The sequence below is a fragment of the Pagrus major genome, chromosome 23, assembly GCF_040436345.1.
Source record: "Pagrus major chromosome 23, Pma_NU_1.0".
In the NCBI taxonomy this organism is placed as follows: domain Eukaryota; kingdom Metazoa; phylum Chordata; class Actinopteri; order Spariformes; family Sparidae; genus Pagrus; species Pagrus major.
In genome coordinates this window covers 24,831,922-25,065,091 of record NC_133237.1, presented here as the reverse complement: position 1 = coordinate 25,065,091, position 233,170 = coordinate 24,831,922, and the positions used below count along the sequence as shown (strand labels likewise).

Sequence of the window (233,170 nt, the reverse complement as noted above, 5' to 3'; positions counted from 1 at the left end):
CCCCCCTGAACCCAAAATATTACAACATCATGATTTGAAAAAGACTTCCTGCACTTTTATTGTCATACATTTGTTTCTTTGCTCACTTGCTGATGAATGTGATTTAATTCAGTTCCCTCTGACTTTACAGAGAGCTGACACTTGACCTCTTCATTTACATGGAGCTATAAATAAGGAGAGGAGGCCTGCAGGTGCATCCTGGGAAGGAAGAGAGAGGTGACGCTTCACTGATGGAGGATGAAAACTCAGTTTCATTTTTGCTCATTTTATCAGATTTTTCTAACGTCTGCAAGCAACTAAAACCAGGCAGAGTAATATTAATCTGTCTGTTGTGCTTTTATTTAAGATTACCACTTAAAACAATGTAGCTTTCTGAATTTAGATATACATATACAAGTAAGACTTAAGCAGAAATCTGTGAGATGGACGTCAGAAGAAAAATAAAATCTTGTCAAAGTTACAATACACAAGGAATATTACTGCTTTAAATGATGTTTTCAGGAAAACAAATGATTACAAACTTGTTCTTGTTGAGTTTTTTTATTGAATGAGTTTTGAAAAATGCAGCAGTTGCAAAGCTGATACAACACCTCCACCTAACTGTCACAACATTTATTACAAGCATGCAGACACATCTTTTCTAACATGTGAACCTTGTAATGAGCAAACAGCACAAACAGTAAAGAAGCAGATTTGAAATGGTCGTTGTGCTCCTCTACTGTTCTTCAGTGGGACAGTCTGACTTGTTGATGTGTTTCTCTGCAGTCTGGGAGCCCAAAGACACTTTACATGTGTAAACCTTCTCCATGTTCCAGTCTGACGTCTGGATGGCCAGATAGCTGCTGATTTGGAAAGTGTGGTCCGGTTGCTGAACAGCGGTGCTGGTAGAGATCCCACTGCTCACTGGACTCCCAGCAGCAAACCAGCTCACATCTGCAAAAGGCACAGACTGACTGGACAGACAGACCAGAGAGGCTTCGTTGGACTGGAGCTCAGCTCTGGATGGAGGGAAGACTGTCAGGACAGGAGGAGGGAGGCTGGAGCCTGAAAATACATCAAGGACATTCATCACATCACTAGAAATCAAGTCAGAGAAAAGAGAAAACTAACAAACACTCTCAGACTTAGTGTCAAAGTAATCATCAACATCATCAGCAGAGTTTATTTTTAACACTGTGAAAGACTACCAGTTTCTCCCTGACCTCAGATATATAAGGATTACTAATGAAAATTATAATTTAACCAGAGAAATTCTGTTCAACCACAGTAATTAAATATCATCTCTGATTATCAGTCATTGTGTTCAATTACAGCAGATATCACTTCAGATTTAAAGATGACTGTCTCACTAAATAATCTATATTTTCAAACAGGCACAATAAACAATGTTTACTCTGCCCTACTGACTGAAGATAAATAGAAAATATTCTCATTTTATTTTAACCTTCACAAGATAAACAATCAACCATTGTAGTAATCTGAATTCCTCAATGAATAAATGAATGATAAAATAAGACGTAATGTAAAAATATATGAACTAAAAGTTAAATATAATAATTGAGAATAATCTTCTGTTTTTAAATCTCACAACAATTAAAACAACTTATGGACAAAATCCTGTAATCAGCTGTTCAGCTGTCCATTGTCTTTTAAAGCACAGCTTGGTGCTGTTTCAAAGCTGATGTTAAAACTACAAACAATTAATCTGCACTAAAAATGTTTCACACTTTAAACAAGAATCAACAAGTACATGAAATACTTAAATATACAAGAGAAACAATCAAATCTCTCCTGTTTTATGATGAGTTTAAAGTACTTACTTGTCACAATCAGCTTGGTGCCTTGTCCGAATACCACAGTGATTCAGTTTGTACACATGGCTGTACAAAAACCTCCTGACTCTCACTAATGAGGGGAGTGGAAGTGAAACATCCTGTTGAGACCAACTTTCACTGTCCACGTCTCATTCACTTCATCAGTCTGCTTATATTCACAAACACTGCTGGACTTTATTCAAACACTCTTGTCTCTTTAAAGGACTTTATTTCATGTCCTTCAATGTTTTGTTCCAGTTTTTCTGATTTGAAGTGTTTGATTTTGTTCACAATTGATTGAAGCTGTCAGGAGTGTCTCAGTGAGGTTTTTGTCACAGTGTAAATCACTGTGATACGCTCTCCTTGGCAAAGTCGTCCCATGTTGCACAGTAATACTGAGCAGAGTCTCCGGTCTCTGTCCTCTTAATGATGAACTGATAATTTATGTTTGATGAGGCTTTAGAGTCGAATCGGTCTGAAGAGAATCCTGTTCCAAATTCGTTAGGTGAACTGTGACTATGGTAAAACCTCAGGACATACTGAGGAGCTTCACCAGGAACCTGTTTATACCAACTGACATAATAGTTTTCAGGTCTCTCAATGTTGCAGTTGAGAACAACCTGTTGTCCTGTAGAAACTGTGTGGACAGCAGGCGTCTGGGTCAGCACTTTGGCTGCATCAACATCTGTCAACATACATAGAAAAGTACATGAGTCAAAGGTTTCTGTGTGAAAATATGGGCTGTAAAAGGAGAGAGAAGAATATCTTACATGTTAGAGCAGTGATGAGAGTGCAGAGGGTCCCCAGCATGTTGTCAGTGTGTGGTGTAAACGTCCCTTACTGTCCAGCTGAGAGGTGAGCAGGGTTGGAGTGTGAGGAGAAGAGAGACTGAAGCTTATAAAGACACTGAGGAGAGGAGAAGAGGAGGAGGAGGAGTTTCATGACTCAGCACTCTTTACATTCATTCATCAACACTTTCATGTCTGTGGTTTCACATTAAATCACTTCAATCAAAAAACACAGTTTTAATGAAGCTTTGAAAAAAGTTCAACAAGGAAGATGTTTTCCCTCTCACCTGTATCTTTGTTGCGATTCTCTCACTCCAATATACTCACTGTCACTTCTGGTTTCCCGTGTTTCCAAAATCAAATAAATAAATATGACATCACCACATCTGGCCAATGATATTTTTCCAATCAGTCCTCAGATGCTGTTCTTTAAATATCGTCATATTTCTGTCTTTGTCTTTCAGCCCCACAGCTGAGCAGTCCATCACCACTTTATCCATCATGATAATCTGAGTGATTCAACTGACAGGTTTCATCTTCATCTGGTGGTTTTACTCCACCACCAGCAGCATCTAGACTACAGCACAGTCCACCTGTCTCCTATCTTCATGAGCCTCTATGTTTAAAACTCCTGTTGGTAGGATACTGACACTTTTGGATGGGTGCTGACCCGACACACAAACTCAAAGCGTCAGTATTTGATAAGCTGGGAATGAGACTCAAAAATCAACTATTTCACTAACAGAAGCATTAAAGGAGCAATTTGCAAGACATTGCCAGAATTTTCACTTAAAACATAAAATGAAATGAACTAACAGCGTGTGAGGAAACAACAGTGCTGATATAATGTCAAAGACACCTATGTACAGTGTTGCAGAGATGTCTACTGTAGTGTCGTGGCAACTGAAAATAAGTTACTTGTCTAGTGCAAATGAGAGTTGGTCAAAACACCAAGTACGACACAATATTTAGTTTGTAGAAGTTATTTTATTGCCTGCAAGCAAGAGTCACACATCATCGGCGTATAGATGATGACTGAAGAGAGGCAGTCTCTCCTCATCCTTTATAATAGTTTTAGGATTTTTTTTTTCTGTGAGTATTATCCACTCCAAGATGAGTGTTTGCCTTCCTATATAAATATTTAAAAGTGGACCAGTGTTTCTCAAACAATTTGACTTTTTCACAATGGGACCCTTAAACTGACAGAAAAAAGATTTTTGCTTTAAGATGTTTTATTACAGACAGTGTAGTAAACTCATGACCAAAATAGTCCCACATTCTGTCATTTTCATATTTATGCATAGATATCTGTTAACTGTTTGTTTCTGTAACAGCTGTGTAGCAGTTGGCTTTGGGGCCTTTCTCAGGAGGTGGAAATAAAATTAACATTGCTTCTACATCTACTGCAAGAAATTGTGAAGATTTGGGAGTTCAGAAAATTATATACGTTTCACTGTTTCTGTAGAGAAGTTACAGAGAACTGTGGTTCATGACTTTACACTTAATCCAGATGTGTCAGAGTCTCAAAAAGCAGAAGTATCAGTGAAGAGGTTTTGGTCACAGTGTAAATCACTGTGATACGAACTCATTAACAGAGCTGTCATACGTTTTACAGTAATAGACTGCTGAGTCTCCCTCCTCCACATTGTTGATGATCAAACGATAATCTGTTTGTGACTGATGAGTAGATGTGAACTTTGGAGAGGAGAAACCAGAGCCATAAGATACAGAGCTCCAGCTGTGACGAAACCTCAGTACATACTGAGTAAGTCCTCCTGGAACCTGTTTGTACCAGTGAGCAGCACTGTTAGTAACAGTCCCCAGATTACAGTCCATGGTGGCTGTCTCTCCTCTCCTCAGCGTCACAACAGGAGGCTTCTGTGTCACCACCGTCACACCACTCACACCTGGAAACAACAAGATGACATGGAGTCAAGAGAAACACACAGACTGATGAATCCAACATGAGGTCAAAGCTGCAGTAAGTCAGACTCCTTACATGTTAGAGCAGTGATGAGAGTGCAGAGGGTCCCCAGCATGTTGTCAGTGTGTGGTGTAAACGTCCCTTACTGTCCAGCTGAGAGGTGAGCAGGGTTGGAGTGTGAGGAGAAGAGAGACTGAAGCTTATAAAGACACTGAGGAGAGGAGAAGAGGAGGAGGAGGAGTTTCAACACTCGGCACTGTTAACATTCATTAACCACCTACATCATGCACAGTTTCACATTAAAGGGGCTTTATATAACAATCTGTAGCAGTTTACATGTATTAATCACGTTTCTATTGACCATATGTGAGCAGATTTTAACGTGACATGAATAATGAGATCTTTCCCGTCTCTTTCGATTGCCTTTATAAGCCTGTGGTGTTTAAGTTGTTTACTGCTGCTGGACTGTGGATTTCTTTGTTAAGGACTCGGGTCAGATTTTCCAGGACAGTCCAAAGGATGTGGCTTCCTGCAGGTTCTGGAGTGTCTCGTCTCAGTGCCTCTCTCAGCTCCACTAACGGAGACTTACTGTCATGGTCCTGTCATTTATGTCTTCTTTCATTTCTGTTTCATGTGTTTTCTGTGTTTCTGTGGTGTCTTTTGCTGTTTCCCTCCTGTTGTTTTTTTGTATTTCTCTCCAGTCTACTTTCCTCCACACCTGTCTTGCATCTGTCTCATCACCTCCTCCCCTCATTAGTGTAGTTTGTATTTAAGTCCAGTCTTCAGGTCAGTCTTTGTTTTGTTGTCTGTTGTGTTTCTCAGATCCTGCTGTTTTTACCTGCTCCTGCTGTTGATCCTAAATAAACTTCATCTATTAATATTCCTGCCTGCCCTCTCTTGGATGTGGATCTAGTGTAACAATCATCACTACGTGTATGTCTCAGAAATATCTATCACATGTTGTTTTTTTCACTCAGAACAGCTTCTGTAAAATTTCTATGACTAAAAATGATAAGTGTTAAGACACAGTAACATTTGAAGTATGTTTTATAGAATAATCTCAGATATTATGCATGAAGGTGGTGCATATTTACCCGTGCATTGTTTGTTTTTTTGTTTCCATTAATAAAGCATGAGGGCAAAGTACAATTAAATACAATTAAAGATTCATGTAGGAATTCAATAAAGTGTATGTTGTTACACAGAGTAATGGTTGATGGCTTTATGATCAGTTGACAAGTGTCAGAGACTCAAAAAGCAGAAGTATCAGTGAGGAGGTTTTTGTCACAGTGTAAATCACTGTGATACGTACTCATTAACAGAGTTGTCCCATGTTTTACAGTAATAGACTGCTGAGTCTCCCTCCTCCACATTGTTGATGATCAAACGATAATCTGTTTGTGACTGATGAGTACATGTGAACTTTGGAGAGGAGAAACCAGAGCCATAATATACAGAGCTATAGGTGTGACGAAACCTCAGTACATACTGAGGAACTCCTCCTGGAACCTGTTTGTACCAGCGAGCATCACTGCCAGTAACAGTCCCCAGGTTACAGTCCATGGTGGCTGTCTCTCCTCTCCTCAGTGTCACAACAGGAGGCTTCTGTGTCACCACCGTCACACCACTCACACCTGGAAACAACAAGATGACATGGAGTCAAGAGAAACACACAGACTGATGAATCCAACATGAGGTCAAAGCTGCAGTAAGCCAGCCTCCTTACATGTTAGAGCAGTGATGAGAGTGCAGAGGGTCCCCAGCATGTTGTCAGTGTGTGCTGAGAATGGCCTTGTAACTTGGAAAGTGAGCTTACTGCTGACAGATTAGAGGCTTTGGAGGATGAGGAGAGGAGGTGCTGGAGGAGCAATTTAATACGACACTGAAACTGAGAGTGACTGACAGGAGGAGGAGCTTTGCTTCAGCCTGCATGCATTGTCACATTTGTTGCTCTCTTATCTTCTGTGAAGGGAAAAATCTCTTCTGTCTCCGTTATTGTCAACATAGGTGACGTCTCCCCCCTGAGCCCAAAATATTACAACATCATGATTTGAAAAAGACTTCCTGCACTTTTATTGTCATACATTTGTTTCTTTGCTCACTTACTGATGAATGTGATTTAATTCACTTCCCTCTGACTTTACAGAGAGCTGACACTTGACCTCGTCATTTACATGGAGCTATAAATAAGGAGAGGAGGCCTGCAGGTGCATCCTGGGAAGGAAGAGAGAGGTGACGCTTCACTGACGGAGGATGAAAACTCAGTTTCATTTGCTCATTTTATCAGATTTTTCTAACGTCTGCAAGCAACTAAAACCAGGCAGAGTAATATTAATCTGTCTGTTGTGCTTTTATTTAAGATTACCACTTAAAAACAATGTAGCTTTCTGAATTTAGATATACATATACGAGTGAGACTTAAGCAGAAATCTGTGAGATGGACATCAGGAGAAAAATAAAATCTTGTCAAAGTTACAATACACAAGGAATATTACTGTTTTAAATGATATTTTCAGGAAAACAATTGATTACAAACTTGTTCTTGTTGAGTTTTTTTATTCAATGAGTTTTGAAAAATGCAGCAGTTGCAAAGCTGATACAACACCTCCACCTAACTGTCACAACATTTATTACAAGCATGCAGACACATCTTTTCTAACATGTGAACCTTGTAATGAGCAAACAGCACAAACAGTAAAGAAGCAGATTTGAAATGGTCATTGTGCTCCTCTACTGTTCTTCAGTGGGACAGTCTGACTTCTTGATGTGTTTCTCTGCAGTCTGGGAGCCCAAAGACACTTTACATGTGTAAACCTTCTCCATGTTCCAGTCTGACGTCTGGATGGCCAGATAGCTGCTGATTTGGAAAGTGTGGTCCGGTTGCTGAACAGCGGTGCTGGTAGAGATCCCACTGCTCACTTGACTCCCAGCAGCAAACCAGCTCACGTCTGCAAAAGGCACAGACTGACTGGACAGACAGACCAGAGAGGCTTCGTTGGACTGGAGCTCAGCTCTGGATGGAGGGAAGACTGTCAGGACAGGAGGAGGGAGGCTGGAGCCTGAAAATACATCAAGGACATTCATCACATCGCTAGAAATTAAGTCAGAGAAAAGAGAAAACTAACAAACACTTTCAGACTTAGTGTCAAAGTAATCATCAACATCATCAGCAGAGTTTATTTTTTAACATTTTCAAAGACTACCAGTTTCTCCCTGACCTCAGATATATAAGGATTACGAATGAAAAATTATAATTGAACCAGAGAAATTCTGTTCAACCACAGTAATTAAATATCATCTCTGATTATCAGTCATTGTGTTAAATTACAGCAGATATCACTTCAGATTCAAAGATGACTGTCTCCCTAAATAATCTATATTTTCAAACAGGCACAATAAACAATGTTTACTCTGCCCTAATGACTAAAGATGAATAGAAAATATTCTCATTTTATTTTCACCTTCACCAGATAAACAAACAACCATTGTAGTAATCTGAATTTCTCAATGAATAAATGAATGTTAAAATAAGACGTAATGTAAAAATATATGAACTAAAAGTTAAATATAATAATTGAGAATAATCTTCTGTTTTTAAATCTCACAACAATTAAAACAACTTATGGACAAAATCCTGTAATCAGCTGTTCAGCTGTCCATTGTCTTTTAAAGCACAGCTTGGTGCTGTTTCAAAGCTGATGTTAAAACTACAAACAATTAATCTGCACTAAAAATGTTTCACACTTTATACAAGAATCAACAAGTATGTGAAATACTTAAATATACAAGAGAAACAATCAAATCTCTCCTGTTTTATGATGAGTTAAAAGTACTTACTTGTCACAGTCAGCTTGGTGCCTTGTCCGAATACCACAGTGATTCAGTTTGTACACATGGCTGTACAAAAACCTCCTGACTCTCACTAATGAGGGGAGTGGAAGTGAAACATCCTGTTGAGAACAACTTTCACTGTCCATGTCTCATTCACTTCATCAGTCTGCTTATATTCACAAACACTGCTGGACTTTATTCAAACACTCTTGTCTCTTTAGAGGACTTTATTTCATGTCCTTCAATGTTTTGTTCCAGTTTTTCTGATTTGAAGTGTTTGATTTTGTTCACAATTGATTGAAGCTGTCAGGAGTGTCTCAGTGAGGTTTTTGTCACAGTGTAAATCACTGTGATACGCTCTCATTGGCAGAGTTGTCCCATGTGTTACAGTAATACTGAGCAGAGTCTCCTGTCTCTGCCCTCTTAATGATGAACTGATAATTTATGTCTGATGAGGCTTTAGAGTCGAATCGGTCTGAAGAGAATCCTGTTCCAAAGCTGTTAGGTGAACTGTGACTATGGTAAAACCTCAGGACATACTGAGGAGCTTCACCAGGAACCTGTTTAAACCAACTGACATAATGTCCATCATCTCTCTCAATGTTGCAGGTGAGAACAACCTGTTGTCCTGTAGAAACTGTGTGGACAGCAGGTGTCTGGGTCACCATTTTGGCTGCATCCACATCTGTCAACATACACAGAAAAGTACATGAGTCAAAGGTTTCTGTGTGAAAATATGGGCTGTAAAAGGAGTGAGAAGAATATCTTACATGTTAGAGCAGTGATGAGAGTGCAGAGGGTCCCCAGCATGTTGTCAGTGTGTGGTGTAAACGTCCCTTACTGTCCAGCTGAGAGGTGAGCAGGGTTGGAGTGTGAGGAGAAGAGAGACTGAAGCTTATAAAGACACCGAGGAGAGGAGAAGAGGAGGAGGAGGAGGAGGAGGAGGAGTTTTAACACTCAGCACTCTTTTTCATTCATTCATCAACACTTTCATGTTTGTGGTTTCACATTAAATCACTTTCATCAAAAAACAGTTTTATTGAAGGTTTGACAAAAGTTCAACAAGGAAGATGTTTTCCCTCTCACCTGTACCTTTGTTGTTATTCTCTCAGTCCATTATCTTCACTGTCACTTCTGGTTTCCCATGCTTCCAAAATCAAATGAATAAATATGACATCACCACATCTGGCCAATGATCTTTTTCCAATCAGTCCTCAGATGCTGTTCTTTAAATATCGTCGTGTTTCTGTCATTGTCTTTCAGCCCCACAGCTGAGCAGTCCATCACCACTTTATCCATCATGATAATCTGAGTGATTGAACTGACAGGTTTCATCTTCATCTGGTGGTTTTACTCCACCACCAGCAGCATCTAGACTACAGCACAGTCCACCTGTCTCCTATCTTCATGAGCCTCTATGTTTAAAACTCCTGTTGGTAGGATACTGACACTACTGGATGGCTGCTGACCCGACACACAAACTCAAAGCGTCAGTATTTGATAAGCTGGGAATGAGACTCAAAAATCAACTATTTCACTAACAGAAGCTTTAAAGGAGCAATTTGCAAGACATTGCCAGAATGTTCACTTAAAACATAAAATGAAATGAACTAACAGCGTGTGAGGAAACAACAGTGCTGATATAATGTCAAAGACACCTATGTACAGTGTTGCAGAGATGTCTACTGTAGTGTCATGGCAACTGAAAATAAGCCACTTGTCTGGTGCAGATGAGAGTTGGTCAAAACACCAAGTTCGACACAATATTTATTTTCTAGCAGTTCTTTTATTGTTTGCAAGCAAGAGTCACACATCATCGGCGTATAGACGATGACTGAAGAGAGGCAGTCTCTCCTCATCCTTTATAATAGTTGCATGATTTTTTTTTCTGTGAGTATTATCCACTCCAAGGTGAGTGTTTGCCTTCCTATATAAATATGTAAAAGTGGACCAGTGTTTCTCAACCACTTTGACTTTTTCACACAAGGACCCTTAAACTGACACAAAAAAGATTTTTGCTTTAAGATGTTTTATTACAGACAGTGTAGTAAACTCATGACCAAAATAGTCCCACATTCTGTCATTTTGTTATTTATGCATAGATATCTGTTAACTGTTGGTTTCTGTAACAGCTGTGTAGCAGTTGGCTTTGGGGCCTTTCTCAGGAGGTGGAAATAAAAGTTATATTGCTTTTACATCTACTGCAAGAAATTGTGAGAACCTGTTGAGAAGATTTGGGAGTTCAAAAAATATTATACTTTTCACTGTTTCTGTAGAGAAGTTACAGAGAGCTGTGGTTCATGACTTTACTCTTAATCCAGACCGGTCAGAGTCTCAAAAAGCAGAAGTATCAGTGAGGAGGTTTTTGTCACAGTGTAAATCACTGTGATACGTACTGATTAACAGAGGTGTCCCATGTGATACAGTAATAGACTGCTGAGTCTCCCTCCTCCACATTGTTGATGATCAAACGATAATGTGATCATGACTGATGAGTAGATGTGAACTTTGGAGAGGAGAAACCAGAGCCATAAGCTGGAGAGCTCATGCTGTGATAAAAATATAAAACAAACTGAGGAACTCCTCCTGGAACCTGTTTGTACCAAATAGCTCGGCGGTCAGTAACAGTCCCCAGGTTACAGTCCATGGTGGCTGTCTCTCCTCTCCTCAGCGTCACAACAGGAGGCTTCTGTGTCAGCACCGTCACACCACTCACACCTGGAAACAACAAGATGACATGGAGTCAAGAGAAACACACAGACTGATGAATCCAACATGAGGTCAAAGCTGCAGTAAGTCAGCCTCCTTACATGTTAGAGCAGTGATGAGAGTGCAGAGGGTCCCCAGCATGTTGTCAGTGTGTGGTGTAAACGTCCCTTACTGTCCAGCTGAGAGGTGAGCAGGGTTGGAGTGTGAGGAGAAGAGAGACTGAAGCTTATAAAGACACTGAGGAGAGGAGAAGAGGAGGAGGAGGAGTTTCAACACTCAGCACTGTTAACATTTATTAACCACCTACATCATGCACAGTTTCACATTAAAGGGGCTTCATATAACAATCTGTAGCAGTTTACATGTATTAATCACGTTTCTATTGACCATATGTGAGCGGATTTTAACGTGACATGAATAATGAGATCTTCCCCGTCTCTTTCGATTGCCTTTATAAGCCTGTGGTGTTTAAGTTGTTTACTGCTGCTGGACTGTGGATTTCTTTGTTAAGGACTCGGGTCAGATTTTCCAGGACAGTTCAAAGGATGTGGCTTCCTGCAGGTTCTGGAGTGTCTCGTCTCAGTGCCTCTCTCTGCTCCGCTAATGGAGACTTCCTGTCATGGTCCTGTCATTTATGTCTTCTTTCATTTCTGTTTCATGTGTTTTCTGTGTTTTTGTTAGGTCTTTTGCTGTTTCCCTCCTGTTTTTTGTGTTTCTCCCCAGTCTGCTTTCCTCCACACCTGCCCTGCATCTGTCTCATCACCTCCTCCCTTCATTAGTGTAGTTTGTATTTAAGTCCAGTCTTCAGTTCAGTCTTTGTCCAGTCATCTGTTGTGTTTCTCAGATCCTGCTGTTTTTACCTGGTCCTGCTGTTGATCCTAAATAAACTTCATCTATTAATATTCCTGCCTGCCCTCTCTTGCATGTGGATCCAGTGTAACAATCATCACTATCTGCATGTCTCAGAAATATCAATCACATGTTGTTTTTTTTCACTCAGAACAGCTTCTGTAAATTTTCTGTGACTAAAAATGTTAAGTGTTAAGACACAGTAACATTTAAAGTCTGTTTTATAAAATAATCTCAGATATTATGCATGAAGGTGGTGCATATTTACCCGTGCATTGTTTGTTTTTTTGTTTCCATTAATAAAGCATGAGGGCAAAGTACAATTAAATACAATTAAAGATTCATGTAGGAATTCAACAGTGTATGTTGTTACACAGAGTAATGGTTGATGGCTCTGTGATCAGTTGACAAGTGTCAGAGTCTCAAAAAGCAGAAGTATCAGTGAGGAGGTTTTTGTCACAGCGTAAATCACTGTGATACGTGCTCATTAACAGAGGTGTCCCACGTTTTACAGTAATAGACTGCTGAGTCTCCCTCCTCCACATTGTTGATGCTCAAACGATAATCTGATTGTGACTGATCAATAGATGTGAACTTTGGAGAGGAGAAACCAGAACCATAGGTTGGAGAGCTAAAGCTGTGATGAAAATATACAACAAACTGAGGAGCTCCTCCTGGAACCTGTTTGTACCAGACAGCAACTCGGTTATTAACAGTCCCCAGGTTACAGTCCATGGTGGCTGTCTCTCCTTTCCTCAGCGTCACAACAGGAGGCTTCTGTGTCACCACCGTCACACCACTCACACCTGGAAACAACAAGATGACATGGAGTCAAGAGAAACACACAGACTGATGAATCCAACATGAGGTCAAAGCTGCAGTAAGCCAGCCTCCTTACATGTTAGAGCAGTGATGAGAGTGCAGAGGGTCCCCAGCATGTTGTCAGTGTGTGCTGAGAATGGCCTTGTAACTTGGAAAGTGAGCTTACTGCTGACAGATTAGAGGCTTTGGAGGATGAGGAGAGGAGGTGCTGGAGGAGCAATTTAATACGACACTGAAACTGAGAGTGACTGACAGGAGGAGGAGCTTTGCTTCAGCCTGCATGCATTGTCACATTTGTTGCTCTCTTATCTTCTGTGAAGGGAAAAATCTCTTCTGTCTCCGTTATTGTCAACATAGGTGACGTCTCCCCCCTGAGCCCAAAATATTACAACATCATGATTTGAAAAAGACTTCCTGCACTTTTATTGTCATACATTTGTTTCTTTGCTCACTTACTGATGAATGTGATTTAATTCACTTCCCTCTGACTTTACAGAGAGCTGACACTTGACCTCGTCATTTACATGGAGCTATAAATAAGGAGAGGAGGCCTGCAGGTGCATCCTGGGAAGGAAGAGAGAGGTGACGCTTCACTGACGGAGGATGAAAACTCAGTTTCATTTGCTCATTTTATCAGATTTTTCTAACGTCTGCAAGCAACTAAAACCAGGCAGAGTAATATTAATCTGTCTGTTGTGCTTTTATTTAAGATTACCACTTAAAAACAATGTAGCTTTCTGAATTTAGATATACATATACGAGTGAGACTTAAGCAGAAATCTGTGAGATGGACATCAGGAGAAAAATAAAATCTTGTCAAAGTTACAATACACAAGGAATATTACTGTTTTAAATGATATTTTCAGGAAAACAATTGATTACAAACTTGTTCTTGTTGAGTTTTTTTATTGAATGAGTTTTGAAAAATGCAGCAGTTGCAAAGCTGATACAACACCTCCACCTAACTGTCACAACATTTATTACAAGCATGCAGACACATCTTTTCTAACATGTGAACCTTGTAATGAGCAAACAGCACAAACAGTAAAGATGCAGATTTGAAATGGTCATTGTGCTCCTCTACTGTTCTTCAGTGGGACAGTCTGACTTCTTGATGTGTTTCTCTGCAGTCTGGGAGCCCAAAGACACTTTACATGTGTAAACCTTCTCCATGTTCCAGTCTGACGTCTGGATGGCCAGATAGCTGCTGATTTGGAAAGTGTGGTCCGGTTGCTGAACAGCGGTGCTGGTAGAGATCCCACTGCTCACTGGACTCCCAGCAGCAAACCAGCTCACGTCTGCAAAAGGCACAGACTGACTGGACAGACAGACCAGAGAGGCTTCGTTGGACTGGAGCTCAGCTCTGGATGGAGGGAAGACTGTCAGGACAGGAGGAGGGAGGCTGGAGCCTGAAAATACATCAAGGACATTCATCACATCGCTAGAAATTAAGTCAGAGAAAAGAGAAAACTAACAAACACTTTCAGACTTAGTGTCAAAGTAATCATCAACATCATGAGCAGAGTTTTTTTTTTTTTACATTTTGAAAGACTACCAGTTTCTCCCTGACCTCAGATATATAAGGATTACTAATGAAAATTATAATTTAACCAGAGAAATTCTGTTCAACCACAGTAATTAAATATCATCTCTGATTATCAGTCATCGTGTTAAATTACAGCAGACGTCACTTCAGATTCAAAGATGACTGTCTCACTAAATAATCTATATTTTCAAACAGGCACAATAAACAATGTTTACTCTGCCCTACTGACTGAAGATAAATAGAAAATATTCTCATTTTATTTTAACCTTCACAAGATAAACAATCAACCGTTGTAGCAATCTGAATTTGTCAATGAATAAATGAATGTTAAAATAAGACGTAATGTAAAAATATATGAACTAAAAGTTAAATATAATAATTGAGAATAATCTTCTGTTTTTAAATCTCACAACAATTAAAATAACTTATGGACAAAATCCTGTAATCAGCTGTTCAGCTGTCCATTGTCTTTTAAAGCACAGCTTGGTGCTGTTTCAAAGCTGATGTTAAAACTACAAACAATTAATCTGCACTAAAAATGTTTCACACTTTAAACAAGAATTAACGAGTACATGAAATACTTAAATATACAAGAGAAACAATCAAATCTCTCCTGTTTTATGATGAGTTAAAAGTACTTACTTGTCACAATCAGCTTGGTGCCTTGTCCGAATACCACAGTGATTCAGTTTGTACACATGGCTGTACAAAAACCTCCTGACTCTCACTAATGAGGGGAGTGGAAGTGAAACATCCTGTTGAGACCAACTTTCACTGTCCACGTCTCATTCACTTCATCAGTCTGCTTATATTCACAAACACTGCTGGACTTTATTCAAACACTCTTGTCTCTTTAGAGGACTTTATTTCATGTCCTTCAATGTTTTGTTCCAGTTTTTCTCATTTGAAGTGTTTGATTTTGTTCACAATTGATAGAAGCTGTCAGGAGTGTCTCAGTGAGGTTTTTGTCACAGTGTAAATCACTGTGATACTCTCTCCTTGGCAGAGTCGTCCCATGTCTCACAGTAATACTGAGCAGAGTCTCCTGTCTCTGTCCTCTTAATGATGAACTGATAATTTATGTCTGATGAGGCTTTAGAGTCGAATCGGTCTGAGGAGAATCCTGTTCCAAATTCGTCAGGTGAACTGTGACTATGGTAAAACCTCAGGACAAACTGAGGAGCTTCACCAGGAATCTGTTTATACCAACTGACAAAATAGCTTTCAGGTCTCTCAATGTTGCAGCTGAGAACAACCTGTTGTCCTGTAGAAACTGTGTGGACAGCAGGCGTCTGGGTCACCATTTTGGCTGCATCAACATCTGTCAACATACACAGAAAAATACATAAGTGAAAGGTTTCTGTGTGGAAATATGGGCTGTAAAAGGAGTGAGAAGAATATCTTACATGTTAGAGCAGTGATGAGAGTGCAGAGGGTCCCCAGCATGTTGTCAGTGTGTGGTGTAAACGTCCCTTACTGTCCAGCTGAGAGGTGAGCAGGGTTGGAGTGTGAGGAGAAGAGAGACTGAAGCTTATAAAGATACTGAGGAGAGGAGAAGAGGAGGAGGAGGAAGAGGAGGAGGAGGAGTTTCAACACTCAGCAATGTTAACATTTTCATTGGTCATATTATGACTACACATGTATTGCATTAATTTTCTGTGTTATGATAATTATATTTTATTTCTATATCTATGTAGTTTGTGTGGAAATGAAGATCAGCGAATGAGAACCTGTTGCTAACTCGCACCTTTGATGATGAGGTGCAACAGACATGAACATTTACTGAAACAAACATTAGTAACAACAGTCTGTAGATCAGGACTTTTTTAAGTAGCTCATATTTGCACACATGTGCATGATGGGTTTCTTTCTTTTTAAAATTATGTTTGCATAGCTTACAAAACTCTCTGTCCTTTGCGAGACACAGGAGGAGCCTTGACTAGAGTCCCCCCACAATGCCTTAAACCTCCACACACTGCAAGTTACTCCGCAAGACAAACCTGAACATCCATCAAGTATCCAACTGCTCACAAGAAGAGAGTGTGACCTCAGTTTGACAAGAACCTGGACAGTATTCATAAATCAGATCAGAAGATACAGTTAATGTCAGTTTTCAGATCAGACAGGAAACGAGACTCTGCCAGTTAATAAAGGGGCTGCAAGAGAGCGAGGGAGGAGGAAAAGTCCACCTGAGCAAATCTCTAAAACAATGTGAGGAAGAAGCTCAAGCAGGTTCACACAGAAGGAGGAGCATAAAGAGAGCAAGGAAACAAGTGACAGTCATCATTCATCACATCCCTCTGAGGTCACTGAGAACACATGGCCACCTGGAACGCTTCAAAGAGGAGATTAACCAGTACCTCTACAACACCCACAGTGATGGAGAGAGGGAACACAACTTTGGACCCTGCAAGGCTTTGATATTACCACCAGAACCCAACATTGAGTTCAACACCAGGAGTGCAGGGCTGCAGCCACAAGCTCGGTATCAGGCCCTGATGGAGTACATTAGAAAGTCTAAAGAGGGGTGTGAGGCTCTTGCAATGACTGTGGTGAATCCTCAGGGTGATCTGGAGGAGTTGGAAGGCAGCCCAGTGCTGATGATTTGCAAAATCGTGTCAGTATTTCAGAGGGGAACACAAGAGTAAGAGTCAGGACTGCATTTGGCCCCTGTTTATACCCCATCAATCAAACCATCCCTATCAATCAGAGAACCAAACCCTAATCCTTTCTATCATATACACTACAGGCATTCAAAATATATATACAGGAAAATGTTGCGGTCACTGTGAATGAAAATACTGTTTTCAGTTTTATAGGTAAGACAAACTACTTCCTGTAATGGTGATTGGGAATAAAGTCTGAGCATCACTGTACAAGCAGTAGAACAAACAGTACTCATTTAGGCTACAGCACATAGTTACAGAGAGCTTTAGATGATCTTCAGTTTCAGGCAATAGTCTGACTCAAAAAGGGGAAGTACTGAGTGAGGAGGTTTTTGTCACAGTGTAAATCACTGTGATATTTCTGCTTTAACAGAATCGTCCCATGTGTGACAGTAATAGACTGCTGAGTCTCCCTCCTCCACATTGTTGATGATCAAACGATAATCTGATGTTGACTGATGAGTAGATGTGAACTTTGGAGAGGAGAAACCAGAGCCATAAAATACAGAGCTCCAGCCATGATAAAACCTCAGTACATACTGAGGAACTCCTCCTGGAACCTGTTTGTACCAGACAGCTTTGTCAGTAACAGTCCCCAGGTTACAGTCCATGGTGGCTGTCTCTCCTTTGGTCACTGTCACAAGAGGCTTCTGTGTCACCACTGTCACACCACTCACACCTGGAAACAACAAGATGACATGGAGTCAAGAGAAACACAGACCGATGAATCCAACATGAGGTCAAAGCTGCAGTAAGTCAGCCTCCTTACATGTTAGAGCAGTGATGAGAGTGCAGAGGGTCCCCAGCATGTTGTCAGTGTGTGGTGTAAACGTCCCTTACTGTCCAGCTGAGAGGTGAGCAGGGTTGGAGTGTGAGGAGAAGAGAGACTGAAGCTTATAAAGACACTGAGGAGAGGAGAAGAGGAGGAGGAGGAGTTTCAACACTCAGCACTGTTAACATTTATTAACCACCTACATCATGCACAGTTTCACATTAAAGGGGCTTCATATAACAATCTGTAGCAGTTTACATGTATTAATCACGTTTCTATTGACCATATGTGAGCGGATTTTAACGTGACATGAATAATGAGATCTTCCCCGTCTCTTTCGATTGCCTTTATAAGCCTGTGGTGTTTAAGTTGTTTACTGCTGCTGGACTGTGGATTTCTTTGTTAAGGACTCGGGTCAGATTTTCCAGGACAGTCCAAAGGATGTGGCTTCCTTCAGGTTCTGGAGTGTCTCGTCTCAGTGCCTCTCTCTGCTCCGCTAACGGAGACTTACTGTCATGGTCCTGTCATTTATGTCTTCTTTCATTTCTGTTTCATGTGTTTTCTGTGTTTTTGTTGGGTCTTTTGCTGTTTCCCTCCTGTTTTTTGTGTTTCTTCCCAGTCTGCTTTCCTCCACACCGGCCCTGCATCTGTCTCATCACCTCCTCCCTTCATTAGTGTAGTTTGTATTTAAGTCCAGTCTTGAGTTCAGTCTTTGTCCAGTCATCTGTTGTGTTTCTCAGATCCTGCTGTTTTTACCTGGTCCTGCTGTTGATCCTAAATAAACTCCATCTATTAATATTCCTGCCTGCCCTCTCTTGGATGTGGATCCAGTGTAACAATCATCACTATCTGTATGTCTCAGAAATATCTATCACATGTTGTTTTTTTCACTCAGAACAGCTTCTGAAAAATTTCTGTGACTAAAAATGTTAAGTGTTAAGACACAGTAACATTTAAAGTCTGTTTTATAGAATAATCTCAGATATGATGCATGAAGGTGGTGCATATTTACTCGTGCATTGCTTTTTTTTGTTTCCTTTTAATAAAGCATGAGGGCAAAGTACAATTAAATACAATTAAAGATTCATGTAGGAATTCAACAAAGTGTATGTTGTTACACAGAGTAATGGTTGATGGCTCTGTGATCAGTTGACAATTGTCAGAGTCTCAAAAAGCAGAAGTATCAGTGAGGAGGTTTTTGTCACAGTGTAAATCACTGTGATACGTACTCATTAACAGAGTTGTCCCACGTTTTACAGTAATAGACTGCTGAGTCTCCCTCCTCCACATTGTTGATGATCAAACGATAATCTGTTTGTGACTGATGAGTACATGTGAACTTTGGAGAAGAGAAACCAGAGCCATAGGTTGGAGAGCTATAGCTGTGATGAAAATATAAAACAAACTGAGGAACTCCTCCTGGAACCTGTTTGTACCAGCGAGCATCACTGCCAGTAACAGTCCCCAGGTTACAGTCCATGGTGGCTGTCTCTCCTCTCCTCAGTGTCACAACAGGAGGCTTCTGTGTCAGCACCGTCACACCACTCACACCTGGAAACAACAAGATGACATGGAGTCAAGAGAAACACAGACTGATGAATCCAACCTGAGGTCAAAGCTGCAGTAAGTCAGCCTCCTTACATGTTAGAGCAGTGATGAGAGTGCAGAGGGTCCCCAGCATGTTGTCACTGTGTGCTGAGAATGGCCTTGTAACTTGGAAAGTGAGCTTACTGCTGACAGATTAGAGGCTTTGGAGGATGAGGAGAGGAGGTGCTGGAGGAGCAATTTAATACGACACTGAAACTGAGAGTGACTGACAGGAGGAGGAGCTCTGCTTCAGTCTGCATGCTTTGTCACATTTGTTGCTCTCTTATCTTCTGTGAAGGGAAAAATCTCTTCTGTCTCCGTTATTGTCAACGTAGGTGACGTCTCCCCCCTGAACCCAAAATATTACAACATCATGATCTGAAAAAGACTTCCTGCACTTTTATTGTTGTACATTTGTTTCTTTGCTCACTTGCTGATGAATGTGATTTAATTCAGTTCCCTCTGACTTTACAGAGAACTGACACTTGACCTCTTCATTTACATGGAGCTATAAATAAGGAGAGGAGGCCTGCAGGTGCATCCTGGGAAGGAGCAGAGAGGTGACGCTTCACTGATGGAGGATGAAAACTCGGTTTCATTTGCTCATTTTATCTGATTTTTCTAACGTCTGCAAGCAACTAAAACCAGAGTAATATTAATCTGTCTGTTGTGCTTTTATTTAAGATTACCACTTAAAAACAATGTAGCTTTCTGAATTTAGATATACATATACAAGTAAGACTTAAGCAGAAATCTGTGAGATGGACGTCAGGAGAAAAATAAAATCTTGTCAAAGTTACAATACACAAGGAATATTACTGTTTTAAATGATATTTTCAGGAAAACAAATGATTACAAACTTGTTCTTGTTGAGTTTTTTTATTGAATGAGTTTTGAAAAATGCAGCAGTTGCAAAGCTGATACAACACCTCCACCTAACTGTCACAACATTTATTACAAGCATGCAGACACATCTTTTCTAACATGTGAACCTTGTAATGAGCAAACAGCACAAACAGTAAAGAAGCAGATTTGAAATGGTCGTTGTGCTCCTCTACTGTTCTTCAGTGGGACAGTCTGACTTCTTGATGTGTTTCTCTGCAGTCTGGGAGCCCAAAGACACTTTACATGTGTAGACCTTCTCCATGTTCCAGTCTGACGTCTGGATGGCCAGATAGCTGCTGATTTGGAAAGTGTGGTCCGGTTGCTGAACAGCGGTGCTGGTAGAGATCCCACTGCTCACTTGACTCCCAGCAGCAAGCCAGCTCACATCTGCAAAAGGCACAGACTGACTGGACAGACAGACCAGAGAGGCTTCGTTGGACTGGAGCTCAGCTCTGGATGGAGGGAAGACTGTCAGGACAGGAGGAGGGAGGCTGGAGCCTGAAAATACATCAAGGACATTCATCACATCACTAGAAATTAAGTCAGAGAAAAGAGAAAACTAACAAACACTTTCAGACTTAGTGTCAAAATAATCATCAACATCATGAGCAGGGTTTATTTTTAACACTGTGAAAGACTACAAGTTTCTCCCTGACCTCAGATATATAAGGATTACTAATGAAAAGTTATAATTTAAATACAGAAGTTCTGTTCAACCACAGTAATTAAATATCATCTCTGATTATCAGTCATTGTGTTAAATTACAGCAGATATCACTTCAGATTCAAAGATTACTGTCTCACTAAAAAATCTATATTTTCAAACAGGCACAATAAACAATGTTTACTCTGCCCTACTGACTGAAAATAAATAGAAAATATTCTCATTTTATTTTCACCTTCACCAGATAAACAATCAACCATTGTAGTAATCTGAATTTCTCAATGAATAAATGAATGTTAAAATAAGACGTAATGTAAAAATATATGAACTAAAAGTTAAATATAATAATTGAGAATAATCTTCTGTTTTTAAATCTCACAACAATTAAAACAACTTATGGACAAAGTCTTGTAACCAGCTGTTCAGCTGTCCATTGTCTTTTAAAGCACAGCTTGGTGCTGTTTCAAAGCTGATGTTGAAACTACAAACAATTAATCTGCACTAAAAATGTTTCACACTTTATACAAGAATCAACAAGTACATGAAATACTTAAATATACAAGAGAAACAATCAAATCTCTCCTGTTTTATGATGAGTTAAAATTACTTACTTGTCACAATCAGCTTGGTGCCTTGTCCGAATACCACAGTGATTCAGTTTGTACACATGGCTGTACAAAAACCTCCTGACTCTCACTAATGAGGGGAGTGGAAGTGAAACATCCTGTTGAGACCAACTTTCACTGTCCACGTCTCATTCACTTCATCAGTCTGCTTATATTCACAAACACTGCTGGACTTTATTCAAACACTCTTGTCTCTTTAGAGGACTCTATTTCATGTCCTTCAATGTTTTGTTCCAGTTTTTCTCATTTGAAGTGTTTGATTTTGTTCACAATTAATAGAAGCTGTCATGAGTGTCTCAGTGAGGTTTTTGTCACAGTGTAAATCACTGTGATACCCACTCATTGGCAGAGCTGTCCCATGTTGCACAGTAATACTGAGCAGAGTCTCCTGTCTCTGTCCTCTTAATGATTAACTGGTAATTTATGTCTGATGAGCGTTTAAAGTCAAATTGGTCTGAGGAGAATCCTGTACCAAATTCTTTAGGTGACCTGTAACCCCTCAGAACATACTGAGGAGCTTCACCAGGAACCTGTTTATACCAACTGACATCTTGATATTCATGTGTCCCAATGTTGCAGCCGAGAACAACCTGTTGTCCTGTAGAAACTGTGTGGACAGCAGGCGTCTGGGTCACCACTTTGGCTGCATCAACATCTGTCAACATACACAGAAAAATGCATGAGTCAAAGGTTTCTGTGTGAAAATATGGGCTGTAAAAGGAGAGAGAAGAATATCTTACATGTTAGAGCAGTGATGAGAGTGCAGAGGGTCCCCAGCATGTTGTCAGTGTGTGGTGTAAACGTCCCTTACTGTCCAGCTGAGGGGTGAGCAGGGTTGGAGTGTGAGGAGAAGAGAGACTGAAGCTTATAAAGACACTGAGGAGAGGAAAGAGGAGGAGGAGGAGTTTCAACACTCAGCACTGTTAACATTTATTAACCACCTACATCATGCACAGTTTCACATTAAAGGGGCTTTATATAACAATCTGTAGCAGTTTACATGTATTAATCACTTTTCTATTGACCATATGTGAGCAGATTTTAACGTGACATGATTAATGAGATATTCCCCGTCTCTTTCGATTTTATAAGCCTGTGGTCTTTAAGTTGTTTGCTGCTGCTGGACTGTGGATTTCTTTGGATAGCTTTCCCATCTCCTTGTGTTTTTCCACTCATTACTCTCACCTGTGTTTTTCCGCCTCTCTCCACCTGCACCTCCTCCCCTCATTAATTTAGTTTGTATTTAAATCCAGTCTTCAGTTCAGTCTTTGTCTAGTCATCTGTTGTGTTTCTCTGATCCTGCTGTTTTTACCTGCTCCTGCTGTTGATCCTAAATAAACTTTATCTATTAATATTCCTGCCTGCCCTCTCTTGCATGTGGATCCAGTGTAACAATCATCACTACCTGTATGTCTCAGAAATATCTATCACATGTTGTTTTTTTCACTCAGAACAGCTTCTGAAAAATTTCTGTGACTAAAAATGTTAAGTGTTAAGACACAGTAACATTTAAAGTCTGTGTTATAGAATAATCTCAGATATTATGCATGAAGGTGGTGCATATTTACTCGTGCATTGCTTTTTTTGTTTCCATTAATAAAGCATGAGGGCAAAGTACAATTAAATACAATTAAAGATTCATGTAGGAATTCAACAAAGTGTATGTTGTTACACAGAGTAATGGTTGATGGCTCTATGATCAGTTCACAAGTGTCAGAGTCTCAAAAAGCAGAAGTATCAGTGAGGAAGTTTTTGTCACAGTGTAAATCACTGTGATATGTACTCCTTAACAGAGGTGTCCCACGTTTTACAGTAATAGACTGCTGAGTCTCCTTCCTCCACATTGTTGATGATCAAACGATAATCTGTTTGTGACTGATGAGTACATGTGAACTTTGGAGAGGAGAAACCAGAGCCATAAGATACAGAGCTCCAGCTATGACGAAACCTCAGTACATGCTGAGGAACTCCTCCTGGAACCTGTTTGTACCAGAAGGCAGCATCACCAGTAACAGTCCCCAGGTTACAGTCCATGGTGGCTGTCTCTCCTCTCCTCAGCGTCACAACAGGAGGTTTCTGTGATAGCACCGTCACACCATTCACACCTGGAAACAACAAGATGACATAGAGTCAAGAGAAACACAAACTGATGAATCCAACATGAGGTCAAAGCTGCAGTAAGTCAGCCTCCTTACATGTTAGAGCAGTGATGAGAGTGCAGAGGGTCCCCAGCATGTTGTCAGTGTGTGGTGTAAACGCCCCTTACTGTCCAGCTGAGAGGTGAGCAGGGTTGGAGTGTGAGGAGAAGAGAGACTGAAGCTTATAAAGACACTGAGGAGAGGAGAAGAGGAGGAGGAGGAGTTTCAGCACTCAGCACTCTTTAAACTCATAAACTACATCATGTATATCAGTTTTCCCATATGTTTTGATCATTTTGGAGAAAAGATTTCCATAACTCCTCTGTTCACAAATACATCTTAATATTGCTTTTGGATGTTTGCTATTTATCTCACACCATCAGTTTTGTTGGCTTTTCTAAAAATTTGCTCCCACTGAAGGAGCTCCACGTTAATGAGACTCCAGTGTTTCAGTTATTTATGTGTTTAAACCGCAGATGACACAACTTTTACTGTTTGTAACTTGCAGCTTCTGGATGATATTTAAACTTTGAGTGAAAAATGTGACGACACTATAATTTAATCCAAGCTTTTCTGTAACAACCATCACTACATGTGCACCAGAAGTGTTCAGCTGCAGGTTGTTCTGACAGCACCAGAGGACCGACTGGTTAAACCTCTCATGTGCATGCAGAATTATTGCCGTCCTGGATGAGGTTGATAAACATTGCGTTGTCTTATTATTCATATATTAGAAACACATCATTATTAAGCACTATTACGCTTGAGGGTGAGCTTTACCGTCATAATTGACACTTCAGTGATGTGATGAAGTGTCATTAACTGGCCATACAACTCATCCTCCAGTGTGATATTGTGATTACACAACAGTTACCAAAAAATAAAAGATGTCATCAAAATGTATTCCTATTGCTTGTGTTATTTTCATTCCCCTTGGACTATATGGGGTCTGACTAATACCTGGAAACAGTCAATCATGACATCAGACTCTTATTTAATGAAACCTAGTCTACCGCTCTGTTAGAGTCAGAAAAATGTTGTTTAGTTAAAAGTGAGAATTAATTAGCCAAACAAAGGAAACAGAATCAGTGACTGCTGTGTTGTGACTTGGATGGTTTAACATGTGAGCAAAGAAGCTGTAAGATTAGGACAGTTTAACATGTGAGCAAAGAAGCTGTAAGGTTAGGACAGTTTAACATGTGAGTAAAGAAGCTGTCAGGTTAGGACAGTTTAACATTTGAGTAAAAAGGCTGTCAGGTTAGGACAGTTTAACATGTGAGTAAAGAAGCTGTCAGGTTAGGACAGTTTAACATGTGAGCAAAGAAGCTGTCAGGTTAGGACAGTTTAACATGTGAGTAAAGAAGCTGTCAGGTTAGGACAGTTTAACGTGAGCAAAGAAGCTGTCAGGTTAGGACAGTTTAACATGTGAGCAAAGAAGCTGTCAGGTTAGGACAGTTTAAAAGAGCGTCAAAGAACACAGGAGCTCATCGTCCATATAAGCCCACTGAGGTTTGTGATTTATTACAAGGCTCACACCACCTGATTTTTATTTTATTTCATTTTTTGTGACAGATTGCATCCTGTGTATAAAAACATATATTATTATATTTTCATGCACATGTATTGTTTATTCCTCCCTCTTAAATTGTAAACGACAGAGTGATATTTTTAGTGATGAGCTTGGTGAGCTGTCGTGCTGATTTAATCAGATTCTTAATGTTCAGTTGAGAAATCTGATTGCTTGGCCAGAACTACTTGTTGTATCATCTGTAAACCTAGATTACATGTCAGCAAGGCAGTGTATTAATTTCCTTGAGTTTTAGTTGCACTTTAACAAACTTTTTCATGTGCCAATTAAACTTTGTGCAGATAAAGAAAGTTTAAATAATGCAGTTGGAATAATACTCACAGCAAGTATAAGTGTAACACACATCCCTACATGTGCAACAGAGGATTTCTCTCTGGAAGGATTTATTACATTCAGTGAATCAAGCAAAGAAGAAGCTGTTGCAAACTTTATAATGAACAGGAACAGGCATTGGTATTTACTTTATAATTCACTTGACTTTAATGGTGTGACTAATGTGTATGTATAAAACATTCATTATGATAGGTCTAAGGGTTTATGTGAGAATAAAATAGAAGGGTTTGGAAGTTTTTAAATATATTTTTGATAATATGTGGGGAAGATACAGGAGGAGTTTGCTGGTTGTTGAGGTCGTTGACTGCAGTGAGGAGGTTTTTGTCAGCACCGTCACACCACTCACACCTGGAAACAACAAGATGACATGGAGTCAAGAGAAACACACAGACTGATGAATCCAATATGAGGTCAAAGCTGCAGTAAGTCAGCCTCCTTACATGTTAGAGCAGTGATGAGAGTGCAGAGGGTCCCCAGCATGTTGTCAGTGTGTGCTGAGAATGGCCTTGTAACTTGGAAAGTGAGCTTACTGCTGACAGATTAGAGGCTTTGGAGGATGAGGAGCGGAGGTGCTGGACGAGCAATTTAATACGACACTGAAACTGAGAGTGACTGACAGGAGGAGGAGCTCTGCTTCAGTCTGCATGCTTTGTCACATTTAAATATTTTCGACCCCCAAAAAATGTTAGAAATGAAATTTAAGATCTGAAAAGTTCCTGGGATTCATGACATCAAAGTTTGTAAACTAGTCAAATCTTTCTTGAGATACAAAAATCATCTTTATCTGATTCACATGTTTTTCACAAGTTACAAGGAGACACTAATTACAGGATGTAAGCTGCAGTAAAAAAACAAAAAACAACACATAAAAACTGCAAATGATGAAAATAATCTCTGGTGTCCACTGATGTGTAACTTTGCTTTCAGCTTTACATGTTCCAGTTAGACTGATGTTTATAAATGAATCAAGTGAAGCAGTGGTTGGTGTGAAGTACATTTTGTAAATGTTGGTGTTGCTGCAGTGGCTGTAAAGCGTCTGTAAAGCTCGAGGGGCTGAATTCTTTAAAAAGGGGATAAGCAGGTTCATGCATGATTTGTTGGGCCTTTTGTTTCACCTGCGTTTTATATGTACATCCCAGCTGTTTCTGCACTTTACAAATTCATTTACTGACCATATTTGATTCTGAACAGTCTATTTTTATGACTTAGCGCCCAGGTGCCCGTACCATGTGCACATATTAAAACACTTTGGACAGAAAGACTTCAGTGAACAGTCTCTAAAATGATCTTATTTAAATTGTATGAATCCAATTTCCTGATTTGTTTTTTAGAAATGTATCATTTGTAAAAAAAAAAAAAAAAAAAAAAGTATTAGCTTTATTATTAAAACAGACCTTGTCTTCACACCAGTAATAATCTCACTAACATGCTGGAAATATGCCGACTGACTAACTTAAACATTTTATTAAAACATCAGTGTGTTTCCTGTCAAGGGACAGTTTTACAGAGAACTGATACTGAACCTCTTAATTTACATGGAGCTAAATAAAGACAGGAGGCCTGCAGGTGCATCCTGTAGATCAGAGAGAGGAGTTGAAAAATGAGTCTGTAATCTGTGTGCATGCCTTTTCTAATAGTGTTCCAGTGCTGCTCTCTAGTGTGCACTGAACAGAATAGCAACACACTGTGGTATAACGTATGTGCTCCCTTCTTTACTGTCATCACATTGTGCTACGCAATGTAATAAATATATAGAAAGAAATGCATGCAAAGAACATATTACAGGACATATTAAAGGCCATTTTTATCATTTAGTGCAATTGATTCTTCAGTCATTAACTAAAATTGCTAAATGTATACAACATGTGATAAAAATGTGAATTTTCACTTTTTAACTTGAGATAATATGGTGGCAATTTGTTCTGGTCCCACAAAGTGACCGTCTGCTTTACTGCAGACAACCAGCAGAGGGCAGATAGCAGCAGACATTTGTGTGTGTGTGTGTGTGTGTGTGTGTGTGTGTGTGGTTGTGTGTATCTGAGAGAAAAAAGAAAGAGGAGCCAAGATGGTGGTCATTGTCAAAGTGACAAGATGGTGGAGAGCCAATATGGCGGTCACGATCTCTTGGACGGAGTGTTCCGTTGAAAGGACAACAAAAATGGCCGAAACGTGACTTGGAGAAGTCAGGCATGAATACGAATTCAAAAATGATAATGATTTTGCTGAATCATGTGTCTAGAATTGGGTTAATCCAATCGTCTGGGTGCTCCCTTGAGTACAGTTGTGCAGACGAAAGCTGATGCTTCCCGCAACATGTAACATCTGGGACTGCGATGAAAATGATCCTGCAGCTGTATTTATCTCCTCCGGTGGCGGCGGAACCATCACGTTCAGGTGCGCTCACAGACAGTGGGAGGTGGGAGTTTCAAACCTGGGGGGCCTGTGACAAGCAGGCGCCACCTACTGGACATTAGGATCGGTGCACTTTCCTTTGTTTACCAGGCTTCGTTAGTGCAAGGAGGCCGCATTTAAGCATTGAGCTACACCCGGGCCGATCTGATGTCAGAATCACGCGGACGGTCCCAACAGTGATGTTGATCAAGAACATTGTTTTTTATTAAGTCAGAAGTATTTGTTTATATTAAGTAGATCTAAATAATGTGTGTGTTGGTGTGATCAGTTCATTAAATGAACACTCTTCCTATTTCTTTCTGTTTCTGAATGTACTTGTGTCTCTGGACACAAGTACAGCACTTAAAGCAGCACTTTGGAAATGATTAAATTCTGGCATTTACTCCATCAATAGATGAATCATTTGGTCTATAAAGCATCAGAAACAACATCAAACAACATCAAAACAGTCAAAATAACAATTTCATAAGAAACAAGATGATCATTGTGTAAATGTCTCTTTTGGATACAGCCAACAGTCCAACAGCCAAAGACATTCAAGGAGAAAACAAATTAGCAAATCCCTACATTTGAGAGGCTGGAAGCATCAAATGTTGGGACGAGTATAAGTAGTAAGATTTCATTTTTTTTTTTTTTGCCAACCCGACCTACAATCCCAAAAAGTCATTGTTGGTGAATGATTGTTTCACATTTGAAGTTGCAGGTGAGTGTAACCCAGTTCCAGTCATCCCTGTCTGCTCAAGTACAGCACTTATTGTTTTCAACATGTCTGTCCGTCTGTGGGCAGACTTTGCCAACACGATAGCATCATTTGTCATGAAATGCCTTGTTTGTTCTTCTTTTGCTGATAAAACTGATAAATCACTTCCTTTCTTAGGAAACATCAAGCATTGTCATTACAAACATGTGAGGCTCAAACACAAAAAGTACATTTTCTGTCCAGAGAGTATTTGTTTTATGTTAAAAGTATAAGTATACATAAAAATTATATGTAAATTAGCTACATTTGAGAAGCTGGAACCATCAAATGATGGAGGAGCTTTAGCAGTATGAATATATGTTTTATCATAATATTTAAAGGTCCTATTTGTAAGAAAAGTTTATTTCGAGTCTCATTCCCAACTCATCAAATACTGACACTTTGGGATGGCGGCCAACTCGACCTACAATCCCAGCGTCAGTATTTGACGAGTAGAGAATGAGACTCAAAAATCTACTTTTCTTACAAAGAAGACCTTTAAATCTGTTTACTGCTGCTGCAGTGCTACCATTACATTAGATGACACAACTGGCCACTTTATAATAGTGTGAGGTTGTGGAATTTATGAAATATATAAATAATCAATATATATAATAATCAAATATATATATATATATATATATATATATATATATATATATATATATATATATATGATTATTTCGATTCAATAAGCTATTTTATGCATGCATACTGGTACAACAGTACTGTTTTTGTTTTTTTTTGTCATTAATACATAAATTGAAGTTTGTTGAAGTTTAGAACAGAACCAGGGGGAGTTCTCAATCAATGCTGTGTCTACTCTTTTAATTAACGTCCAGTGAAAACCACTTAATTGCAAATTTGGTGTTTTTGAATTTTTTGATAAAAATGAAGGGACTGCTCCTTTTATGAGAAGAAATAATTCTCCTATTTCTTAAGCCAAACAAATGATTTGGAAAGCCATCAAATCATCTGACAAATGCTGAAAACATATCTGTTTTTCTTGGCTCATGAAAAGTTGACATTTTTTTATATTAGTGGTTTTCACTGGACAGGGACAATGTGGTCTGTGTCTGTCTGTCTTTCTGTCTGTCTGTGGGCAGACATTGCCAACACGATAGCATCACAACCGTGTGAGTGATGAGTACTCCTGTGACAATGTAGTAATCACTACTGAGTAGTCATGGGTCAGAACGTGAACATGTTTACGGGCCTGCCATTGCAAGATGGTCTCTAGCTTATATTTAATTTCAGAATGTACTGTTATGTTACAAGACTTAACAATAAACTTATATACTGTATATTTCTTTTAACTTAACAAAGAGGAAGTTGACTTTTTTTTACCTGAGTTTTGAAATACCTTGTTCTTCTTTTGCTGATAAAACTGATGAATCACTTCCTTTCTTAGTAAACATCATGCATTGTCACTACAAACGTGTGAGACTCAAACACAAAAAAAAGAGTACATTTTCTGTCCTGGCATCTCAGCTAATGTTGGCACCCACAGATGAAGTCGTTCAGTGTGGATTTCAAAATGGACTCTGAACTGAACTCAGTTTTCCAGAATTCCCCAGTCTTCACAACTAGGTGCAAATTCGGTTTTGAGCTACTATTGGTCAGGTTGTCAGACCCCCCTTTCACCAGAAAGTCAAAACTCCAGCTCCTTCCTTTGTTCTCTCTCTTCCCCACCTCGTTCCCTACAGGGCTGCCTGCCCTCAAGTTCTCTTCTGCTGGATTCTTCTGGGCCTAACAGCTGCTGAGAGTTGCCAGCTGCATTTCCAGCAGGTCCAAAGAACTTCTCCTCACAGCAGCGGCAGAGGTCCTGCTCGTATTCCAGCTTAGTTAGCGCCAGCAGCTGCAGCGCAAAGCTTACCAGCTAACTACACAATCCAAGGAACACGAAGCAAGTTCGCACCGAGCTCCTATCCCTGCAAAGGAAAGGAACGACCAGTTTCCTCCATCCACCGTCTTTCATCAGACCTTGCACAGCAAGAACAGCATTGTTCAACATTGGAATTACAACCTTCACCTGCTTGGCTCATCAGCCAAAGAACCACCAGCACCTTTTCTTCAAAGACTGGTAACGTTGAACTGGGTCTAGATAGCACACAGCATAGCATAGCACGGCTAAGCACAGGACTGTTTAACTCTGGATGATGTAATGCACATGGGTTCAATCTATGTGTTTGTTCACTGTTGGGGTTTTATTGTGATCTCAGGTCAGGTTATTGGTAGTTTGCTTTGCTACATGGCTAATCTGACGTTATGCTTCATACAGACTCAGGGTCTTTCTGTGCAACTTACAATCTTCTCTAACCTGCCACCATGTCACACACACACACTCCTTCAGCCTGGACCGTGTGATATCAGTGAGCACATGATGCAAGAACCACCATTGTTTCTTTGTTGTCTCCTATTGGAGAAAAACAAGTCGTGATCCACCATTGTGGACCCGAGTCCAACCGTTCCATCAGCCATTTTGTGTGAGTTTTGAAATACCTTGTTCTTCTTTTGCTGATAAAACTGATAAATCACTTCCTTTCTTAGGAAACATCAAGCATTGTCATTACAAACATGTGAGGCTCAAACAAAAAAAAGTAAATTTTCTGTCCTGGCATCTCAGCTAATAAACCCAAACTAAGTAAAGAGAGCGTCATTAATGTTCTAAATGCAAATATTTTTGCGAATGTTATAATAGTATACTAATGTTTATTTATCTCATTTTCATCTTTTTGTCCCTTCAGGACCTCAATCTCCACCGTAAGTATTACTGAATATTTTCTGTTGATTTCAAACAGACAAATAAAAAAGAAATAAAAAGACTTTGTGAAATGCCTCAAACCTGTCAAACATAGCAAGCATCAGTATTAACCAGATCCCAAGTTGATGTCTTCAAGTACCTTATTTTGCCCAACCCATTTAATTCTTGATGACATAATAGAAGGTAAAGAAGCAAGTCGACACATTTCAGACGCTAGAATCAGTGAATTTTTGTCAGTTTTTGCTCCAAAAATTATTGCAATTATTAAAATATTTGTCATTTATGATTCTGTTGATCGACCTCTGTTGATAATTTGAAGATTGAAAGATCCGTAGATGAAGTGGCTGACGATAAATTGAGGCGATACTATCAAGACGGAGTCTGTTCTTGATTTTGAAGATATAGTTTGAGCTATATCTTTGTGCTTTGCAAAGCAAGAAATAACTGGATGAGTAAACATGCAGCCTTTGAGATGTAGTGATTTTAGTCACAGCTCCAATTGATGTTGAAAAATGTAAAATCGCTTGATAGTGAAAACTATCCTGCTGAATAAAGCTGCAAAAGGCCGTCTCTGTTTTGTGGTGTAATTTACATGTGCTTGTAAAAAACCCTGTCCCCCCAGACCCTCTCCTTCTCCACTATCCTCTCTGACAGGATCACCGACAGCCCAGCCTTCGACATCGCCAGAACCTCCAGAACAGGGACCCAGGCCATTCCAGCACAGGAACCACAGGGGGGACAATGAAGCCACGCCGACCAAGATGTGCGCCCATCAAGACGTACCCCCATTCTAAGTCTCAACCTCCATGGTTCCTAGACGGTCCAGCCAATCCGCAGCGCTACTCAAACCTCCTTTCCTTCATCCAACAATCTCGAACCCCCCTTCCTTCATCCAACAACCCTGACCCCCCTTTTCCTATCCTCCCAAAATCTTCTACCAATTTAAATGAACTACCTTAATGTTAAAATGTGGCGTGGTCTCATTAGGGAAATTGTAAAAGAAATTGCACTATTCATATCTTTCATCATCATCACAGTCAATGGAAAAACAGAGAATTGCAAAACACATTGAGAAATACAGAATGACTGGATGAGTTTACTCCATCTCCATCCTTATAAAGAGACGGGTAACTCACGACTGCTCACCACATCACCTCTAGATCTCACAGTGCTCACTTTGCTGTCTGTGACACCAGTTTTTTTTGGTTCTGACAAACAAGCTGTGGAAAGGTGAGAAGTCAATTTAATCCTTATGTTACTTTAATAAATGCAAAGTCTTTTAGATGAGTTGTGATGAGCTTTGACACTGGTGAGTGAAGGCAGTGAATGATTCTGGATGTGGCCACTGTGATTTGTTCCTCAGGATGAAGTGTGTTATGATCTTTCTGGTGTTGACGCTGGTCGTCTTCATGGCTGAACCCGGTGAGAGTCAGGGTTCGTCCCAATGCAGTAAGTCACAAGCTTTCATACATACTGAGTTGATGTTAACAGATTGACCTCTGATTTACACAAACAGCAGGCTCCTTTAGTCTGTGATCAACAAATCACACTTGACTGTACTAACTTACTACATACAACTTCACTTAGTTCTGTTTTTAGCTCAAATCTGTTATTTAGTCCTGGCACCTCAGATAATAAACATAAAACTAAGTAAAGAGAGCATCATTAATGTTCTAAATGCAAAGATTTTCAAATGTGATAATAATATACTAATGTTTATTTATCTCATTTTCTGCTTTTTTTCCTTTTAGAGTTCAGTTGCTTGAGGTAAGTAATGCTGAATATTATCTGTTGATTTCAAACAGACAAATAAAAGAAATAAAAAGACTGTGAAATGCCTCAAACCTATCAAACACAGCAACCATCAGTATTAACCAGTTTCCAAGTTGATGTCTTCAATTACCTTAGTTTGTCCAACCCATTTAAATTCACGGTGATATAATAGAGGGTAAAGAAGCAAGTCGACACATTTCAGGAGCTGGAATCAGTGAATTTTTGTCAGTTTTTGCTCCAAAAATTATTACAAAATTATTAAATTATTAGAATATTTGTCATTTAAGATTCTGTTGATCGACCTCTGTTGATAATTTGACTAACTGATTCCTCTCTCTTTCCCCCTTCTCTAACTTGGTATAGAAAGCCCGCAGGCTTTGAGCAGGACCGATGCTGTGAGTCACAAGCTTTCATACATACTGAGTTGATGTTAACAGATTGACCTCTGATTTACACAAACAGCAGGCTCCTTTAGTCTGTGATCAACAAATCACACTTGACTGTAACTTACTACATACAACTTCATTTAGTTCTGTGTTTAGCTAGAATCTGTTATTTAGTCCTGGCACCTCAGATAATAAACATAAAACTAAGTAAAGAGAGCATCATTAATGTTCTAAATGCAAAGATTTTCAAATATGATAATAATATACTAATGTTTATCTTATTTTCTGCTTTTTGTCCCTTTAGTTGATGGCTGCAACAGACGGTAAGTATTACTGAATATTTCTGTTGATTTCAAACAGACAAATAAAAAAGAAATAAAAAGACTTTGTGAAATGCCTCAAACCTATCAAACATAGCAATCATCAGTATTAACCAGATCCCAAGTTGATGTCTTCAAGTACCTTATTTTGTCCAACCCATTTAAATTCACGATGATATAATAGAGGGTAAAGAAGGAGGTCGACACATTTCAGAAGCTGGAATCAGTGAATTTCTGTCAGTTTTTGCTCCAAAAACTATTAAAATATTTGTCATTTAAGATTCTGTTGATCGACCTCTGTTGATATTTTGACTAACTGATTCCTCTCTCTTTCCCCCTTCTCTATCTTGGTATAGAGAGGCCCAAGAAGCTCAGCGGCGGCAATGCAGTAAGTCACAAGCTTTCATACATACTGAGTTGATGTTAACAGATTGACCTCTGATTTACACAAACAGCAGGCTCCTTTAGTCTGTGATCAACAAATCACACTTGACTGTTCTAACTTACTACATACAACTTCACTTAGTTCTGTGTTTAGCTAAAACCTGTTATTTAGTCCTGGCATCTCAGATAATAAACATAAAACTAAGTAAAGAGAGCATCATTAATGTTCTAAATGCAAAAATTTTCAAATGTGATAATAATATACTAATGTTTATTTATCTCATTTTCTGCTTTTTGTCCCTTTAGGGTCCAGATGCTTGTTGTAAGTAATGCTGAATATTTTCTGTTGATTTCAAACAGACAAATAAAAAAGAAATAAAAAGACTTTGTGAAATGCCTCAAACCTATCAAACACAGCAAGCATCAGTATTAACCAGATCCCAAGTTGATGTCTTCAAGTACCTTATTTTGTCCAACCCATTTAAATTCACGGTGATATAATAGAGGGTAAAGAAGCAAGTGGACACATTGCAGAAGCTGGAATCAGTGAATTTTTGTCAGTTTTTGCTCCATAAATTATTACAAAATTATTAAATTATTAGAATATTTGTCACTTAAGATTCTGTTGATCGACCTCTGTTGATAATTTGACTAACTGATTCCTCTCTCTTTCCCCCTTCATCTAACTTGGAATAGAAAGCCCAAAGGCTTTGAGCAGGACCGATGCTGTAAGTCACAAGCTTTCATACATACTGAGTTGATGTTAACAGATTGACCTCTGATTTACACAAACAGCAGGCTCCTTTAGTCTGTGATCAACAAATCACACTTGACTGTACTAACTTACTACATACAACTTCACTTAGTTCTGTGTTTAGCTAAAATCTGTTATTTAGTCCTGGTACCTCAGATAATAAACATAAAACTAAGTAAAGAGAGCATCATTAATGTTCTAAATGCAAAGATTTTCAAATATGATAATAATATACTAATGTTTATTTATCTCATTTTCTGCTTTTTGTCCCTTTAGGGAGAAACTGCAACTGATTGTAAGTATTACTGAATATTTTCTGTTGATTTCAAACAGACAAATAAAAAAGAAATAAAAAGACTTTGTGAAATGCCTCAAGCCTATCAAACACAGCAAGCATCAGTATTAACCAGATCCCAAGTTGATGTCTTCAAGTACTTTATTTTGTCCAACCCATTTAAATTCACGATGATATAATAGAGGGTAAAGAAGCAAGTGGACACATTTCAGGAGCTGGAATCAGTGATTTCTGTCAGATTTTTGTTTTATTTAATTTATTATTATTATTATTATTATTGAAATATTTGTCATTTAAGATTCTGTCGATCAAACTGTGTTGATAATTTAACTAACTGATTCCTCTCTTTTGTTTCACCTTCTCTATCTTGTTATGCAAACAGGGGGGGAACATCCCAAGATGAAGTGGCCGAAGATAAATTGATTCGATACTATCAAGACTGAGTCTGTTCTTGATTTTGAAGATATAGTTTGAGCTATATCTTTGCGCTTTGCAAAGCAAGAAATAATTGGATGAGTAAACATGAAGCCTTTGAGATGTAGTGATTTTAGTCACAGCTCCAATTGATGTTGAAAAATGTAAAATTGCTTGATAGTGAAAACTATCCTGCTGAATAAAGCTGCATTACAAAAGACCATCTCTGTTTTGTGGTGTTATTTAAGTGAACGTGCTTGTTATATTATTGGTGATGATGATCAAGAACATTGTTTTTCATTAAATCAGAGGTAAATGTTTAAATTAAGTAGATCTAAATAATGTGTGTGTTGGTGTGATCAGTTCATTAAATGAACACTCTTCCTATTTCTTTCTGTTTCTGAATGTACTTGTGTGTCTGGTAAAGCAGCACTTTGGAAATGATTCAAGTCTGGCATGTCCTCCATCAATAGATTAATCATTTGGTCTATAAAGCATCAGAAAAACAGTCAAAATAACAATTTCATAAGAACTAAGATGACCATTGTGTAAATGGCATTCGTGGTGTTGGCCGTTTCAAAAGCGACAAAGACATTCAAGCTATTAAAATTTAAAATGAGTAAAAAAAAAAAATCATCTAATTCATACAATCAAGAAGCTGGAACCATCAAATGTTAGGAGGAGCTTTAGAAGTAAGAATTTCTTTTCAACCCGACCTACAATCCCAGCGTCAGTATTTGATGAGTTGGAATGAGACTCAAAAATCTACTTTTCTTACAAATAAGACCTTTAAATCTTTTTACTGCTGCTGCAAGTAAATTATGAAATAGAAAACCGCAAAAGTCATTGTTGGTGATTAACTGTTTCACATTTTAAGTTGCGGGTCAGTGTAACCCAGTTCCAATCATCCCCATCTGCTCAAGTACAGCTGTTGTTGTTTTCAATGTGTCTGTCTGTGGGCAGATTTTGCTAACACGATAGCATCACAACTGTGTTAGATGCAGTCATAAAACTTCGCAGGTGTGTAGATGAGAACAAAATGAGGCCGAGTTCAAAGATGGATGTGGTCCAAGCCACGAGTGCTGTGACAGCCCCTGCCTAACTGTTTGATATTTGGGTGTTGTGGACAAGTTACTGTGTGGTACTGTTTCTCTGTGAAGGTGTTGAGGAGGATGTAGCAGTAGCCAGCCAGGTTTGGAGCACCTGAGCTAAGCGCTCCCACATGATAAAAGCCCAGCTCTGCTCTGCATTCTCTCTCACTTGGTCTGGACCCAGCCACCGTCCACACGCCTTTGCTTTGTTTGGTTTTGGTTTTGTTTTCGCGCTACAACACTGCACACCTCATAATGCTCACACATTCACATTTGCATTACTGATAATACTGACTCACACACTCCACATTTGTAGTTATTTATTTCCAGTTATATGCTTCATCATAATAAACAATTTAATTCTCAGTCATCTATTGTGTCCATCCCGTATTTGTCATGGCCTAAGAGCCGGGTTATGACAGTACCGAGTACTCCTGTGACAATGTAGTAATCACCACTGAGTAGTCATGGGTCGGAACGTGATCATGTTTATGGGCCTGCCATTGCAAGATGGTCTCTAGCTTATATTTAATTTCAGAATGTACTGTTATGTTACAAGACTTAACAATAAACTTATATACTGTATATTTCTTTTAACTTTACAAAGAGGAAGTTGACTTTTGTTCCCCTTGAGTTCTGAAATACCGTGTTTGTTCTTCAGTTGCTGATAAAAGTGATAAATCACTTCCTTTCTTAGGAAACATCAGCATTGTCATTAGAAACATGTGAGGTCAAACACAAAACATGCACATTTTCTGTCCAGAGGGTATTTATTTTATATTAAAAATATAAGTATACATAAAAAATGATATCGAATTAATCTATATGCTGATAATGTCATTGAAAATAACAAAACTATTTTAAAAATGTACCAAAATATAATTACAATGCAGATTTAATGCCTTCAGTATAATTGTTTGTGTTTTCAACAACATATCAACACATTTTTATGATATGGAGTTATTAAAACTAAGGTTCAGGAACTGGACCACGCCACGCCTCCTCGCTGATCTGCCAGCCCGGCCCAGTCAATCCAACCACCTGCGTCTCGTCAACCTAACCACCTGTGCTGCATTAACCCAACCACCTACGTCACCCTGATTCAATCGCTTGCAAAATCTATATATGCAAGCCTGACCATTTCTCTCCCGTTCATCTCAAGTTCTTACAACCCTCCCCCTCAGGCCCTCTCCTTCTCCACTATCCTCCCTCACAGGATCACTGACAGCCCAGCCTTCATCATCGCCATCCCACGGCAAGAAGAACCTCCAGAACCCAGGCCATTCCAGCACAGGAACCACAGGGGGGACAATGAAGCCACGCCAACCAAGACGAGCGCCCATCGAGACGTACCCCCATTCTGAGTCTCAACCTCCATGGTTCCTAGACGGTCCAGCCAATCCGCAGCGCTACTCACACCTCCTTTCCTTCATCCAACAACCTCGAACCCCCCTTCCTTCATCCAACAACCCTGACCCCCCTTTTCCTATCCTCCCAAAATCTTCTACCAATTTAAATGAACTACCTTAATGTTAAAATGTTGCGTGGTCTCGTTAGGGAAATTGTAAAAGAAATTGTACTATTGATATCTTTCATCATCATCACAGTCAATGAAAAAAAGAGGAAATTGCAAAACACATTGAGAAATACAGAATGACTGGATGAGTTTACTCCATCTCCATCCTTATAAAGAGACGGGTAACTCACGACTGCTCACCACATCACCTCTAGATCTCACAGTGCTCACTTTGCTGTCTGTGACACCAGTTTTTTTTGGTTCTGACAAACGATCTGTGGAAAGGTGAGAAGTCAATTTAATCCTGATGTTACTTTAATAAATGCAAAGTCTTTTAGATGAGTTGTGATGAGCTTTGACACTGGTGAGTGAAGGCAGTGAATGATTCTGGATGTGGCCACTGTGATTTGTTCCTCAGGATGAAGTGTGTTATGATCTTTCTGGTGTGGACGCTGGTCGTCCTCATGGCTGAACCCGGGGAGAGCCAGCGTCTGTCCCGATGCAGTAAGTCACAAGCTTTCATACATACTGAGTTGATGTTAACAGATTGACCTCTGTTTTACACAAACAGCAGGCTCCTTTAGTCTGTGATCAACAAATCACACTTGACTGTACTAACTTACTACATACAACTTCACTTAGTTCTGTGTTTAGCTAAAACCTGTTATTTAGTCCTGGCACCTCAGATAATAAACCTAAAACTAAGTAAAGAGAGCATCATTAATGTTCTAAATGCAAAGATTTTCAAATGTAATAATATACTAATGTTTATTTATCTCATTTTCCGCTTTTTGTCCCTTTAGGGGACAAATGCATGGGGTAAGTAATGATGAATATTTTCTGTTGATTTTAAACAGACAAATAAAAAAGAAATAAAAAGACTTTGTGAAAAACCTCAAACCTATCAAACACAGCAAGCATCAGTATTAACCAGATTCCAAGTTGATGTCTTCAAGTACCTTATTTTGTCCAACCCATTTAAATTCATGGTGATATAATAGAGGGTAAAGAAGCAAGTCGACACATTTCAGAAGCTGGAATCAGTGAATTTTTGTCAGTTTTTGCTCCAAAAATTATTACAAAATTATTAAATTATTAGAATAATTGTCATTTAAGATTCTGTTGATCGACCTCTGTTGATAATTTGACTAACTGATTCCTCTCTCTTTCCCCCTTCTCTATCTTGGTATAAAAGGACCAAAGGCATACAGCTGCATCAATGCTGTAAGTCACAAGCTTTCATACTTACTGAGTTGATGTTAACAGATTGACCTCTGATTTACACAAACAGCAGGCTCCTTTAGTCTGTGATCAACAAATCACACTTGACTGTACTAACTTACTACATACAACTTCACTTAGTTCTGTGTTTAGCTAGAATTTGTTATTTAGTCCTGGCACCTCAGATAATAAACATAAAACTAAGTAAAGAGAGCATCATTAATGTCTTAAATCCAAATATTTTCAAATATGATAATAATATACTAATGTTTATCTTATTTTCTGCTTTTTGTCCCTTTAGGGTCCGAATGCTTGAAGTAAGTAATACTGAATATTTCTGTTGATTTCAAACAGACAAATAAAAGAAATAAAAAGACTTTGTGAAATGCCTCAAACCTATCAAACATAGCAAGCATCAGTATTAACCAGATCCCAAGTTCATGTCTTCAAGTACCTTATTTTGTCCAACCCATTTAAATTCACGGTGATATAATAGAGGGTAAAGAAGCAAGTGGACACATTTCAGAAGCTGGAATCAGTGAATTTTTGTCAGTTTTTGCTCCAAAAATTATTGCAAAATTATTAAATTATTAGAATATTTGTCATTTAAGATTCTGTTGATCGACCTCTGTTGATAATTTGACTAACTCATTCCTCTCTCTTTCCCCCTTCTCTATCTTGGTATAGCGAGGGCCCAGAAGCTCAGCTGCAGCAATGCAGTAAGTCACAAGCTTTCATACATACTGAGTTGATGGTAACAGGTTGACCTCTGATTTACACAAACAGCAGGCTCCTTTAGTCTGTGATCAACAAATCACACTTGACTGTACTAACTTACTACATACAACTTCACTTAGTTCTGTGTTTAGCTAAAATCTGTTATTTAGTCCTGGCACCTCAGATAATGAACATAAAACTAAGTAAAGAGAGCATCATTAATGTTCTAAATGCAAATATTTTCAAATGTGATGATAATATACTAATGTTAATTTATCTCATTTTCTGCTTTTTGTCCCTTTAGAGGCCAAATGCAAGGGGTAAGTATGATTGAACATGTATGTTGATTTCAAACAGACAAATAAAAAGAAATAAAAAGACTTTGTGAAATGCCTCAAACCTATCAAACACAGCAAGCATCAGTATTAACCATATCCCAAGTTGATGTCTTCAAGTACCTTATTTTGTCCAACCCATTTAAATTCACGATGATATAATAGAGGGTAAAGAAGCAAGTCGACACATTTCAGGAGCTGGAATCAGTGAATTTCTGTCAGATTTTTGTTTTATTTAATTTATTACTATTATTATTATTGAAATATTTTTCATTTAAGATTCTGTTGATCAACCTGTGTTGATAATTTGACTAATTTGACTGGCTCCTTCTCAGGAAACTTGGTTATGTCACCAGTTCCTCCTCAATCTTCTAGACATCTAGAAAAGTTTCAACTCGTAGACCATGCATCTCTGACAGTAACAGTTAAGAATTTAAAATCCACGACCTGCTGCCTTGATATGCTGCCTACAAATTTGTTGAAAAATGTTTTTAATTGTGTTGCACCAGAAATATTGAGGATAGTAAATACTTCTCTTTTATCAGGACTATTTCCCAAGGCCTTGAAAACTGCAGTAATCAAACCTCTTTTAAAAAAGCCTTATCTGGATGCTTCAGTATTAAGTAACTACAGACCCATATCAAAACTTGGATTTTTGTCAAAGATCATTGAGAGAGTTGTTTATCAACAAATTCACTCTTTCTTGACCCAAAACAATCTCTTCAACGCTTTCCAGTCTGGTTTTTGACCACACCACAGCACTGAAACTGCACTTATTAAGGTGTTAAATGACATACGCCTTAATACTGATGCATCAAAAACTTCAGTGTTGGTATTACTGGATCTTAGTGCTGCATTCGAGACAGTTGATCACAGCATGTTGCTCGACACACTGGAGAAGTGGGTCGGAGTTTCTGGTACAGTGCTAAATTGGCTCAAATCTTATTTAGAAGATCGAGACTTCTTTGTGTCGCTAGGTAATTGTGAATCTGAGCGAACAAAGATGACATGTGGAGTCCCCTAAGGCTCTATTCTCGGGCCACTTTTGTTTAATATTTATATGCTCCCACTGGCCCAGATCATGGAGTATCATAACATCTTTTACCACTCATATGCTGATGACACACAGCTCTACATCACAGTGTCACCATATGAATACAGTCCATTACAGTCGCTGAGTGAATGTATCCAACAAGTCACTCAGTGGATGGGCCAGAACTTTCTTCAACTCAATGCTGAAAAGACAGAAGTAATTGTTTTTGGTCCCAAAAACGCAAGGCTTGAGGTCAGTGGCCAACTTCACTCAATTACACTAAAAAACACTGACCAAGCCAGAAATCTGGGTGTAGTTATGGACTCAGACCTGAATTTTAACAGCCACATAAAGACTATCACTAAATCAACCTATTATCATCTCAAAAACATTGCGCGAATTAAAGGACTTCTGTCTAAACAAGACATGGAAAAACTAGTTCATGCGTTTATTCTTAGTAGGTAAGATTACTGTAATGGTGTCTTTACAGGTCTCAGTAAAAAATCAATCAAGCAGCTGCAGCTCATCCAGAATGCTGCTGCCAGAGTCCTGACCAACAGCAGGAAAATGGACCATATCACACCTGTCCTTAAATCCCTGCACTGTCTCCCTGTGAGCCAAAGGATAGAGTTTAAAATCCTGTTACTGGTCTACAAATCACGAAATGGTCTTGGACCTAGATACATGTCAGAGCTGCTGGTGGGATATGAAGCATCCAGAGCCCTCAGGTCATCAGGGACAGGTCTACTCAGTGTCCCCAGGGTCAGAACCAAGCAGGGTGAAGCTGCATTTAGCTTCCATGGTCCTCACCAGTGGAACAAACTCCCTGAATGCCTGAGGTGTGCACAAACTGTCAGCTCATTTAAATCAGGGCTGAAAACTTTACTGTTTACTGCAGCTTTCATATAGTGTAAGACCTTTCTGTTTGCCACTGAATTTCACTGAAGCAATTTTAAGGCTTTGAACTGCACTGTAACTTTTATTTTCTCTGTGACTTTTGTTTTCTATTATTGTGAATAGTAATTTTTGCTGGGTTTCTGTTGATCATTGTGATAGTTGGGCGACTCGGACCAATTCAGGGCAGAGTAATACCGGGTTCTGGGAACGCCGGAGCTAATAGGAAGAAAGGGTGTTTTTTCCTATTAAGCTGTTTTACCTCTGGATTGGGGGCCAACTCAGGGCCGAGTGGAACCAAGTGGCGACAAGGGGTCTCTTAAGGTTATCACCGCTGGTTGGCTGCTTTTTCAGAATTTGTAGCGTAAACAAACTGAATTCGTCCGGGTCTTAAGGATAAATATAAAGTGCACTGGGACGAGTGACAAGTAGAAAAATGGGAGGTAAATCCAGCAAAAACCAGGAAGCTGGCGTAGGAAACCTATTCTATTTTAGCCTACTTTCCTATTTCATAACTTGTTTTAATGTTTTGTTTTAATGTATTTTAATTGCTTTTAAGGTTTTGAACTGCACTGTAACTTTTATTTTATTTGAGCCTACTTTCCTATTTCTTAACTTGTTTTAATGTTTTGTTTTAATGTATTTTTAATGCTTTTACTGTAAGTATGCGCCTGTAAAGCACTTTGAGTTGCCTTGTGTCTGAATTGTGCTATACAAATAAACTTGCCTTGCCTAACTGATTCCTCTCTCTTTCCCCCTTCTCTAACTTGGTATAGAATACCACTTAGCTATCTGCTGAACCGATGCAGTAAGTCACAAGCTTTCATACATACTGAGTTGATGTTAACAGATTGACCTCTGATTTACACAAACAGCAGGCTCCTTTAGTCTGTGATCAACAAATCACACTTGACTGTACTAACTTACTACATACAACTTCATTTAGTTCTGTTTTTAGCTAGAATCTGTTATTTAGTCCTGGCACCTCAGATAATAAACATAAACTAAGTAAAGAGAGCATCATTAATGTTCAAAATGCAAAGATTTTCAAATGTAATAATATTCTAATGTTTATTTATCTTATTTTCTGCTTTTTGTCCCTTTAGGGAGTAACTGCGACAAATTGTAAGTATTACTGAATATTTTCTGTTGATTTCAAACAGACAAATAAAAAAGAAATAAAAAGACTTTGTGAAATGCCTCAAACCTATCAAACACAGCAAGCATCAGTATTAACCAGATCCCAAGTTGATGTCTTCAAGTACTTTATTTTGTCCAACCCATTTAAATTCACGATGATATAATAGAGGGTAAAGAAGCAAGTGGACACATTTCAGAAGCTGGAATCAGTGAATTTCTGTCAGATTTTTGTTTTATTTAATTTATTATTATTATTATTATTATTATTATTATTAAAATATTCGTCATTTACGATTCTGTTGATCGACCTCTGTTGATTTGACTAACTGATTCCTCTCTCTTTCCCCCGTCTCTATCTTGTTATGCAAACAGTGGGGGAACATCCCAAGATGAAGTGGCCGAAGATAAATTGAGGCGATACTATCAAGACTGAGTCTGTTCTTGATTTTGAAGATATAGTTTGAGCTATATCTTTGCGCTTTGCAAAGCAAGAAATAATTGGATGAGTAAACATGAAGCCTTTGAGATGTAGTGATTTTAGTCACAGCTCCAATTGATGTTGAAAAATGTAAAATTGCTTGATAGTGAAAACTATCCTGCTGAATAAAGCTGCATTACAAAAGACCATCTCTGTTTTGTGGTGTTATTTAAGTGAATATATGCTTGTTATATTATTGGTGATGTTGGGAATTGTGTGGTTAATATAAATTAATAATTATTAATAATAATTATTAAAGTTAAAGAAATAAAAATGGGGCACCACCCTGGAATCAGGGACCAATAACCAGACCAAAAATAGTCTCAAAAGACTGTCCATCACAACCTGTGTGTGTGTGTGTGTGTGTGTGTGTGTGTGTGTGTGTGTGTGTGCGTGTGTGTGTGTTGAAAAGACAAAGAAAGAGGAGCCAAGATGGCGGTCAGTGTCAAAGTGACAAGATGGTGGAGAGCCAAAATGGCGGTCATGATCTCTTGGACGGAGTGTTCCGTTGAAAGGACTACAAAAATGGCTGGACAGGAATTTGGGAACTCACATTCGCTCAACTACAAAAATGTCCGAAACGTGACTTGGAGAAGTCAGGCGTGAATACGAATTCAAAAATGATAATGATTTTGCTGAATCATGTGTCTAGAATTGGGTTAATCCAATCGTCTGGGTGCTCCCTTTGAGCACAGTTGCGCAGACGAAAGCTGATGCTTCCCGCAACATGTAACATCTGGGACTGCGATGAAAATGATCCTGCAGCTGTATTTATCTCCTCCGGTGGCGGCGGAACCGACACGTTCAGGTGCGCTCACAGACAATGGGAGGTGGGAGTTTCAAACCTGGGGGGCCTGTGACAAGCAGGCGCCACCTACTGGACATCAGGGTCGGTGCACTTTCCTTTGTTTACCAGGCTTTGTTAGTGCAAGGAGGCCGCATTTAAGCATTGAGCTACACGCGGGCCGATCTGATGTCAGAACCATGTGGACGGTCCCAACAGTGATGATGATCAAGAACATTGTTTTTTATTAAGTCAGAAGTATTTGTTTATATTGGGTAGATCTAAATAATGTGTGTGTTTGGTGTGATCAGTTCATTAAAAAAACACTCTTCCTATTTCTTTCTGTTTCTGAATGTACTTATGTCTCTGGTAAAGCAGCACTTTGGAAATGATTAAATTCTGGCATTTCCTCCATCAATAGATGAATCATTTGGTCTATAAAGCATCAGAAACAACATCAAACAACATCAAAACAGTCAAAATAACAATTTCATAAGAAACAAGATGATCATTGTGTAAATGTCTCTTTTGGATACGGCCAACAGTCCAACAGCCAAAGACATTCAAGGAGAAAACAAATTAGCAAATCCCTACATTTGAGATGCTGGAAGCATCAAATGTTGGGACGAGTATAAGTAGTAAGATTTCATTTTTTTAATCATTATTATTAAAGGTCCTATTTGTAAGTAAAGTAGATTTTTTAATCTCATTCCCAACTCTTCAAATACTGACACTTTTGGATGGCGGCCAACCCGACCTACAATCCCAAAAAGTCATTGTTGGTGAATGATTGTTTCACATTTGAAGTTGCAGGTCAGTGTAACCCAGTTCCAGTCATCCCTGTCTGCTCAAGTACAGCAGTTATTGTGTAGTGTCTGAGTGTTTCTTATACCTCCTGAGCTCTGAGTGACAGGACAGGATGGGACAGGATCAAATGTTTTCCTTTAAATATATTTGGGAAGGAGACAATGTAGAGATCTCATGTTCAGGATAACAACACATTAGTTCTGTAGTGTGATTCAGAGAATAGCTAAAGGAAGAGGCCCACACCAAGGACTGAGGAATTCAGAGGTTCAATGTATACATTTCCATCTAAGGATAGGAAGAGGACTCAGGGTTGATTTAATGTACACATTTCCATTTAAGTATACAGAGACTAACATCAACATAGTAACGCACACACCTCCATGTACACATATTCCCTTGAGAGAGAGATGTTATGCAGACCCATCCTTTTCTAATAGGATAGAGGGGCCTCAGTTCCCCAAAAAGGTAAACAATTAGAGAAATAGGCGGGCCTGAGCGAAGAGACTCTAAAAAAACACACACACCAGGAAACGGGGGTGATTTTGGTTGATCTCCTAAGACTGAGGGTCTGAGAGGAGTTCTGATAGAGCAGAAGGCAAAGTATTTTGGGCATCACTTTGCCAAGATTTGAGAATACCAGGGAGTGCACACTCTGGTTCGGACGCTGGCTTGAAATCTGTTTCAATAAAGATTGTTCTATCCAATCCACCCCGCCTTGCCTCCGCAGAATTTCTTTATCAACATACTACACGCCGACACCTTTCGAGGACGACAGCCCATACACCTCAATTGTTTTCAACATGTGTGTCTGTCCGTCTGTCTGTCCGTCTGTGGGCAGACTTTGCCAACACGATAGCATCATTTGTTATGAAATGCCTTGTTTGTTCTTCTTTTGCTGATAAAACTGATAAATCACTTCCTTTCTTAGGAAACATCAAGCATTGTCATTACAAACACGTGAAGCTCAAACACAAAAAGTACATTTTCTGTCCAGAGGGTATTTGTTTTATGTTAAAAGTATAAGTATACATAAAAATTATATGTAAATTAGCTACATTTGAGAAGCTGGAACCATCAAATGATGGAGGAGCTTTAGCAGTATGAATATATGTTTTATCATAATATTTAAAGGTCCTATTTGTAAGAAAAGTTTATTTCGAGTCTCATTCCCAACTCATCAAATACTGACACTTTGGGATGGCGGCCAACTCGACCTACAATCCCAGCGTCAGTATTTGACGAGTTGAGAATGAGACTCAAAAATCTACTTTTCTTACAAATAAGACCTTTAAATCTGTTTACTGCTGCTGCAGTGCTACCATTACATTAGATGACACAACTGGCCACTTTATAATAGTGTGAGGTTGTGGAATTTATGAAATAGAAAACCGCAAAAGTCATTGTTGGTGATTAACTTTTTCACATTTTAAGTTGCGGGTCAGTGTAACCCAGTTCCAATCTATATATGTATATATATATATATATATATATATATATATATATACATTTGATTATTTCGATTCAATAAGCTATTTTATGCATGCATACTGGTATAACAGTACTGATTTTGGGTTTTTTTTTTGTCATTAATACATAAATTGACAAGTTTAGAACAGAACCAGGGGGAGTTCTCAATCAATGCTGTGTCTACTCTTTTAATTAACGTCCAGTGAAAACCACTTAATTGCAAATTTGGTGTTTTTGAATTTTTCGATAAAAATGAAGGAACTGCTCCTTTTATGAGAAGAAACAATTCTCCTATTTCTTAAGCCAAACAAATGATTTGGAAAGCCATCGAATCATCTGACAAATGCTGAAAACATATCTGTTTTTCTTGGCTCATGAAAAATTGCCATTTTTTTTATATTAGTGGTTTTCACTGGACAGGGACAATGTGGTCTGTGTCTGTCTGTCTTTCTGTCTGTCTGTGGGCAGACATTGCCAACACGATAGCATCACAACCGTGTGAGTGATGAGTACTCCTGTGACAATGTAGTAATCACTACTGAGTAGTCATGGGTCAGAACGTGAACATGTTTACGGGCCTGCCGTCCACACGCCTTTGCTTTGTTTGGTTTTGGTTTTGTTTTCGCGCTACAACACTGCACACCTCATAATGCTCACACATTCACATTTGCATTACTGATAATACTGACTCACACACTCCACATTTGTAGTTATTTATTTCCAGTTATATGCTTCATCATAATAAACAATTTAATTCTCAGTCATCTATTGTGTCCATCCCGTATTTGTCATGGCCTAAGAGCCGGGTTATGACAGTACCGAGTACTCCTGTGACAATGTAGTAATCACCACTGAGTAGTCATGGGTCGGAACGTGATCATGTTTACGGGCCTGCCATTGCAAGATGGTCTCCAGCTTATATTTAATATCAGAATGTACTGTTATGTTACAAGACTAAAACAATAAACTTATATACTGTATATTTCTTCCAACTTCACAAAGAGGAAGTTGAATTTTTTTTACCTGAGTTTTGAAATACCTTGTTCTTCTTTTGCTGATAAAACTGATGAATCACTTCCTTTCTTAGGAAACATCATGCATTGTCATTACAAACATGTGAGGCTCAAACAAAAAAAAAAGTAAATGTTCTGTCCTGGCATCTCAGCTAATAAACCCAAACTAAGTAAAGAGAGCGTCATTAATGTTCTAAATGCAAATATTTTTGCGAATGTTATAATAGTATACTAATGTTTATTTATCTCATTTTCATCTTTTTGTCCCTTCAGGACCTCAAGCTCAACCGTAAGTATTACTGAATATTTTCTGTTGATTTCAAACAGACAAATAAAAAAGAAATAAAAAGACTTTGTGAAATGCCTCAAACCTATCAAACATAGCAAGCATCAGTATTAACCAGATCCCAAGTTGATGTCTTCAAGTACCTTATTTTGCCCAACCCATTTAATTCTTGATGACATAATAGAAGGTAAAGAAGCAAGTCGACACATTTCAGACGCTAGAATCAGTGAATTTTTGTCAGTTTTTGCTCCAAAAATTATTGCAATTATTAAAATATTTGTCATTTATGATTCTGTTGATCGACCTCTGTTGATAATTTGAAGATTGAAAGAACCGTAGATGAAGTGGCTGACGATAAATTGAGGCGATACTATCAAGACTGAGTCTGTTCTTGATTTTGAAGATATAGTTTGAGCTATATCTTTGTGCTTTGCAAAGCAAGAAATAACTGGATGAGTAAACATGCAGCCTTTGAGATGTAGTGATTTTAGTCACAGCTCCAATTGATGTTGAAAAATGTAAAATCGCTTGATAGTGAAAACTATCCTGCTGAATAAAGCTGCATTACAAAAGACCATCTCTGTTTTGTGGTGTAATTTACATGTGCTTGTAAAAAACCCTGTCCCCCCAGACCCTCTCCTTCTCCACTATCCTCTCTCACAGGATCACCGACAGCCCAGCCTTCGACATCGCCATCCCACGGCAAGAAGAACCTCCAGAACAGGGACCCAGGCCATTCCAGCACAGGAACCACAGGGGGGACAATGAAGCCACGCCGACCAAGACGTGCGCCCATCGAGACGTACCCCCATTCTGAGTCTCAACCTCCCTGGTTCCTAGACGGTCCAGCCAATCTGCAGCGCTACTCACACCTCCTTTCCTTCATCCACCAACCTCGAACCCCCCCTTCCTTCATCCAACAACCCTGACCCCCCTTTTCCTATCCTCCCAAAATCTTCTACCAATTTAAATGAACTACCTTAATGTTAAAATGTGGCGTGGTCTCGTTAGGGAAATTGTAAAAGAAATTGCACTATTCATATCTTTCATCATTATCACAGTCAATGGAAAAACAGAGAATTGCAAAACACATTGAGAAATACAGAATGACTGGATAAGATTACTCCATCTCCAGCCTTATAAAGAGACGGGTAACTCACGACTGCTCACCACATCACCTCTAGATCTCACAGTGCTCACTTTGCTGTCTGTGACACCAGTTTTTTTTTGGTTCTGACAAACGATCTGTGGAAAGGTGAGAAGTCAATTTAATCCTGATGTTACTTTAATAAATGCAAAGTCTTTTAGATGAGTTGTGATGAGCTTTGACACTGGTGAGTGAAGGCAGTGAATGATTCTGGATGTGGCCACTGTGATTTGTTCCTCAGGATGAAGTGTGTTATGATCTTTCTGGTGTTGACGCTGGTCGTCTTCATGGCTGAACCCGGGGAGAGCCAGGGAACAGGTCCGGTCTTTCCGCGACGATGCAGTAAGTCACAAACTTTCATACATACTGAGTTGATGTTAACAGATTGACCTCTGATTTACACAAACAGCAGGCTCCTTTAGTCTGTGATCAACAAATCACGCTTGACTGTACTAACTTACTTCATACAACTTCATTTAGTTCTGTGTTTAGCTAAAATCTGTTATTTAGTCCTGACATCTCAGATAATAAACATAAAACTAAGTAAAGAGAGCATCATTAATGTTCTAAATGCAAAGATTTTCAAATGTGATAATATTATACTAATGTTTATTTATCTTATTTTGCGCTTTTTGTCCCTTTAGTGTCCAGATGCTTGAGGTAAGTAATGCTGAATATTTTCTGTTGATTTCAAACAGACAATTAAAAAAGAAATAAAAAGACTTTGTGAAATGCCTCAAACCTATCAAACATAGCAAGCATCAGTATTAACCAGATCCCAAGTTGATGTCTTCAAGTACCTTATTTTGTCGAACCAATTTAATAATAATAATAATACATTTTCTTTATAACGCACCTTTACAGGTGCTCAAAGACGCTTACATAAAAATATCAACACAATTAAAATATAGAACAATGTGGAGTAACACACAATTAAGATACACACACAAAAAAAAGACATAACATGAGAAGAGGATAAAAGAACAGAAAATTAGACATATTTATTTAATTTACAGATTAAAAGCCAGTTTAAAAAGGTGTGTTTTTAGGAGTGATTTGAAGGTGTGGGGGTCTGTACAGTCTCTGATGGGTTTGGGGAGTGAAGTCCAGAGGGTGGGGGCGGCAACGGAGAAGGCTCTGTCCCCCCAAATTCGGTGCTTGGTCCAAGGGGGTAGGGCAAGGAGATTTCCCTCTGAGGATCGGAGGGCACGGGAGGGGGTGTAGTGGTGGAGCAGGTCTGTGAGGTAGGTTGGGGCCAGGTTGTTAAGTGATTTGTAGGTGAGCAGGAGGATTTTGAATTGTATGCGGTGTGAGATGGGGAGCCAGTGCAGTTTTTGGAGGACAGGGGTGATGTGTTCTCGGGAGCGGGTGTGGGTGAGCAGGCGGGCAGCGGAGTTCTGAATGTATTGGAGTTTATTGAGGACTTTGGATGATGAGCCGTATAGGATGCTGTTGCAGTAATCTAGTCTGGATGTTATAAAAGCATGGATCAGGGTTTCGGCAGCAGAGAAGGTGAGTGAGGGGTGGAGACGGGTGATGTTCTTGAGGTGAAAGAAGGCGGTCCTGGTGATGTGGTTAATGTGGTGGTCGAACTTGAGTTGGCTGATGATAAATTCACGATGATATAATAGAGGGTAAAGAAGCAAGCCGACACATTTCAGAAGCTGGAATCAGTGAATTTTTGTCAGTTTATGCTCCAAAAATTATTGCAAAATTATTAAATTATTAGAATATTTGTCATTTAAGATTCTGTTGATCGACCTCTGCTGATAATTTGACTAACTGATTCCTCTCTCTTTCCCCCTTCTCTATCTTGGTATAGAATGCCTGCTAGCAGGAACAGGCAGCGATGCTGTAAGTCACAAGCTTTCATACATACTGAGTTGATGTTAACAAATTGACCTCTGATTTACACAAACAGCAGGCTCCTTTAGTCTGTGATCAACAAATCACACTTGACTGTACTAACTTACTACATACAACTTCACTTAGTTCTGTGTTTAGCTCAAATCTGTTATTTAGTCCTGGCACCTCAGATAATAAACATAAAACTAAGTAAAGAGAGCATCATTAATGTTTTAAATCCAAAGATTTTCAAATATGATAATGATATACTAATGTTTATTCATCTTATTTTCTGCTTTTTGTCCCTTTAGTGAGTAACTGCAGGAGATTGTAAGTATTACTGAATATTTTCTGTTGATTTCAAACAGACAAATAAAAAAGAAATAAAAAGACTGAAATGTCTCAAACCTATCAAACACAGCAACCATCAGTATTAACCAGATCCCAGGTTGATGTCTTCAAGTACCTTATTTTGTCCAACCCATTTAAATTCACGGTGATATAATAGAGGGTAAAGAAGGAGGTCGACACATTTCAGAAGCTAGAATCAGCGAATTTTTGTCAGTTTTTGCTCCAAAAATTATTGCAAATTATTCAATTATTAAAATATTCGTCATTTACGATTCTGTTGATCGACCTCTGTTGATTTGACTAACTGATTCCTCTCTCTTTCCCCCGTCTCTATCTTGTTATGCAAACAGTGGGGGAACATCCCAAGATGAAGTGGCCGAAGATAAATTGATTCGATACTATCAAGACTGAGTCTGTTCTTGATTTTGAAGATATAGTTTGAACTATATCTTTGCGCTTTGCAAAGCAAGAAATAATTGGATGAGTAAACATGAAGCCTTTGAGATGTAGTGATTTTAGTCACAGCTCCAATTGATGTTGAAAAATGTAAAATTGCTTGATAGTGAAAACTATCCTGCTGAATAAAGCTGCATTACAAAAGACCATCTCTGTTTTGTGGTGTTATTTAAGTGAATATATGCTTGTTATATTATTGATGATGTTGGGAATTGTGTGGTTAATATAAATTAATAATTATTAATAATAATTATTAAAGTTAAAGAAATAAAAATGGGGCACCAACCTGGAATCAGGGACCAATAACCAGACCAAAAATAGTCTCAAAAGACTGTCCATCGCAACCTGTGTGTGTGTGTGTGTGTGTGTGTGTGTGTGTGTGTGTGTGTGTGTGTGTGATAGGGACAGGGATGGGGGAGGAGGATGAGCATGAGCAGTACAGCCGTGGTTTAAGGTGATTTCTGTGTGGAGAGTGCAGACGTGCTCACAAACAGCTCAGAAAAGGTGAAACTTGAATGTTTTATACTCACAAAAATGACCCACATGTTAAAATCAGCAGTGTTTGAACTCAAACCTGCAAATTTATGCATTTGTAAATGCGCACATACAATCAATTTATAGATTAAAATCATCCACACTGACTGTGTAGAGAATGCTCGAACAAAAGGCCAATCAGATTCCAGCAGGTGTAGAGCTGGCCTATCAGGTGGATATACGACTCACAGGAATACTAAGTGCTGTATCGTCAGCAACTGGGCTTATTTCAGTTTCTTGAAGATGTTTCACATCTCATCCAAGAGGCTTCCTCAGTTTTAACTACCTGGAGGGGAGATGCAGGCTTTTAATTTCCGTGTGGGAGTGTCCTTACAGAGTTAAGGACGCGTCTGAGTCGCTGACCCAGCCGGCCTTCGTGTGGGTCACAGGAATATTACCAACTACTGCTGCATGTCAAGTTGCATTTTGTTTTAATTTCTATTAAAGCCACGACAAGGAACTTTCATTGTTTTGTGGATTCGGGCGCATCTTTTCCTCAATCCATCCTCAGCCCTCCGCCATAAAAACACTGGCCCATTTAAAGTATCTGTGTGTCTGTCTGTCTTTATTTCTTTCTTTCTTTGGTAGTAATGACACACTTTCCATCAGCCCCTTCTGTCATGGTGACGTGCCTGTCATTCCTCACCTGTCCACTAGTCGCTCGGTTGAGTTTTCCCGCGTCTGCCAGTCACCTGACCAGAAGCTACCTTCCTCCACAGAGGTCGAGCTGCACGTCTCTCCCATTACGCATCAACAATGAACTTACAAATAAGCGTGTGTGGTTTTGAACAGTGACAGAACAATCTGACCCGATGTCCTCAGCATTGGCCCGGTTCTCTGCAGCCTCTGAAGCCGACCACGCTGTTGCCCTGTAGTTCGGCTGTTTGTGGGCCGGCCTGTCTACGGAGCCCGGTGGTCCCCCCCACCCCGACAGACCTGATGGGATGTCAGGACAGAAGGTATGAGCTACACTCATGTGCCCCCAGTTGAAGCATATGGAAGCACTTCAGTAAAACGTCATCTCCAAAACCACCTCCAAACATCACACACACACACACACACACACACACACACACACACACACACACACACACACACACACACGCAGGAGAGCGCGCGCGCGCGCACGATCACCATTTGGGGGGGATCGTGTTTGCGTCAAGTGCGCCAGAGGAAGCCGAAGCGCGACGCGATGCGCTCTACAAAGTAAAAGCACACCACGAAATCTGCTGCTATATACGTTTTATTTTGAAAAGCCGTAAAAGGAAGTACTTGAATGCTTTACGATGCTTGACTCTGGTGCAAGATGTCGCTCATTCTCTCTGTAACGAAGCTGAAACCCAAATGCGCATCGCTGACCGACGCATCTTTCTAAAAAAAAAAACACAAAAAGCACGAACCGGCTCCTCGTCCCCCTGAACAAACGACCTTTTTACGTGTCACACGGCACAAAGAGCAGCCAGGTGCTTTTATTCTGAAAAAAAAGGAACAGAAATGGGAAATCATCAGCTGTTTGGAGCGGTCAAGATTTTTCAGTGTGCAGATTTGGTGTGAATAGCGGATTCATCCCCCGAGCAGAGCAGAGCAGAGCAGCGCGCGACACGGGATTGTTGTTGTCAAACAGGACAAACAGATGTGGTGAAATGTCAACATCTGTCTCCGGATCTGTTCGAGCTGAAGGTGGAGCAGGATCTTCGGGGGTCTCTCTGTGAGGTGGAATAAAATGCTGCGCATCTCTGCTCCTATCACAGGTTACTTGAATGTGAAACGCACCTGAGTCGGGGATTTTATTCTTGACCTCTTCGTGTTCAGGCTCTTTCCTGTCTTTCTCACACCGCAGCGAGGAGGATGCTCTTTGCCCTACATGTGATTGTCATGTCGTCGGCGTTTTTCAATCCCAGTTTTGCCTTCAGCTCCCACTTTGACACAGGTAAGGAGGGTCACACTGGTGATGAGCGAGGGCGTTTATCCATCTGCTGCAGACCTGCTGGGATTCTTATGTCTCATCATAATCAAAAGCTGATGTGTGATGCAAGGCCATACGCTGTGTGTTGGTGCTGTACATCATTTTGTCTTCGGGTACCAGCTGCAGCATCATTGCCATAACATCATCATCATCATCATCATTGTCATCATCATCACTATTACCACAGTGAGCCTAAACCTCTGAAGATGAACTCATGTGTGGATGTTTTTACATTCAGGCCCTCACAGCTCGGTGACAAGAGGGTTAAATGTGCCTCCACAGATTCTGCTTAGTCCTGCACATCCATCCCTGCAGCTGAGTGTGTGTGTGCGTGTGTGTGTGCTGTGATCAGGGTGTGTGTTTACAGAGGTGACCTGCTGACAGAGTCTTCTGGCTCTTGGCGCCCATTTGGATGCAGTGTTTAATCACCCCCCACCCCCCCTCGGGTGTCGGGGTGGGGGGTGGGAGAAGGGGGAACCCGGGTGCTGCTGCAGTGCTACGGGGACCCCCGAGCAGGAAAGTCATGCCGTCGCTCCCAGCCTGCGTGAAGGGGCTCGAATTAGAGCAGAATAAATAACTGTGTTTGCGAGAGTGTAAACAGGACGGAGAGGGTCCCTGCACCGAGCGCAGTGTGCCGAGCATACAAATGACGGTGAGCTCAGTGGCTCTCAAGTTTCAGGCTCTATCTGTCCTCCACACTCTGTCTCAGTGAGCTCTGATCCCTCTTTGTCAGATTATTCTCCAACCTCATCACTTCTTCTTCTGTGCTTCTCTGAGAGGGGGCCTCCATTTCAGTCAAGGAGCTTATTTTGGATGTTTGAGGAGAGCAGGAGACCTTTTACACTGACGGAGACACCGGCACATAATTTAGGTGGACCAAATATACGGTTTAATTAAATTTCTCATCTGGGTCGACTGATATGGCTTTTTCAGGGCGATAATGACATCGTTTATTAGAAATCAAGGAGACTGGAAACTGATATTCGGGGCTGATTTTCATTTGCTGTAAAAATTAAACTCTTTGTGTCTGAATCTCAGGTGTGGAATGAAGTACAGTTTACTCAAGTACGTCTTAGGAACAATTTTCAGCTACTTTACTTGAGTATTTCCATTTCCTGCTACTTTATAGCTATACCTACCTTACTGGTTACTTTGCAGATTGAGATTATTCAGTGTTTATCGGCTATTAATTGTGACATTGTGGGCGGGACAGCGTGTGAGAGGATATTGCAATCGGAGCCAAAGTAGCACATTTTACTGATAATCCCAAAATGCTGAATGTCGGCCCCTGGTATCGGTCTACCCCTAATTTCTAAAGATAATTGAAAGCGATGTACATAAAATCCTTCTATAAACTCATAAAATAATCTCTAGTATTCGTTCAGAGGCAGCTGTCTACATCCCCAGTTGGTGCTACCGGTGAAAACATTTAGTTGCACTTGACAGATCACACCCTCGAGCCCTGTGAGAGTACATTTTCATATCCAGAATGGACTCTTTCACCATCACATAAAACATTTAGATAAATATAAACCTCAAATCCCTGATAATATATTTGATTTCTACCTAAATAACGCTCGACCTGCTCCAGCTAATATATTCTGTTCTGGTTTATAGTGTTTGTATCTGGAAAGAAAGATGACAAACGCAGTTCTTGGTGTGGAGTGTGTAGCGGATGCTGAGGTGGCTGTCCCTGGTTCTGTGGGGTGAAATATGATGCAAACCTACCAGAGGAGTGTACTCGTTTAATTTGAAGCCAGACGAACGCTTCCCTGCTGAATTATGGGTAAAAAAGCCTGCTAACTGTGGCTCTTCTGGGGCGTCTAATTTAATTTGATCTTTTTCTTCCTGGAGGAGATCACAGCTTTTGAAAAAAGATTCCCCTCAGGAATGTGCAAAAAACATCCATGTTGTCTTTCTTCATGCTGGGTGAACAGCCTCGGTGACAGCACAGGATAGACACTGGGATTGGTTAGCTTCAGGTGGAGGGCGGGGCGTGAGTTGGCATGCACATGTAGCTCGTATGTAGCCGGACCAGAGGCCGGTATCTGGACGGTCGCTCCCCTGTCATAATGATCTACATTTTGCATTATAGCAGCAGCCTTTTCTGTTCCTTTCCTGGTAATTGGACTGGGGATCAATGTTGTCTAGGCAATGAGAGGGGGGCGTGTGAGGAGGAACCAATCATTTTCATGGCCAGCGCTAAGGACACAGAGACGCTAGAGTCCCTTAAAGGGGAGGGACACCGAGCGTTCAATCAGCTGTAGTCGCTGCTGTCTGTGGGGCTGAGGAGAAGATTAATGAAGCACGCTTACTCTGTAAAAACAGCGTTTGAAAAAGGAAAACAGAGGCTGCATCGTCCTGATAAAAGTAAAACGTGTGACAAAACAGCAGTATAGTGAAGTTTTAGGGTGCTGCAGAAAAAAAATCACACAAAAAACCCCAACAAATGTCACATCATCGTGATTTTAATTGATTTTTCTAGAGAAAATAAAAAACGTGATGCAGAAATGATCATTCCCACTAATCGTGAAACACATCGCAATCCAATATCTGATCTGATTTCCTCTTGACCGTATCGAGCAGGACTAGTTTGAAGTGCGGCACCCCTCCATAGCTGCACTTCCTCCCTACGCCCCCCCCGGATATGTAGAGTGTGCTCTACCTCTGCACACACGGACGGACAGACAGAGGAAAGCAACTACAGAGCCAGGTCAGTCGTCACATTGCATGGCGTTATATAAGACGTCAGCAGGGGATGGAGGCTCCGAAGCAGGATTTTTGATCTCCTTCACGTGCCCGGGCCGGGGCTCGGTTTGTGTGCAGCCCCGAGGGGAGAGGGGGAGTGGCCCAGTATGTGTGGCATCCTGCACCAGTGACAACTGCAGCCTGCACCTGGCTGACTACTGCTTCAGCACCATGGAGAGCTCTCCCATCAGGAGAGGGAGCAGATGTGTGTGTGTGTGTGCAGGGTATCTATTTGCAAACCTGGCTGCACCCCACGAGCAGAATTAATATGCGTCGCTTTACAGTCAGGGCAAACAGAATACAGTTTGACCTGATACACCGAACAAGCTGACTATGCAGCACTGTTGGGGGACTCGTCTTTCAGCAGTCTCCTCTGAGGCCTGGAGGTGGCAGCAGCAGCTAGTGTGCATGCTACGGACGCTAATCAACACAGACACACGTTTTCTGTCACTCACACGCGCTACGGCGTACTTCATAATGCAGGGAAGCATCCACGTGCCCCTCGCACACACATGGACGCACCACTGCAGGCTAAAACCTCGGTGGCTCTGATACCGGAGAGGGAAGATGTTAAAAATGGTCGTTTTCTCCGAGCTCCTCCCACTGACTCGGTCAGTGCAAGCCAGCCACGGCTGACTGTTTGATTATTCATCTCTTCATGTGAAACAGCGAGCACTTTAGTTACATAAGTCTGCCCCTGGGGGGAACTAGAATAAGAATGAAGTGGATTTAAGCAGTCAAGGGGAACCGTCTATGTCTCCTCTATGTGCTCTCCGTGTGATGATGTGGGGGATGTGTTTTTTTCTTGGTGTCACACTCGTTGAAGGCCGGTATATGTGTGTGTATGCAATTGCATGCTTAATTTTTTAAAAGAGGGTCCCATGCAGTATTAAAGTCATCGCCGAGGATCATCGCTCAGTGAATTTGAATGTTAAAGAAGCACCATGAGAGGCTTTTAGCAACGCCTCACACGGTGGATAGAAGCTGACGTTGGCTCGTCAGGGAGCGAGGTTGAGCGCGTACAAGTTCGTCAAAATGGTCTGACAGGAAGCAGACATTCGGGTGAGAAGCATGTGTGTCAGAGTGTGTGCTTAACAATAGCAACAGGAAAACCCAGAAACATATGGGAGGAATATTAAGTGCACGGGAGCCAGCGTAACTCACACTAACTTGTTTTGTTCAGGTATGTTTGTATTCACTTCACACACACAGGCATCTACACACACACACACACACACACACACACACACACACACACACACACACACATGCTGCCCTTGTCCTCATCATGAGACTCGGCCTGAATTGTTATCTCAACTGCATATTTCTTCGTCTGCATATGGTTTGCACATGCATCTAATTTGTGTTATCAGCCCGAGGCTTAAACACACAAGGGCCTAAACATCCTGGAGTGTGTGTGCGCGTGTGTGTGTGTGTGTGTGTTCAGAGCTGTCTGGTCTGCGAGCAAATGGTCCAGCTATGGATGATTAGAACTGCAAAGATTAGTCCATCAATTAATTAGTCGATTGAATAAAAATTTGTTTCCATCTATTTTGGCAACCGATTATTTTTTTGTTGTTATTTACATCAAACATTTGTGGTTCCAGCTTCTTAAATGTGAGGATTTGCTGCTTTGTCATTTATGAAAGGTGATGAAGAGTCTTTGGGTTTTGGATTGTGCGTTGGACAAAAGAAGCAGTTTGCAGACGTAACTTTATTTATTGTTTTTGTCAAAATTAGAAAGTATCAGTACATATTGATTCTGTACCCCTGCATTTTGCGCGTCCACGTCGAGGGGTAGGGTGTCCGGATTGTTGCTGGGATACGGGGGAAGGGTGAAGCTACACGTCCGTCCAAATGTAAGTTTTTCAGAGACACCCTTCAAGCTGTTAATGTATTTCAATGTTGCATCACCGCTTTGATGGCATAGGATCCCCGAAATGTAACTCTACTCCAGCAGCAAAGTCGCTGCACTTGGTGCCACTCCTCTAATGAGTACAGACTGGCAGGGTAGGAGCAAGGATTGCTAATGTTAGCCTATAAAGCATTGCTAGTCACCAGGTAATGACGTATTGTTCCTGTTTATTTGATGACTTGAATGATAGCGAGAAGTTGTGAATGAATTGTGAGCGTCCATGTGACAGTAACACAAGAGAAATCACCACAGCTGAAGACGCCGTATTGGAAATGTCCCGCCTCTGTCCGTTTACACTGACAACCAAGAAATATGAGGGTCTTGAAGGGTTGTCCCACTTCATAGGGGGAGATTTCAACCACTACCCCTTGTTACACTATACTGAGGGGCAAAGGGGCCCTCAAAGACGAGGGATAGGGGTAAAGCCTTAGTATATAAACTGTGCTGCTTCCTGTTGCAAAAACAGTCCTCGGCCGAGTTTCCTCCTCTTCTCGACTCGAGGATAAACATATTTTCATTCCGTTCATTCACTCCGACTGCATGTTTGCCAGTGTGATAAACTGTGAACAGCTTTTGTTCCATTCGTGCAGAAGAGACAGTAGCTCTGATTCTTTTTGTGCTGCATAATAAATCGCCCAATTCAGCAGATTTTCCTTCAGAATTTGACCCAACACAGCCCACACAGCAAATTGCAGAACTGAGGCCAGTAGAAGCTGCCAGTCTCCCCTACAATCATCTGTGCTTTCACTGATCATAAAAAAATGTCTCCAATTAATGAGTTTTTGATGTTAAATGCTACATCTAGCACCTTCACAACACACGTGATGCCTCGCTGATGATGGTAGCCAGATTATCTTTAAAGACATCAAAGACAGAGTTGATATTCAGGCTCTTTCTCTCCAGCAGCGTGCCCTTGCCCACGCTGTCAGGGGACGGACATGACAGGCCTGTAATGCTGATCCATGGTGGTCCTCCCGGGCTCTCACTCCCAGTTAATGACAGTTATCATGGCTCTCTGCAGGCCAGCGCATCCCTCTGCCATCTGCAGTCATTCTCAGAGAGCGTGACTAGCGAACAGCAAAGAGGATGTAAAACGGTGGTGGATTCTGCACCCTCGCATTAATCACGTCTCTCGCTGTTCTCTCTGCTGTCAAGCCTTCCCTGAGATTGACATCAGTGCAGGTGTGTGTTTGCAGAGTGCTTCCTCCTCTGCAGATCTCTACGTTCAGCCCTCCTTCATCATAGTTTCATGCTCCTGCGCTCGGCACTTCCCTCCCGTCTTTTTTCAACCATGCAACTTCAGCTCTCCTTTCTCTTTCTGCGGCCCGTAGCAGAGGGTTGCTGCCGGTCATTCTCTCTTGGGAAGCCAGGCTGTGTCAGAGGACGGCTGACTTCTCCTGCAGTGCTGCCCACTGGCTCTCCCAGTGGCCTTCACACTAAAAAGGACAAATAAAGAGGAGGACTACCTCTAGCCGCTTTGCGTCCCAAGACACCGATGCATATAGAGCAAGTCTTTTAAAAACAGGTGCTCAGATTACATCTTGACACCAAAGATGAGCTAACCACTCGAGCCAACAATTGATCCTTAACGATCCGCCTTATGCATTTTATTTACACATGCACAAAAGCAGCGGAGAATCAATATTTGTCTTGGCTTATGTACAGGAAGTGAGCTCTCTACTCTAAGCCGGTTGTTATCATTGTTGTCATGTTGTGGGCCTCGCCGCTCATCTGGCAACTTCCTGTCAAATATCAATGAAGCTCTGTGTGTGGGATCAGTTATATACTAAGTCCAACTGCTCCTCTCCTCCTGCTTCCTGTCTGACCTGTAAAACAAAACCTAAAGGTCAGACTTCTCTCCTGTATGTCCTCATATCACCATTGCATTGTGTGTGTGTGTGTGTGTGATATTGTTGGAAGCCTCTTGGTGCAGCCCAGGCGGGGCAGATGGAGGAGCTTGTTTGCCCCTGCAGCACTGTCCTGAATGTTAACGCATGCTCGGAGAGATCTGGGGCCTCTCTCTGCTCTCCTTCTGTGTTTCTTTCCTCCTCACGTTGACACAAATGCACTTGTTTACCCACTTGGAGCATCAAGGGGAGTTAAGGGAAGGGCACTTAAGTGGCTAAATAATGGCAGCACCAGGCCTCTAGTTGCACACAGACTCTAACTCTCGCAAAACTAAAACTTGGGAGTCTTGTTGCAGTTTATTCCATGCGGTTTGGTCATTAGTGCCGCCTGGATTTGTGCAGCAGCTCATCACAACCCACTTTTTTTTTATTGTTTGGCGGTCGTTGTAGTCGCCGTAGTAATTACGACAGGAGCAAAGGAGGAAGTCAGTATAGAGGAGGTTGGAGTGGATGGATGGGTCTAACACCAAACATTTCCATTGACTTATTTTAACGTGTGCATGCAAGTTAAGTTACGTAACATACTTATGTAGGATTAGCAACATGGCTACTGCTATCGCTCTTGTTTTACCTCAGTTTCTGTCTCTCTCCCTCCTCACATTCTTTGCCGTCCTCCTTCCTCCTGGCGATAGCGACCAGGTATAACAGTGCCTCTTCCTGTTTTGGTTGTACTACGGCAGAAGTGCTTCTTTTGTGCCATAATTCGTAGTTCGTTTTCCCGGTAAAATCCATCCCAGTGGCAGACTGCACAGCAAGGTGAAAGTGAGGTTTATAGGGAAACTATCTTTACATGGATGGTGTCATTTTTCTACAGCCATTACACTGAATCAGCATTTACTTCAGAATGATAAGATGAAGCAAAAAAAAGTTGTCTATTGCCAGTTTTACTTACGCACATAACTTAGGTAAATGTACCTATTTTAACCCAAGCTATGATCTTGTGCTACACCTAACCAAGTTGTTTTGGTGCCTAAATGTAACTGAACTGCAACTGTTTCACAACATTGACCATGTGATGATGAAGGCATGAGGACGTGTTGTTCTGAACACATTAGTTCTCAAACGTGTGTCTGTATTTGTACCCAATCTACTGAATACTAATTACAATCGATGCAGTATCTCTTTCTCCCTCTTCCTGTCTCCCCCTCACTCTTCTTTTCTCAAGACCATTTGATTTCAGTGGTGTGTAGTTTGGCAGAGTGCCCACCCTGCAGCACTGTCATTATGTGGTCTCTTGGTCAAAAACAAGAAGCGGTGTGCATTTGTGCGTGCAAAGGAACTCTTACCAGCAAAGAAAAGACTAAAGTGAAAAGGGACAGACTGCAGACGGTATCTCACAGGGACAGAGACGTATCAAAGCACACAAAATAATCCGTGGTGTGTTTGAGCTGCTCCTCGTGGACTATCAGGAGCACAAACAAAAACAGCCCACTGCTCTCAGTTGCCACGGAAAATCCAAAGTTATCTTAAGCAGCCCAGTGTGACACCCTGACTTGGCTTTCTGTGTGGGTGCATATTCTGTGCACATGGTTCAGTCCCTGGCCTTGATACGAGTGTAGGAGGCATTGTAATCTGCATCACTCTGCGTGGCATAGAAATGTCTATTTTCTCTCTAAAGCCTTCCTTGTCCTGTTTGTCCTCTCTCCCTCTCCCACACGTGTCCATTCGCAACAGATTTGTTGAATGCACGATGAGGTCTGTTGTGTATAGCAGTGTACTTACACATAGTAAATATCCCAGCAGCTGTAGACCTGGTGTTCAGTGGCTTCAGCTGCCTCACTGCTGCATGCTTTATTTATGATCTACCAGGGCTGTTCTTAAAACGTGACATTCACAAAGCATTCCTTCGCTTTCCTGCTCCCCTCGTTTGGCCTTCCTCTCCCTACACCGTCTTTATTTCCCTCCAAACCCGAAGGAGTTGCAGGTTAGTTGAGGGGAAACCAAATCCACAGCTGGAGAAGTGAGTCAGGCTTAAATGCACATTATGTAATTTTCTGGCACTGGAGGTCTCTTGATCAAAACAAAACAAAAGACATCTGCCTGGCGGAGCAGGGTGGCTTAGCCGCTGCTCGGGTGCAGAGCCAGACCTCCGAGAGGAATAAACACCCAGAGTCACGTCAGATTCGGCTCTAAATTGCCGACATAAGTAGACATCAGAAATTACTCTTTAACTCTTGGGATTGAAAAGTGGATCTGGCTTCGCTTACGTTTCTCAACCTGACAGCAGCTGTGATCCGCTGAAATGGAAAAGACGAGAGAGAACCAGAGTCTCTCATATCAGCGCTCACCACACGGACACACTTGGTGCCTGCTGTCTAACGGCTAATGTACAGTAATCTGGACGTTTGAAGCTAATCAACACACCATCTATCACCACCTTTGCTGATGAAAATATATCTGATGTGACTCGGGCACAAATGTTCAAGGACGAGGCGATGCTTTTCTTCCCTTCCTTCACTCCTTCCATCCTCACTCTACCCTAGAAGTCATGGCAACAGGCTGACCTTGGGTAAACTCATTGATTTCTTTGGGTTTGAACATTATTGGAAACACTTCGGATAATCTAACGACACAGCTGAACAAAATATAAAACAAAGGTTGTGTCGTTTCAGACATTTTACCGCAGAAATGTTAAATTAAATCTTTGAATCTTTAAGCCTTTTATTGATAAGTCTCACTTTCAAGCGCCAACATATTATCTCCCCCTCCTTCCCTTTATCCCGCTGCATCCTCCTCATTGTCAGCCTGAATTGTGGAGGTGGCCGGGTGACTCCATCACTCTCTCCTCCCGTCCGTCATGACATTGCTCATCTCCCCGCTGTCCCAAAGACAGCTTTTTAATAAAGCGGGTATGAGCCCGGCTTTAAGTGCTTTATTTTCATTTCGCCGTGCAGCTGCCGAAGTAATGTGTGTGCTTCTCAAATATTTATGGAGGACCTCGGGTCGCCACGCTTTCACTGAGAGAGAGAGAGAGAGAGAGAGGGAGATGGATTCTCCAAATGTCATGCTTATGAAAATATTGCCACTGATTCTTTCTCTTCTCTGGATGAACATATGAGACTTCATGGCTTGGTTGAAGTTTTAATAAAGGTTTACCCAGCTGTTGTAGTTGAAACCAGAACATGCCAATTATATGAGTCAGGCTGCCACAGAGCAGGGAAATCATAGGTTAACCAACAATTACACAAAGCACCAAGAAACAAAAGAACTGGGGCGCTCAATAGGGCCAGGATAAGGATTTTCAGTCTATTTGTCTTGGGTAGAGTTATGTTGGTGAAGGGATGAGCAGAAATGAATCATTTGTCTCTGCAGCTTTCTTCAAACTCTGAGGGGGATTCCCTAAACTCTGCACTGGAGTCTAAATCCAGCTGGTACATACTTATTAGGTACTGATAACCCTCGATTCAAAGTAGCGTTGGCTTGAGTTCAGAATTAGTAGGAAAAACCTGATCTCAACTGTTTTAATCGATATTTACAGCAGCCTGTGTCTGTGGTTGTGGGTGAGGACTAAAAAGAAAGTTGACCAGATAGATCTTAGTTTATATCTCATTTCCCTTTTCACTGCCTTTCACTGGCCCCAAGCTGCTGTCCTTTGTCTCGCAAGTCGAACCGGGGCGGAGGGGCCAACTTTGAATGTGTTTTGCAACAGCAACAGACAAATCCTGCATAGCATGCCTTTTAAAAATGTGTTTAAATATCTGAACTCCTCTTCCGGTGGACGTTTGCTCCTTATCTAGATTGACTAATTTTTCCAGAATAGAATAACATCATCTGCAAACCTGTCGCCCTCCAGCGCTCAGCTTTACCTCGAATATCTCGTCCGTCAGGGTCAGAAATAGAAGAAGCGTCCCTGTGGATCTCAAACACAGCTTTGGCTCCAAATGTTAAGGACTAATTCCCCCTTTTTTTACTACTTTACAGGAAACACAGTCATTTGCCAGACATCAAGAACAGATTTAGAGTGGATTTCCATGATTCCTCCGTTTTTTCTGTGAAAGTGGTCCACTGCATGCATGTGTTCACCATCTGCTTCATCAGTGCCTGTAGAGGCGAGACGGTTGCCAGTTACATCAGCCTCAGGCGAGAAAACATTTCAAGGCAGACAGCTTATCAAGATGGATGATGGTTTTTTTAGCGGTGGGAATACAACCAACTCAGGAGGAAGTGGACACGATCGTACACTTCCTGCTTCGAGGTGAAGAGTTGCATGTTGTTACTCTGAACTTTAAAGAGGTTCTGCACACCTTCACATGTTTCTGGAGATTTGTTTGAAACTTTCATATTAATCTACATTAAAACCAACTATTTTAATAATTAATCACTTCTGATTCCAGCTTCTTAAGTATCAATATTTTGGGGTTTCTTTACTCCTCTATGACGGTGAACTGAATATGGGTTGTGGATAAAACAGACATCATCTGATTGACATTTTTCACTATTTTCTGACATTTTATAGCCCAAACAACTAATCAATCAATCGACAATGACAATAATCGTTAATTGCAGCCCTACTGTGAATGAAACACATTTCTTACTAAATGTATTAAAAAAACAGCGTTTTGTGGGGTGAAAGTGGCTCCACACGACATCTGTTTTAAAGCATCCCGAACCTTGCATGGCCAGCTTTTTTAGGACGTCATCATGAAATGCAAACAAACAAACGAAAGTGAATGCCCTGTAATCAGAGCGAGGCAGCCCTTAATATGAAGAGACGACTGTCATTTTAAACGAGACGATCGCGGCTTAAAATTGGAGGGCGGTGTGTAATAGTGACAAAAAGCAAACAGACACCAGAGCAGCTGATGAGCCCCGGGGTTCGCACATCACCGCAGTTGACTTAATAGTCTCCTCCAGAAATGACAACATGTGTGTGCGTCGTGTGAGTCACCGTGCCCTCTGATTCAGCATGTGTCGTCGCTGTTTTCTGGCACCATCTGCACAGTGCGCTTTCTCTCTCCTTGCTCCATCCACCTTCCTCACATCCATGTGGCATGTGATATGCAGTATAGCAGACCAGGATACCAAAGAGAGATCCATGGAAGCTGCATGAAATCATCATCCCCCTTTTTTTCCCCCCATCAGCCTCAACACAATGTGTCCTGTCACCCTGTCGCCGCCCACTCAGGCTGCGTGTTGTGGTATGTTGGTGGATCCACAAAGGGCACGGCTCGGTTTAGCTTTGTAATCTCCCTCTTTTCCACTTCACACACACACACACACACACACACACACTGTCACAAAAGTGTCTTTCATCCAAAAACTAGGGGAATAAAAGACGGTTTACTGCACCGTAAATGCCAATCAATTAATATGTCTTGGCCGGCAAGGTTGTTGCCATGGTGATGTGTTGGCGGGTCAGTGCCCACACGCACAAACACACACGCACACACACTTCAAGTAGGATCCCCGGATGCATTCGCTCCCCTGTCTGTATTTATTGTGTGTGCATGTGTGTGTGTGCACGTCTTCCCATGTAAGTGTGAGTGTTGGCTTTGTGGGTCGTGACATCAGGGTCGAGCTCCAGTTGCAGCATCGCTACCGGGGCCGCAGGAGCTGTCAGGTCTGGAACAGTGCGTTCCCCACAGCCAAATGGGTCAGGACTGCTGAGTCTCGGTCCAGTCAGTGAGCTGGAAGAGTATCCACACACACACACACACAAGCGTCACACACGACCGAAACTCCTGGTAGACCCGACTGGAGCGCCTCAAAAGGAGAGGGAAATACATGTTGTTTCCCATCTTCTTCATTCGACTGTTATCAGTAGATTTACAGCTCATATAGACAGGGGAGTAATCAGGCCGTCCACAGGGCTACTGCAGGACTGGGACATTTCAAAAGTGGACACGTTGGTATATAATGGGGTGTGTTGATGGACGGGGGAGTTCTGCCAGACTGCTGTGGTTGGCTAGTTAAGTTTAGCTCTGGACTTTAGTGGGTTTTTCTCTCAGGGAGGGTTCGATTTCTACAAGAATAAATGTTGTGAGAAAAGCTGTCTGCTTAAATAAGTTCCCGTTAAACGACATGAGAAAAAGAGAAATAATGGATGTGCTGTCCATAAAAAGGGAAAAAGCTTCTAGCCAGGATTATTTCCAACCACCAAAAACATTGACTCATTTTAAGGAACTCACCACAAAGTATGCAAATGTGACATTATATAAAATTAATTGGGGCTCAGTGATTCTGAAACCAAAAGCAAAGGCGTGACGTCCGCGGTCCTGAGTCGTGTCCTTTTGAAACCACAAACCCTCCAACCGGCTGCCGCTCCTGCGTCACACCTTCATCTCTTTACTTTCACTTTGACTCAGTGACATGTCAAAAAACTCCCATTACCACTGTTCACCCTCAGTCCTGTCCCTAAAAGGACAAAAACTGTGGAAAAAACCCAGATTTCCTCCTAAAACCAGACTTCCTTCTTGTCTGTGGGACCGTGCCCACGGTCGAGGTGAAATGTTTTTTTATGTTTGATAACATTTAATGTGATTTTATAAATGAATACATTTGATTTTAGGTAATTTTATCATCTCTCATCTCCAAATTCTGCAACAACAAAGAGAAAAGGAAACCTGGATTTAAAGGATTGGTAAACTCAAAAACAAAGGTAACTTTAATGACTCAAAGGTGCACTTTGTTTTGGAAAAGAAGTTTAGTTTTATATTTACAATATAAAATAAGATGAAAATACAAACACAGAGATATTTATTTGATATATTTCCACTAAAAACAAGCCGTTCTCAGAGGGGAATTAGTAGAAATTGTGAAGCCCTTTGAGGACAATTTGTTTATTCTGCTTTTTCAGTTATGACTGATGTTTTTCTTCTCTTTTCTGATTGTTCCTTCCCCAAAACCTACGTAGTGCACCTTTTAATAATGACACAATCGATGTAATACATGAAGATCAGTTTACTCTTCTTCCTCTGTGGCTCGTGAGGAAGAAGTTTAAGAAATATCTTCGATAAAGCCTGTGTTTTTTTCAAACTGGCACGGAGTTTGAACGACACGGCAGAATCTCTTGAAAGATGATTTTGAGGTGCATCGTGGGAGTTGTAGGACGTAGCATTTTTGGAGCTTGACCCATAAAAGTCAGGACGTCTCGGCCTCTGCGGCTTGGATTTAAAATAAAATGTTGCTCTTAACCCTGTGTGCAGCCCCCATACTGGAATACCCCTTAAAATGTAATATTCCCTCCTTAATGAACATAACAGTCATGTGCTCATTAAAGAAGAATTTACTGAGTAATAAAAAACAGTGCAAAGGGACGATTAGTAAACAGAATCTGACCCAAAATAAAACACACTGGCAAAATGAGAAAATCGATACTCCATTATCTCTCTTTAAAGCATTAAATATGACTTGAGAGTCAGATACACTGTCTGCAGAGGGCTGCAGTAGAGATCTCCTCATCGCTCCCAGTAGACGCCTTATGCAGGCGGTGGTTAAGGTGTTGGAGTACAAATAACAATTTAGTGTCGAGTACTTAAAAGATCGAGTTTGAGTCCTTCAAACAGTTGTTGTTTGGATGCTACAGATGCTACAGATGTTGGGTTAAAGATGAATGCAGGCGGCCTTGACGTGGAGTCATGTAGATATTTTCCAAGAAACGGATAATAATGAGATTTAAACATATAAAACTGGTGCTATTGGTGCTAGGTGTTCAAATATTAGTTTAGCGAAAGCACCTATAGGATCTGATATTAATTATAGTATAGTATATTAATACTTAAATATACTACTACTTTTCTGGCTTTAAATGTACTTAAATATCAAAAGTACAAGTAAAAGTAAGTTATACAGTATTTTTACATTACATTTATTTTTTATATTGCTGATAAAATAAATTAATCTCAAAATAGATAATTTTATCATTTAATAATATTGTTCCAGCGGGTACATTCGAATACAAATACAATCAAAATACAAGAGCAAATATAGGAACAATAAAAAAATACTATACATACAATATAAAATAAACAATAAAATACTGTATACAATAAATGCTTTAGTAGCTATAAAATAAAATACTGAGGCAAATGCATGATTGAATATAGCACTTAAGTAAATGTACTTAGTTACTTTCCTTCACCTGTATTTTCCGTCTGTGCATGTTTGTTTCCAAACCTCTCCCACAGTTCCCTTCGATCTCTTCCTCTCTCCTGCGTCCTCTCTCTTCTCTCTCATCTGGTTTTAACACTGTACATCAGATTTAAATGGAGGTTCTCCAAACTGCGACATCCGGCCCTCTGACACGTGCGCTGCATGCACACAAGACGACAACGAGAGGTGGCGGGGTAACTCGCACAAAAGCAAAATAATCGCACACGATCGCCAATAAGCATGTGCGTGCTTTCTGTTTATTGGTCACAGACCCACACAGAAATTTTTATACGCAGCCTTTTTTTAAACCTACGTGTCATTGTGTGCGAGGCTTCAAGTGCCTGGTGTGCATTGTTCCAGACAGCAGTTACTTTAATTAAATAAGTTTTGTTTTTGTGTTTTGAACCGCTGTGAGGGCAGTTTTGCAGGGCAGTGAACTACACCTCTTCTTCTTCTTCTTCGTCTGCTGCTGCTGCTGCTTCGTTCAGTGACCATCGAGAGACAGTTACTGTGTTCATGGGTGGTTATCAAACTTTTAACCTCCATGTCTGGTGCATAGTGACCACTGTAATTAAGCAAACGGAGGCCTGTTCCCAGTCAGAGTCACAGATTGTAGCGATGAATAGGAGCAATATGAGAATGATAATGAGTCACATGCTTCTTCTCATCCAGCTGTGTGTGTGTGTGTGTGTGTGTGTGTGTGTGTGTGTGTGTACAAATCACTTTTATCTCTATTTTGTGTTTAATTTCCTGTATGACCCGGCAGTTTGCCCACTGATCTCCGTACTGTCCCGCCCCTTTTAACACGATCATCCTGTGGTGTTTGCAGATGGTGCTCCGCTGAGCGAGCTGTCGTGGCCTTCATCCCTGGCGGTGGTGGCCGTCTCCTTCTCCGGCCTCTTCACCTTCGTCTTCCTCATGCTGGCCTGCCTCTGCTGCAAGAAGGGCGACATCGGCTTCAAGGTGAGCTCGCTGCCGCCGCCTGCTGGAGGTGGTGGGGAGAGAACAAACTGTGTGTGCACAAGGAAGGAAACAGGAGATTCCTGGTCATGGAGTTACTTATAAGAATAACAGAAGATGAACTAATACTTTGAAGGTATCAGTGTGACAGTAACAGTGACAGTTTGCGCATTGCTGAATGAAAGGAGGGATCGCCAGGGCCTGGCAATAATCCTGCTGCGACAGATGATTTTGTTGATGTTGCTAATCAAAAATGATTCCCAGATTTCTTGGGTGCATTGCAAACCCTGAGAAACAAATGGCTGACTGACACGATCACTTTGTGTTCACTTCAGTTTTTTCTTTCCAATGAAAAACAGGGAAAAATCTTCATATTTGAGACGCAGCAAATTTGAATTTTTGCTTCAATAAAAGACTGAAATGATCATCCTCTTAACCAAAATAGTTGCTGCATTTAATTTTCCGTCTGACTTGTTAGAGGAAACATTCCCGTGTAAATATTTCCTCTCTGTAGATGTCAGGATGGTGATTGTATTCATACTTCGGCACTGACTCATCGCCTCATTGTGTGCAAAGTGATGCGACCGATACCCCTCACCCATCCCGGGGCTGGCACACATTGTCTCAGTGTCGCCCTCAGCTGCCGGCATGACTCAGCCGCGCTGTGTCAAACATCGTTGCCGAGCCGAGCGTCTGATGAGGGCTAACGGAGGCTGACACAGGCGGGGGTGGGGGGCATATGGAGAGGGAGTGGGAGGAGAAGCTCCACAGTCGCTGTGTCGGCTGCTCCTCGTCGTTACAAGTTTCCCCATTAACGTTCTGCTCATTTTTTTGGTCATGCATTTTAATGTGCCTAACTCCTTCAGCTGCAGAACGGATAAATTAAAGCCCCGACTGAACGGCAGAGACGTCTGTTAGGATTACTTATGCAAATCACTTTTCAATTTGAATACACAGTGTTTCTTTGCCCCTATAGGTTGCTGGAATATCGTGGTTAAAAGGGAAAGAAAACAACCTTTTGGATTTTTTGTTGTTGATTAGACTCTCAGGTCTTTGCTCCAGCGTTGGGAACAGCCTGTGGTAGGTGGATGCTGCAGGGATAACAGTGTCACTAATGAGCACAGCATAGAGAGGCATCATTAAGAAGTTTTTGTTTGTCCACGTCTGTCTCACACCAGATCGCCTCATTATGGGGGGAAAAAAAAGTATTCTAATAACCTGCAGGAGTCTCGGCCTGTGTCTGCTTTCCTTTGGCTGCTTTTTACTGTGACATGACAGAAGTGAAGCCTCCAACTGCCAAAACAGCATCAGACAACGGCTGATTCGCCCGGTCGACAAACAAATACGACACTATCGATTCCCCGCAGAGATACCGTCCTTCAGCACCCTGTCATCAGAGAGAAAAAGGTGCAAGATCAGTCAGGATACAGCTGCATTTCATGGTCAAGGACGCTTGAGTGCGACAGTTATGAAACCCAGAGTATGTAATGTTACCTCCAATACAGCCTAAAATGCTGGATCAGGTATCTACAAGTACTGAATCTATGAGCTCCTGAACTCAGCTCGCTCCCTGCTGCGTCCCAAATGTTTCCTTGTAGCACCTGAGTTGTAAAAAATAGACTGAGATAACACTATTACTTTATATAAGGTGTTGCTAATTTCTTTATATAACTGAATAGAAGGTCTCTTCTGGCTCTTTCCAAAAAACAGAACATTTTTCGATCTTGTCCTGAGGGAAGTTTCACTCTCAACGATGTAAAATCTGCTCCTCTCTTGTCCTTTTTTACCCTTGTTGCCATAGCAACAAAGCTCTCACCTCAAGCCCCAAAGTTAGACTCAATATTTATGTAACGGGCAGGCTTAATATAGGTTAGTCTAACCTGAGCCTTCTTAAACTGGGTTTATGCAACTGGCCCCAGATATTGGAAGGGAAACAAAAATGCTACTGGACATGTTGTACTCTGTATGACCTGACACTACATACTGTATACTGGTATCTGTACCCAATAGCAGGTATTAGCACGACCGATACCACTGATAGCAGAATCGGTACAGGTATTGGCATCAGTTTTCAAAACCTGGTATCCACACCCGGCAATCGTAGCTCATTGTAGTTCCAGACAAGATGAGCTGGTACAGCGGTTGATATATTTTAATCTTTGAGCATCAAGTCTTCATCTTTCTCTCTTAGCTTGGCAGCAAACATCACATAATGGTTTAAAGGCCCTCTACGCTCTGTTTCCCTCTGTTTGGCAGCGGCTCATCACTCAGCAGCTCACTTGTTAAGGTGAGCGTTCGTGTGGGACTGCAAATTCACACCGCTGCACCGTCCAAAGAAAAAAAAAAAAAAAAGCTTCATTATTCCTCTCCATCGGCGGCGAGCTCTTACTGGAGCGTAGTGTGAGGCTGGGTATTAAGTGCTTTCTAAACCGAAGGCTCTCCGGGGAGCTATGCAACGCTGACTCACAGCCAGGTGCTCGCTTTCACACTTCGCTCTGAGGAGAGTGGCAGATGGTTCTCCTCAATGAGAAACACACGTACACACATTCCTATACACACATGTAAACACACACGCACACACACAACCACACACACACAATAAGCCATTCAAATATTTCATGTTAACCCTCTCTCCTGCTCTCCTGCCTTCTGATCTCCTCCTCTTTTCTCCTCACTTTTAGCTCCTTTCTTTACCTCCGTGGTGGCTGCAGGTGGCAGATAGGCTTGTTAGAGGTAACAGTTCATTAGCCAGTGGATGGATGGATGGATGGATGGATGGATGGATGCATGGATGCTTGTGAGCTGAGCGCTACTGCCAACCGTCTTAGAAAACTGCTAACAAGATTGAATTGAACTGGTATGGGGATGTTGCTTCCTGTGGTGGGACGGCATCAGGAGGGACTCCAACGTGACAGTTAACTATGTTTCTCCACGTACTGCACCTTTAAGGACCTGCTATATGTAAGTTCTTATATAATCTGAATAAATATACAGAAGATCTTTGTAATTGCAGCTACTGGTGGCAGTAAAATTATAGTGTTTTTACTGTAATAGTTTTTTAATGTTATTGCAGAGAGTGAAGTCAGGCGTGTTACCTCACTCGCAGTGTTTGCGTTGAATAAAGACAATTAATTAAAGCGGAAACGAAGTAAAAACACCAGGTCGTATTAATAAGCAGGCAGGTTTTGTTACGTACTGATCCAGTAGAAAGAATGCTGCTTCTGGACCGTCTCAAGTCCTGGTGCTCAGGGAGGACACACATCAGCAGGGGAACAGACTCTGACACAACACCGTCGCTCGACCGTGGGTGATGCAGTGTAGAGTTTCTCCACAGTTACTCCAGTTGTTCCAGCGCCTCCTGGATAGCGACCGGTTCAAACAAAGCCTCTTCCTGTTTTGGTTACACAAGGGAAAATCCAGCCCGGTTGCAGGCCGAATGCAGGCATGGTGAAAACGAATCATTGTGTACACACAGATGGCTTTATTCTTCTACAGCCATGACACTGTGCAATCTGCCTTTACTGTAGGAAAAGAGGTTAAACTTAAAAATGTAGTTGGATCTTTGAATCGGAGCTCCAAATATTCATAAAATAGGATTTGTGTTGTCAGTTTTCTCAATAATATTAGATCTCATTCAACACAACTCAGCCCAGAGTTGGTGAATAAATCTTTATATGAAGGATTTTAGGTTTCACCCTGCGAACTGTGCATCTGCTGAACAAAAGCTGTACGGACAAAGAATTAAAAGCTCATAACAAGAGGATATAAATATGTAAGAATAATGCAATTGTGGGATCTCATATCAGCTGGTGGAGTTGTTTACGCTCTTAAATCTTTGACTCACACTGACGATAACTCCGCTAATCTACTGTGTGATCTGCCTCGTGCTGCAGATGATGCAATTTGTCTAGTTTAATGTTAATGTACCGTTTCCTTTGGCTGCGTAACTTCCACTACTTTGCTCTTATTTCCTGGCATTTATAGCCAGAAGGTTGAGCCACGTCTATGTTTTTGAGCACTAAATAACAGCTACTTGCATGAATGAAGACAGATTCAATTTTTTTGAGGCTGCATGAAGGACAATGCAATATTTTTCTCTTGAATCTGCAAAGCATCTAACAGACGTGCTGTACTGTATGGAGGTTTGTAGAGAGACGGTGCGCTGTAGGGACAAACTTCAACAGTTAGGGAGAGCAAGGACACTGCAGTGGACCGGGGAGCAATAATGGATGGGGGCAGAATGAAGGGTAGAAGGGATGAAGCAGACAAACATAGCAGAGGAGGTGGGATATTGTGTGCAGGGATGGAAATAGAGAAGGTCACTGCTTTTTCCACTCCCTCTCGTTCCTCATCCATCTTAGTAGCAGCGGGGGAAGAAGTATTGAGATCCCTGAGGTAAAACTACTAATACCAACACCACACTGTGAAAATAGTCCTGCAGTAAGTCCTGCATTCAAACATGTACTCGAGTAAGAGTATGTTTTCAGCCATCTGGTGATACTTTTATTTTCCCTGGACAGAAATGGTATGAAAACGTGAAATCTGAAAAGAAACGAGCTACTAAAGTGGAATAAAAAGTACAATATTTTCCTTTGAGATGTAGTTGAGTAGAAGTATGAAGTTCTACAAAATGGAAATACTCAACTGAAGTACAAGTAACTCAAATTTGTACACACAATGTACTCAGTTATATTCCAGCACTCCGCAGCAGAGAGGCAGTGGTGAGTCTGCAGTCAGGGGACAGATTTTGCAGTAACATGGCGTTTGTGAACGTTAAACAGGCAGTTCTGGTCCTGTTGCTATTATTATTTATCACGCTACAGAGCAGGTACATTGTTGTGTAATAAATCATTTTTCAGGATGAAGATGAGAAAAACACTGGCTCACGATGTACTAGTGTAAATGTACCGACAGATGTACCGGCGCAATTTAAAATCATGTAGCTCACCGGTGTTCCTCTCAGATATTTATGACATGATGCAAGTTGTGATGTTGTTTTTCCAAAACTAGCTCATCCTTCAAGAACAAGAAGTCCTCGTGGGTTAAAATAAATGGCAAACTATATTTTTTACTTGATCCAAGTAAAAAGAAAAAGACTTTAACTGTGTGTGTGTGTTCTTGCTTGGAGTATATCAAGTATGTAAAGTGCAGTTTTATGAAGTTTTTTTCATGATTTGTTTGTATATGTGAGTGTATATGAGGAAGACAGAAGTAAAGAATGAAGGCTTTGTGTTCACAGTTTGAACACGGACATTAGTGTTGCTCCCCCTACAGCGTCTTTGCAGTGACTCACACAATGCAACCCCTACAATGTACATGACTTATGTATATGGCTAGGTGGGCGTGCCTCGGTGCATTTGAATGCCTTCACAGTTGAGCCATTGTCTCCCACTATCTCAGTGTTCGGATGGCTGCGAGTGGATGACTAATCCCAGCGTGTGTCTTTGCACCAGGAGTTTGAAAACACAGAGGGAGAGGAGTACCAGGCAGATCTCTCCGCCCTGGCCTCGCCTTCCTCCCAGAACGGCCCCGAGGTCTACATCCTTCCCCTCACGGAGGTCTCCCTGCCTGTCTCCAAGCAGCCGGGCCGATCCAGTAAGAAACTACACCACACCAATAAACGCAAAACACCTCTTGACACTTTTATAGCCACTTGGACTTGATGACCACGCAGCGGCCTCATTACAGAAAAAAAAAAATCACTTTATCTTATTTTAACTTAAGTTTCAAAGATAGAGAAAACATCTCCTTTTTCTGCCTGTATCCATGACAACGGCTGTCTTGTCACTTGCTAGCTAGCTTGCTATAATGGACAAGAAATTACAGGCATTCATTTTTATCTCTGATGCATGTTGGTGGAGGAGAGCTAAGCTATATAACCATTTAAACATGGTCCGTGAAAATTGAAGCTAATAGGCTAACATGTAAGCTATTTCAACAGGCTAACGTCAGTGTTAGCTTCTCAGACAAGTAAACATTGGTGGTTTTGAATTTCAGACAGGGTGTAGGCCCTATGCCAGCCTAACATAAGGATTCCTGACTCAGGATAGGAGTTTTGCTCTTACAGAAACTTCCAAACTGAAGAAAATCCTCATGGAAAATAATCAAAAACACCAAAATCTGAAATGTAATCATAAACTGGGATAAATTAGGATTTTAGACTCAGGAAGTATCTGTAATGAGGCCCCTGTTTCCATCTCCACAGTCAGGATTAGTTTGCAGCTCATTTGAAAGAGTGTATTTCTGCCACACTAACATATCATTAAAAAAAAGGTTGTGACTTCTCTGGAGCACATGGCGGACATTACTCGCTTTGTTGACTTGGATGAGATAAAACTGAGCACATTCTGCCAACCATAGTTGGAACAGACGTGGCCTCTTTCATTTGTTATCTTGCATTATGTGTCTCTTCTTTCTTGCCGTCTCTCTCATCAAGGGACAACCATCTGTCCATTGTGTAATGCATTTAAATACCAACCTACTGCAGAGCTGCCATGCATACTGTACGGGAATCTGACCTAACCCTAGTGTGCATTATTCCTGGTGTGTGTTTGTAAATGCATGCTACATAATATTATCTAAAAGGACTTTTGTTGCTTGTGAATCTTACATAATCCAACATCAGCACACGTCCAAAATATGCCGGTGCGTTTCATTTGTATTCCATATCCGTGATCCTTCCCATCAGCGTCGCAAGCTGTTTGTTTTTCTTCAGGTCACCCTGCCTCACAGCCGGCCTGTTAAAATGTGTATGTACATGTATGTCGCCAGATCCTGGGTGCTCAGAATGCCTCTCCCTGCATGACTCACACCGGCTTGTCTGCGCTGCACTATGCTCAGCCAGAAGGGAGGTGAGTTGGGGCTCAGCATCCTAGGATGTGAGCTCGAGCAACGATTGGACAAGGCAGCCTCAGGCTCGCAGCCAATCACTAGCCTCCGCTCTGTCTTCCATAGCTACGGCTGTATGATTGGTCCAGGTGTTGCAGGGCGAGGAATGGATAAATGGTCTCCTTTCACTGAGTCGGAGAGAGAACGGTCTCCTACTCATTCCCCCGTCCATATGTACACACAGATAAATATGTTGTCTTAGCATATAAAGCTCTTTACATGTATATATTGTGCACACTTTGGCTTTAGAAGTGCTGGGAATGTATAACTGTGGCAGCCTTTTCATTGCTTTGCTAATATCTGACTAATTGTAGGATTGAGAGGATCGGAAATGACAGGAATTAACCGATAATTCGATTAGGTGCAGGTCGAGAACTGAACAGACAGGACAGCTGAGTATTCTTCCATACATATTTGAGCTGGGGTTTTAAGATTGGAGAAACCAGCGCAAGGTATATTTTGAGTCTACCTCCTCTCCTCAGGTCTCGCTCTAGAGCCACTCCTTGACCTGACCCGCTGGCCAGCTGGGAGATGTGTTAGCAGCTAGTTTGCTTAAAGACCACTTGGCTTTTTTAGTCAGTTAAATACATGAAAAACAAATCTATCATTTATCTATCATAACAAAGCAAAGTAGCTGCCAGAGACTGCAGTTACTGTTACTGCTGTGGGTGTGTGCTTTGTGCTAACTAGGTTAGCTGCTGAACAAGGCTGTCCCTGCCGCAGCGGCTCTGTTCTTGGGCTCAGGGGCTGTGAGCTTTGTGCTACTGATTTAGCTGCTGAACGACAGTCCTTCTCTGCTGCTGTAGTGCACTTGTTCTCCGATTTAGGGGCTGTGTGCTTTGTGCTAACTAGGTTAGCTGCTGATCAACAGGATAAGGGCTGTGTACTGTGGGTGCAGCACATCGTTGTCAACGCTAACCATATCCCGCTACTCTCACATGTGAGAAAACACCTTACATTATTATAATTAATGGAAACAACATCGATATTGCTAGTACTCACCGCCCTGAAGCTAGCATGTTAGCATTCGGAAATTTTAGCTGCACTTTCTCCGCCATTCTTCTGCAACTAGCTCACTAATAGCTTTAGCGATACATCTGTTTAGCCTTGTTGAAAACCCAGGTAACACCCCAGCAACACCAACAATTACTGTGTTTTTCATCTTTTTTTGTCAGAGCATTTGATTTATTGATTACTGTTGGAATGTTTTGAGATTTTTTACAAATATAACAAAAAAATCAACCGTAGCTTTGACGTCAGGCACATGTCTTCAATTATCCGCCCCCACACCGACGTACACACAATCAAACTGAGCCTAGTAATTGCATGTTGAGCAGAAACACCAGTTATGTAGCCGATACTCAAACCATGAATGGCGTATTTTATATGAGCCAAGCATCACTTACACATCTGTGTGAACATACAGGACAACGTTTGTCATTGATCCGACAGTCCCGCCTTTCACTTGTTGCTCTAATCTTTTATTCAAGAGGTCATGTAAAGCTTTCAAACCCACCGCAGGGGGCTCGACGCATCAAACTGTGTTATGTGTTGAGTGATTGTGCCATCGTCTCCGGGAATGCCATGAGTGGGACGGGAATGCACACTCACACATTCCACATTTGGGATAATACCACTTCTTAATTTCTCTCTCTCTCTCTCTCTATGAGTCGGAGGGGGATGGGATGGTGAAGTGTGGGTCTGTTATCACCGTGACAACCTCTGCCCAGCGTTCCAGTGGAGAATGGGCCTTGTGTGTGTCTGCATGAGTGTTTGCGTGCTTGTGTGTGTGTGTGTGTTTGGTGCACTGGGTACCAGGAGACGCAGCGTGAGCGTGTGAGTGAGCGAGGTCCAAACAATGGCCCTGATTTAGGCCGGCTGGGCAGTGGGCGAGCATGAGGCCGGGCTGAAACGTCCGTGGAACGCACCAGTGGAGGACTGGCATTATGGTCCGAATACAGTGAGGGGTCTGTGACGGGATGAGGAGAGACAGGGGAAGGGTGGTGGCATGCACCAGGACCTAAGAGTGGGGAGGGGAGGCTGGAGATGAGGGGTGGTGAGTGTGTATGACAGAGGTCTTTTCTGCATCTGACAGAGCAGTGTTTGTGTGGCTGTTTGGCTGAGGAATGCTGCTGTCCAGGGGTGACAGGGGGGCATTATGTGGGCCTTATGTCACTACTGGGTGTCTTGAAGCTGCACGCAGAGCTGGCGCGTCAAACGGCACACTACCGACATGCGTGACGGTCACATCAGGCGTGATACATGACCAAGAAAATCTCAGTGGCCAGGGCAGAAATTCGTCCCGCGCAGGACCCCGACGGCAGATCGGTCGGTCGAGTCACGACCGTGAGAAGTTTCTATCCTGCTCAGTCTACTGTAGATTTAAAAAGTCGTCCGTATAGGAACTAGATGGATTTCGGTGTTTGCGCGACAGCTGGAGAGCTCCAGAAGAGGACAGTATGTGTGTTTGTGTGTCTCCCAGTTGGGAGGATGAGCCCGGTGCAGACGGGGAGAGGCGGCGTGGCGAGCTTGTTCAGCTGCACGAGGGCTCGGAGGGTTAAATCCTGCCGAGGCTCTCTCTCTCACACACACACACACACACTGAGACTGTGGGCTCTCGCTCATATACACACAATGAGGCTAAGACGCCTGGGGTCGGGGCTGGGGCCACGGGTTTTCGGTTCTCACACTCTGAACCAGCACTTCATCCCTGCCTGGGGCTCGGACTCAGTCCCTGTCACGGTGCTCAGAGTGGCTGGCCGCTCCACTGCTCCGTCAGCATCACCTTCTCTCTGCTCACCTTCATCATCTCCATTCCTGAAACATGAGGATCCATGGAGGTATTTGAACTCGTGCACGACTTTAGTTTCTCCGCGGTGACTTTGTGTGTGACGGTGATGAGCTTCCTTGTGGCGAGTTACAAGTTGGGTTTGTTGTTTGCTTTCAGACCATCTCTCCTCTTTAGTTAATGAGGCTTTTGATTTAGGAAAATGTACTTTTTTCGTTTGGCCAAGAGGAGTTTCCACTTTATTCCTCGTCTTAACTCAGACTGTGATGTTTCTTTGCCCTCTCGGGCTCCATTTCTATTCAAATCCTGACCATTTTTACTTCATTTACTCTGCTCGTTATGTTGAAAGCCTGTCGTTTCTTTTCTCTTAATCAATCCTTTCCAACCACAACAGTCTCTTTTCTTCCCGTCTAAAAGTAGTCTCATGTCTTTCTTTCCACTCCTCTCCAGTCCAGCTGCTGAAATCATCAGACCTTGGCCGCCATAGTCTGCTGTATCTAAAGGAGATTGGACATGGCTGGTTCGGCAAGGTAAGACAGGCCCTTTTGTTCTTAAGAAATACACACAATTAGTTTTTCAGTCCAGAGACGCTTCCTTTGTACTCTTTATTACTCACTATAACCAATTCTACTGCATCTGTCCTTACTGTACTTACTGTACTCCGATGTGCTTTCTGCTGCGAGGAATGCGACTGTAATGTGATGATGATCTCATTCTAGCGAGGCTAATCTTTGGCACTTGTGTCAGGGTGGTGAAATTCATGGGCGGAGAGCTGAAATTCACAGTCACAGTAAATTCCACACAATTTACTGTACGTTACATGATGCAGTAACACTTCCTAGATACGCTCACACCCCATTCTCAATGATTTTTCTTATACATTCTTAGTTTGTTGCTGTTTGATGCTGTAGTTGTCTACAAAACCCAATCAGAGACCAGGGATATTTTTGAAACTTGTTGTGTAATGGTCGAGTTAAGTTAAGGCACTGAAACCGCTTGGTTAGTCTGAAGCAAAGGTCACGTTTCGGCTTAAAATACTTCTTTACGTACGTTTCTGCAAACCGCTGATACGCTCACATTTGTGTGTGTCACAGGCTACGTACCGTATCGACATTTCTACAAAACGTGGCATATCCTGTTCACATTACATGTTTTATGACAAGACTGTCGTATCTGGCAGTGGAGGGGATGGTGTCGGAGTTGACCACCATTTCAGACTGCGTTTTAACATTTGTAAGCGTCAAACCACTGGGTATTTTTAGGGAGACCTCGGGACAATTTCCAGCAGTATTCACGCCAACAAAAAAAACCTTTTTTTTTGGCAAGTAGTCGGGATTTTCCAGTTGTGTTTGTCGCAACCAAAACAAGTATATTAAGCTAAAACATGATCTTTCCAAACCCTAACCAAGTGTTTTTTGTGCCTAAAACACAAGATGAAAATGGAAAAGTAAATCCAAGGAAACATAAAGTTGCAACATAAAGAAATGTGAAGTTTCAGGATACGTTACCAACATTTATTCTGGTGACTGTGTTGTGAAACAATGTCTCAAACAGTGATCTCTTGCTTGATCAGCTGTAAAGCCACCACCTTCTGATGTTACAGTCGGCTCATATACATGTAATGTGAATGTGTTATGTGTTTTATATGGTGCGTATATCACATACAAATTCGAACGTATCCATGGTTCGTAGGAAAAATATCAACATTTTATTCTGGCGCCTGGGCTTGTCCACATCCCTCGAGTTTGATGTTCCTCCTCTGTATCCTTCTCAGGTTCTGCTGGGCGAAGTCAATGCGGGCCTCAGCACCACCCAGGTGGTGGTTAAGGAGCTGAAGGCCAGCGCCAGTGTCCAGGATCAGATGCAGTTCCTGGAGGAGGTGCAGCCATACCGGTCAGTTCATGAAGACATCAGGGATCACACAGCACAGCTCTTTAGCCCATCACATCATAACGTAAACGAATGATTGTATTATTTGTTGTATGTTCAGTCTCTGTGCGTTCATTCCCACTGTCTCCTCTGCCAGAACCCTCCAGCACCCGGCCCTCCTGCAGTGCCTGGCACAATGCTCAGAGGTCACTCCTTATCTGCTGGTCATGGAGTTCTGCCCTCTGGTGGGACACGCTTTATATAATCAATCTCTGCACATTGAGATCTTCCCACATACCTCATTTACTTCTTGTCTTTGTGCATTGTTGTTTTAATAATTCATAACCTTATTTGCTTTCTCCTCAGGGTGATCTGAAGAGCTACCTGCGCAGTTGTCGGGTGGCCGACTCCGAGACTCCCGACCCTCTGATCCTCCAGAGAATGGCGTGTGACATTGCCTCGGGGCTTCTGCACCTCCACAAATACAACTTCATACACAGGTACAGCATGTCAGTCAGTTCAGCTCTATTTACCTTCATCAATATTAATGTCCTAGGAAGGACGGATCCACTTGAATGCTCTTCGTGCCCCCTGCTGGTCTCTCCCTGCAACAACATCCTGGTGCTGCCTGAGTAATTGTCACAAACTCCAGCATCAGTGATTTTGTTGCGGGGGGTGAACCCCTCTCGCTGTTTCGCAGTCATGTGGTGGCTGCAAGGAGAAAGAGCTTCCTGTTTATGGAGGAGGTGAGACAGAACAAAGTGACCTAGTTTGACTAAACTAGTGTTTGAGGATTTGCAGCCTTTTCCTTGTCATTCAGTAAATGACAAGTCTTTGGGTTTTAATTCTGCTGGTTGGACAAAAGAAGCAATTTGGAGGCTCTGGGAAACTTTGATGTGAATTTTTTTCATAACTTTTTTAGTTTACAATTTCATTCATGTCATTTTGAACGATAAAGTTTGGTTTTAAACTGTAAAATATCGTGCCTTCATGATGTACGTATCTTTGTCACCAGTGTTTAATGACCATATTTGAGGAATCATTGCAAAAAAATGTGTATTTATATAAATAATCTGGGTTTATGAGAATATTGACCTGTTTATACTCCTTAACGACACACACATGAGCCCCAAAAATCCAGCATCGGTCAGGCTCTAGTGCAGTTGTGGTTTGATCAAGTTTGACTAAGAGTGGCCTGACAAAATAACCCAACAATCCGACATGTTACAATGTTTCTAAAACTTTTTCCCAACTGAGCCGAACTAACTTCAAACCTGTGTGAAGAGCAGAGACAAAACAAAAACTATAGAAAAATAAGAAACGAAAATAACCTTAAACTATGCAAACTGTGGCAGAGAGTTGTCTGGTCACATATGGTTTTTTAACACTTTCCTTTGTTTGACAGTGACCTTGCTTTGCGAAACTGCCTGCTAACTTCAGAAATGTCAGTCAAGATCGGAGACTACGGCCTCTCTCACAGCCGATACAAGGTCAGACTGTCACATGATCATTCTACTATTTTTAATGACCACCTTTTACTGTACCGCTTAGTCACTGCTCAAATGTGTGTTTTTTTGTTGTTGTTGTCTTTCTATAGGATGACTACTACATAACACAAGACCAGATTTGGGTTCCCCTGCGCTGGATTGCACCTGAGCTCATAGACGAGGTCCACGGTAACCTGCTGGTCGTGGACCAAACCAAGTCCAGCAACATATGGTGAGATGATTAAAGAGAGAGACACTGCAACTTTAATAAAAAAGGAAAATATCGTAATGGGAACAAAATACTCTACTGTTTTATGTTTGAGGGTTGATGACTCATATCCAGGAAAATGTTCTGTTTTCGTGGGATCTCCTCTGCTTTTATTAGGAAATGTTTGTACAGCACAGAGATACTTGTGACATAACACGTCTCGGATATGAGCGGTGAACACACTTAATGATTTCTCTTCCTGTTCCAGGTCGTTGGGGGTGACTGTGTGGGAGCTGTTCGAGCTGGGAAACCAGCCGTACAGACACTACTCTGACCGACAGGTGCTGACATATGCTGTGAAAGAGCAGCAGCTCAAACTACCCAAACCCCAGCTCCAGTTCCCGCTGGCTGAGCGCTGGTGAGACATGCATACCACACACTCAGGCGGACATGCTGTACATACACATGGGCAGGTTGATACTCAAAATGTCATACATCTTGATACCACATACGATACATTTTAAAGTCTCCCTGACCAATTAATTTCTGCGTGCCGTGTGTTTAAAATCGGGTTTCTGCCCGTGATGGTGCACCAGTCCACTGTAGCAATATTTCTCTTTGCTAGCAAGGGCAGATGATCAATACTTTCCCCTATTCTTTATGATCCCCTTGGCATCGACCAGAGTTGAATCGCCTCATTCATCTTTACCTGGGAAGCCAGCCAAATATGGGTTTTTATTTTTTTATTTTTCAAAATTGTTCTTCACTAAATTAAATGCACTTGGTACCAGCAGCAGCACAAACACACACATGCACACACACACACACACACACACACACACACACACACACACACACACACACACACACAAACACACACAAAGAGGAATGTAAACATCTTCTAACTATGTCAGCATCTGCACCGCACCTCTTTCATATACTCTATACATCTTTGGCTGGTGCACGGCGCAAGACTGTTGCTAGAAAGTGCTGACTTCAAGGGTTTTTTTTATATTGCCTTGTTGTTAGTCTAGAATTGATTCTTTAACTTATGCCTTTTTCTATCCTCATTTTAAAAAAAAACCAATGTTCTTAAAGGGACAGTTCCTCCCCGAATCAAAACATTTTCCTCTTTCCTTTAATGTTTTGGTGTGAGTTGCAGAGTTTAGGAGATATCAGTCGTCGAGATGTCTGCCTGGCACTATGTGGCACGTGTCTTGTATTGAGTGCCTAAAAAATACAGTCGAAAGACTCAACAGCAACTGTCTCCGGAAATCATAGCCAGGTTACTCAAAAATAATCTACAGACCTTGTTGTGAGCAGTTTCATGTCAGAACTATTTTCTTTCAGTATCACTGCGCAGAAGGAAAATTTTATCTACTCATAAACGAGAGGCTTGCTAACTAAGCTAGCTAACATTACAGCTCAGCCAAGGAGGACACCATTAATGTTTATATCATGTGCTGTCTCATCCATGAGAAAATTTTAAAATTTTAAGTTCTCATTAAGTTCTTCTTAGCCAGCTGATGCAAACACTGGGAGAGTAACTCAATTATAACTTCGATCCTTTCTTTTCTCTCTGCCACTTCTGTCCAGGTATGAAGTGATGCAGTTCTGTTGGCTGCAGCCAGAGCTGAGACCCAGCAGTGAGGAAGTCCACCTTCTGGTCACATACTTGTGTGCCAAAGGCTCCAGCGAGGCCGAGGAAGACTTTGAACAACGCTGGAATGCCTTGAGACCCAACCTGCTGGGTAGCACTTCCCACACAGTGACATCCACCACCCTGCTCCTGACCCCTACACCTGCCTCAGCTGATGACCCCGGTGCAGAGCAAACTCAGGCGGTGGAGCTGGCCTCCTCTGCCTCGTCCTCCTTCCCTCTCCTGGAGCACTTCTCCGACAGCTTCCACTCCGACACAGGGGACGACCTCCTCACTGTCACAGAGACCAGCCATGGGCTCAACTTTGAGTACAAGTGGGAGCAGGCCCGAGCTGAGCAGCCCTACTGCTCCTCCTCCACCAGTGGGCCGCTGGGCCAAGGGAACCCACATTACCAGGATATCTACTATTCCAGTAAAGGAAGCAGCTCAGGGGGCTGCAAGACTGACAGCCTGACCTCAGGCATATCCCCGTCCTACTATGAACCGGAGCACCCGGGTGTGGTCCCAGTGTTGAGTGCCCACAGCCCCTCAGTCAGCAGTGAGTACTACATTCGTATAGAGGAACCAGTAGAGTGTAACATAAACCTGGATGACAGCGTGCTGGACTACAGCCCAGGAGTGGAGGCCGGCAGCAGCAGGTTGTCCTCTGAGAGTCGGACTGGTTCGTCCATGGCACAGCCCAGTACTTACTGGGCAACTGCTGACAACATCAAATCTCCCGCCTATGACTCTGACTCAAGCCCCACTGTCCAACTAACTATGGAGCCACTGCTGAGACACGGATCCAGCACCAGTCCTGTAAACTTAGGCCATTCCCACAACTGCTTCTCATCCAGTCAGGATGACACGGTCTACTGTGAACAGTCATCAGCATACAAGACACGACGCCACTCCTGTCTGTCTGAACTGGATACAACGCCAGAGTCCAGATCAAACCTCGTCCATCCGGTAGGACTTCTAGAAAACCCACGCAGTTTGTCACAAGCAGTGAGCAGCCCCAGCTTAGGGTTCTGTGATCCCTACCTTGAAGCGAGCACGGGTCGCAGCACAGTTAACGAGAGCTGCAATAATATAATGGATCCCCTCAGAAAGACAATACCCATTGTTAACCACATTAGCATCGATGTAGGGACAGACGACGGCCTGCTGGTGGGCCAGCGGAGAGGAGAAGACATCGAGGATGACCTTTTCTCTGAAGCAGAGGCCACTAACTGGACCTCAAACCGTTCAGCAAACAACAATAGCCTTAGCTTTGACAGCAGGCAAGCAGGCAGTGGGCATGACTGCTATCTGGACCTTCAATATGCTGATCACTCTAACACAACAGAATTATGGTCTTTAACCAAGGCCACCACCAGAACCTTCCAAAGCTCCAGGTCTTGTGGCACCTTGGAGGCAGAAGGAGGAGACTCTGGTCATAACGCTGCTAGCAAGTCCACTGAATTGGGTTCATACATTCACTTGCATCACAAAGAAAGAGAGGAATCTGCCAGTCAAGTGGAAAGAAACTTAACTGCAGAAAATCTAAGAAGTTTTGATTCACTCACCAGCTCAAGTATCAATGCCAGAGGGACAGAGGGTGGAAAACTAGAGGGAAAATATGAAAATCAATTGTTGCTTCATGGGGATAGACTGTACTCTGAGCCTAAGATGATACCCGAGGCGAACTATATAAAGTCCCCGTCCTCTTTCAAAGAGCCTCAGACAGTCAAGCAGAGGAGTAACATCTGGGAGGGGGTTTCAACAGGAATCTCTGTTGGTCTGGGAGACAAAAGGCGAAGCTACCCAGAGACATCAGAAAGCACCAGGTCGTTGGACAGTGGAGTGGGGGTCAGGAACTCCAGCGTTAGCCTGGTAGAGCTTGGTGACTACAGCGAGGACGATGACGATGACATCACAGATATCACATCAGGGATCTTTGCTGATTTCAACCTGGACTACGCTGAGGTAGATGAGGAGGAACTGAGTCCGGTGAAGAATCAAGAGAGAACTCCTGACTCTGTAGACACCCTGAACCTGTCCTCGTCAATGGCAAGCACCTGTGATCAGGACTTCAGTCCTGATCCCTTCAATACCCCCGTCCTACCCAAATCCCTGGATAGTGGCTACGACACAGAGAACAACGAATCTCCAGAGTTTCTCTTCAAAGAGCTCGGAGATCCCCTGGGTGGTGAGAGGAGCCCGAGGTTGGGTGGAGAACCTGAACTAGTTGTGCAGGTGGGTTTAGGCCAAGGGATCTGCACTTCCACAAACAGCTCAGAGCTTCAGTTAAAGGGTCTGACTGATAAGAACCCATACAGGGACTCAGCCTACTTCTCAGACTATGATCCTGAAAATGAGAGGAGCCCTCAAGAGGAAGGCAGTAAATTCTATCCAAGTGATTTCACTGCTGAGAATCTGAGCTCCATCAGAGGTGATGACTCCGTCAAGAATCCGTCCAGACAGTTCAACAGCGACGATCATCTAACAAATCTGAGACACATCAAAAGTTGTGTTTTGGTGAATCTCTCAGAGGCTGACCCTAGTTCGCCCCATCCCCTTCCCACCCCTGGGTTGTCCATGCTCTCACCCTTTCCTCCACAGATGGGTGGCTGCCTGACCAAAGAGTCCGCCCCAGCAGATGATGACTTCGGGTTGGAGAGCGAGCACTCAGGAGAGGAACCTCCCTCAGAGCTCAGCTCCTCCATCGGGTCTGAACCCTCTTCCACTGTCCAGGAGGCCTCAGGAAACCATGAGGAGGGGAACAGAAGAGCAGAAGATTGCTCCCCTGTCCAGTCTTTGAATTCTGACTCCACCATAATTGACTACAGAGATGAGGCCCCCAAAGAAAATGAAAATGGCGATGGATCAACAGAGGAGGAAGAGCTGCCAGAGTTCAATCATGTCAAGGAAGAGACGGAGGACAGAAGGGAGGCGGTGAGAATAAATGAGGAAGATTTCGAGGACATAGACGCAGAGGAATGTGACTCACAGGACAGCCTGTGTGAAGAATCCAACGGCCCCGTTGACCTGTCGACTTCCTCGTCATTGCTGGAGCTGTGCGGAGAGGAAGTGAGAGCTCCGCTGGAGGAGGCGGAGGATGAAGATGACTCAGACGACAGCGAGTCAGATGAAGAGCTGAGGACCTACAACATCCAAGATGAGGACAGCGAGGAGAGTGAGGAGGATTTCACCACAGTGCCGGTGGTGGTGAGCGACTGCAGCAGGGCTAGACACCTCCGCAGCCTCCTGAAGATGCCAACCCTGATCACCGAGTCCTTCTGTGACGAGTTGGAGAGGAAGAAAAAAGCTGTGTCCTTTTTTGACGATGTTACGGTGTTCCTTTTTGACCAGGTATGACACGTTTTTTTTTTGATAATGAGATTATTTGATTACTTCAGAGTATGTGAGGAATATGTTTTTGTTTATGACTTCCAGGAGAGCCCCACAGGAGAGCTGGTTGACTACACCTTCTCCGTAGAAACGGAGGCCAATGAGCAGGAATCCTCCGAGGAAAAAATCTCCGACCAGCAGCTGCAACCTGACCCTGAACTTGAAGCTGAGCTTGAAGCTCAATCCTGTGAAACATTCTGTGTTTCTGATGAAACAGATGGGAACAACTCAGTTGAGGGTGAGTTTTGCCAAGGAAATAAAATGCCACGCAGAATAATCAAAGTTGGTTTAACCTCACGATAAACGTAATTGCGTGTGTGAATTCAGGTGGGGGTTGTGAATGGAACGATGACCTCTCATTTGAGCCCCGCCCGTCCTCACCTGACACCAACCCTGAGCCCCCGTCCTCACCTTCATCCACCTCGAACAGTCCGGAGGCTCCCAAACCTGCAGCTGTAGCACTTAACCGTTTTATGGTCTCACGATTCTCTATCACACATGTCTCCGACCCCCACACGGGCTCAGCAACAGGTCTGTATTAACCATCTGTCATACAGTATCATGATCTTTGCAATAGTCAAAATACTCCAGTTAGCTGTATACGTAGAAGGAGAACTTATTTCCGATTAATTCTTTCCAACAGAGAACAGTGAAGATAGTCCAAAAGATTGAGCGCCCCTCGGCCCTGACCGGAGGAGGATGAGTCCGGGTCCTTCTCAACACAGAAAAGCAGCATTATTATATCTAGATGTTTTACAGAGTTTTATTTTTATCGACATTCGGGGCATCTGACGCCCGGTGACCCTTTATGAGACAGTGCCTCATACTGTAGTGGAAGACCCTCAATGATTTGCACACTTTCTTTTTTTTTTTTTTATTTTATGAAAGATGTTTTTAAGATGTTGGAATGGGCAACCTGATCGAGACGAACCAGGAGAGTGGAGGCAAAATCAAATGATATTGTTTGCAGGAATAGAAACCATCAGTATTTTAGTTTTATTAACAGTATACAACAATAACTTATTTGCTCAATGCATCAATTTCTGTTGGTTACAGAAGCCCTGAGGGGAAAGGGAGATTTTTTTTTCATTCTGGTGCTTCTATTCTAAGTTGTCAAAAAATGTTTTACATGTGAAACAAAGTGAAATTTTTTTCATGTGTCAAGACCAGTAAAAAAATGTTTTTCCTCAATATTTTTTTTTTTTTTACTCGTCTCGACATGTGAAAAAAACAGTCTTATCTTATTTAGTGTACGAGTAGTGATGCACTTCTGCCTCTTGTGGTCAAAATGAGTATTACAGAAAGAAACACTTGAGCCTTATTTTTTTCACTGGGTTTCATACAAACAGAGAAAAAAAAAATGTTTTACTCGTGAATTTTTCTCGTCTCGACAGATGAAGAAAAAAAATTCACAAGTGAAAACATTTTTTTTCACACACTTTTTTTGAGAACTTAGAAAATGGAGCACCAGAAAAACAAAAATCTTCTTGCCCCTCAGGGCTTCCGTAGTTGGTGACCTTAGTTTGTGAATTTAAAAAGCAAACAACTCTTTAGATAAGGAAACACATATCAACCATTAACTATTTGCTTATGAGCATGCACATTAGCAGCATATTGTCTCTTTATTACTCGTTATAAAGAACTTTTTAGGGTCTTATTCTGCACGACCATATTGAAAAGCTACCAGGCAATAAGGAATTTGTTGTACATGAATTGTAAACTTAATATGAATTGCTCAGTTTGGGCCTTATAAGTTGGTGGTACCACAAGAAATTCTCCCTTTATAACACTTCAAGCGTTGTTCCGCATTCTTAAGTGAGGTCTTGCTCATAATTAATTCACCAGTTGAACCTTTGTGGGTTCAAACTGTGTGTCAAGCTACCAGTGAATTAGTCATGAGCAAGACCTCGCTTCAGAATGCAGAACAAATTCTGACTTAGAACGAGTCCGTTTAGAGAGCTTCAGACTCTAAAACCATACGTAGATGTGTGTTTTGTTACGTAAGGATGGACGATATGTGTTGAGAGTTGAAACTGAAACTGACACATTAAAAAATTAAGAATAAGAAAGAACTAAATGGTTCAGTAAATATATTGTATGTCATTAAATACCCAAGAAATGATATTAAAACTAAATGTAGGCATTGATTAAAATATAAAATATGTGACATATATTGATATTTCTGTTTTAATTCGCTTCTGGATTTATTTACCTTTGTATTGATCCCAGTATTTATTTACTTTCGATTTTATTTATTCATTTTTAACTTTATTTATTTACATATTTATTTCTGTGTTCTTTACCCTTTTGTATTTTGCAAAAAAGTAGCCCTACATAAATAAATACATATATACATAAATACAATAATAAATACATACATTTAAAAATGAATACATGAATAAATAAAATGGCAGAATAAAAATGGGAAAGTAAATAAATAGTTGAATTATTATAAAGCTAAATAAATAAAGAAGCGAATCAAAAAATAATTAATGCCTACATTTATTTTTTGTGCATACTTCTTGATTGAGCAATTTATTTATTTTTCATTTCAGTAGTTTCAGTCCATACATGTTTAGGGCCAGTATGCTACCAATATGCATGCTAATAAGCAAATAGTTAAAGTTTAATTTATGATCCTTATTCCACAGTGTTACTGAAAATAAATGATAAAAAGGAGAAAAACATAGTGTAACGACCGGCTTCATAGCTGCTCCTCTCCTCTCATTGGCTGCCTTGGTCCATCTGCTTACCATTGATCCGGCATATTTTTATTAAAAAGACTGTTAGAGCTCTGATTGGTGGAGCCCGAGAACGATGTCCGGTGATTGTCGCATAAGAAGCTGAAGTGGATTCCCAAACAATCTGACTTTTTTTTTAACAGCTGTGGGTGGTGGTGGAAGATGGAGGTGCTGAAACTTAATCCAGTCATATCGAAAAAAACATTAAAAATGAAGGTGTTGTCACTCCCTTAATGATCACCACCACTCACTCTGGCTAACGATGACCTCCCGTATCTGTCTGAAGCACTTTGTATAGCCAAACTGGGTCTTTTATTTTGTAGAAGCTCTACATCTCCCCCATCCTGGAATGAAACAATTAAACATGTGAGGTTCCTCATTCGTGTCCACAGTGCCGGCTACAGGTTCACTTTCGTTGTGGCATCTTAGCTTTTCTTTTTATTACATTTCATCAGCAATAGAATGACACCAAAGGGGATAGAGAGGTGTTTCCACACTATTCAGTCATAAATGTTGAATGTCCGTGTCATCTTCAGTGCATCTTTTTCTACGTCTAGGTATTGTCCATATTCTCATACATAATGTATTACATTTGTGCTGAATGCCCGGGTCTGAGGTGTACAAAAAAAGAAAAAAAGACATTCAAAAGATGACCTATCTCACATATTGTATGAATGTTTTATCAACATGTAGCAGGTAGCTTGACTTGAATTACTACTGCTGTATCGACAGCTCCCTCCCCCTCTCTGTCCTTCTGTAGCTCAAAGTGCCAATTCTGTTTCCTCTCACCTTGCCGCCTTTTTAAGTTCTGCAAGAAGAGAAAACTAGTCGCTAGTATTTTTGTACGATTTGAAAAAAAAAGATGCAATCCTGGATGACAGTCTCTCTCTCTCGCTCTCTCTCAAATTTGCCAAAGAGATATTTCAAAGCCTATTGGCTAAAAAAAAAAAATGGCAGACACCTTAAGGAGAAGGTGAGGCGGGCTGTTCCGTGCACCGGTAGTAACAACATTGCTGTTTCCACCCTCCTCCTTCCCTCTTTCCTCCCCTCACTCATTGCTATTGTACTATCCCAAACAAATAAATCCAAATACTTTTTTCCCTTCTTGTGTCTGTGATATATTTATGATGTCAAAGAAAAGAAAAAAAAAACATACAGACATGAAACAAAACACATAAAAAGTATGACGTTTGTGCCCATTTTCGATTTATTTCGGACATGATAATTTATATGCACTTTCTGTACAGTACAGATATAATACAAACGGGACAAACATGAGATGGAAAGCTATATAAAAGTAAAAAATGCGCTGTGTAGTAAAAGCCTGATCATATCGCTCAGTGTAAAGGACTCATCCGTGGACTCTTGATTTACTGCAGTCTAAGAGGCATTTTAAACTCATTCACACAGCCACACACATTATTGCTTTTCCATCACACACAGTTTCAACTACTATCCCCACACATCAGACTTTAGATAAATGCCTCTGCTGCAAGCTTTCCTCCCAGATGAGTGTGTAATACTGAGAAATGATCATAAGCCATGATAATACTGTACCTTATCTGATAAGCTACCGCTCCCTCAAAGCTAAATATATATATATGTATATATATATATATATTTATAAAAAAGCCCCAATATGTATGCACTTGTTGGCTATCTGGCAGCTTAGATATTACTGACATTTAGAGAGCAGGAAAGAGTAGCAGTTCAAAATATTCTCCTGTTATTTCAGTTGCACTGTACTGGAGCTTGCTAAGCAAAAAAAAAACAAACATATTTTCAGGAATATCAAAAATACAAGTTGAATTGTGATACATATGCCCTCAAACCAGTTTACAACATGATTAGGTCGATGCTGCGTGAAGCACATGTTTAAGGTTGATCCGATCTCGTCTCGTTGCTGTTTTTTCAGAACATCACTGTTGTTGCACCAGGATCATCTGTTCAACTTATGAAACCGTGACGAAGTCTGCGCTGCAACGAGCCGCTGTGGCTGAACAGGAGACCAGAGGTTCCTTCCCTGTTTGTTATTAATAGGTTTAATAGGAAAAGATGCTTTGGGTTAAAAAGAGATCCTTTCACAATTATAACACTCAAAGACCCAAACAGTGGCCGCCGGCTACAAAGAGCTGTTGTTCTAAAATGATGAGTAAGGTTTGAACCACTGATCTTATCCATATGCTCTGAAAAGTAATGTAAAGTGGAGTTTCTCAGCTTTCCAGTGGTGTCAACTTTCTTGCGAGGGCATTCAGGAGCCCAATAGTAAACATGTTCAGCAGCACGATTCGTAAAAGAAACTCATGTAGTTTCTTCCTCTGGGCCGTTAGGCAATGTCACAAAAAGTCAAAAAAAGTTTGCTATGCTTGGACTAATCTACCTTCCCACCCTCTACCAGTAAATGAAATATAGGATACCCCCCCCTTTTTTTCTTTTCAAAACTGACAAACTTATAATAATTGGCTGTAGCTTGCTTAGGAAAATAATTTATATGGAAGTCTAAAACATCCAAATACATCTATAAAAAAAAACCTAAACTTCCTGAGGTTCAGTCTGTTCAAAAAGATTCTGGTAAATTCATCCATTCTCAGGCAAATGCAACACTGGGATTTTAAATGAACCACACTGAAACTTAAAGTTCATCCCGAAATCAAATCATGTATGGCACTTGATGCTGACAGCTAGCACAGGGTAGGAAACAAAATAAATAAAGGAGAGTCAGGCGCCCGCCCAGAACAGTTCCCGGTCTTTGAGGGTTAACAATGTGTTAGAAAGGAAAACTTCTTCTACGTGGGTATTTTCCATCCACAAGTTGCAAAGATACGAAATTACAAAACATGATTGGTCGGTTGCAACGATAACCCTGGAGCAACATGATGTTGTAGGAAACAACACCAACACGGCGATATCAGACCATGCTATGTTTAAAAAAAAACAAGAAAAGTAGAAGGCACAGTTCCCACATTGACAACATGGGTATACTGTATCACCACTAGTAAATATATGTACTATATATCACTTAACAAAAGCAGAATTACAGTTCACTCAACATCTGTCCAGTTCTAGCTATCAGTGGCAGTATCCGATCTACACTCTGTCTTCAGCGCATCACTGTTACATACACTGAAGACAGTTACCGACTGTCTTCTATTCACCCTCAGGCCTCACTTAATAATTAAATAATCCTCAAATGAAATTTACAGTGTTTTTTAAGAAAAGAAAGAGTCCCATAGTAGAAGTGCAGATAAATAATAATGTGACGGCATCACTAGTAAAACCTATTAGCCATACCTTATCCACAACTGGCGGGATCTAAATAACTAATAAAATCTATTGTCACACTCGAACGCTCAGGCTGAGACGTTCGACGACTGTGGAAGCGTTTGCGAAAAAAACATCACGAGGATTAACCGGAAATTCTCCACGGCAAAGAAACTAAACTCTTAGTAGTGTAACATGTTCCTTGAGGTGATTTTATTCCCCCGCTAGTCGCACTTCTGGGCCCTCTTGTGACAACACAACACCGGGCAAACGTGACAATGTTAGCCATTTTTCTTTTCTTCCTTTTCAAGAGGGCCCATTAGTGGACAAAAGGGGGGAACAGCAGGCCGCTAGTAGAAGATGGGTGCAGATCGGTCGTCAATGAAGGTGGGCCGGAGGTAGACCTCCAAGGAACGGTCACTGCGGGGAGAAGGAGGGGTGAGACAGGGAACAGTGACAGTTAGGTTGAACACATGACACACATAAAAAGGAGGTGAACTATGTTAACCACACCCAAAAGAAATCATCCTTCCTTTAAAGTTTTGTTTCTTGCATTAAGCTGAGCAAACAGCTGCAGGGTCTACTGCGAGTTTTTAGCAAGCATGTAGTGAGAAAACTTCAGTATGAATAAAAAGAATAAAAAACAGCTCGCAAGAGGCACACATGCAGGGTTAGTGTCTTCTCTGTATGATATTGTAAAAGGGAAAAAAATGAAATTGTTTTACAACCCGAGGCCTGCTGGACTGACAAATGCTGCCACGTCCACGGAGGCCAAAGGACAGAAAAGACCAGCGACTGATTCCCAGCATCCTACTGCAGCCAGACAGCCAATGACAGCAGAGCGAACCAGGCAGTAAATAGAGAGAAGGTAAAAAAAGTGATTGGCTGGCTGAAAGGCAATGGGGTGACTTACGGAGGTCCTGTTCCCTTCAGAACCGGGACAATTCTGGACCCAAACTGGAAGGTAAAGAGAACCTTTGGGTTTGAATCTCTCAGATCATGCATGGCTCACATTTTTTGTTACAAACACTGCTGGTTAGTCTGGTGCAAGATGAAACACACTGTAAGGTTGATAAATAGAAACTGTCACTGAGATGAGGGATGGAAAAAAGTAACACACTTCATGCTCGACATGCTGTAAACACTGTCCCGTTTAATCCTGTGTGTGATGTTAATGCAACACAATCAACAGGCAGGTGTTCGGACGTCGTGTCTGCTAAAAAATGTGTGTGATATCAAAACTATCACCAGAGTACAACTCAAAACACAAGCCAAAACAACTCACTTAAAATACAACGAGCAGGCAGAGTTCAGATCCACACACACACACACACACACACACATACACACAGACTGAGTCTTTTTTTTTAGTACAGTGACACAGAGAGCGACACAGATGCTATTGGGGGAGGGGGGAAAGATGAAAAGTGTGCATGCTGCTGGAAATGATTCAAACAAGGGTGGAAAGTTTAGAGATAGGGAATTAAAGGGTAACTCCACCAATTTTACACATTAAAAAGTGTGTTCAAGGTCTCGGGGAGTACTTGCGTATGTGAAAAAAGTAGCATGAAACCTTTTGTGGCTCCAGAGGAAGATTGCATTGTGGGTAATGTAGGCACCTGGTTTTGATTTTGATCATTTGTTTATAAACTGTGCACAATGAGTCAAATCAGTGCTGTAAGAGAGTCCACTCTCCACCTCTGCTTTTCAAAATCTGGTACCTACATTACCCACAATGCACTTGCATGAAACTTCCTTTTTCACATATGCAGTAGTACTCCCCCCAGACCTGTAAATACACCTTCATGTGTGAAATTGGCAGGGTTACCCTTTATTTTAACATTTAGGAAAAAAAGAAATAATAATAATTAGTTGAGAGCCGTAACTTTGAAACAAGGAAAGTGTTCAACAAAACTGAAAATGTCATTGTCACTGACAGAACAGATTTCTCTCCAGACCAGACTGTTTATTAATATATAGAGATATGTTTTATTTAGAATACCTTTGTAAAAAGTCACCATACATTCAAGGTCAATTTTCAGTATCACATTTTTCTGGTTTCCCTCCACAGCATGCATAAGATAAACACTTCAACTAATCAGTAGTTTCTCACTGTTTCTGGAAATATTTTCTTCTCTTTTTTTTTCTTTTTTTTTTTTACAAGGACAATAATTTTTTTTTCAAAAGAAAAAAGACCAAAAAACTACATAGCCACTCAGGGAATACAATCATAAATAACACTGAGAGCCGCAAAAGCCGTGGTTGTCATTTAACCTAAAAACTAATTCACAGCTGTCATCGAGGAAACTCAACAGAAGATCAAACCTCCAAACTCACCGTAGCTTCAGAAAAAAGAGACCAAAACTGAAGGTCAAACTGGAGTGAGGCGTTTTATTTTGACAGGGAATTTGGACGGGAAGTTCAGCCCGGGAAAAGACTGCGGGGCTGAAGGTTGCAGTCCAGTCGCCAGAGTAAAATGTTGGCAGTTAACACTTCTGCAAACCACTGATGCACATTTGTACGTGTTGTACGCCTCATACTGACATTTCTACAATACGTGTCACGTTTCACAGTACATGTACATGACCTGACTTTAATATCAGGAGTGTGAGGGAGGTGGTGCTGGAGTTAAACTGGGCCACAAGGCTGCCAGTTACGACTGTTCAAGCCGGCGTTTCGACATTGGTAAGGGTGAAACTACTCGATATTTATAGATATAGGTTTATAGACCGTGGGACATTTTTATTGTGTGGCAACAAAAATTTTTGAGGAGAAGTCGGGACTGAGGATCAACAGATATGATTTCAGGGTGGATATCTATACCGATTATTTGTAATCAAGGAGACTGACAGCTGATTTTTTTGAAAACAATATAGATTTGCGGTTAAAATTAAAGGTGAAAATCGTAGCGTCAAAATTATATTAAGAGAATATAAGAACAATTTACTTAAGTACTTTGTTTACATACAATTTTGACCTACTTTTTTTGAGTATTTCCAATTTTTGCTACTTCAAACGGCCACTCCACGAGATTTATTTGATAACTTTTGTTACTTTGCAGATTCCTTTTGTTCAGTGTTGATTACTGACACGTTACCAGTCAGATAGTGTTTTTTGGGTCCTATTAAAATGCATTACTTCCTCGGTCTGTCTGTAGTCACCACTCAATTTTTCTGCCAACAACACTAATATTGATAAACAAGAAATACTGAATACTGGCCCCAATAATCGGTCTATCCCAACCAAACCAGGTATTTTAAGCCACAATATCATCTTTTACAAACCCTCAGAGTCATTTTTGTGCTTAAACCTAACCAGACCATACGCACGACATTGTCACAACATATAATTGAAAATTTAACATATAGAAACAAAAGACATTGTTATTTTTAAGATATCCGTGGTTTGCAGAAACGTCCATGACCAACATTTATTCTTGCGGTTGGGTTGAAGGGTGGAAAATTTTAATTTGAAAGTTGATATGAAAACATGTTTTTTGCAATGATCATAATACAGTGCAATTTGTTGGACTGACGGAAAACATTTGATATATATATATATTTATGTAGATATATATACTGTATATTCTTGAAGCTCAATTTGAAGATTTGCTTCATTGCACATAAAATATGTGTTAAAAATAGAAAATAAAAGAAGCAAAGTAAGGCAGATATGACACACACCCTCTGGACGGAAAAAATCAAGTCTAGCACTGACACAAGGAAGCACAGCGCGACCTATACGGGATCTCTCAGAACAGGAACATAGTAATCTGCTGCACAGCCTTACTTTGAACAAAGCTTGTTTTTTTGTTTTTTTTGAGCGTGTGTGTGTGTTGGGTGGGATAATACTGGGCCCCACGTGTGCTTATAAAAGGCCATTCAGCCAGTGGCTTTTAGTACAATGACATTGAAGTCTTTTGGCACTTGTACAGTACATGAACATGTCCTTTAGTTCGACAAAATGACACAACCATGTACATGCATGAAAAGACAAGCAGTAGCAAAGGCAGTCTCTTGAGAGAGAGAACAGTCCGTGATGGTGGACTGTGATCAGAGATTATTCAGAGTCCATATCGCTGCATGCCGAGCAGGTAGGCCCCGCTCACGCTCTCTCGCTCAACGCAATCCTCCACCCACCAACCGCTACTGTCCACACCGACACCACCAGCAGCAGCACCCAGGATGGACGGAAGGAGGAAAAGGAGGGACCCGGGGAGGAAGAAGAGGACAGAAAGGAGGGATGAAACTGGCCTCTTCCACTTGGAGAAGGGGTGTGTGTGGAGGCAGAGGAGGAGGAGGAGGTAAGTGGACAGGAGGGGAGGCTAAGAGGAGGAAGGGGAGGAGAGGAAAAGATGGGGGAGGGAGGAAGAGGCCCCTGTGCTATCCGGAGCTGTCTGTGTCTGTCTGTATGTCTGTTCTCACACAGTCGAAATCAATTTGCCATCAGGACTGTCACTGTGGAACAAAGAGAGAAGGAAGCTTGCCAGGTCGGACACACTCAGAGAGAAATGGAGAAAGACAAAGACAGGCACAAGGAGGCACGGTGGAGTTTAGGAGAGGCGTAGGTGGGGTCGGGAAAATCTACGTCACCCACCCCCCACCTACAGCTACAACTCCAAACACACCTGCCGTGATCAGGAAGATTGGACTTCCAATTCCCTCATCAACACTTTTTTTAAAAAAAAATCGTTTGACTTTTAGGATTTTTTTCCGCCCGCGTCGAGCAGCTTCTGGTTTAAATGTTTGTTTTGCTGAGAAGTTTCTGTTGATGAGAAAATCAAGTCATCTCCTTAGCTGGAGGGATGTTAGATTAGTCTGTTGGGGGTGAGTACACCCTGCAGAGGACAGTTGTGTTGTCTCAAAATACTGATACAGAAATAAAAAAACACACATTCAGAGCAGACAAGAGTGTAGAAATGTAAAAAACAGCTTGACTCTGAGGCCCGGGGCCCCCGAGGCTGACAAGCAGTGATGACTGAGATGAAGTCAGCATGATGTCTACCGTCACAACACCACCAGACACCGATACGAGCGCACTCGCCATCACTTTCCCTCTCACACACACACTCTGTCTCTCACACACATTTATATACATGTACACGAGGATGTACTCCCTGATTGGACAGAAACAGGCACAGCATCATTCCTAGCCCTAACCTCACAGAACCCCTGGTGAGTCAGACTTGATAGGATTACAGTGCAAATATACTGGGCCAGGAGCTCTCTGACGGATAAAGTGAGGCGCTGACCCTCCTCCGCTACGCTGCACTCATTACTTTAAAGAGCTATTAACAAAAAAATAAAGCAGGAGCAAAGAGGCAAGGACAAAGAAGACACAGTAAAAGAAACAACATCTCATGAGGCGAGGAATTAAATCTACTGTTTGAGTTAACTATTTTATTCACTACTTCATATTTGTCCTTCTAAAGCTGCAACGAGAAGTCGAAAGAAAATGAGCCGCCGACTATTCTGATAATCGATTAATCGTTTTAGTCCTTGTTCAGGTAAAAATGTCAGAGTCTTTGGGTTTTGGACTGTTGGTTGGACAAAAAGAAGCGATCTGAAGACGGCACTTCGGGGCTCTGGGAAAGTGTGACAAGGATTTTTCAAAATTTTTTGACATCATAAAGACTTAACGATCAATCAGGATAAAAAATCCTCAGGTTACTGATGATGAAAATACTTGATAGTTGCAGATGTTTTACTGCTTTTCCCTGTAAACCATGAACTGCATCTGCATCAAGCCTAATTGCAGGGGATTCAGATCACCTGTGTGCAGGGTGGGGAGACTGACTCCTGATGGAGGAGTGGAAGCAGCTTGGGGTGTTTCCCTCACAGCCAATCAGGGTGTGATGAAGGCTTAAAAGAGGTGGGGAATGGCACCCAGGTGGCTCTGACCCTCAGTCTGAATCTGTCCCTGGCCCATTGAGAACCTCATTCCCTGTAGATTGCCAGCCAGAAACTCAGCTCTGTTTCGGCCCTATTGGGTTTTCTTGGCTGCCCACATCTTTCTAGGGAGGAAACTTTGTTTATTTGGGAACCCCTTAAAACCCAAACCCCCCTATACACCTTCAGTTTACCAATTTATTTCCCTGGGGCTTGTAGGAGGCATTTGTTTGTCGATTTATTGTCAGAGTAGCGGACACTGGGCATCCCCCCTCTAGATTTTCATGTTTCTTGTTTATATTTTTATGTAGGTTGGACCGGCCTGTAAGCAATTTACAGCAGGTACCACCTCAAGCTGATTTAAAGATGGCTCTAAGAAATTATGATTGAATAAACTGAAGAGATCAATGCTTTTTGACATTTTATAGACTACATTTTGTGTACTCAGACATGTGACTCAATCATTTGGTCTCAAGCAAGACCAAAGTCATTTTATCATTTATCATTTTTGGGCAAGTCAAGTCAAATCCATAGTTAAGGTAAATCAAGTCCCAAGTCTGCCCCACCCCCAAATATACTGCAGTATTACCTGCAGTATCCGGTCTTTATGAAAAGAAAAGACACTGTACCAGTACTGTCTAATAATGATATTATTGGCCAAATGTAGCTAACCTGTTCAAAAAAGTATGACAACTTACTAAATTTGGATTATAGTTCTTGATATTCAGACCAAACAAAAAATAATTCAAATTCTTCTCAATCAAGTCATTCGAGTCATCACGTCTCAAGTCAAGTCAGGAGTCCACGTCGATTCTCAAATCATTTATTTTCTGTCAAGTCGAGTCGACGTCACAATGACTTGAGTCCACACATCTGAGTGAACTTCACCATCATGTACGAACACAAAATGATGCAACATGTGCAGACGGGCTTCTGTCAAAATGAGAAGCCGATTCAAGTTCACAGAAGGAAAGAAAAGTTTTTTCCTTGAGCGTCTCAACATTTGTTTAAAAGTTTTGCAGCTATGATCGGCTCCCCTCCGCCAGTTCCTCTGTTACCTGCGTTATAGGCCTGTCATGATTTCGACTAGTTAAATATGAATAATATTACTACTACATGGCCTCGGTGTGCTACATCCCAAAAAAATTATAGTTGTTGTAACACACGTAATACCATATAGGCTTTTAAAAGAAGAATTTAAAAATGTAAATGACAGTTTCAAAGCATAAACTACTGATTTATCACTCAGCCTATTAATGGCAGAGCTGTCGGTGCTTGAAACATGTTTTAATTGAATGAAATGATGGATTAGGAGAACTGCTACATTATGAGACAGTGGTGTACAGCACTTCTTCAGATCTATACCGACTTTATGGAGAAAACATTAAACGTACTAACTTTTTTGAGGACTAAATAGTTTGTCATATTTAATTGGGCCACTGTGGATGTTAAGCAGTTGCCTTGCTGTCTCTTGAGTGTCGGCATGTCGTAACTCGGATGAAGTGCCTTCTATCTAAGGGGATTGGGCTCATATCTTTTTTTTCTGACGAGTCACTACTTCCAAAACTATACAAGTCAAACAGTTCAGATGGCAGCAGCAGTCATAACAGTCATTACTCAGAGGCAATGAAGGCACTTACCTTGTGGCAAAGCGGCCGTCATAATCCTCAATGGCAGGCTGAGAAGACAAAAGAAATGTCTGTTACCTCACGCGAACACTAGGTGGCAGCAGACACTGAATTAAAAGTCTCCTCGTCAGTTGCTGCAGGATTACTCACATCCAATTATGCAACACAAGGCTAAACCAGACGGGGGCCGCAAATTAACAGAGCAAGAGTAACAAGTGTTTAGTGTGTGTAGTTCATGGCTACTACACATGTGAAGTTGTACCTACCTGTGTGCCAAAGCCTGCCATGCTGTAGGGGCGTGGGCGGGTCTGTGCTAGGCTCTGCGCCAGCAGCCGGGCGGTCAGGCCGTAGTCAGGTGTGGGCAGCGATCCGTCGTTCTCCAACAAGTTCCCTGTGCTGCTGCTCTTACCGTGGTGCAGGCTGGGAGGGGAGGGAAACAACGGCCTCAGACTTGGGGGTCAGAAAGTTGATACAGTTTATTAAGGCTGCAACTAGCAATTACTTTCATTGTTTAGGAATTAATAGTTTAATTGTATCGCCTAAAATTGTGAAAAATGCTCATTAAAATTTCCCAGAACCCCAAGTTACATCTTCAAATTGTTGCTTCTGTTGTCAAAACCCCCCCAAAAATCTTCATTTACTGTCATAAATGACAAAGAAAGGAGCAAATCCTGACATTTAAGAAGCTGGAACCAGCAAACGTCTGACATTTTTACTTGAAAAATGACTCAAACAAATAATCGATAATCAAAATAGTCAATTTTCATTTAACTGATTGATCCATTAATCAACAATCATTCAGAAAAAAAGTGCTACTTACTTCACTTTGAGTTTCTCATTGTCGCTCTCAGGCAGCACACGTGTGTAGGAGAACGGGAACCAGCCACGCCTGAGAGAGGAAAACAAAAAAACTTTATTAATTTCCCCCCCACAGTCACTGTACCTACATGTGGGACACATTGATCCAGTCTCACAGGGTGGATTCAGGCAAAAACAGAGTAAAATGAGTGCATTACTCACATCTTGTTCTTCTCGTTCTCCCCATAGTGCCAGCCATCGCGGGCCTCGGGCACTAGCAGGGTGATGACATCTCCCTCGGCGAAGCTGAGCAGGGTGCCGTTGTCGCCCGCGGCATGGGAGAAGATGGCCTGGACACGGGAGCGTCCGTTCTTTTCCAGGCCCGCTGCCATGGAGCTGGACCGGGGCAGGGTCCGTGTCTCTCCTGAGGAATGAAAAGACAATGATGTGAAAAATCATTAAAGCTCTCCTATTATGCAAATGTCAATCAATCCTGAGAGAGTGGCCGAGGGCGGTAACTGTACAGTTGTGACATCACAATGTTACATAAATCCTGACGGCTCTTTTAAAGGCGTCGTTTCTGAATACGGCTGAGTGCATTCCTCTGTAGATCGAGCGTTTTGATACTTTCACAGTATTCATACAGCACTTAGACCTGCTTTATATTCCTGGAGTCTGCACTGCTAACTGAAGGTAACATCTACATCTCCTTAAGCTGCAGCCACGCAGAGTCTCTAAATTTAACAGTTTTTTAAATGCAGTTCGGAACAGCACTTGTAAACATCCATAAATCACCGTCAGATTAACTGATACCGAGGCAAAAGCACCATAACGAATAAGATAGAAGATAAAAATGATCGACTATCTCATGCCGGTATTTCTCATGAATACTGTTTGTAAGCGATTGTATACATGCTCCTGTTTTGTGACACTGAAAAGCAACAGTTCTGGTTCCGTTACCTTTAGACTGAGCCTTTTCTATCTATAGAGGGAGCAGGTCCTCTCGCACGGAGTCCGGCCATGTTGCACCATTTTGTTTCTACAGTAGCCCAGAGCAGACAAACCAAACCCTGACTCTAGAGAGAAGGCCCTTCTCGTTTGTCATATTTTTAGCTAAATCCTAAACACTGATCCGTTAAACTATTTACATGATGTCAAAATGTTCCACAAACACAACTAAAATGATAGAAATGGGTCTGAAGATCAATCAAGTATTCAGCTCGTGTGCGTCCTTGCTGCAGTGCTCCTGTGGCTCATTACATTCCAGCAGCGTTGGGATCTCTTACCCACGGGGTTCTTGTTCTTGGCGGGAGCAGGCCTGCGAACAGGGAGGGTGTTGGAGTAGACATCGCTGACCTGTCTCTGGGGCTGAGCCTGGGGCGGGCCCTGTGCCTGGGTCTGAGGGGATGAAGGCCTGACCTGGGACACGGACATGGTCCCTCCATCCGTCCAGTACTCCTCCCCGTGGACTCCTGTTGTCCCGTTGACCATGGACATACCATCAGGGCCCATCAGCCTCTGAAATAAACAAGCAGATGGGTTTTAATGAACTAAAACTTTACCTCATTAAATGTTTAGAGTCAAAGTGATGATATGTTCTGATTAACATCTGCCGTGTTCACATTAATTCATCTTGATTAAAATAAGACCAAATTATGACTTTGAAGTCCAGTGAGAATTCATTTCAGCCTGCAGCATGAAACGTATACTCTTACTGCTCATTAATGTGAGTGCCAGAGACAAGAGATGTTTCTTTGATTTGCATCTTTATAGAGGGCCAAAGGTAAACGAGCTCACATCGTACCTGCCAACATTTTGGTTTTAAATCAGGAGGTTTTACTACAGAAGTCCTGAGGAGCAGGTGAAAGGTTGTTTTTTTTTTTTTCTGGTGATCCATTTTCTAAGTTTGATCGTTTATGACGTGAGACATAAAACATAATAATAAATAAAAAAACATTTCCACTCAGTTTCACACATGAAAATAAAATGTTTCTCCTAATTTCTCACAGCTTAGTTTTTTGAATAGAAACAGATCACTTCTTAAACTCACCGCTGGGTGTCCGAGGCCACTGCCCATGAAGACAGCCAGCTCTGGGGGCACAGGAAGAGGCTGGGCCCCGGGGATTGGGTCCGAGATGACCAGGTTGGATTTGGAGGAGTGCAGGGGGCTCGTGCCCCCGAGGGCGGCAGAGCCCATCTGCTGGGCCAGGAGCATGGCCCGCTCTGGCAGCTTGTTGGGATCTGAGCAGGCCTGTTGCCACACCGGGATCTTCTGGGTCAGAAGGTCTTTACCCTGGTAGGAGGAAGGAGAGATCAGAGAAGAGAGATATCGATTTTGGCTCCAGCGTGAGAAAAGAATAAAGCTCAGTTAAAGATCCCCTCCAGACATGTTTTAAGATGTGTATAAAACACTGTACTTTGAATAATAATCTCTTTCTGATATGTTTTTTTCCACAAAAATGTTCTTTAATCTTGTCAAAATCTGTAAAAAATTATATCTGCTCATTAAAATAATCTATGACGATGCAGTTATGTGTTATTTCTAGGGCTGAATTAAAATTGGTGTCACAAAATTGGTGTCGCAAACACAGAGGTCCTTGTCCCTGTGCACAGACAGGGACAAGGACCTCTGTGTTTGCGACACCAATGCATTCATGATGCATTCAGGTGCACCTCATAAACTCTGACACCTATAGCTGAATTATTGGACCACGACTGGCTTCCAAACTATTTGTGATGTCACAAATCACATCTCGTATGCCCGCCTCTTTAAAAAATGGATTTCCAGTGAGCACTTTCAGCAGATGAATGTGAAAACAGCCTTCTAGTCTGCACATAAATCATTCTACACAGTGTGGCTCAAACCTTTAACTATAGGAAACACGATGACAGATATGTTTGACTTGAGGGGGACTTTAAGCATTCTCTTCAGCTACACATCCAATTTCCTTATTTAGAGAAAAACATTCAGTTCTCAAAGGTTATCCTTCACTCTGTATCCTTGACCGCTGCCCTTTGCTCAGCTATGATAATGTGCTGCGTGGGTTGTGAGGATGTGGGACAGACGAACATACAACACAAGCTGCCCACTCCAGCATCTCTCAGCCTGTGGACACATCTGTTCTTTGTACAACCGCAGACACAAGAGTTTAATGTACAGACACATCCGTATATGAAGGTACAGTCCATGCACATCGATGCAGAACCGTTTTGTCCCTTTGTCTGTGCTGATTCGCAGCTCTCTCCATCGCTTTCTCTCAAACACACACACTACGAACCCTCTGGGAGAGGGTTCTTCAGTTTGCTGAAGGTGAACTCTTCCCACGCACACCCCCATCCTGATTAATGACTAGACTCCATGTTGAAAAAAGAAGTACACACACACAAACACACACTGTCCTCCTGCAGCCACATCTTCAGGCTGGCAGTTCACGCCCACCAGTAAACCCAGGAGACCGATGTACTCCATTACCCAAGAATATCAAATTCTTGGGTAATGGATAGGCATACATATTGTAGCACACAACACACAACAACAAGCACAAAAAAGCGACTACATCCTGGTTAATAACGCTCCATTACCTCTGATGGTATGATATAGGGGGGAGTCTGTTTGGATTTGAACGTTCTTTGCTTCAAATGTCAACAATGTGAAAATAACAAGCAGGCAGCTATTATGAAATTCTCTGGTGACTGTTGTAAACAATACGGGTGAGAAATAGTTTGCAACTTTTGTCTCGCTCGTTGCACCGAGCCTTTGATTTCAATCCATCTTCCTCTTTGTTTCAGCGTTTTGATGCCTTTTCCTATTAAAGCACTCTCTGAAGCGAACAAGGGAGCCACTTCTCTACACAAAAAAAAAAAAAAGGTGGCCAGATGCCCGAAGGTGCAGTGATGGATTGCAGCTTCAGATGTGCCTGTCAGCTGGGCATTGTCTACAGTCTTAATGAATTTTTAAAATGAAGAGGCCCCTATGAGCGGTCAAAGCTAATGCGACTTTGAATTATACATCCCCTCGTATGCTCTATTCGCTGAACAACGTGTACGGCAGGTGTGTTTCAAATAAAACAGGGATGACAGACGGGGACTAGATGCCTTCGGTCAACACCATAGTGCAAAGGGAATACGTCCCTCCCTTATTGGACGTAATGGACATGATGATGAGCTGAAAGATCAAAATAACAGATAAAATGCTAAGCTCCATTACTCACCGAGGTGCCAGTGCAAACAAATATTTGATGATTGAATAAATTAATACTGACAATATAATGTATTATGTAATATGTCTGTGAATAGCCTTTTATTAAAAGCCACTGAAAACCAATTTTATCAATTATTTTGTTGCTGCATGAGAGAAAACGCACTATGTTGTGCCAAAATTTGAACAGGTTTGCCCATTTCAAATGAGAGATGTCTGTTTTACTGTTGTCCTTTCCTTTCCCACTGATTAAGTGGGCAGGACTCAGTTGGAAAAACATGAAGTAGTGCATTTCTGTGCACCAATTAAAATGTCAGTTGTGTTTTTTTTTTTGCTTGTTTCCATTATTGTCAATCAAATCTAATCAAACTACACCCACACAGTCTTAATTAGGCAGTTTAGCTGATTTTTTTGAGAAGAGAACACAAGGATATAAACACCGATCAGCAACGTTAAAACCACTGGCAAGTGAAGCGAAAAGCATTGATCAACTTATCACGTTTCAATGTTCTGCTGGGAAACCTCGGGTCCTGGCAGTCATGTGGATGACACTTACCGTGCACCAAGTAAAAAACTGTTCAGGAATAGTCAGAGGAACGAGAAAAAGTGTTGACCCGACCTCCAAATTCCCCAGGTCCCAATCCGACTGAGCATCTGTGGGATGTGCTGGAACAAGTCTGATCCGTGGAGGTCCCACAGTGGATCACATTTGGTTCTGACCCGTCGAGGCAATCACACAGGGAGTACTTTGGTGTCAAGCATCAGGGCATTGGTGGTGGATCTCTTGAGTCAGGTTTGGTTGCAAAGTGAGGCCCTCATTGATTGGACTTGTTCCGGCACCTCCCACGGATGCTCACTCGGACTGGGATCTGAGGAATTTGGAGGCGCGGTCGATGCCTTGAACTCTTTTTCATGTGTGCGTTCACATGTGTTCTTGGGCCATTCCTTGACTAGTGTTTGCAGTGTGTCAGGGCTGTTGCCATGAGGGGGTGTACTTGGTCTGCAATGGTGTTTAGGTAGGTGGTGTGTTTTAAACTTGGCATCAACATAAATGTCAGGACCCAGCAGAAGGTTGCCTCGCAGAACATTGCATTGTAACGAGACGATCAATGCTTTTCACTTCACTTGTTAGTCCTTTTTAATGTTGTGGCTGATCAGTGTACAGAAATACTTAAGGTCTGAAACCACGTTGTTTGGGGCTTTTAAAGTGGCAGAATTGATTTATGCCGACTTCACACAACAGGATCCACTCGACAACAGTTTTCTGAGATTGCAAACAAGAATTGCCCCCAGAATAGAGTCAAATCAGCCTTCGCTCTGCGCTTGCAAATTGGTGCCCAATTGTTATGTGTGAACTTTATAAAAGGCACGGTCCACAGGCTCACAAAGAGCTCTCCGATGCCTTTCAGATGCCCAAACGATATCAAGAAAGGCGCAATATCTGGCCGTGTCGAAGATAGGAAAGCTGAAAGAGCACCGGAGAAAACTGGAACATGTGGTTTGGAGACCAGGCAGATTTGTTGGGGTTTCCTCCTGGTGAGAGATGTTGTAATGTGTGTCCACCCTGTTGTTGATCAGTCATGTAGTGTGCAAACCACAATGACTTCAATATTCCTAATTACACGGTTTAATTACACAGTGTACAACGATCTGAGTCATGTAGTGTGACCACAGTGTTAAACGTCTGTCGTTTTGAGAACGTAAACTCTCGACACAAAATCTGTCCTTGTCAATACTAATTCTATGGCATTCACGTATTTCTTTACCCTTTCTTGATATTAAAATCATTTTTATCAGCAGGTGACACTCGGACTCACCTTGCCATGGTAGGCGCTGCTGTTCTTGGCCACGGCACATTGGCGGTCCACCAGGAAGCAGTACCTGCGGCGCTCCTCAGACAAGGCTGTCTTGTATCCCTCAGCGATGAAGGTGTCCAACTCGGTCTGCTTACTGCTGATGGTCTCCACAAACTGATGGGAAACACACAAAGACATATGGACATTCACTAAATGGGGCATTTTGGTTAATATCCACAGATTTGTACAAAAGAATAACGACATCCCAGTGATCTTACATTTGTTTCATGTTCCTAATTATTGCCATTACAGGTTTACGAGACAGTGAGAACAAGATTTGGTTACTGGTGCCCTGCAGATCCTTCATAGCTTAGAAAAACATGTCAAAACCTACTTTTCACATTTTAGTTGGTAAAACGGACAGAAAGGTCTGCCGAGGAAAGTGTCCACGCGAACATGGAAGTGCTTCTTTTAAATAACAACCTGCTTCATATTCACACAATTACACACATTCACACTTAGGCGCTGCTCAGTGCAGAGCCAGTCTTGCGCTACCAATCAACGCACAGCTCCACTGGACCAATTAGGGTCTAAGTGCACCTTGGCGGTAATAGTTGTGTGAGGAAATAGCCTTACTCAGGAACTTTCTCTGGTCAGATTTTCCCTGCCGAGTGCTACCGAGGCGAGGCAATTATAACTGAAGATCCCACGGTGTGGAGGAGGAAGTGCTCACAAAGACCCACTAATCCATTTTATATGTCGGACAATAATAAATAAGAGGCATCTGTAATGTGTGAGTAATAGCAACAGAAAGTGTGTGTGTGTGTGTGTGTGTGTGTGTGTGTGTCTTTGCATTAGCGCTCTAAAAATGGGAAATGTCAGAGGGAAATGTCTCACAAAGTTCACTGACAACACACACGTACATGCACACACACACAAAATGGTCAGTGACTGGTGGGAGAGCTACGGGGAGTCTTATTTTGAAGGGGAAGTGGCATTTAGTGTGAGTTTTTGTGAGTGTATCAGGCACTGTATTTTACAAACAGCAGTTTGCATGACGGTAGCTGAGAGTCTACAATTCTGTAACCACAAAGTAGGTCGACTGTGACCAGTTTCATGGCCTGAGCACTGTAACACCTGCTGATAAATACTGACCTAGAACGAGAGTGGTATATTTACTTGCAGTGATTTGACCTAGACTGAACTTTTCTTTGGGGGTAATGGCTGGTTTGAAGTTTGTTACGGGGGATGATTCTCATATACAATGGGGCCCAAACGTCCACACAGCAAAATACGTGATACTTAACTTGCTTTAATGGTAGCATGCACTCGAGCTGGCATGGACTCCACGTTTGTGCAAAACCTGCTGACTCATTTTATCCCAGCATGATTTTGACAGTGTGCCACAAAGCTTCTTGTGACGTCACAAAATGCTTGGCTTTCTCAGTCTTCAAGTGGCCCCGTAAGTGTTCACTGGGGTGGAGGTCAGGTAACAGTCCGGACTCTTTGGTCTTCAGGGCTTTGAGGTGTGTTTGGGCTCATTATCCTGCTGCAGTATGAATCCTTCTCCACAAAGATGCAAACTAGAGGGTGGAACATGGCTCTGAAGAATGGGGTGGTACCTCCTCTTGGTCAGGTTGGAGTCAGTTCTGTGCAGGTGTCCGACTTACGTACACCCTTCTGTTACTGCCATACATTTTGGATTCAGGACTTCTTTCCAGTCATCCACTGTGAAACTCTGGTATCTCTTAGCCCACCTCAAGCGTTTGTTCTTGTTTCCCCTCCTGAGAAGTGGTTTAGAAACCGCTACTCGTCCTCTGAGACACTACAAGACAGCCTTCTTTTGACAGTACTTTTGCTGATTGGAGTCCTTGTGTTCTTTATCTACCAGCTTCTGTATCCGTGAAGAAGTTGTTTTCTATCTCTCGGCAATCTAGGCTTGATGTATTGATTTTCTGCCTGATTGTTCTTTGCACAAAACTGGATCAGTTGTATCCAAAGTGTTTAAGAGTAACATGTACTGTCTCCTTAGAAACCTTTGGTCTGGTCGTTAACTGATGCTGAGAAAGTTCCTTTTTGCTTAGAATAACATTTTGACTTCTCATTTTCATTTATATTTCCAGGTTCATGTGTCATTCCTATAGACTTTACATGTGGTCTCAGACTTTTGGACCCGACTGTATAATCAGAATCAAACACAGATGGCACGTGCATGGATAATGCATTTTATTCTGAGTGCTTACAATGATACAACTATCATCCTTGTCTGCTGACACATGACTCCAATACCTTTCCTTATTAGGAAATTAGAAAAAGACGAGCACTGCATCAAGTCTGACGTTGATTCTGTTACTCGAGTCATTTCGGTCTCATCCGCAGGTGAGCAGGAATGATCATAATCCATGTTGTTGTTGGTGCTGCAGTGTGATTAATATTTCCTCGACTTCTCACATCATTAGAGTTCATTTAGGAAAGTTTCACTTTAAATTCCACGAAGGCTGCTGAAAAGACTAATGGAGTTTGTTAAGTTGGAGTTCCTCCCTGCAGCCAAATGGAAGTTCCTGTGGTGCCACCACACAGTGCAGATGTATTTCATTTAGTAACCACCAGAGCACACTACTTCCCCACTGCCAACAGCCAAGAGCTTAGCTCATTGTAATTTGAAGTGTTGAGGAGACTTTAGGCTAAATGATACTGAAGTAACTGATCACTAAGATTCTGAGGAATGTCTTTTGGAAGAAATCCACCAACACCATTACACAAATCCACAGAGCCAAGTTTCCGTGCACCTTTAACTCAAACTAAGTGCCTCGAAACAGGTTCAGTTAGCTCAGAGTTTTAGGTTCTGACAGGCACAGTGTTCAGTTAAAGGTCTGAGCGTGGCCTCGAGAAGGTGACGATGCCCCCCTCCTCTTGTCAAATCCGAATGGCCCAATTCTCCAAGCATTCAAAAGGTCACCAAAGTAACCCAAGACAATGAGTGCAGTGGGAAAAGCCCCGGCAGACACCGGCTGCTATTATATCTGAGCGACCTCAGGTTACATCATAGCTGGAATGACTTGTTTTGCAAAAAAAAGCTGATGAATATAAATGAAAGATGCTGCACATCGATGCAGTTCTGCTCCTGTATCGGCTCTGTGCTGCCTCTTACACACTGACATATTCAGGACACAATCCTAATACACCAGCGTGCAACATTGTACAGTTTCCAGTGATGGGAAGTGAAGAGTATAGCAGATTCACACCAAAACAAACCTGTTTACGCTCCTTTTCATTCCTGTAGGGATTCAAAAGCATTTTTCCCTGCACAGTTAAGAGCTGCTGAGGTCTGCTCCTCTGTTCTCTCATCATCAGCACTCTTTGAAATCAGAAGAATTGTACCATAACGCTTCGGGGCACAACAGAGAGCACCTACACCTACAGTACCTGCTTGAATCTGCTGTTTGTCAGGGCTTATCTACCGTACCGCACTTGCATATCACCAACCCCCCTTTCTTCTGCTCATATATGAATCCATAATTCCACGTTGGATTCCCTTTTCCATTTCATGACTCCGTGCTGAAGAGAACCCTGAGCTTATCAAACATCTTGAGATATTAATTCTGAGTCCCGAACTCTCTCTATCTCCGTCTGGGCTCTTATTAACAGCCCTGCACAGTGCAAAGGAGTTTATCTAGATGAAACCCCTATTCTACGATACCTTGGTCCACTCCACTGAACTACATAATGAGCTGATTATCATTTTGGCTAGGGCTCTACCCATTGATGGAGGTGGCTCAGTGTCCGAGGGCAGGAAGAGAACAGTGCGAGGAGGAAAGACAGACAAAGAGACAGACAGAGAAGTGGGAAGAGACGGCAGCAGAGAGTGCATGAGAGGGAGAGAGAGCCATGGAGACGACGATCAATGAAACGCGGCCCGCCATCTGCGTCCGCTGCCAGGCTGCGCTCAGACACACTTTACTTTTTAATGAAAAGAGAGGCAGATAAAAAGGAAAACTTCTCATCTGCTAAAATAACACAGATGTGCTGGAGGAGGACGAGGGGGAGGATGAGTTGAGCTCGCCTTCGCAGCTTTACTTGTACTTTTCTCAACTGCTTCACATTGCCTAGAAGAAACCATCAAACCAAACTCTCAGGGTCGCCAGTCGGACACTATCTCAGCCCTGCTCGGTGGACGGTTGTCATTGTGAAGTGTGGGTCTTGAAGGAGCTCGAGGCTCTCTCCCTCTCTGGTTGTCGTCCTCCCTCAGGCACTCTGGCACAAATGACTTGACTTTTCTCTCACCCACCCACAGTGGCGATACGACCAGGGGAAGTGAGCCGAAAATGAGAAAAGGGAGATTGATTTTCCCTTTTCCCTGCGAACCGACTGTACCTTTTTATGAGTCCGGAGCCTGATGAGCTCGCTCCTCTGCACAGATGGGCCCAACTGATCAGTCATACAGACTCAGCGACAGTGTGGAGTAATGCTACCGCTCTCCATGTGCGATGTGCAATAAGTTTTTAATTGTTGGGCCTTTTGTGCTCTGCTGGTTGTTTGGCTGAAGTCCATCTGTTGCCACTTCTGCTTCGATCCACAGCCAAATGCTGTATTATACTGTATCATCTACTTTTAATGAAATTTGATCGAAACCTTCAGGACTCTGATGATTTAACAGGCATTTGTGATTATCAATCACACCCGTTTGTTTTGATTGTTATTTGGTTCGACTCCAACAAAGATTGAACTGGTGAAACTGAACGGATGGGTTGTTTTCTTTTTATCTCTTGCATTTCTGTAGCGATGGTCTGGGACATCACTCTCCAACTTGTTTATATTGGTGTATATATATAAAGCGACAGGTTGAGGATTGGGGTTACTCTCCTGTCTGGAACCCAACTCTATTTTGTATATTAGGGATTAACTTAATATACGCTCCTACACTACACCCTGTCCTATTCTTCTGCCGTCACCATCTGGCCAAACTTTCAATTAGAACTGATGAAATATGGAAGTCTATTGAGCAGATGGCAAAGACATAACGAGAATACGATCATTTCCTTTCTTCTCGAACCACAATTGGGATAAAATGTCAACATTGCATGCAAGGTATTTTGTAAAAGCCGAGTACATTCATATTCCTCAGGGACTTTTATCGCCCTTGTGGCCTTCTGTGACCCCTCAAAGGAAACTTTAAATAAGCGCCACTGCTCATGAAAATCTAAAGCAGTTTTAGGTAAAAACTGGCCCTATTTCTTCAGTAAATTTAAGAAGACTGAATTCTCGTCCCCAAGTTTTTTTTATGTTGTACTGCAAACCCAACAGAAGCCTTATGATCAGGCAGTCGGGTACGAACATGCAACAACTTGCCATCCTCGACTGACATTCACTGGTTTATTGCACTCAGACACGCCTCCTATCCCGAGCCCTGCTCCATGCAAAACTATAAATATAACCATAAATACAACAGCTCTGACACAGTGGAACGAACTCCATATGACACAGCAGTCACATCAATCCAACACCACAGTACCATCCTCGACAGGAGAGAGCAGATGTGTGTGTGTGTGTGTGTGTGTGTGTGTGTAATTGTGCGACTGTTTCCCTGGACAGAGGAGGTGCTTCTTCTACAATCTGTTCAGCAGGAGGAAAGTTTTCAGACCCGATGAACTCCACAAAATGTTTGTATCCATAAGTGTTGGTAGAATCATGCGTCTGGTCCAGCTCTGCACACTTTTCACAGCAGCACCAACAGGAGCTCAGCAATTACCCTGCAAGCCTCGACCTGTTAGTTTGAGTTTTTTCCTTCCAATCCCCTCCAGGCGGTCTGACTTCCAGCTTCCAGTGAAATCCATCGTGTAGAACAGCTGTCACACTGTCGCCATTTTCTGCTGCGTCATTTTTTTCTCTCAGTTCGACAGCAATAATGGCAGCAGGACTCAATAAATAAATAACTTGTGAACAATGCAGCAGTGAAGGGGGTTTAAAACACAGATGGTGCATCTTTGCAGGTGTTTGTGTGTTGATGTGGAGAAAGAACAATGTCACGATCTTCCCCCCGTGAAGTAGGCGGATGAATGACGGGAAAAGTAATGTGAAATATAATAATTAAGTTTATGTGTAACACTGAAGGTTTCTTAGGGACGAATTAAAAACCGCTTCACCTGAGCTGCTCTGTCGGAGGCAGCTCTGTGATGGAAAATAATCACATGAATGATTTCACCCAAAGTGAACTCTGTTTTGTTCCCTCTCAGTGAATCACATGACTGCTTCAGTGTGATGTGATATAAAATTATCTTGACAGTGTCTGCCGTCTGATTCCCTCAGACTGAAACTGAGCAAAAAGACAGAATATTATATACATAAATGTAATGTAGCAGTTACACAGGCAGCCATGTCATCTAACACCTTCACCAAAATAAAGATATTTTTCATTGTATTATAGTATATGGACAAAGAGTCCAACAGCGTAATATATTTCACATTACTGTTTGAATGGGTACGGTGGCCCTGGGGGTCAAAACAGAACAACATTTCAGAAAAGGTGAGAGAACCCGAGTCCTTGGCGACAGTTCAATGTAATTTCCTGTTTTATTGTGTAATACTCAGCCTCGGTCCTAATTATTTCAAGCATGTTTTCAGGGTCCCACAGAAAATGTAAAGGAAGATAGTTAGCAACATTTCAAATTACTCTGAATACTATGTATGTAGTGTAGTGTAATGTGGATATAACGACTCAGTTGTTAAAGGCAGGTATCAGAAAAGTAGAACAGTCTGGTAAGGTCAGAAAATGACATCACGTCACTGAAATGTAGACTTTAAAACATGAGAAGAAAACACTTGTTATCAAGCGAACCATATAATATCGATATATTGCACCAGTGCCGCTGAAAGCTTTCATTTTGAAATGTCCATGTTCGAGTTACAATGTCCAAATTTGCCGTCTCATCTGCTCCTCGGTGGATGATTGAGTCAGCTATTTTGTGGTGTATGTACAAGCTTTACTCACTCTGTTAAAACCACCATCAAAGCCATGTGTCCAAACACATTGGCTGAAGTAAACGCGTACTCTTTTCCAGTACATCGACCGGTGCTGCTGACTTTTTTTTTTTTTCCTTTTTCACATGTGTGTCTATGTGCCTGCTGTGTGTGTATGTGTGTGTGTTTTAGATGTACAAACGATTGGCAAGGGCACACACTTCATAATCAAACCTCCACTATTTGCCTTCCCACTCAGGGCACCTCGTCGCCACTGCCTCCACCCCCATCCTTGCTGTTTTGTGCTTTTACTTTATGAGGAATAAAGTCATTATTTTGCACCGAGACTCAATCCAACAGTCACCCACATGCAACGCAAAGTCTGCTAAAAACTAACAACAGTGCTACGAACTGGCTAAAGCTTATATTTTAAATTTCTCAGTTTTGTTTTTGTCATTTCTGGCTATTTTATCCCTTCCAGTTCCCAGCGGAGGTCCATTTTGATAGTTATATCAGGCGTTTTCTATTCTAATACAACAACTGATATTGTATCAGCAAAAAGGCTCACCTGCATCTCCTTCTCGCCGTACTTGGAGGGGTTCTTGCTGCCCTGGCTCTTCCTGCGCAGCTTCTTCAGTTCGGCCTGGCACTTCTCCAGACTCTCGCCTTTGCTCTTGTGTTCCAACTGGTATTTCTTCAGGGCAGCCTACGTGGGGCGACAGGCAAGAGCACAGACACTAAATTAGGAACCCCAAATTAAAAAAGAAGGTGGAGAGCAGATGAGTCAACACGACTGTCAAACCTTTCTCTGGGTGCAACTCATTTCACTGCAGTATGATAAAACATCTTGCAGAGCCTTGAAACTTGCTTCACGTCATTTAATTTTTTAGTATTATTTTCGTGTCAAGCTTCGTTTTGGATTGTCTCGAAAAACTCGTTGGTGCGACACAAAGGCTCCGACATCTGAAAGCAATCTCTCTAATTGAAGAAACAAGCCAATTTACATGATTCTCATTCCAATCTTTGCTTATTATTTGTTCTTCCTTATTTGATTTGGCAACAACACAGCTTGTGATTGCATCTCTTTTAAAACATTCACTGTAATTGATCATCCATCTCGAGCAGAACCTCAAGTGGGTTTTTCTTTTGCGACAAGAACACAAATCATGCTGCAGTCTGCAAAGTAAAAAACTAATGTGTCATTTTACAGCCAGTTTATTTTTTTAATTCATTTAATTTGCGGATTTAATTATTTATTTATCGACAATAACAACTTTGTGTCCGGGCTGTACCGGCTCTGTTGCTATAGTAACTGTGTCTGGTGTGACAAAGCTCATGTGGTTTCTCTACGAGGCAAAAATTGGCGCAGCCGAGCTCGAGCGCGAGGGTTCAACACCCACATTTGCATACTGTAAGACAATGAGGGTGGAGGTTTCCCTAGGTAGGTATTGTTAGGCTGAAAAGGAGCTGCTGTTGTCATGGCAGGACCAGCAGCATGGCACAAAAAAACACAATGACGTGCCTGAAACGTTGACTTTTTACATGCCATTCACATCTGATTCTATTACATAACTTTGCTGTAACGCGTCACATTAAATCCAAAGTTTTTCACTCATGTCGAGTCAATGTTAAATACCTTAGTCTGATTACATTAAAGGGGCTCTATTTTGCACTTCGTAGCAATTTACATTTTCCAAACCACTTTTAATTGACCATATGTGAGCAGATTGTACGTGACCTGAAATAATAAGAACTTCCCGGTGTCTCTCGGTTGCCTATATAATCCTGTGGGCGATATACTGAAGCTGTTGACTGCTGCTGGACTGTGGATTTGTCTTTGTGTTGGACTAGGGTCAGATTTTCGGCGACAGTCCAAAGAAAGTGACTCAATGCACATTATCAAGTGCAACAGTAAACTAACAACCATTTTCTACAACACACAAGTTCCACAGAGCCCCTTTAAATGAATGCACACTTTCACGTAAACCTTATGTGTTTGTTCATCACTACATATAAAGTTAAAGTTAAATTTTGTGAAATTATATTTACTGTTCGTCGACCCTAACGCAATGTTATTGACTTTGAATCTTGCTAGTTAGCTCCCTGGCTAGTAGCTGAGCCAGAGGGTTCTATGAGCTGAGCGGACTAGTTTATCTCCTGGTTGCGTTCTCCACCCTTGACTCAACTGTTTACTCACACACAAGCTCTGGTTGTGGTTGTTTTTTTTTTTTTATGAGCTGTAGTTTCCCAGGTAAACACACCGACCTATTCGGCGTCTCCTTGTGTGCTGCTGCTGCTGCTTTTCCAGCTATTAGTCAAAACCAAAGGTGTTGCTCGGGTTGCCAAATGCACGAAAATATGAATTAATGGTCTTATTTTTTATTTCTTTGGCAGGTGACCACGGTATAAGCGGGATAATGCCCTCTAAGGTGTCCATAATCAGGAATCAATGGACTCTGCGGAGGTTAATTCTGGCCACGTCGTCTGTTAAGTCCAGATAATGGGCAACTTGTCAGGCATTATCCCTAACTTAAAATACTTAAAGTCAATGTTTTAGGCACAGGGGTGGGGTGGTGTTAGTTCTGCCTGGTCTGACCTGGACTGGAAACCTCCAAACTGCATTTGAATTTTTTTGTTATGTTGATTTGTTCGACAGGTTTCCACACAAAATGGACCAAAACTCGTCTTTAAACAGGCGTCAGCTTCACCCAAAAAACAATGAATGACTCATGTTTTCATTCCCTCCTGAGAGATAAAGCAGAACAGCCAATATGGGTCGCTCTGCTATTCATATCTATGATTTAACTCCCAGATACTGACAAGGCTCCCCAGTGGAAAATCCCCAACACACAGATCATAGATTGGTGATGGTTAGACAAGACACAACTGGGTTTTTGTGAAAAAAGTTTGCTTTCAGGTCGCGGGGTCAAATTGGGTAAATAAGATAACGTCCCTCACATCCGCTCATTGAGCTGGAAATGTTCCTCCTAATTAACAAAGAGAGAGCTTGTTGACCCTTGTTGCCAGCGCTCAAATCTCTGAAGTGCTGAGTTTGATTGAATCTGATTAGAAACCGAGTGGACAGCAGATGAACTTTGAAACGTGGGAGAATCTGACGAGTGTCTTTTTTTAAAGCTTATCTGCCAGAAATGCTCCTCTTCTCTTTCTCTTGATAATCTACAGACTCTTTTATTTTGGATGTTATGTTCATGCCCAAATCCTGACCTCTGTGTAATGACTGAGGAGTGTTGTAAAACCCCCCGGTAAGCCATTATGTGAGACAAGAGAAAGACAGAAAGAACAGAGAGAGAAAGATGCACCGCTGGGAACAGCACACACTCACTTCAGTCTTAGAAAACAGCGACTTCTCCTTTGAGTCTTTTTTGAACTCAGTCAAAAATTTCAGATGATTAATTCACAAAGTCTGAGGCAAAATGACTGCTATTATCACTGCGGCAGATCTGTGGGAAATTCATTAAAAGTAATGGATGTTAAAACCTCAGGGATACGCCAGGATGGAAAACGCCTGAGACGGTGGATGCATCTGAACTAATGCACGAAAAAGTGAAGCATTTCCATATTTTTCCATATCAATGCAGATAACAAACACACATTTTGGCAGATGTGTGCGCAGTCAAAGATTAGTCAGAGACGTTTTTAAAATCAGAGCAGGTTTTTCATTCGAACTCGACATGACAACATCAGATTTTTCCCCTCTGTTAAGTCAGGAGGACGGGAACCTAAATGACTCAAACAAGCCTCTTTATCCTTCAGTTTGAAGAGCAATATTACGTTTTTACGTATCGTGTGTGTGTGTGTGTGTGTGTGTGTGTGTGTGTGTGTGTGTGTGTGTGTGTGTGTGTGTGTGTGTGTGTGTGTGTGTGTGTGTGTGTAACATGGTCCTTCCAACACAATAATGGCAACATTATCCCATCCCCCAAAAACAACGCACAGCAGTGCTGCGCTACACTCAGGCTGCAACCCACTCATTCTAAAGATATCACATGTAGACCAGCTCCACAGCGCTTACACACACACACTTATATATATATATACACACACACACTCCAGGAAGGGTTTATTATAATTAGTCTACCCTTGACGGGTGAGTAGACGTGAAATGTTATTTCAAAAGCTTCTCTTCTCACAGACGCAGTCCTCTAATTGTCTCAGAGACAGGCTTTGATCCAGATGTTTAAAAACAACTTCACCTCCATCTGTGTTATTGCTTCAGTCAAATTAAGGGCCTCCGCAGATCTGATGTAACATAATAAAAAAAAACAAAAAAACACTACACGCAGCTCAAAAAATCAGCGCTTATTGGATCTGGAGAAAAAGAGGGCGAATCGGATACTCACAGTCAGATAACGAGCATCCAGGTCCACCTTCTTCTCCAGCTCGGAGAGCAGCTCGTTGTGGAAGGATTTCAACTGGAGAGGAAGCAAAAAGAGAAAAACAAACAGTTCAATGAAATGCTAATGTTTGTTTTTCAGTGACTAAATCATTAATGGATGCCGCATGTGGATACGGAGGTCAAACAATCACATTCAATTGTATTTATTTAAATGCGTCTTGAGGCTGCAGAGATTGTGCCACAGCTTCACAGTGTTCTTAAAGGGCAACTCCACCAAGTTTTCATATTAAAGTGTGTTTACAGGTCTTGAGGAGCACTACTGCATATGTGAAAACAGCCCTTTGTGGCTCCAGAGGAAGCAGGTGAAGTGCCTTCAGTGCTGTCACTCAGTAGCTCTGCTGTATTGTGGGTAATGTAGGCATCGGTTGTTGAAAAGGAGGAATACATTTGATTAAAATATTACTTTTTTCACTCATGCTGTAGTACTCTGCCAGACCTGTAAGCACACTTTAATGTGTAATATTTGTGGAGGTACCCTTTAACACTGGTTGTATAATATGTGCAATATGTGCGGTGGGAAATATGTATGTGTTTATGTATTACTATTATTATTACTGCTATAGAGGCAGCCACATGTGTGCAGCATTTGAGTCCAAGACAAATTTCCCCTTTGGAGACAATAAAGCATCACAACAGATATACAAGTTATTAAATCGCACGTGTTGTCCTCATTTACTCAGTTACTGAATAATGTTTAATCGGCGCGGTCCAGACCTGTGAAGCCTCTCTCAGCTTGCAAATCACTGTCACAGATTCAGTGTCAGCTGACACAATATTTAATCACAAGATTGTAAACCGACCTGCCTGAAGAAGCAGCTTCCAAATCAGGATGAAATGTCCAGTCTCTGATCTGCTGACATCCATCTCTATGTATAATATTATTTAACCATTGTTTCCTTAATTTAGTTTTAATATATTTTTATTTGTTCCCCTCTTGGGTCTGAGAGTTTTCTTAACTTAATATAATGCATGCACATAGGTTAATACATGTGCAACAGATTATGAATTATTCTACATTTATACAATCCTGTTTGACGATCAGAATCTCAGAAAGCTTCAACAGAATATCTCAAGCCTCAAAGATGGACTCTAGAGGAAACGGATCTTTTGATTTCAGCTCAAAGTGGCTGAGTGTTTATGCAAAGTGATGACTGGGAATTTTGTTCCCTCGTTCTTAAAGTGGACTCAAGTCGCACATATACTCCAAAAAAGAGGTTACCCTATTTTTACAAGCCAAAGCAACGCTCTCGGGTACTATCTGACACCATTTTTGTTAAAGTAATATAGCCTTGTATAGCACCTCTATCGGTTTTATATTGCACCATTTGAAAAAGGTGCTATAGCATCTTTAAAAGATGAAAAATTGTGTTTTAGTGTGTGGGGAGCCGACATGGTAGCATCGGTCTGGAGAAGAAAAAGGACCACATACATAGAGGTAGATAGATGCAGTATAAAATATGTGCCTGTCCCTTTAAGGGGCGGCTGACTCGTGGGCTGCCAAAGTGAATTTGGTTTGCTGTAGCTGCAGGGCATCTACGTGATGAGCACCTGTGCTGGGCCCTCATCTATCCCCGACACACACTAATGAACTTGATACCGAGTGCGGATAACTCGCCATACAAGCACATATTACCCAGAGTGCTATACTGTTCAATTAACTCACTCCACTTCCCCAGCCACCCTCCTGTGTTAGCAGATTTAAATGAGCTCAGCATGTCTGTTCATTCAATATGAGCTCATGTTCATTTAATTATCATGTCCTCCTCGTGCTGCCCACAGGGACAAATCTGTGTCACGGCCGGGCAGATTTGTTGGGAGCATCAACGCCGACAAACTGAAATGTAAAAAAAATTGCAGCAATAACTTGTTTTTCTTGTGAAAAACTATAGTTAAAATATGTCAAAATACGTTTACGAGACCTTCAACAGAGGCTGAGTTTCGACAGAGAGTGCTGTACCGCACAGCTAAGAACCCTTTGAGCTCAGAATACCAACCATCTCCTCGAGCTGCACTTGGATCTGTCTGTGGACCTCAGCCATCTGGAACAGCACATCCCCTGCACAAGAGAGAAAGAGGGAGACAGGGAGAAAACGCATGAAGAACACTCAAGTAATCCAAGAAGCCGAAAAAACAGAGAGGAGAAAAAGTAGAAAACTGGAAAAGACACCCCGGCGTGCAAGCTCATGCAGTAACACAAGACACAGAAGAACATACGGGACAAGTGATTTGTAACTGGGACAAACGAAGAACATGATGAAAGTTGGTACAAGATAACAGAAGACAGAGCGAATGAAACAATAACAAGTGATGACAAGCACGAAAAATGAGGGGACAAAATGCTTAAAAATTAAATCCTGTGTAAGCACCGATGTCTCGTGGAGATCAGACATATTGCCTTTTCTCTTTCTTTGATTACATTTTAACATCAGGCAACGTGACTTCTAGAAACAAAATCAACACCTCAAAGAAAGGTTACAGTCTCCACACAACAAAAAAAAAGGGATTAGAAAAACAAAATAAGCAAAAGAGGGGACGAGATAAGGAGGGTCATGCGTCTAGTGAGAGTGTTTCATTGTCATATATACCTACAGGCTGCCTCTTCTGAATGAGCAGTGCATTGACAAGAAAAAGGAACACAAAGAGCGACATTGAGCGAAGGGACACATACATATAGAGACCTGGTGGAAAGACAGGGTGAAGATCTGCATGTACAGTGAAACGAGACACACACACACATTTCGCTGAAGGTCCAAAGCCCCTTAGCTGGTCTTAATAATGGGTTTGGAGACGGCGTTCAGTCATTCAGGAACTTTCATTAAACTTTAATAACTGTAATAGTGATTTAAGTGCGAAGACTTTAAGAAGTTTAATAAGTGGCCGCTGATGAAAGCATCAGTAATGTTGTGACAGGTCGTATTAGGGTGAGTAAAACTGAAACAGCATTTATGAACCAAGCAACAGCATTTAGATTGCAGCTTAATAACATCTGTTCAGTTTTGTCTACAGGGAAGTAAGTACCTGACGTTTGTGGCTGTGCATGTCAACATGCTTCAGCACAAACTTTAGTCTTTACTAAAGGGCTTTGGAGTTGTTCTCCATCTCAACAGACGGCACGTACACAAAGCAATTTGCTGCAGACAGACGACACAGAAGTGACAGAGTTGACTTGAACTGCTCCAAAAATAAATGAATAAATAATTAACCACAAAATTTAATTAATATTGTGCAAAGATGTGTTAAGAGCTGACGAATGTTTTCACTAAAGGGACATTTTTGCAGGGAAGTTAGTAACGCTACAAGTCCCCCGTGTTTATTTTGCATTTATAATTTTATTCAAGGTGACAACGCGTTTCAGTTGGATGCCTGCCTGTCGATGTCTGGTTACGATGGCCGTTTTTTTTTTTGCATATCCAGATTAAATTTAGGACGTCTAGACAGCAAACAAACACATGAATATTTGCAAATGAGATATAAAAGTTTAAATGCGAAATCGTCACGGAAGTGCAACGGTTGCAACCGAGCAGAGTCCATGCCGCTACTATCAGAGCTGTGTGGAAGACAACACCAGCCAATAGATCAGACACTGTGAAAGGTTGTAGTAAACAACAGCGTGGCTAACCAGCTAGCTAGCCACTGGCAAAGACGTTGAAGGCAACAACTCCCATGATCCCACGCTACGTCTCACTACGTTGTTTGTAAATGTTTTGATTGAGAGACCCCCGAGCAGCAGAAATTACATACTGCACCTTTAAAACTGCTAACAAATACATTACAGTGAATCATAAACATGTATTAATTGTTTCTATGCTGCTTATAAATGCTAAATAGGCGACTTAAGTTAAGAGTAACGATGGAGTCGTATAGTTAAAAGATGAATTCCTGAAAAGCGACGTGAAATCAACATCCTGCACTATCACGGACCTTTAACCTGAAATACTGATTACATAACTCATTCAATTCTATTGTTGAAGAAACACGTTCGTTTCATTAAATGCTATATTTAGGACAATCGCTGCCCCAACAACTCTTGTTGCTGCACCCAAGTCAGCCGGGGTGACTCGGAGCCCTCGGTGCAACCTGCCCCGCCGAGAAGCAGGCCAAAGAGTCCTGTCACTTCCCAGCAGGCCTGCTAAGCAGCTTATAGATACTCATCCCTGATCACAGCCCTTCAAGGCTTAGAAAACCCTGGCATTCTGTTGGCGGCTTCAAACTAGCTGGATCAATTAACAAATGAGCAGCCATCACTGTGCCACACACACACACACACACACACACATCAAGTGAACTGGCAGTAGGACAGGGTGTTTGCGAGGAGCCAGAAAGGTAAAGAATGAATGAAATGTGCGCGAGATCTCATCTTGTCATCTGCAGTTTCATTACTGCACAATGTACGGTGCCAAAGCATAGGGAGGGAGAGAGAAAATATTCACACTTCGGAGATGCAAATAGTTGCCATGGCAACTTCCGATATCATATCGCACAACAACAGAAAACAGAAAATTGGATTGCAACCTTCAGGGGCCGTTATCAGGAGAGAATTCAATCAAGAATCAATAAAGGGGGCATAATGTGGAAAATCTGAATGTGTTGTGTAACATTATTGTTTCTACAGAAAATATTTGGCAGGCATGACACAACCTGTGAGACTTAGTGGAAGAGACGCCAGCCTGACGAGGATATCCGCATACCAGCTAAGAGGGACATGACAGACTGGTCGATATTCACAGTGACAGGCTTCATGAGCAGTGTACACTTTGACAGAAAGATACACAACCGTGCACGCACAGTCAATAAAACCCTCAAAGACTCGTCATTGTTGTATCAAGATTTCCAGGCTCGCCTCAGCCCCGCCTGACAGGAAAAAACAATAGTTCCTTTGTGAGGAGGTGAGCTCAGGTTGATCTGCACCTGCAGCTCTGCAACAAGCAGACACATGCCTGCTAGCTTAAAAAACCACTGAGTCAGAAGAAGGAAGCACGGACACAGGACTTTCGGATTGCATGTGAACAGACTGTCCCCCCCTGAAGGATGACATCAGCTTGTGTAGCTGTATTGACTGCTTGTGTAACAGAAGCGATGATACACCCACACAGGTAGAGAGAAAGAAAAACAGAAAAACAGAATGTGGGCTACGGAAAAAAAAAAAAAAAAAAAATTATATATATATAAAAAGTGGAAGTTGAACAGAGAGAACAAGAGAGACAGCGATGGAGGGAGGGAGGAGAGAGGAATGGAGGTGGATGGAGAGACACTGAATCACTGCTGAAGGTCAAGCTGGATTCACTACGGGTTGTCATGGAAGCAGGATAATGCCGGGGTCGCTGCAGCGGCTGCAAAGTGTTGGTAAAAAAAATGCTGTTCAAAAGATTTCCACCCTTTTTACTATCAGCCATCATTACATCAGCGTGAACACATGCCTGGGGAGGAAAAGTGGAGTGAGTCCCACCTGGGGAGTGTGTGTACAGTGTGTGTACAGTGTGTGTGTGTGTGTGTGTGTGTGTGTGTGTGTGTGGCTGAATAGCACAGTGATGTTAATAACTACCTACCTTTTGCTTGCTAAGTCACAAGGGAAACAAACATGTGGGCAAGTATAATGGGGCAGCGGGATAAATGTGCGAGACGCAGATAATAACTGAGAGCCTGGGTGGCGTGTACGTTTTGTGTACACATGTGTGAGTACACTCCCTGTGCAACCACAACACGGTTAATCTGGAAGTGAGGGCAGCTCACGCTCACAGTTCATCCCTCGCTCACTGAAACCGGATGAAAGCCTCTCACAGGAGCAAAAAAAAAAAACTATTGATACTTGCATGACACGCTGCTAAAATCGGAAGCTCAAGCCATCACAGCTGTTCAACCTACTAGCCTAATATAAGTTTGTCCAGCAATGGTGTCATGCATTTAGGCCATAACGAAGGCTCAACGGGAAGGGAAATGGAAGAGAAGTGGGCCACGGTGCAGTTGCAAAATAATCCTGATGTTTACTCTAACGAGGTCTCAGGTAGGGTTGGCGTGCATTGTCTGCTGGATAAGACTGTACGGCGCAAATCCAAACCATCTGGCATCAACAAGCCAAAATCCTGGCCTCTCGTTTTAAGCCGCTGCTCCACTCGCCTCAATCACACAACACGTTTTATAACAGCAAGAAGCTGGAACGTAACAATGCAGTTTCCAGGCTGTATTCTTGGACACGAGTATTTCTTTCACAGATTTAATATTTAACATCATATCATAATAATTGTAGTTAAAAAATAGTTTGATGTAATCTTAAAAAACAACATATCCCATAGGTCTTAGCCATAGAATGGCTGTGGTTTTTAAGATTTAAGTGTTACAATGACAAAAAAATGAAATAATCGTGTCTAGTAGGAGCTATCTCATTAGCTGAAGGATCTATATGTGAGAAGTTAACAACAGGATGTGAAGAAATAACAGTTTTAACATTATGTAAACGTCAACTAAACCAAACCGACCCAACCAAATAGAATAGGGCAGGTTTTTCTGGTGATATGCTGCCCCAGTTTGTTTGGACCGGTGGCCAATTCTTTATTTTATTCTAGTTTATGAATACTCTTAAAGAAGAAGCCAATTCATAGGCGGAGCAGGACTTTGGCACATTTTCCAAATGAATTCCTGCTCCCTTATTATGCATAAGCTAATGATGTTGTGCTGCATAGCTGATGTGTCTTAACCTGCTGCATGTCATCTACGGAGGTGCTGATGTACAAGTCTAGGGGGGTGATCACCCCGTAAAAATAACTTCATGATGACTAAAACCTCATCTGTATGATATCTGTCATGAAATATAAACGTGTCATACATGACTGAAAGAAGATTTTAAGGTGCAGCAGAGGACAATTTAACAGAAACCTGCACACGGCTGCAAACTCAGCAGCAGGAGACGACTTCAAGTTTTCTCAGGGGACATTTTTTGATTGAGAGTTTGATTACTGCAGCACAAAAACTCCTCTTGTGAACATATCAGCATTAAGTGATGAATTCCAAGCACTTCAATTGATTTGACAAACCTTGGAGAAACACAGAGGGAGGGGAAAAAAAGCCAAATATTGGCAAGATGGCAGGACTAAGAGCAGTTATCTGGCTGCTTCATGCAGATTATGGTGTGCATGTTTGTGACAAGCCGGGTGTGGAAGCCTTTTAGAGATGTGGGGTGTTTTTGTCGCTCCGCTCTTTGCGACAAAAGTCTTTAAATGAAGTGCAAAGTAAAGAAAAAGCTCAACATGAAAGAGAACCCGATGTTTTGTTCTAGGGCAAATTAGGCAGACAGAGAGAGCAACAGCGAGGGAAGCAAGAAGTGGAGTGATGGGGAAAATCCCTTGAGAGTGTGGTTATAAGAAGTGATACCTCAGTGTTTCAGATAAGAAAACTGCTGTTCATAGCGCCGTTTTCTGTTTTCTGTGCAGCTCTGTGCTCTGAGCCTTTTGCACTTGAGTGGAGGCATTAAGTCAAGCAGCTACCTGTTGAGGTATGGAGGTTCAAGGAGGGGCTGAGTGACAAAACAAACTGAGCTCTTTGACTTTCAGTGTGTTATTTGATCCAGCCAGTTCGCCCACAGAAACCAGGGTCAGTACACGTCTCCTCACACAGTATTCAAATCTGAAGTTGGGCTGCAGCGAATGATTCTTTTCATTATTGATTTATCTGCTGATTATTTTTTTGTTGTTGTTGTTTAACCGCTTCTGTTGTGTCCAAAACTCGAAGACTCTTCATTTACAGTCATGAATGACAAAGAAAAGCAGCAGATCCTCACATTTAAGAAGCTGAGACCAGGACATGTCTGACATTTTTGCTTGAAAAATGATTGAAACGATGAGCAAACTGTCAAAATAGTCCATTTTCTTTGGATTGACTGATCAATGAATCCCAATTGCTGCAGTTCCAGTCAGTTGATTAATCAGTCGGTGGAGAAACGACAACTCTTTTGATAATCGATTCATCATTTCAGTCCTTTTGTGCAAAGTGAAATGTCAAAACTATTTTGATAACTTTTTCCAGTCATTTTTCACACAAAAATATCCAACATTTGCTGGTTCTGTCTCCTTAAACGTGAGGATTCGCTGCTTTTCTTTTCATCTATGACAGTAAATGAAGAGTCTTTGGGTTTTTCGAATGCTGGTTGGACAAAAGAATCAATTTGAAGACGTCACTTTGGGCTCCTGGGAAGTGTGATGAGCATTTTTCATGCTTTTATTTTTGGACAATTTATAGACTTTACTAGAGGTGGGAATTACAGAGTAAGTGATTCTTCAACAATCATTGCAAGACGAATACAAAAATACCCCTAAAAGGCAAAGAGCAGGAATTATGTTTTTATTCACTGCATTGTGGCGTCAGTTTCACAGATTTTGACATGAAGTGAGAGGAAACGATGCATAAAAAAGTACATAGTCTTAGCTTGGTGCCTCTTCATCACACACACTGACTGCAACAACCTGCATGTTTTATTAGAAATATCTGTATTTGGCGCCAGGGTATAGATAACCGTACTGCAAGAGGAAGCAATACGATATATAACCATATTGATCTTGTCCATCCTTGACTTAAGGATTCATTGTGGAAAACAAAAAAATCAGCAGATTAATCAATAATGAAAAATCCTTAGTTGCAGCCCTTCCAGTGAGGGAGGACAATGGCATAGGCATATTTAACTCATTTCAAAGTGGGTACGAGGACGCTGAAAGAGCAGGATTGAAACATAAAATATTGCTGCCGTTAGCAACTATGCTAGCACACTTGAGTTCAGTTTGAGTTCAGGTCCACTGAATTTCCAAATGCTTCACAGGCTCTTGTGTAATCCTGACAGACAACATCTAAAACCCACACACACACCTGAAAAATGTTGATTCACAAACATCACACTGACACATCAGCCAAAAGGTGGACGTACTGGTCTGACCACACTGCCCACATTAGCAGGCACCGACTGACTGTGGTGCTTTGCATTGTTGCATGCGAGCCCAAACCTGTGCAGACTGTAAATACATCAATTATCCCCACGAGTGCTTTGCCGGAAGGAAACGCACAGAGAGTCGTTGTGTGCAGTTTTCCTCCAGTGTCCACCTGAGCTGCATCCGAGCTCACCTTCAGCTTCATGTCACCGCCACGAAACAAATGAAGGGCACCGTGAGTGAGTGGAGACGGTGGAGAGTGTGGGGGCCACTGGCTTCCCATCATGCAGCGCGCGCCTCAGAAATAGAGCAGGAGAAGGCAGGGACCCCTGGGATGGTGGCACGGAGCTAAGAAAAGAGCTCCTCTGCTCTCATTTAAACAGGGACAGGTGCTGGAGGAGGAGGAGGAAGAGGAGAGAGGTAGGCCAGACTAAAGGCAGGAGGGGAAACAGAGAGAGAGAGAGAGAGCTGTGTGTATACAGCATGTGTACTCGTGGGTGCTCATTCAAATACAGCATGTCAGAGTTAACACCGCCGCTGCCCTCGACATACGTGTCATTTAGCCTTTGACAGCATTCGTTTACCAGCAGACATGTAACGCTCACGTCCTCGATCCATTAACCTAAAAAAGACAATTATGCAACATCAGTTTGCAGCCTCATTTGTGTGTGTGAACCCTTCTTTCCCTCCTCAGGTAATTACTGGGTGGGCTATGATTTTTTTTCCTCCCCCCTGCAGCCCCTCTCCCCAGCAGCAACATAAGCAAATCAGTGGTTGACTTAACTTTAATACAACCCCCGTTTTTCCTCTAATGCATGTAATTTCCCAAAGGATACGTCCTCGTGCTGAATCATACGTGTGTGTTATTAAAATGTAGCAATTAGCGAGGTTACAGAAGTCGATAAAAGAGGGAGAAAGATATTTGATTTCCTCGGGCTGGGGAGGCTGAACTGTAAGCACTTTACATTCCTGTTCAGGTTGCTTGAAAAAACAGACTAATCAGCCAAAAGGCTCGAGAGGGCGTTCGTTTTTTAATTGTTGAGGATGAAGGTGAGCCACGGCAGAGATTGCATGCAGGCACAGGAATCAGGCTAGTTCTCAGTTTGTAGTCCGACTTTCACACTAATCCTTTAAAAACTTCCAACAGTGAAACACTATCCATGTAGGACAGCAGAGTGGAACACGCCCGGCCGAGCACACAGCAGCAGCTCTCAACTCTACTTCACCTGAGGACATTAGGAGCACAGGCTGACCATACCGGCGAGTTGTAACAGGCCCACTGCCAGAAACCTTCCCTGTGCCTACATGTAACCTCTTTACTGCATTAGATTCAACTGGGACGGAAAGTAAATTATGCATAAAATTGGGTCTTATAAACTAACTTTGGGTCTGTTGGTCTTGTTTCTATGCAAAGTATCCTTTCAGGGAAATTAATGCATTCAAATTCAAAAACACAGTAAGCAAACCAGCCTCGCCCTGGACGCCAGTGGGCAGCGCACCGTCCATCTGATCCTTCACATGCCACACAGTTAAAAAGGTGCAGTATGTAAGAACTGGCCACATGTCGTATTCATAATCAAACTGGGGGAAGCATATCAGGTACAACTGTTAAGCTAACTGTAGCTGCCGTTAGTCAGTTAGCTCAGTTAGCCGTGCAGTTAGCAGTCGGTACTGGGAGCTCGGAGCGTTGGAAGAGCTTTCGACCAGGATAGGCCTGAGCTAGCTGGCTAGCATGCTAACTTCAGTAGATATCTCTGCAACACGATACACAGATGTCACAACATCAAAACTGTTATTTCTTAAAAATTACCAAACATTATCACCAAAATGTTGATTGTTCTCAACTAAAATCTTACATATTGTGCCTTTAAAGCGTAACACCACCTATTTTACACGCTAAAGTGTGTATTCAGATCTTGAGGAGTACTACTGCATATGTAAAAAAAAAGGTAGTATAAAGCCTTTTGTGGCTCCAGAGGAAGCTGCATGTAATCATGACTAACATTACACTCCTATTCACTGTTGGACTTCTTATATGCGTTTTTTATTCCACATATTCTTCTCCCTTTTCAAAACTTAGCGCCTGCATTACCCACAATGCAACTAGGCCACTGGGTGACATCACTGGAGGGAATGTATCAGATTGCATGCAGCTTCCTCTGCAGCCACAAAAGGCTTTATACTACTTTTTTAGTCGTACTCCTCCAAGACCCGTCAACACACTTTATTGTGTAAAAGCAGTGAAGTTACCCTTTAGCTGAGCTACTGTTCTTCTCTCTGCTTACACAAAAATGAGGAAACTAGTGAGTCAAATGATAATCATGAAACCAAACCAGTTGAGATGTCAGGAAGTGACTTGGATTCAAAATGTCATGCTAAAAAAACACACTGGGTCAAAGTTAACCCTGTGCTGGGTCAATATAGCACGAACGCAGTACTGGGGCAATTTTACTCAACACCCACGGGGATTTTTGACCCACTTTTTCAACCCAATATTGTATCAGCGCTTTATTGATCTCATGCTGGGTTAATTTAAACACAGTGTTTCATTCGGCTGGCACTAGAAGTTGCGGGGAAGAGAGAGTCGGGAAGAGAGCGAGGAAGGAAGTCGAGACCTTGATATAAAACTTTAAAGCATTTCCTCGTCTGTAAACATTTCCACCCGAGTCACGTTGCATAAACTTTGATTGGCGATGGTGTTTGCTTATTAATAAAGACAACAACTCCCATCACTCCAGGCTACTTATGTCTTCTGTTTTGTTTTGACTGAAAGATCCAGAGTGGCAGAAATTACATACTGGCCATTTAAATCAACAAAGTAGTTGAGGACAGGCTGTGTTTAAAATCAAATCAAACAAATGATGTGTATTCCCTGCAATATACCACTCTAAAACACAACCTGAGGGGCTGATTGGTTGGGACTTTTTGCCCATTACAACAAAAGTTAAAGGAGCTCTTCCAGTGATGACAAATCAAAATACTAGGAATTACAGGGGGAGTTAAAACCTGTAAATTGCCCATTTGGCTTCGGGGTCTGGGTCGTAAATAACAAGCCTCCCCGTTCAGAGGAATATATAAACACGACGGAGCAGAGCTGGTCAGCTGAAGATCGTCGTAAATACATCCAACCACGGAGACTCTATATTCCCTGAATTTCCCTAGATGGGTTGAAAAAGCCACAGATGTCACCGAGGTAATAAGGGCTCACTCCTTCTTCATGGAGAGGGATAAAAGAAGAGGAGGATGGGAGAAAACATAGGGAGGGAGGGCAGGTGTGTGCGTTAGTGTGCATGTGTGTGTGTGCATGCATGTGTGTGTGTGTGTGTGGGTGGCAAAGTGACAGGCGATGATTAGCCCAACCAGAGGAGGATATGTGGGAGGGAGTGTGTGGGAGTAGTGGGGCTGGCGAGCGAGAGAGAGCGAGAGAGAGAGAGATGCTGTCTCTTTAGGCGGAGATATACACAAGTGGATTAAAAGAGCACTCGTACTGTATAAACACACGGCGATGACGGGAGATTTATGCATGGAAAAAAAAACGCACACAACCGTATAAGTACAAAAGGCATCGCTGTGGGAACATACTGCGATCTGAAGGGCGTAGAGCACGTTGATTCGTTGGTAATAAAAAAAAAAAAAACAGCAACAGACGGCATTATTTCACAAGGTAATTTCAATCCCTGTTTTAAGCATATTGTTTGTGTGTGTGTGTGTGTGTGTGTGTGTGTGTGTGTGTGTGTGTGTGTGTGTAAAAGACAGGAAGAAAAAAAAGAAAAAGAGAGGAGGGAGGAGGAAAGAGATGGAGAGCAGCTGCCGACTCTTAGGTGTGTAGGTGGGACCATTTGCAGCCCGTCTCTCACTGAGCCTCTATGGAATTAACAGGCTTTAAAGAGCAGCAACAAGAGCTCAAACTCATGTACGTATGAGGAAAGAGCAAGCATGCACGAGTACAGAGCACAGGAAAAAGAAGAAGGGGTTTATCTTCTTTAGCGGTCAATCAACTCTTTTTGTGTTCATAAATACTGTATCTGAGATATGATGAAGATAATAAATAAAATAATAGTAATACAAGGCTCCATAGCCTGAAAGAAGATGATAAAGTTTTATTCCTCTCACAACTGTAGCGCATACAGAGACTCTCTGTTTTTTAATTAAAAATAACCACTAACCACATCAGTATGAACCCAAAACGAAGAGATTTCTACAATAAATGGATTAGAAGGACGTTTAAATAACAACATCATAATGCCGTCTTGTAAAAAAGCCTGAACTCAGGCTTCGTCAGGTCTGTCGGCCAGACGACAAGCAAACAACTTTTAAAATGCTTGTTCCCTGAATGTAGTTCAGATCGATCAGAGCTATGCTGTGCTGAGACGTATTTCCAAAACTTACCAGCTGGCCTGACTTCTCACTCACTTCCCTCCACGGCAACACATTTACTCATAAGACAGGACAAATAAGGAGCTATCGTACAGCTCTGTGGGTCCGCAAACAGCCACGATTAGTGATTACTATCCTCTCCTCCATTGTTGTTCATGAATGTCTGGACATCAGCAACGTTAACGTCGTGACGTCAGTGTGAACAGCAATGCCGATAAGCTTTAGTGACACAGCGTCATGCAGAAATTTCCCATGCAACTTGATAAAAAAGATAATAAATCAAGTGAGAAATTGGGTCATTTTCTCATAAGCTTACATACAATAGGACTTATTTTCACAACCAATGGAGCCCCCCCACCTCCTGATCATTAGAAAATAATACATTTCTTCGCTTTTCAGACCTGGAGGCTCCGTCCTTAATCATCACGACTGAGTGTGATAAGAAACCTGAGACACCCTAAATAAAACCTTAATTTCCCCTCGGTTGGCTTTTTATTCTTAAAATCTCCACACACAGATTAGAAGTGGGTGAAAACATCTATTGAGACACAGTAACTGTGGGAAAAAAATACATATTTTCTCTCTTTATTCGCATGGCAAACATCTCTTTAATATCTCCAGGATTAATCACAAAAGGGAGGTTGAGTTCAGATTTATATCTCCCACCCATATTCTCTGTGTCGTCAACCACGCAAGTTGTGATCTGTTCTGCTAACCTCCAGTTTCCCTCTGAATCTGTGGATATTTCTGTGCTCTTCTACCAGATAAACAGGAAACTCGGCGCTAACCCCTGCGCACCGTCTGACAGGAGGTCAGGGCACTGGCACGGACCTCATGGGTGGGGACCCGGAGCAGGTGGCTGGAAAAACAAACACCGATCCTTCCCTTGGGAAGCACAGTGGCACGCAGGGGGAGTGTTGGGTGTAGCTGGTGCATTGTACCGGAGACAGGCAATGATACAGCGAATATCTTTAGCTACATCTCAACCTTACTGCTGCACAGAGTGATTCAGTCTTTGTCTGCTTTTGTCTGTGTTCATCAAGCTACACCAGATATAAAGAGAGAAGATGACCAGGAGGATGAGTCACTGCAAACATCCAGTCCCTTGCAGATCTTCCTGCAGGCAGAGCTTTTCAAAAAGGATTCGGTTTTCAGTTCCGTCATACATACTTGTGACAAAAGAGGTGGGGAAACTGATACACATGCACACACACACATATAGCACAATTTCCAGCTAGTGGAGTGCTGTTTGCTTCGGTATAGTTGCATGTCATCTGTAAGGACAAGCACCCAGGAATATTGATTGGCCTTTACAGTAGCCAACAGCACAAATATACACCCTGCTATGGAGTTAGCGGTTCGCCAACACAGACGGATCGATGCGGACTCCGAGAAGACAGAGGTTGGACAGCAGGGATTAACAAAGAAATTGTTTTCACTGGGTTTGGCTCCAAGCACCCCAAGACTGAGTCTGCAAATAGGACCGCTAGCTGCACGGCTATGAGCTAACAACCTAACAGCAGCTGCATTAGCATTCGAGGAACAAAGCTACAGATATCTGTCCATCAGGGAACTCCATGACTCAACTCTGCACTGTAACTCGCCTCCGTCATTCTCGGAGGCTGCAGACGGCTCCTGGTCCGAAGGTGTTCATTGGCAGGTTAGCAGCAGTTAGCAGTTACCTTAGCAACAAGTAAAGCCATCCATCCAGAGTAAAGGCTTAGCAACCAGAGGATATAATAAGACACTTTCTCCATAGACTACGATCCAGTTTCACCCGAATAAAGTTATTGAGTTGTGGTTTTGTACACTAATATGTGTCCGGGAAATTACGAACACTAAAATACCATTAAGATTACCTAAGAATACCTGACAGAGGTGTGTATGTGAGATGTAGAGCCAGACATATGTGATAAAACAGTTGAACATAGATTTTCACTTCATGGGAACTCCCCCTGCCGTCAGAGCCACAGCGTCGTGAGCTGTAAGCCATCAGTCGGATCACAAACACGCTGCTCTCTTTTCGCGACAGTTCAGCTCAGGTCGCCTTCGCCTCGGAAGATCCTACTACTGTAAGCGAGGCTCGGTTCAACATGGAGACAGCGCTGTAAACTTTGCAATCAATGGGAGGAAACCTCACAGAGGCTTGCGAGATAGAGAGATCGAGGGGGAGAGAGATGGAGTGAGGGCCGCGTACTGAATAAAACATCCTGCGGAGTACTTTCATGTCAGTCCCTGCTGGCTGGGCTGGAGGAAACCCAAACTGGATTCTCAGCTTCGCAGCAACAAAGGCCCCGTCAAATCAACAGCTACTTCCACGCAGATCAAGCAGTCGAAAGCACAATCAGCGCACAGGGAGTCTCTTCAAACAGGAGCTGATTTCCCAGGAGCCGGTGACAGCAAATACACACCGTTTCACCTAGGAAACCACTCATTATGAGAGGACCAGGTGTTGGTTCTCCAATTGACCTCTATGGTTGTAACCTGAGCGCAGAACACAGGCAAGGAGACACATCTAATCAACACTGGAAATGCATCAGATTGGCAAAACTCCTACAAGTCACATGAAAAAAAAGGCTCCTCCAAAAATCAATCTTCCATCTTCTATACTGTTGTAAATAAATGATGATCAGCTCCCACCTCGCTGAGCTGCATTCATAATTGTTACCTATTTCTATCTCTGATGACATCTCGCTCACCCATAAATTGAAAAAACTAAAAGATATTTCCTCCAGGACACAATCTAAAAAAGAAAAAACTGCTTCGGGAACTAAAATGATTCAGTCAGAAAATTCTAATTAAAAAAACACCTCCTGTATCAACCCACACGTGTCTCTCTGAATGCTTCCCCTGCACAGGAAGCTGATGTTGGATGACGTCAGTGTATGAAGAACCGATGCTGCTTGTTATAAAGGTCGGTGTGACCGAGGCCAAACGCCACCACACAGAGACATAAAGAGACAGAGATAGAGAGAGAAAACAGAGGTGAACAGGTGAGATCAGTCACTTACCCAAATCTTTGGATCCTTGACTCTCACTGGCCAGTTCACCCATTCTGACCAGAGCATCAAAGTAGCCTTTGGCTGCAAATGTCACATCTGGAGATAAAAAGAAGCAAGAACAAAGAGGTTATGAAGTGAAAAGTTACAGTCAGTGGTGGAAGAAGTCTTCAGATCCTTTTACTTGAGTAAAAGTATCATCTTTAAGGTTGAACTCATTGTGTAACTACTTTAAACAGTGTCACAGATTGCGTCTAAAAAGGTCACACATGTAACCATTTTTAGAAAGTGTGCAAGTTCAAAAATGTTGTGGATTTTGCGAACGATCCAATCAGAAAGGTACCTCGCCCTGCAGAACCTGAAGCGCCAGCAGTTCCACAACAACAGAATTAGACTTGGTGGGTAACCCTAACGAGGCGTCAGCTTATTTGATACTTGTTAACCCTACACAGTGGTTAACTTAATGTTATTATGCTAGGAGAAGCTCTACTCTATCACACATGACGTCACTCATGTTAGCACAACTTGCGAGGACGTTAGCAGCATTTTAGCCTAAAATTAGCAAGCCAAATTAGTTAAAAGTTGACTGCTCAATAAAACTGGTTGAAACCTGGTGGCGCATGCATACATTTAAAAAATGGTGCAACAAAAATGAAAAAGTTGCTAGGAACTGTGCTACCAGTGGAAAAGCTAATTTTGAACCCTGGTGTATACTGTGAGGTATTTTCATCTGCAGCGATGCATCATCATGTTCACTCATTTCTACATTTCTACAAGAAATAAAAGCCTGTTTTCAGCTTTGAGGATGTATTTTCCAGCTAATCCAAGAGGGTTTTTAAATAGTTTATTTATCTTAAGAAGTGGGAGAATTTTTCTCAAACTATAAAGGAAACGCTTCATCATTCAGTTTATCACAAACACATCTGGAGATTCATGGTTTTCAGCCAGATTTACTGAATTAAAAGTACAATACTTACTGCTGAGATGTAGTTTTGCTTTGTACTAATATTCCAAGTATCTTAAATTTGTACTTAAGTATAGTAGTGGAATAAATATATCTATTTACATTCCACCAAAGGTTCACTTCACATCGTACATCTTCGCTTCATGTAAACAGCAGTCTGGCCGGTGACGCTGAAACACTTGCAGTCTTTCGTTCCACTGCCGTTCTGTTTTTCCCTCAGATGCTTTTCAAGTAGTGAATCACAGCTTCTCGCAACAGAAAATACAGGCTCCACTGATGTCGCTTCATAATTTCTGCACGCTTGATTGCGAGAGAGGAAATTATTTCCTGACAGATAATTTGCGCTTGATGGGAAAGCCACACATGCACAGTAAAGGTGTTTTCCATTATGCTTTGTTCCTGGCTTTGTGTTGTAATGAGAAAGACAGTTGGTTTATTATCACCTTGAGGTGCATGTGAGCAATAAGGTTTAATATTTAGAGGGCATTAAGTTTAAATTTCCTGTCATTCAATGAATCCTGCATCAAACTTAACAGATTTTCTAGGTAATAACTGGAAACCCTTTTTTTTTTTTTTGCTTTGTGATAGAACTGCAACAATTTGACAATTCATTAGTGGATTGAAAAGAGATGAAATCAAAAGCTTTTCAACCATTTTTTAAGCAATTATGTCAACGATTTGCTGGTTCCAGCTTCTTAAATGTGATAGCTATTTAAAAGTATTTCGGTTTTGGACTGCTGGTTGGACAAACGGAGCGGTTTGAAGCAGCACTTGGAGCTCTGGGAACTGAGCATTTTTAACAATTAATCGATTAATCGTGAAAATGATCGGCACACGTTGCAGCGAGCCAACCTGACTTCGTGCTTGTGTGTGTTTAAAGGCAAAATGTTTGGTGTTTGGAGTCAATTTTCATTCCTAAACTCTTTTTTATCTGCGACCGAATGGACCACTGGAATTCAATATTTGTCTGCCAGTAGAAATAACAATGTCACGCTGTTAACCGCATGCTGTTAAACACCACTGGCCTTTTCCTTCTTCCATTCCATTTAATCTCTTTTGTCAATATGTCTGAACACTAGACAGCGGGGGGGACACAGTGACCTGGGGGGGGCTGTTGATTAGTAAATGGATTACAGCTCATACACTTGCACAGACGAGGCTTCAAACCTGCTGGGGGTCGTTCCTCTTGCAACAATGGATGTCCGACAGTTTCAGGTGTGATGTATAGATTGTGGCTGAAAAGACTTTTCAGGGGGGAAATGCTCGACTCCTTCTCTGTAGCATCTATGAATAGTTAAACTCTAATTGGCCTTTATGATCTAATGAGGTCGCCTAACTCCTGTTTAATTCACTGGAGGGTTCAGGGGTCACCAAAACAGGATGTCACACACAATCCTTGACCTCTGCTCTACATCTTGAGCGCAAACAAAAAACAATAAGCGAGGTTAATCCTAATCAGCAGCCATATCTCCTCTCCCAGGTCCCAGATCGATATCCACCTCAGTCCCTATTATTCCAGCTGCAGCTGTGCTGGCCAACAAAGGTCACACGGGGCAGAGTCGTCTCCCGGTGATTTCTGCCCCTCTGCCACACAGCCTGCCAATCAGCCACATCTCCGCTGAATAATGGCCGCTGCCTTTTGGAGGTGAACCCAACAGCGGCCCAGGTGACAGATGGGCCCTGTGCCTGCAGACAGCTGCCAGGTGAGAGACACATTTACAACAATAGCCTGACAGGGGCAGGCTAATTCCAGCAGACAGATGCAGCTCGGTAGATAGAGGGAGTCTCCCAGAGCTGGAAAGCCCTCGCAGCTCTGCTCCGAGGATGAGCGACATATGCTAATGCTAATCCCAATTACAGCTGAGTCAAAGGCAGAGGATGGCATGTGTTTCCTCCTTCCTCTCTTGCTGGGGGAACACCTGAGAACAGAGACCCTCCAGAGCATCACGCCTGATTTCTTCTTCATTATGCCATACAGACCTCCCGCCTGCCTTGATGTGTGTGGGTGAGTGTATGTGTGTGAATGTGTGGTAGGGGGTTGCGTGAATAGGACTGTGTTAGCTACAGCAGATTTTTCAAAGTGATCTCTAAGCAACAGACACTTTCTTCTTGCCGATGCTGCTGCTTCTGTGGCATGTGTGTGTGTTCATGTGTGTGTGCAGCTGAAGGGTGGCTGAGTAGATAAGCTGGATCTGTATGGATACTTTACTTGTGCCTAATGAAATGTGTGGTGAGGGGCTCACAGAGACAGACGGAGAGGATTACCGGATCTCTGATTGCGAGGCGGGCAGACAGTCAGCAGGGGAGGGGCTCATCTCGGAGCTACTGATCCATCACTCATCCGTCACTCCGGAGGAGAGGAGGAAGAACCACACATCTCTTAATCAGGACGACGATCATTTCCTGCACCTACATCGTCCTCATCGTGCTGACAGGGGGCTTGTATAACGACTTCCAGGCTCGTGTTTGGTAGGCAGTCGGAGTCACTCACTTGTATACATCTGTTGCTTTGACACCTACCGAACGCTGTTAGATTTAGCGACTGACTGCTGTGTTGGAACATGCCCATATCCAGATCTAAGCAGGCCTACCCAGGAAGACATTTTTGGCATTTTCATGGTGGCTGGTGTTGAATCATTTCAGTGATTTCACCATATGGGTGGAAGTATTCTCCTCCCAACCCCTGCCCCCTGCACATCAGAGCCTCTTAGTCCCTTGGGTCGAGCCAATCCTGCAAAGTGGGTCTTTAATGGCTCAACGAGGCCCCACCAGTCTGTCTCCTACCTACACCAAGGCCAGGATTAGTTACAGTGTGTGTCAGGGGAAAAGAAGCACAGGCTTGGGGAGGGGGAAGAAGCCTCTCTCATTTCTGGATTAGCTGGATTAAGGGGGTTCCTGCTTTGTGTTAAGGGGTGACGGGCGTTTTGGGGGAAAGTTTTGGCACATTGTTACAGAGTCAGTAACCTGACGGGCTATCGACTGTTACAAGGAACTATCTGGGAAGTTGTCTGCAAAACCAGTTTGGAAACGGGCAGGCACTGGATGAACCATCTGTCGATAGTTGATCGACAGTGGAGCCAGTTGTTAAATCAAACTCTTGCCTGAGCCAGTTGAGAGAAGGGCATACACATCTTTGTCATCGGGAACAACCTTCAGCGCCGTTCTTTACTCTTTCAATGAAACAAACTCTGATATAACTGATGCTACATCAGCTACGCTAACCTCTCTTCAGGAGCCGCCATTTTCAAATCAACAGTTGCTTCTTTTGCTCGTTGTTACATCTAAACCAGGGGTGTCACAATTGCCCAAATCGTTGAAGGTTCTCAGTCACCCAGGTCATGGTCATTCTAAGTGCTGTATCTGGACTTGTTTCTTGAAGACGTTTCACCTCTTCTGACTAACTGTAGGAGAGTTTGCAGAGTTTAAAAGTCCAGCTGCCTTCAATACAGCACTTGCAATTCCCCAAATCCATGATTTGATTTTAAGCACCGACAGCGATGCCATTGTTAGACCATCGCATCTGAATTTGTAAAGGCCAACAGATCATTGATTTTATGCCCTGGCAACTTTCTCCTGGCGGAGAAAGAAGAATATTCACCAAAGCATAGAAATTCAGCTTGCTACAAAGATCAGTTTCTCAGTGAAACTCTGTTCCCAAATAAATCTGTCAAGGATCTCTGGTACTGTTATCAGTTCTGTTCAGTTCTTCCCTAATAAGTAAACCCTCTCCTCAAGACAAAACAATAAACCCAACATCGCCGATGCTGTTGGAATCGGTTGTTCGTTCCGGGGCAAACAGAATAAATGTCTGCTCGAGCTGCAGGCTGTTGGTAAGTAAGCCCTGTCGTCTTTGAATTGTTAAGAGTGGATTTTTTTTTTTATCCTTTGGGCACGTACAAGTAGGCGGAGGTGGAGGGGGAAAAGAAAAAACACTGAGAGAATCACCAATCCTGCTTCTGATTTCAATGACTGAATCTAAAAAGCCCAGTCTGATTGAATTTTGAATTGACTGAATTGAAATCGTGCCATTCCTGTTTCCTCATGTCACTGCGGTTCAGACAGAAGTGCACAGCTTGAAGCCGGGCGTGATGGATGCTCGAGATGACAAGATCTAAGAGTAAGCATCCGTTGAAGGTGCGACAAACGTATATCTGCACGTTTTCCTTTGTGAGTTAGACTGTTGACAGCGAGCTATCCTCACCTCTGCATCCGATTAGAGGCCTTTTGTGTTTTTTTTCTCTGAATACACATCCCCCCCCCCCCCTTACAATTTACAAGCCAAGCCAAAAAAGCTGTGAATAACATGATAAGGCCTGGCCCTTTGGCAAGAAGATAAATATCCTCCTCCTTTTTTTTTGATAGTAAGACATAAAAGACAGATAGGTAGATAGATCTATACATGGCGAGGAGAAAGAAAAGAGAAAGAGACGGAGAGAGAGTGGGGGGCTTGGCCGAGTGCCTAAACCTGCAGCGAGAGAAAATAAATGAGAGAAAAAAGGACTTACTGGCGAGGGCCTTCTCGTAGTTCTTCCCCATGGCAACAAAGTTCCGTAAGCAGGGGTTGAACTGCTCCATGATGGTCTGAAAGAGAAAACAAGAGATGGATGGGAGGTTGTGGGTTTTCGCTTATCAACAGAGCAGGGGGGTCAAGGGCACAGCGGAAAGAAAAAAAAGACTTGGACGTTGCTCTATTCATTCTCCCTGGCACTTTTCTGCTTCTCTGACGCACACATACACTCCTTCAGCTGCACATAATCTGTCTCCTCGCAGAGTAAACAGCCATCGACAGACATCTCTGGACACACTCGGCGGTTGTGCCGAATGTTAATGAGGAGCAGGAATGGTTTCCTTCCACCCACGTTCCTGCCCCCTCTCGCTGTGAGAAATATACTGTAAGTCCAGGTGGGAGGTTGCGGGAGAGGATGGGGGTTGGTTGATGATGGTGGCGGGGGAGTGGGAGAGGTACTCGTGGACTAAAAAACAAGCTCGTGGACGAAGTGGCTGTGAAATTTGCATTGGCAGGGGATGATGGACAGGAAGGACTAATTAAGGCTGCTGGAGGACAGGGCAGTTTATATTCAACATATGGACGTGATATATGATGCTGTTGGCCACAATTCATCAGATTCAAGACTTAAAATTACTGCTGTGACATTTCATTTTAATTATATCAGCAGTACACCGGGTTACTGTGGAGATACAGAGTCGAACTACACCGCAGGAGGAGTCGGTGTAAAATGCACGAGAATGCACGATTGCCTGACATCTCGCCACCATCATCGTTTCCTCTACCTCTCTGCGCCCTCTCCTCCTCCTTCCTCCTCCTGTGCTCCTCCAGGGCTTCCTCCAATTAGCCGGTCCCCAGTCAGCGAGTCAGGAACAGCCAGGGGACAGAGAGACAACCACAACACTGCTGCAGCAGCACTCCCAAACACAAGCCATCAATACTGCAGGAGAGCACTTAATAATCTACTTCTAGCCTGGATCCACACCGTGGCACAATATCATGGCAAGGTGCCACTGGTGTCAAGCCCGGCAGCTCCACCTGAAAATCGTCTTCAGTCTTACTTCAGCATTTTTTTTTCTTTCTTTCGCCTTCATCTCGCTGCCTGACGTTCGGTTTAATGAGAGTCATGATTTGGATAGGGCGGCATTGTGCGTGCTGTGGCGTGTATCCTGTCATGAGTCGTAGTTCAAGTGGCTCGAGTACAGCATAACCCACCTACAGTAGAAACACCAATGAGTCAGACATGAACCACTGATGCTCTCATTAGCAACAGTAACTATTTTACTACGCCTCTCCATGAGTGTGCTTTCAACTAAAGGCCCGGACAGTAAAAATGAAGGTGGAGTCAGTCACCATCAGCTACAACTGCAGCTTGCCTGCTTGTATGTTGTTTCTAACACCATAGATTTGTACATTTGTGCTGGTATGATCTATTTATTTGCACTCACGTTGCAATTTTAACAATATGTCACCCAGGGGAAGAGTCGCATGAAGCAATTCATCCAATCGGCACAGACCTCTCATCAGCTACAACACTTTGGTATGTTCAGGTAGCGCAGGACTCCTCGGTGAGGTTATGTTAAGTTTGGAAACTGAAGTACGAGGACATTAAATATCACGATCCCTATTGTCCGCCTCGTACGATACTGCCACCATCTTGGCCGCCACCGTGGCCAAGAGAGAGTATCTAATAAAAGATGATAACAATAAGTCCGGACATACTGACAGCTGCTGTTATGTAAAAGGATGGTGCTGCCTGGGACCGGCTAAAGGTTTCAGTTATGGTTTTCAGAGTGATGAATGAGATCACGTCACATATGCGGCTGTTGGGTGAGTAATCCTTCCGATTATGTATCTTAAAAGTCAACAGTTTTATCACAATTGATGGATCAAACAATGATTTGTCTCTCTACGTTCACTACCACACATATTTTATCTTAAAGCAGGTCCATGGTCCACCAGAAGATGAGGGACTTTGCCTCTATACAACGGAGAAAAACTGGATCCAGGAAATGTTTTATCTTAATCATCTAATCGTTTACTCTAGGAAGGATATAACTTGTAAAAACACATTTTAACTTCACCTTAAATCGGTCCTTGGTTGTTGTGGCAGAAAAATGTAAATGAGTAACAACAGCGAGCACAAAGAAAAAAGGTGAGCTGTTATTCAGGTCCCCATGGCGATTGGCTGGCTGAACTCTGAGGTCACCATCCTCCCCGTTTAAATCCCCCTGCTGCCGCTAACTCGCTCTGCGCCTCCAGCGAATAAAGGCCTCGCACAACACACTGAGGAAACTTATTCTCTAAAAAACAAGTTGTTCCTGAAGGAAGATAAAGTTCTTGTAAAGAAGAGCACATACGCTCTACAGAGTGATAGTTTTTTTCTGCAGAGGTCATCATGTCAGCTTATTGATGAGCATTGTAAACGACTCCAGCGGCAACTGGTGTTTAAATCAGCTCCTTTCTACTTACCATCCTGCTCTGTTAGTCTGATATACTAGAAAGGATTGGAGCATAATTGGGGGAGACACACACACACACACACACAAGAAGGTATCCCCCCTCTCGCTCTGCCGCGGGGAAGATAAAAGACTAACGCATCCCCCGGGACCTCGCCAGGGAAATGTTTACTCCTTAATGTTTCCCGGCTGCGCGCCTGATCCTGATGTAAACCGCATCTCATTGAGGAGGACGTGAATGTGTTGCAAAATCACACGTGCATTCATGCCTGCATGTGTGTGTGCATGTGTGTGTGTGTGTAGTCGTCGTGCACACGCCTACATTAATACGAGGCTTTATGATAAAAGAGTGGTGGTGTTTCAAAACTGGTGGGAGGATTACATAACAGAGCGAAGCAGCATCATTACGGCACAACTCTCCCACTGACGGGGCCAAAGGTAGCTGACACAGGGCCTGGCCGCCTTTCTGCACACACACACACACACACACACGCACGCACGCACACGCTGACCTACTGCCACTGGATAAACATCACAGCTGCTGAACAAGAGTACGTAAAGAAATCACCGCGGATGTACCTTTTTATTATATAAGAGACATCAATTACATGCAGCTTAAAAGGGAAGTGGAGAGTGAGGTAGTTTCTTCATCTCTTCCCATTGTTGCTAAATTTGTCATCCCAGTTCTCTTGTACTACATTGTTACCCTAATTGTGGCAGCTAATTGGGAAATGGGGCCAGGAGGCACTTCAAGTTGTGTGACAAGAGAGAGCGAGAGAGGAAGACAGAAAGGGAAAGAGAGAGATTAGGTAAGTGATTGAGTAGAAAATTGCGAGGACGGAATATTTTGTGAATTACAGACAAAGAAATATAATCACACACTGTATATTCCCTCTCCCCCATTCAGACACCGCTCCGTATCATCTTTCAATTAAAGAAATAATAAAATGAGAAACATGTCACGGCTGAAGTGTAATCTTTTTTTTCCCCTTTTGGAGACGGAGGGAGCTGTCCGTCTTTGTGGCCGCCTCCACGAGGACTGAATTAATCCATTACCAGCAATCGGGGTTGAAAAAAAAATTAAAGCGAGACAATTAAAAAGGAGGGCAGAGAAACGTCTCCTCCTCAAAATGAATCAAATCTGTCCCGACGCCCATTTGTGCTGTGAGGTGAGACGGGAGGAATATGGAGAAGTCGGGGAGCACAAAGGCTGACGATAAGCAAAAAAAAAAAAAAACATTAAGTGGATTTAAATGATTTCTCCCCACGCGCTCCGACCAAATGAATTTCTCCTCGGCAATTGAAACAAGGTCAGCGAATATGAAACAGACTGTTGGTTCAAACTATGGGATGTTCATCCCTCTCCGCTCATTCTGTTGCATCACACACACACACACACACACACAGTAATGACATGCAAAGAGGGTAATTTCCAAGTAACACCAGCTGATTAGAACCGGGGGGGGGAATCGCGCGCAATCAGAAGCCAGGATGCCGTCATCTGTTCTCCTCGCGCCCTCCCCTTCGCTCCTTCCTCCTCGTTTCCTTTTTCTACACAGCAACCAGCCACCGGGCCTGAGGAGATGAGCCCTGGAGCCTCCACTTACTGTATGTGTTAGGACTGTGTCATGTGATGACAGGCAGCCGGGCCTTAATGATATAATCAAGGAGGAATTAGGGCTCGGCGGAAAAGCTTGAAAATAAAACTGTGATATTTTTAGGGCTATTTCGCAACACAGAGCAACAACTTACTACTAATTACAGCGACTTGTTCAGCGGCCTTCAAACTGTGACACGTGTGATCATGGCTCTGTGATCAGGTTAGCAATAATACCTAATATACAACATCTGGTTACATCTCACAGTCTGGTGAGGTTTAGGCTTCAAAACTACTTGGTCGGGTTCAGGAAAAGATCATACACAAATGACATCATGTAATATAACTTGAAAACAAATTACTCTCAGTCAGAAACGGGATGCCAACCCCATTCTTTGAAGGGAAAGTTCAGTTTGTGACCCAACCAACCCCTAACTCAGACTTTTCTTGCTCTTTCTAGTCCAAGAAGAAGACAACTCAGTTAGTAGCTACCACAGTCTGCGGCTACTACTGCTGAACAAACAAGAGCGAAACACTCGACCTGCAGGGCGGTAGATATTGCGATAATATCGTTCCTCTGGCCCCAATAAACCTGATTTTAAATATTTTGAAATCCCTGAAAGCGGAGACTAATGGTACTTTCGCAACATATGAGGACAATGAGATTTCTGGTCAGGAATGCGGATGAAATAGCTAAGTAGGTAAAGGCAAGTATTAGAAAAGTAGAAGAGTCCGGTAAGTTCAGAAAATGACATCACTTTAGTGTAAAGCAGCCTTTAAAACGAGGGAAAGACAAAACTATACAACAATGTAGATAATGTGCAGATGGATGACGACCACACAGTGAGTCTTTCCTCTCTAAATAAGGAACAGTGCAGTTTATGATGGGTCTCAGCTGGCTGTAGGACAGATCCGACTTTTAGCACAAACCAATTACTGTGAGAAGATACTCAGGTTGCGGCGTAATCTGCTGCCTGGTTGACTCCACTGATTGATGAGGAACAAGGACGGACCAGAAGAGACACATCAGGGTGTCTCACCGCCTCGGCTTAACGGTTTCCTGGGGAGAAACCCCGTGTCACCAGAGTTACAGCACCACGGCGGGCTTGAACAGAACCATCTGAAGAGAAACTGCTGATTGTGTCGTGTTGTGTTTTGCTATCATGTGAAACTAAAGGACGGAGCCAGCGGCAGTAATTGTGTTGCAGAATGTTTACAGGAGAAGAAAACGCAGCGAGCCGGGCCAAAAGTTCAGTCGACACTTATTTTTGTCCAGCTCACAGTTTTAAACTAAACTCTGCAATATGTAAACATATGCACAAGAAAATTAGCTACAATTAAATGAAATTAAGATCAACGTTACTTAGTACAGCCTCGGGGGCAGCTTATGAGTATGCATGTGACTGCAGATCTGTTGCTCTTCATCTGTGTAGATTCCCAAACTCTTTTGCAAAAACAGAACAGTACCACAGGAAGCAGTGCACAGATCTCGTTAGCAATGATTGAACACACAAATCTGAACACAAGCATACTCCCTAATAAAAGGGCCAGATTTGAGGAAATCTAATCATGTAAAGAAGTCTGAACAGTCTATGAAGTTATTAAAGTAATTACTGCATTACCTCTGACGTTTGAAAACAGAGTTTTGGAGTCTTGTGAGTCCTGCAGTGGACTGGGTGGCGCACTCCGTTAGATTGGAGTCATAAATCCAAAAGTCCAAACATTTCCACTCACCAGATTTACTTTGGTTTGCTCCCATTGTATTCACATTCTCAGCTGACAATAGCAGACAAGACCGACCAAACAACAGAACTACATCATGCTGCCTTCAGGAGGCTGTCGTAAATGTCAGAATTAGACTCTAATTACCGCCTCACGGTTATACGCTTCCACACACCAGCAGTTCCTGAGCATTATGATGTCACAGTGAAGTGAAGACATGATACCCCTTCATTGTTTTAAACCATCATATGAACTGTTGAGTTTTGTGAGGTCACAACCAAAATCTAATCAGTTCATCCTTGAGTCCAAGAGGACATCAGTGCCAAGATATTCCCTCGATGCGTTCTTGAGATATGATGTTCGCAAACATGGGACGGACGGATGAAGCCAAAACATGAGGCCAAAAACAGAAAATAAGTGGCAGATGGAGTATGAGTGGGTATTTTGAACTTTACAGATGTTTGTTTTAGGTATTTCTTCTCCCAAGTGAGTGGGTTTAATACAAACTCTGCTCACGGTTCGCCCCTAAATTGTTTATGTTCTGAAGCTATTCCTTCCTGCTGTAACATCGGAGAGAATGTCAGACTGTTGGAGAGACAACAGCCGCTTGTGAGAGGTCGCATTCCCTACTAATCGTATTTCACCAGAAGAATGCCAATTTAATTTAAACATCACGCTCAAAAATAGACTCTTCTGTGTCTCGACTTCTCCCAAATTTCTCGTTAAATTGGACTCAGATTCAGTTCCATGTAAACTAGTGGCATGATTCATCAAGAGGGCCACACAACAGCGAGAGATATCTAAAAAATCTCTGCAGAGCTACTGTACAAGTGAAGGGAACGCAGCCAACTTCTTGTTGCAACACAGCTGAAAGGTTTAGAGAACTTTCTAAAAGTAAACATAACCAAAACACACAGACTGTCACATGCTTATTTCAGAGCAAAGTCCAGGTATCCACTTTGAACAGATGCCACGAAGAAGTTTGTCCTGCTTGCATACTTTAAGTCTCAGTGATACTGCGGTAGGCACATGCAGCATGTTGCTCTGGATGCCAAGAACACCACGTGAATATGTGTGTGCCCTGTCCAAGTTGTGTTGTGGAGGGCGAACCTTTACAAACATCGTGAGCTGAGAGAAGACGCTGTACAGTTTGAGAGCAGCTCTCGTGTTCCCTTTGTTACTGAGTGTATCGCTGAGCATCAGTCATGACGAACACAGACAGCGATCCATACCGAGCATGTCAAAGACATTGTTCTGATACCTTCACAAAGTGACAGGCGCCAGTTTCAGCCTTTGCTCTTATGTTACAGATACGGTCGTTGCTTATATCATGCAAACACAAGCTGAATAAAAATGGGTGATGCTAACATGCCAGCTAGAAAGGATGTGTTGGTATGTGTTCAGAGGCCGTATCCTATTTTGTGTGCTGAGGACTTTTATTCTTTTAACAAACAAAGTATTGGAGTTTCAAATTCTGGTGTCGTGACAACCTTAACGGAGTCTCAAGAGACACTGACGGTAGAAAACTGGCCTCTCGTGATCTCTCTGTCCGGTTTGAGCAAGCAACATTAAACGCTGGTTATTACAGATGACTTATAATGAGCAGCAGGGATCCAATTATGGGCTGGAGCCACAGGTGTCATAATAAAACTCATGACGCTGCAGAATCTCGGAGAGGATCATCAGCACTCCTCTGTCAGTGGAAGTGTAAATCTTTGCATCGAGCTTATTGTGCGCTTCTGCACCTTTTGTGATTATGTAACGTGAACATAAAAGACAAGAGAGTTTTATATCGGCTATATTTCATCATTTTTCATTATGACTCTGCTTGTCCAGTAATGGTTCCAACGTGACTCATTATCAGACAAGAGCTGTGCTCACCGAGGAAATTCAACTCTTGCAAAAGGATCCATCTTTATCTCCATATATCCTGAATCACCTTTTGCTAACATTTGTCCACTTGCAAGCATACACATGTACCATCTTGCACTTTGTTACTGGGACTCTGACAGCTTTGTGTAGAGGAGAATTGGCCTGCAAGCTACTGCTCGACTGGGATTGTACAAGAAAAAACAGCCTTATCCTTTGTAATAATCTTTCAAGCGCGGCATCTGTAAACACCCTCAAAATCTAGCTCATTGTATCCCCACAAACAAGGTTAAATCAGATGTGGGTAATTACTATGGATACCAAACTAAAAACAGATAGGGAGCCAACTATTTATCATTTATTTATGCTGGGGGACCTTATGACTTGGGAGTACCTTACTTAAGACTGTTTTTGACCAAGAAAACATCTGTATCTCGTCTGTGATGCAATAAAAACATTTACTTCTCGACAAAATGTAAGATAAAGTGATTCTAGTTTGTTTTACTGCCATTTTAAAAGGTCCAGTTGTAGGATTAAGTGTCATTTGGTGGTGAGGTTGCAGACTACAACCAACTGAATACCCCTCACCCTCTCTTTTCAAGCCTTTAGGAGAACCTACGGTGGCTGCTGAAAAACGCAGAGTCAGTGTTTGGTCTGTCTGGTCTGAGCTCGGACTCCATGGAAGAGGACCCCGCCCTAAATCCCACACATTGTACCTTTACGAGTTTCTAACGTATATTTCAGAGATTATTGAGACATTTTCAGGTCATTCCCGGCCCAGTAGATGAAAAATGCTCCATCTTTTCCTCTGTCCCACAGTGCAAGGAACAGTATTACACTTGAGTAAATGTTTGTCACCAGCAGATATAATATTACGGGCTTTACCAATAAAAATAACAGCCAAAAGGCACAGTTCTGTCAGTGTTTGCCCCCCAGTTGTCTGCACAGGGTCTCAGGTGTATATAAAGAAAAATAAAAAAAAGCGAGCCACCTCTCAAACAGGATCTCTGTCCGGCCCCCACCTTCGAACTGCAGAGTCTCCTCTGACTGAGCACAACAAATCATCTGCTCTCCAGAGACAGACTATTTACTGCGTTTGTTTGCTTTGCTGTCATCTGCAGCCAGTGTGACGACCACCACCCCCCCACCACACACACACACACACACACACACTCGCTCATACACACTCAGCCCCGGCATCAGCCACTCAACTAACCCAACACAGGCGCTGGTTACCACAGCAACCAAGACCCAGACTTATTTGCTAGCTTTAGTTCTTTGACCAGCAAAAGACCTCTTCATTTTGGTGGAGGGAAGAAATGCATTGCTCTGAAATCTCTCCAAATATTGTTTTAACTCGGATCAATTGTGAAAGCAGGGAGGTAATAAAACGGACGGCAGAAACTCTCCCCCAAAAATGACCGTCGAATGAGAAAACAACACATTGTGCAGTGAACTTCATTTTCAGGCCGGGGGTTAGATGAAGAGGACATCGGCAATTTCACAATTTGCACAGCACCGTTAAAGCCTTCAGGAAGTCTATGAATTATGGATGTATTGTGCGAGGGGTCTCACAGCTGACCTCTCTGCAACATTCAGATCTCAGCACAGTTCAAAACAGTCCGAAAAACCATGTATCTAATGCTTAACTAACTGGTTTCATCACCGCAACCATGTCACGTTCTGCTACGACATGGATATTGCAACACCGTCATTAATGTTTTACAATATTAAAATCAATGTGCTTTACTGTGGCTGTGATGACATGCAGCTAGATGGCTCAACATGCACTTCAAGACATAAAGTTACACCCAACTTCTCCACTGCTGTCTGCAAGAACCAACAGAAACATTCCCATCTACTTCCACCATCCCAGGAAGTGAAGACCCAGTGGATTTACTTTATTTTTGACGGAAATGTTGCCAACTGGATGACTCTTACATGAGTGTGCTTATGATTTTTCTTTGGGCTGCTTTCTAAATGAGGCACAGCAACATAAAAAAAGCATGTGCTTCAAAACTTCAATCTCAAGGATGGAGCGTTACTAAGTTCAATCTGGAACCTGTACGTGTTACCATTGCTTCTAGGTTACAGTGGTTACAGTTTATTTTGCAGGTTAGCCTGCTGAACTTAGTGTTAGCACATTCCACAGCTAATGTGGCTAAAGTCCATTGTAGCACGCTGAAGTGAGGTTGGAGAGTTTGGCATTAAGGGACGTTCAAGAGAGATTGTGTGAATGTCCAATCACATTTGAAGCCAATTAAACTAACTAGAGTAGTAAATAAGATGTTTGATAGACATGCCCCGTGGCACACCGACTATTGTACTTACTTACTTACATAAATACACCACAAATAAATGCGGTTGAGATGCCTAATCCACGGAGGATGCCATATCCACTGCCCTCCACTCAGTCTTCACACACCTTGAGAACGAGAACAGCTACTGTACATCACAATACAATCTCATTTATCTCAATCTCAACTTAATATCCTGGGCTTGAATAGTACACTACAAGACTTCCTTTCAAAAAGACGGTTCAGACTGTGAGTCACAGCTCCTCTACTTTAGTGCTCAACACTGGAGACCCCCAGGGCTGTGTACTCAGCCCCCCTACTGTTACTTACATCAGGCAGGCTACTTTTTATGCATATTTGAAGCTGCGTTTGTGTTTCTTTTTTGTTTTTCCTTCTTGAGATTTGCTCCCTTACACTGCCAATAGAGTAAAAACAGATAAAATCATGTTGGAGTGGAGTATCCCTATTAATTTTGTAAAAACGATATAATACTGTCACCGCAAAAACAAACAAACAAAAACGTGATATGAATTTTAAGTCATTTTGCCCACCCCTACCCAAAATACATCTACATCGCCTTTTATATTCCCACAATGCCACTCTTTGTGAGTGCTCAGTCAATCTGAATGGCGACGTGGAGGAGGCACTATTTTCCACCGTCTGTCTGTCTTTTATTTTATACTGATGCATCTCAGCCGGCCTGTGGCAAAAATGCTCATCCTGCTACACTGTCCATTAATTCAGGAGCATCACTTAAAACGAGAGATGCAAATGCACTTTGAATTTGAGAAGAAATAATAAATTAACTGGAAGTACGTGGAGTGCCACGATAACACTGGAGTGTGTCTGCATTAGTCACTTTACATCACAGTGGCAACAAAAGTTCACCACATAGAAATATCTCCAGCAACAAAAAAAAAAGGAACATCCAAACCTTGTGGGTAAAAATGCAAGACGAATTTCCTATTTTGTGTACAATAACACGGCCGGTCTGGGGCTCAGAGACACTGTGGTTGCCTGCCTCAGCTCGTCTAGTGGGTGTAGTGTGGCCAGTGCTGCTGAAAGTAGCAGCATCTGCCACAAGGACGTACAGTAACACTAGCCACAGGCATGTTAACTGTAGCCCGTGACCCGTAAATGTAAGGGCCATTGTCCACTGCCACAGTACTAACTGAAATGTTCTGTCTCTGCCTCTGTGCCTGTGTAATTACAGCTTCACCCTCTACAGTAATTAGGGACTATTTCAACAAGGATGTGGAATGTCTCCATCTCCTTCTCCCTCTCTTCTTCTTCTTCATCTCCTTCTCTCTCTTCCACCCCCACAATAAAGCAATTTTAAACGCTTTCTATAAAGCAAAGATCATCCTTTGGGGTATGCAGTTTTTATTATGTGACAGATAAGTAATACCTTGGACGATATCCATGTTAGCAAGGTGACTTCAAAAACCTTTATTTCTGTCGGCAAAGGCTACGAATCTTTCTTTGCAGTCAATACAGTGTAGCCTTGGATTTTTGCAGCGAGCATCTCCAGTCTCAGTCCTTGAAAAAAAAAGCAGTGATGAGTAAAAGAAAAGAGAGAATGTCTCTAAACCATCCGCCCCCGGACGTGCAGAGAAGGTGGGTGTGTGGAGCAATAGTCCTTCTCTCTGCATCGCAGTCAAAGGCACAGGGAACAAATCTGCTGTTCCACAGGCAATGAATGTTATGATATCTCCTGCAGTGCATAATGCAATCTTTTTCAAAGCCCTGGGCACCGGCAGGCGTAAACTTGTTGAAACACTATATTCTGGAGGCAGATGTTTCGAGAGCCGGAGTCATTTTAAACTCCATTAAATTGCATATTATAAAAGGCAAGTGGCGCCTGATGCGATATGCTGCTGGAGAACGGGTAAATAAAGTGGGTGGCGTCGCGGTGAAAGTCACCTCTTAATGCGAGACCACAGGGACGAAACACCGCCGCTGTATACACAGCAGACGGAGCTGGTTTACTCTGGACCCCCTTACGGGCCTGTTAGGAAGCGTTTTTCATCAATTACGACGGGCTCAACATCTTCCTTTCATCTCCGTCTGAAACTACCTCCCCTCTCCGCCGCTTTTTTCCTCCCTCTCGCTCGCTCGCCTTTCTCCAGCCCCTCCAACGACTGCGAGTCTTTTTAGCACAATGATATGACAGAAACACATAAGAATAATGGCACGTTGTTGCTAAGAGACCACCTGTTCAGATCTCCCACATGAGATTGTGGTGAAACTGTAGTCCTCTTAGCATTATCAGAATATCACTCATTTGAGTGTAGTGAATGTCACGACAATACTGCAACTGAGAGAGAAAGTGATTATATAACAAGGTTTTCAGAAAAAACTGCATTTTCAGGTTGTTTTTTTAAATCAAACAGCGTACTGCAGCAGTATCCTGACCCAGTGGAGATCCTGTAACCGGAGAGTACCGACGATCACACCTGATCCAGTCAGCGTCAAACAACTATTTTACCTTCCTCATAACAACCATTTGAGAAAATGGCATTTGCTTGTTTTCCAGGTTGTGTTGACAGTCAGGGAGTGGTGCTGCATGGGAAAATGAGTGTTTAGACCTGAGGGCTGGTGGAGACGGGACACACCCTTCTATTCCCTTACCTGCCAGGGTGTGTTCAGAAACCTGCACTGGGCACTGAACACGCACTTCCTGTGACAAAGCCTCTGAATAAGCACAAGTACAAAGTCATACCGTGCTACAGGGTGTGTTTTAAACCCTTCCACCACCTTCACTCTCTCAGCATGAACAGTAAAAGGTTTCATTGTGCATTCTTCTTCTTCTTCCTCAGCCTCCATCTGATTAATCTGTTTGTTCACTTCGGTTGCGAGCCAGGTCGGAGCGCTCAGACTTCATCCATCATCATGGTAAGAGGCTTGACCCCGGGCACAGACACCCAGCGACACGGGGCCAGCTGGTGGAGACGCACAGACACATGCTGAACACGCAAAGCGCCGGGTGTCAGTCTTAAGTATCTGTCTGACCCGCCCCCCCCGTCAGCGCGGGGAATGACTAGATCACCACGTCTGGAGGCTGAGGGAGGAGAATGGAAGTGAGTCACGGCAGATCATGCTGGGATTGCTGGGTTTTACAGGGTTGACTCCCCTGTTGGTTAAGATAAAGTCATGTCAGGAGTGCGTCTGGCCTTTTACCAGAGGAACAAGCCTCAAAGTGAGATGCTGAATCTCCGGTCTCGCTGTGCCTACAGTCCCAGCCCTGTTAAACACACACACTCTAACATGAGTCACAGCGGCGCAGTTACCCCCCCCTTCGTCTCTCCTGCGATTACTCAGTAGCTGCCCAAACGGCTGGCTGCAATGACTCTGCAGCCGCCGTATGTTTTTGTTACATCTCCTCTTCCTCAGGAGGTGTCTGCTCGCATACAAAGCAGCAGACAAACAATTACTGTCTACGGAGGCATTCAGATGAGAGAAATGGGGGGCGGGATAGTGCTGTGGAAGTTCATTCATTTTCCCCCCAAAGTTAATATCAGGCTGGAGCTTTTCCAACGCTCGGAGTCGGGTGAAACGTCTGCATGTTTAATCATCTGTGCAAATAGAAAGTGCTTCATGAAAAGGTAAGAAGCTGCAAAAAGTCAAAAAAAAGGTACGACACTTATTCAACTAGGGCTGCAACTAATCTGCAGATTAGTTTCTCAATTAATCGATTAGTTGTTTGGTCGATTAATCTTCAGCCCGAAGATATTCAGTTTACTGTCACAGAGGAGCAAAGAAAACAGAACATTTAAAAAGCTGGAATCAGAGAATTTCGACCTGTTTTCCTTAAAACAACACCGAGTCTAAAAAAATCTCTCAGCCCTGCAGTCTGTGCTCCTAATGATGGGGTGAACTCCAGTTCAAATTTCTGTTTATTTCACGATTTTCAGATACAGTTTTTGGACCCAGTTACATAAGTCATATAATTTTTATCTAATTTTATGACTTATGCAACGAGCCTCGCAGCGTTAACGGTCCCTCGCTGACGAGCCCGTGAAATCAAAGTCGACAGTCTGCAATTCAAACTCAGACAATGTGTCATTTTGCATCCTAAGTAATAGCGGCAGATTGCACTGACCGAACATGCTCATTACGACCAATCCCTGTAATAAAAGATAATCATTTTGTGCAACCGAGTGTGGTTTTGAGTAGAGATATCTTTGAGTGGAGGCCGATATTCAGCATTTTTTTCCGATTATCCGTATCTGTGTTCTTTGTGTCCGATTTGCCGATAAAATTAGATGATTTTAAAATGCGACGCTCGAGCTCTGATGCAGTTTTCTCTCTCACTCTGGTGTGGTCTGATTGGTCACAACTAACAGCCTATAATAATACTGAATCAGATCAAATGCATGTATCTGAGTGGAGGTATAAACAAATCGAAAATGGAAATACTCAAGTAAAAGGACTACAAAATTGTACGGTACTCGAGTGAAATGTAGTTTGTCACAAGTTATTCTATTTATGACCTCCGCTGAGGAGGTTATGTTGTCGTCCACGTCCATTTGTGTGTTTGTTTGTCGGCAGGATTACACAAAAACTACTGCACGAAGCTCAGATGGAGGATGGGTCTCGGCCCAAAACAGACCCTGTTAACTTATGGTCCTGATTCTGATAAAAAGGGGACGGATCCAGAAACTTTTACTCACTTTTAGGGCGTGTTTTTTTACATTTTTGTGTTAATCTCTCAGAGAATAATGTGTGGATGTTGACGAAAAATCCTGATCGAGCAGATTTAAATGTGTTTTATCTGATGTTGAATTGAATTAAGGGCACTGTTGGGCCTCGGTGGAGGTATGCGGTGCCTTGATTACTCATATCGGCCTTGAAAGAACTACATCAGTCAATCCCTGGTTTTGAGGGTATAAACGTCTCAAAACATGCAGCTTGCTGTGAACGACTGACGCCTTTCATCAGTGAGTCTAATTGAATCCATCTCTTTAAATATTAAAGCACACTGAGAAACTTGCTGTTGCTCTGCAGGGGTGGAAAAATAAGCAGCGACCATAGAAAAACACTCTGTGACCTTCCTCGCTTTTTGCCACGGGGTCAGCTCCCACAGTGTGGACGTGTGACTCTCGCTCTCCACTCCACTGCCCATCACCCTTCCTGGCTGTCAGGACTCTGACGGGGTGCTTTCACCCCCAGAGACAGAACCCCCTCCCCTCCCGCTGCTGGGTTTTTGCACTCGAATGAGCAGGGACCATCTCTGCACCGACCCAGTCCTCCCAGAAGGGTTCAAGATGCAGACGCCTCCTGCGTGTCTATGTTGATTAACCCACATCAGTAGGTGTAAACACTTGGACAAGCCCCCCGACAGAGCGTAGCATACACTTCATGATGAGCAGGATACACTGTAGGCTGTGTGACCAATCCGGCCCAGAAATAGCTCATCTAAAACATTTGCTTCCCCTGTTGGCTCTAAAAGAAGCAGCAGTCAGTCTCTGCTCATCTGACCTCCTTTCTGATGGATGTCTATTCCCTGCAGGAGAAGCAGCAGCTACCCCCCTGCTACGCTTTTAGACTCCTGTTCGGGGGAACTACAGCTGGCTCGGGGCGCGGTTAAGGGTCATTACGTGTAAATAATGACGGGGGGATATACTGGCGAAAGACCTCCTGGAGTATCAGCGAGCTCTAATCAAAACAGACACCTGAGATCATCTGAAGACAGGTGTGGAGCCCTCATAACATGAAGGTTTGATAACATTCCTTCAGGAGGCGCCGGCTGCGTCAACCAGAGTCCAGAGTGAGTTTTAACAATTTACACAGAACGAGTGTCTGAACGATGAGTCGATTAACGGATTGGTTGCGTCGCTGAAAGTTAATCAGAGACTATTTCGTCATCGATTAAACATTTCAGTCGTGTATCAACCATCAAGTGTCGGACGTTAAATGATAAGTTCACCCAAAAAAATGAAAATTTAGTTTGTATTTACTCCTCCCCGTGCCAATGAGTATCGGGTGAAGTTTCGTTTCTGGAGCTTCACAGCAAAACAAGCGTTGCAGTATTGATCCTAAACACCTGCAGTGGATACGGACTTGTTTTAAAATGTTAAAAAAAAAAAACCCATAAAGAAACATAAAATGGCTCCGTACAGCTCATCCGGCATAATCCAAGTCTCTGAAAGCCCCAAAATACCAAAATGATTTGAAAAAAAACACTTTATTTGCACAATTTCTTAAGCTGTAGCTGCTAAGCTAAAAGTGTTAGCACGCACCAATGTCATAAATGGGTACACAAGCTCGAAAATAATGTATTTTCGAACCTAAATGGGATCTCGGGGCTGCATGGAGCCATTTTATTCTTCTTTTTCAGTCGTTTTTTACATTTTAAAACAAGAAGCAGCTACTTCAGTTGTTCAGGAGAACGCTGCGACACTATTTTGCCGTTTTGCAGGACCACGAAACTTCACTTGACTTCCCATCAACGACTGAATTCTCATTTTTTAATGCATCTGAACATCGCCACCTCATGAGCAGCTTCTCTCTTCGTTTTATCATCATCGCAACTTGAACGCATTTTGGTTTTTGGGAGTCCTGGTTGGACGAAAGACATTTTTTAAAAATCTTTTCCTGCCATTTCATTGGCTCAATAATCAGATCATTTGCATAACAAAAATAATAATAATAACCCAGAGATACAGCCTGTAAAACAGTCCTGGGGTGCAGCTCTTTTATGACTGGGAATCCCTCTCTGGTTTTTTTTTTCCCAGAGGCTGAACAGTTGCCTGCAAAGTTTCTCACAGGTTTTTTTTTTACGCAGAACAGGTTTGAATGTTGAAATCCCTGTGGGGCAAATGTTTACCTGTTGCAACAGATAAGGCCAGCCTCCTCTGCCCCGTCACACACACTGACTCCTGGAATGTCCCTAATTCAGCAAATAAACGGGGCGACAGAAACATTTCTACTCTACTATCAGCGCGTGTAGGTGGACTATAATTTAGGCCTACGTGCAGGAATAGAGAGAGTGAGTGACTTTGATTTTTTTGTATCAGCAGTGGAGGGATTTTTTTTATGTGAGAGGTGTTACCTTAATTATCAACAAAGAAAGAAAAAAATGCGTGGAGGTGGAAGAGTGAACATTTTGCTCAATAAACAAACAGAAACTGAGCTGCCTCGCCTCTCCCTCAAGAGATTATCGAAGAAGGAAGAAAAAAAAAAACCCCACAAGTCTTTGAACGCGTCCTGAGCGATGACCACTAAAGTGTGCTCACACACACACACAGCTGGAAACACAATATCGCACAAAACTTTATGCATTACTTCTTCAGCCTCACCTTATAGACGTTTTCCGTCAAGCGGTGAACCTCGTCGGTGCGAGACATCGTTAAATCTTCAGCCAGGACCATAAACGTTTTTTTCCGTGAAACGTGTATCCGCGTGAAAGAAGGGCAACAAAAAAAAAAATTAAAAAAATGTGTAATGCGCGAGTTAGTGAAACAATACAGAGAGAGAGAGAGAGAGAGAGGGAGAGCGAGAGAGAGAGAGAGAGAGAGGGAGACGATGCTGCGCTCCTGAAGCCGCACTTCAACTGAACACACCTTCCCTCTCCACAGCTGACGGCCCGCTGCCGCCTTCACGGGCAACTCCGAAGCTCGGTTTTTCTCGCGATCTCAGACGCGCCCCAGAAGTGTTCAGACACAAAAGTTTAAAAATATAAATAAATAATAAGATGTTTCTGTTTTCATGCACCATAGTTTTTGGAACACACCTCCACCACATTACAAGCAGCTTCTCTTCATGGTTTTACATTATTTTATTTATTAATTTAATTTTTTTTTAATGACTTAACTTTTTGAAACAGTTTTTGTTTGATATGTATTTTAATATTCACATTTATTGCTTTTATCTTAATGTTTTTATCATTACAAACTTGTTTATTACTCATAGCCTACCATATTTCTATTTTTAATCATCTATATTATTAGATTTTTGTATTATCATATGTGATTTATTTATCATATTTAATGTTTTTTACTTTATTTTCTTCTATTTTTTATTATATATTATTATTTAATTATAAACCATTGGTTTTGACTTTACTTTCTTCGATTTTATTATTATTTTATTATATTCCGTGTGTATTTACCTTATTTTCTTCTATTTTATTTTTGTATACATTATTATTTTACTATATTTCATGTGTTCTGACTTTATTTTCTTCTATTTTATTATTATTATTATATATTATTATGTTATTATATTTGTGTTTTGACTTTATTTTCCTCTGTAAAGCACTTTGAGCTACAATTTATATATCAAAGTAGCTATATAAATAAAAAATGTCGTCATCATTATAAGGACAGACAGTGAACCAATGGTAGGCGAGACCACTTACCGTATTTTTTTACCCTTAGTTAGTCTTTATTAACAATTTTAAGGTTAGCTATCCTTGATTAGTGGTTACGGCTAGCCATAAATTAAGATAATGTTCACTGGATGAAAGATTAGCACACGCCCAGAGTGCAGGATGATTCACCTACACTTTTAGTCATCTACCAGGAGATTAAAAACTCTTAAAAAACAATAATTGGTTAAAAATAACTCTTAAAAAAAACCCACTTTTTAACCTATTACTTTTTCATACTAAAGTTTATGTGAGCTCTAGAGCAAGTGAGTTAAAACAAGCTATAATATGATGCTGGTCAGTGGCATAACAGCGTTTGTTCGCCACATGCGCTCAAACCCAACATTTCCTACAGCCTTTTAACGCAGCACCGTCTATTCAGAGCGCAGATTTAGAGCCCGCCCACTTTATTTCTGCACCAATTGAAGTCCAGCATTCCTCTAATATACAGAGGCAGTTTGATTCTGATATTTTAATGCTGTTTCTGCCCTGAGGTGGAAATAAACTGTCGTTATGCGCTGACTGTTGACTGACTGACTGTTTTTATTGACACCTCTGATGTCTCGCGATGAGTTCATAGACACAGCACCCAACTGTAGGCATGTAAAGCGTGTTACGTCATGAAGTTTCTGCTTACAAAAGAAGATTTTTACATATAATCTGAGTGAAATTGAGAGCTCGTCGTCCTCTGACTGTTTTCAGTGATACCAGAGGTGTTACAGCTTCACGCTACATGCTAATTACAGCCTAAGCACCCACTTTAGTGTGGGATTTGTAAAATACTATATTAGCTTTCCTGTCTGAATGTTTCCCACGTATGAGCAACATGAGCTTCCTGTCAGTGACCACACACACTTCAGAGATGTGATGTGATGTGAATGAAGACACCTGTTTTCTGGACTGGTTGAGTCACAAACTGAAGCTGGCAGAGAGCGCCCTCTCCTGGAGGAAGCACGATACACAAACAAAAATATTGTGATGCCATGACAACGGAGCCACAGAAACTGGTTTACGAAAGAAAAGCCGAGAAAACATATCGTTGCCACAGCTCAGTTTACTTTGGAAAACAACTGAAGTTCATGTGTAAAACATCTAAAAAGCCCGACAGACACGGAGAAGTACGAGATTTCACTTCCTTTATGTAGATACAGACACAGTGCTGATCCTGTAGAAACGTGTGGAGGTGCTCTGACGTCTGCAGGTCTCACCTTCACCCACTAACAATTAAAAATGAAATGCTGAAATGAACAGAATCAGAACAAAGACTCCTGTCAGTGTGTCAGGCTGCCAACATCTCTCTGTCTGGCTTGTTCTTTGCTTCTCTCCTCTCTGGAAAAGAAAAGTAAAGATGATCAGTCCGGCATCAATTACAAATCAATCATGTGTGTGATGAAAGAAAAAAATACCTGGTTCGGCTTTAGCTGCCTCTGGGACCTCCGGTATTGGCTCAGTGGGGACCTCTGGCAGTGCTACATCGTCTCCCTGTTTCAGGAGAAGAGACGGGGTGACAGTAAGTGTTGATCATGTGGAGAAGCACGAAAATATTTCGCTGGCAAGCTGCAAATATGTTGACATCTTGTGATGCGAGCTTCAGGATTCAGGGAATTATCACCACCGAGACAGCAAAGTTGGCCCGTGTCACTGTCACGTACACTTGGCCGACATGCAGCAATAAATTACGGCCCAGACGTGGTTCAGATCCGGGAGCCAGAGCACAGGTGCTCATGACGTAGGCCTGGGTTCAGCCAACTGTTTGAGTGTGTCTGGCTCTGATCAGATCCTGGTGCTGGGCCAGAAAAACGTTGCTAAAGATACCACGAAACAAGGCACTTTGGCTGCATTCTGGCTCATCCAAAACATTTATAGATACTTTTTTTTTCAAGTATTTCGAGCTTGAATATTATTTTAATCATGAGTGGCTGGACAGACTCACCTGTTAGTGCACAAGGAAGAAGTTTATAGAACGGAAAGTTACGTAAGGACCGGGAGTGTCCTGTTCAAACCCTGCTGTCTCACACGGTGCTGCCACACCCGACACGATGTATTGTTTTTGGAAACTGTTACTTCCTGTTATGTTGTACTGACTCTGAATGAGGCCTGGTCCACGTGAACACAGGTACTTTCAGAGACAGGGTTTTAAAATCAAAAACAGCTTCTATCCAGATGATTGTTACAGTGGGCATTGAGTTAACAGGACGCAGACTGAAAACTCTGTGGTTGGTTGCTTCGTCAGAAAAACACTGAATTATTTTTACTTTTACTTCTTCATTCTTACTTCCTTGATGATTAGTTTCTATCATACATGTTACAGGTACCAGGGCAACAGATACTTTTGGATAATAATGACATTAACAGACAGACAGATCCTCCACCGTGTTGGAGCCACTTAGTTTATTTACCTGTGAGATAAAGTTGAAACCTGAACCTGAAGAAGGCTGGAAAGATTCCCTCTTAACCTCAGAGGATGCATTAATAATGTAAGCCAAGCTTTTGTTTATTATTCTTAGTTAGGTTACGCATGGAAATATATTGATTTATGTTTGTTTCCACTCATCCAGCCTCTCCCTCACGAACAATACTAATAACAGGCTCTTCGATCCTTGTGTTTGAACGTGCACACCAGTTAGAAGCTCTAAGTTTCAGGCATCTTTACACGACCTCATCAGGCCACAATAATCTAATTTATTTATTTTGAGTTTAGAGCGTACAGTCTTTTCAATAAACTATTAAAAACAATATTGCATTGCTTGCTCCCTTTTTTGTTAAATCGAGAGGAATTACAAATTAGGATCTGCGTCTGTGTTCAAGCGTGAAACATAATAATTTGTGTGGTCTGTGTGTGTCAGGCGGAATAATAATTGGATCACAAAAGAAGAAGAAAAAAATCTGCTTGGATTTTAATTAGCATTATTGTTTCAATTATACAGCCTACTATTAGATAAGAATAATGATATCGTTTTCCTCCTTCACGATGCTTCGAACTTGGCGAGATTTATTCCTCTGCTCTACACACAAACATGCAATTTTCGGTGTGAAATCCCGACTTGACTCAGACGGCTGAAGCCTGCGGTTACACCAGGCCTCAGCATGCGCGCTCAGCGACCGTTCTCTGTATTAATGACAGTTACACATGCAGCGCAACACCCACCTGAGTGATAGCTTCCAGCTCTGCTAAAACAGCGTCCTCGTCCTCCTGCGTCAGGGCTCCGGCCAGCATCTCATCTATTTGCTGTGACAGCAAAAAAAAATGTCTCAGCTGAGTTTTATAAAGACATTTCTACCTCGTCTCTCACCATTGAGTATTGTGAATTTAAGCTGATATTAAACTTATACTCAGGGGTGGAACGAGAAGTATTTACATCCTTTATTTAAAGGGACAGTTCACCCCAAAATCTAAAATCCATATTTTTCCTTCCTTACCCTTAGTGCTACTGATCCACCTAGATTGTTTTGGTGTGAGTTGCAGAGTTTTGTATATCAGCTGTAGAGATGTCCGCTTTCACTCCAATATAATGGAACTAGATGCCAAAAAAAATACATTTGAAAAACTCGACAGTAATGTCTCTTTCCAGAAATCATGACTCAAGATAATCCACAGACCTCGTTATGAGCAATTTGATGTGGGAACTATTTTCTTTTCATATGCATCTACTCATGGACGAGAGGCTAGTTAACTAAGCTAGCTCAGCCAAAGAGGACGGCATTAATGTCTCCATCCATCTAGTTCCATTACATAAGAGAGAAGGCTGATATCTCCAGACTTCAACAACTCACACCAAAACCATCTAGATGGAAAAATAGCATAAGAAGAAAAATATACATTTTTTTTTTGGGGTGTCCCTTTAAGTAAAAGTAAAAATACTACTGTGCTGCATTCAGAAATCACTCAAGTAAAATTACAGAACTGTCAGCTAACTGAACTTAAAGTACTGAAAGTAAAAGTTCTCAAAATGTAGAAAATTATTATGAATCAAGTGAGTTAAAGTGTTGTAAAAAAGTACCCAAATGTCAGGTAAAAGTAATGATAGTGTTCAAATTTTATTTTGGTAACAGTGAAAGTCACCGATACAGCACTCAATCTGCAAAGTAGCTAGTAGTTAAAGTCATCAAATAAATTTAGTAGAAAGTAAAAAGTAAAAATTTTGTATAAAGTAGCAGAAAATGGAAATACTCGAGTACAAATACCTCAAAATTGCACAGTACTTAGTTACATTTTATCACTGGTGAGTAGCATTTGTATTATTACAGTTTGTCGAGGTAGAACTCATGTTAACTAACCCTCTATACTGTGAGTAGTTTAATCTAACAGCTCATCATGTTTATAAAATCTGAATCTGCAAAGTAACTCGTTACTAAAGTTATCAAATAAACGTAGTGTAAAGAGTAAACTATTTACATCCGACTTGTAGTGGAGCAGAAGTATAAAGTATATGATATGATGTAAATACTCAGGTAAGTATTCTCTAGTAAGTAGCTATAATGAATACACACAGAACAGGTTTTAATAAACAATTACTGGAGAGCAGAAGCGGCTCTGTGCAGGTGTGTTTGACTGACACCGAGCTGACATTTACCCTTTGATATTCAATTGACTCCTGGGTCTCATCCAGGATTCTCTCCACATCTTCAATAGACATGATCTGTCAAAGCGAGAAGAGGAAGAGGAAGCCCGCGTTACAGAAGAAGAGAAGTGTTTGGGATGAAAAGTGTTTTTGCACACACTCTGGCTGCCTTGTGAATTTCCCTGAGTAAGATCTGTGCACTGTATCCAAGGATGTGCAGCAGTCACACCGCTGTAGTCAAGGCTTTGCTTCTTAATCCTTTAATCTTCAAACAATGTGCACCAGCTACGCTAACACAAAACCACAAGCTTTCTCTGCCGCTCAATCCTTGCCCAAGGATCATATTAAAGAAAGTGTGCTTATCAGTGGAAACTCTTGGCATTGTCTAAGTGTACACTCACATATCTAAAGCTTAAGGGGGTATTATTATCACATGAATGCGGGAGGCATATTTCTAAACACAAAAGACAAGAAAACAAAATATAAAAGCAAACCGACCTCGTGCATACTCTTCAGACAGTCGTTGCCAACTTTGAGCCCCTCGATGACTTTCATCTCAATTTGCATGAATTCAATATCTTGAACCTGTTGACAAATATTAGCGCGTCAAAAAACACAGAAAACAAACAACAACAACCAAGTTGCAAATATAAATGGAAGATGAAAAACAGCCTGCTGCTTCAGTTCTTTCACACGAGACTAAAGTTGTTGTTTGTTACGTTATATAGAAATTCAACCCCGGTAACGGTTGAAAACAGACCGAGCTCGAAGCTGCAGCTCAGATTTAGGTTGGGAGAAATCTGCTTGATTGAATTATACAGAACACAGGAAGATCAGAAGTGTAACTACAGCTTTCAGATTTTGTATTTCTCCAAGAATATGAAATAAAAATACCTCAATCTACATATATATATTCAATAGTGCAACCTCAGAAAACTTACCATGCGCTCCAGGTTTGAAATCTGATTTTCAGTCTTGTCTAGGAGCTGATCCTGGTATCGTTTCTTCTTGAGAAGCAGCAGTGCCTTTCTGCAGTGACAAATCAAAAGGCAAGATGTAATACAGCAGAACAGTGTGTTGTTTCTGAGAAGGGCTGAGCGACGCATCAATATTATGTCATCACTGTGATGTGAGACTATATATAACCTTAGATTTTGGATATCGTCATATCATGATATTGTATGGCATAAGTCTCGTCTTGTCTAGGGTCTAGACAAGTATCCTTGAGCAAGATACTGTTGTGGACAGATCGGAGATTCCTCAAGGTCCTGATGTTAACAGGGATTTCTCAAGATCTAGGTCACAGGTAATCAGAAGCTATTGGGTGCACCTGTGATGTTCTCCCTCAGCTGGGAGACTATATAAGGGGGTTGCACTTCCCCTGCTCAGTTGGTTGTGTGTTTTCAGGGAGTCAGCACCTTCAGTTGGCTCTCTGTGTTTTCCATTTGGGTGAAAATCTTGGTTGAGTGTGTTTGAGATTTCTTTCTTTTGGCCAGTCTCTATTCATTTTGTTTCCCCCCTGATCAGTGACTCCCACTTCACCTTTGGTTTTTGGTTTTTAGACACCAAGGGACCAGTTTGCTTTGACCCTTTTGTGATTTGTGCAGTGCTTTGTGACGACCCCTGTCCTTCAGGGTTTGTTTTCTGGGGAAACGTAACAATACTGAACCCCAGATTGCTCCCGATGAGCCTCTGCCATCAGTGTATGAATGGCCTTGAGCGATCAGTAGACTGGAAAGCGCTATAAAAATGCATTGTGAAGTGCTTTTGTGTCTGCATCTCAAATGTCAAAAGTAATATTTGTGTTTCTTCTCTTTATTTGTAGGAAACAGCACATGAATAAATATACAGTATTTTCACAGTAAAGGTTTTTAATGCGTGATTATTTTTAGTTAATAACAACATTTTCCCTTATTTTTTACATTTGTCTGCCTTCACTGTTGTGTGGCTACATGTTAACAGGTATAAAAATGAACATTACACACTAGTTCATAGTTATTCTTACTCTTTCTTGCCATCTTTTAGCAACTGCTTTGCCAGATGTCGCTCCTTCTCCAGCTGCAGAGTGATTCTCCTCTGGTACTGCTTCAGCTTATCTCTCTGCTGCTTCAGTTGCTGAGGGACAAGTTACAAAACACCCTTTACACACCACTTAAATTAATAAATAAACACAGACACATTAATATAGATAGAGCTGACTTATTTGCAAAATGCTTAATAGCACACCGTATGAGAAGACAACGTTATCGGCTGACAATAATCCACACAGCGCAGAGCAGCTAGCTAGCTAACACCCCTCTTGTGCACAGTGAATGTAACGGGGGCTAATCTGCAGCTACAGCCGCTAGCAGCTCACCAAAATGGCTTTGTCTTGTTCCGTTACACGCGAGGGTCGACTCTTTCTCCCAAAAACGTTGCCCATTATTTAGCCACATCCCCTCCACATCCTCCTTCGTCGACAGACAAAATATCACTGTTTACCGAGCATTTTGCCATGCTAATAAACAGCCTCGAATGGCTAGCAGGCTAACCGAACACCACCATGTCCACAGTTTTTTTTTTTTCCGTGTTTCCTACGGCAAGCGAGGCAGGACATTCAGGCGGTTTGTTATGACTTCGACAAAACATTTCTCGGTGCCAGAGGAGCCAAATCACAGCTGCTGTCGCGATATATACGTTTGATTCAGAGGCACATGCTGTCGGCGACTGGATTAAAAAAAAAAAAAGATCAGCACCATGGACAGCGCTCACGACACTCCATTCAAAAAACCTATAAAAATAACCCACCTGAGCTGAATGGGAAGAGGTGAGGATGCTGCAGCCTGTACGTTTATATACTGAGTGTATTCAAAAGTTATCACAGCCGAACAGAACATTAGTTCACATTAGTCAAGTTTCCAGTTTCAAATAATTGTAATTGTTTGTAATTGTGTGCTGTTGGGTGAAGACTGTAATGCTGTAAAGATGTAGACTACCCCTGGACACTGTCAGTGGTGGACTGTAACTAAGTACATTTGCTCAAGTGCAAGTTTGAGGTAGTTGTACTCAACTACATTCCAGAGGCAAATATTTTGTGTTGTAAGAAGTACCCAAAAGTCATACTTAAAAATAAAGATATTATGTTAAATATTATTTCAGTAAAGGTTAAAGTCACCTTCATGGATAGTACTTGAGTAAAAGTCATAAAGTAACTGATAATAAATGTACTTAAGTATCAAACGTACAAGTAAAAATACATTTGACATATAATAACATGTATGTATATAATGTATTTTTGTGGTGATTGGAATAAGAGTTGGTTTTTTTATTTATTTTTTTGTCCAACTGCTGAAAAAAATAATTAAATCGAATTTAAAAATTGTATTACTTTGGCTCTGATGCAGCTGCAATCTGAGAAGTAACTAGTTACTAAAGCAATAAACTAAATGCAGTACCTCAAAATTGACCTTAAGCACAGCACTTGTGTAGATGTACTCATTTACATTCTGTCGCTGCTGACAGCTTTAGTTACTAGTTACTTTTTAAAGAGCGAGGGTGAAGCCTCCTGGCAGTAAATGAAGTAGTAACGATGACCTCCACCAGCTGCAACATTAGTGATACTCAGTGATTCAAAAAAAATGATGACCCGGTGATATAATATCCTGTAAAATGCAGCATTCTGCAACACAAAGAGAGAGAGAACCAGGCTCGCGAGCTCAGGATGGAAAAAATCACTACACATCTGCAATAAAAACACACAGGGACCTATTAACTATTTAACCATTTAGACCAAGCACCAAGAGGGCAACTCATTTTCGAGCTTGTTGGGCAGCCTATATGGCACTGCATCACATTTTCCTCCACAGGAAGGAGACCCCAGAGGGCTCTTTATCATGTTTTCTTGCACGGTGGGCAACAGTAAAGGGCACTTAATCATGTTTTTATCTACCACAGGGGCATCCAGGAGGGCACTTTTGTGGCGTTTATTACGAACATGAGGGCACCGGGGCTTTTTACCAGAGAGGAAAGTCTTATTTAGCCGGGCGTTAAATGAGATACTTTCATTTTTGTTTTTTAGAAAAAATACACAGTGCAGCCAATGTGCTGGTCCTGACATGCATAAACGCATTTTCTACCATTTTTGTTAGATTTATGGTGCTGGCTGAGGATATTTCCCATAATTCTAGGTGAGTAAAGGCTCAAACAATCAGTAAATGAAGAAAGAAGAAGAAGAACACACGTTTTAATACAGCATTTATGTTCAAACATTAGTTTATACATTATCCTACAAAGAAAAACAGCACACAGCAAATCCAACACTGAAGAGAACCACTTCTCTCTCACAGGATACTGGAGGGGGGCAGATGGATCCGAGACCAAACTTTACATTTCTGCATATTCATTTCATGTTTACCAGCTGTGCCACAGCACAGTCACACATGCCTGGAGGGCTAAAATTAAATCCCATCCTCTTGTGCTTATTTAGTTCAGGGGGAATTTTCCTACATGCAACTGCTATATGGATCCAAAATGTTGCAAAAGAAAAACAATAAACCCCGAAGACTCATCCCTGATTAGCAGGATGCACAATGCAATTATTTACAACAAGGAACAGAGAGATGCTCAAACATGTGGCGGTTGCATAGTCAAAAGGAGAATCACAAATATCAAATCTTTGGCTGCTCGCGACAACTTTTGTTACAGCTGTCATCGACATCTTTCGTTCTTATTTTAAAAAGTTGAAACAATCAAAATGCCACGTTGGAAGGACCGTGGGTCGTATTCAGCCGTCCCACTCTAGATCAAAATACTGACCGTATGGATGATCATACATGCAGGCCACCAAAGGAAATAGCAAAAAAACATTTTTTGATCCAATCAATTCAAAAGGCTCTTGATCCGGCTCATGGGAATGCTTACACACATCACAACATCAACAACAGTCTCGAGGTCGAACCCGTTCAGGCCGCCTCTGTTCGGATCTGCATGCAGGGCTTTCGGAGCGCCGCACTGGTGTGTTACTGAGGTAATTGTCTCGTGTGGCCTGCTTTCATGTCTCGGATTGGGACGGCGGGCCGCGGCTCCCCGTAAAACAGGATTAACGCCATGAAGGCAGCCTCCCAGGTTAAGGACTCAGAGTCTCAGTCGGTGCTGCTTCTCTGAAAAGGATTCAGCAGGTGGGCGGGCTACACCTGGAAGTCCGTCCCAAAGTGTCTGATCTGGGCGTCAGTCATAGATAGATAGGTGGTCCTCATACTGGGCGAATACTGCAAGAGGAAATGATAGAAAAATACACGTTAGCACGTCCAAATTCAAACAACGGCGTCTTAAAATATATTAATATGGTGTGATGTGGAGGTTTGGGGAGTATTTCTGTTGGTGATGAGCTGATCTTTACATCAGGAGGTTGTGGATTCAGGGAGTGGTACTTTAATGAGTCGGGGGTCACACAATCAGTTAGACTCACATGTATAACTCAGTGTCAGGAGGTCACACAGCTGTATGGAGCTTTAAGGGGGTCTTATAGGTTAAAACCTTCTGCATAGCAAGCGTCTTTACGGCGGTAAGCCACAGCGTGTTTCGAAGGAGCGGGATGAGAATGAAATCAAAGAAATCAGGAAGAAGTTAGACAACAAAAAAAAACTTCTAAAAGTCTGAGTAAAAATAAAACAAAATGAAAATAACAGAAAGGTTAGACTGCTCACTGAGGAAGTGCTTACATTAAAGCATTAGTAAAAATGCATTGCAGAGCTTATTCACACAAAAATAACAACAGAAGAAGAAAAACACATTTCCCTCGCTGCTCTATTGTTAATATCCTGCAAATACCTTTTTTCCAAAGCGTCTCAGTCACACGGACCAATACGAAACGCCACCAGTGCCTCACAGAGGCTAACTAAAATTTTAAACAGCGGTCCACATTCTCTCCATCTCCCTCAAAAAGGTGTTTCAAGAGTGCAGCTGAAGCACTGACTCAGCGGCACAAACAGAAAACTTAATAAAAGGAAAAAGGAACTTCACCGAAGAGAAACCTTTAAATGTGGAGAGTGTGAAGTGTTATCCAGCTGCAGCTCTGGAGACACGTACAGACTATGAGTCCTAAAACTAGACACCTGCACGGATGTTATTCATCGAATGGTTATTTCATACATATTTAAATGTATGCATTAGTCTTAAAGCTGCACTGTGAAGTTTTGGGGGAGAAATTGTAAAGAAAAATCTTCATTGACTGATTTTTTTTTTATGCCTAAACAAACTTAACAAACTGATCTTATAGTACAACAGTGTCATGCTGTTTTACTTGTTTACCCTGCCACCTTTCTAGCTTCAAACAGCGTTCTGGGGACCTTATTTTCCTCTGAGAACAGCTTGTTTATTCACTTATGGAGAAAAGTTTGTATTATTATCTCATTAATATTGTAGATATTAAAATTCTGAGTCTGAATTTTACATACAAAGAAATATAAAATCCACAGCAGTGGTGAGGAGGACAGCAGCTCGGGGGGGTTTAGCAGTGAGTGTCTTTGCATACAGAGATGAATGCACTTCAGACAGCGGCCAGCAGAGGGCAGTCTTCCATCACATGCAAAGCAACATCCCTCCCCCTTCAAAAATGTGTTGGCAGTGTGCGGTTCTGTGCAGTGTATATGTGTTGTTATGCTCATAGTGCTGCTGTCTGTGAGTGTTAGCAGCAGTGTCGAGTTCACTGGTGCCCTCATCCTCATCACACAAGGGACACCAGAGCCCCACAGGGCCAACGCACCGAGGGAGGCGGGGACCCTCTCCCTATGAGCGGCACGTTCTCGTATCGAGGGCTCCCTCCAAACAGCATGGACTGATTCCTGTGACAGAGAGGGGAAAGAAAAGGCGGTGAGAGATGTAACCCAGATGTACTACGATACTGTCAATCACGTGGACCTTACATGTATTCAGGAGGCGCTGTGGTAGGATTTGGAGGTGGATGCAGGCTGGCCACGCTGCCCAGGCTGCTCGTGTAGCTGCAGAAACTGTGGATGTTGGACCTTCTGGGGTTGTAGGACATCCGCCGCGCGTCCGGGTTGAACGGGTCCTCCTCGTCTATGTCGTCATACTCTTTGTCCCTGGGTGACACGGAGAGAAAGACACCCGGGAGAGAGTGGTTGTGTTAACACTTTGCAGGAGTGCATTGTGGGCAGTACCATAATGGGATAGGGGGATGTTGCTTGGTGCTAACCTGCTGGCCATTAGCGTCCACACTCTGAAAACAGCACACAGCATGGCGGAGAGCGCGCAGGCAGCCAGCAAAGAAAACAAAGAGAGGTAGAGGAGCCCTTCCACCCCGTCGTAGCACACACCCATTAGAGAGTCCAGGTAGTCCTGGAAGAATGGACGCACACATACAATACATGTATTGTGCAGTCGGTTGTTATGTTTGTCCAGTGATGTTTTTACTTTTCATGCATTTTTCAAAGAGAACTTCAGTGAATCATTTGTAAATAAGTATTTCTGTAAACCCACTGAAATAAAATCCATTAGCTGATGTTAAAAAAACACTGATGGAGTTTATAAAAACATAAAAACATGTTTGTTTATGCCACTTTTTTGGGGACATTTAAAAAAGGTGCCATGTGGAAGAATTTAAAAAAATTCACAAATTCCCTCAAGAAGAAGTTTTGACATCATGTGAAAGACGTCTATGTACAATGTAACAGAGATAGCTTCAGGAGTTAGCATGCTAACCCCGGCCCGTACTTTCTCATGAGACCCCTGCAAGCTCCCAGTCTGGACCGCTAACTGCACCGCTAACTGAGCTGACTAGCTATTCTGGTGATATGCAGCCCCCTGTTAGTTTGGAGTATGTATTCAAGAGGTGACCAGTTCTTACATATTGCACCTTTTAATTGACTTTCATTCAGAACCTGGACCTCACTGTACTCCAGACACAAAGCATTTGTGGTTCTGCTGAACAACTGCAGTAGAAACAAAGTGCCAACATCCTTTAAATATTTCATGAAGGATTATCAAATGATCGTCTTCAGTTTGTGATGGGGTGTTGTTCAAGTTTGAAGCTTGATTGGTTAAAAAGGGCAGACTACAAACATCATTACTATTCTAAACTGAGACGAGCTGCCGCGAGGGGGGGAAATGATGCAACTGCAGACGTACCGTCCTGAATGCAGACTTTCACACAAACTTTATTATTGTCATTTTCAAGCCGGGACCCTGATGTTGCTCTGATGACATGAACAAATGTATTCTTGGTTTGTTACAGGTGGGTAATGACTGCTCTCGAGCACACAGGATTACAAAGAAAGGTGAGGTTATCCAAACATCTGACATTAAACTAGCATTTGTCACGCCACGTCACGTCACGTCACGTCACGTCACGTCACGTCACGTCACGTCACGTCACGTCACGTCACGTCACGTCACGTCACGCCACGTCACGCCACGTCATGAACACGTAATGTTTTAAGCAGCTGTTATCAGATTTGACTGGTGATAGTGGCCTGGTTTTGTTAGCACGCACTAATTGGGATCATTTAAAGATGGCTGCCGAGTGGAAAGACTTGCTCTAAAAGGACTTTGGTGATGCTAACTTCCTGGTTATCCTTCATAAAGACGTCACCTCTGCAGCACTCTGTTACAGCCTCCTCTCGTTCAAATGTAAATAATATATATTACTAACATGCATCACCACCTTGCTGTCACTGCGAATAGATTCCTCAACCTCCACCTTACCTCATCTCTACACACCTACATGCAGCAAACACAATTAAAATCGACATGTGAAGGTTTTCTATTGATCTAAAACATCTGCGGCACGAAAAAGACTCATTTCAGCGCGGAGACGTCGTCTCTTTACAGATAAAACTCTGACAATCTGAAACCTGCAGAAGTAAACCTCGCCTTTAAAGTGAGGATGTGTGGGGGTGGTGAACAGAGGCTGTCTAGCAGATACAGTGTACTGACGATTGCAGCGGTGTCTCTAAACATGTCAGAAGTCTAAAAAGTAAAGAAAAAAAGGTTGAGCATCAGTCAAGTCGCTCCTCTGTGTGGCTTTGAGCTATGCTCCAAAGCAGCCCTATTAAAAAAGTGTCCCGGTTGGAATCTGACCTCACCTTATGTAGCCCGCGGCAGTCGAGCAAGGCTGTTAGCTGGTGTACACTGAACTCGGTGGAGTTCAGCAGTCGCTGGATCCCCAAAAGGTCTCTCTGTAAAACAAGGTATAAACGAGAGGAGAGAATGATACACACTTTTCCCACAGCTTGGCGTAATAGTGTGTCAGTCAGTCACTTACCTCGGCGGTGGGGAAGAAAGGCACGGAGAACTGCAGCAGGCCCTGGATCTGGAGCTGCATGGTGGTCAGGGAACGCTGGCAGATTGTCAAAGACTGTGAAGACATAATCAGCCGCCCGCCATCATCGCACGCACACACACACATCCAACACAAACAAAATCAGAGGATCCCATTAAGGAGAGCATTGTTTGGGAGCGGCACGTCAACAAGTAATTTGGTGTTAAAGAAGGCTTTCTAATGCGCTTAACAAGAGGACACACTTCTCTCCAGACTGGAAGGCCCAGATTATCCTCCGCCACCAACTGTCTCGCCCACCAGTCAGCCTCCCTCCCTCCCTCCCTCCTTCCTCCCCCGTTCACACCACCCACAAACAAAAAGAGCAATATTTATATCAAGTAGGCCATCAGATAAAAACATTATCCTTACTTAACAAGCATCATTTTAATCCCTAAATGGATCTGGTGACGGTAACTAAACATTTGGGTTTTAATTATTACCGGTCACGGATTAATCCTCAACACGCAGATACAGTGCAGCTCACGAGAAAGAACAAAAAAAAAGAGCCCGGCACTGTACAGATAAGTCGGGTCACACGAGATTAAAGAGGCAGTTCACCACAAAATCAAAAAACACATTTTTACTCTTGAGTGGAAAGTTTTCTGCCTTTCCGTTGTGTATAATGGAACTGAAACTCAGTGTACTTTTGATTTTGGGGTGAACTGTCCCTTTTTTAAAACCCATTCGGTCTTATGTTTTATAATATTTTCATGAGTCAGGTGTTTTCTTCGTGAGCTGCGCTGTATCCGTGCTGAGTGAATCCATGTGAGATAAAAACCATGAGCAGTAATAATTAAAATCCATGTTTAGTTGCCGTCACCGGATCCATTTAGGGATTAAAATGATCCTTGTTAAGTGTGAGTAGTAAATAATATACATGCCTCTTAAAGTTGCATGATGCCAGGAGAGTGTTGAACTGTGTGCGGGGTGAAGGTGGAGTATCACTCGAGAAAATAAATAAAAACTCCTCGTTGGTAAGTGGGCATCAAATTCACACTCTGTGCTCCGGCACATGACCCTCGGCTAAGTGATCATGAAGGCAAAACTTCATCGTTATGAATTTGTTTACCACTCAGACGATCGTACGGTTCAACCGGTCATGTACATAAGGACGACTTCCACCATTAGCCTGAAGCCTCTGGCAAAAAATGTTTTCCGTCTGAACTTTTTACAGCTCCAGCGCTTCGTTTGCACTTGACACCCAGAGTTTTGTGCTTATTATGAGTTAAACGTCTAAATCTGCTCGACATGAAGTGTTTTTAAATAGGATTTGTCGAGCATGTATGATAGCTCTGTCATTTCTAGTTATTTTAGTGCAGTAGCCACCTTAATGCATGATTTACAGTAAACTGAATAAATTACTACAAAAATATTGCTCTTGAGAAACACCCCGTGGCACAGATTACACTCAGGGTAAAAGATACGCCTAATTTCTGGAGACCCAAATATGGAGAAAGAGATATTCTTTGATCAAACTTTATCACTTTAGGTAATTAAATTAGTGTTGGAGGCTCATTTTTCATAACAGCCGATTAGGGCTGTGATTATGATCTGGCTGCCTGGCATCTTAACAAGGAAAAACCTCATTTTATAAAAATAGCAATGCATTTTCCAGTGTGTGACTCTGAGTAAACAACTCTGTGTGTGTGTGTGTGTGTGTGTGTGTGAGCAGATAGCTAAAGTCAATACCTGCTGGAAGGGGTTTCGTAGATTCGGACTGCAGAACAAATAATAGTGTGCAACATCTGGAGGAGGAGGAGGAGAGGGAAAAGATTAGCACGGTGACAGAGAAGATGTGTGTGATTCTGTTTTGTGGAGATGAATTACCTGCGCTGAGGAAATCCTTGGTCTGGTTGACAATAAACTTGTCAGGAGACACACAGAAGTCACTGGTGCCCTGTGGGAAAACAAACATGCTTTTAATTCTGCGAGTATTCAAGACCAAAAAGAGGCGCAGCATCATTCAAGACGTGAACTAGATCCGGATTTCTTGCGCTGCCGCCGTGTAAAACTGATTTTTCGATGGCCGGTTATCGTCAATCTCTCAAACGACCTGAACTACAACGTTTTTGAGCGAGCCTGTGAAGTGAAAGCGTTCATAAAGGCCCTCAAACATGTGCGACACAGAAGCATGCACTCACATATAGACACACACATTAAACAGGCCCCACAAGAAAAAACCGTGTGTTACGCAGCATCAAACCACAGGCTGTATTGACAGCGTGGAGCGTGTCGTGCTTTGCTGACCGTGGATGATTCATATTTTCATGCTCTTTAGCTCATCCGTGAAGAGCCGCTAATGTGCACGCATAAACAATTAGAGGGTCAAGGTCACGCCTTCTCTGTGCACGTCGTCTTCCAAGAACACGAAGAGGAAAATAACAACAACAGCAAAAACTTAAAAAGAATAATTTCATACGCAAATGCTTGGGGAAGGAACACGCTGACACCAAAGACATGTTGTGACGCAGGGTCAGAAAAATCAAAGTCTCGTGTCATTTATTCCCAACGCAGTCTGGTGTGCGCTTTGCTTTTCAGGTCCCCAATCAGTGTGTTTTCTACAGCCTCTCGCTGTGGAGCGCAGCACAGCGAGCGATCTAACAAAGCAGTCATCAATGAAAAAAACATGATGCAACACAGGATGCAAGAAAAGTAAAACACATGGGAACGGAGCTGCAAAAGCACGACCTGACGCACAAAGGGGCCTACCTACGCCTCATCTCCACTTTCTATAGTTAGATTCACACATGCTCTCCCTCATTACATATCTTTTCTTTTCTTTCTTTTTTTTTCAGCAAAAAAACTGCAACAGCACTGTTATGGTGTTAGAGCCTTCATCTCCATCTCATTATACTAGCGGGGACATTTTGTTTATGCTCCGTCTCATCAAATATGTATAAATTTATGAGCATTTTCTAGGACACCACCATCATCCACCTTCCTTTCAAGATGCACCATGTTTTTGGATGTTTTTTGAATAATGTCTTTACTTACTTTTGCATACTGTCCCACATTCATATTCTATGACTGGAGACCGCGTTTCTTTGATAACCCAGACTGGCCCCGCTATCGTTAATGACCAGGCAGGTAGAAGTTATTGAGTGAGTTTACCTCAGCTCACGAGTGACGTAGTAGTCTGACATACACGCACGCTGGAGACGAGCTGAACTATTCTGGATAAGTGTGCCGGAGAGGTCAGAGGTTTTAATGCAGGTCATGTGTTCGGCTGTAATGAGCTATACTCATCGGCAGAAGATAATCTGGCTTTAAAACTGCAGGAGAAGCTTCGGCATTCTCCGAGAACCACAAGAGATGTCTACATTTCACACCCGGGTAGTTAATTCCAGGTTGAAATCGTCGGGGCCCCCCCCTGTCTCACTTACAACAGCTGTGCAGATGTGAAATCCTGTGGGATAATCCACAGATGGGATAATCTACAGGATGCGAGGAGATGGAGACGGTGGACATAAGGGATGGAGGAATGCTTGAAGCGAGGGGTTACTCTTTGCACCCCGGGCAGGGTCCCTAATGTGAGCTCCATTAAGCCCAGATGTTCTGAACACATGTCGTACAGACAGGCAGAGACAACAATCTGTCATAAACACGGAGGACATAAGGAAGAGAAACAAAAGCCGAGGCGCAACTTAAGAAGAGATTTTTGAAGAAAGCAGAACCAGTAATTAATGCTAGAAAACAGCTTCTTTAACAGCGGCGGGGCTGAGGGTTGATTGACCTCAAAGTCTGGAGGACGTGTAATCAGCTTTACTGCATGACTGACCGTAGAAACGTAAACAAACATGTGCAGACACTTCTTAACCAGCGGACATGTCCAGGAACACGTGCTTATTGACAGTAATGCCCTCGGGAGGTAATTGAATGAGCCGGGGAGGCTAAACACAAGGACCACCACCGTCCGCCGAGATGTCAATGGGATCAACGCTGAAAAAACAGAACCGACTGGTGTGTAGTTTGAGTGTCAGAGGGTCCAATCAAACACAAACACACATAAATAAATAATAATGCAAGTGTGACAAGACTTTGAAGTCTCCAGCTCCAGTCAGATGTGTTTTTCTCCTTGTTCCTGCAGTCTGAATGTTTGAGTGTCGGTGTTGTTCTTGCAGAGAACGGGGGGCCACTTATAGTGACTTAAAACCAGCTTGTGATGTATTATATCTGCCTAATATACCTCAGGAATATCATTAATTTATGTAAAGCACCCACTTACCACTTCAAGTCACTTTTAAAGTCATTATAACGCAGTATAAAATTATAAGAGTCCTAAAAGCTGTAAATCAGTTAACATGTTTGTGGTTCAGGTTCCCTCGTCTCAAAGTCAATGGGTTTTTGTTTAATGTACGAAATAACTTAAGAGATTTCCACATGTTGTTCTAAAACATAAAATAAGTTAGTAAAAACTTCACGTTTGAGTTAAACCTCCATGTTTCTTTAAAAAGATGGCGGCTAACTGAGACTGCAGAGGTTGTCGGGGGACATTTAACATCATCACATCGAGAGTCATCTGCTATTACAACTTTAGTTGCCAGGTTTTCTAACTGAGCTAACAAGCTAACATTAGCTACAGTGATACCTGTATAAAAAGAATACAGTTAGCTGCAGTTAGCAGTTATTCTGGTGATACGCTGCCCCTATTTGTTGGTCGTATGAATTCAAGGCACACAAATCTTACGTACTGCACCTTTTAAGGGTTTTAACGTGGTAGCTTTCTTTATAAACCATGTCAGAGAATGACTTTGTGTGCCTCGACACATGTGTGCATGGAAGGCATCTTTGAATTAAGATTCTTCTTTTCTCACCACAGCTGTAGCGGTGCTCGCTCCCAGAGAGGCCCAGCTCAGGATCAGGGACAGCGCCACAAAAGTCATGATCCTGAGGGGAGAAACCACAAATGGGAGAGAGAGTGAGAGGGAGGGAGGGAGGGGATGACAGGGAGATGCAGACAAAGACACACAGAGAGAGATGAAACCGTTTGTAACAATGATCTTCACTCCTTTTTTTTCCACCTATAGGTAATTTGATTTATCTTTGCAGCGTTTGTCTGAGAATTCTCCTCCTTCAAGTCAACCTTTGCAGCGCTGCAATCGTAGATTAGAAATTCAATTTATCATGGAGTGATATAAAAGGTAAAATAACTCAAGAGTCCTCGCTGGATTCACTTGTTAGCTCTAGAATAGAAAAGATAGTCTATAGAATCAAGATCCAGTCGGCAATATGTCTGAGTGAAGCGGCTCAGTCTCACAAGGCCACGACTAAAAGAAGTCTGGGGACTTTCCATCTCTTTTCTGCTCTGCTGGGTTCCACCGGCAACATTTTTTAATTGGCTGCGCTTTCTGTCACTCACGGACGTATTAGCTGTCAATCACCGAGCGCCGTCGCTGTCAATCAAACGCTGACACCAGCTGTAGTTTGTCGACCTCTTGTTTCATCGGCCCCCCTTTCGTCTGAGAGGAGTTCAACAGGCTCTTAACATCGGGGATGGTGGATTTTACAAACATAAAAGAAAAAAACTCCTCACTATTAACCACAATTTTCTCAGCGACCACAGGCAGCAGCTGCAGAAAGGGCTGGGAGTTTTTGAACAGCCCTCCTGATGGATGTAAAAAAAAAAAAAGAAAGGCTGCAGAGCTCGTTCCTCGGACCCTCTTGAAAGCACCAATAAAGTAGCCTGAGAGCACTTAATAATTAGTTAAGGGAGCAGACTCATCCTGCTCGGGCGATCAATAGGCATTAGTGAGAGCCATCAGAGGGGGGATGTGGAGAGCGATCCGGAGCATCGTCTGCTCACACTGACACGTAGGCTGCACTAAATTGGGCAAATGGGAAAGGAAGTCTGGACTGTGGATTCGCCCGTCAGACATCAGTGTCGGTCTGAATTACTGGTTACAATTTACTAAGTCAAACGTTCCTCATGCTAATCTTTCCATTTCCTCATCGCAGTGGAATATGAACTCTTCGTTTATTTGCACATATTAATAAAAACACTACTTTTTTTGATGTATGTTATCATTAAGTTGCCTTCAAAGTTCCCATGAAATGGCTATTAAAGCGCTATTTCTTCGGCATAGGACTTGTTGTGGATATTGATTGGCTTTTACAGTAGCTAATAGCGCTAAATATGCGTTACAGCCCCGGGCCATGGACACGTGGTCTGCTGATTGGTATCTCACAGTGAACCTGACCAGACGAGGACGGGACAACACGGACTCCAAGAAGACAGAGGCCAGTTTAACGACAGGCGGCTTAGATGGTTTACTTACAGGATTTGAATCCAGCTGCAAAGCTAACTAACTTTACCAACGGCAGCTACATTTAGCAGCAACGGTCCTTCAAGAAACTCCATGAATCACCTCAGTTCTGTTACTCGCCTCTGTTGTTCTCGGAGGCTGCATACAGCTCCGGTCTGGAGGTGTTCATTAATTACTGGTTAGCGGTAATTAGCGGTTACCTTTGCCTCAGCTCTGGACTGATATCTTTATTTGTTGCTAAGCAGCCAGAGGATAGAAAACCAGGAACAGGACACATTCCTCCCATAAGTTATGATGCGGTTTGTGTTTCTGTACAGTAAACACTCCACTCTGGCAGCATGCTTCCCTTTCGTACTTAATTGGGTGAAGAATTAGTAAAAGGCCCCAGAGTGCAGGATGAGTCATGAACTATTTTTTAGTCATTATCCAGGAAACTACAAACAAAATGACTTTTTAACGATTGTGAGGACTGATACCGCCATATCGGTGAGGTAAAGAGCAGGACAACACTTTAAACATCTTATTAACATCATATAAATATTATTTTCACACTGGACCTTTAATAGTATGTGGAAATAAACCGTACTGAGGGGAGGAATAAAGGCAGAGTCATCATCAGGGCTATTTGAAGACGTAATGCGATCGATGGTTGTTAATGCAGTGACCTTTTGGTGCCAGAGAGGCGGACTGCTGCCCCTGTTGGTCTGCGGCCAGTGAAAACACAGCTGGAGATGAAAAGCAAACACCTTGCAGGTTCACACACGGGCTACCTACGTGATGAGCAGCCATCGAGACTGCTTGGCCATCCCCAGGCACACGGCCAAGCAGATGACCAGATCCAGGATCAGCAGCAGCAGATAGTTCAGCCATCTACGAGACAGGGAGCACGAAAGCGTCAGTATATAACAACCCTGATTGATGGCTGATTTTCGCTTGCAAGACGGCACGCTTCCTGCACATGTACAAGCCTCGGGAAAGTGCTGGCCCGACATATGTTTGGGACTGAATGTGTGAGGTCTGTGTATATCAGCATCCTTGTCTCCTAGTTAGAGCCCATCTGTTTCAGGTAATTTCCAGCCTGTTGGCTTAATAATTCAACACCACAAATCCATAGACATTAATTTTTCAAGCTCTGAAAATGTCCTTCACAGGAGTGGCCTACAGTCAGCCTCTACTCGAGCAGCGTGTGTGTGTGTGTGTGTGCGCGCTGACCGACCAAACACGTGGGAGTGCTCATGACTCATTTTTTTAACTCCCTGGTAGCCGCTGTAAATCTTTCAGCATTGACAAAAACATTCAGGATGTCACGCAAACAGGTGAATTGTAAAGACGCCGTATATTAGCGACAGTCTTGTTGTGAGCGAGCTGCAGCATTGTAGTAAATCTGTGCACCAAGGTCACCAGAGAACATGATTCACTTGTGCTGTGTGAAGAAGTCTGAAGGTACCCTAATAGACTTTGAAAATAGACTGCAGAATGGATATTCGGGCTGCTCGCAGGAAAAAAAAAAGGCGTACGGACGAAGAGAGAAACACTAAAAGAGACTTCACTTCTCTTTATCTGCATAAACAGAAGCAAAAGATGCGTCTCTTTCTCTGAGCACACGGGGATGAATTCAGAAGTAGAATGAGGCACGGGGAGGTATTAGGTTCCCCTTGTTCGAATAACACTGCTGAGGTTTGGCCGTAACATTTGCTGCTCATCAATAAAGCCCTGCCACGAGGCCCGGTCATAGCCCAGTGGCTGCATGAAATCCAATCAACACCCAGGAGAATAGTGTCAGAATGCACAAAGTGGCAACTCCTAAAGAATATCTGGTGTCAGGGAAGGAACAACACGCCATGTGGGGAAAATGTATGCATGAAATTAAAGATAGGAATAGGCCGGTGAGTCAGCGGCGGTGATACGACTGCGGTTGTTTGTGCTCTGTCACGCCGGCAGTCAGGAGACACTCGCTATCAGCACGGCAGGTTCAAACGGAGGTTTAGAGAGAAATTATGGAAACTTATGCAAGTTATATACCAAATACTCCTCAATCTAGTAAAGAAATTAATACATGACGTCATTATTAATTGATTTTGTTGGGTTAAAGTCTATATTACAGACACATAGAGCTGTTTCAGACCATGACTACAGAGCTCTGCAGGAGCTTCTGCAGAATCATTTTGCAGCCTCACACTTCCTCCTGCAGACAGGTGTACATAGCAATCAATCGGACTTGAGGTCATTAATCATGAATCATCTGCTCTCGTACATGGTGATGGTTCCTGACACCGACTCCCACACTTACACATACATGATTAGGACTCCTTTATGTTCCTCATGTGGACTAAAAGAAGAAATCTCATAATTAAGGAAGAACAGAAGTCACAAATGTCAAAGTTATGAGCATTATTATCCTCCAGGGTTTTCCAAGTGGTATTACTGTCGGCTCCACTGTCACAGAAACAACCGGTTTGCTTTCCTGTTTTCCTCTGAGAAGCAATTATCAACAGAGCAGGACAAAACATAAGTTTATTCATTTCCTCCGGCAAGGAGGTTATACTTTCCCGCCTGTGTCCGCTTGTTGGTTTGTCAGCAGGATTACACAAAAAGCTACTAAATGAATTTCAATGAAACTTGGGTGGAGGATGTGTCTCAGCCCAGAAGAGAGCCCATTAACTTTTGGTACAGATCCGGGACATTGCTGGATATATAGAGCGCTTTTTAAACATTTTTCATTAATTTCTCAGAGAATAATTCATGGATCTCGATGACAAACAATCATATATTTATGTGGCTGGTACCAATGAGGTTCCACAATCATGGAAAATATAAATACATGACCATTATTTAAGCAGCTGAACCCAACCAGGACATGTCTGAATGGATTTACTGCAGAAGTTTTGAATCATTGATCGGAAAGGAAAAACCCAAACCCTCAGTGAACATGGTGAGCAGACTGGAGGTTATCTTTTCGGCTGCCTGTCTTGTTCGGTCCACATCCAGGAGGCTGGATGACTAACACAACTTTCCACAGACACGGGAGGAGATGAGCCTCATAACGAGTAAACAAAGCAATAAACTCTGCTGTTAATCATCCTGCTGCAAGACAGAGACGTGCATGTGTTTTTTTAACTTAAACTCGACCATGTGAGGGTCTCAGCTGACATGTCACATGTGCAATGAATGGTGTATGGAGTTAACACTAATTTCATGTCCAACAGAAACAGGAAGTGTCGCGTGAACGAGCGACAGCTGAGGAATTAACAGCACTTGAGCGTTTAACATGTTGCAGAATGAGTTTTACACTTCGCAATTAACCAGCAACCTACTGGGACAGACGGGAGTTATGGGATGAAAGTGACGAGATGACATCAACTTCAGATATACAGAACGTTTTCATACATCCAGACGAGCTTCCGCTTCACTGATGAACTTTACGTCCATGATGGATATAAAACCAATCTTTCTTTTTTTTTTTTTAAAGGCACCGGACGACTTTAAATCCATCTTCTGTTAGTCTCTCCTTCCAATTTAGTGCAAATTGCTCTTTACTCTTACGCAAGTGAACAGGTTGCAAATGTGAAATCCACAGCGTTACAGCACTGTGAAGTTTTATGCGCTTGGAAAATAAAAATAAAACTACAGAAGCTATCAAATTACACTCACAGTTTGGAGCAGCCAGCCGCCGGAGCCTCATAAATTAGCACCCTGCTTCTGAATTAATGCTGGATATTTTATTCATTCGGACTGTTTTCGCTGTCGATAGGATACCATTTCTTTTTTCTTCTCTGTTTATTGGATTCCAGCTTTCGATACTGCTTTTTTTTTCTGTTTTTGAAAAAGAACACACTTCTGAAAGAGAGAACCACATCAAAGTAATTATTGCAATCAATGTGAGCAGTGGTGTGCGGGTATGAAGGCTCATTTATGGTCTAATAGCCACTCTGCCACACTTAACATTCTGTGTGAGCGGTGAGCATTACGGCTCAAACTGCACAGTGGGCAATAAGCTCAATTTCAGCTTTCATTTATTTAGCAATCAGGAAAAATAGCTTTTCCGGTCTCTGTTCCGCAGGGGAGATCAATAAAATCCCATCTGCTGTGTGTCTGGTCCGGATCACTTATAGCCCCATTCTGAGCGGCATGTTTACTTCAAACACACACTGATGAAATAACGTCAATCACCCCGGGGGGAGTAACTAAGACTCCACCCACCTGTAATACTCGACGAAGGCCGTTTGGTCGGCGATGGCTGCCAAGTCCACGTTGGCTTTGCTGATGTCGGGCAGAGCCGTCAGCTCGCGGACGACGTTGGTGACCATCAGCTGCATGAAGCGCAGAGTTTTGAGGTAGTCGGCGCTCGTGGAGAAGATCTCATCCAGACGCTCCAGGTGCCGCTTGAGTCCAGTTTCCGCGTCGCCCAGAGATCCTGCAACCTGCAAGAAGTAAAAATAAAGATAGGAATAATGGAAATGAAAGAAATATAGGAAATAGAAGGTGTCAGGATAAAAAGAGGGAGGTGAAGAGGAGTCAATGAGAAAACAGGGTCAGAAGGAACAGGAACATAAATAAATTCATAAAAATACAGATATTCATAAAAAGAAGATTGAAAATACAGAGAGAGGTGAAAGAAGCAAAGGAGCACTCCCTCGAGAAAAGATTAACTTTCCTTCTCAACCATGTGTTATATTCAGGTAAACAATGTTAGTGTAGAATACTGATAACAATACCGGGGAGACCTGCTATCACAGGGGTCTTTGATAGAGAAGAACAGAGTGGGAGGAGGCTCGGCGGAGCTGAGTAAATACATTTTACTTTTCTGTTTGAAGAAGAACAACGTGTGCAGTAAACGGCTGCACTTTTACAGCATCAGCGGAGCCACCAACGGGTCAATTCTAGCTCCGGCGGGCGCTGACGGCGGGGAAATTGTTTCTCCGCCGAAGCCTCGTTTCATTGAGAAATCGCACGCTCGATAGCTTGACACACTTAAACAGATATTTCACAAAAACACGTGGTTAAAGGTGCATTCCACTCTGAAAACATAGACAAAAGGGCGACCCTGCCATCAGAATCAAAATAGTTATGGGCTTGAAACCTGCTGCCACATTAAAAGTTAGTTTACAACATGTGAAACTGTGGAGCAATCAACACGTATTCATCAGTTATGTGTGAACGAATTGTAATGCAACTTATAAAAAATGATCTTCTCCTTTTACTGGGTCAACAACCTTCGAAGCTAATGATAGCTAGTGTTGCAGACTGGTTGGTGCCGAGGATCCAGAAGAGAGGCGAGGGGCATTAAACGTCACATTATCTGGATTTCACTAGAAAAATCCTCAGTCCTGTTATCGTCACATACTGTATCTTTAAGATGATTCGCTGCTTTTCCTTGTTGAAGACGTCACTTTGGGCTCTGAGGAAATGTGGTGAACAATTTTCACAATGTTTTGAACTTTTCTAGAATAAAGGCTTAAATAATCAAAAGGGAACTAAATCAACCTACCAGCATCTCTAAAGCTCACTTATCAAAACTGTTTCCAACTGGCTAACTGTTTCCAGTCTTGGTGCTAAGCTAAGCTAACCAGATCCCGCCTGCAGCCTCATGTTTAACAGATATAAGAGCGATATTGACCTGCTCTTCTAAAGTGCATTACTCACGAGGCTTTGTCCTCTGCTATGTTAGCAAGCCTCTCGTCTGTGCAACCCAGATTCCTTCTTCCTTCTGCACAGTGAAACAGAAAGAAAATAGTTCCTACATTAAACTGCTCAAAACAAAGATCTGTGGATTATCTTCAGTAACCAGGTCATGATTTCTGCAAAGGGACATTGTTGTTGAGTTTCAAAGATGAGACCAAAACTCTGCATGTCACGATAATGTGTATTTTTGACTCGAGGGTGAACCGTCCCTTCATGGTTGTAGATTCCAGATAAAACATCTGCAATTTTCTGTCCAGAGCATGTCGTTCCAGCGAGGGCACACATGCACCACCCACGCCACCATGACTTTGCTAGAAAACAGTATATTCAACATTAAAGTGAGTAGGAGGCTCCGCTAATTCTGAACAGATGTAGCTTTCTGTAATTGTAATCAGAAGCAGTTTGCAGCAGCTCCGCTCATCTTCCCGCCACGACTTCTTTAAGACATTCGAGCAAAACCTGCTCTGAGTAAGACTGTTCATTCCCACGCCGTGAAAACTCACCACGATAAAGATAAAAAAAAAACAACCTATCTCATCCTCCTCGACTCTGTAACATTTCAAACAGTCTTGATTAAATTCTACTGAGTGGATCCTTCTGATGGTTTCCCAGCAAGACCCCCAGAAAGAGTATCCATGAAGTGGAGATGAGGCGAAGAAGATACCGGGCCCATCCTCCACTCCGGCTCTCCCAGGGGGGAGTATGTGATTGCCAGTAAACTGCTCTCACTCCCCACCTCCATGTTCATCATCTCTCACAGCTCCTTCCATAACGGCCCCCAATCTTATCTGCGAGCCTGTAACGCCTGAGTGTGAGAAATGGGATCCATCAGCCGGCTGCTGTGGGTGATCCACATTTCCCTAATCTGGACCGTCCCGTCTTCCTCTTAAAATGGATTTAAGCTCACTTTTTGACTGAAAGCGGGTCACAAGGAGGCTTCTCGATATTTGGACGCGCCTGTTAGACGAGACTGATTCGAGGCCCACAGCTCCACATGTGCTGGTTCACACGCCAGCTGAGCAGCTCTGCTCGATGCCTTCAGTGATTTTATATATATCTAAGATTTACCGTATTATCCGTGACAATAAAACAATATATATGATGACTGGGGTTTAAAGCCGAGCGAGGACATACATTGAGAAATAGGACACTGAGGGGAGACGTTCAGGGGAACTGATGTACGGCGCAGAAAGTAGTAATCATTTTGTTCCGAGCATCACAAGACTGCTTTTTCTCCGAGAGGAAGAGCTATATATAAAAGTGTAGCTGCAGTTGTGAGTTGGAAGCAAGACATTCTGATAAAGTGTGATTGCCATGTTTTCTCATCCATTATTTCCAGGCTGCACCGAAGAGCTCTTAATATCATGAGCTGAACGCTGAAAATAAAGCTGAAATAAAGAATCCGTGTGAACAATCCAAATCCTTCAATGGCTGCGAACAGAGTGATCCTCCCCATCATCAAACCTCTCCCTCGATGACGCATGGCGATGCCCTCGCCGGAGTGAGGACGAGAAAAACAGCCCTAACAAGCCATCAGTGGAGCCAAACAGCTGCTGCTGTAAATCAACCAACCCTCGCAGGAGATATTTGGGCCGCTCTTGTTCCTACTTTACCGGACAAATGAACCCAGTGTGTGAAATACAACAAAGAAAAAAAGTATTTAAGACGAAAGCAAACTACCGAAGCGATTACTTTTGGAGCGAGTTAATGGAAAGACACATGAAGGGCCGAGGAAAAGGATTTGCTAAACCAATAAAGATCAGCGGAGAAATCACTCTCTCAGTCTGACTAAAGCCAGGCTAAGGCAGCTTTAGCCTTTATGGGACGCACAGCCGGCCAACTCATCAGCTCTGTAAGTTGAGTACATTACATCAAGCCATGATCTCGCAAGTGAGAAAGCCTTTTTGTCTTCCCCCCCGGGGGAACATCTATGTTTCTCATGCAGCTACAGCATACATCATGCCACGGCACCAAATCAATACCGAGATGCTGCAGAGAGAGTCGGCAGCGAAGGATGTGAAATCATCAATGTTGAATCCATTTACTTCCTCCAGCACCAAAGAAATTGCAGAGCTGCAGACTGCAGCCTTCTACCAGGTTATTTGTTACACGCTGAGGTGAAACTAATGCGGTCCAATACAACAGCGCTGAGATGTATGCCGCCTTTATGAAGGTTATAATCCTTAAGTTTTCTAGTTGAAACTGCTTTAGAAAGGTGTTGGAACAGTGTGGCTGGTGCTGCTTTCACCTTGTGAGTCAGCTGTGTGCAGTAAGTGTTTCGTATTGTGAAGAAATATGCTACCAGTCGATGATGTTGTGAATGTATTCAACAGCACTTCTGATATTTGTGTCCTTGTACTGTTCCCTTCTGTGTACTGTGGACATGAATGAATGGTTACATGTGAGTACAACTGAGGTGGTTTTGTGTACTTGTGTCTGTTGTGTCCTTGCGAGACGCAGTCCTAAAACTTTACAGGTGCGCGGCTGAGATCAAAATGTCAGTGGTACTCGGTGTGTAAACGACCCAATCGCCAGAATAAATGTTGGCAGTGTATGTTTGTGCACACCCAAGGACGTGTTGCAACTTTCTGTGGGTTGAATTGGTTAGGGTTGGGAAAACATCATGTTTTGGCTTTTATATACCTGTTTTTGTCGCCACAAACACAGCTGGAGGTGTCTAGAGGTCTCATTAAATTCACACAGTTTTATTGGCACGAACACGACTGGAGATGTCCCAACTTCCCATCAGAAATATCTGTTTTTTTTTGTCCCAATGTCTCGTTATTGGTTATGTCCTAACTTCTGGTCAAAACTATCAATTTTCTGTAACCGTAAACACAGGTAGAGATGTCCCGAGCGCTGTTTTGAAAGATTTTTTTGGATGTAGTGATGGATTGCATACAAGCCAATGTGTCACTGTGGTTATATATGAGTGGAAACACACTGAACATGCTAATGCTGATAGACAGCCTGCCCCAGATGTGTCAATCACAGTCCAACCACTTCTCCTCCTTTAAGCAGCCATGAGATTTAAAAGCAGACAGAAGAAGACATTTTTCTGAAGTAACTGGCATTTACTTCACATTAACATTTGTTTTTTTTTTAACAGCGCTGCATAAAAAATATCAACTATGATCGAGTATGTTCAATTTTGACTGCCTAATGCACTAAAGGCTGAACCTGCTGTCTCAGTTGGAACAAACTGTAACTCGCACCAGTCTGTTGCAAATAAATGAAAAGAAATCAAGCCATTTTTGTTGCCTTTTCGCCCACGATACTGAACCCAGAACTGAGGTATGTATTGAAACCTTGACAAAAATGTAATGCAACGACTGCAGCGTCAACATGATGGCCTCAATCAACTTCACGGTCGCTCTGGAGGATGTAGTTTGCATGTTCTTGCCCACCACATTTAAATTAAAGACGTTAGCTAACAATAAAGTTGGGATCAACACCTTTTCTAAATCCCTTTCAACAAAAACTGAACATCATAAGCTCGATGATCGTCGGATTTATCACGGGACTCAAAGTGTACATATCATAAGTATCCTTTTATCCATCGTGACCCAAATCAATGTGTGTGAGCTACAAACGGATTAAATCCAAAATCTGCTCTCTCTCCTCATACACAGTCATATTCAGCAGAGAGCACCCCACAAAATCTGTTTGTGTCCGCACATTAACACAATATGTGTGCGTGCACGTGAGGGCCTTTTAAGTGGATGTGCGATGGCGACATGCACACAAACACACAGCAAGAGATAGCGAGGCTGAGAGATGGAGAGAGGAGGAGAGGCTTAACATCCATTAATGCACCGCAGATGGGAGTTAATCCTCTTCTTCCTCATTGTGATTATTGCTTCTTGCAGGGCCTTGTTCTCACTCCCCTTGCTCTCCTTCCTCTTTTCCTATTCCCTCCTCCCCTTCCCTCCTAAGCCTTTTCCGAATAACTTTCCTGAATGCAGGTCAGGAGTTGTATGGAAAAAGGATCCCTATTTACAAATCCTGAGGCAGCAGTCGCCTCAATTCCTTCACTGTGACAAAAGCGGATACAGAGACCCCCCACGGGGAGGTGTTGCTTTGAGACAGATGCACAACCCCATTAATAGAGGAGGACGGGGGGGTGCTGGTGTCTGCCAGCTCTGAAATCATGTTTCCAAGTGGGGTGCACCATTAAAAATCATGCTTTGTGACATCATGAGCCATAAAAATGTTCGGGAATTGAATCTAAGGAGCAGAAACTGCTCATATTTCGAACGGTGCTAACACCGACTCTCTCTTGTAACTGATACAGATAATGCTGATGCGAGCGCGGATTAAAACAGAGGGAGCTTGGCTGCCTTCTCTCACCAGATTGTTGATGCCACCCAATGTGTGATTGGCATTGTAGAGCGAGTAGGTCAGCTGGTACACCCCATCGTTGGTCTCACTGTTTCCATAGAAACCCACTCCTACAGCAGAACTGTGGGAGAAAGAGGGAGACAAATCAGATTAATGAAAATAAATCAAATAAATAAATAAAGGATGCCAATTAATTCCCTGTTTGTTTGTCTTTTTTTAATAACTGTACTTGTTGACTGCGTGTTATTAGAGGACAGAGCAGATAAAGAGACGTTGTTCATATTTTACAAAAAGGGGAGATGTTGTAGCTGCAGGGGAACTTTGTGTCACACCAGTAAAGTATTTATATTGTCTGTTTTTCTTTGTTTGCTTTACTGGAACCCTGAACTCTTAATTATGGACTGTTAAGTTTTAATTTATTAGAATTTTATTAAGATTTTCATTCAAATAAATGTCTGTTCAGTCATTATCTATCACCAAATGAGGTAACACAATGGTGAGTGAGCCTCTGGTGCACTGATGAAAATATTGCAACGTTTATATATTTGCAGTATTAGGAGCTGGGCGTCTGTGGCGCTGTATTAAAGGTGTGTAGGATTTAGGCAGAACCACTGGCAATATAATATTCTTAATATGATAATTCAAGAGAGGCAGAGGGTCCACTCCCTGCCATGTTTCTACAGCAGCCCAGAATGGACAAACCAAGCAGTGGCTCTAGAGAGGGCCTATTAATTGTTTTTTTGTTTGCGAGGGGTGTTTAGTTGGTTGCAATCTGCAAATCCTGCACGCCGGACCTTTACGTTACTGTTCATGCAAATCAAACCTTCCCTTCACGCAGTTGTCATGGGAAGTGCAATGTTTCCGTCAACCCGATTAGCACTCATCGCTACTATTAAACAAAAAATGTGTCTGCAAAACAAGACAACGGTCATTTTTTTTCTGTATTTGTTGACAGCAGATCGGTTTGAAAAAACTGCAGGGAGTAATGGAGGAGGAAGGAGCTGCCACTGTGAAGAGCTGCAGGCACCAGGCTCCACACCTCCAACTCCTTTTTTTTTTTTTACCGCGGCCTGCTGTTCGCAGACTCGTGCCACGTGCAGCATGAAATCAGATCGCAGTCGCTCCGAGAACGATTGAAAAAAGCCAATCATAGCTCTAATGTTGGATTTACTTCTGATGAAAAAAAAAAACCCTGTAGTGTTAAGCTGCACCTGCTGTTAGTATCCAGTAATCACAGGTGTCTGCAAATCAACCCTGACTGATTTTTTAGAATTATAAAAATTAATAATGTGAATGTGAATAATCTGAAACATTTCCCGACAAATTCATGAATACACGAAGGCTGCTCGGAGTCATTTTCATCTTTTTCATCACACGAGTGTTTGTCAGATGTCTCAATGAAGTCTGGCCAAAATAATAATAATAATAATAATAATAATTATCCTCGATGCCACTCATCTCTTTCTCCCGGCCGCTGTGTGGGCTGGATCGCTGTGATATGATACGAAGCTGATATGTCAAGAAGACAAAACTTATATTTGTCATATTTCTTCATAAAGATCCACTGCCTCCACCCTTTATTGCACCCATCAGTTTGCTTACCCTTTCCTCTGACACACAGACTCCGAGTTTACACATATATCACCTCCATTTCCCGCAGTAACTTTGAATTTCTCATCCCGTTCTCGGGCTATCACCGCATCAGAATTCTGCCCGACATCTGAAAATGTATCCGAGTGGAATACACAGGATCCCTGCCTGAAGCCTGAGACGGCGCCTGAGCCTCTGTAATAGGAAGGATTGGTGTCCTAACCCCCCAAGTCTGTATACCGCCGCTGCTAACAAGTCTGCGAGACATGAGCAACGACACAATTTCATCAAACTTGATTGCAATAAGGTCACTCTGCACGAAGGAGGCAGGTTGGTGACACTCTGAACCCCGGTTAAGGACAGTTTCCAGAGACAGAGGAGGGAGCTCATCCATCACTCTTCAGATAGCGAGAGAGAGTCAGAGCAGGACTGCTGATTTCTGGGACACCGCGAGTACAAGAAAAAGCAAACTAAGTCCTAGTTTGCTCTCACGGTGACTCATCTGACGAGGACTTTTAACACCATCCGTGCTGCAGAAATCACACACAGCCGAGCAGGTAGACACAGGTAAACACTGTCATCCTCCACAGCGAGACGAGGAAGAAGAAGAAGGTTTTTTAAGTGCAAAGACAGGATGTGTGGAGTTCGACTTTATTTTATCATTAAAAGGGGAAGCAGTGGGGGAAAGAGTGAGTGTAGAGCCAGAAACTCTAGTAAACAAAGTATTTCTTTTGACAGAAAGAAGAACTGGTGATTGTTGGACTAAAACATGATGGCTTTGGTGTGTTTTTTTTTTATTTTATTCCTTTTGATTTTGAATTTTCGATAATGAAATTAACGTTTTCTGCAAATGGAGTCTTGTGGCTCTGGCAGGGAACGAAGCAGCAGCTGTTTCTGGTAAAACAAAACGGTTTGTCTCTGCAGGGATCCTTTCTGTAATATGGTTAGACACTTCAAAAGACAATCCGAGGCTGTCAGTGGCAAAAACAAGCATTTTTACTGGACGTGCTGAGACGGTTGAAGTCGCCCGAAGGATTGCGTCGCTGCCATCGCCAGCCTGCGTTGCTGCCGCTGGCCAAGGCAACCTACTGGACAACAAAATCCCGTAATCGCCCTTTAATACAGCCTGTCAGAGTGTGTGTGTGTTGCATGTCACAGCATGCGTGTCTCTCTTTTTGCGATCGCCGTCATCCTTTCACTGTAACCTTGTAAGCATAATGAAAACCGCTGCCTGTGTCCCCTCCACTGAACTACTTCCCTCTGGTTATGATGAAAGGCACCGAGGCCACTCTGAATGGAAAAAAAATATACAATTACAGTCAACCTTACAACCCAAACAGCATGGGTGTTTTCATAAAAATGACTCGATCTGACCACTTAAGGAAAAACCGAACAATTTTACTTGACACTTCTGGAGATATTTGTGTTCCAGTTCATACGTGGCGGCCTGGATAATGAGCTCCTCATTACCCTGTGGCCAACCTAGCGATATGTCAGCGACAGTAAAAGACCCCACTAATGACACAGTAATGAAACAGTAATGACACAGGACGCTATTAGCCTCCAGGGAAGCATTTAAGTGCGTTTCCGTGGCTGTGAAATAGGCCGTTTACAGCAGCTCGAGGTGTGGAAACCAACAAAACAAACAGGACTCAAACATATATGCACGCCAGGATAATTAGTGTCTTTTATTCCCTCTATCACTTGCAGGACTTTGGGCGAATGTACCTTTTAGTATTCAGAACATGTTATGAGCTGAATAAATGGCCAGGATGAACACGTAATAGCAGATAAATGCCTTGATTCTGTGGAGATTCAGTGTATAGCTGCTTTAATAAATTGTGTCAGGGTTAATAGAGAGCGACACAGGCAGGAAGGACTTTTAGAATATTAGATTTGTTTTCTATCTTTAACCTCAATTTACTCCACTCATTCTCCTGAGGTCAGAAATAATCATTTGGCAAGGTGCAGCCGCTCTTACATCGCGAGTTTCTGCAGAGTAATGTCATTCTTCTCGAAAAACCACGCCGAATTAAAGCCGGAAATAAAGTGAATGGGGTGATCATGATAAATAATTAGATCTTTTTCTCCCATTGAGATGAAAGTACATCTCTTCTCATTTTAGCCAATAAAAGCCTCATGACTCAACATAATGAAAAGAACAAAAATATGTAGTCTCTTTCATACAAGACAGTTTTATGTGCATCTCTTTGTGCTCGTGTACAAGCCGTCTTTGTTCCAGACTTGCATAAACAACATCTGAGTTATGTCACAAGCACATTTTTAAAGTCATAGTTATGTAAAAGTAATTGTGTTAAATTATTGAAAGTGGTAAAAGCCTTTAAACATCTGATATTTAATATACTTAAAGGTGTAATCTGTAGAATACAGCCAGAATTGGGCACTAGCTATCCTTGGCCGTAGCTAGCTACTGTTAGCTAATGAGCTCGTGGCTAAGTTAGCCGGAGCCAGTGGCCCTAGAGTTTTTTGTCTGGACCGGGAACTCGGATCACAAAGGGGAGTCACTGGCGACAAGGCCCGGCTCAGCTGGAGGATGCAGTCTGAGTGAGACTGAACGCAGCCTCCAAGACCGACTGAGATCAGTTCGACATCAGGGGATAAAGTACAGAGGTGATTTACAGCGGCTCTGACCAAGACTATGACTTCAGGGACGACAGGACATGGCAGGCGGAGGTACGACATGTAGAGTCGGAATATTTTCACATCTTACCTGTGAATGGTTCACGGTTGGATTTTTCTGTTTAGTAAGTCAAACAGGTGTAAAATGTCTCCTTTGAGTTTATTTTGTTCACTTAACAGACTAAGTAAGGAACTCATCGCTTTTTACGCCTCCCAGCTGAAACTACGGGGCTATCGGACTATCATCGGTTAGCTAGCTGGTTAGCATGCTAACTTCAGGAGGCAGCTCTGCAAGACAGGACATTGGCACTGTTGTTTATTTACACCCTGTTTATAATGTTAGTTCTGGCCATTTCTGACATTTTGTGCCATTTAGTGCCCCCAACAGTTTTTGCGTGCAACATCACTGTCGTAAATAAAAATACCAGGTCTGTAACAGTTTGTCAGAGCTAATGTTGGTGCTGACTACAAACAAAACTTATAACATCATATCAATGATATGTTGAGAACTTGTATGTTGAAGTAAACATGTATATAACGCCGTGATCCAACCCTCTCACTGAAGTTACATAGAGCAGAAACAAGTGATAAAGACACCATTCACACTATTACAAGATGCTGAAGCGTCAACATGATTTAGAAGCTGTTATTTTAAGGCAAAAGAGTTACATAATGTTGCTTTAAACACTAAAAAACATGTCAAAAGGAAAAACTTCTCAGTCACAAATGCTGTTATTACTAAGTACAAGTAAAAATGTTCTAAACCTAGCCTGTGATGTAACGACTGTGTGTTCAACGTCATGCTAGATTATATTATTGGATGCTGTACGCGGTAGTTTATTTGTCGAGCTGAACATACAGTACTAACGTCAGCTGGAACAAGCTTCTACAGAGAGAGACGAGCGCTCTGTGCAGAGAGCGGCGAGCAGAGCTTCCCCTGCTAAACAGCATCATGCCCAGTCACTTAACTTTGACAACGGGCCTTGTGTGCTGCGGCAGCGGCTCGGTTTGGACACAGAGAGCTAACAAAGTTACAAAGTTAATGCCCAACACTTAGATAAATGTCACAAGTTTGAGCGGGTTTGTCGGCAAATTCAATCACGCCTTTTTTTATGAGATTTATCTGTCTCTTTTTGTTTCTGTCGGGATCATTTCTCTAAAGGACAATATGAATAATATGTGGCAGAGGCTCCGGGATTTTCTTTGGAAGATCCCTGTTTGTTTGTGCTCCAACCAAATGTAATAATCTTAGACTTAGATTAAAGTCTAGCGCGGTGCCTGTTCAGAACATGCTGATCATCTTTATTATTCATTGAACTGCTCTGCGTCTGAATTAAAGCTTCACCTTGAACAGACGAGTTCCTGCAGCCCACACTTCATTCATCTACCCCTGAAAACAAACATGACCGAGAAAGTTACGGTCATCTGGTCATAACCGTCATGTTTTAGCAGCTAGAAAGTACACTAAAATATGAAACAACAAATGCAATGTAGCGAGCATTTTTGTTTAATTACAATAATCACAAGGCCAGAACGCGAGGCTGCAGCAGTCAGTGTTTCAATGGACCGAGCTGGGCAATCAGCGGTCAAAGTTTTGGCGGGGTGCAGTCAGCTGAGGGATTTAGAGGTCTGATCACCTCCCGGTCAGCTGAGCAGGGGCCCCGCTGACGATGATGCGGCCTGTCAGAAAACATGCCAGCTTAACGAGCCTTAATTGTGTCCGTTGGAGAGAAAGAGCTGGACCTTGTTTTAAAACGCAGGTTTCAGAGCTGCACAAAGTAAACAAATCTGAAAACTTTGTATTGGAATAAACAGCAGATGGAGCCAAGTCAGTTGACTCATATTTGAATCGGAGCATAATTTCATCTGACAGCCGCGTGCTTGATTCGAGGAGGCCGAAGATTTCCAGTCAGAAAACTGACAAAGTTTTTTTTTTATGTCATAAATCAGCAACTCGAGGGACGAGACCGTAAAAGAACACACATGGGAGAAGTTATCCTTTCAAACACGTGGATAACGTTGTGTTTCTTTTAACGCAAATCATGTTTTCCTAAAACTAACCAGGTTTGTTTTGAGAGGAAATCATATCAATACTTAACCCGATCAGCCACGAGGGCTTGGTGAAGAAGTCACTTTTTGGGTAAGGCGTGGGCAGTAACTGAATACATTCAACGGGATTACCTGATTATGATACCAATAAAAGTATCTGTATTCCGGTAATGTTACAGAAAAATAAGATGTAATTAGATTACAGATATATTCAGTAAAAAGTGGGATCAAGAAAAGGAAGTGCATCACCATCTAATGAAGGTCATCGTATTGATGTTTCTTTTCTCTCGTCTTTTGCATGTGCATTTGCATGTGTTTGGTGTTGAGTTAATCCAAAAGTAATCAAGTATTCAAGTAACTGTATCGGAATACATTTTTAAAGTAACCCTCCCAACCCTGGTCCGGAGCAACATTAACAATGATGTTCAATGACTGTATCTTCCCAAACGAAAAACACGTCTTTTAGTTCATTAATGTCCATGTGTGGGCTTATTGGTTAAGGCCAGCACACGTAGAGCTGCAATGATCAATCGATTCATCGTCATTTCTTAAATTAATCTACGTTTGAGTAATTTTTTATGACAAATAAAGTCTAAATTCTCTGATTCCAGTTTGTTAAAAGTGGATATTTTCTGGTTTCTCTCCAAAAACAAGACATTTGAGGACGTCGTCTCGGGCTTTGGGGAAACACTAATTGCCACTTTCACCTTTTTTCTGACAATTTAAAGATTAAAAACAGTGTGAAAAGGGTCAGAATCCAGAAATGTTTTGATCGGTTATCTCTGAGATTCCCTGGAAGAAGATGAACCGTTTCTGAGTTTTGTTAAGATGCGTCATATCTGGTCATTTCCAAAGTATCTGGGATGACATGAGCTCCAGATTGGTCCCATACTGGGAGTTGGATATTCTTCAAACACAAACTCTGTGGCTCTCATGGATCACTGTGCTCTCACATCATATTTGGATCACATCTTGGGATATTCAGGCGATGATATCTCTGGATTCTTATAATAACCTGTGTAGCCGTTTAACCTTTCGGACTCACCACATGATGAGACCTGTGATGATCGCGACCCAGGTGACGCAGCAGGTCTCGGGCCTTTTGGTGTCTTCGTCTATGTCCTTGCAGCAGCAACACAGGCAGACCAGGTACACGGTCAGAACCAGCAGGCTCAGACCCAGACCCACGGCTCCGACACATGCTAGAAATATCAGCGACTGAGGCAGGAGAGAAGGAAAAAGGTGCATTAAAAAATGCAGTTAGAGCCAAGAAACCATTTTATTTTGAAGAACAAGTTCAGTTAAAACATGCAGCACATCCACAGATATCTTTAAAGGAGGCTGCTGCTGCTGCTGCTGTGTGGTCTTTAGCTGTCAGGCTGGCTGACCCCGCCGCCCCGAAAGCTTGACAGCACTGAGTGAAAACAACCCACCAGCATCAAACCACACTCGTGTGTAAAGATATGTGCAGCTGGCCATTGATCAGCATTATCACCGCCGACTGCTGCCTACTGCAAAGGGGATAGAAAACAAAGCAGTGGGTGGTTCTGGGTGACGAGGAGCTCCCACTGAGAAGCTTGATTTTTTTTTTTTTTCTGCCACAGCAGAAGTTGGACTGCAGAAGGCTCAGAGGGAAAAAACAGAAATGATCTGAAGCTGTGGGAGGGGAGCATCATGTGACACACTGGCTTTCATTCAGTCTTGTGATTTCTGAGCGTAGAAAAATATTTAAAGCCTGAAGGGTGAAGAGAAAACAGTGATACGGAGAAACGCCGTGTTGAAACCGAGTCTGTTTATGACGACTGTATGCAGACTTTTCATGAGAAAAATCCTCAGAATATATTTTATTCCAGCGCTTATCTCTACAATCGTAAAGAAATAGAGAATTGGCAGCAGCCTATATCCTCCGAGGCAGACAAAAAATGGAATTTGTTTATTTACATCAGATTATAGTCGGGGGAACGTTTCCTGCATTAAACAACAATCAGCTTAAAATCCTGTTTATTTTCTTACAGCCTGTCCGTTTTATTGAGCAAACACGGTCTTTCTGTAGCTTATTTTCTCGCTGCGTAAGCTGTCTCAAGGCAGCAGACGCATCAATTGATCTGTTTGTCTTCACGGCAGCATCATAAAACCAACCCGAGTGTTTACACTGCTGCACAAACAATCCGAATCTCCCGACACATCGAGCTCTTCGGTTAAAGACAATCAAAAGAAAAAGCATGACCTTGATTTTACTTGCAAATAATTTCCCACTTAAGTTTTAATGCCCACAAGTTCAGAGAGTCTGGGTCTGGCTGAGTAAGCAGAGAGACTACAGTGTCTGTGACTAATTATTCCATTTGGACGACATTGACACTGTGGCTGAATTTAAATGATATTCGTTTGCATATTCTAACATCGTCCTACATTGTTCAAACTTTGTTTCAAGTTATGCAACGCCGAGTCTCCGATTTAACTCTTAGTTTTACTGATTGAGCCCCGACGACCCCGAACATCAGTCGGCCGATACTGGCCAATCACAGAGATATCGGTATCAGTGTATATGTTGTCTGATATGCGTCAACGTGAAAACATAATAATTTGATTTTTGTGATTTTGCCAGAAGACACGCCGGGGAAGGCCGTCTTGCCCGAAACGTCCGTGTTGGCAAGAATAAACAGTTTGTTGGGAGCGCTGTCCTTTATTTTTCAATCGTTAAACTCCCGGTGAAGTTTATTGTTTCAGTGCTGTGTTACTTTGTATATATTCTGTGTGTGTTCGTCAGTCAAGCTGAGGCAGGCTGAGGAAAAACACTGTCTCACCGGTCTGTTGCTTTATAAAACACAATCATCTGTGTCATGAAAACACCAATCATGCCCAAGTGAACACCGGAAAGGGACAGTTCATCCAGGAATCATAATAAATATACTTCCTCTTACCTGCGGTGCTTCATCGAGATTGTTTTCTTGTGAGTTGGAGATATCACAATATGTCCTCTCTCATATATAATGGAACTAGATGGCACTCGGCTTGTGGTGCCAAAAAAAAAAAGCATCTCATTCCAGAAATCATGACCCGGTTACTCAAGATAATCCACAGACGCTGCTGTGAGCAGTTTCATGTAGGACCAGGGCCAATACAAAACTGATTATGAGTAATCAAGGAGAGCGATTACCTCATAATGGAATGTAACTGAGAACAATTTACTCGAGCACTGTAACTTTGAAGTACTTTCCTTGAGTATTTCCACTTTCTGCCACTTTATACTTCTGCTAGACTGCATGTATTTGCTAACTTTCATTACTAGTCACTTTGCAGATTCAGATTATTCAGTGTTAGTGGGCTGTTACTACTGTAGGAGTAGTAAACTAGAAAGAGAAGAAGGATGCCACATCAGAGCCAAAGTAACGTTTTGTTAATTTAATCTATTTTATCAGACACAGAAGACGCAGATAATAGAAAAATGCTGATAATCAGCCAGGCCGGTAATCTCTTTTCCATTTTCTTTCTGCCAAACTACACCTGCCAACTGTTTCGCCTTGCAGAAGGAAGTGTGCATCGACTCACAGACGAGAGGCTTGACAGGGTGTAACGATTAATGGCGTCCTCCTTAGTCGAGCTGTGACGTTAGCTTCCTCTGTTATCCTCTCGTGCATTAGAAGACGCACGCTTCCTTTCTCCGCTGTGCTACAGCTGCCGTGTAATTCGGTAACCAGTTAACCGGGTCATGATTTGTGGAAAGTGACATCACCGTTGAGGTTTTCAAATGTGTTTTTTGGCACTTTGAGCAACCACAAGCTGAGAAGGCAGACATCTCCACACCTGATATCTCCAAAACTCAGAAGCTCACATCAAAAAATGGTGCCTATTTTTGATTTGGGGAGTGAACTGTCCCTTTAAACGTTACTGCACAGTGTGATATACAGCCAGCACTCTACCCAGTTTCAATAAAATAGGTCAATACAGCAACACTTCCCGCTGTGCTGCCCTTCCTTAACAGGCAACCAGGCCAAAACCTTAATCCAATGATGTGCTAATCATTGGTTTTTGAGGACACTGTTGATGAGCCAAGAGTGGCGGCGTGCAGAGTTTTACGGTGGTTTTCAGCCCTGGTTAGATTCTCTGTCACTACATCTCAGGCCTTTCATACGCACAGCGCTGCTAGTTCCACTCTCTCCTCCTAATTTTCCACTCCATTGTTTTGTAATTAGACATGCAGGCACTTCAATTTCCACCGGCTGCAGCTCCATAACAAGGCGAAGGGATGCATGAGAGAGAGAGAGGAGGAAGAAAGAGGGACGGAAAACAAATACACTGTCTGAGGTCAGCGAGCGGAAGGTCATTGATCTTTCATCCTTTTCCCAAAAAGGATGTTGGCTTAAGAATGGTGCCTGTCTAATTTAATTAAACAGTAAACAACAAGCCTCGGGAAATCAAAAGGGAGAACAGGAGCGGCCCTAAAGTCCCTGTGAAGCCAGCAGAGTGGTGCTCAGCTGAGCCTCTGTGACACTGCTGGGATCCAACGGCACAGATGGACCTTGATACACGGAGGAGCGCTGAAGGACGCAGGTCACATCTGGGAGCTTCCCTGGCAATAGCCTCTGTGTTCATAAATGACCTGGAGCAAGCGGCGCCACATGAATGTACACAGGAACACACAAACACATTCAGAAAAGGGGGTTGTCTTATTGTGACAGGTAGCCCAGAAGTCTCTCCAAGCTCAAAATGAGATCAGTATATTAAGTTACTTTCCACAATTTTTAAGAATTGGATTTGGAAAACAGTTTTTTCTGTCCTGCAACACATAAAACACAATGCCTCTGTGTTGTCGGAGTAAACACGATAAAGCGGCGTCGACTAATTTGCTCATATGAACTTCATTAGAGACTTTCAGTTAAGTTTACGCCTGTCAAAATATGTTGCTGTGATATCATGTGAGTTTTAATGTGCTGCAATATCCTGTGTGAGGGAAAACTCTCAACTTGTTCTGTGGACAAATCAAACATCATAAATCAAGTCCAGATTGGAAGAAAAGACTCAGACGTACTGAAGAGAAAATGAAGTCCATCACATGAAGGTATAATAATGAAGTGATGGAGTGCAGATTGAAAAACTGTGGCAACAAGCGGGCATGAGCTTCCAATATATTTTTTTCCCATCACACAGTCTATTTTATCTATAATGACTTTGGTCCTGCTGCACACAGTCAGCCCCCCCATCAATAAACATGACAGTTTGGGACACTTCCTGCGCAGAACACGGCCTCAAATGACCGTAAAAATGTGCCAAAACTAAAATACACGATTTGAAAAAAGAGCACCGGGAAAAATTGTTTCCTCGTTTTTTAAAGACATGCAATACAATTTCTCATGAAAGGACACAGAAGAGAGCAGAACACACAACGTCGTCTCCTGCAGGGAGAGTGTTGTTTACAGTGTCAGAATGAGCAGTCATCCAGAGGGATCCTTTATTACTTTCCTTTTTTTTTAACTTCCTGCTGTTATGAATACTGAAGACTGCATTAAAAGTATAGTTGGAGTGATGATGAGGCTGGTAAACAAAGGATGTGTTGTGTGTCTCTAAGCAGTGTGCACACACACACACTCACAAGCACACATATAGATAGAGTACATGGTTGTTTAGGACCTGGAATATTTCATAGCTCAGTTAATACAGGTCATGTGTTATCATGTGAGAGCTGCAGTACACAGGGTCCTACTTCCTGACACTGGGGCAGCATCTGATGGATACACCTCAGAAACAGTGGCAAGAAAAATAGAGGTTTTCTCACTCAACACAGGAGTTCGCCTAAAAAAATACTTTTAGTTTAATAGTGCTTTTTGAATCCTTTGCTTTAAACTTGTATTTGAAAGCCAGTGGCCCCCAAAATGACTCCCTCTCCGCTGAGATTCTTGTGAAAGCTACGTGCGCTTTTACGCACGGGCGCAGTTACCAACCTGCTGATAGCTCGCCTCCTCCGGCTTGAAAGTGTTGTCGATCGGCTGGAAGAAGAAATTGAAGTGGGGGAAATTGTGCAGCCAGTATGTCCACCACGGAGCGACGTAATCAAGCCTTGCAGTGGCCATTCCTGCTTGGGAAAAAAAAGTCAGTCCGCCGGCACCACTGACCGCGCGCTTCCCCTTTTGAGACCTTGGCACTCAGATAATCCAAGGGCTTGAGAAAGGTAGAAAAAAAAATAAAAATTTTAAACGCGAGCTCAGTTGAGGTTAAAATCACCACAGAAGAAGAGGAAGTTTTCTTTTGCCATTGCACCTTCAGAACAGGGGCTGAATTTTACTGAACTGTTTGGTTGCGCAACTACTAACAAACATACAGCTTCGGTGAGTGCGGGGCCACGCGTTTGTATCCGAGACACGAGATCGAGTGACGGTATGAACCTGCCTCCTCCAGCAGAGAAGGCGTGACAACCACTTTTCAGTCAAGTGGAGCCACTGAAGGCTCTGACTTATGAGAACTACACAGGGACAAGTCGAGCTGCTGCTGCACTGAAAAACAAACTATGAGCAGAATTTATCATCTAAACTGGAAAACTCAGCGATTTTAATGATCACACACGGGGAAGATGTTGCTGATGAGGACGCATGGAGAGCCTGGATGTCCATGACCTCGACCCACTTCTTCAAATATGACTGGGAACATTAAATGTTTACTCCACATTAAAACTGATTCTCATTTAAAAAAAAAAGAAAAAGGGGGAGAAAAGCAGTGCGCTCTGCCTGGCCTCGGCTCACAGCTGCTGTGTTTGGAGTAAGGACGCAGGGGTATTTAGTGCACTATTTATGACTTGTGCTGTTAATGTCTGACCTCTTGTGGACAATGAGGCGCACTGAGGTGAACAGTAATGAGCACAGTAATGAGATGCTGCTACAGGATGTTTGCTCCTGCTTTTTATTTACAGCGTGGAGCTGTTTTATTGTCTTCCAGCGGTGGAAGTTGAATTTTCACACCTGCATGAGAATCACCGCACTGACTGTAATAAACGTGCAGGGACTTTTATTCTGGAGAGTCAACTCTTTCATGCTCTGGTTCATTTTTTGAGATGTTGCTTCAATAACATGTCTCTTTGCAGACTAGTGGAAAGAAGGTGTCCACCATACACATTTAGGTGTGTGTTTGCGTTTGGGATAATTATGCAAATAAGTGCATATTTAATTAGATGCCCTCATTTGCATATGCAAACATAAAATATCATTTTATTATTATTTTATTATATTGTTATGTAAGTACACTGGTAAATTGCATTATTTAGGAAGGAACTAGTCACACAACATTATTTTGTACTTAATTGCTTGGAAAGAATATTGGTTCCTACCTGCTGTGTTTGCAGGGGACAGGTTTAGGTGTAACAGTGCAGAGTAGCAGGTGCAGGAGAGTGTTGTGAACACCCAGTTGGATGTTTACTGTCGTGCCGTTTTGGTGTTGATTAAAAGAAAGCTGAAGGAAAGTTAACAGAGACTCTCTGTAGCCGGCTTATTACCCACAGCCCTGGAGTACGCTGCCGGATCAATAAATAAAGGTTACACATGAATGAGCAAGAAATTTCCACTTTAGCAGCACTTAGATTCACCAAACGTGCCAGAGTTTATTTATTTATCATTCCTAAAACACGGCGAGAATTGTTTGTTTTAAGGCTGTTGACAGTATTTTGTGTTTTATGAGGTAATAAGAAGAGATATCTAACATCCCTCCTGTGAAAACATTTAACTCTGCGAAATGAAACGAGGATTTTGACCCTGGCTTCGCTCAGTGTTCAGACTTCTGTTCAGGAAACAAGTTAGAAAACGTAAAATTGTCTTAAAACTTGTGATACGAAGAAATAATTGTCTGCAGGTAGGAAGTCAACTGAGTGAGCCTCACTGCGATGGCTGTTGCCATAAGTGCAGACACGTGTGGCTCTTGAATAAAGCAGCTTCTTTTTTTTGTAAAGGCATGATAAGGCACACAAGTAAAAGTAATTATGACTGTGTGAACTGGTGCAGCAGTGCATACAGGTTAGAGCTGTAGAGGCTCTCGAGAGCTCAGAGCGCTGCTGTGCAGGATGTAACATACAGTACAGAGGAGCTGGAGCGTATGGAGCGTAACTGGCTCTGGTTACTAAGGCTTTTTACATTTGGACAAACACAGCCATGAGAGTGCAATTAGCAGCATGAGTGGGGTTACAGTCAGCTACTTATACTGTATGTTGAGCGAAAGGGAAGGGACTCCTGGGACGAGAGGGGGGAAGTTGACACCAGCGATGATGTGTTGGTATCATGTGTGTGATCATCCTGCTGCAGACTGGAGCATGAAACAGGCGTGTTGTTTTAGGAACGGGCATATATGTCGTTTGGCATGAGGATGTGTCTCTTTCGATGATATTTTGCCGTCTTCCTCTGAGCGGTTCTGGTGTTAAAACACATTGTGCATATTCGTATTGATTGGTACTGTCTGTGTTTTGTCTTGTTGTTGTGTCGCCTACTGTAACCGAGAAATCACAGCCTCTGTGGGATGACATTACATCTGTCTCTGACTCATACAGCGTTTCCCTGTAATGTCCCGTAAGTCTGTTTTAGTGTTTTTAAAAACAAAAACTTTGGATGCCTCCCTGAGCTGCTGACAGTTTTATCTGAATTAAATCTGCGAATGGTTCCTATCTTTTTGTGTAGCCACATATTATTTATAATGGAGACCAATGGCAACATACAGCTACAGACAGGACAGAGTGCTAAAATACATCTCTCAGTAATGTAAATAGAAAGGGCCTTGGGAAATAAACTAAATAAAATAAAATAAAAGTCATTTGGCAGAAAAGCTTCTACTGGCAGATAAACGGGGAGATGAAAACATGTCATATGCGTTTTTTGCCCTGAGGAAGAGTTGTTTTTATCCGCACTGAGCACAGAGCGGTGGCTCGTTGCAAAAGCTTAACCATCTTGATGTCATATGGCTACCGGTGTAATTATTTGGATGCTTTGATGCACCTCCACGGCCAGAGTGCCAGGAGGAGTGCGCTCTGAGTCTGAATTCTCTGAGTAGGTGACACTTGAAATTCAGCGTATGAATATGAATCTCTGACTGTGCTCTGCATTTACAAACAGTCGGATTTGGTGCCAGGAAACTCTCCGGTGATTGCGGTGCCAATCACTCTCAGTGTTTGAACCGAGGGGACCAATGTGAAGACGTAAGAGGCTGACGTGAATAAAAACACCTCCGTCTGCGGCTCTTTAATTCAAGACTTTGTGTTTGGAGCCTCCTCGCCTGCCGCTCATTTATTCTTGTTATCTCGCTGCAGACAAAACGTGTCACACCCACAAATCATACTGATGCTGGTGTGGACCTGTAGCCCCAAGGATGTATGTGGTTAGGCCACAAAGACCACTAAAGTCCTCTGTTTGTGTTCACCGCTACATGTTCTGAGTCTAATTAAACTCAACTTTGTGAGCGTAGCTTTGTAAATCAGTGTGTAAAATACTGTAACAGCACTGCTGGGGTTCGGTTCCTGCAGTGGATTTACTATAAATGTCTGCAGTTGTGCTTCGAATAAAAATCCAACGCCGATTAGGGAATGGTGCAAAACGGTAATATTCTGGCAGCAGGGTTAAAAAAAAATATATATTGTAAGATAACAGTGATTTACTGTAATTTAAAATACAGTCTTACACATAAAAACAATGAAATCACCTTTAGATATGGTCAAACACGGTTATAATACAAATAAATAAGCTCAAAATTGTAGAAGAGTTCTGTTATTATTGGGGCGGCAGTAGCTTAGTCCGTGAGGACTTGGCTTGAGGACCAGAGGGACACTGCCAATGTGCCCTCGAGCAAGGCACCGGACCCCAAACTGCTAAAGCATAGGTCCTGTTTGTGCATGTGTGTGTATCTTCAATAGTATGTCTTCTTCTTCCTCCTCCTCTTCTTCTTCTTCTATTAGTTGTGTTTTATTATATTATTTCATGTGAAAAGTCTGTAAGTACTGCTGCATGTCTGGTAACGAAGTGTAATAATAATATTGTTGTAACACTTGACCAAACTACCAGCCTATATTACCTCACCGCTAACATTTCACTATCTGCCTTTTCCAGCAAATCACACTGCTGTCGCAGAAAACAGTTCTCAACGGTGGAACAACAGATATAATTGTGATTTACAGCTGATGTGACACCTACTTCACTTTTGGTAACAACTACAAACCAACACAAAATGACAATTACCTGTATAACGATGCTCTAAACAAACTTGACAAACTGCTGAGCACAATGCATGATGGGAATAGAGGGCTGTCTTAGTCACGGTGCCATCTTATGCGTCAAAGTCAAGCGGTGTCTTCACGGTGACGTCGCTCACCAGTTTGCTAGCTCATTTTATCAACTTTCTTTCTCACAGAGTCTTTCAAAGACTTTAAAAAATGCTTCTTTTACTGTCAGTTGGCTTTAATTTTACTTAATTAATTACATGTTATTACAGTGTTAAACCTGCGTGTAACATTTTCTATGTAAAAAACCAACTTCGTGCAGTCAAAGTATTTTTATGAGTAAAAAAAATGTCTGCAAAAAATGACATTTTATGTTTATTCACATTTACAGATTTTTCATGTTATTCCACATTAGATTTTCAAATTAAGAGTCAGATTTTGTTATTTTATGGTTATTTTCATGTATTTTACCAAAAAATCTGCAAAAACAAATTTCCTCAAAATGAGTTTTATTTTTTACAGTGTAATAATCTTCATGCCACACGCAGACAATGAAGCCGAACCGTTAGGTGGCAGCCCAGCACTTTAATGCACAGCGGAGAACCTCACGCTGGTGTCCTCTGGTTGTGTATCTGTGAAAGAACAAAAACCCATCATGGCACCGAAGCTCCTTTGTGCATAATACTGTCCATAAAGTGAGATCTAATCTTAATGAAGTGTGGCTTATAGATCCACTGCTCTCTGGAGCCTTTCATCAGAAGGAGTCTCTGGGGGTCAGCCATTTGGGCTCTGACGATACAGGAAATACATATCAAAGAGGACTTTGAAGTCGAGTAACTTAGACCGCACAGTAAACCTAAAAAAAAAAAAGTGGAGGGAGTGTGGAGGAATAAAGTCGTATGGCGGGTGACTAGTCTCAAGGTCAGTTGGTATTCAAACGACTCTATTTTAATGTCTCGCAGAAGGTTTAAAAAAAAATCTGCTGAATTTCTAATCGTGGGCAAAATATTCCCTTCAGGAGCAGGTGAGACTCCAACCTTGACTTCTGTGGGCAGCCGCGTCTCACCTGGAGAATACCGTCGCACGCCTCGACTGGATATTAAACCCACGATACCGAATGTGTAGAATAAGAAATGTATGAGATGTAGTCTCGCCACAACCAGACACAATATTCCTGCCATAAAAAAAAAAACACACCCTTCAGAGTCCTTCTAGTTATATAGTTGTTGCCTCGTCCTCATCATGCGCTCAAGTGTCCTCAACAAGCGCAGGATTTACCTCCTGATTGACCGTCTTCCGTAACAATCACGGGATGATTGGTTCATTTGAAAGTGTTTTGAAGAGCCCGGTGTCGTACACTTCCTGTACCACCGGGCCGTAACAGCTACTGCTCAGTGGAATGTGGAAATGTGTTGTAGTGGACTTTTCTTGCTTCATGCTTATTGCTTTTTTCGGATTTGTGACTCAAATCCCCCTTGCTCTATTTTTGAGTGATTTATACATATGAATGAAGATTTACGCCTGAGAGCTCGATGTGGCGGTATTATCCAATCAGACTGGGCTGCTCAGTGGCTCCTGAGATTGCATTAAAGTGTAATATCAATGCAGCAATCCTGGGGATATTGCCACTTTGAAAATACCCAGGGTCCCTCTGATGCTATAGCCGCATGTTATGATCAAGGGGGATTTGTCTGTTTAGGTAATGTTTCATGTAGCAGACCGCTCCGGTTAAATTAATGAAACGCTGACGACCATGTTTAATTTATCTTTTTTCAATGATTGGATGGAGGGAAAAAAAAGTGGAATGTGACCTCAAACTCAGGAGGAACAAGCAACACTACAATCTGCCTCTGCACAGTAAATTAAATGGAGCAGAGTCCTCGGTTTTCTAAAGAGGAGCCCACATTTATTTATTTGAATGTATCACCTTAGGACTTCCTAAACGTGTTTTATTGTTCCAATTGCTGGCAAAATTGCAGCGATTATTAGATGCAAGCGGTGACAAAATAACCGTGTGGGTGCTCCGCTGAGGCTAACTGTCAGCTCCTCTGAGCCCCACAATGATAGGAAATAGCGCAAAGATTATTATATTTATGTGTTTTTGTTCTGTTTTTGATATTCATCATATCTTCTGGCATTGTATACATCGTATACTTACTCAGAGACGCCGATGACTTATGTTGAAGTAGTTTATAAAACGTGATCATGGAGGAACAATATAACTGTACGCACAGTGCGATGCCATGTTAATCCTCTCGAGTCTCCCCATTGTTCAGATTATATCTACAGCTCAGAAAGCATACATGGTAATCTGTCTAACAACAAAGAAGGGAAAAGTTACTGCAGAGCTTCTCACCTCTGACCTAGTGAGGAATAGAAAGAAAATAGGTAGAAGACAGTGAGTCTGCTACCATAGATGGATCGAAGGCCATCCTATGAGTTCACACAAACAATCAGCTTTGGTTTGTCGGGGATCTGTTCTGTAGACGTATCTACAGCAGCTTCGAACTTCTGAGTTTGCAAAGCCCATGAACGCCTGCTTTCAATCAAGCACAGAGCAAATCTGATGTAGCAACATGGAAAATGTGTAGTTCGCTCCTTGTTTTTTAATTGTTAATAAAATCAGTCAGTCGTATCCTGGTGTACCCTGGAATATTTGTTTTTTTCATATTGCACTAACATAATACAGGCTAATTACGCTCTGACTCTCATATTAGGAGGCGTAGAAGACAGTGGTGGAGTCACAGCCCAGAAGGCCAGTGACCACTGTTCAAGACTGCATTTTAACGTTGGATGTTTTTAAGGAGATCTCCGGACACTTCCAGCTGTGTTTGTGGGAACCAAATGAAGTATTGTTTAGCCCAAAAGTCATGTTTTCCTAACCCTAACCAAAGTGGTCTCTGCTCCTGAACCTAACCAGAACATAAGCACAGTGTTGTAACAACATACGAATAAAAAGTTTCAACATATTCATGATTTGCAGAAATGCACATGAACCTGGGCAGATTATTAGCTGCAAACAGTAACAAGATGACAGAGGAGGCGCTCTGCTGAAGCTCAGTGTAAGCACTCAGAACATTAAAAACAGTGGGAGGAAGGAAAATCTTCAATCGTGGTACAGCTTTGCAAAAAATCCTCCGAGGGAGTCATGTTCTCAAGAGCAGGTGAAGGATGAAACATGTACACATTTGTTATTATTGTTCCATCACAAACTATACACTTAATGAAAGGTTTTTCAATTTCATCCTGTCAATACAAGCACCTTGAACCTTGTTGGTGTTTCTGTATTTTCTTCGCAGGGTAAAAATTCTTGTTGGGCGTGCAAATGCTTTGGGCTCAAATGAAACCTTTAGTGTGCAAAGCACTCAACCCCCCCAGGGATCTATCCCCACTGATGCACCTGTGTTGGCTGTCGACTCCATTCTGCTGGTTTTTCAACTCTGTTTGTGGTTCAGCATTTAAAATGAGGAGCTCAGACGCTGGGGCTATGTGAGACAGCAGCTTTGATGTCATGATTATACTATTATTTTATACAGTTGCCCGGCGCAATAAGGGCTGTTTCATACGGTAATGATTTTTGTGAGGAGAAAAAACTAAACTGACATTGGCACATTTGTCCTTTTTTTTAAATTTTTTTTATTCCCCTTGCAGGAAAATGGCTTTCTTAGTCTGCAATTTATCCAATTACAGATTTACAGCAGTGCAAAGTCGACCATATGATACAGCCTAAGTCTATTTTTCAGCCTTTGGAGCAAATCCAATCATTCCAAATGGTTGCTGATGGTAATAATTGCAACAGCGTTGTATTGATCTAGTGGGTCCGTGGAGTGGAAACAAACAAAGCACAGGGAGAAATGGAGAGGGTGCTCCTTGTGTGCAGTAATATTTGGTTTGTTTATCTGGCCTTTGTGAAGATCTAATAGGGAAGTATTAAGATAAAGTACAGGCTTTAGCTTTTATCGGCTGCTAGTGAATAAAATGTCCCCGCTGACGCCCCCCAGTTCTTTAATTCAATCTCTGAGCGTTGTAAAGGTGAGGGATTACTCTGCTTTTTTTCCCTTTTTTTTTTTTAAATCAAAAGGAGCTGTGAGAGTGACGCAGAAACATTTACAGATTTTACAACACTATCCCGTACGACATGTGGAGTTAGCTTGATCTTAAGGAATAACAAGTAAGGAATAAATCAGAAACTAAACAGCTCAGTGGTTACCACTTTCTGATGAAGTCACCCTGGAGGCTTTATAAGCATCAGTTGATGGTTTTATAAGCAGTTTATAAATAATTTACTGTTTGCATTAAGAGCTTTTAACTTTTTGGTTGCCAGGTTGTGGCTGATCCTCCTCCCGCATTAAAGCACTTCCACTTCCAATGGGCTGTTATAAATAACTTATTGACATTATTATCAATATGTATTAATGATTTACTAATAGCTATGATTTTGCATGTTCATGCTTCAAAGCTGATGCTTCTGTTACGAGACACCAATGAGACTGTCAGCGAGAAGATTGGCTGTTTCTACACAGTCATCATGGTTATTTCTTAATGCCTTTCATCATGTCTGATTCCAGGTTGAATAAATCCAAAAAATGTAAACTTATCTTTCATGGTGGAGTGCTGAGGATGAGCTGAGGATGAACTGACAGCCTGAAGAAAGAAGCTGCTGTGTAGTCATACTGCAATTATTAATCATACATAGTCTAAATATATACATTAATCACTGCTATGAATCCTGCAAATAGCTGTGTGTAAAAAATATGCTGCCACTTTCTTTCGCTCTTACAAAACAAATATACACATTAGCCAGGTCAAGATCTTCACGACAGGAGGTGGTGTTGCTCTTACCGCTTTTGTCCACAGGGGCCGCCAGAATCAACACAAAATAAAACTTCCTCACAGCTTTAAGTTCAAGTTCGTACTTGTTGCTCGATATTTTTTGACATCTTTGGCGTCTGCGTGGTCCTGAGAGCTACTGAACGTGTCGACACACTTTGGAAAGTGGATTATGATTCTTTGATTGTGCCAACGGTGCTGAAACACCACAGCTGCTCATGAAGCTTTTGCACATGCAGGCTCACCTATCAACAGCCAGATCCTCCTCCTGCTGCCGCTAGGCCGACCATCACATCAGCTGTCGGTCTCTAAAGCACTTAAAGCCTCTCAAGTGCCCACAGAGTTTATGGACTCGGAGATATCAGGGGTTAGCCGAGGCCAAGGATTAGCAAATTGTTGTTTTTATTTACATATATACAAGTGAACTTGAGTGGGCAGCAGAAGCTCTGCTCTCGCCTTCTCCTCTCCAGTGGTATCGTTCTCCTCCCTCCTGCTCTCCAGTCATCTCTCGTCCCGTCCTTTCCTCTGACTTCTCATCTCTCCAGGTCTCTACTCATCTCCCCTGCTCTGCACTCAGCTCTCCTCCTTCCCTCGGCTCTCCTCTCGTCTTCAGGTCTCTCTTCTCCAAGTCATTTCCTCTCTTTTTTTCCTCTCCCGCTGCTTCATCTGCCTCTGCTCTCTTACCATACAGTCATCTCTTCTCCTCAGCTCTCCTCTCCTCAACCAGTCATGAAATTATAGCGTATGTAACTCTCATATTACATTCAGCTTCTCCCACTTTCTTAATACATTTGAAAGTAATGAAATGGAGATAGAGTACAGTGTTTAGCATTGATTGGGTGTACCTACAGCAGTCGGAACGGCAACACCACTTGGACAAACCACACACGGGAGTGCATCACACCGTAATAATAATAATGGCAATATTTTAGGCTGAAATTCAACTGTGCTGGTCTGTCAGGAGACGCAGCGACTTAAACCAGCGGTGACTCAGGAAATGTTTGAATAATACATGTAACTTGTTAAGCTATGAGTAGAGGAGGGGTCTGCTAGCTGCTGGGCTAATTTATACAACAGGCTCCAGCTAATAGCGACGACCGACAAAAAACATGTCTGGTCTCCTTGACAGTTATTAGTGACCAGAGGTGTGAAGTACCAAAGTACTTCATTACTGTACTTAAGTAGATTTTTTCAGGTACCTGTACTTTACTTGAGTACTGTATTCATTCTTCAGCCAGCTTTTGACTTTTCCTCCATACATCTGAACACAAATATCTGAACTTTCTACTACTTACATTTTCAAAAAACAGTTCATTACTCTGGGAATGATGGATTATTTTTATTTCGCGTCATCGCACGCCGCCTTCCCAACAGCCTACGTTATTCTAGGGTGGCAGCTTGTTCTGTAACCGACTGCATTATATATAATATATATAATATTGATCGCAGACCCCTGAATTAAATCTGATCAAAATCATATTGTGGCAGACTTTCTAATATCGGCAAATATACGATCCTTGTCCTAAGAATCGATGTATCGTGATGAAACTAGTGTGGCTGAGTTTTCACGCTTGTTCTTTGGCATGTTGCACTATATTACTTTTATATTGTTAACCTTTATATCAGTGGAATATGAATACTCCCTGTTTGAGGAGGATTTTAACAAACCTGTGTCTCTTGTAGAGGTTTTATATTTTATATTAGCTTTATGTCAGTCTGGCTTTTTGTCACTTCAGGGACCGGCAGTCTGATTCACCTTTTTTCTTACCTTCATCTTCAGCTTTTGGAGAAAAATATTTCAATTCAAAGCCACAGATGACAGCTTCCTTTACTATTCTTCATATCATAATTATATCTTAACGACCGAGCTCCTGTTCTACAGTTTAAGCCGCCGCTGCTCTCAGACGCACTCATTGCAAACCTTAAGCTTATATCCGTGAACCGATGGTCATCTGCTGCTTATCAATGCTACAGAACATTTCATAGAGAGAGATTATCCGCTCCCAGCTATGAATTTTTTGCGAGCGTAATGTGCTTAAGTTAATAATTATCTGCTGCATAGCTGATGTGTCTCTGCCTGATGCTGCATATCAAGTGAGGGGAGCGAGATGTGAATTCATTACACACAGTTGATCAAACTCAGGAGTTTGTGTACCGTATTGTAAAGCGTGCGACTTCGTACCTCGCTGATACTCACACTGTCTCTTATGTGTGTGACGAGGTGTATGAGCACACTTTCTCAGCCGCAGCTCTTTAAGGCGTCGGGCTAATAGGAACAAAAAAAAGACAAAAACAGCCACTCAAAATAGAGAAAGTACTGTGAGACTCCTGCAAGAAGCGCTGTCCTTGTTGATGCCGTCGATGAGTTCTCCTCCTCCTCTGAGAAGGAACTGCTGCATGCAAGGCCATCTGAAGAGGGCTATCACAGATAATCACATTCTCTCTCTCTGTCAATGGCACCTCTCAGCCTCGCTCAATTCATACAAAAGATGTTTTTTTTAAGAATAGGCAATATCGCAGAGATCCCTCCAGGGTTGGGCGACTTCTTCTTCCAGGATTGAATAAACAAAGAGTGCTCGTTTCTTTGTGCGGACACTCGAACGGTAATCTAGACAAGGGGTTACAAATAATAGCATCTCAGTGGCACATGGGTAATACATTCCTAACCGCTGACAACCATTAACCCATAATGGCCCCCTGCTAAGGACAAGGTCCCAGATTCGTTCTCATGTTAAGTGCCTCATCTGAGTGACTGAGAAGGACGCATTTAAAACCCGGGGTTGTGATACATGTGACAAACGGTATGGAGGAGGAGGAGGCGGAAGGAACGAGAGAGCGGTGAACGAGGCCTGATGCCAAATAAATGTAACGAATGGAGGGAGCGGTGGTGGTGGTGGTGGCGGAGGAATCTGAAGCGCTCATATGTCCTCTCAAAACTGCTGATATACTTGAACAAGTTTAATCACTGAATTTTAAGCAGTTTCATCAGTGTTTAAAAAATGCATCGTATTGTGTGATTTGAATAGCTAAGAATGCAAATCAATTGAGTGTAAAGTCGGTGGGTAATTAGTCGGATAGTGGTGGAATAATGTCCAATTGTTTACAGGGCTGTGGAGGGAAGCCATGAAAGGGAGAGTAACCCCTTAATGCACGGTGTCCTCTGCAGTGGAGTACCATGTCCCAATCACCAGGTGATGGACCCCCACAGCCTGGTCCACAATGCCAGTGATTGTTATCCTTGTAACTCTTTGTCATTTTGAGATATGGTGTATAAGGCGAGATGTGCCTCTGATATACCTTTTCATTTTTAGAAAACCAGACATGTAAAAAGATTCCCATATTTTTGCATTTTCTTTATTTATAATGATAAAATTTGCTTTTAGACTTTTATTAAACCACAATAAATATAAATAGTCTTGGAGTGGACGGATGTAGAAGATTAACTATGAACTGAATATTATCAAAATCTGGATAAAAGCATTTCCAACATCACGTATTTAGTTTTTAAAAAATATTGTTTCTTCTGGTGTTTCCCTCAGGATCTGGTGAGACCGAGGTGGGCGGACCTCTGACCTTCTAGGGGGAGAAGAAAATGTTGCACTTTTTTAAAGTTAAATGCATCAATCTGATGCACTTTGAGAGCAAAATGAAGAGGCTATATCAAGAACATGAACATAAATAAGACATATAAAACATATAAAAGAATAAAATATAACGCTGAACTTTGGTTCTGTTGTCTGGTGATGAAGCGGGCCCTCGCAGCACACTCTTCTACACAGCAATGTGAACATAAACACGAGCCTACAGGTTGCATTCAGGGCCTCAGACCTGAGTATGTGTGTTTGACTGACTGGGAGTGAAAGATGCTCAGCTGAAGCAACAGGTTAGAGATCATTACTGCTATAATGAGAAGTGAAAATGTTTTTGGTTCATAATGAAACTACAGCGGGACAAATTAGGCCGTGGCGGCTCAACACAGTCGAGGTTTATTTGGTTTTCTGAGATTTAACAGTTATTTCTTAATCACTTTTTATAGCGTTGATGGACATTTACTGCTTCAAAATGATATTGGAAAAGAAAAATGTTCTTGGCATGATTTTTTTTTACTTGTTTAAGAATAAAAACAATCATTGAAAAACAAATATTGCCTTTGTGATTTAACGCTGCATGTGGGCATGGCATAACGTTTTATTCGAGGATGACAAACGCTGAGCATTTGGTGAAAGCTGTCATTTTAATCTCACGGCACATCTTGAAGTGAAGTTTATTGCCTTGACGTGTGGCTCTTCTGGGCGAATCCATTAGCCTCAAACATGAAAACGTGAAGGTTTTACACCCTTCAATCGCAAGGTCAGACGGCGGCGTCTTACGTATCTTACATCACGGGGCTTTTTCGCTGTCTCTGCTAAAGGGCTGTACTTTTTTTTTATTTGGCAGCGAAGGAGGCGCAGGCTGGGAGAGATTGATTTAGTGTGCTTCAGCTACATGGGCTGCTTTTGTGTCTGGAGTTGCAATTTAGATTTAGAAGACAGAGGGGCTGCAATCAGGAAGAGGTGGTAATCAATTTTTCTTGTTTGTGTGTGTGTGTGTGTGTGTGTGTGTGTGTGTGTGTTGTGCTCACAGCTGCAGAGAACAGATCCAGGGCCAGTGGCGAATGAGAGGAGCCTGTAATGATGCTTCCCTTCGCCGAAACACAGAAAAACTGGCCGCTCTTTATTACACGGCCTCTCTTTTTATTACATGTTGGAGGGTTTTTCTTCATTCCTGACAAAAAGAAAAACCATGAATCTATTTTTTTTTTAATTAACCATTGTCACAGATGGCAAAACAAGTCAGAGAAATTATAGGTTCTCACTTTTTCCAATTTAAGCCATCAAAAGGCAATTTCTACCTCCAACAATAGCAAAAAAAAAACTACCTGTTAAAGCTCCGTGATGTCTGACGGACTTGTGCAGTTTGTTAGCCCCGAACATTTGCCCTTGTGCAGCACAGAGGGGGGCTCATCAGAAAGTTTCACTGAGTACTTTATTACAGCTTGAGGACAGTTGAGCCAGCTGGGTCTTCATTAGTTTTAAACAACACGACTGTTTCTTTTTTTTTTTTTTTTTGGCAGCCGCTGTTAGTGCGGAACGTGTTTTCCAGCGGGCGCCACGATCCTGTGAATGAGAGAGGGAAGACAGATGAGCGAACGCTAATGTGTTAGTTTTCACCTTGAACACACCATCAGTCTTCTTGACTAATTCTCAGGTTCAGGCTGGAACATGCTGGTCAAAGTAAGAGAGAGAGAGAGGCACATGGCATGCAACTAAAGAGATCAATCACTGAGTTATATTCGATTTTTTTAGGAATTATCATTGTGTCTGCTGCAGGAGCGAAGTAATAAGATAATCAGAGTGTTATTAAGGTGATTCTGCTCTTCTGAGAAACTGATTTCCTTCCTCTTTGAGTCTTCGAGAGCTCGACTGTACGCTTCATGTAATGACTTCAAAGCACAGGAGAGGCTGGAGAGCTGGTGTTACAGTTCCTGGTAGATGTCAGTGGAGGAGACAGCTACGACCAGAGGAGAGCTGACAGCGCCACGGTACGTGTCTCCACACCAGGGTGGGTAGTAATTCAAGTAATTCATAACTGATATCAACGTGTTGGTGTTGTTCCCGTCAAACACGTATTAAATGATGTGTAAGGGTGTATTTTAACCCAAACCATGTTTCCCTGAACCTAACCTAAGTATTTTTGTTGCCTGAATGTCACAAAAAAATGACAGAAAACTGACAATGATATGTTTAAATGGGGTACAAATCCTGGTCTCCTGAGTGAGAGTCCTATATCGGGGCAGGTGGACTCTTGTCAGCTAATAAGGCTACTTAGCTCCACAGCTAACTGAGCTACTATGGCAGTTTTGGAGCTACATTTTAGCTCCGGCTAGCAGCCTGTTGCTGCAGCCCCATGTCACCTTGATAGTGGCAATTCATTTGAAATTAAAACATCTTAAACTGGTAAGTAACTTATTAATCAGGTCCTCTTTTACCTTAAATGAGCTTGTTTCTCAAGTGCTCATGTTCTCTTTTACGTCAGTCCTATTTCTGTGGGAGTAATTGTACTCGAGGAGCGGGAGGCACTGTGAGCCATTAATCCGTGCGACTGTCTGTAAAGATGAGCTGCGGTATAAGAACACAGTATTTCCATCTTTACAGCTGCATCCCCAATGTCTGGACTGAAAGCTCGGCTGGGGAGTAAATGCTCCTCATGAAAGAATTGGTACAAACAGTATGTATCTGTCTCTATGGCAGCGAGACACGAGCGCCGTATATCTCTCTTACCGTTCAACACGCTGCCCATTATTGCTCATTTACTCAGCAGGTCTCAATCACCCCGCCGATGTCCAATCTAATGTGACGGACAGTGCTAATGCAGAGATAAACCACTATAGGCGAGGACAATAATGTGGGCTCCCATGTGAGTCCCTGAAGCCAAGGCTCCCTCTCCTGCCTCTCATTATAGCAGATGTGCAGTATACACAGCGACAGGACAGGACAGGAGTTGCACACACACACACATACACACACACAGCACATAAACTGGACCGTGAAATAGACGGGGGGGTCTGCAGATTGCCTAGGAACGGTAGAGGTAGTTTATTTTTGAGTGAGGATGAGATATGAGGAACTGATTTTCATTTAATGACCAGCTGTGTGATGTGGACTCATATAGACCCATCTAAAAACATTGGCTTTCAACACACTGAGGGGGTGGGGGAGGGGGGTGCCCACCTTTCAGCTGGGGAAGGATAATAAGATCTGGCTCCCACTGACATGAATGGTAAGATTTGTCACTGAGGACTGGTGGGAGCAGTCTTTGAGGTGAAGGAATGATCTCACTGCACTGATAGAGCGTCTGAAATCTGCCTCCCTACACTCAACCTCGCCAAGTAAGAGCCGTCATTATACCTTTAAAGACCGGAGTCATCATTTGTCATCAGTATTACAGTGTTGGTCTTTCGTCAACTTTGTGATCACTGATTTCTGTTGGGCCTCTTGGGGGCAGTAGACACAGGTTTTGAACACAGCCTTGATCATCAACCGTCAAGTTTACCTTGCGACGCAGCTGGATTCACGAGATGACCGAACACACACTGGTTGAACCGATCAGCATCCCAGTGAAGAAGTAGTGTAGCTGTGGTGTGTAGCGCTAGAAGTGACTCTTATTTTGAAAACAACAATGGCTGTTCCTCAAGAGGTTAGCATAGCTGCTAAAGCATCAGTTAAAACCAGACCTGGAGAGTATATTTCATTGAAAGAAGAACAAAGAACAACACTGATAACTCTTAACTGGATGTGGTGAGAGTTTGAGAGAAGGCTGCCAAGCCGGTGACTGCAGTTCAAGACTGCGTTCCAACATTTGTAAGCGTGACACCAATGGATGTTTTTAAGCGGACCTTAATTTTAAAACTTAAGTAATTTTTATATGAAATAGGTGCAAATATGTAAGAATTGGCCAACTCTTAAATTTACACTCCAAACAAATGGAGGGCGGCATCTTTACCATAGTTACCGCTAACTGCTTCTAACTGTAGCTGCCATCGGCTTGTTAACTCAGGATCAGAATCAGAAATATTGGACCGGAGTGGGAGTTCAGAGTGGTATTATGAGAAGGGATAGGCCGGGGCTAGCTGGTTAGCATGCTAACATCAGTAGATCTCTGCAACAATAAAGTTTCTTCACATTCTGTTATTAATTCAATTTTTACATATCGCACCTGTTCCTGTGGGTGACTTTCACTTTTACCAAAGTTAATATTTAAACATGACATCTTTGCATGGCTCATCCAATCACCTGCTACCTGCCTGTTACCAGTTTCCAGTGATAACTTCCCGGATGGTTCCCTTCGCTGGCAGTTGACTCGGCATATATGTTAGCAAACAGTTGCTCATTTACAGATCCATCAGTTAGGAAGCAACACTTTCTTTAATTTGGAGAGGTGTCTTTGGCCACCTGGTGAGTATAAGAGAGAAATATCTAAGTAATACCTTTCACTTACTTATGCAAATGTTAAATACCAGTGTCGTAGCTGAAAACAGAGTGTGGACAGTGTGTGCAGATGTGTAACGATTCTTTCCCCGCTACACATTTTAATTTTCTCATTTACTTGCTGATAAATTATTCTGTGAATATGAATTATTTTAACCTTATTGCGTGACCTCAAACACCCTAGAGTTCTCGTGGACCGGGTCAGAACGACTCTCAGTGAAGTCAATGAAATGAGTCTTCATTAAAAACACATCATCATATTCAGCTTAATGACAGTAATTATGATTTTGACCTTCTAGAGATGTTGTATTATTTTTTGTTAAATCCACTGAACTTGTGTGATATAAAAAAAATTAAAAGAAATCACAGTTAACATGGTTCTTACACTAGCCTGAATACAAATGTGAATCTTTTTTTCTGATGCATCATGGTTGTACTGTTGATAGAAATTCAAGGTCTAGGTCGAGGGTTATAGTGTTTTTTTTTGTGTGGATTGCATGAATAAAATCCTGCAGAGCCACGGCCCAGTGATAAGATAATAAATATGCCTGAGCACAAAGACTTTCTGAGCTGTTGCCTCTCATGACAATCTTCAATATTCTAAGTAGACATACGGCCTCAGAGTCAGAAGTGAAAACGTTTCCAGGAGGATGTGTACTGAGATGAATAAAAAATTAAAAAACACATGAAATTTTTAAACAGCGCTCACACATCCGATGACCTTACCAGGCACAACGTCGTCGGTCAACGTGTCGGGACTTCTCACAGTGACTTGTTTGCTTTTAGCAGTAACTATTACTCGAATAACTTGTTTGGCATTAAAACAGCAAAAACTTAAATCAAAGCAAAAACAAAAAGCTGATGTTAATGCACAGTATGCGTCCCGACAGTCAAAGCAAATACGCATTAAATCAAAGCAGACGGCGATGTGAACATAAAGCTCGACTGTGCATCTGTGCATATTGTTTTTCCTCTCGTACAAACAGTTAAATCACAGGACTTAAGCACCGGCGGAACAGATGAGACGGTGACCTTGATTGTGATTTCCCGTCACTCTAACTTAAGGAGCACAATCGTCCCTTAACAAGATTACTTTACCTTGATCTAATGGATTTGGCTCTTGAGACAAAGTGATCTGACTGCATCTGTTGTTCCTTTTGTTCCTATAGAACATAAACACTTTGTCACCACCCTCCAACAGACAAGCCCAACTGGTGCATTACTGCGAGAATCAATCGCAGACCCTTACTCTCACTGCATTTCCTCAATTTGTCATAGCAGGCTGCTCTCCCTTTTTTCTTCCTCCTGTCTGTATTTTTTTCTCCTGTGTGACAATCCCAGAGGTGCGTAGTGCAGCTCTCTTCGACTTGAGGCTGAGAGGCTGCTCCATTTGGCAGTTAATGGAGACCCCTCCCCTCCTCCACCCGCGTCTGCTCTTGTTCAGCAGGTTAGATTGCAGACGTCAGGTGGAGGCAGCGACTGTCATCGCAGAATGACAGCATCCTGACTGGCCAGATTCTTTGAAGCCGATGCCTCCCGGTCTGCCCCGAGGTTGTTGAGGCATGCTGGAGTCTGCCATAGGTGGAGGAGTCCTGCAGTACCTCAGCTCATTTTGATTAATGGACCTCTCTCTGCCCCTGAGTGAGCAATTATCAGAGGGTAGGCAAAGTCGTTCATCACTGTAACTGAGCAGCAGGTCTCTTCCACTGTCGAAAGTCATACCTGCAGGGCGAGGGGGTCTACGTCCACATCCCCCCCCGCCTACGCTTCCTCCTCCTCATCCTCTGCCTCCCCATCAACCAGGCCGCAGGCCCACGTTTGACCAGGAGGGTCCGTCTACAGAGGGGTCAGAGAGGTGGTACGGTGAGCAACGTGGTGCTTACCAGCAGATCAGATTTCCCCACGGTAATTATTTAGCCGCTGCCTGGCCTCTCTCGCCTTGATCAAATTCAAGCCTGCACGTTATTGTGAGATCAAGTTCCCACTCAGTCCTGTGGCACTGAGCCTGGAATTCACTTAGTCTTTGCAACATGACTGGCACGTGTTGTGAGCAGCCATTGTACTGTAGCTGTTAGTGGATGTGTTCGGCATACTAACCGTCCTTCGCAGACTGAAAAGAAAGCTACAGTTTTCAATTAAAGCTGACACAATCTCCACCGATTGTTACAGAGACTGAATAAGTCTTTTATCAGCAATACGAGAACTTTATTCCAAGGTATGTGAAGGAGGTACGCTAATACATCTGTTGCCATAGAAGCTCTTGCACAGTAGAATATTCTTGATATATTTGTTTTGATGTACAGTTACATTCATTTAGATTATCTATTTCTGTCGGGAAAAGGTAAATCAGTCACTGAACTCACAGAGAAGTTAGTTAATTTACAGTTTAAAACATTTAGAAATGAACATCAAAGACATCTATGTATATATCTGCTAGAGTGAGCATGCTAACCTACTAGCGGCGGCCAATCCTGTCTCGTAACAGCACTCTGAGCCTCAAAAAGTGACGGGGACAGTCCTTAGTCCAACAACACCGAGGTGGTTTTCTTGCCAGGTTTGGCCTCCTGGCTGTCACCTCTGCTCAGGCCTCCTGAAGTGGGCGCTAACTGATGCCCGTCCTCCCTCTTGCTACCGTATCTTTGTCTTACCCAGAGTCCTGCTGTAAATCACCTCTGTACTGTACTCCCTGTCTTCACACTGGCCTCCAACTGTGTTCGATCCAGGTCCGGCTGTGCAGCTGCTGAACCCCCTTCCCCCAGGCCTGAAAACCTCCTCCGTCACACCAACGCTCCCTTGTTGCTCCGAGCTCCCAGTCAGCGCAGAGTCAGCTAATAGGGTCTCTACCTGCACTGCTAACTGAGCTAACAGTTAGAGGTTACAGTGTGTTCCATTTACCTCGGAAGTCAGAGCTGGGAATGATGCCATACACACAGTAGTATGTGTAAGAAGGATTTAATGATAACACTGAAGTATTTATTGTACAGCTTTCACAGCTGTTGATAAGCAGAGCAGCCATCTTGGCTTTTGAGGTCAGGGTAGTGAGGAAATCCGACTTCAAGGGGCACTCCAGTTGAAATCGCAGACTGAGAACTCAGAATTCCTCCTTCCCAGTTGAAATGGAACGCATCACTACTCTGCCGATACGCCGCCCCCTATCTGTTTGGAGTATGAATTCAACAGGTGGCCCATTCCTACATATCGCAGCTTTAAACCCACATTGAGATCATGAATATCCCTAAACCACACGCCTCAATGAGCAGATTAAAAGGCACTTGACACCTGATCAACCGCATCATGGTCAAACATGCTTATCAATTCACACGAAGCAGGCCTCGCAGCAGACCTGACTGCCAAATATGCACACACACACACACACACGCACACACACGACTGTTCACGCTCCCTCACACAAACACACACACACACACACACCCAGAGAAAAACATACCTACAAAAGCAGTGACCTTACTACTGTTAGTGTCCATTAGTGTGACTGACAGTTGGCCCCTGAGGTTTTGTTAGTATTCAGTGGAAACTCTGACCCTTCACTCATGCAGAACTTACACCCACCCTGTCTATCTTACAAATCGTTGCGAACACACATCTCAGTATTTTATTCACATATCTTTAGACTCTCGATTTCCCCCAGGGCAACTTTCTTTAGTATGCACTATAATGATTCTGCATGGCTGTGATGTTTGCATTTGGGCTGCGAGGACACGTGTTTACAGAACTGGAAGCAGTAGTGCGACTGTCTGATTGCCGGGTCCGTTCGCACCCGTCGCTGCTGTGTTACAACCTGTAATCCAAAAAGAATTAAAAAATCCCTTCACCCAATGTTAAAAATGCAATTAACAAAATAATTGTTCTTTCCTCACAGACCAACAATTTACCTGAAATTTACCTGAATCTATTGGTCAATTACCAGTTTGTCTTCAGGCTGACCCCGCCGGCTAATGGCTTTGGAGGGAGGCCAGAATCTGATTTCCTTTTAACGCTGTCTAATGGGCTGTCACCCTATACATTATGAATGCAAACCAACCAGACGCAAATCATTCCACCATCGCTATTAGGCCCTTTTTCTATTCATTGATTTCTCTCTTTACTTTTATCTAACGATTCCCCCCCCACCCCCCAACCCACTCTCTCTTTATGCACGCTGGTGAATCTGTTAAACACTTTCTATTGTAGACTCGACACACAAAAAAAAAGGGAACGAGGATTTGGAATGCATTTGAAGTACAGAGATTTTGTTTGACCGCCCTGTTATCAAATCACAACGTGTAATGCATCCGAGATGAGCGACGTCTCTGTCACTATTTATATGTATGTATGAGCGTCTCTGTCTTTTCCACCTGAGAGGAGAGCGAGGAGCGCCGGCTTTTTGTTTCACTTCACCCACGTTTTGAATACTAAGTGGCCAAAGAAATATTAGACGCATGATTTTTTAAAAAGATGCAAAACTATTTAACTGATGATATCTTTCTCTCAAATGGCCCAACCAGGGTTTTTTTTATAAACTGCTGGTTTCTCATGCGTGACGTGTATATTTTTCGATTGCTAGATGGCGACAGTTGAAAGTAAATCATTTACTGGGGTGTGATGTGCTACATGGTTTGTTTCTCCACGTGAGTAAAAAAGCTATCATGAGAAATCTGGTCAAGACATTTGCTGCTGTGCACTGGAAATGCTGAAATCTGTGTGCTGCCACCCTGTCCACCCTCCATCACCCCTATATCTTGCCGTCTGCATCTTTTTGCCATTCCCCCTTGCCCTCCTTTTTTTCACCATCTGTGACTGTCTTCTCCATCTCTAGCTCACATCTTTATATCACTCCAATTCTCGCACGGGGAGATGGAAATTGAGTGGGAGGACTGGGTTGCAGGATAAGATGGAGGTCTCAGAGTGGACAAAAATAAAATCCAATTTCAACAAAAAATAATAATTCCCCGCCGCTGCCTCAACGTCAGCCCTGCTAGCTCTGCCTGCCCATCTTCAGCGGGCCCCTCAGTCACATCTCCAGAATCTCAAAACCCGACACGCAGCGGGAGGCCAGAAAGAGAGGGACCATGCACCAACCCACCTCTACTCGCTCACAACTGAGATTGGACACACACTATTGCCCCCTTTTTTTTTTTTTATACTTGCAGCATATCGTAATAGACAGAGTGTACCAAGTGAAGCTGTGCTCCAAAGACTCTCTAATGCTCAAAGTTGAAGGTCCAGACTTTTAAAGATCTAAACAGTTTAAGGAGTGAAAGGATGATGGCCCTTCGAGTGGCCTCACGCTGTTATTTCACAGCGAGCTTTGCGTTGATTACAGACGGATGAGGAGCAGTAAGCTCTTTGTCCGCTGGGATCACTTTCCGCGTGGTAATGGCGATAATGACGGAAAAGCTTCTCCCAGCAGTAACGGCCGTCTCTTAGCCATAGGAGGGTTGTTTCTCTTTGGGGGGAAGACAATGTAAACCTTACAAAGTCACGACTATCTGAGCTGACAGTTCAGTGGGAGTGTTGACAGGTGAACAGAAAAAACAATATGAGCATAACAGCAAAAACAAATAAAAGGAAAAGGGATCGAATGCTTGAATAACGTGTCTGTTTCGTTATCTTCTGCCTTTTAGATCACGATGATCACGCAGGGTTGCAGAGCGTGTCAGGATGCATTGATAGCAGCTTTTTGTTGAATCAAATTCAGATTTAGACTTCCAAATCTGTCTCTCATGTTGAGTTTTATTGTACCACAACCTCCCAAAACGGGAAGAAAAACAGACATCTTCAGATATATCTGGCCGGCGAAGTTAGGAGCCATCTACTTATTTTTGGAGGGTGAGTAATAAGGATCCTCTGGAGCTGTAATCTAGTTGACTGACAGCAGCTCACAATGCCTTTCTCCACACCTAACCAGCAGACATTCAGTAAAAGCAAGGCAATTCATGTGAGGAGAACACAGACAGCAAGCGAGGTGAGAGAAATGCACTCAGCCACAAAGAGATAAGAAACAGGGAGGAAGATGAAAGTCGGCAAAGGTGGGGAAGAAAATCCTCACAAGATCTTAAATTCTGTTCTTCCAGCTGCACTTTCTTGAGGTAGAACCTGAGACATTTGGGGCTTCGCCCTGACTTTCAATCACTGTCACCGTGGTGTGTGCCCACGTTCTGTAAATGAACACATCTTTGAAGACAAGCCCCCTGAGACAAAGTATTTAAAGATTTGGAGTCACTGGTTTGTTAAGTCCACACTGTAGACAAGAAGAAGACGCTGTGTTAAAAGTACTACAAGGGTTTTCAGCTGGTTGTCTCAGCTTGATACCGACTAGTGCAGTGCCTGTTCAAAACATGCTGTTCGGCACAGGTTATCTGGTAATGTGAGAGCTTTACAGATCCAGTCTGATTTAGGATTTAAAGTCTGGATAATTACAACAACCGATGAGAGGCATGCAGGAGCGCTCTGTTATGGTAAACACTCTTGCCCTTGAGGCTAACTTCAGCTAGCATACAACAGTTGACAAAAACTTTTAATGTCACCTCCAGTTCTCGCTGAAGAAAAAGTGTGTTGTTCGCGTCTCCCCACTCATCCAAACTCAACTAACCTTCTGCTTTTGTTATTACAGCGAGTTGTTGCACCACACTGATCTCCACTTTGTTTACATCTGCTTCCCCATGAGACTACGTGAGAGGGATCAGCAAGTCTGTAGCACCAGAGCGCTGAAGCCGTGCACCTGCTGCTGCTGAACAGATTGGAGTTAGGCGTTTATCAAAATGTGTTAATATCAAAAAGGTGATGTGAGTCCAAATTGCACCAAAAGTCTTAAAAATAACTTTCTTTTGTTCACTTACTCCCAAAACAAAAGCACGTAGATGAGTCAAGATGTTTACCACAAGAAGAAGGGGGTGCTCGTACCACTACTGTCCACAGGGGTCGCCAGAATCGACATAAAAAGTTCCTTGTAGCCGCTTTAACAAAATGTGACAAACACAGTGTAAGAAACATTTATTAAAGACTCTTCTGAGGCAAAAATACTGCAGCTTTTCTTAAGTTCACAAGTTTTATTGATCTCAATGGAACATTTGTGAACAATACTTCACTCCACATCAGAGCTCCTGCTGGATTTCTCATATTAAATTAAGACTCCACAGTCTCAGCTCTCTACTCTCTAGATATTTCAAGCGAATAAACACAAATTTATTTATATATATATATAAAAAATGGCACAACACTTTGAGACAATCAATCAATCAAGGTGAGTGAAGTACAGTATATACAAATAGTTTCAGGCTCTCGGGATTTACTGCGGGTTTTATAAATATGGGAACACAAACTTTCAGAAGGATAAGGTCAGTTCAAGGAGTAAACTAGGCCACTCGCATATACAGAGAGTTTGGGAGGGGTATGAATTTGAGTCGGACTGAATGCACTGCAGAGTCCAGAGGGACCGGGAGGCGGAGAACACGGGAGCAGAGATGGGTACAGCCGGGGACACGGTGCAGCCAATCAGACTCCGTGTTGTTGGATTTTCCTCGTAAGACCTTATTCTAATCTTATTTTGATGCCGGGACACGGCTCACTCAATCATTAAAATTTCCATAAACTAGCAATTTCATGCGGGATAATAAAAAGGTCTAATTCAGTGGAAGCAAATAGCACCTTGTGTCCTCAGGCGCCCCTTATCTCACAAAGAGATATCAGATTGTATTCTGTGTGCAACCAAATTATATTTTTGTTTGCCTCAAAGTGCAAAACAATCTTGCAGACATCTGAACGAGTGTTTTGAAGTAGTGCTTCTGTGCTGGGATGAGGCCATTTCTACACTTGAGTTTAATCTTCCAGATGTGAAAAATGCAACACTTTGACTCAGCGGATGTTAGAGGAGTCTGTTTGTCTCTTTAAAGAGTCCTGTGCTGAAAAATATGGATAAAGCAGTTGTCATTTTTTTCCATTTGTAACCACACATCCAGATATAGAAAAGAAAGAAATCCATCCATGAAATGAGGTGCATCATGGGGGCCGGGGAAGGTGGTGCCCTGTGCGCTAAGTCGGGTCCAGTCTCTGCCATCGCGCTGTGGTGACCCAGGGGATGGAAAGCTTGTTTTGTTCAGAGAGCCTTTGTTCAGCCATGATAGCGGCGATAAGATGGAGCTGAACATAGAAAACATAAAACATCAGGGAGTATCAGCACGTCATCGTTCATGCATTATTGTTGACTTAATCTGAACTTCACATGCTCTACTGTGGCCTCATTTGTGAACTTGAACATGAACTTACAGATCCACACGTGTATGCACACGCACAAACCGCCGCTCTGCAGGCAGCTCTTCTCTCTTTTTTTTTCTTTTTTTTTTTTTTTTAGCACCCGTTGTCAAGTCTCAGTGCTTCTAAACCCTCGTCCTCATTAGACAGCAGCCCATCGCTCGGCTCCACAGTCGCTGTGGAAGGAAAGCAGTCAGAATCTTTTCAATACACACTTGTCAATCACTCTGACGTAAAAGGAGAGATAAAGATTTCACTGGCCGGGCTGCAGTCTGTAGGTTATGTTGCAGGTCAAAAATAGCTCTATGGAATATTTGGTAAATTGAAATTCACTATATTTACAGTGTTCTTGCTTGTAGGAAACAACCATCTGGGGGGGAAAAAAGCACATAATACTAGGTGTGCTGCATATACTCAACAGAAACTTAAATCGTAAAAAACGATTTTGTTACATTTGTGGCACCATATTGAGTGACAAATCTATTAGGTACATATGCAGTCTAATGATGTCCAATAACACAGTCCTGCACTGAATCTCATCTTGCTGAGTGACCTTTATGGATCATTTTTTTCTAGGCTGAAATTACTATTGCTGTCAATGCACTGGATTGCTGCAGTTAGTACAGTTCAATGCGGCAATTACATTTAATTATGCTCAAATATCCCCGCCAATATATGGATATGATATAAAGGGAAAAAAATGCACCAACATCAAAAAATAATCATTGGCAAATGTGAGTAGTTAGTAAGGAGTGAGTCAGGAACTATATAGACTATATAGTAGATAATGCTGAGTGTATAGACGAGACTGGGGGATATTACAGTATATTAATGAATGATTAAGTCATGATTAGTTCATAAATGTCTGTGAATCAACATACTGATCACTTTCCTCATGAGTTGTTCCTGATTAACTACGAACCAGCTGCTGAATGACACAAACTAGTGATGACTCATTAATTACTTATTACTTAATCATTAGTTGTGCACCGTCAAGTAAAGTGATAAATAATACTGAGTAGTTTGAGTTTGAAATAAATAAATATTTTTGACATTTCCTGCTGTCTCTGCTTGTTAGATAAGAACATCATAAGAACTCAGTAGCTATTGATCATAATCATGGATTGATGAGGGACTACTTAGTAACTAATCAGTATGATGTATCACTTACTCTTTTTTGTGCCCCCATGAAGTTAACTAATGATTAAGTAATTAGTAATTACTGAGCTGTTGCTAGTTTGACTCACTCAGCAGCTGGTTGATAGTTAATCAGTAACAACTCAAAGAATCTGGTCAGTAAAAATAGATAATGAATTATTAGGTACTCTAAATATATCTATTATCTACTATATAGTCCTCGAATCACAGTTACAGGAGTTAGCCTACTTATTAACAATTTATTAGTTGTTAGTAGTTTCTGGTTAATTCCTAAACTTAACAAATTACCATTATTATTATCATCACCTGTTCTAGTATTACGCTAGTTTAGTCATGTCAAGCTCAGTGGCGCCTCCAAGGGGCTGATAAAATTGCTGAATTTAGTTCAGAGTCCTTTACTTTTAAGTTGAGTGAGTTGCAAGTCAACTAGTTTAAGTTGATTAAAAAAGTATATAGCAGTTAAAGAGTTGAGTCCATTCAGATCAAAAATGTGTTTTCCTGAACATGATGGCATGAAAAAAAACACCACTTGTTTGACTGATAATATATCTGACATGCTCACTCTGGTGCATTCAGACTACGAGAGAGTGGGGGAGAGAAAACTGTCAAAAAGGATGCCAAGTGACGAAGGAGAACAGGTGACATGGAGGTGAGTGAGAAAAGGCAATTAAAAACAGCAATTTGCTTAAACCTAGACCAGAAAAGTGAACGAGAAATGTAACCAGAAGAGTAAAAGAGAAGAAAGAAAGCGCAATAAAACAACACCCAATTAGACATTATTGTAAAAAATGTGCTAAAAAGTTTATCCCATCTGTTCGGGGACTCCCAAAACACCTGGCAGGTTTGTTCCCCTGCCAGTGTTGACTCCATGTCTACGACCTTGTTACAGTTGTTCCTAATCAACATGTAACTCAGTGGGCAGTGTCCAAATGCACTGTGACCTCCCGGCCTCTAGGGGGAGCATTGAACTGTCTGCTCAGCCACAATATACTATACAGGCGGCCAAACATAGAATGTGATCAATGATTCAAAGAGCCAACACGCTCCACTGCACAAAAATTAAATATGGTTTATATTACAACTATAGATTTATCACCTGCCGTTGGGAGGCAGAGGTTTGATTCCTTTCTGTTGCATCAACCTTTTTAATCACCATCATATCAACCAACACTGCCCTCAGTCCTTCGAGCTGTTACTTGTTAAATTGCCTTGCGGCTCCAATCTGTTCTCTGGGTTTTAATTAATCTACCATCTTTCCAATCCATGCTCATCGTATCTCACTGGCCTGTCTGTTTCTCAGTGCAATCTGTGTGTTTGACTTTTTGTTTCTGCTGCTGCTCTAATTGCACATGTCGTCCACGTTCGTTTATTAAATGCTTTCCCTGTTTTACATGTAATAAAAAGACTTGATTTCTACGTTTTTACGAGGTTTAGTTGATGGTCGCTGATTGCTGCTTAATGATCTCCACTCTGGAACATACTGTATCAACATGCTTTGTCCCTGTAGATGAATAAATTGTTGCTTCAAGACCTTCGTCTCCACTTTATTACTACTTTCTTTCTTGCATATACTTACTCCAATTTTCTTTCCTCAAAACCTCATTCATGTGCCCCGTTTTTACATCTCAATACTGTACGCTAACTTACCTGCTGCATAACCCTACGACTAAACCGTCATTCATGTCTCTTGTCCTTGTATTTTTTCTCCAACTAATTAAACATCTTCTTGCAGTAGGGTTGGCCTGATGATTACAACTTATATAGTTTTTTTTTCCTTTCACTCGGTGCTTTCACTGCTTGAGATGGCTCCTCTTTTCTGCAGGTGAAGGTTCTCTAGTTTTTCCCCAGTATTTGTCCTCTACCCATTTCATTGTCCCCTTTTCCTTATCTAGAAGAAAAAAAACTCTCTGCCCTACAGGGCTGTGCTTTTGTCACCAGATCAGCCTGTACTCAGTGAACAAGCACTACACTGGTCATCCAAGACCAAACAAGGTGTACTTTCCTCTGCCAAGTGTACGAGCAAAAAGCACACCATCAGACCAAAACCAACTTTGCACTAAAAAAAAGGTCCAGTGTGGAGGATTTAGGGGGATCAATACGCAGAAATTAAATATAATACACATATCATTCTGTTGTCATTACCTAACAATGAGATTTTTGCGTTTTTAGTGGCCACCGTTGGTTCTCCTGCACGCTTGGAAGGGGAAAGTGAATGCAGGGGTATTCAGTTGGTTGCAATCTGAAACCTCACCGCTAGATGCCACTAAATCCTAACCTGACTCAACAGATGCACCTGAGAGGTCATCCGTGAAAAAAAGAAGGTTGAAAAGGTCAAGAAAAACCGTGGAAAAGGGAAGGTTGTTTCAAAAAATACTTGGCTGGTGATTGGACGAAGCATCGGTCCATCTCCATGGTGAAGTTAGTGCTGAACATACGCAATGTTACGTTAGACTGTCAAAATAAAGGCTCAGCGGTCCAGTTAGCAACATTATTTGATATACAAAGTCGTTTAGACTTTCAAAACGAAGCTTGCTGACGAGAAGCTCACAAAGTATGAAACAGTCGTGGTTTGGTTAGGGTTAGGAAAAGATCTTACTTTGGGTTAAAATAACTTATGTAAGTTGCGCAAGTGATGTCATTTACATAAGCTCGCTTACTTATGTTACATAATTTAAAAACAAACCCCGGTCTCTGGACGGGAAGTCCAGTGAATCAAAGTAAAATATCACTGTAACATGTTATTTTTGTCGCGTGTAATACTGGTCGTCACATCTAAACCACGCCTGTAGCTGCCAATAGTTCCTCAGAGGACTCATAACGGTCTGAACCACTGTGGTTTTGGACACAAGCACATAGTTTGAAGCCTGGCAAGCTTGTTCCTGATTTCACGTGATCTCACAAACCCAGCTGCTTTGCAAGGTACACTAAATCCTACACACTGGCCCTTTAATGCGAATGAGACAAAAACTTGATAATGTGATGAAAATCCTGATGAAACTTTGATTTCCAATCTCAAATAATGATAATACAAGAGGGCTCACATACACAGCCCTGTTCTGACCTCTGTGAGATGGAGGGTGATTATTGTTGTTTTCTGTTAAAACGCATTGAAAATTGTGTTATTGTCAACACGTCGTGGGATCAAAGAGCTCTTTTACGACTGAAATGCAGTAACACTATCACTGAAATGCACTCGGAAGTGAACAATACAATTGGCTGGATCTATTCCACAGTACGCTTGGCAGAAATTTTAGAGGTCAATGCGGATTAAATAGCTCAAATGAAAAAGTCTTCTCATTTAGTTACAGTGAAACGGAAAGTGGCGTTAATCTCGTCTTTGATGAAACAAAAGGACCCAGTTGCATTAAAATCCCACTGCATTATGTCAAGACTCTGGCGCTGACAACACAAATACTGTGAAGCTAAATTCAATTTACCTGCTGTGGCTTCTTGCATCAAAACCAATGCATCTTCTGGGTTTGGTCACATGTTCACTAAACATGGTCCATCATAGCCGCTAAAACAGATTAAAAAAAAACAAGCAGACTAAATACAGTTTAGCTGACATAACTGCACAGGAAGTCAGTATAACGGTTTGCATTTGCGACTTACGCCGTGATGTTTGAGTCGATAGGCCGGTAAAGAGTGCGACACAGTTCTGTGCCAGGATGAGGCACAGAGTACAGAAGGTGTAGCTGCAGTCTCCTGAACACAAGCCAGAGCACACGTTCACACACATCTGGCAGCAGATGTCGCAGCAGTGGTCAGAGCAGTAT

The 233,170-nt window shown here is 42.2% G+C and overlaps 8 protein-coding genes, 4 long non-coding RNA genes and 1 gene segment (V, D, J or C); 4 read left to right on the top strand and 9 right to left on the bottom strand.

Annotated features, from left to right (window-relative positions):
* Positions 1-521: 521 nt before the first annotated feature.
* On the bottom strand, positions 522-4,724 carry LOC141019666 (immunoglobulin lambda-1 light chain-like). Its single transcript, XM_073494650.1, has 4 exons — positions 4,602-4,724; positions 4,188-4,509; positions 1,821-1,858; positions 522-1,044 (listed from the first exon to the last, which is right to left on the bottom strand). Exons 1-4 carry the CDS (start codon positions 4,639-4,641, stop codon positions 716-718), a joined length of 729 nt encoding a protein of 242 aa, XP_073350751.1. The 5' UTR covers positions 4,642-4,724; the 3' UTR covers positions 522-715.
* Positions 4,725-5,822: 1,098 nt separating this feature from the next.
* Positions 5,823-6,292, bottom strand: LOC141019985 (T cell receptor gamma variable 4-like). The segment is given in 2 exon segments: positions 5,823-6,160; positions 6,253-6,292. Coding segments are annotated over 2 exon segments (378 nt in total).
* A 770-nt stretch (positions 6,293-7,062) lies between these two features.
* Positions 7,063-9,208, bottom strand: LOC141019732 (immunoglobulin lambda-1 light chain-like). Its single transcript, XM_073494731.1, has 4 exons — positions 9,128-9,208; positions 8,714-9,042; positions 8,364-8,397; positions 7,063-7,585 (listed from the first exon to the last, which is right to left on the bottom strand). The coding sequence occupies exons 1-4, from the start codon at positions 9,165-9,167 to the stop codon at positions 7,257-7,259; spliced, it is 732 nt and encodes a 243-aa protein (XP_073350832.1). The 5' UTR covers positions 9,168-9,208; the 3' UTR covers positions 7,063-7,256.
* A 4,415-nt stretch (positions 9,209-13,623) lies between these two features.
* Positions 13,624-15,773, bottom strand: LOC141019703 (immunoglobulin lambda-1 light chain-like). The gene is made up of 4 exons (XM_073494692.1): positions 15,690-15,773; positions 15,277-15,604; positions 14,926-14,960; positions 13,624-14,146 (listed from the first exon to the last, which is right to left on the bottom strand). Exons 1-4 carry the CDS (start codon positions 15,727-15,729, stop codon positions 13,818-13,820), a joined length of 732 nt encoding a protein of 243 aa, XP_073350793.1. The 5' UTR covers positions 15,730-15,773; the 3' UTR covers positions 13,624-13,817.
* Positions 15,774-20,168: 4,395 nt separating this feature from the next.
* On the bottom strand, positions 20,169-23,718 carry LOC141019645 (immunoglobulin lambda-1 light chain-like). Its single transcript, XM_073494627.1, has 4 exons — positions 23,679-23,718; positions 23,263-23,588; positions 21,469-21,502; positions 20,169-20,691 (listed from the first exon to the last, which is right to left on the bottom strand). The coding sequence occupies exons 1-4, from the start codon at positions 23,716-23,718 to the stop codon at positions 20,363-20,365; spliced, it is 729 nt and encodes a 242-aa protein (XP_073350728.1). The 3' UTR covers positions 20,169-20,362.
* A 10,908-nt stretch (positions 23,719-34,626) lies between these two features.
* Positions 34,627-36,006, top strand: LOC141018861 (uncharacterized). Its single transcript, XR_012180752.1, has 4 exons — positions 34,627-34,642; positions 35,017-35,048; positions 35,351-35,369; positions 35,752-36,006. It is a non-coding gene; the product is annotated as an uncharacterized lncRNA (long non-coding RNA).
* A 13,737-nt stretch (positions 36,007-49,743) lies between these two features.
* Positions 49,744-50,372, top strand: LOC141020255 (uncharacterized). Its single transcript, XR_012180805.1, has 3 exons — positions 49,744-49,820; positions 49,954-50,054; positions 50,357-50,372. It is a non-coding gene; the product is annotated as an uncharacterized lncRNA (long non-coding RNA).
* A 1,160-nt stretch (positions 50,373-51,532) lies between these two features.
* LOC141020254 (uncharacterized) lies at positions 51,533-52,290 on the top strand. Its single transcript, XR_012180804.1, has 3 exons — positions 51,533-51,566; positions 51,869-51,887; positions 52,259-52,290. It is a non-coding gene; the product is annotated as an uncharacterized lncRNA (long non-coding RNA).
* A 484-nt stretch (positions 52,291-52,774) lies between these two features.
* Positions 52,775-89,299, top strand: aatka (apoptosis-associated tyrosine kinase a). The gene is made up of 17 exons (XM_073495022.1): positions 52,775-52,818; positions 53,487-53,619; positions 53,721-53,844; positions 54,739-54,828; positions 70,355-70,488; positions 75,939-76,080; positions 80,612-80,691; positions 81,936-82,054; positions 82,188-82,275; positions 82,397-82,530; positions 83,436-83,520; positions 83,628-83,749; positions 83,994-84,143; positions 85,322-87,019; positions 87,104-88,718; positions 88,803-88,995; positions 89,085-89,299. Exons 1-17 carry the CDS (start codon positions 52,775-52,777, stop codon positions 89,297-89,299), a joined length of 5,166 nt encoding a protein of 1,721 aa, XP_073351123.1.
* Positions 89,300-92,682: 3,383 nt separating this feature from the next.
* Positions 92,683-159,654, bottom strand: LOC141019331 (BAR/IMD domain-containing adapter protein 2-like). Of its 3 annotated transcripts, XM_073494215.1 has the most exons (15): positions 159,440-159,654; positions 142,193-142,268; positions 136,736-136,822; positions 122,433-122,494; positions 120,383-120,454; positions 116,593-116,730; positions 109,089-109,241; positions 105,124-105,366; positions 104,360-104,591; positions 103,296-103,497; positions 103,096-103,164; positions 102,542-102,725; positions 102,288-102,325; positions 95,673-95,716; positions 95,100-95,179 (listed from the first exon to the last, which is right to left on the bottom strand). In XM_073494215.1, the coding sequence occupies exons 1-14, from the start codon at positions 159,509-159,511 to the stop codon at positions 95,689-95,691; spliced, it is 1,656 nt and encodes a 551-aa protein (XP_073350316.1). In that variant the 5' UTR covers positions 159,512-159,654; the 3' UTR covers positions 95,100-95,179; positions 95,673-95,688. The 3 variants fall into 3 exon arrangements, with proteins under 3 accessions (XP_073350315.1, XP_073350316.1, XP_073350317.1); XM_073494214.1 differs by lacking the exon at positions 95,673-95,716 and having other exon boundaries at positions 92,683-95,179; positions 102,542-102,695; XM_073494216.1 differs by lacking the exons at positions 95,100-95,179; positions 95,673-95,716 and adding an exon at positions 98,296-98,907 and having other exon boundaries at positions 102,542-102,695.
* Positions 159,655-161,545: 1,891 nt separating this feature from the next.
* LOC141019514 (charged multivesicular body protein 6-like) lies at positions 161,546-167,601 on the bottom strand. The gene is made up of 8 exons (XM_073494458.1): positions 167,428-167,601; positions 167,077-167,186; positions 166,013-166,100; positions 165,570-165,656; positions 165,084-165,149; positions 163,658-163,738; positions 161,916-161,991; positions 161,546-161,838 (listed from the first exon to the last, which is right to left on the bottom strand). The coding sequence occupies exons 1-8, from the start codon at positions 167,491-167,493 to the stop codon at positions 161,789-161,791; spliced, it is 624 nt and encodes a 207-aa protein (XP_073350559.1). The 5' UTR covers positions 167,494-167,601; the 3' UTR covers positions 161,546-161,788.
* A 1,686-nt stretch (positions 167,602-169,287) lies between these two features.
* LOC141019643 (protein tweety homolog 2-like) lies at positions 169,288-203,226 on the bottom strand. Its single transcript, XM_073494625.1, has 14 exons — positions 202,892-203,226; positions 197,998-198,170; positions 190,683-190,794; positions 184,851-185,071; positions 181,425-181,520; positions 179,202-179,274; positions 176,215-176,284; positions 176,077-176,132; positions 174,331-174,423; positions 174,152-174,244; positions 172,264-172,406; positions 171,974-172,150; positions 171,814-171,892; positions 169,288-170,317 (listed from the first exon to the last, which is right to left on the bottom strand). The coding sequence occupies exons 1-14, from the start codon at positions 203,018-203,020 to the stop codon at positions 170,237-170,239; spliced, it is 1,596 nt and encodes a 531-aa protein (XP_073350726.1). The 5' UTR covers positions 203,021-203,226; the 3' UTR covers positions 169,288-170,236.
* A 23,789-nt stretch (positions 203,227-227,015) lies between these two features.
* The window catches only part of LOC141020130 (uncharacterized), an 8,496-nt gene continuing 2,341 nt past the window's right edge, over positions 227,016-233,170 (bottom strand). Inside the window, exons 2-5 of the long non-coding RNA XR_012180798.1 lie at positions 233,007-233,170; positions 232,832-232,911; positions 228,252-228,412; positions 227,016-228,125 (exon numbers count right to left, since the gene is read on the bottom strand). The exon at positions 233,007-233,170 is cut by the window's right edge and continues 109 nt beyond it. This is a non-coding gene — a long non-coding RNA (uncharacterized lncRNA). The remainder of the gene's footprint in view (positions 228,126-228,251; positions 228,413-232,831; positions 232,912-233,006) is intronic.

Coding starts and splice junctions, on each gene's coding strand:
- LOC141019643 (XM_073494625.1), bottom strand. CDS start 203,020: ATGGCCACTGCAAGGCTTGATTACGTCGCTCCGTGGTGGACATACTGG. Junction 174,245..174,330: donor CTTTCTTCCCCACCGCCGAG/GTAAGTGACTGA, acceptor CTTGTTTTACAG/AGAGACCTTTTGGGGATCCA. Junction 170,318..171,813: donor GAGGGTCCCCGCCTCCCTCG/GTGCGTTGGCCC, acceptor TTCCTCTTGCAG/TATTCGCCCAGTATGAGGAC.
- LOC141019331 (XM_073494216.1), bottom strand. CDS start 159,511: ATGGTCCTGGCTGAAGATTTAACGATGTCTCGCACCGACGAGGTTCAC. Junction 136,823..142,192: donor CTACGAGAAGGCCCTCGCCA/GTAAGTCCTTTT, acceptor TTTTATCTCCAG/ATGTGACATTTGCAGCCAAA. Junction 98,908..102,287: donor GACGGCCGCTTTGCCACAAG/GTAAGTGCCTTC, acceptor CGGTGTGGACAG/TAGCGGTTGGTGGGTGGAGG.
- LOC141019514 (XM_073494458.1), bottom strand. CDS start 167,493: ATGGGCAACGTTTTTGGGAGAAAGAGTCGACCCTCGCGTGTAACGGAA. Junction 167,187..167,427: donor AACAAGACAAAGCCATTTTG/GTGAGCTGCTAG, acceptor CTTGTCCCTCAG/CAACTGAAGCAGCAGAGAGA. Junction 165,657..166,012: donor TTTCAAACCTGGAGCGCATG/GTAAGTTTTCTG, acceptor ATTTGTCAACAG/GTTCAAGATATTGAATTCAT.
- LOC141019703 (XM_073494692.1), bottom strand. CDS start 15,729: ATGCTGGGGACCCTCTGCACTCTCATCACTGCTCTAACAT. Junction 15,605..15,689: donor TCTCATCACTGCTCTAACAT/GTAAGATATTCT, acceptor GTATGTTGACAG/ATGTTGATGCAGCCAAAATG. Junction 14,147..14,925: donor CACCAAGCTGATTGTGACAA/GTAAGTACTTTT, acceptor ATGTATTTTCAG/GCTCCAGCCTCCCTCCTCCT.
- LOC141019732 (XM_073494731.1), bottom strand. CDS start 9,167: ATGCTGGGGACCCTCTGCACTCTCATCACTGCTCTAACAT. Junction 8,398..8,713: donor ACAACTCTGCCAATGAGAGC/GTATCACAGTGA, acceptor TGAATCACTGTG/GTATTCGGACAAGGCACCAA. Junction 7,586..8,363: donor CACCAAGCTGACTGTGACAA/GTAAGTACTTTT, acceptor ATGTATTTTCAG/GCTCCAGCCTCCCTCCTCCT.
- LOC141019645 (XM_073494627.1), bottom strand. CDS start 23,718: ATGCTGGGGACCCTCTGCACTCTCATCACTGCTCTAACAT. Junction 23,589..23,678: donor TCTCATCACTGCTCTAACAT/GTAAGGAGGCTG, acceptor TGTTGTTTCCAG/GTGTGAATGGTGTGACGGTG. Junction 20,692..21,468: donor CACCAAGCTGATTGTGACAA/GTAAGTAATTTT, acceptor ATGTATTTTCAG/GCTCCAGCCTCCCTCCTCCT.
- LOC141019666 (XM_073494650.1), bottom strand. CDS start 4,641: ATGCTGGGGACCCTCTGCACTCTCATCACTGCTCTAACAT. Junction 4,510..4,601: donor TCTCATCACTGCTCTAACAT/GTAAGGAGTCTG, acceptor TGTTGTTTCCAG/GTGTGAGTGGTGTGACGGTG. Junction 1,859..4,187: donor TATGACAGCTCTGTTAATGA/GTTCGTATCACA, acceptor AAACTGAATCAC/TGTGGTATTCGGACAAGGCA.
- aatka (XM_073495022.1), top strand. CDS start 52,775: ATGGGGGAGGAGGATGAGCATGAGCAGTACAGCCGTGGTTTAAG. Junction 88,719..88,802: donor CGGTGTTCCTTTTTGACCAG/GTATGACACGTT, acceptor TATGACTTCCAG/GAGAGCCCCACAGGAGAGCT. Junction 88,996..89,084: donor TGGGAACAACTCAGTTGAGG/GTGAGTTTTGCC, acceptor GTGTGAATTCAG/GTGGGGGTTGTGAATGGAAC.